Consider the following 288,358-nt stretch of genomic DNA (forward strand, 5'->3'; position numbering starts at 1 on the left):
TGTGAATCAAGACCATAACACATTTGAGTAGGCCTGTGTCCAAAAATATTTGAATTCCACAAAATAAAGGGAATGTATACTTTATTATATATTAATAATAAAACAAGAAATATAAAGCTAGGGCTATTTACTTGTGACCCATAAACATTGGTCCGCGACACACAAATGGGTCCCGAAAGAAGCAGAGGACATTTGACATCCCAGAACCTAATCATGTGATCTCCATCCTCCTCCTACACCACACGCAGGTGCTTCTCGTTTGTGGGTCGCCAGGGCAACGCTCAGACGTTGTCTCTCCAGCGCAGGGGGTGTGTCTTCCTGGGCACCATCCAGCACGAGCTGCTCCACGCACTGGGCTTCGACCACGAGCAGACCCGCTCCGACCGTGACCAGAACGTACAAATCCTTCTGCAGAACGTGCAGCCTGGTGGGTGGATTCTGACCCCGCTTAGATTGATTGATTGATTGAATCCTTTATTAACTGTGCGTGCGTGCACTTCTGTGAATTCTAATCGATCTTGATTTTCTCTCAGGAACGGAAGGGAATTTCCGCAGGATCAACACCAGGAATCTGGACACTCCGTATAACTACAGATCTGTCATGCACTATTCAGGGTAACTCCATTAAGCTTTCACTATTATACATTCATTGACACTAGTGGAAAAAGTACTCAAATATTTTACTCTCTCTCAGCTGGGGTCCTTGGCCTGAAAGACGTTGAAGACCCCTGTATGATAGTGTAATAACATGCTATCCAACCATAACTCTGCAATTGCAGTCATTATTTCTGATTATAATTAAGGCGTAATAAAAAAAGAGTGCAGTAAATCAAACTCTAGTTTTAAAGAGCATAAATGAAGCCTGATTCATACATTGGTGATACAGGGCATCTCTCGACAAATATAATATATTTTCAAATATAAGAATAGCATAATAAGCTAATCTTACAAGCTTACAACGTGCTGTAAGCTTGTAGATGTGCTATTTCCACTATTTTAAAGAAATTACGAAAGCATAAAATTATTCAAAATGTCAGTGATGTCTTTGTATTCAAGTTATTTGTCATATCTGACCCGTGCAATTTTTTAGTATATATGATCCTATAACACATAGCAGTCAACCAGAAATATAATTTCGTATGTTCCAACGTTCAATGCCAAAAACACAATTTAAATTGTTAATTGCAATTATAATTTTACTAGTTCATCCAAAAAATGACCTATTTTCTGTAAATTACACACCCCATGAAGCCTTGAATTCATGGACATATTTTCGTTTTTGTCACCTTCCTATAAGCAAATAATTTGATGACTGGATCATCGGCCAATAGGTGACTCAGTAAGAGACTCTTTGGGTCTCGAGACTCCACTTTGAGTCTTGAGACTCCAACGGTCATTAAAATACTTGGCTTAGGAATATGACAAAAACAAACTACTACTTTAAATGTTGTAATGGCGACAGCTCTAATAATCGCAGTCCTATAATGTCCTCATGCAGCTCACAGTAAAAGTTGTGTTTGTTTTTCCCTCCACGGTATAGCACCGCCTTCTCCCGGAACGGCCGTCCCACCATCGTGCCGATCCCCAACCCCAACGTCCGGCTGGGCAACACCCAGATGGACGCCACCGACATCCTCAGGATCAACCGCCTCTACCAATGCAGTAAGTATACCCAGGGCTCTATTTTTGTAAAATAATCTTTGAACTGGGGACCCCCAACATATAATCATAATTGAACTGGGGGGACCCCCTACCCTGACAAGCATTTGGAATGTAGGAGTTGGGGCATTACATTTAGTTTGACTCCACAGATAAATGTTGTAGATTGGCTATTTTCTCAATGTTTGCGAAAATGTTGGCCAATGTGTTTGTCCAGTAGTTTGACTGTACTATCTCCTCCACAGGCACATCTGCCCCCATGCTCCCCCCTGACGTCTTATAAGACACTCATGGAACCAAAGGTAAAGACTGTTATTGTGTATTCATTTAACCCTTTGAATATATATATATATATATTTATTTATTTTATCATTGAATCAATGAAAAATCACACCCGTGTGAACTGAGTGGTGCAACTCCCCTCTCCCCCTGCCTCTCTCTCTCCGTTTCTGTCACAACATAGCCACTTTTGCCCCTACTGGTCCTCTAAACATCGGGACATACTGTAGGGACATAGCTGTTCCTAGGAGTGGTTGCACCACTCAAAAATGTAGTAAAATCTACAAGCCGGTCAGCATGTGTGTATGGTGTACTCACTGTGTATACTTTGACAGATCTCTCTCTCTCTCTCTCCAACAGGGGGAGCTGTAGGAGGAGGATGAGAAGAAATGAGAATGTGCTTTGCTTCTGATTATTATAAAACAAACAGCACATGTTAGGCTGGTTGAATAAGCTTTGATGTCATCAATATTTACTTTTTATATACTCTTGCAAAGAGTTATGTTTTTGACTTTGTGCCAACAGACTTGCATATATCCAATTCATTATATAGTTCCGTAATGATCAAACATTTTTAAAAAATCAATAAAAACAATGTGGCATTATAAAAACCTGTTCACCTACATTTATTTCTGTGTCGATTCACGTTGAATGTTACAGTACATAATATCCTCTCTGTCGGGTAGAAACCTCATAATGTTCAAAAACATTACTTTTCAGAATTCAAATCGAATAGAAATAGGGGGGAAATAGCAGACGTACAATCTCAAAAGCTTGTAGATCGCCTATCTCTGCTGCTTTTGTGCAACGAATTATAGTGTGACCAAATGGCCAACTGAACTTTAAATGTTTGCCAGGAACTAAATGATAAAACTTTAAAACCGCACTATTCCTTCATACTTTCACATAGAAACTCGATTCACAAACAGAACGATGCCCCTTACTGGTGTAAATGCACACTTGATACTGCGGCCGCAATTTTTACACTATGGATATATTTTTTACATCACCAAGTTCGCACAGGTCTGCTCTCAGATTTAATCCAAAAACCTAAACTGTGTCATGTATACATTTTAAGTTAAGACCATTAATATCAATCAACCCATGTCCCTCTGCATTATAGCAATTAGTGTGGTGGTCTAGTCTTTGGTAAGTCTTTGGCTGCTCAGTGGTGCAAATTGCAAAGTAACTAAGTACTGTACATGTTCTCAAGTTTATACAAGTGCTTACAATGCACAGTGCAATAATTCCAGCATTTGACAGCGTTAGTTACTTGTTACTTTTCAGATTAACCTACAGTAACCACATACAGCCAATCTACAATGTAACTTGTGCTTGATCTGATATTGTCTGAAAATTTGAGTACTTGGTACTCAAAGTATATTTTTGTTATACAGATTGTATTTAAAGTGATTGTGAAAGCATGACAGGGACAGATTATTTCTGTTGCTCGACAGTTTGAGTTTGTTTGAACAATTTCGCAATAAATGGTAATGCCTTTCTAAACCTTCAATATCGAGCTCTCTGCTGGAATCCTTTGGACATATTTCAGAAAATGAAAAACAATAATAAAACAAACCAGTGTTTCAATGGATCCAATAGTTATTTAGTCATAAACCCTTGTTAATAGGTTTATCGATTCAATGTTTATAAAACCCACACACACTCTTAACCACTTAAACTTCCAACCATTTTAGCTATTTAATACTCTAGGACAATGTTGTGCAAAGATAGACGATCTACGAGCTCACAATGCAGTGGCATTGTGAGCTCGTAGATCTGCTATTTGCACTACTTTTACCTTGCACTACTTTTGTGGAGAAACAAACAGTTGAAATATGGGGACACAAGGTTTCTGCACGACAGCGAGCATTATGTTTGCTAACTACTCCTTTTTGTTTCAAAATGATTCAACGCTGAAAGAGCTTCTGTTTTCTGGTTGCTTATGAAACACATTGAGACAATGAGCAAGAGTCTAGGATCTGTTGTAACATTTACTGTATTTTGTGCCCAAATTTAATTTGTTTCCTACACATAATATAATTATTTTGCTTTAATAAAGCATGTTCACAGTCATTGACATAATTTTCTGTTGGCACTTGGCAGTTAAAATCACAAATACTAAAATAAAAGACATAAACAACACATATAATATCTACATTAAAGGGTACCACAGCCAGGTCACAGACAAGGTCAGAGAGAAAAGGATGAGGCTGGTCATCACATTAGGAAGTCATTATGCATTCATTCATTTGGAAAGGGCACTTTGAGTCGACATACCTCTCAAAATACACAATAAATCATTTGACCCAATGGTTGTCAAAGTGGGTTCCGGGAAACCCCAGGGGTTCCCGAGGGTCACCATGCTGCAAAATGATTGATAGTTAGTAACCAAATGGACCCTTACAGGTCTGCAACTCTGACAGAGTACAATGGAACCCTTCCAGGTCTGTAGATCTGACAGTGTACAAATGGAACCAAATGGATCTTTACAGGTCTGCAGACTGCAACTCTTGACAGTCCCTGAAATCTAAAAATAGGAACCACCACACTAGACCATGAGAATATACCTCGCCAGCATGAAAACAAAAGCGACGACCTCCAGAACAAGCTTGACCATCATGAAAGCGAACGTGATCAGCATGAGAGTGCCGATGATTGACAGCGAAACCGTGATGTAAACGCCAACACAGACGAGCAGGATGCATGCCCAGCACGAAGACCTTAAAGACGGGATGTCGGAACACCCTGGGAACGATCTGATCCACGTCCGGCGCGAGCACCAGCCGAGCACCAGGGTCCTTGTCCTGAACGTAGCTCTCTCTCAGTAGCCTGGCCGTCTCCTCACTCACCAGCACGGCCGGAATGTGGATCCATTTCAGAAGGTGGGCCGATCTTGGTGCGATTAAGTAGTCGTCGTCGGAAGAGGAGTTGACGTTGTGAACGATGGCGGCCTCGTAGCCCGCCTTCTGGGCGTTGAGCACCTGGATGTCAAAGTCGCAGTTGTAACCGGTAACCATGGCGATGAAGTCACCGGAGGAGGGGGGGCGGGGCCACGGCCTCGCAGGCGTTCTCCGGCCGCGCGGTGACCAGGAAGGCCTTCAGGCCGAAGACGGACGGCCGGTAGTCTGACAGATAGGTGGCACGGATGTAGTGGAAGATCCATCGTTTGTCGTTGAAGGAGTAAATGGCGATGTCTGCCGTTACGGAGGGCGCATTGAAGAAGATAAGCAGCAGTAGTGAGAAGAGGGGAAACCGTGTGCTAAACTTCATCACTATGAGGGGATGTTCAGATCGCTGACAATATTTATATCATTGAACTCTCCCATGTTGGTGCGTCACTCGAACTTGGGACCATAGACAATATTAGACATCGTATACCTAGTAGTATGCCTGTCAATGTAGTTGCTGACCCAGCGCATGCTCCCTTTTTACTGCTTTCTATAGGTTTTGATGATGTTGGACCCTTCCACGTCATAGTTGTCTCACATGTGTAGTGTCTAGTCTACACCGTGCACAAGTAGCCTCGCGTAGCGATAATATCACTGCGTGGATATTAGTCTCGTCCCTCTCAATGTTAGATATTTTTCTGCAATTTCCCACCCCATATTTGCATACTGGGCCCTTGGTTATAGTCTGCATGGCTCCAGACAAATCTGGTTGGCTCGTCACCATTTCGGCCGTGAAGTCCTTCCACAATTGAGAGGTGCCTGGGGCATATATACATGGCAAAGGGAGAGCTTCAATTGAAGTAGAGCTTCAATTTTCCCTCCCAGATTGCTTGGGACGGAGTAATTTGAGTGGCTGTCAAGTTACTATTGGTTTCTCAAATTCATTAACCCCACTCACAGACAGCCCCACAATGATCTGCAGTGAAAGGGCTTAAGTTCACCCACCTTGCACAATCTAGCCTTTACAGTTTTAGGTGATAAGGTGACCACCGAGACGGTGATTAGTAAAAACAAAGAGATGTGTTCGGGTGAGTGGTCAGTCCCTTATCACCATGGCGTGACATCATGTTGATAAGGTGTCCACCTTATCGCCTAAAACTGGGATATGAATAGGCCCTTATGGCAGCACCCCTCCGGGGCGGCAGGTGTCGCTATTGCTCCGTGCTGTCAAACACAACCCATAACATAGTGTTGCCATGTCTGCTAATTATAAGCGATTTTGGGCTTTTTTTGTAAAGTATCTTGTAAATAATATTGGTAGTTTGCAGCATTGTGGGTTGTGTTTATTGGGCTATCTATGACTATGAATAGGCCCCCCATACAAGATTTGTGTTTAAACAAGAATGACTCAGTCTGTCAGTCATAACCATAGATATAAAAAAATAGATGCCTCATTGGCCGCTGCAGTTCGTTGGAGCGATGCGTGGGGGGGATTTACACTGGGAGAGGACATACGGCGGAAGTGTGGAAGGCACGTTACATCACGCTGCCACTTAAGCGATTACTGGCCAATCACAGCGCATCTTTACCGGGACTTGCAGACCCGAACATGTGCTCTGTGACGCACGCTCATGCTTCCGCAGGGCTTTGCAAGGAATATCAGGAAAGTTTTGCCCTCCCTTGAGCACATACGCTCAGGAGCCGGAAAGGGCGTCTATGTCTATGGTCATAACTGCCAGGTGTGTTCAGAGTAAGGGGGTTTTATGCCGACTATAGATTTCATGGGTAAGTCTCCCATTGGCTTAGAGGCAGCCTAGAGGCAGCCAATAATGAAAATCACACCCGTGTGAAGTAAGTGGTGCGACTCTGTGTGGGCGTCCCCCGGGGGTCCCCGAAACTTCCAGACCCACAGGAACGTGCCCAGGGTGCCGGCCAGGTTCCGGCCCGCGTCCGGAACGGTCGAAAATGACACACGTTACTGTGTGGGGGTCCCCGGAGCATCCAGACCCCCAGGAACAAAGTATTTGTATACTATGTGCAGTGACAATTAATTGAATCTAAATCTAAATCTAAAGCTGCGTAAGGAAGTGGTTGCACCACAAAAAGTGTCCACTGCAGTCATCAGTACGGTCATCTTTACAGTAGAGATGCTCCGATCTGCCAATATTTAATAACATAAATCCTGAAAATCGGCAGTGAATATTGTCCGATATGTCCGATAACCGATCACTGATCGGCAATTTACCCTATCTGGAGAAATCGATCTTTTAATTTACACCATTTAAGTAGTATAAATGTCAATCAGATATATATAATTTTTCATCTTTGTAACAGGCCTAAACATTCTCCCCTTCCTCCCCACACACAGGAACAGTTTTGATGTGGGTTTTGAATTTGACATAATAATTTTGGAAATATTCAAATTTGCCCCTTATGCACAAGATCAGTATAGGCCGATCATGAGAAAACAATTGGTGATCAGGAATCAGGATCGGTTCCAAAGAACCTGATCGGATCGGAGCATCCCTACTTTACAGTCATTCGTAAATGTAGTCCAGGCACTTTTCAAACACGCCTGGCAAAAAACTTTTGTGGAAATCTCACGAACGTTTGACCTACTCACCAATAAAAAGACGGGTTGTGTCAATAGAAAGCCTACTTTCCTTAGTGGACGCACTCGGAGCCCCCCACCACACGTGTACTTTTTGGCCAGAAAGGGATTTTTGAGTGGTGCAACCACTCCTACATCCAGAAATGTCCGTGAACCTGTTTGTTTGTTTGTGATGTATAGGTGTATGAGCACGAGTGGTGTGCGCATGCGTGAAATTGGAACGTGACATGGCTGCCACCTGCTGGACGCAAATGCAACTTCTGACTGCCACGGTCTGTGGGGGTGATTTAGAGGCTGCCACGCAGCACAGAAACAGGATTGATATCCATAATAAAGCTAATCGGAGCAGAGAGAGAGAGAGAGAGAGAGAGAGAGAGAGAGAGAGAGAGAGAGGAGGGGGGAGAGAGGGGAGTTGCACCACTCGGTTCACACAGGTGTGATTTTTTTTCACTGGAGGAAAAATATTCTCTATGAGGCAAAGAGGAGAGGCTGGTCTGATTTCGATTTGAGATTTAATACTGATAGTAACATAGCCTTACTGCAGGGCAGAATCGAAGCAGTAGAAGGCTATGGACCAGAGCTAATCTCAAGGTTGTTTATTTCCCCAAGACAACTGAAAAACTGCAACACAAAACATAACAATATCCTTTAAAACACAATGAAGCATGAAATATGAATGTCCTTGTTGTCAGTCAATCATGATGTCCGTAATTATATATAAACAAACACAATGATATGTACACAAACATTAAACGATCGACAGAAGTACAACACTGTTTACAAACAAAGAAAACACCAACATGTAACATACCGTGTGCGCCTTCTGCAGATTATTTTAGGAGAGCTACGTTATCTTCTCTTATATTCTTTATCTTCTCTTATATTCTTTATTTAAGGACGCTCTCTTTTTAGACGTGAGAAGAGCATCCTTGCACCACTGAAACTCAGCTTGTTCTGAGTTCAGCTCACACAGGTGCAAAAGATGCTGCCTCACTCCAATCACAGGGCTGAGGGCTCTTCTCCTGCATGCCCAAACCCAACAGGTGATTGAAATGATAGCCTAATTCAACCTGCCCATGAACCAGACAAACAGACCACAAATACAGAGCACAGTAGATGGCACTATCTCACCATGCATTTACCATATGTACCCAAATAAACACACATATAATGTTCACATATACATTTTCAGAAAGGTGAGCAATAAAATAGAATATCACAAAATACTCATTGCTGGGACAGCTACACTTGATTCTTTTCATAGACCTGGTTGCTTGTATTTGTCTCTGTCAGAAGAGAAGTGGCAACCCGGGCCCATAGCAGCAGCATAGTGTCAGTCAGTGTGTTGGTTGTAAGGTCAGTGTGACAGAGACACTGCTCATAATGGCGGACACGTGTGGTCAGGTGCTGCTGGGCTCCGGCCTGACCGTGCTCTCTCACCCGCTCATGTACATCAAAGTCCTGGTGCAGGTAAGACACACACACACACCCACCCACTTACCGGCGCTACAGCCGAGCCACAACGGGCAGAGACGCGCCGAGCCCGGGCACAACAAGCTAGCCTGGTCCCATAGCTGATGGCTGCACTGGCTGGCTGGTTGTACTGTGGCAGCTAGCCTGGAGCGTTAGCTTTAGCTAGGCTAACATGCTAGCTGCAGTGCCAAGAAAGACTGCCAAGTTGCCAACCCAGAAGTGTGTGCAGAGAGTCAGAGAGATGAATGTGGCTGCCTGGAAGACATACTGTACAGTACGTGTGTGTGTGTGTGTGTGTGTGTGTGTGTGTGTGTGTCACATCAGCATCATTTCTGATCACTTGTGAGACTTCCGTTGTTGTTGTGTGCTTGTTGTAATTAATCAAGTCAATCAATTTCGACCATTGTGACAGGTGTTTGACGTCATGGGCAGTTGACATTCAAATTAATGAATGACATAGTTTTTTTTAATGGCATTGATGCATATTGTTATAAAACCTCTTGTCTGTCTAGTTAATAGTTACGTATGGGTATTTACTCACTCGGTATATTCACTATAGCAGAGATAGTGATTTTACAAGATTTCTTATTTCAAGGAGAATTTGTCTCTGGGACCCCAAAGTGAGAACATGTTTTTGTTACTTTACTTTATATATATATAGTGTCTGTCTCCCCTCCGACAACCATTTATTTAAAATTATATTGCCTATAGGCCACCGCCTAGCCGCTACTAAAGGCCGACAGACAGTGTATCAGACAGAAGAATACACATCTATTCTCTGTGTCCTGTGTCGCAGCGTGTCTACTCTGGAGGGGTTTGTTTGAGTCCCCCCCCCCCCCCCCCCCATATTCACAGAGACTACGTATAAACACCACACACGTCCTGACCTTTTTTTTTTGATTGATTGAAATATTTATTAACGGTTTGTAGAATTACAGTACATTTCAAGCACAAACTCAATACAAAGACTGTTAACTGTGAGTGGACGACCCAATTAAGCATTACACTTGTTTACAACAGGGTCCACATTGTTCAATTCATTCACCTCATTCCTCATTTTATTGTTTGAGAAAGCAGAGCAGAGACACAGCAATAGCACTGGAGAAAGAAAAAAGTTTGTCCAGGGCAAACTTATTTTAGACGCGAGGATGCCTAAACCTGTGTGGTAGGGTAGGCCAGGGGTTCTCAACGTTTTTGGCCGGGGACCCCCGGAAATGCTTTGGCAATGTCTCGAGGACCCCCGCCCGCCCCCTCCTGACCCCCAATATAAATTGACTGCTACAATAACCTTTATAATAGAGACAATACACCATAAATAAATACTGAAACCAGATATACATTAGGGAAGGTACTATGTAAACTCTTCATTTTCATGCCATTCAGTTGCAAAAAAAGGCCATGCGCCGAAAAAATTAATTAATTTGATACATTTATTTGATTAATTAATTAAGATTAATTTGTATTGCTCTTGTATTGCTTTTAGAGACACTGGGGAGGCACTGCATGTGGAGGCACTGGGGGACACTGGGCAGACACTGGGGAGGCACTGGGGAGACACTGCAGGCACTGGGGAGGCACACTGGGGAGGCACTTGGCGGACACTAGGGAGGCATTGGGCAGACGCTAGGGTGGCACTGGGGAGGCACTGGGCAGACACTGGGGAGGCACTTGGCGGACACTAGGGAGGCACTGGGCAGACACTGGGGTGGCACTGGGCAGACACTGGGGTGGCACTGGGGAGGGGTTTTTTTCTTTTCTTTTTTTTGCAGCTAAGCCTGGCACGATTTATTTCAAGCATGGTGCAGCGCTATGCCTATAACATTGTGCAGGAAACCCAAATTTTTAAATAACGTAATTTTACGTCTTGGCACAGGTAGTATGATAGTATCTGCTGCTTAAAACGTAACCAGACGTTCCTGGCAGAGATTGGGTTGAACTGTCCAAGCTGCTCCAGTGCTCCAGTATCCCTTCTTCTGCAGATGTATATTGTGTTTTAGAGGATGTAATATGTTGTGTTTGTTTGCTGCAGGTGGGACATGAGCCTCTGCCTCCGTCTCTGGGCAGGAACATGTTTGGCAGACAGGTGTACCAGCTACCTGGACTGTTTGCCTATGGTGAGTCTGACTGGCCCAGTCCTGTCACAATGCCCACTCTAGACTGTCCTATTACAATGTTGTCACCATGTCCAGACTGTCCTATCACAATGTCCACTCCAGACTCTGTCTGTCCCAGCCTTACTCATCTGCAAAGAGAAAAGCCTGGTCACAACCTAAAGCAGAGAGTGTTGGGCCGGAACATCCGTCAGAGGTATTTCCCCCAGATACAATATTTTTCGACAAATCACAACACTTCACGGAAAATGTAAAGCGTCAACGTAATTTCCTTGAGCGGTACTTCCGCCAAAATCCCGCTACTTCCGCCAAAATCCCGCTACTTCCGCCAAATTCCAGCAATGCACTCTACAGCATAGGTCTTGCCCAGCGTGCTCCAGACTGTCCTATCACAATGTCTGACAGTCCTATCAAAGTCCAAACAGACTCCAATCTACATTGTAAAATGATCAGTTTTTATTATTAACTCGGATAGTGTACAAAATGTCTCTCATTGTATTAAATGCATTTTGTTGAACTTCCGGCTCCAGTTTTATTATTTGCGCAAGCAGAGTGCGCAAGTACTGTGGTCTGTTGGATCAAAAGTGGTATGCATGGTAGGCTTGGCTGTTAGTGTTCATGGTGACGTAATTATAGTTTCAGTTTTAGTTTTAGTTTCAATGTTGGGTGGGTGGTGTATACATGTATGTATGTATGTATGTCGGTAAGAATGGTGGTCCTTTATTGGCTATTGACGGTGACATAACTAAGGTACGCTTAATGGTAGGTATATAGACTTTATAGAGGGGCTGATCGTAAGTTCGTAGAGGTCGGCAGAGTGCATTTCTAGTCTCTGTCTGTGGTTATAGCGTAGAATGTGTCCTTTCCTTTTTTACACAGCCTAGTTAACACAATCATTCCCGGGATTCCTTGAAAATAGGAGCTCTGGGGTAATATAGAAAAGTGTGATACATTGTCGAATTGAATCGTTACCTGGTGAATGGAAATTGAATTGAATCATGAGGACAGTGCCAATTGATGTCTTGGCCAGCTCTGACTACTCGTATGTGGTGTTGTGTTTCAGCCAAACACATTGCCAAGGTGGACGGTAAAGCAGGCCTGTTTAATGGACTGGCTCCCAGGCTGTGTGCTGGAACCATCGGAACAATCGTCCACAGCAGAGTCCTGCAGGTACATACCGTATCACGGCAACTCTCTCACCGCATCAGAAACTGGGGGGGGAGGGGAGGTGGGAGTCTTGACGAATAGTCTCTTACAATAGCTGAGTGCAGATTCTTGAAGATATACAGAGAAAGCAATATCCGCACTGTCTTGAGCACTCTCTTGAGTTGAAACCATGAACTTTGTTTATCCCATTCTGACCGGGAACCCGTTTTGGTGTCGGCATCATGTTATGCTTTAGCTATTGAAAAATAACAGATCTACAAGCTCATAGCGCGCCACCGAGTGGTGCGCTACGAGCTTGTAGGTCTGCTATTTTTGAAAAATCGAAGAACGACTGACATTTTTAGAATCTGATCTCAGGTCAGAATGGGTTAATCAGACCAGTGTGTGTCCAGTGAAAACCTCGTATGAATCTGATCTCAGGTCAGAATGGGTTATTTGAGCAAGCACATCAGCAGCAGTCTATCTAGAGAAATGGACGCGTTTCGGTGACCTTCCTCAGCGTTTCACACTAACGTACTGTATCGCCACATTATATCACAGTGTATGTATCATGTTCCTTCTCGTCTATTGTGTTCCTTCTCGTCTATTTCTAATTGCACTGTGGCCCCTTTTCCACCGCTTGGGAACCGATTCAGTTCAGAACCAATTCTTAGTCCATGAGCCAGAGCTCCAAAATTGGAACGTTAATGAGTACTATAAACAAATAACCGTTTAAGTCCACACTAATTATCCATAATGTATAAATGATGGATAAGGGGTCAGGACAACTAGGCCTTTCCGTGGAGGGGTCATAATACAATTTGGACTTGAACTGTTATTCGGCTTATCATACTCATGAATTGAGTGGGCAAAGCCATACCTAGATTAAATTGTTCATAGGATAAATTTAAGTAAATTAATATACAGTAATAGCCTTTTCATATTATTATTTTTTGCATATTTTCCTATATAATGCTTAATTTGCATATTTAAATGTATAAATTCTGAATATTTGTAATACAATAAATCATTGTCTTACCTATTCACCTATCATGATATCACAGTGAAAATGTGTGATAAATAATGAAAAGTCTACTACTGTGGGTTATCATGTATTCCCCCCCTAGCTAGCATGACGTTATTTGCTAGGTCCGTACTCCGTATATATACAGAGTCGGACCCCGATGTATATAATGGTTGAGCCCCATGGCAGCTTTTAACATTGCTATGCAATCTGATGTCCGTTTACCTCGGTTACAAGCAGGATTTTCAAACCTACATAAGTCGGAATCCATGTAAACGTTCTGGCGAGAGGTAAACCGTGTGCGCTAATGCCAATGATAGCAAAGTGTGTGTATGGGGGACCGGGGGTGGAAACAACTCCTCTTAAAGTGAACACTGATGGAGGCACAGGTTAACTACATTTATGCTAACTGCTAGCGGCACAGAAATAATTAACGTTCCAATTTTGGAGCTCTGGCTCCGGTTCCCAACCGGTGGAAAAGGGGTCTGTGTGGTTTCTGGTAGTTTGTGGGGCCGCAGCTGAGTGGACAATATAGTTTACCTTGACCTTGAAATGGAATCAAAGGTCCATTTGGCCATGGTTTTAGCCTTCTGTTCCCTGTCTTGTAGACCACTCTTTCTCCCAGATATTGGGTCAGGATCCATGTTTGGGTTGCGGGCAATTTTTTCCCGTGCTGTAATGAACTGTGTGTCGTACATCATCATTCTGAATCTATTGGTATTTAAAATTATATGGACACAGCGAGGTTAGTTTGCATGTGACTGTTTGAACTGGAATGATATCTGGTTACTGGCTGAGCTGGGGAGGGCTGTTTAAATTCAGCTTCTCACCAGCCATGATATACAGACCTAAAAGATCTACAAGCTCTGCTCACAGGATGTTGCAGCTTGTGTATCTGCTAATTTCCACAATTTTTGAAGTAGAAAACAACCTGGTTAATAGTCTTTGATAAAATAATTACAAAAGAAATACAAATAAAACCTATTATTTGACTAATTAAAAAAGTAATTGTGGAATAATCACTAAACTATTTAGTTTGTTGCAGCCAGGCCTGGGATATTGTTTTTTTGGGTCATGGCCACTTAACCTTTGGTGTTGTCAGTTTTTGTTTAGGGTACAAAGGTCAAATACAAGGGGAGGAAGGACATCAAATAATACGATTATTATAAAATCACAGAAATAATGAAATCCATACGGTTTTCAATATCAGCGATTTATTATTTCACAAAATAATGTATTGGTATACTATTTACAAATAATAACCAATATTTGTAGAAACAACATGCTCAGCCCTGTCCTGCACTAGTCAGGGTCACACTCACTGGACAGGTTTGAAGATGGAGGTGAGGAGGGGGAGTTAACAATTTACAATCTCAACAAAATGATGTTATGAGTAGTGGGCCGGCACCCATACCAGTCCCAAGAAGTAGTCGAATCAGCTTGTTTTTGGCGGTCTGAAGCTTAGTAAAAAATGAGGAACTCTTTGAGAATTTGCGTGTCATCTTTGGGCATCCTTTGACACAGTAGGGATTTAAACAGTGGTTGACTGTCATGTACATTCTCTTACATGTTCTAATGTTATTAATGAAGATTAATACTACGTTATTTTACAGAAATGCCAAGACGGAGAAATTAATGTAAGTAAAACCATCTTGTTCATGTTTGAATGCAGTTGCAGAACATGCCTGTTATGTTGTTACTGGTTGTTTGATCCAGTATATCCATATGGTAACATTTACCCCTTCTACAAGTTACTCAGACATGTAAACCACTAGGTTTGCAAATATTTATTATTTTCTTAGTGACTTTTTTAACATACTTTTTCTTTTTTTCTTTTTTTTATGCTGCTGCAATGTCTGAAGAAAAACAAAATGAAACAAAATTATGTTTTACTCCTGGGTACCTGACCTGTACAGTGTACACACAATGTAACAAAGACCATCTTGAACCTTGACAATAAAGACAATTAAGGCAGGTGTATTACAGACAAACAGACAGACTCTTTATTTGTCTTTGCGGGAAATTAATTTTGCCCCAAGCATCCACCAGGACACAAAAATTACAACGCATAAATATTTGGCTGTATAGAGCGTCGCAGTCCCTCCCTCTTTCAGAACGACGAGTGGCACAGGAAATGATTCTCCATTCATTTTCTCCATAGGCTTTTCAAAAAGTATTTATTTAAAGACGGTTGCGCCGCGGACAAAGCCAACTCGGATCGTGACAAATCATGACAATAATTATGTTTTGGGCCGATCAAATAATTAGTAAGAAGAAAAACAAAACAAATAGTGTTGTATCCTGCCTTTATTTTCTTTTTATTGCTCATTATTTAATCGGCACAAAATATTGTGTTTGTTGTCATGATTTGTCACGATCCGAGTTGGCTTTGTCCACGGCGTAACCGTCTTTAAATAAATACTTTTTGAAAAGCCTTTGGAGAAAATGAATGGAGAATCATTTCCTGGGCCACTCGTCGTTCTGAAAGGGGGTGGGAATGCGACACTATAGCGGGTGTATAAAGTACATAAGGTGGCATGCCATTGACTGTACAGCATTTGCATCCTATCCTTAGTAATAGCTTTCCCTTTCCGAAGTACCTTATTGTGTGGCAACTCCATGTGCTTTTGCTTTAGTTAGTTAGTTAGTTACTTTATTGACACAAATGTATAAAACATTGGGTCCAAACAATAATAAAAAACCCATGAATCAAAAACTTTAAAAAGGTACAATACATTAAAATATACAATACACAATACAGAAACCCTTTACAACAGGAGCTTTCTATTGTTCCACAAGTGACAGGCAGGCATGTAGCATAATAAGTCTCTCTACATAAAATATTGAGCAAACACATTTCAAGGACCAAAAGCTGTATGTTTTCATTTCAGGTAACGGGGGATCAGAAGCCAGAGGATGGATCCCTGCTCCATGTGGTCAACGAGGTAAACAACGCGTTTCATCATCTATAAATTGTGTGTGTGTGGTACGTGTGCGTGCGCACTGTACTTGTGTGTGCGCACTGTAGGGCTGACCCAAAAATCGATTAATCAACGTTCAATCGATACGCACGGGAATCGATTTTGAAATTTGTAATCGAATACTCATTAAAAAAAAAGCGGACCCTTTTGGTCCGCAAGACGGCCCATTTTGGTCCGCGAGCCATGCTCGCGCCTCGCAGAGCCTCCACCGTCCTCACGTGTTAACAAGGAAGTCAAGCAGCTAGTCATGCCGTCCAGCGGTCCACAGGAAAAAGAAGTCAAAAGTGACATGGTTGCATTTTAAAATATGCAAAGAAGTCTGTATTCTTTGAAATGGAACGGCTTTACGTCTCTCTCTCTCTCTCTCTCTCTCTCTCTCTCACACACAAAACTACCGGTATTTAATTACATTTCCATTTTGCACCTTGTCTTAATACAGTGTTCCTTTTTACAAATAAAATATGCACATTAAGAAGGTTGATCACAAAGTTAGTGTGGTATAGGCTATGGGATAATTGATCTGACCTATATATATTTGCGCAACTGACTGGCATGAGGTAGCCTAGTAAATATACTTATTTGGCATCACCTGCAATTCAGTAACCTATACACATTTCAAAAGGCTTTCATATGCTATTAATATTTTTTCTAATCAGGTTTGTCCTAGAAATGTGATCATTTTCGTATAGTTTTGGATATTAACAAATTCATTTTTAAAGCACAGGGCCTCGCATTTCTCCCAGGCAGCTATGATTGCGAGCCATGCGTGCGCGCAGCAAGCACTCGTCTCGCTGCTGTCATGAAGCCTCGATTAAATGACGCTTTATTTCAGTTAATGTTACGGCAAGAGGAGAAGAAAGAAAATCCGTTAGTTACTTCTTTTGCACTTGACGGCGTGTGTTGTTTTGAATGGTAGCCAAACTGTTACTTTTTTTTTTTTTTTTTTTTTTTTTCCATAGAGAGCCTAGAGGGTTTGATTGATTTAAGAGTTCATTCATGTTACGATCGGGTGGTGTATTTTTGGTGTTTTCACATCTTCAGTTTCAATCTGAAGAGAAGCAAAATGCCTTTCGTTTACAATGTCTGGATTATAAAAACATTTATTTGAGAGGTAATGCCTGTGTCAGGCAGTTTTATTTAATGTTGACTTGTTGCGGTCGGATGTTTTATTGTAAGCCTAATTATTTGTGCGTCACTGCTTTCATGAACGCTGCTACAATTGGGCGAAAGCAACAGTTGTTGCTTATCGTTTAAAATAAATGAGACCAATCCAAGCATGCGTTTCTCTCTGCTATATCGTTGTTTAAGCCAAATTCATTGTGAGTCACTGCTCGCCTCACATCGCACCCGCCCCCCCGTTGGGTTTCGAAGTGTCGACGATCGAAACTGATTTATTTCGACGCGTCGATCATCAAAAGCGTGTTTGGAGGTCAGCCCTAGTAATTCGCCACACACGTTCCACACTACCACGGGGAGTGCCGTGTCCGGATTCTTCTCTCCTACAAGGTTTGAGTTTTAACCACTTAAGTTCAGAAATGGCCGATCTACAAGCGTTTTGAGCTTGTAGATGATGATCGGATATTCTTTTATTTGGAAGATTTATCTATAATGTAATGCCCAACACAGGGATACCAGCTCAGCTGCCCTGTGGTTCTAGTGTCTGGAGACTGGGAGGTTGTGGGTTCAATCCCCCATCCCGGTCACAACAGTTGAGGATCCAGGAATAATTTTCACTCATCGCTTCAATCAAATATGGAAGCATTTCCAGAACCATTACAGGGGTTGACACTAAAGTCTCAGCAGGTCATGTTCTACTTGCCCAAAGGTCATGCCCAATTGCCCGGAATGTAAATCGGCCATTATAATATGATAGGTAAAATATGTTTGTCCTTTATCGTGTGTCCTTTGACCCCCTGACCCCCTTTTTTGTCTTCATGTGCAAACAGACGACCAAAGAGATGATTGCTCGTTCCTGTGCCACCATCGTCACACACCCCTTCCATGGTACAGTATGAATATACATTGCATTTTGCCTATGGAACTGTCCCTGCAGTTTGAGGTGAATGGAACCTTTATGTTTAACTGTGTTGTATTCTATCTACAGTGATTACGTTGAGGTGTATGGTCCAGTTTATAGGAAGAGAAACCAAATACAGGTGATTTTTTTTACACATAATTGTGCACGCTCTTCATAACATTCAGTGTACTGTACTGTGTTTGTCATTTAGGGAAGAAAAATCACACCCGTGTGAAGTGAGGGGCGCTCTTATCATACATCATTATAACGTAACATGTCGCTTTGCACAGACACGCATGACGTACATTCTCCATTCATTGTCAATGGGAATTTAATGTTTGTGTAGGACGAAAATAGCTGATTTTCTCAGACACGTATATGACGTAAATCCTCCATTCATTGTCAATGGGAATTTAATGTTTGTGTAAGATGAAAATCTACACTAATAGCTGTATATAGGAGGGGCTAAAAAATATTAAATGAGCAAAGATGGCAGATCGGTGCAGTGAAACATTGTGCGCTCGTAGATCGGCTATTTTTGCGCATTTTGCTGGGATGTGATGAAGGCTTTGAAATAATAGTTTGTTTTGTGTTTTTCCTTAGCGGAGCCTTTGATTCCATCCTAACAGTCTACAGAGAAGAAGGAATCCTGGGATTCTTTGCGTATGTTTCAGCAATGATGTACACATGTGTGTCTCTTATGATCGAGTATGGGAATGTTGATCCATTTTCAACGGCCCAAAGCTGACCAAAGTGCTCAACATGGTTAAAAGCAAAGCAATTCAAGGCATTGATACAAAATAAGCATCAACAAAAGATATGCATTGACGCAAAACAAAATATGCAGAGTTAAGACCGGAGAACTCAAGTACAAGTACAAAAGCAAGACTAAAGGCCCCAGTCTACTGGGCAGAATTGGAGGGGCAATATGTTCCAGAGCCTAGGTCCCCTGGGTCACCCCTGCTCTTCTTGTTAGTCGTAGGAACGACCAGAAGCCAGAACCATAGCGTCCGTTGGGCAACTCAGGCCATGGCCAAGTCAAACAAGAAAAATCTGCTCATCCGACAACAATAGATACTATACATTGGCTGCCCTCATTCGCAATGTTTACCAAGCTACAAAAGCTGGCTACTTGTGCATGTCAATGATGGTCCATTGTGTGAAACTGTTCTGTTGGTAGGCATATGCTACTGTCAGATGTCCTGAAGCAGTGCAAAAGAGAATGGATAATGTTCCTGGATTCATGAATGAAGGAAAATTACAGAGGTGCAGAAAATTTGAATCTGCCAGCAGCAGCATGTCCGCAGACCGTAAAGCCATGCATAGGATATTAGGGCTGGAGTATATCCAAAAGTCAAGAGGGCGACGGGCTTAAAAAAACGATTAGAAGAACTTTAAAATCATAAACTGGGGTGATGTGGTCACATCTTTTAGTACCATTATTATTCTTTTCAGTGTTAATGTGTCATAATGTTCTGTTGTTCCAGTGGTTTGATTCCTCGTCTACTGGGTGACGTCTTGTCTCTGTGGATCTGTAACCTGCTGGCTCACCTGGTCAACACCTACGCCATCGATGACTCTGTATGTAACCGATTATATGGGGGGGTCTTCCGAAATAATTTTAAAGGTTGAATGAAATTAAAATGAATGTGATCCGCCCCAGCCCACCTTCAGCCAGGGGACATCAATGAATTGTCCATGTCAGTGTGACATTGAGTACAACTAAACATTGTATTGTAAAAGTGAGTGAAAAATGACAGTTGTGACGTTTGTTTCTGTACAGATGAGTCACACAGGAGAGATCAAGAACTGCTCCCAGGCTGTGACAGGAGTAAGTACAACACTACTGTCTGTACTGTGTATGTATCATGTGAGAGGAGTAAGTTAGTACAACACTATACTGTCTGTACTGTGTATGTATCATGTGAGAGGAGTAAGTTAGTACAACACTAATGTATGTATGTGACTGGGTTAACCAGGGATTTGCTGTCTATTTTATTCAAGACTATGGCTAAACTAAATACAAATTAGCTGTAAATATTAACACTGGTTTAAATCAAACACTACCTTCCCTCTGCTTCTGTCTTCTGCAGTTTTTTGCCAGCATCCTCACATATCCTTTCGTTTTGGTGTCAAATCTAATGGCTGTCAACAACTGCGGGTAAGCACCTTTCATTTCACTTTAAAACGGACTCCGAGGTCATTATAACATTCATAATATTTTGATGTTTGATATTCATTTGATCAGAAAAATCAAATGACTCCTTCTGTAAAAGCCCATTCAACTTTAAACTCATTGAAAACATATGTCTCTGCTTTTGGTGACTGATATTGTCCTAATGAATGTTGGACTCATTGAAGTTGCGTACACTTGTCTCGACCACAATGTTAAATTGTAATTTAGATAGCATGTTATTTAGACTCATATTATTACTGGTATTGTATAGTTTAAATGTACAGATTATTTTGATAATATTGTTTGGACTGATGCTAGGTTTTTGGTTTACCTGTGATCCTAGTTGACTGAGGTCCTACACTACTGTCTCTCTGCATTCTGATGTATGTGTTTACCTGTGATCCTAGTTGACTGAGGTCCTACACTACTCTGTCTCTGCATTCTGATGTATGTGTTTACCTTATTCTAAGTCATTCTGGATAAGCAGCAACGTTTTGTGAGCTTATAGATTGATTACTTTACTGGCAGGATTATTAACAGTACAGGTAGTACAGTCAAATGCTATGCAAAAGGGGGCTTGTTTCCAGCTACTGAAAGTATCAGGCCTAGCATATATAGAGCCATGCATTGATCTAATGTGTTGCTCTTCCAGGCTGGCAGGAGGTCTGCCCCCCTATGCCTCTGTATATCCTACCTGGGTGGACTGCTGGAGACATTTAAACACGGAGGTACAAAATGCTACTACACATCACCCTGCAGCTGATAACTACACCACAAGTACTGTGTGGAGTGGACCTTTTTTTAGCCCCATTTGGCATGACCGTACAGGGGTGGCTTGTACCCATGTAACCCATATACATGCACATAATAGTGAGGGTCAAGGAACCTTTTGGAAAATGGTGATGGCCGTTCAATGTTTTTCTAATTTTGAATCATTGGGATGCATACTTAGCCTCTCTACAAGTACTCCATCTCTGCTAACCCCCACAATCAGTCATTGGGAGGGTGAAGAAAGCCTCAGGTCTCCTCCGATACCCGGGCCATCAAGCCAACATCTTCTTTCCACCCGACAGTGAAAGGTCTCACTAGGGGGGCGTAACGCATGTGGAGGTACACGCTATCCCCCCCCACCTCTTCCCTCCCCTGAACAGGCGCCCTAACCACTTGTGGGGATCATCAATGCAGCGACAAAGATGAGCCCTCCCCATTCAGCTTCCCCCACCCGCGAACACGGCCAATTGTGTTCGTTGGAGCGCTCGGCCAAGCCGTATGCAGTGCACCATGTGGTGCTAATGACTAGTCTAAACCAAAAACTGTCTAAACTAAGTACTGCACCCGAATCATTAGGTATTTAACCCCCTTCCCGACGAGGTAGCATGACACGGTTGGTCGGGTGCAGTACTTAGTTTAGACCATTTTTGGTTTAGACTAGAAATTGGTTAGACCAGTCATTAGTCCTACAACTACAACCTATCTCAAACCCTCACCCTAAACCTAACCTCCCACGGGCCAGCACACCTAAACCTAACCTTAACCCATGTCTAACCAATGACTAGTCTAAACTAAGTATGCACCCCGGTTGGTCCGATTGGAAACCTGAGTTTGTCTAGAATCAAAATGGTATCTGTACCTTTTGGGCTACCTCAAAATGTGAGCGTGCTACATTCTTGCTAGCAATCCTGCAGGTCTCATAGGGGTAATAAAATGTGTGTGTGTGTGTGTGTGTGTGTGTGGGGGGGGGCTCTGCTATCTAGTTTGTCAATGTTCTATGCGACATTGTTGCACAAAAAACATTGAGAAGAAAATAAAAACGTAAGGTTTCTGCCAGACACCAATGATATAATTGTTTTGTTCTCTCCTCGTCACCAGGGCAACATGAGCAGAGGCAACAGTTTATTCTTCCGGAAGCTTCCAGCTGGAAAGACGTACGCCATCGACCAGAACAGATTTTTTTAAACCTGGAAGGAAGAAGGGACGTGGCATGGCGATAGAATTTAATTGTAATATAAAAGAAAACCGGGAGGTCTGGAGCCTAATGCTTTGTATGCACTTGTTTATGTTGAGGTTTGTGTTTTTCTGTTATTTTTTTTTAACAACCCGTTACTGACATTTAAGCAAAAAAAAATAAAAAACACATTTCAAGAGCAAGGTGCGCATCCTGTTGATTAGAAATTTTGTTGGAGAGCTTTATTTTGATAATGTGTATATACATATATATATATAATAAGGAGAATCGTATTTCAGTTTGTGTTCAAATTGAAAGTTGGCAGGATGCTAAGGTTGTGAAATGTGTCAATATCACCTTGAAGTAAATAAAAACAAAAGGCAAATCGTGAACCACTTTGACCTTGTGTCCATATCTGGGGCATGTCATAGGCCATTTTTATTTTTCATAAATATCCAATCTAGATCGCCTATTGTTCGCTGCTAGAAGCCATTGTACGGTGAAGTATGAAATATAACAAGTGGTTCGAAGTAAAAATGTCCGCTGTTCCGCTGTTCCACGTTCCTGCCTCATACTGTGAAAATGTCACCTCCCATAACGTAACGACTTACCCGCAACCTCCGTATTCGACCACGAACGATTGATCGCGATGATTGGTCGATCGCTCCCCTCACCCGTAATGTTGGGATTCTGTTTGCTAATGGAGTAATTATAAAATCTGCATGTTGTTAATAAAGTCTAATTAACAAAGTAAAAAAAATGGAAAGCGGGACCTCCTTATGTGATGTTTTGTCTTTGTCGTGTTTGTTAAATCATTTGATCGAAGGGTCCAGACCAGGCTGTGTGATTCCAAAGGAAACTGTTCAAGTCATTGGATGGCTAAGGTGTAGGTTAAAGGCCTTCATGCCTTTAATGCACACATTAGATGGGTGATGATTTGTAGCTAGCTAGGCATTAATGCACACAAACCGGCCCAGGAATCCGTCCCGGGCCGACTCTCCAGAGCACTGACGTGCTTGTTTGAACTCATTCTGACCCAAATAAAGATTTATTCCTTTTTGTTTTTGACTTAATGTGTTGTTTTTGGTCCTTCTTCACTGCTTCAGTGTTTTCATATCGGGTAATTATAGGCCTGTCACAATTACATAAGCGTCTAACCACAATGATTTGAGATAATCGCAATACATTTTTGCAAAATCGTTTATTAAATATAAAATAATTCAATCTACATGAAGTGTCCCTTCGTGACTTTACTCTTTTTTTAGTATAAGATTATTAAATGTAATTTGTATATTTCAGTTATTTCCTAAATTCGGTCAGTCCTATGTTGGAACATAGGTAACCCGTATACAGCCAGGGCTGCTTAGAGTAATCTTTTCTGTCTTAGCTTCATTTACATTGTTTTGATCTGCAATCATCTTTTGCCTGGAGCTTTTGAGTCTACTCAGGTAGTTCAGGGGCATCATTTTGGGGTCCTAGGAAAAGGCAACTGGCACCCCCTAGTGTTCACATTTCACCTCAACTTCAGTTCTTTCATGCACATGAGTTTTTCATGCATTAAAGTTCTCAGTCGCCATGCCTGATATCAAACATAATTTGGAGGCATGACGTGCACCGAAAATAAGTATCTAAATATCTACAAGCTCACAACACGACCTGCAGGCGCAATGTGTTCGTAGAGCTTGAGGATAATATTTCCAGTTATTGGTTATTTTAAAGATTCAAGAGTATTTGAATCTTGTGTTCAAGCAAAATAATGCATGTTGATAAGCACAAATGGTCTCTTGATATTTCATACAAGCAAAGGTTAAAGCTTATACATTTCTTCAACTGGTTGGCTAGAACATTACAGGTTTAGAATGATTTCGATACGATTTTACATATTGTGCTGATTGTTTAGGATTCTTTCTACCGCCCCTACAAATAGTGTAAAATAGCTGATTACAAGATCACAACACTTTAAGGTTTAAATTGTCTCTTTTCTGAGATGTCGACAACTGTTTTATCAGACACCCTTCAAACCAGACTGTGACGGACTCATTGGTGTTACCATGTTTAAGAATAGCCAGCACTCCAAAGTCTTTCTGGTTCTTTTTAATGAAACTTAGACGACTTCATCAATTTCAACCTATATATTCATATAATTGGTCCTCACTAATGTTCATGATAAAATACCACAATTGTTTTTCTATTCTGTGTCATCCAGTAACATGGGTAGAACGATGGCTTCCGTTATTGCATTGTACATTTTCAGGAATGACAGGCTGAGAAAATAATTGTGCCGTTTTATGATGAACATTAGTGAGGACCAATTATATGAACAAACAAAGGTTGAAAAGTGGTGAAGTTGTCCTTTAACCCATTTAGGCCTGACGTCGAAATTAAAAAAAGTCTTCAAAATCCTGACAGTTTTCTGAAATACCTCGTTTTCATGTCAAGGACCCCAAAAATTATATGAAATTGGCCTCCGTCCCATCTGAAAATATGTTGTTCCAGGGACCCCAACCCAGAAGCAAAGAATGTAGTTAAAATGTTCACTCTAACAATATATATTCAAAGATTTGAGGCACATTTTCACGATTTTTCATAGCAGACCTACAAGCTCATAGCGCACCACTTGGTGGCGCGCTACGAGCTTGTAGATCTGCTATTTTCAATAGCTAAATTATAACAATGTTTAAAACGTTATATTTGCCCATTTGACCCAGTAAGAGCATAATACAAACATAAATCTCACATTAAAGTTGTGACGAGACATAGGCCTATGTACAGTATAAATCAGACATTTGATAGTAACAGTTTTATGACATGTATTTAGTAAGAAACTACAGTTTGTACACAAAAGTATGTAGACGTTTTCCGTATGCAAAATTAACTGCCAGACAATGCTCATAGATTAAATAAAGTGTGTGTGTGTGTGTGTGTGTGTGTGTGTGTGTGTGTGTGTGTGTGTGTGTGTGTGTGTGGAGTGCTACAGTATACTTTTTGCGTGTTTAACATAATTATTTTCAATGTCTTCATATTGATTGACAACAAAGGTTTTCATGATGCTGTTGTTTTGGATCACAGTTCAGTATCACAGTTCCAGGTTAAGGACAAGAACACTGCCTTCTTCAGCACCAACAGGCAGAGTTCACGGGTGGGCATTCAGGCTGGGCGTAGGTGGGTGATTCAGAGTTGGGCGTAGGTGGGTGATTCAGAGGTGGGTGAGCTCTGCTTTTCATCTGGAACTAGACAGGACAACATTAAACACATTAATCCCCATTTTGGACATGACATTTGTCAAGCTTTCATTGATTGAATAATGTATTCAGGTACAGACAGTAAAACATTTGGGCTAAAGGTCCTGGGGGCTTCTTTCCATTGATGTCCTATGTATGCATCAACAGAGCATAGAATATTAAAAAAATTAATACATGTAATCTACTAATACAAATAGCTATATTTATAGAGGAGAAAAAAGAAAACAGCAGCAGTGTCTGACCCCTCATTCATCGGTGAGTAACTTAGAAATGTGCTATATAAATCTGAACAATTAGTCAATTACCATATTATTATTATTACGTCCCCAGGACTTAACGTCTTAACCACATGCTGTTTACATTTCTGACTCAAAGTATTCAATCAATCAAAAGCCACTGCGAGAAATGCCGAGCTGAGTCAACGTCACCATTAGGCCTACCTGTTGTGTCTTTAGCCTTCCGGCCAGTAGGGACGCTCTTGTGCGTTTTAATGTGAGCCGTCATCTCCTTACGGAGCGGAGTGGAGTGGTCACACTGCACACACCTGTAGCTCCCCTTGGTGTTCACCCACAGCACACGTCTGTTGTTGAACGTCAGCACATCTGTAGGAATGAATCAAGCTTTTGTTCAAACAGACTCATCGTCACTGTCAGGTAGTAACTTTGTATCTCCATATTTATTCATATGTTTTTGTGTTCCCGCCCTGAAGCCGATTCTAGAAATGTCTTTTCTAAAACAAATGATGTTAATAAACAGTGGTTCTCAAACTTTTTCCTGTCAAGGACCAGTGACCGACCAATATTATATGTATTTGGCCGCCGACCCCCATCGCAAAAATATTTTGCTTAAAAATATATATTCAAAGTTTTCCAAAAATGTAATTTTCCCCATATCTTTTGTACATCAAAGACATCACCTTGATTCTTTTTCCACTCAGCAGAGTGTCCGGAGTCAGACTGGGGGACCGATGGGGGGGGCGGGGCCACATCAGGGGCAGCAGTAGGAGCGGCCTGAGGAGGCGGAGCGGCCTGAGGAGACGGAGCTTGAGGCTTGGGGCGAATGGCAGCGTTTTTGTTGTTGTAGACCCGAGGAGGAGCTTTAATTGCTGCTTAGAGTCAGGGGTGCAGAACCATGTTGATTTCTATTATAATTATATGAACACGAGGTTGAAAATGGGTGAAGTGCTCTTTTAAACATACTGACCTTGCAGTAGAGACATGGGCGAGGCACAGGCCACCGTCTGGGGGAGGAGCCGGGCCTGCGGTGGTTGTGGTTGGAGGGTTGCCAGGAACTGTGCCTCGTAAGACGGGCTGGCAAAGCCTGCAAAAGGCCCGCGGCTGGGATTGGCTGCGGAGCCGTACAGCAGGGCTGGGGAGCAGACTGGCGGAGGAGGTGCCGCTGCGTGACCACCACCACCAGCAGGGGCCAGCAGTCTGGGCGCGGGCTGGATCTGACGGGCCGCAGGATTTCCTGAGGGTCTGGCCGCGGACTGGATTTGACGGGCTGCCGCCTTTATCTGACGGGCCGCAGGATTTCCTGACGGTCTGGCCGCAGTCTGGATCTGTCGGGACGCAGGACTTTCTGACGGGGGCGCTATTCCCTGCTGCTGCTGCTGTGGTGGTGGTGAGCCTTTCTGTTCTGCAGGGCTGTCAGCATCATGACATTGTCATTAACCCATTTAGACCGGAGTTAAAAACATTCACTTTGAAATTTGATTTTTCAAAAATAGCAGACCTACAAGAACTTGTAGATCTAGCTAAATTATAACATGTTTAAAACACCAAAAGGCGTTCCCACCCAAAATGGGTTAAATATAATAGTGATTAAACTATTTAGTTGCAAGTCTTTTTGGCATTGAACATTGGGAACATAGAAATACGTAATATAAGTAAGGTAGGTAAGGTAAGTAAGGTAGGTCGGAGAGGCTTATTGTGAACATCCGCCAGAGCATGCGGGAGGCTATCCCATTTTTCCATCCATTTTAACAATTTATACGGAGTATGCAATATATATATATTTTTTTAATTATCTCACATAATTGTGATCAGACGGCTATGTGATAATTCTAACGGCCTACCGGTCAACACTGGAGGCAGCAACAGTGGTGGTAGTGGTAGTGGGTGCAGTGCTGGCTTTGGACTCCAGGGGGGGCTGAGTGTCCATTGGGTCGGGCAGCTCTTTCTCTTTGATCCGGGACGCCTTGGAGCAGGTGCGCAGGTGGCTGAGCAGGCCGCGCAGCGAGCGGAGCTTAGAGCGACAACTCTCACAGCTGAATGACAGGAGAACAATGCTCTGTTAAAGCAGCGCTTCTCAACATTTCCAGGCCACAACAAACCCCCCAAAATAATTACATGTGAACTGTGACTGTGAGTCTGACAAGCACTTGGAATTGTAGGGATTACATTTTGTCGGACTCGGTTCCATTGTGAAAATACATGCTAGATACATACTAGATCTGCCTTAGTCACAATTCCTACATCTAATATTTGACAAATTGGCCGATGTTTCGTTTTTCATTAAACACAGCTGGAAGAAACTGCAGTCACTCAATGTTAATAGTATTTGTAGTAGATAACAGTAGCACTATTTGAAATTTGCACCCTATGGCCAGAAAAATAATGTAGTCTGTGTGTTTGACTTCTAGGGTTTGACTGGATGATTGCTGAATTCCTACAATGACCATAATGCTGCTCCTCCTTGTCGGCGGCAAATTATGACCTGTTGACCTGTCGAAATAAGTTACCATCTTGTGGACTTCATACAACTTACATGGAGGTCTTTAAATATGTGTCCTGGTCCACTAGTATGAACTCTACCTCTGCTAATGAACAAACTGCAACGATTAACATTCAGACACTAACATTATGTGATTGTCTACGATTGTCACATATTTCAGCAGGCCACCAATTTCACTGTAACACCACCATGCTGGAGTGACTCGAGTGAGCGAGTGGCCGAGATTTGGGGTATTGGAATTTGGCTTTACTGAGATGTAGTCCAGGAAGGAAGTGAGACCAGTGTCTATGACATCAACATTTGCGATGATGTCATAACATTTGTGATGATGCCATGACATTTGTGATGATGTCATAACATTTGTGGTGATGCCATAACGTACAGGAAGTATATGCTGGGTTTGTGGTGTTCTCTCATGTGTTCCATCAGGATCTTCATGCTGGGGAGGGAGGCCGAGCAGCCCACCGACGAGCAGATGAACTTTTTACCTACAAAGAAGAGTCACTTTTAGACTGAACATGTTACCTACAAACGAGACAGTGGGAAAAGTTCTCACATGTCTTACTTAAGTACAGGTATCAATACGGCAATGTAGAAATACTCTGTTACAGTAAAAGTACAAGTCCTGAATTCAAAATTTACTTTGAGTAAAAGCACAAAAGTACTGGCATCAAAGTAAAAGTAAATGTATTCATTATGCAGAATGTCCCATTTTCAAATCTTTTGAAAATAGCAGATCTACAAGGAGGTCTCACCCGGCAGAGACTGTGTAGGTATCTCATGGTCTTTGATGTGGACGTGGTATGAAGGGGAGTCAGTGAACACACGCTTACAGCCATACAGCGGACACTTCATGTGGTTAATTTTCTTGGCCGGGGTTCCTAAGGAAACAAAATAATATATAAAAACTAAGTCACATCTTGAGGCCGATTCTACAAATGCCTTCTAAAATCAGTGATTGATTGGAAATTGTATTAAAAGTTTGCAGAATGGGTACAGTTCAAACTTCAAGGATAGTACAGGTCAATGCAAAATCTGCTAAGAGGGTAAAACCAGAAAAAAGCACCGACTTGTCATAATAATATGCAAAACATAAAAATATATAAAAACGAGTACAGCACGTAGGCCGATTCTACAAATCCCTTCTAAAATCAGTGATGGATAGTGGGGGCACGGTGGCACAGTTGGTAGTGCTGTCGCCTCACAGCTAGAAGGTCCTGGGTTCGATTCCCACTGGGGACACTGTGGGCACTGGCGGCGTGTTCCCTCCTCCGCGTCATCAGTGCCCATACCCGAGGTGGGGGTTGGCGATAGGGCCTTTCTGTGTGGAGTTTGCATGTTCTCCCCGTGTCCCCTAGGGTAGATACCCTCACAAAAACATGCCGTAATCCTGGTCTCTAAAACTACCTCCCCCTGGCCAGCCGGGGCGCCTGATGGAGGGGAAAGGAACTGGTCGGAATAACGTGTCCCTTCCACGCGCTACGTCCGGCCAGGGAAATTCCCCTCTGTCAGGTGAAAAGAAGCAGCTTGGACTCCTCATGCATAGAAGGAGGCATGAGGTCAGTCCGCTGCCCCCCCAGGTTGGCAGAGGAAGTGTAGCGCCCAGGATTACATTAGATAATTGGCACTGGGTGAAAAAGAAAACTGGGTTACAAAAATCGTGGGATAAAAAAATCAGTGATGGATTGATTGATTGATTGGAAATTGTATTAACAGTTTGCAGAATGGGTACAGTTCAAGGAAAGTACAGTTCAATGCGAAATCTGCTAAGATAAGAGGATAAAACCAGAAAAAAAGCACTAGACTTGTTTACATGTTTGAAATGAAAGCCTGGGTATCGAGGCTAGGGTCCTATTTCCCTCCCTGGAAATAAAAACGTCTGGGTTTCCGAGGCTAGGGTCCTATATATAGCTCTGATCCATAACCTTCTACGATTCTGCCCTGCGCAGTACAAGCTCATTGCTTTGCTAGTTGCTCATGCAACGCATTGGAGCTATGGAACAGAGCTAGGGTCCTCCTAGCCCAAAATTTTAGATTGTGCAGACAGTCACGTTACAGTACGCAATCTTTTTTTGTTGTTGTTACCTGATCCTTCGTTGCCGTTACCGTTCGGCTGGTGCCTGATGGCTGATGAGGAGGATGACATCATCTGTACAGCAGGAGATGAAGATTATATCTTATCAGTTATTATAATAATAATACTTATTGTTATTACGATATTAATAATACTGTTATGCACCAGGAACTACACTGGCAAACTGAACAAAATACAAACAACTAACCACAATGCAATGCGGCCCGGCGCAGGCGCAACAGCCAAAAGTGCACGGGGTACTTTTGTGCTTTGTGGTTGGATCGTTAAAAGTTATTATTATTATTTTTTATCACAATGCCTTTTCAACATTAGGACAAGACAACACTTGTTTCTTTTATTTCCACTATGTAGTTTGCACTCTGATATTTTGTTTGTACGTTTATATTTTGTCAACCAAAAAAACAAACACTTTAATGCGTGTTCAAAATCCCAGACGATAGAACGAAAATAAAAGCCTGGGTACAGAGGCTAATAGTCCCTTAATCATGACATCGATTCATTCTTGAAATGAAAAGGTCTGAATCAAATCTAAAACGTGTCTTACGTGAACACCTACAAGGCAAAAATAATTACCCTGAGCATCGCTCTACCAGCACAGCAGCAAAAGGTAACTGCTAAGCTAACACACTGCAGTGTTGTACTGTTTACTGTAGTCTTATAAACGGTTCAGTGATAAATAATATCACTGTAGCTTGTGTTGTGACTCCAGATCTGTCCTGCACCGTCTCTAAAGCAGTCTAATAATAAGTAGCTCCGGTCCATAGCTCTAATGCTATGGAACAGAGCTAGTAGCTAGCATGCTATCTCTAGCTATCATGCACAGAAACCATATAAATATAACTTTATTTAAAGACAGAATTCACAGAAACCAAACCTAGTTGGCATGTTAGCTATCTATCTCTAAACCAGTGGCTCATTCTCATTTTAAGGACCCCCATAACTCTTTGAGTGTACAAATGTGAGTTACTGTACAGACCTTGTAAAAGGGTCGACTTGGTTCCATGTGTACACTCTCGGGCACCTCTTTGATTCAGTTGCTACATTTCTAAAATGTGTGTGTGTGTGTGTGTGTTAAGGGCCAAAACAAGTACCCTTTATATGATAGTTTATTTTATTATATCACATCTTCATCTTCCAACCTGAATAGTAAGTGACACGCCCACTTTGGTTCCCACTTCAGGGCAAGAAGAAGTATTTTTTTGTTCCAGTTCCGAACCAACTTTTAGGGATTAATTTGGTTCAAAATTAAGCAGGAAAAAATAAATGGGCCTCAATTGGTTCCTCCAGAGTTACTTAAGGGTCCATTTGGTTCCATGTGTACACTCTCAGTCTCAGAGTTACAGACATTGAGGGTCCATTTGGTTCTATATGTTATTATGTTACACTCAGAGTTACAGACCTGTAAGCGTCCATTTGGTTCCATCCATGTGGAACTCTCTCAAAGAACTCAGAAGGTCCCTTTGCCACAAGCAACTCTTAAATGCTATTTGTAATATCTGGCATCTAGAGTTGCAATACCATCCCTTGACAGTAGCCGCAAGTAGCTCTAATATAAATTATATTTTTAATTTCTTGAATCTAGACTTGCAACACCAACCATTGACTGCCCATGATCCATTACATCCAGACCATACATCCAATGAATTACATTGTAATTTGTAACTATGTTGTAAACATGTCACATGGTGATGTGGTGTTGTAAGCTTGTAGATCTTCTATTTCCACTATTTTTACATTTTATGCAAAGTAATATAGCATTAAATGTATAGTAATAGTAATTTCTATGTATATTTAAGTTGTTTGTCATATCTGCCCTGTGCAAATTTGTGATTATGAAGCCTCAAACCCAAACAAAAAAGAAATGGCAATTCTGTTAATGTAGGCCTAAGTTAAGTGTGTAATCATGACAGCCCTAGGGCTCCATCTTATGCCTTGCTTTATCCTCAAGTAATAAACATTTTCCGTGAATTACTCATTTAGGAGCTTCCACTGTGCGTAAACGTTCTCTTGCGACCACACAACCCACTATTCATTTTGCCTACTCCTATATTTGCGGGTGGAGGAGGTGTGTCTGTATAGGCGTGTTGATGCGCTTTCCCTATATTTGCTATCTTACGCACACAGGTTTAGGACAATGGAAAGTGCCTCTTCAAACCACCCATAATGCGAATTCTGTTTGATAAAATAATGCGCTCCTGACTCTGAGACGGTGAGACCTGAGTCGGAGCTGCCTCGGCTTGAGTCATGTTGCACAACATTCACAGCTCAGAGGTCTCGTTCTGTCTTAATTCTCCACAAATCTCTGTGATTGGAATTTTACTATAATCAGCAGTGTCAATTCCCTGTGCTTATTGTGTTTAATTGTCTTAGTCAAAGAAGTTATTAGATTTGCACGAGTGTCGAGTGAGGCTGTGTTGGAGCTACTGGACACAAAACAACCCGGCCTCTGTATCGGCTGTATAGGCTATAATTCAAGGCATCAACATGTGCCGCTCTTCTATGGCCATGGGCCATAGTGTAAATCACTGGGCATAATGTTAAATGGATAATGGATCTCTTAAAGGCAATGGCAGTGTGGCATGGTGATTGGTTTAATCATTGTAACACCCAAACCACACCTATGCATAATGTAAGGGTTAATGGAGGTGTTTTAGGTACTTAGGCTGTGGCACAAGATAACACATTTTACGGGGCCACACCTCTCACACAATACTAAATCCCCAAATTAAGGAAAATGGACCCCTGCCGCAAGATGGAGCCCCTAGTGTGTTGTCCTTCAGGCTCCTGACCACTGGAGGGCCTCAGTCCTTTCAGCAGACCTTGTATTGAACTGTACTTTCCTGTGCCTTTTTCTGCAAACTGTTAATAAAGTATTCAGTCAGTCATCATCATGAGTGAGCAGCAGGACCGGCTGTCCAACCGTGATGTCATCACCCTGAAACATGACATCACACTGAGCGACTCTGACGAGGAGCTGACCAGTGTGCCCTTTGACCCGGAAGTGAAAGACTTGTCATCCTCGGACGATGAAGATAAATGCGATGGTGATGATGGCGGTGGGGGTGGGGCTGCAGGTACAGTAGGCCTCTATTGATGATTACATCATCACCCGGTCGCAATTATCTCAGCCAATCACAATATTGATTTAGCATCATCGTAATTTTACATTCATCTGTATCAGTTTTAGTTTTCATAATTTTTGTCATTTGAAGTTTTAGTTTACTAAATATATGATTTTAGTGGACTAAATCTACAGTTGATTTAGTCGACTGAAATGTATTTTAGTGAGCCACGATGGCATCGTAATGCCTGATTTATACTTAGTGGTGTGCCGGAAATATATAAAATCCAGTGTGACACCCGCGAGCAACCAAGCATAATATGACTTGTCAGTTCTACTGCATCACTTCTCGACAAGTCCCTCATTAACATTTTAGTTAATGTTAAAGTTAGTTAAAGTTTTTATTTGTTGATGAAATTGTCAATATATTTACCGGTAGTAAGTCATAGTTTTAGTCACCATAGTTTAAGTTTTTACTTTACTTTTTATTTAGTTTTCGTCTGTGTTGTGTGTAGTCGACCTTTTCGTGTCTAAAAAAAATCACACTTGTATGAACTGAGGGGCGCCCACTGTGGCTGACACATGATGTCATGGGGTCTTTTTTGGAAAAAACAGCTGGATGAAATGAATACACAATGGATAATAATGGAACAAACCCTGGGGACTTTTTTGTGTTATCCTTTTTAGCATAACCTTTGACTGTACGACCTGTAGCTGTGTATAGAACCATCGACTAATATTTCACCATCGTGACAATCTTGGCTGCAGGAAGGCTCATGTCAAGGTGCCAGAGCGCCACCTTCAGTCTGAAGGGAGGAAGTACAAGCTTCTCCAGCCGCAGTCGCAGCATCTTTGACAGTCTGGACAGCGCTGCTAAGGTGGCGTCCTCCACTCTGGGGCAGGACAACGTCATAGACGGCGTGTTCGCTCGCCCTCCTCCCCCGCCCCCCCTCACCTCCAACGGAAAAAGACCCAGAGGAGGTGGAGAGTCCAAAACAGACCGGCCTCCACTAAGGTTAGTATCCTATAGAAGTTTGCATTTTCATTTATATTTTGTGTATTTGGTTTAGCCAGGTTAGGTAGGTTTAGGCATAGTTGTAGGAATGCCTGGTGGCGAACATTACAAGGATTTTACCCGGAGTGCTTTTTTGGGTGAGCATTCTTTTGTATTTGTTGAAGTTTTCAATAGTAATTTCCATTATTTAATTAGTTTACATTACGCATGGTCTCTCCTCTCCATGCCAGAGACTCCAGTGGACCAGTGTCCAGCGTCAGGACAGGAGGGGCGGTACCCCATGGCAGAGACTCCGGTAGACCCAGAAGAGGAGGGGGTGTCCCAGACTACCTGCTGCACCCAGAAAAATGGACCTGCTACAGTCTGGAAGACGTCCCAGAGAGCAGCGATGCAGACAACAAGCGCGCAGCCCACCAGTACCTGAGCAGCCTGCAGCGCAGGAAGGAGCGGTACGCAACACTGTTTCACTGAAGTGAAAGTACAAATAACCCATAAAAGTACAAGTAAAAGTCCTGTATTCAAAGCTTTACTTAACTATTAAAAGTATTTGCATCAAAACATACTTAAAGTACCACATTTAAATGTAGTCATTATGCAAGTATATGTATATACTATAACTTATAATAGTCTTTTGCAAATAACAGATCTACAAGCTCACAATGTGCCACAGTGCAGCACCTTGTGACAAAAAAATGGTGTCACCAGTCACCACGATGTTCCGTGCTTTCATTATTGGCAGTTGAATATAGCTTGTTTTCACCAAAAACACTTCTTCTTCGGAAGTCCTAGGATCACAAGAAGAGCTACTTCTATCGTAGACACTGAAAACCCCACATGACGTGTACAGTATATATATATATGTGTCAGTGGCAGTCAATGACAATGGCAGTAACTTTACAGTAACTTACTACCCCTGGCAGGATGGCCGATGAGGAGGAAGAGGAGGATGAGGCCTTCATACCAGCCTACAACCAGGGTCAAAATTCTGACCCATCGGACTGCAGAAGCTCCCAGCACAAAATACTCTTCTCCAGGTAGGATCCACCATGACAGGATCTATAACCAGGGGTGCACACAAGTGGTGCGCCAGTGCGCATGCGTCGTCAAAACGTTTGGTGCGCGGTAGATCAAAGGCATGGAGGCGCATTTGCGCACCAGCTGAGAGACAGGGATTTAGAGAATGCTGACAGGCATTCAAAAGGAACTCAAATGAGATGTTAACGTCCTGTAAGTAGACTTAGAAATAAAACTAGTGTTGACTAATCTGTACAAGTGGCTCTTATTTTGATGAGGCAGTTTCTGCACAGAAAGTCTGTTTCACTTGTAAACAAGCTACGATGGATGAGCTGTCAAAGTGCTAGTCGCTAAACCACGTTAGCGACCATGTTTACAATATGAAAACTGTCACTTAGACAATGTGCAGTAGGTTACACACGCTGGAATTAAACATGACACCTAATGCAGGCAGCATTAGGTGAGTAATTCATTGTATATGTGTTGGACATTTGTGGTTGTGCTAGAGATAAACGCACATGTGCTGCCAGTGGGATATGCTGCTTAACGACGACACTGTTTGTGACTAGGTGTACTAGTGTAGCTTTGCATCAGTTGCATCTGCCCGTGTGAAAGCAGCATAACGTTGTGGCAGGATACGAACGGCTGTCGTCGTCCCCCCCCCCCCCCGCTGTGCGCGCAAAACTACATGGGCAGGTGCTCCTTTGAGTACTAGCCCAAAATAATAGTGTGCACCCCTTTTGTCCTACACAAACTTCCCATTGACAATTTCACATCATAGTGTCTGATGATGTCATAGTGTACGGACGTCGTGATGATGTACGATGATGAGAGCGTCCTTTAGTTTTAGACATATTTTCTATCAATTACACACTCCACAAAGCCTTGAAGTCATGGAGATTATTTTTGTCCAGGCCGGGCCGGGGCAGACAGCAGCAGAAGGTCAGCGCGGGCAGGGAGAAGGAAAAGGCTCTGGGTCACCTCGACGAAGACGAGGGCAAAGAGGGCAGCACAGAGAAGGCCGGGGAGAGAGCAAGGAACGTCAGCGACGAAGAGGAAGAAGAAGAAGGAAGACCCACCATCAGACCTCCTGGTGCTCAGGACAGGCAGAGGAAGAGGAAGCAGCAAGCAGGAAGTGAGGAAATGGAGGAGGACGAGGAGGAGCATGAGAAGAATCCCGGAGGCTTCGTGGCCTTCAGGAAGTCCAGCAACCGTAAGAACTACAGGAGAACGTCTGAGCAGGACGACTGAATGAACTGAACCTCCAGTTTCACCTCCATGTCATCTGGTCTGAATGAACTGAGAGGACGGGGCTCTGAGAAGACCTCCATGTCATCTGGTTTGATATGTGTGTCCATCATGGATGAGCTACTTGGGTTAAGAGACATTGTGAGGGACAGCGTGTAAAGTGAGCGAGGTCTATTTTCAACACACGTGCGTGGAGAGGTGAGCACTGCGGTCTGGGGTTGAAGCCAGCGTGGCTTTTCTGAAGGCCTCCAATAGGCTCTGGGTATAACTGTAGTCCTGGGTTTCCTCCAATAGGCTCTGAGTATAACTGTAGTCCTGGGTTTCCTCCAATTGGCTCTGTGTATAACTGTAGTCCTGGTTTCCTCCAATAGGCTCTGTGCCTGGGTTTCCTCACAAGAATGGTGTGGTTGTTTTATGGTTTAAAATAAATAAATAGACGATTTACATGCGCACGTTTGTAGTTTGTAGATTTGCTTTTTTTGGGGGGGTATGTTCAATGTTGTACTAAAATGTGGATGCCCTCAAAAGTGTTGGACCAACACTTTGTTTTCACTCTCGTTTTGAGCTTTTCAACGCATATATTATTTGAGTTTGTATCTAAGAATATCTGCTTTGCTTTCTCTTGTGAACTTCACCCAGAGTTATTCATATATATTCTCTCAACCTGAGCTTGTTGATCAGCTATTTTGGACATAGCATACAATAGGGCTTTCACTTCTAGTGATTCTTACTAGTTGACTAGTTATATGCCTACCTATTATGTAAAAACCTATTATGTTTTTTTGTTCTTAAAAATATATATTGTACATTTAAAAACTGTGTACATTGGTGACTATAACTATAATCTAGCTGATCTTGAGGCCTACAAAAACGGGAGAAAATTAACTTTTTTTCTTATCCACTAATCAACTAGTACCAAGGAGGTAAACTAGTGGATTTACTAGTCGAATAGTCCAGTGGTTCCCAAACTTTTTCACGTCAAGGACCCCCAAATTGACACTAATTAGCCCGCGTTTGAAAAGATACGCCAGGGACCTCCATAATGTGTACGGTACGGCTCTAGCAGTGATTCTCAACCCGTTTAATTTCAAGGACCTCCAGTTTGACATGCATTAGTCTACGGACCCCCATTTAATGCCATTTCTATCTTTGGGACCCCAATTTATATTGTAAAATCAATGTTCATTTAACTCAGAGTGTACAAATCGGGTCCATTTGATTCCATTTGTACACTTCAGAGTTAGAGAACCATAAGGGTCCATATGGTTCCAAAATATCATTTAGCTGGGGACCCCCTGGAACTCCCTCAAGGACCCCTGGCGGCCCCCGGACCCCACTTTGGGAACTAGTGGAATAGTCGACTAGTTGCATAAAGCCCTAGCATATATAATTCAGTCTTTTATAGCTATGAGAACGCATATAGCTAAGGAGCACTTCACCTGTTTTCAACCTATCTTATGGTCCTCACTAATGTTCATTAGAATATTATATTCTACTTCTATTAATATAATTGGTCCTCACTAATGCTCATTTTAATATGGCACCATTTCTCTTCACTCTGTCCCCTTTTCCAATTGAACTGGTTCATTTATTTTTTCCTGCCTAGCCGCCGGTTCCGTGAAAGCAAGGTACCAAGAACCTAGAACGGAACCAGTTCTAGAACCAAAGTTATTTTGATGGAAAAAGGGCCTCTATGTCTTTAGACAGAGGAGGGCTGTGGACAGTTCAGAAACCTGCCTACCAGTGACATCATCGGCAGGCTGGTTGCGTGATTCCAAACAAGATTACAAACTTAAAAGATATATTATTATATGAATACCTTATAGGCCTAAGTTGTCATACCTTTTAAAAGCGGGCAAGTAATTTTGGCATTTTTAGATGTATAGCAACATGAGTCCACAGTATGTCCACAGTTCACCAATGATACACAGAGTGAGCAGTTGGAATTGGTACTATCATAATGAGCATTAGTGAGGACAGATACTATGAAGATAAGATTGCAAATGGGTGTATCTACTGTAAAATCTTAACATTCTTAAATAAAATAAAATATCCGTTCATTGACAAGTTTTAAGCTCACAGGATAATAGTGCAGAAGATTGATCCACGGTATGATGAGACAGACAACTGATGCAAATACAATGTTACCCTTTGTATACTGTAAGTGTTTTTTTAATAGTGAATGGAAATGGTCCTTAAATGTAATGAAACTTAAAATCCTCTGATGTTCCATTAAGTGAATGTTCCACTTTATTATAAATAATAAAGTCCAGCGTAAATGTGATGTTGGTGTGGTTCTAGAGCATAATTTACTAGGGCTGTGAATTTTTGGGTCTCCCACGATTCAAGAGAGGCAAGGTTGAGATGGTTTGGACATGTGCACTGCAGAGGAGGGATGAGATGTACATTGGGAGAGGGATGCTGAAAATGGAGCTGCCAGGCATACAAGAGGAGTTAGAGGAAGGTTAAAGAGGAGGTTTATGGATGCAGTGAGAGACGAGTCAGACGACACACACGTTTGATTCTTTTCATTTCCCGAAAAGTTAATATTTTGGACATAGTTGGACAGTTCCACATGAACAGAATCAAATCGAATACCTTTTTTTTTTTTTTTGGTTTGATTATATCCAGCAGTTATTGAGCTTTTGCATCATGATTTCATGATCATCTATAGAAAGTTTGTCTGAGGTGTAGACATCACAGTCAGGTGGAGCCGAGGGGAACTCCATTCCCTTCAGCTCAAATTGAGCTCCAGCATCAGAAGACAGAGCGTCCAAAAGCGTTTGTTTATTTCATTGTGTTTTTTTTGTTTCTCCATTGTGCCTTCTTATCTTAGTATTCTTTTGTTCTTTTATAGTGTTTTGTGACTGACAGGTGAGGAGGAGGGCGCTGACACACAAAACAAGCGCCCCTTGGCTTCCTTCCCCCCACCCACCATCGTTGCAGTGCTCCTGTCATGATGGTCAACAGGAAAACATGCAGGGAACTAGCTTAAACGGCTAATAAGTAGCCACCTCACTCTTTTAAAACACTAATACCCTCTCTTCGTCGGCATGTCTGCTAAAACAACATGACGTCCCAACGAGTCGTACATGACGTTAGGAAAGTGAATTTTACCAACCTATAGCTGTCACACAACAAGGTAAAAGTGGCATGCTAATAATGCTAGCGTCATAAGGAGGTTATAACCATAACAACACACGTGTATAATCGCTGTTTGAATTGACGTGTTGATTGTGTAATGTTAGTAATGGCTTATTTTTTACAACACCATTGTGTGACTAGTAATAATTTCCATGGATGTTATTTTGGAGCTCAAATTGCACTTTGGAACACAATGTCCTTTAGCCAGTGTTGTGACTTGATAACAAGACTTGATTATAAGGATTACATTTTATCGTATACTCATACTAGATCCAGCTTCAGTCCTTAGGGTGCACTGTTTGTATGTGACCTTTAAACCTCACCGAGGTCACTGGTCAGTGGTCACTGACTGGTCAAGTACAGAATGGTTCCACAATGAGTGAAGCTATATTAGATCAGGGGTCTTCAATGTTCTGTTCTGGCCAAGGTTAGCTGTGGGAGAGATGAAGCAGAGGCTCCATCACTACACTTGAAAAGTGCTACGTTTTGCAGATAAAAAAAATTCAATTGTGTATGGCATTATGTATATTGGTGTATATTGTGTTGGAATCTCTATGGTTGGACTGCAGTTAACCACTTAAAAGAAAACTTTGCCGAATATAGCAGATCCACAAGTTAACGCATCGGGCGATGTGTATCTGCATCCACCAGGGAAACTCAGGTGAAAAAATGGGTTGCAAAAACGTGGGGGAAATTGGAGACACAACTCTTTCAGTAAACTCAGACACAAGCACCTTATACTGCGGTTGCATAAAACATATGCAAACACAAATGTACTAGTGTGTACACACGGATGAGAGGAGATGAAGTTCCCACACTGGTCTTGAGCTCCAAACTTTTTATTTAATTGAAGAGAAACAACGTTTCGACCCCTTCAGGTCTTCGTCAGGAATTAAGTAATAAGTATACAAAGTAGGCGTACACGTGCGTTATATACAACCATCACAATGGACAAGATGCTCTGCAAATGAGTAATCAGCAAGTGACACACCCAACACATCTACTAGACAATCCTATTCCTAACTAAATAGATGCCAGGAAACACACACACACACACACACACACACATGTAATAATTTGCTTTTTAAATATTTTACTCTTGTGAACTTGTATATAAGATGATGCAATAAATGGTTGAATATTAAATAACTTTTAAATCAACGTACGTAGCAGTCGTCAAAGTCGGCAGTCAATGAGTTGTGTTAAATGTGTTTTTTTGTAGTGCAGAGTTTCGGTCTGATGAGGGCTGGGTGCAGGACCAGGTACGACCATGCAGCAGAAGAAGAACATCCAGATCATAGAATGGGAGGACCTGGACAAGAGGAAGTTCTACTCCTTCGGGGTGTTTATGACCATGACCATCCGGGCCACCGTCTACCCCGCCACACTCATACGCACGCGCCTGCAGGTGCAGAAGGGCAAGTCGCTCTACAGCGGCACCTTTGACGCCTTCTTCAAGATCCTGCGGACGGAGGGCGTGCGCGGCCTCTACCGAGGCTTCATGGTCAACACCTTGACGATCATCTCCGGTATGAAACTGTCACAATTATTGATTACACAATCAAGTGTCGCTTTGCAGCGTTCGCGCCACATTTGAAAGCTTGCGGATCTGCTATTTTTGGGATGCTTTTGTGTGCCATTGTAGTACATCAAGTAGGGCGTTACATTATGAAAAACAAGATTGACTACAACTGCCAGGTGCAGCAAGCTCTCAGTTCTCATACAAACCCCTTACACAACAGCTTCATGTTGCGGCATTCAGAGTATGGGTTTTTTGGATAAGTCTTCCATTGGCTTAGAGGCAGACAATCATGGAAATGTGTCCACAACGGTTGTCACTACGACTACGGTCTTCAGTACGGTCGTTAGTAAATGTAGTTCAGGCGCTTTTCAAGCACCTGGCATAAAAAACTAAAAAAGGATAGGCGGTTTCTGCCCGACAGCGACTAAAAATGTCATGATCGTGTCCCACACGCCCCTCTCCTCAGGTCAGGCCTACATCACCACATACGAGCTGGTGAGGAAGTACGTGTCAAACTACACCTCGGACAACACGCTGAAGTCCCTGGTGGCGGGGGGATCAGCCTCGCTGGTGGCCCAGAGCATCACAGTCCCCATCGACGTGGTGTCACAGCAGCTGATGATGCAGGGCCTTCAAGGCGGGGAGCAGCTCACGCGCTTCCGCCTCGCCGTGCCCCAGGTGGACGCTGGGGCGGCAGGGAAACGGCAACCCAAGAGGATGTTCGGTCATCAGACCAGGGACATCGTCTCGCAGATATTCGCCGTGGACGGTTTGCGTGGCTTCTACCGGGGCTACGTGGCCTCTCTGCTCACCTACATCCCCAACAGCGCCGTTTGGTGGCCCTTTTATCACTTTTATGCAGGTAAGATCCAGGGTAAACTTACCCAAGGTGGGTTTGGCCAGAGTCATCTAATAGAAGAGTTACGATATTGAGGGGGCGGAAACTGAGTGCTTGAGCGCTCGAGCGCTGTTCATGCAGCCTGAACTGAGACAAGCTGGAGTTGGAAATACATTGTTTTTAACGAGGGTGGCGCAGATAAGAGCTATTTAGGCATGTGTGCACAATGACAACTGTTTTAATGTATTGTACAGTAACAATAAAAGTCTCTTTAATGTTTATGTTGTACTATTACTACAAAACAATCTAAAATAAAGGGATTTAAGATCATTAAAGCTAGGCGGTTGCCTGAGTCCAATGCATTTCTGCCTACTTCCGGTCCAGGACTTGTCCCAGTTGGTTGTCCCCATTCTCAATGGAAGTCTATGTAGGAGCCGCCATTGGACTGGCCCCATGAAGTGAACGCAGTTTGCGTAACTCTGTCTATATCTATGGCTCTGGGTTTGGCGAAAGGGCCTATCTGTGTGGAGTTTGCATGTTCTCCCTGTGTCCCCTAGGGGAGTTACCCTAACAAAATACATGCCGTAACCCTGGTCTCTATACTGCCTCCCCCTGGCCAGCCAGGGCACGTGATGGAGGGGAAATTAACTGTTTGTAAATAACGTGTTCCATCCTTCCAGGCGCTATGTCCTACCGGGGAAACTCCCCCCTGTTAGGTGATAAGAAGTGGCCTGCTCACTCCTCATGCATTGAAGGAAGCATGAGCTCACTTCGGGGCTCTCCCGAAGTTGGCAGAGGGAGAGAAGCGCCCAGGATTACAGTTTAGGCATTGGCACCGGGTGAAAAAATGGGTTACAAAATAGTGGGATAAAAAAATAAAAACAAACAAACGGTAGTGCCCCTTCTTTGTACTTTTGTTCAGGGTTGACTGCGGCGCAGTGGACTCAAAAACTAAGCAAACTAAGCAAATAATAACAATAACAAAATATTTTATTTTATCATGCTCAAATGAAAGGTTAAAAAAAAAGAAGCAGCAAGCGTTTCGGCCATAGAACATTCGTCAGTGCTGGACTCATCGTCAATTAGTCCGTTCATTAGTCCGTTTGGCCATACATAGTCAAGACCCAGACTGTGTCTGTCGATGGAATGAAATGTAGGGGGAAGGAATGAATTGGCATAACGACTAAATTAAGAGAAATAAATAATTAGCTAATTACGCATACTCCAGTTTTTATGTGATAACCATTGTGGTAGTTAGTTAAAACAGAGAGATGGGGGCGCCCGCTGGCCTAGTGGTCCAGTCTCATGCCACATATAGCCTCTGGCCTGACAGTGCGTTGCGTGTTTGAGTCCCGTTCATGACAACCTTTGCTGCATGTCTCTCCCCTTCCTCCCTTCTCCCCCCCCCCCCCCCAAAAAGGGCTGCGGTGAGTCGCACAGTGATGTCATGTTGTAGTTTCCCAAACACCTCAGTGAGTAGGTTATCAAATAAAAACTGGAGTATATGTGTGTAGAATGATAATAATAAAATGTTTGATTCTCATTGTGGTCCACAGAGCAGCTGTCCAGACTGGCTCCCAGTGACTGTCCTCATCTGGTTCTACAAGCTATAGCTGGACCAATGGCCGCAGCCACAGCTTCCACCGTGACCAACCCCATGGATGTGGTCAGAGCTAGAGTCCAGGTATGTACTCGGACCAGTGGTGGGAATTAGTTTATTTACTGAAGTACTGTACGCAAGTACAATTTTCAGGTTCAAATACTTTAGTATTTCCAATACTTTTACTTAGACTACACTACCTCCCCTAGGCCCTAGGGGCCCCATGTCCCCATGTCGACTAGGACTAGGTAAGTACACTAGGGCCTAGGGTACTTACCTAGTCCTAGTGGACATGGGGAGTGTCTATACCCCTTTTTGAAACAAGCTCCTCGGCACTCGCCCTACACACTTGCACTTGGTTTGAGCATACATGGATGGATGGATCATGTATGGATTTTATTTTGTCATTGGACACAAGTGTACAACAAAATTAATCTGTTGGCATCAATCCAAATGCAATACAAAAAGTTAGTCATATAGTACTGCAATAGTTGTTAGTATTGGCAAGAGTAAAAACAGTTTATGTACAGTCAGTTCATATAATTATTGTCCTGGGGGGGGGGGGGGACTCTATGTAGATGGACTCTATTGTTGGCAGTGAAGAGCCTATGTTTTCACCACCCTCTGTTTTCTTCTCTGCAACAGTACAGTTTCCATACCAAGCTGTAATGCAGTAGGTGAGTGTACCCTCAATGGTACAGCGGTAGAAGTTCTCCAGATTCTGGTGGGAAAGTTTAACTTTCCTCAATCTCCTCAGAAAAAAGAGACGCTGGTGGGCCTTCTTTATCATAAATACATATATAAATAATAGAGACGGCATCGGAATTCCCCTTCCATCGTGGACCGTCTCTATTTTTTACATATCTATGCTCAAACTGAGTGCTTGTGTGTAGGGCGAGTGGCGAGGAGCTGGTTTAAAAAAGGACCACTGAGTGTTAATGTTCACATACTGTCTGTGTGCCGTTTTTCCCCCACTGACCAGGTGGAAGGCAGGTCGTCGGTCATCGAGACCTTCAAGCAGCTCATAGCGGAGGAGGGCGTCTGGGGGATGACTAAGGGCCTGTCGGCTCGCATAATCTCCTCCACGCCCACCGCCATCGTCATGGTGGTGGGCTACGAGACCCTAAAGAAACTCAGCCTGCGCCCGGAGCTGGTGGACTCCAGGCACTGGTAGAGTGACATCTCTGGAGCTGGTGGTCTCCTGGCACTGGTAGAGGAACATCTCTAAATATAAAGAATTGACCCAGACATATATATCATAGTATATATATATTCAGGGACATAATATTGGCCCTGTGCAGTTTAAGCCCTCAAACCTTAGTTTTTTGTACGGGTCTTGCACAGATCCTCGGGGCAGCTGTGACTGATTCGGTAGAGGTGGCCATCGTCTGGGAATCAGATGGTTGCCGGTTCGCCTCCTGCCATATCAAAGTGTCCTTGAGCAAGACACTTAACTGATCCCGGGGCAGTGTTGCATTGGTGATTTTATCTTTGGGGGGGTTACGCTGTGTTAATGATGTCAGGCCCATGTCGCTTAAAACCTACACTACAGGAGTTTGCAGGTCACACAATGAGCTTGTTCCAATGTTAATTCACACTGCTGTGACACTCGGTACTACAGCCTTTGTTGGTGTGAACTTAAGGTTGTTTTTAATCAATGCATGGGCTTGTGCGCAAGCTCCTGAAAAATCTTAGGGATACGGTGTGGTACTCCGTGCAATGACCAATGCAACACTGTCCCCGGGCATTGTATTAGAGATCCCACTGCTCCAAATACGATGTGTACATAAATGTATTATACAGCCTACTGCTCCTAGGATTAGGATGGGTAAATAATGACAAATCCCACGTGTGCAAATGTGCAGTGACAAAATACAACATCCAATAGTATAGGGGGGACTCGGGGGACTATTATATCTGATATGACAGGTGTTACTGTTTTGTAATAATATTACCCGATGGACCAAAATGGACACACTTCTTAGTCGCTGTCTCCAAAAATGGCTTCCATAGCCAACCCATCCCCCCCACCTCAATAATTCCAGTGTGTTTGTTTTCCTTTTGAAATTTATAACAACAACTGTAGCATGTTAGAGTTATGACTAACCTCCTAACCTCCATGATGTATATTACATACCTCCATATGTATATTTGACCATAATGTCGAATACCCGTCGACATTATGGTCTCCCTGACAAATATCTCTTCAACCCAGTGGTTCACAAACAGTGGGTCGTGGATACATTTGTATATGTCCCTTTATTTTTTAATTTACTACATATTGTTTTTAATTATTATGATTTTAAAACATTTCCAAAAAACGATCCTAAAAAAAGGTAATTAATGTATAACTGCAAGCAGATCCCAGCAATAAGAATAATCACACCTGTGTGAACTGAGCAGTGCAGGCTGCTCAACAACACTGCTTGCTGGCTGCAGTTATGGTGCTCAGTGTGAATGGCCCTTTTAGACAGACAGACGATGCATGAGCGATGCCTGTTCAAAGTGCCTGTTATCGCTGCTTGCAGCTATATTTTTTGTACAAATTGTCACGTACAAACTTCTCTTCAACTTGGATTTCAGATAATGGTACATAGATTGTGTGTAGAAAATCAGGTTTAAGCGTTTTTCAAAAACTGAGGACGGAGCTTTCAATTTACAATTACAATTCAGCCATTTAGCAGACGCTCTTAATCCAGAGCAATTTACAGTAAGCATGGAACAACACAAGGCAATACATAGAAATAGTCATCCAGAATCATAAGTAAGCCAAGTAAAGAAACCAATATCTGTCCAACAGTAGATTCTCACACACAAGGCAAGGCAAGGCAATTTTATTTATATAGCACCTTTCATGCTCAAGGCAATTCAAAGTGCTTTACAGAATAAAAACAGAGTGCAACAGTGTACTTTAAAATGAATACAGATAATAGATACAATTACATTACATTACAACAGATACTCCCACCTTTAATAGAAACACAGTTAATTGGGATATGCAATGTTAAATAAATGCGTTTTTAAATTTGACTTAAAAACGGCTATGGTTGGGGATTTTCTAATGTAACCTGGAATGCTATTCCAGGTTTGTGGTGCATAATGGTGGAATGCTGCTTCACCATGTTTTGTTCCAGATATCGGGTGAACTATCAGTAGGCCAGCCTCAGATGACCTAAGGGTTCTGGAGGGCTCATATGGCTTCAGCATGTCTGAGATGTAGCTGGGCCCAAAGCCACAAACAGATTTATAGACAAGTAATACAATTTTAAAATCAATTCTCTGGGACACTGGTAGCCAATGTAAGGATTTTAGGATTGGAGTAATATGGTCATATTTTCTAGTTTTTGTCAGGACTCTAGCAGCAGCATTCTGAATTAGTTGGAGTTGACGAAGTGCTTTGTTTGAAAGTCCTGTGAGCAGACCATTGAAGTAATCCAGTCTACTGGAAACAAAAGCATGTATAAGTGTTTCTAGGTCTTGCTTGGACATAATTCCTCTAACTCTTGCAATATTTTTAAGGTGATAATAGGCAGATGAAATTACAGTTTTGATATGACTGTTAAAATTACATCCGAGTCTAGGATAACACCAAGATCTCTCACCTGACTCTTGGGTATAAGAGACCGCGATTCAAGGTGAGAAATTACACTCCGTCTCTGTTTCTGTGGTCCAAAAACAATTATCTCAGTTTTATCTTTATTTAATTGAAGAAAACAACACTTTGTGTCTCTCCCGCGTCACCATTGACGCCATCCTCCTCGGCATTGATTAACACCATTAACATTGACATAAAGAAAGATTCACTTTCATTCCGACACACTGTTAATTCGCGACACCTCTGGTCGGTTAAACAATGATGAATTCCAAAATGTTGACTGGTCGAAGGCCCCACCTACAAATGATGATTTCCACCGTCTCTAAAGGCTTGGCTGGGATCAAACCTGCGGCGGGGGCAGCTCCAGGGATCTCCGACTTAAGCTGTTCCATCTGGGACTGCCCCACTCGGGAACGCAGATTTGACACCTGTTTAAGCGCAAGGTTCTCGTCCTTCAGCTTCACCATGTATATTTAATATTATAATGGTTAATAATGCAGCTAATGAATTTAAATTAAAAAAATATGTTCCCGGTACTGTGTCGGTGTTGAGCAGCGCATCTCTTTCTGCAGCGAAGTCATTGAGCTGTTCCTGGAAGAGCCTGACTTTAGCCAACAGCTCTTTGTATTTTGTCTTCCACTCGAAACTTGAACTGTCAAGCAGGACCCTGGTTTCATTCAGCTGTTTCTCCAGCTCTGCGTGGTCCTGCTAGAGGCTCAGGAACCCCCCAATGGCCCCATGATGGTCCCATCATCATGCCTCGGGCGAGACTTCCTGCTCCTCTGTGGCAGACAGCTCTCTCAGCACCTCCTCCATTTTATCTCTCAGGTCCTTCATACGCTGGTCGGACTCTGCTTTCTCCTGTTGTAGCAGGACAGACAGAGGGGTTCAAGTGTTTGGCCCGCCGGAGCATTGGTCTGAACGACAACCTACCTCAAACCCTCACCCTAACCCTAACCTCCCCCGGGGCAGCACACCTAAACCTAACCCCAACCCTCTCCCGACCCCCAACGCACCTCGGACCAATGCTCCTTCGAACCAATGCTCCGTCGGACCATAGTATGCCTCCCCAGACAGAGAGGCGACAAAGGCCTTGTTTTTAGGACCAAATTGATTTTATGACGGGATACTCTGTCAGAAGAAGTTCATTTGTTTAAAAAATCACACCCGTGTGATCAAAAATATGTTGATCTGATCCCGATTTGTTTTGTCGACATAGGTCCAAAGTTCATGTGTAGAAATGTTTGTGTATTTTGATCAAAGATCCCGGGAGGAGATAGTTTCATATAATTCAAAATGGTGGGAGATCTAAAGGTCAGAGGTCAAAAGTCAGAACACAAAAGTTGTTGGGCATGAGGAGATCGTATACGTTTTCGGTCAAAACAAGCAATTTCGTGAAGAAATCAAAGAAAAATCGAAGAAATTCCATAAATTAGAAAACAAATGTTTAAGTAGTAGTGAAAATAGCCGATCACAACGTGGCGTGAAGTGAGCTTGTAGATCTGCTATTTTCATTAGTTTGGGTCACAGGCTAAAACCTTTGGCGTTTGGCAGGCTAACACTGCTTTACACAGAACCACTCTGTCATTTATTTTGTAGCAATGCACATGCAGGAATTTAGTCAATATCTTAGTTAATCCATTTTGGGCAGAACCCCTTTTGGTGTTAGCATCATGTTGTGCTTTAGCTATTGAAAAATAGCAGATCTACATAGCGCGCCGAGCTTGTAGGTCTGCTATTTTTGACAAATCGAAGAACGACTGACATAGAAACATAGCTTTTTCAGAAAACTGTCGGGATGTAGAAGACATTTTTAGAATCTGTTCGCAGGTCAAAATGGGTTAAAAGCTTTGACAAAATATTTAAATGGGTAATAATGCAGCTGATGTATTTAAATTTAAAAAAGATGTAGTCGTACTCGATACTGTGTGGGTGTGGTTTCTTTGTACCGGACCACCAGCAAATCATCTGTGTCGGCTGGAAACCTCATATGTTCGAAACCGTTACTTTTCACGATTGAAAGTAGCAGCTGGAACTAAGCATGGCGCAGAATTTTTAATTGAGTTCAGTTTTGGACAAATGAAGTTGAATAGTTTGGTTTGAATAGTGTTCCGCAGATGCAGTCCTACTGTATGTTTTCTTACTGTGACAATAGTGCAACAGTGTATAGTTGCATTCTTTTTCACACGCCAAAATATGTGATTGTATAATTTCTTAGATATGTTGTCTTCCTTTTCATGTGGGGGTTATCATTGATCACGTTGTTTTTATGTACCATTAATAAAGTATATTGGGTCACTTTTAAGAGAAGCACAAACTGATACGTTTTTATTATTTTCATGTTTTTATTTTTAAGACGTTAGGTGTCATAGCAGCAGATAACATAAGGTGGTTTTCATAATGCATAGACTGTGATATTACCAGATGTAACGGGGTGGATGCTGAGGTTTGGTGAAAGGCAGCTTTCTTGGTCTTAAACTTCTATATTAATTTATAGCTCATGAAGGAAAAGTCTCTTTATTCTCTCTGTGGTCATAGTTACATTATTCTCAGGCTAGGAATGTTCAAGGCCATGAAATAAATCTTGAAATATTATTCATGTCCATGTGTGTATTATCTTGGTGTGACTTGCCCTGTGTCAGTGTTGAATTTTCAGATTTGAGTCGATTACCGGTAACATTTATTTTTGGGGGTCTGTCTGATTTTACACTTGGTTGCATGTTGAAAATACAATACAATCTACAAGCTCACGTGTTGCAGCATGATGCGTTGTAAGCTTATAGATCTGCTACACCCGAAGCTCGACCAAGTATGAAATGACTTGTCTTTTAGTTCTACAGATCTCTTCTCCACTAGTCATCCTCCCTAACATTTTAGTCTAGATCTGTTGACAAAATTTTCGTTTTAGTCATAATAGCTTAGTATTTATTTTATTTAGATTTTATTACGTTTTCCTCAGTGAAAAAATGTAGTCGAAAAACGAAATCAACACTGCTGTTATATATTTTTTGGCTTTTTGTCATACACTGCCATCACACGTCATGTGAAATCATTTCCTATTTGAAGGTTTGTTTTGTAAACTTTCAATCTTGGTGGATTGTCTGCAATTTACCTTGAAAAGAACTAAAGGCGCATTATCCACAATATGTAGGCTGCCATGTGGAATTTTTATGCTATCATAAAACTCGAGTGTGATTATGTTGTCTATAGACTGGTGCTTCTCAAAGTGGGGTCCACAGACCCACAGGGGTCCATAAGGGTTTTTTTTTTTCAAAAGATCTCCAATTTTTGACAGCTGTCTCATTTGGGGGCGTGACATTTGTAGTCCCTGCCTAGCTGTGTGTACAGTACACAAGTGTGACCGACGGCCCTGCCCCCTCTGCCTCACTGTAGGCTAGCCGGCAGCCTCTGTGATGGCAGAGTGGAGCAGGCCGTCAGCCCAATTGTGCTCACCTGAGGTGGGTGGAGCTTAGGGCAGTATATAGGGAGCTCTCCTGGCTCCAGCTCACTCTTTCTCTGTCCTCCTTGCAAGCAGGACCTGCTAAGGGTTGTCACCTGGCTCAATGGCCTAACCACCCTTTTGTTTAAGTTATGTTTTGCAGTTTGCACCAACTAATACAACACGCACCCACCACTCTCCACGGGTGCAGGCTTTAGTTCCAAAATACTATTGATCCGAAACCTCAATCCTAACCTAACCCTAACCGCAATCACGGGAGGAGCACATGTCGGACCATCGCTTTTTCACATCGCATGTCCCCCCGCTTCGGATCTTCGGTGAGTCGGAAAAGCGTGCATCCGTACACATCCGTACACTGCAGACATTACTGATAACTGATATCCTCACATCCCACACTTCATTATTTGCTATTCTTTAATTACCTTACTATAATAAATATCATTACAAAACGTTTATGCTCTTGTGTAGACTCCCTGTTTTGCTGTGCATCCCCTAGTGCATGACACAAGACCCATTGCACAACAGGATATTTAGATTGTATTTATTGTATACATTATAACAATCAGAACCACAACATGGTATCACAATCAGCCCACTGAGCCCAGGGTTCCCATCTTACAAAAGTATAATATTTGCATTTACAGTGCAAACAACAAAATAACTTGAGGTAGTGCAACTTATGTTGTAAGACATGACTAAATATACCTTTTCCAAAATGAAAGAATATACAAAAATAGTGAAACGTCAACCCTGCCAAGCTCCTTATGGGAATGAAAATAAGCTCCTTGAACTGATTTATAAATATGGCCAGTATGGGAGTTTGATATTTGTATCAGGCTTTACAGACATAGGATCCATTAAAAAAGGCCTTTGACCTTTGACCGGGTTGAAACCGCAAAAAGGGTGAAGGCAGCACCGCAGGGGAATAGCTGGCGCAGGAGAAATTGTCAAATAAAATGAGTTAACTGCAAAATGCAGGACTCAAGGAACAAGCACACACACAGTCACAGTCCCTCACACACGCACACACGTGCGTGCGCACACACACAGACACACACACACACACACACACACACTTCTTCCTCTTCAATTCATCTTGTTCATCCGGGACGGGCACATCAGGTCCAGGTTGTGTCTCCTCTGGTACGGGTTGTGTTTGTACTCGGCACCGGGAACGTGCTCCACGTGTTGTTTATCGGTCGGCCCAGCCGGGTCAGCCACGACTCAAGTTGCAAATGGCCCTGGTCCACATGCTTATACTTGCAACCCGGGCCTTTTGTTTACTTTACTACCCCCAAGGCAATGCCAAGCAATATTTCCCACTACGGAGCAAAGACGGGCAGTGCCAGACAGACAGTAACCAATCAGAGGTTGAACCACGCGCTCGCTATATGTAAAGTATTTAGTCATGTCATGCTTGTATACATTCTATAATACTATTTAAATCCTGTGCAAAAATCCATGTTTTTGTATCATTTTAAGATGATCATTAATCAGATTTTTGGCTGCTTGGTAAACATCACTTATAATAAATAACATTTGGATTGGGCAGCACATCGTTGTTTAATCAATCAATCAATTCGTATTTACACATGTGTAGGCTTATAGGCTACATGAATCCAATACAGTTAGTTACATGAAGTGAAAGTGCACAGTAACCAAGGTAATGATTTAATTAAACTAATACAAGAACACAGAACTCTTGTCCACAGCGTCCTTACACTAACGCTAATGTTCAACAAGAGAATGTAAATGAATTATTATTTTTGATAAGTTTCACTATTATCTATCTCATATAAGAGGCTATATATCGGGGTCATAGAGAGATGGCCTATAAATCATGAAATCAAAACAAATGGGGTCCTTGCGTATACTGGGGGTCCTTTGAAATAAATAAGGCCTCCTATACATGAAATGGATTGTTTGTATATATTTTGTTTTACTGCAAATGTGGTGAAATTCATATATAAAGTTATACACCTCAAACTAACTAAAAAACAAAGCCTGTCCGTCTGGAGGTTGAGGCATATAAACTCATGTAGATTCACAATATGAAGCTCTGAGAGGTTTAAAACATGGCATGCTTGAAGCCAGGATATCCTTCTACATTCTGGAACAGGAATAATGTCAATATCTGAATGTAAATATGAGATATAGTCATTTGAACACATACCTACAATAAGCGGATATCTTTAGAATGTCTTCTTTACTTTGAAGTGACTCTGACATATTGTCATAGTAACACATAATGAGGGCTTGTAGGAAAGGTGTGCTTTTATTGAATCCACCAATCCAAAATGGGGTAAAACAGTCAGTAGTTTTATTTTTACTTCACTTATCAAGGGTGGGATATAACAAATTGACTTGAGTAGAAGTCCCTAAAATGTATGAAATGTCACAAACTAGAGAAAATGTGAAATTGTGAATGAATCAAAGAATATATGCAGCTTCAACAATAGAGCATGGAAAAATGCAGGCCTACAGTATAACTACTAACTATTATTTAGCACACCAACCAAGCTCAATGTTATCCTCATAACAGCAAGACATTCATTTCTGTAGAGTCAAGTTATACTACAGTATTTGGCTCCACCTGCTCTTATTGCCTATATGTATATGAGGTTTCCAACAGAGACAATATAGTACATATCACCAATGATTCTTTTAAATGTTCCCCTATATAATGACATGGCCCCAATAGAGACACCAGGTTGAAAGTGGTTAATATCTGTGCAATATTGTTGCTTTTTTTGGTCCTCATCGTTTAGCCATATTCCTCTGGGAATCAATTATCCACTGAGGAGGATGAGGGTTCAGAATTCCATAATGTGAACATGCAATCTCAATAGATAATGTATTCAACTGATTTACTTATAACCAGGGGCCATGTTGTGTGTGTCTTGTTGAGGGGGAAGTTTTGACACCAAAGGTCACATCTCATTATGCTATTTAGATGAAAGGGTCCATTAGAAAGAAGTCAATTTTTATTTAGACCCTTTTTTTCTTCAGCCCGATTGGACAATATAGGAGCCATGTAAAGCAGTGATTCTCGGGGAACTACTTTTATATGCTGTTCAGGGAACGCTGTAGATCAAGTAGGGCTTTGATTTATGAAGAAAAAACAAAAACGCAATAAAGTAAAAATATGGAGACGAGAGGTTTCTGCCTCAGAAACTATGTAATATCACTTTCAGAGTGTCCAGACAGAGACACATCTTTATAAATCAGATTTGAGTCACGTCTCAAACCACCTGTGGTTTCTGTGTTTTAATGCTGTTCAGAGTTAGCCTGGGTAATAAGCCAGACGTGTAGTCAGGCTAGTTCAGAGTTGATCAAAACCAAATCTGATTCCAACCTGGCTAGGCAAAAATAAAATGGAGATTTGGTTCTTCCAGTGTAAACGCAGCCTTAACAGACAAATCTATTGATGAGTGAGACAAACAAGCCGAGACCCCCGGTGTGGTGGGTGGGTGGGGTGGGGGGGGGGGGTTCTGAAGCTGACACATCCTGGAGGGATGACAAAGTGCTCTCCGCTCCATTCTATACATTAATTATCAGGCGCTGTCCGGAAGGCACTTTGTCAAAAAGATTGATGGGACGCGCGTCAGAATGAGAACAAATCCAACTTGGCTGGGGTTAGAGGGGTGTGTGCTGAGAGAGGGGAGGACCTCTTATTCTCATGGGACGACGTGTGTGTGCGTGCGTGCGTGCGTGCGTGCGTGCGTGCGTGCGTGCGTGCGTGCGTGCGTGCGTTCTTGTGTGGGGGGACTTTGGCCCTCACAAGTATAGTAGAATTTGAGAAATAGACATTGTTTGTGAGTGCACAATTTCCTTGCATGGTACTCACAAGAGAAACGGTTGATTTATGGTAAGAAGTCCCATCAGTGTGGGAGTGAGGGGCGCTCTTATCATTGTACATCATGAAAACAAAAAACATTAGAGGTGTAGTATATAATATACAAGTTCAATGTTTGTGTCAGAGAATTTGTCATCATGACGTAACATGTCTATTTGTTCTAATTGTCTATTGCTTCATTGTTCTTTGTATATGATGAACATAGTTCTATGACGTAAATTCTCCAATCATTGTCAATGGCATTTAATGTTTGTGTTAGGACAAAAATCTACACTACAGCTAGCGCCCCTCAAAAATGTATGGGTTAGGATTAGGATAAGGCTAGGTTTAGAGGATATGGTTAGGATAAGGTATTTTAAGGTTAGATTTTGATGTCAGGGTAGGCGGTGCATGTATGCCTGATTCACTCTGATTACTGAATAATTCAGTCACGCCTGTGACGTGTTGTGAGCTTGTATAGTCTTTTACTATAGTAGTAGGACAAACACGTTTTTGTGTTTGCGAGTGTGTCTGTGTGTACATGCATACGTGTGTCACAGTGTGTGTGTGTGTGTGTGTGTGTGTGTGTGTGTGTGTGTGTGTGTGTGTGTGTGTGTGTGTGTGTGTAGTAGAGGGGTTCAATGCACTTTTTTGCATCAGGGGAAAGTAACAAAAAAAGGCTAGTTTTGTAAAGTATGCATTGGTCAGGATGTCAAATATCTCTCAACATTTATATCAGAACGAACCAGAGAGCCAACAAACAAACAGCCTCAGATAAGAGGTTCTTTAGAGAACTTTTTCTTTTCTAAAGGCCATGGTTCATTCATGTCCATAGAAGCCCAGGTAATCGCCGCCGCAGTCATTCTCCATTGATGCCGCTAATGAGAGAATTGACATTCCAGACGAGGCCAGCCGAACTTATATGTGCACATCATTTACAAACGGTCGTTGAGACAAGGGCGTTTAATTCTCTAATGAGAACAAACCATTAAGTGTGTGTGTGTGTGTGTGTGTGTGTGTGTGTGTGTGTGTGTGTGTGTGTGTGTGTGTGTGTGTGTGTGTGTGTGTGTGTGTGTGTGTGTGTGTGTGTGTGTGTGTGTGTGTGTGTGTGTGTGTGTGTGTGTGTGTGTGTGTGTGTGTGTGTGTGTGTGTGTGTGTGTGTGAAAGGAGAAAGTGATAGAAGGGGTGAGGCCTGCTCTCTCTGTGGGATCATTAGATGGTGGAGAGAGGAGGGGAGAGAGAGAGAGAGAGAGAGAGAGTGGGAGGGAGAGAGAGAGAGAGAGAGAGTGGGAGGGAGGGAGAGAGTGGGAGGGGGAGAGAGAGAGAGAGAAAGGTTGAAAGGGAGCAGAAAGAGACAGAGAAGGAGGCAGACCGAACAAGCAGAGATTTCAAGAAGAGGACCTCGACACTCCAACAACAAAATGCCCAATTTCGCAGGCAACTGGAAAATGAAAAGCAGTGAGAATTTTGACGAACTGCTCAAAGCGCTCGGTAAGATGATTCAATTGATTAATCTCTCACTTTATTTCATTATAAGACCCATGAGGCCGATTCTATAAATGCCTTCTAATATAAGTAGTTCTCAACACTTTCACGACTTTTTCAAAAACGTTAAAAAGATTTACCCGCAAGCTTGTAGATCTGCTATTTTTGAATAAACGTCAAAAATGACACAGATGCTTGGAGAACTTGAGAAAGTGTGGGGTTTTTTTCAGTCTATCAAAAAACAAATCTCCAAATGGTTGAAATGTATGTACAGTATACATTATTTTTAAATTAGCAATATTAATATTGTTAATATCACTATCAAGTCTGCTGTTTGTACAAAAGAAGAAAATACATTATTCATGAATAGATGAATGAATAATTGAATAGATATTGAGTTTCAGATATTGACTTTTGAGACGTCCAGCTGTATTTATGATTGTTATATGGATTTATAAACCCTAAAAAAGTCAGTCTATTGTCCATGTCTCTGGAGACTCCTTTGCATTAAATGCATTCCGATGCGATGCATTGTGAGCTTGTAGATCTGCTATTTTCAAAAGATTTGAATACATCGAAAACTTGCATAGCGAGTACTTTTACTTTTGGTACTTAATTACATTTATATGCCTCACAGGGCATGGATGTTGCATCTCAATGATAGACTGGAAGTAAAGGATGAATGGGAAACAAAATAATGGGAGCCTTCCCCTGGTCTAATTGTTTGTACTGTAAGAGCGTGACCGGCAGGGTTAATAGCTTTTTCTCCAGGCAGTCTGTTGGCGGGACAGAATCTATCAAGGTCTAGATGGGACAGCAGAGTTTAAACAAAACACTGAGACTCTGGCAGAATTCCTGGCACTCATCACCTTGTCACTGCATCTCCTCTGTGTGTTTTGCAACATCTGCCGATTAGAATCTCCAGTTCTCCACTGCAGCTGCTGGAGGCTCTGCTTTTATATGAAACCTGACAGAGATTTAGACTGCGACGTCGTCTCTGTCGGGTGGAAACCCCTCGTATGTCCAAAAACTGGTACTTTTCAGCATTCAAATTCAAAAGTAGCAGATCTGCGGATCTTCTACTTTGATGATTTTGTGCGACGCTGTAGTATGATCATGTAGGATGTTAATTTATGAAGAAAAAAAACTAAAAAATAATAATATGGAGATAGGAGGTTTCTGCCCCGGCATCAGCGATATTTCTTACGCCCCCGACTTCCAAAAAATTATGTTACAGATTGTATTTATTATTATTATTTATTTAACTACATTTTTATCAACATTTTGTAACCCATTTTTCCACCCCTGTGTCAATTATCTAATGTGATCCTGAGCTCTACACACCCTCCGCCAACCTGGGGAGAGCAACGGACTTGAACTCATGCTTCCTTCATGCATGAGTGCCCAAGTCGCTCCTTTACACCTGACAGGGTGAACTATGTGCCCCTAATATATTCTGGTGGTGAACATTTGGCAAAAATAGCCATTGCGATGTGTTGTGACTCTGAGCTTATATTTGCCTATTTTGGCCAAAGATATTTGGCATAGATGGAAAAAAGGAGGGGGCCTACCGGCCTAGTACAGAGCCCTGGGTCACTCAGGTCAACATAGGGGTTAAGTGTTTTTAAGAACAATCCACCCCCGAGAAGTTGATTTCAGATGCACTGTATTTTGTTGTAAAACATGCTTTTTTGGCACCTGGCAGGCATACAAAAATGTGTGAACATTGTACTTATCGTCAGAGGTGGCGAACTTGGAGATCCACTGTTCTTGCTAATTGTCATCCCCTATTTCTTTCTGAAATTATGCCTCTGTTTCTCACTATTGTGCATCCAAGTGTGAACGCCATGCTGAGGTATAGGTAGCAGTACGTAGTAAAACATGTTGAGTACCTTTTCCCTCCACCAGGTGTGAACGCCATGCTGAGGAAGGTGGCGGTAGCGGCAGCCTCCAAGCCCCACGTGGAGATCAGGCAGAACGGAGAGCACTTCTACATCAAGACCTCCACCACCGTGCGCACCACAGAGATCAACTTCCTCATTGGCCAGGAGTTCAACGAGGAGACTGTCGACGGCAGGAAGTGCAAGGTGATTGGCCACCGCCGTGAGTCAGGATTAATACGCCATTTTTAAAATAACTCTTCTTACTTCCGGCCGGGCCTCTTCTGACTTCCTTCACAGGGGTTACCGATGATACTAATTAAGGCTCTGTTCCATTTAGTGTACAGTGGTTCTATTAATTTCAAGGACCCTCATAACTCTGAGAGTATACAAATGGAACGACATGGACCCTTACGGGTCCATTTGGTTCCATTATGTACACTCTCAGTTACACACCCATACGGGCCATTTGTAACCCACTCAAGGGCACTTTGAGAGCCACTTGTGTAGGGCAAGTTTCCAGTGAGCCAAATTTGTATAGTAGTACTTACTTAAGTAAAACATTTGAGTACTTTTTCCACCACGTACTGCTTGTTGTCCACAGAGCCTGGCCACGTGGGACACAGAGAACAAGATGAGCTGCAGACAGACCCTGCTGGACGGAAATGGACCCAAGACCTTCTGGAGTCGAGAGCTGAAAGGAGACGAACTCATCCTGGTCAGTTATAGACTCATTGTTTAGGCATAATTTCCTCTCAATTTAACCTGTAAAAAGGTGGTCCTGCACCTTAGATATTCCACCGCCCCTTTCTGTCGAGGAACACACAAACAAACAAGCCCTACCAGCACTTTAACTGACATCCATGTTCTGATGTTCTTTGAATGCATCAGCACTTTCTCCTGCCAATGTTGTCTGCTCGTTTTACTCTCTTAATGGGTTTTTTTAAAGGCTTTGCCTCTTTTTTAATGTGTCTATTGTTTTTAAATGTGAAGCACCATGAGTTGTGGAGAACGGTATTTTGCTCCCCTGTATGCCCATGTGTATATTGTGGAAGTGACAATACAATCTGATTTATTGGATTGATTGATAATTACAATTACTATAATGATCCTAAAATGGGACAAAATTAAACGCCAATCTGGGCGTGAAGACTTTTTATAATCATTTGCCTGTTATCTCTCCTATGGTACCACATATTGTAAGGTTTGTGTCTGAGAGGCTAAATCTCATCAAATCATGGTCCGTGCTGAATGAATAATGGACGTAGAGGAGATGAACTCATCTTGAAATGATGAGTGAGACTCTTGTTAGTCACCGTTTTCTCTCAACTATAACCAGTAAAAGGTGGAGGACAGATAAACATGTTGGGCCATGTCTGTCTTGTGCCTTGTGCTTTAAAGGGCGGGGATGAAACCCTATAGGCTTATTTTGTAGTTTGTTTAACAGTTCAGCTTACTAATCTAATTAATAATGGGTGTGTTACATTTTAAGTTATATATGTTGTTAATGTGCATATTGACATTACGGTTGACTACTGTGTTTCTGGACACACCCATTATTAATTTGATTAGCTGCAGCTGCATTGCTTTGCTAGACTTAAGACTACCACGTTTTTAATCTGCTGTAGTTTTTAACGTGAACTGGAAAACAAACTACAAAACACAAACCATCCATTGTAGTGTAATTTTACTGCACACAGTAACTCCAGTGACCGACCAGTCACATAAAAAGTCTCTGAACAGAATAAGCAGACATTTAAACACTCTTCACTAAAATGTTTGCTAAGTAGAAAACCGTCAATTTTGACTATATATGCAGTATACGGTCATTTGTCATTAAATCATGTGACACAACATTTGTCCCTGATGGCTGCTGTTGCCTAAAGGCCAAACCGCACCAATGCAATAGTCACAACTCCTTTGCAACTGCCATTGGGGATATAATGGTTGCATCTTGCAAGGGGTTGCATGGCAAATCAATGGTGTGTAGTGAGCTTTACATCTAAAATCCTACATTAGTCTTATGTCACGACATATTGTACAGCCCCAGATTGGATAATAGCCAGGAGTCGGACACTGGGCAGAGAGGGTGTAGGAGACACAGCACAGATCTCCACACAGAATGATCAAAACAGCTATAGGCCACAATGCAGCTACAGTATGGTGGACACACTATCCGCTCATCCACTGACACGCCCTAACATCTCATCTCTGCTGCCAGTCCAGTCAGCGCCAAGTCAGGATGTTCATGAGGAGGTGCTTGTGATAGAACCCAATAAATGTCTTTCATTCAGCAGCAGCCACAATGATTACTTTATTAGCTTTCACTTTACAAAAGATTATATATGGTTATTTCCAATATATATAGGGTTTAAGTACTACTGGTTAACTCATAGTGTGTCATGGGTTTATTTTAATTCTTTAAAAAAAGAAGTGAAAGCAAAGAAATTCACACTTCTCCAAGTTCTAAAAAAAAAAGTGAATTGTTTGACAATAAAATAGTACGATCATTTCCTGTGACACCTCTTTAACAGCTCCATGGAGACTGTGAACTCTGTTAACATCATTCACACACCATACCTTACATTCCATCCGATCACTCACATCACCAACACCACACTTACATATAGCAGAAACCTCTTATCTCCACATTTTTTTTGAGTGGTGCAACCACTCCCTTACGGAGCTATGTGTGTGGCTGGGTCACTGGCTGGGTGGTTGGCTGGGTGGGTGGGTGGGTATGAGCACGAAAATAGCATGGTTGTTTTTCACCACCTGTGCGCAACCTACTGTAACACACACACACACACACACACACACACACACACACACACACACACACACACACACACACAACGCACGCACATGTTAACTGTATATGTGATGATTTCGGGTGTGCCAGTACAGTACAGTGACAGTACAGTACAGTAGAGGCTCTCTCTTCATCCTCAAGTTAGCAGTCATCCTCTCCATGTCAAAACTACTTTGAAGCCAGTCTTCTACAGATGGAGATTCTGTCTGTAGCCATTTATGGCCATTAACGGCTTTGTTTCCCTGCAGCCATGAATATTTTCATACGGTACCTGTCACTGTAATTTCATCTGGTAAATCTCCCAGATATAGGAATAAAAAGGACTCTAATATTTGCAGTGTTGGGGAGTATTAAGCTACATGTAGCTGAGCTACGTAGCTTAGCTACATTTTGCTGTAGCTTGTGGTAGCTTAGCTACATTCATATTGGTGTACCTCGTCAAGTAGCTCAGCTACTTTTTGGGTAATTTTTGGTAGCTTAGCTACTCAAGTTACAAGCTACAATTTTGGGCAATAACATGAAATAAATATATTCATTTTGACCATTGGTTGCTGTGTTAATGCTTGTACTAGAACAACCCCCCCACTAGAACACCACAAGTTCAACAGTGGTGTCCCATCCAGTGCCGCATGTGAGCGGCTTTTCAGTGTTGGCAAGGACATTTTCAGTGCCAAACGCAACCGCTTATCCGATAAGAACTTTGAGAGACTGCTCATGTGTCGCGTCAACAAACGGTTCTGCCCTGGCATATAAAAAAATATAGGCCCAACTTTCTTTTACAGTTAAGTTACAGTTTAGGTTGTGTTAAGTTAAGATTTATTTATAGGTGTGGCTATCAAGAGACCTTTATTATTATTTTCACAGTTAAGATGTGTTAACATTGACGATCAAATGCCATTTAAACACACAGTATCCTCAACAGATCCTCTTTTATTTGTGTGACTGTAAAGACTATGCCCGTTTTAATAACATTCTCAACAATTGGTTTGTTTTATCCTTTCTTTAATGGGGGAAAATCTGTCTAGAACAGGGGTCTTCAAATGTTGACGATCAAATGTCATCATGTAACAGTTGTTTAGTTATAATGTAGGTGTAGTTCTCATTATACAAGGGTCTCTTTTTTTACAGTTAAGATGTGTTAACATTGACGATTAAATGCCATGTATAACACACAGTATCCTCAACAGATCCTCTTTTATTTGTGTAAGTCTCTAAGTCTTTTTTATTTTTTTTATTTTTTTTAATAAAACTGTTGAGAGGCATATTTCAGCTGGCATCGTGGCATGTGACTTTTTTGTAGGATATTATATTTTGTTTCATATGCACCGCATGTACATTCTCAATTTAACGCTGAAAAATATAAAGTAGCTGAGCTACTTTTTCCATGTAGCTGTAGCTTTACAAGCTACATTTCTCCAGGGGTAGCTATGTAGCTTGATCAAGCTACTGCCATGGTGAGCTACTTGTAGCTTTACAAGCTACGCTTTCAAAGTAACTTCCCCAACACTGAATATTTGTATACCCAGAATCTCCTGTATTTTCTCCAAGACATCATTCCAAAAGGTATGAATTCCAGAACAACCCCAGAAAACATGCTAATGGTTTGCTTCCACCTCGCCACAGTTTCTCCAGCACATCTGGGGTTGCGTGTGCTTTCATGTAAACAGGAGGGCCCATTGGTGTTTTATAGACCAGATGGACAACAGTCCCTGGTTCCAGTAATGCTTGAGTCCAGGTCCTGACGTCGTGTTTCCTTTTTTTCTTATTTTTTACTGACACTGAGTAATAATCCCCGTGGGAAAGTAATCAGGGGAACATTGCAAACAAGAGCCTCTTTACTGATGGGACGCAGATTTCTTGCTGTTGGGTGGAAAGCTTGTATGTCTAAAACCGTTACTGTGTTCAGGATATGGAAAAAAGGAACCTGTGTTCCTCACAAACGCCTTGGTAGCTTGTCGATCAGATATTTTTGTTACTGCACGACACTTGTATGGCGAAGTAGAGCATTAATAATAGATTTAAAAAAAATGGAAATATTGAGAATTGGAGATACGAGGTTTCTGCCCGACAACAACAATGATTTGTACCAGAGAAAGAAGGCTTTGAACCAACATGTTTTTTTTATTGAGGATGAGGGTGTGAGTCTTTTGGATCCATGTGCAATGAGACGGATCTGTTGGAGAAGGGTTTAGATTTTTATAAGATCAGATCATGAGTTTTGCTCTGGTACCAGCATAGGTCACATTGCATTGTATTCTCTGCGGTTTTGTCATGTCAAAACATATTTCCCTCATGTCATGCTTAATGGAGTGGGTGTAAGTGATGTTTTTATGTTATAGTAGCTCTATATTGTGACAGTAATCATCATTGCAATAGAGTAGGGGTGTACGTGTCGTATAACGATACATCTGAACAGCGATATGACACGTATCACGATGCATGGTTGAGGATACGATAACTGGACGATATTGGTCAATCTCTTATATAGTTTAGTCAATTCCTTAAACACTTCTTAAACTCTATTTATACTTCATCGACCGAAGTCCCACAGGGGACTTATCTTTTTTCCCCCTCTACACCAAATGTCTTAGCGGATCTACACCAAACTCACAACGCTAGTTTCAGACATTTTTGGGTTTTGGTATGATATTTGTTTTCATTTTTCACAGAGCATTCCGATTCCTCTGTGAACAGAAAGAGAGCAGCCATGTGGTGATAATGGTAGTGGTGTTTGAAAAAGGAGCATTTGAGCATTGTGAGCTTTTGTAAATTGGCTAAGTGTATGTTTTGTGATAATAATCAAAATCTACAAAGTAAGTAGTAACTAAGTATTAAAATAATTATAGTGGAGTAAAAGTACAATATTTGTAGTAAAAATACAGAAAATTGGAAATACTCCAGTAAAGTAAAAGTACCTCAAAAATGTAATTTGTTACTTTCCACCACAGCGACGATTTCATACCAGTACAGGCGAAAGAATAAATGAGACTGTTGATTTTAATATTTTTTTTCTCCCAACTTCTTGTGTTTCAGATGTTTGGAGCTGATGATGTGGTGTGTACACGGGTCTACGTACGCTGTAGCTGAACTACATCTTGTCATGAATATTCCTGTCTATATACAAACAAAACATTGTGTTGCAACATTATTATAACCTAATTTGATATTCAGAGTGCATCGTTTACACAAACATAACTATAAAACACAACTGGACATAACTATAATTTTCCTTATATTTAAATTGTGTTCACCTTTGGAAATAAATGATGAAAATGATGATCCGTTTGTGTGAATACTGTTGGTATTTATGTCCGTTCGTTCAACTTTCTTTCCAAACAATTGTGTATGTACAGTACAAGCCCAACCTTGGTAGAAGTTTGGGTTTTGTAGTTACCTTAGTAACAACCCTCGCCCTAAATCCAGGTCGCAATGAAATGATCGGACATCCCGGCCAAAAGCTTCAGTCCAGAAACCAGGCATTTGTATATAGGCGAGCCCCTGTTTCTCTGAAATAAATGAGAGAGAGAGAGAGAGAGAGAGAGAGAGAGAGAGAGAGAGAGAGAGACACACACACACACGCGCGCGCACGCACGTGCACGCGCGCGCGCGCGCACACACACACACACACACACACACACACACACACACACACACACACACACACACACACAGACAGAAGTACAGTAGCAGCCTGCTGACTTCAAAGCATCCCCCAAACGTCCTGTAGAGGTCACTGTCACATTGCCAAAGTGTTCAACTGAAACAAAGCATTGAATCTTGAAACATTGTCCTTAAGTTATTATAGCATACCAAGAGATAGGAAATCAATGATAAAAAATGACTGCAGTTCTCAATCAGTTCCTAGTGATTTAAAAACAAATAACACAGTGAGTCATGTAGGCCCTGGACCTGGGTACAACTGTTGATCTAAAGCTGAATGATGCTCTGGTGTGCTACCAGATGTGACAAAAATACAATATATATGTAATTCACCAAACCACTTAAGCACATCTATGTTATATTTGTGCATTTATAATGTCTATATCTCTTTTCTACAAATAGACGATCTACAGCGCAGTGAGCTTTTTAATAGATCAGCAGATATTTTCGGGGGACATAATGTGGAGATTACCGAGTATCTTGTTAATAACTAAGTGTTCTTGAATCTTGAAACAGTGTCATTCATATGTAGGAGTGGCAGCATACCACATGTTATCATAGTATCAATAGGCCCATATGAGTGTATAAGGTTATATCTGCACATTTCTAAAGCAACAATGTGATGAGTGACTTTAGACATTTTTCCAAATTGTCAAATAGGCCCTATTATGTTAGAAAGAGACAAACATTGTTGTGAAAATAGCAGAAGCTCACAAGGCATTGTGAGCTTGTAAATCAATATTTTTGGGCTATTTTCAAAATATCTGTGAGAGTCAAACTAATTGTGTCACACACGCAAATAAGGAACCTGACATTCCTCTCAAGACTCAAGAGCATTCAAGCTTTACCTGCACTGAAGTAGCCTAATAATAGACACTGTTGTTTGATGCCACAATGATGTGTCTTGATAGCCTCATAATTCATATGTCAGGATGGGGGGGTCCCCCAGTTCAAATATGTTTTTTCCCCTGCACGCACACGCACACGCACGCACACGCACACGCACGCACGCACACACACACACACACACACACACACACACACACACACACACACACACACACACACACACACACACACACACACACACACACACACACATTAAATTAAAAAAGTTGTAGGCCTACTTTGTAGCTGACCTCCTGTTGTGAGTTCGTGTCGCAACCCACAGTTTGTAAACCACAACCTGTCGTCACTCAACGCCAGGCTGCACCTGTAAAAAGCCTGTTTTCTATTCCGATATAAACAACGTGATCCGGTATAAATCTCCGCCTACCATATTTGGTAATTTCTGCACACACATACATGCATGCATCATTTCCGTATCTGCTCTAAAGGCAGACCGGATCAACAACCTGCAAAAGAAGCTGACCCCTGGCGCCGCGGACCCGACAACCAATGTTGCCAGGTCTGCTTATATTGTAAATATAATATTGGGATTGATAATTGATTGATTGATTGATTGATTGAATGATTGATTGATTGATTGATTGATTGATTGATTGAGTGCATTGGGGGCCGCATATTCAATTAATCTGCATTTGCAGGGGGGGCTTGTTTCTAAAGTGTTGTTGCTTTATGGGACTTGCTTCCTAAATGTTGTTTAAACCAGTGGTTCGGTTCTCAAACATTTTCAATTTCATAAACAGACAGAGTACACTAGCAACTTGCAATGGGCCTGGTCGGTCTACAAGATTCGCTACACCATGAAGATACCTGTCAAAATACTTCCTTAATGTCAATGAAATCCACAATCACACCACCAGAGGGAGTTCCACAAAACACGTTCAACCCAGATTCGGCTCAAACATGGGGTTAAATTAATTTAGCTCCTAACCGCTAAAATGTGGAACGCCCTACCAGCAATGGCCATGAATCCCTAGACTCCTTCAAAACTGCTCTCAAAGAGCACTCAAAGAGCACTTTATACATAGGCGGATGGACCACCAAATTGTATTTGTACACTCCACCGGACCACCCCATCTATTAAAACCCCCCATACCTTTATACTTTATTTCGAAAATAGTTTGGAAAATAGCCAATGGGCTATTTTCAAATACGGTATCCAATGGTTTGCAGTGCTCATGATGTGGCCTAATCCTATTCAGGATATTTGGGCTTGTTTTCATAAACCTGGTCTGGTTGCTTATTTCTCTCGCAGAATATGGCAACACTGCCGACAACTGAACTTCCCGTTCCCCTTTTCTTTCTGTTCTGTCGTTCGTGGCCGCCGCAGGGAGACAGACAGACAGGCAGCCACCCATCCATTCCAGACAGACAGACATTCCGTCCAGTCTCACGTGTCTCTTGTGTATAAAAGCAGCCTCTGTTCGCTCGCAGCGATGTCGACAACGTCGGTGTCACCAGACAAGAGGAGGAAGATGGAGTCCGCGCTGAGCCAGCTGAAGAAGTACACCGTGGTGGTGGCGGATACGGGAGATTTCAACGGTACGTACGGACGGTAACAGCACCAGACGGGTCACCGCTTTGGCCGTAACCGCTCAGCAGGCGACACCGCGCCGAGACTGTTACGCAAGTTAGTGTGAACGACCGCCAGTCCGCTTTTTACCGTATAACCTCAGATCATCGATCGATATGATGAGAGCACATTGAGTCCTGTTTTTTGGTGTTCCGACGCGGCGACGCCATCGCTTGTCGTCAAGCGACAACAACGTGCGTTGTGCAGGTGCAACTAAAACACACGTGGTTCGTTGACGAAAATAGACATAATGTTCGAATCTGATAATCGGATTGCTCGGCCGGCGTATCGTTCCCTGACAGACTTAAAAGTTGATAATGTCATTACATATGTCGTTTAAATTTGTTTTCTGCACTACTTAACTGATAGAATGATTGGGGTCGGGACAGGACCGTTAAGAGACTGTGCTGCTGCCTGCCTGTTTGGTGTCACACTGGTGTAATGTGGTACAAATGTCTAACTAAATTACACATGCTGTATGACAAGTAACGATAATGGTAGTTGCATCAGGGAGGGGATGATGCACACACACACTGCCAATGCCATGCGTTTGCAGAAAAATATACATCATGGGCATTTTTTTTGGGTGCCAGAAGAGGCTTTAGATTAGATATTTATTTACACAGTAAGAAATCATATTGTCAAATGTGCTTTATTTTGTTCCATATGCTGAAGGAATTGTTTATTGGGATTTGGGAAATGTAGAGCACATCTCTAATTGTAAACGTTTGGTTTATCAATCAAATCAAAACTTTTGCTTTCTTATCATACATACGAAATCTGTTTGATACCTTGATCCAAGGCACAATCTGACCCCTCTGCATGATTGTATTTGAATTAAATTCTGTATTTTAAATAATTTATTTCACGGGTGGTGGATAGCTGGCCCCAGTAAGACTGTGTGTGTGTGTGTGTGTGTGTGTGTGTGCGCGCGCGCGCACGCGCAATGACAGTCATGTGTAATGCGTTTACCGGTTTGCTCAGCAGTGATGTAAACCAAACCTTGCCTTATGTTTCCTCATGCGTCATGCCTTGCAACTTGCAAGTCACCATGACAAGACAATGTTTTCCTCATTCTCCATTCAGCATGTTATCTGTTCTAGAAGATCACTCTTTCTTAAACTGGGGTCTGGGGACCCCCAGGGGTCCTTGAGGAGAGTCCCAGGGGGTCCCCTGTCTGGGGGGGGGAATTCCGCGATTTTGTTTTGAAAGCTTTTATTTATTTATTTTTTTGCAGTTTTTTTTTATACAATGCCCTAACCCCTAAAAATTGTTATTTAGGACAGCAACACACACGTCACACACACACACACACACACACACACACACACACACACACACTACAGCCGCACAGCGAGTCATCATGTCATGATAAGAGAGATGATTACAAACTACAGTCAGAAGCACACCACAAGTTACAACAACTGGCATTGACAGGACACTGTCTGCAATCCTGCAAGTTTGTTTATTTACCTGATTGCTGTCAGTGTTGCCTTATAGTTCACTTTCCGAGTTAGAAAACTATGCAAATAAGTAGGCTAGTTCATTGCAGAGGGGTGGGCTGGCGGGGGCATCTTTGTAATATGTCTCGAATGTCCACACAATGATTTATAATCAAAATAGTAAAGTTTACTGAAATGCTTCGGCAACAACACAGCAGCATGTACATAAGAGTCACAACAACTCATGTTAGTCACCCAGAGACGACCTGCTTTACGGCAGAGTCGTAACCATAGTGATGCCGGTCATCACTGGTCGGTCAAAACAAAAAAAATTTTTTATTTATTTTTGCATGTGCCCATGCTAACAACTAAAATATTTGTTAAGTTGCCTTAATTTGGCTACAAACTCATTTTTTGAGTGCAGGAGAACTCAAGTGGACTACTGTAGTGTTCATGTATGTTTGAGATGGTTTAATTTACACTTAGGCTGCATAGTGGTTACTGTCTAATCGATGTCCTGTCAGCTGTTTGAATATGAATACTTTAAGTATTATACTTTATAGAAATGTAAACCAGTAGGGTTGCATTCTTGTGGTTGAAACACCAATAGTTCATTAAACCATTTAGTGACCACTCTTAAACTTCTCGATAGAGATTAGAGACTGTCAACCTCAAATCCATCACATTATTGGCTGTGACAAAAATACATCTTCATAAATTCAAGGCTTCGTGGGGTGTGTAATTGATAAAAAATTGTTTTCGGTGAATTGAGTAATGGGGTGAATTACTCATTTAGAGCCCAAACTGCACTAATGATTCGCCACTCCTTGTAACACGCAACTCCTTGCAACCTTTATCCACAATGGGAGTTTCAAGGAGTTGCATTGGTGATGTTGTGGTTGCCCTTAAAACTGTTTTGTTGCAAGGAGTTGCGACTAGTTGCAAGGAATTGAAACGTGGGAGTTTCAATTAATATGGAGTTTAGCATTCAGTTTAGGCTGCACAGCCTGCTTGCTGTGTTGCTCTGTGTGGACCTGAGTACCGGTAGGTCACTGCTGAGTATGAGTATAGCATTGGTGAAGCACCTTCTTACTTGCAAAATGTGAACTAGTGCTTTTGCTACAGAAGGTCATAAGTCAATATTGGTACCTAGTGAGCATATAGTCTTTGTAGGTTGGAAACCTCAATGATTACTTTTTTCAGGATTTAAATAAAAATCACGCTTCGAGCTTTTAGATAAATTTTAGTTTTTGCTGCTTTTGTGTGATGTAGCATTATCAAGTAGGGCGTTCAGTTACAAAGTTAAAACATGGAGATAAGAGGTTTCTGCCCGACGGTAATGATAAGGTTCCATAGTTAAAAGCATTTAGAGCTCGGCACGAGTCGGTAGCACTTTTCCAGGCAGCGTAAAGTGATGTTCATTACCTGCTTTTGTATGTGCTAATATTGAGTCATTATGCACTTTTGTTGCACAACTTAGTTTTCACCCTTTGCAAGCAAAGAGCATGGTGTTTCACTGCAATGTTCTGCTGAGTGTAAATTGTAGGAGGTACTGTGAAAATGCATAATAAATAAATGCCCTTATACAAGTGGGTGACCTTTTTTTTTATTAACCTTTGCCGTTTGATATATTCCATACTACAGCATGTACACACAGCACACCCTGTCTGTGTGCTACAAGTATTTTATATGGAGGGTTTAACATCCATTTTTATTTTATGACCCTTTCACACAGTCACAGTTTTGTAGATATGGTGGAAGTGCCATCATTGGGAAACCTGGCAGTTTGCTCAAGCATTCTGTAGAAAGTAGTTGCCAAATATTCTGGCCTCGATGTCAAGTTTTCTCTTTAGATTGGCCAAATGGAGAATATGTGCAATTTTGGTCTTGGTTTCCTCTTCAGAATGCCGTCTACCGGTGGTCTGGTGTGCAATTAGCCTAATAGATGGATGGACACTGGATGAATTGTGTGTGTTATCAATAAATAAAACTTTCGGTTAAATTAATACAAATTATGAGAAAATAAACTGTCTCCTCACACATTAGTATGAATGAATGAATGGTTAAAATGGATTTTGAAGTTACAATGGTTTTGTAGAGTTGTTAAAATAATATGATATCAAAGTTTTGGTTTTTGTCTCATTCCTAAGCCAATAATTTGACTAGCATTGATTCCCTATGGAGACGCAAAGGATACTCTTTGTGTCTCCATAGGGGAACCACTGCTTACCTTCTGGCCTGCTGAAACGGAAGCCATTGTTCGGCAGGTTTCTGAATCTGAACACCTGGCTGAGACCCAGAGTGAGTAGACAGAAAATGAGCCATATCATAATGAGCAGTAGTGAGGACCGATTTATATGAATCAAGGTTGAACATGGGGTTACAGCTCCCACCTCACTACATGAACTGCTGCTTGCAGCTGCATGTTCCCATCAATTCAACACAAAGGCCGCACATGGCCTGTTGGTGTGCGATAAGCAGGAACACAGGAGGCTTTGTTTAAGACAACGCCCACCTTGGTTCTGTTCCTGCTTTTGCTTCCTTGTACAATTGTCATTGTGACACTGCTCCACTACATTAACCTGAATGAATGTGTAGCATGCTGGCCTTTTATGGGAATCTGCCAACATGCTGTGTTTCACCCATACTTGACGTGTGTGTGTGTGTGTGTGTGTGTGTGTGTGTGTGTGTGTGTGTGTGTGTGTGTGTGTGTGTGTGTGTGTGTGTGTGTGTGTGTGTGTGTGTGTGTGTGTGTGTGTGTGTGTGAGAGACGCTCCTTCAACTGCTCTGGTGTCAGCATCAGCTGAGTGGTGTAGTTTGCTGTGGTTGGAATACTTTTTGGGGGAATAATACACGTTCTGCAGCCCTGTTCTAGTCATTAGCCCCTTTGGGGTCATGCAAACAAACTGATGCACACATGTAACAATGAACTGGTTATGTCTGCCATTCGTAACTTATTTCCCCCAATGTGCAAATCTTGCAGCCATTGATGAGTACAAACCACAAGATGCAACAACCAACCCGTCCCTCATCCTGGCTGCTTCCAAGATGCCAGCCTACCAACACCTACTGGACCAGGCCATTAAATTTGGCATCGCAAAGGGCGGGTATGTGCATTCAATCACTTAACGCCATCAAGACCTGCCAAAATACATTTTAGTTGACAATCAACTTTTTTGACTAAAACATGACGCATGTGACTAAAACTAAATTGTCCTTGTATTTAAATGTTAAATGTTCCTATTTCCTTTCTGTCCAGGACTGTGAAGGTGCAGGTGACTAACTAAATCAAAATGTTCCTTGTATTTAAATGTTCCTATTTCCTTTCTGTCCAGGACTGAGGAGGTGCAGGTGACTAACACCATGGACAAGCTTTTTGTGAGTTTTGGCCTGGAGATCCTCAAGAAGGTCCCTGGCAGGGTCTCTACGGAGGTGGATGCAAGGTCAGGACAAAGCAACTACTAGAAACCTCTTATCTCCATCTTTGTTTTTTCGTAAATGCCTAACTTTGGATATTTGGGAATTTAATACTGAAAAGTAACAGTTTGTCATGAGGTTTCCACCCGACAGAGTGACTTACTAAATTAGTTTAATCAAGATGATTTTATTCACTTTATTTTGATAATAGTGGCTAAGTAGAGGCTTCACAATTCTGATTCAAGCATGTGTGCTGTCGGCAAGCTTGTAATCGTTCAGAACATAAAGAGCATGGCACAAACCCTGTTTTTAGAAAGTTTTCTTTAATATTTTCATTAACATTTTAGTGTTGTTTTAGACAGCAGGCCATCATGGACACATTTAGTGTAGGCTGGGCATCAAATGTGAAAGTTCTTTTAGGTTTATATTGAACTGTTGGAACAAGCATCTACAGTACATACAGTACAAATGAGTGATTCGATACATTTGCTGTGTCCTTCTTTGCTTTGATAAAGATTATATATTTGCGGTTTCCTCTCTTCTTACAGACTGTCCTATGATAAAGACGAGATGATCTCCAGAGCGCTGAAGATCATTGCTCTGTATGAGGAGGCAGGCATCAGTAAGGACCGTGTGCTCATTAAACTCTCCTCCACGTGGGAAGGCATCCAGGCTGGCAGGTCTGTTCACTCAACTATACCATCTACTGCATATATAAATGCACCAAATCTCTGTTCGTGTGTGTATACATCTGTAATCCACGCAACTCAAGAAGTCTGACATCATTCTGACGTCTGCATAGACTCCATATTTGGGCATGCCTCACAAAGAACTCCATCTTAATCCGGTTAATGATATAACCGGATCGCTAAAAATCGATTTTGTTTTTTGAGGGCTGTTGCTAGGCAACGCCTTGTGCAGCACTCGGCGCCATGTTTCGTGCATGAGCGCAGCCGCTCACTTCCTTGTTTACGGCCTGAGAACTGTCTATTCTCTCTAAATCTATGTCACTGTCCATGATTTTGATCAGAACGGCAATGTTCTGTCCTCATTTCTGACTTAACCAAGTAAAGCATCTCGTTTGGAATATTAATGCTTCTAAAGAGAGATCAGATGTGACGGCGTGAGGTAGTAATGGAAGATTATACCTTCCGGTTTGGGGGGGAAATGGAAGGCGGGGCTTTTTAGAGTAAAATCTGCATCATCTGCTGGGCACTCTAGCGCTTTATTTTGAAAAATTCTGTTCCACTGGAAGTGTTAATACCAAATTGTCAAATAGTACGTAAGAAAGAGACTGACATTGTGACCATAGGTGATTTACAAGCTTGCGAATCAAAACATAAGTGTTAGGTAATGGTATAACTATTGACTTAACACTTAAGTTTTGTTTCTCAATGTGTTTGCTTGGGAAAAGTTGATGTCCAACAGACAGTTTGTTTTTAATGTTTTTTTTAAGTGGTGCAACCACTTCTACATCCAGCTTTGTCCGTGTACCTGTGTACCTGTGTACCTGTGTGTGTGTGTGTGTCTTTGAGCACGAGTGGTGTGCGCATGAGTGCGCGTGCACCACTGGTGTGCACCCGTGTGTGTAGTGCCGTGCATGTGCGCGTGCACCACTGGTGTGCGCACGCACCCGTGTGTGGACGTTGTTGCTACATAATTAGCGTCAATGCTAGCGAGCTAAAATATAGCCATCCTTGCTCTAGAAAGCACCAATGTTTCCATCTAGACCACCGGATTATCAGCAAAAACCTCCGAAAATCGCGCTAATGGACCAAACCACGGAGAGCTCAGTAGATTATGAGTTATTCAGCTTTTAGAGAGGGGAGTTGCGCCACTTGGTTCACACAGGTGTGATTTTTTTGTATTTTATTTGGGTACTCTCTGCCGATTCCAAGTTGAGCACTTGTGCTTTGAGCTTGCTGAAGCGTGCTGGACATCTCATTGTTCTTCATCCAGTGCCGTGTTTTATTTGTGGTGTTTGTTTGATGTGACCGCTGCCACAGGGAGCTGGAAGAGAAGCATGGCATCCACTGCAACATGACCCTGCTGTTCTCCTTCGCCCAGGCCGTGGCCTGTGCCGAGGCCAAGGTCACTCTGATCTCCCCCTTCGTCGGTCGCATCTTCGACTGGTACAAAGAGAACACCGACCGCAAGAGCTACGAACCACATGAGGATCCAGGTAATGTCTCAAGAACAGATAATGACAAAACCATGACTAACGGATTCTATGAAAATTCCTAAAACACAATGTAAAACCAGATTTAGCTGCTATGTCTGAACATCACGCTTAGCAAAGCGTCCGATACATTGCGACGGTGATCAGCTGTGTTGACGAGGGAATAGGGGGCTCTTGCTGCCACTCAATCACAGTCCTGTGGGTGGTGCTTAGAAGCCCTGCACGGCCAGGGTTTGTAAGGAAATCAAGCACTTCCAATGCCTAGTTCAGCTGCTGGATCACTGTGGAAAGAAATAACGCATCTGGGATTGATATAAAACTGATTTAAGGTGTAGATTAGTCACATTTAGTACGTGGTCTAATCAGAAACCAGCCAATCAAGGATTGGGACTAACCGTTTTAGAACTTATATTTTCAGATTTAGACTAGAGATGTCTTGGTGTTAGAATTTCCCCACCGTTTCCACCGTGCTTCTCAACACCGGTTAAACCGGTAATACCGAATCCAACCACTAGGTGTCCTAATAGACCTGCCTCGCATTGATCCAGAAAGAGGCTTTAGGCAGTATAGGCAGGCACGGTCAAAAAATGCAACTAGAAGATAAACAATCCAGCAGAACTCTTTTCATCATTTTATTTTCCTCATGATATGAGTCATATCACCGAGACCAACAACACACGTGTTTCAGGCAGCTCACATAGCCTTCATCAGCGTTGATCAAGACGCTAACAGGATATCATTACAGGATGAATTGAGAGCGCACCGTTGCTACAGATTATTGTGATAAAGCACTAAAACATTGTGGAAGTATAAACTCATCGTACCGTAAATCCAATGCACTAGTCTGAATGCAGCTAAGACCTGTCACCAAAGTGAAATCTGACACCTTGCTGGTGTGTGTTCAGACAGCTCCGCTCCGTTAAAGAGCAGATCACTTTTGTTCTTTTCATAATAATAATAAGTATTGATAACCTCCTTATAAGCACACGGGTGCCACAGGAAAATGAACTGAAGTGGTTTTATAGGGTACACGAGAGAATAAATAGTCTAGTATTAAAAATTATAATAAAACGGTGCTATCGGTGTGCAAGTAATGTGGCGTGCCCGCCCACCGGTAACACCGCTATCACCGGATACCGTGACAGGCCTAATTTAGACTGAAATCTTGTGAATTTAGTCGCATAAAACTAGATCCTTTAAAGATGACCAAAATATAACTTCAAAAGACTATGGCTAAAATAAAATAAAGATTAATCAACACTGCTTTTGATCATCCCGCCGTTAGGTGTGGTCAGTGTGACCAAGATCTACAATTACTACAAGAAGTTTGGCTACAGCACGGTGGTGATGGGCGCGTCCTTCAGGAACACGGGCCAGGTGAAGGCCCTGGCCGGATGCGACCTGCTCACCATCTCCCCAGGCCTCCTGGGAGAGCTCAGCCAGGACCACGGCACCGTCGCAGAGATGCTCAATGAAAAGAAAGGTAATGATCAAGGTCATCGGTGTGTCCGTACGCGGACAAAATGAAATTACTGAATGCCGACATTGTATATTATTATTAAATAAGACTTCTTCCTTACCTAAATGTAGCCCGCTGTTTGTGCCGCTTCAGTGCCGCTGCATGGTCATTAACACCTTGACGGCTTTAGATTAAAAGGTGACATATTCCGAGGCTGCCGGGATTGTTTATTTGGAGCATACGCCGAAGTATTTGCGCCTTGATCCATGAAAACCCCATGAATATAGTTCTATGGCTTGTTGTCGGTTCGGATCCCAGGTATTTTCCGATCTCAGGCTTAACCGAAGACCTGTACTCGCCCGTAACCTGGGTGTGCTTTTTTACTCCGGCCTCACTTTTAACCCCCAAGTAACACGAGTAGTGCAAACCTGCTACTTTCAACTGAGGAACATGGCCAGGATCAAAAGTTTCCTGTCACCCGCAGATTTGGAAAAGGTAATCCACGCTTTTATTTTGTCTCGTTTGGATTACTGTAACTCGATTTATTCAGGCCTGTGTAAGAAGGCTATATTCCGTCTACAACTCGTTCAGAATTCTGCTGCCAGACTGCTAACTAATTTAAAAAGACGGGATCACATTACCCCCATTTTAGCCACCCTTCACTGGTTACCTGTTAGTTATAGAATAGATTTTACTTTTAAAGCTGTACACGTAAATGGTCAGGCTCCCCAGTATGTCTCCGACATGCTGGCTCCCTACAAGCCTACATAAGGTCCTCAGACAAAGCCCTCCTTGAGACCCCCACAGCCCATCTTATCACAAAAGTTGGCAGGGCATTTGCAATCCGGGCTCCCAAACTATGGAACGCTCTACCTATTAATTTAAGACTTGCAAAAATCTCTTCTAAAACCCACCTTTACTGCCTCCCCCTGGCCAGCCGGGGCGCCTGATGGAGGGGAAAGAAACTGGTTGGAATAACGTGTTCCTTCCACGCGCTACGTCCAACCAGGGAAACTCCCCCCTGTCAGGTGTAAAGGAGCAACTTGGACACTCAGGCATGAAGGAAGCATGAGTTCAAGTCCGTTGCTCTCCCCTTGTCCCCCATATATGGGGACTAGGTTGGTGGAGGGTGTGTAGAGCCCAGGATCACATTAGATGATTGACACAGGGGTGAAAAATGGGTTACAAAATCGTGGGATAAAAAATATATAGTTTTAAAAACCCACCTTTACGTTAAGGCTTTCTCTTAATTCCCATTTGCATACCGTATTCTATTTTTGTGTGTATGCTTTTATGTTGTCCTTGTTGTCATTCATTGATATCTTGTTGTAGCTGTGACTACGTTGTTCTTGTTTTTTACCCTGTTATGTAAAGCACTTTGTGACTGTCTTGAAATGTGCTATATAAATAAATTCATTATCATTAACGTACCCTGTGTGTCTCTGTGTGCAGCCAAGACCAGTGACGTGGAGAGGGTGAACATGGACGAGAAGGCGTTCCGCTGGCAGCACAACGAGGACAGGATGGCCGTGGAGAAGCTGTCTGACGGCATCCGCAAGTTTGCTGCCGATGCCATCAAGCTGGAGACCATGATCAAAGTAAGAGAGGCTTATTATTATTTAATAACTTTTTATTTAATTTAGATGTTTTCACATAGATGATAAATACTACAGACTGACGTAACCACTATCTGACCTGGCCTCTGTATTTTGGGCACAATCTGATAATGAGGTCCCCCATATCATAACTATGATGGAAAAAAAACATGGACGGACGCAGGACGATGATGATGCCGTCTTTGTGTAGAACTGTGCCGACTGTTTTGCCTCTGTGTCCCCAACAGGAGAAGATGCTTAACGTGAAGAACGGCAAGTAAAGATGCTTGGCGTCTGTGATCCAGTCAGCTGGATGCCATTAGAAGATGGAAGGTCTTCACTGCTACCTGAGAAGGTGGGATCTCTGGACCACTGGGGTCTTCTTTAACACAGTCATCTTCTTGTTTGGACTGCACATTCAAATGGACAGCCACCTCCTCACCCCTCTAGACTGGGACTGACTCGCATTTCCTGCTTTTTTTTTTTTAAACCATAATTATGAACCCTAGCGTCCCTCCCTTCATCTATTTTTGCCGAAGACATCTTAATGTAAGGTGAAAACGGGAGGGGGACCTAGTATAGAGCCTTGGGGGACTCCGGTCAAGTGTGTGTGTATATAGGGTTTGTACTGTAAGTGGTTAATATGATGCTGATGCTTTGTTGAATTATGTTGTTAAAAGACCATCTCTGTCGGGTGGAAACATGCGACCAAAACCGTTACTTTTCATTTCAGGTTCAAAAATAGAAAAAGCATCAGATCTCGAAAGCACGAAGCATCGCGTTTCACCTTGTGGATCTGCTACTTTTGACGCTTTTGTGTGATGCTGTTAGTGTGATCAAGTAACTTGTTAATTTCTGGAGAGAGGGGGAAAAAAGAGTGGCGATGAGACGTTTCTGCCTGACAACAAGGATATGAATCAGTGGAATAAGATTGAGTCCAGTCTACTGGGGTGTAATGGTGTGACTGCTAACTAGAGGACCAGGAGTTGGATCAACATTTTGTGACCAAGGCTTTGATGGAAAAAATTAAATTACAACATTCCTTAAAATATTGTATGCGCTTTATTGATTCCGTAATTAAAACATTCCTGGTTGAAAATTTGAGTTTTCTTTTTTTTCTCTCAACATTCCTTGTTGAGGGGGCAAAATGTCTTGTGTTAACTTTCTTTCAGTGAAGTGGACCATGTTTAAATTTAGGGATTTATCAAATGCTTTGTCATGAACTGTAGTTGACATGAACTCTAGTTGACAAACGAGGTAAATGGTTGCGTAAGGATATAAAGACTACTGCTGCACTAATACCATTCGGGTAAACCTCAAACCTGGGGGGGGGGGGAATTAAATCTAAATGACAAAGACAAGTGAACAAAAAAAGACAACATCTGCATAGTATAAATGGCATCCATCAGAAAAGGTGACCTGGGCTGCGTCCGAATTGCTAGGGTTGTTCCCTACTCCCTATCCCCCATACGGGGATCCAGATTCTAGTGGACTCTATAGTGATGATTTCGGACAATACTCCCTGTATGGGGAGCACCGACTCTGACGTCAATATCGATAGAGGGCGCTGTAGTTCCGCGGGTTCATGTACTTTTTATTTGCATGAAATCCCCATTAGGTTTTTTCAGATCGCCTCATAAAGAAGTTAAGAACTGTTTGAAAAATAAACAAATCATCCCGGCCATTTCACTCATTTGGATATGAAGAATCAACTGACTACAAGAAACCAATCAAAACGCTGCTGCTGAATTTCCGCTAGGAACAGACTGTATCAAATAAGTCTGGCTGTCACCTCCCTGCAAGGACAGTTTGTAAAGTTATTTTTAAATTCATGAATGAATAAAGGAAAAAATAGGTTAATGAAAATATGTTTGCAGGCATTTAGGCCTATATATCTATGATAAAAAGGTTATTTAGGATAATGGATATAGTCTAATATTAATTTATTGATAATAATCATAGGCCCATTGTTATGGGAAAACAGTGCACAACCTTGACAATATATGAAAATATCAGCAGCATGATTTAATCTTAACCACATGAACCCCCGCTAATCCTGGGGCGGGGGGGATACGGCAAAAATAGCCGATCTAAGCAACGCGCGACGTCCGTGTTGTGAGCTTGTATACTTTTACTTGGGTACTTTTGGTAAAGAATTACCAAAAGTAGCCGATCTACAAGCTCTTCTCACAATACGGACGTTTGGTGTTAACAGAAACAGCAGTCCAATAAATGACTGCCTACACAATGAAGTTGCAATTTATTGCAATTCAATGAAATAATGTTAGATAGCATATTCATGGCAGGAATGAATGAATATTAATAAAACATATGTTCGGACACAATTAATATGTGTCTCACATGCATGTATTTAGCCTACGTTTGTGATAAAGAATCTCACAAATATATTCTACAGCAAGCAACTGATTGCTCTCCTAACGTCATGCGCTGGGCCTGGGTGATACAATTAATCAGATTAGTAATACTATTGCAAACGAGTAGATTTATTATAAATAAAATAAAACAATTTCAAATAAATGCACAGATCATTTGTCTCGAGATCTGTAGCTTCGAGATCCGCCAGGGAAGAAAAGAGGGGAAAACGAAAGTTTAAAAAGTACATTAAGTGTTGATTTCTTTCGCTGGTTCAACTTCTGCCTCTTCTGAGTTGGAGCGCAATGAGCGCATGCATGCAGAAGCAGCGCACGTGCGCAAACGCGTGCATGTGCGCTCAAGAGCGAGCTTGCGCAATGCATTATGGGGCAGATTTGCTTCGCTGTGTTTTTGTAGTGACCATCGGATGCTCCCTACAATTCCCGGTGCATTGTGGGATACTTCAGTCCACTACGTTAGGGTGCAAAAATGCTCACTACATATTCGGACACTATAACAAAATGGCGGAACCTCAAAGTAGTGCACTATATGGGGCATAGGGAATGATTTCGGACGCAGCCCTGGAGATAACCTGATTGGCTTGGGGGCCAGGATGGAGAGAGAACTGTCTAGGATAGGACACTTGGCACGATGGCAAGGGTGTTTTTAACAGTTTCACAGAACATTGTATTATTAATGGAGGAGACACCTCCCTTAGTAATTTGACTCATTATCATACCGAACTCCCATGTCGCTGGTCTAGCCAGTCTAACGTCATTCTAATACCTGCCATAATTACAGGAAACTCCACCCACTGAATATGTCGTCTTGCCTGTCAGTATGTCAGTGGTGTGTTAACAAGAGAACCAGGAACACTTCCACTACAGTAATGTGCTTTTAGTGGAAACCAAACAAGACTCTTGGGATTATTAATTGGGAAATTTGATATTTTGGGTGACCAACCAACAAACGGGAAGTAAGGTATGTGTGGTAATATTCAGTGGTGGAGTACTCGCATTTCTTACCTGGTATCGATATCAGATCATCTGAGATGTATAGTGAAGTAGAAGTAAAAATACTGCTTCTAGTACTAAGTGGAAGCATATTCTGATATTCAGTTCCAAAAACAGCCAGAACCTACAGTACCTGCTGGGGACAATGAATCACAGTGATATATTTTATTATTTTTAATAATTTTAACAGTTTGTTGTACCATGTTAATTAATTCAAATAGTCAGCATTTTCTTCTCTGCTGTTGGGTGAGATGCACTGGTTACTGTGTTTAATTGTATGTGGCCACAGACCATTAAAAACTTTTACCACAGCTTAACATTTTGACAGATTTTGTCAATTTTAATATTCTGGCAGTCTCTTAAGTAGTATACGTATACAGTACACATGACCTTGCTCCAGCATATTAATGTTTTGTCTTGCAAATGTCTTAAAATTGAGTGCTGGCATTTTCTTCGTTCTATAATGCATCATCGAGCTTTGCACCTATATGGATTTTCTCTAACCTGGAGTGTTTGGGGTTGTCTGCCTTGGCAGTACTCTTCTCTTATAAGTTTTATTTACAAATAGTCGTGTGATTCTACTAGACATGCATACGTGTTCTCATTAGCATGCAAATTGAAGTGACCTACTATATAGAGTGTCGCAGTCCTGCCCCCTGTCATAAAATACATAAACCAGATCAGTAATCGGTGTAATTCATACTTCATTCTTCTTTAAATGGTCCTTTAATAAAGTCTGCACGTAAAAGATCAATGAACAAACCTTACTTACTGTATCAGCAGCATGCAACTTTAAACATTTTAAAATAACCGTTTCCTTTTTTCTTTAATTGTTTTTACTATCATGCGGCAGGGGCAGGCCGTGAGGCCTTGTCTGTTCGAGGTACTAAAGTAGGGTGAATTTCACCTGAACAATCTTTTCATAATGTTGCTGTTGTCTGAGGTGGGTGGGTCCTTGGGTACCTTCTTGCAAATTACTCCTGCAAAAGAGAGTACGTCTATTTATCCCCCCCATCACTTTCCACCACTGCTACAAATCATGAACCTATTGTCAGTAGTAGTAGTACGGGCAAGGACCCCCATAACTGATGAGTGTACAAATGGAACCAAATGGACCCAGACTTATTTTTTAAAATGTATTACACAATGGTATCTGTATCAGGAATGAAACAATTGCATCTGTACAGCATCTCCAAATATATAGTGTTTTTATATGATGTGTAATTAACCAGCCATGTACTCCCAGAGGACATCCGTAGTCCATAGAAAGCTGTGTGGTGAGCGGAGATGTTCCACGTGGTGCTGTGGGCTCTGGTTCTAGCTCTGTTACAGCCCACCTGTGAAGGCTCTACTATGGGGGCAGTAGTTCATGTTGTTCCCTTGGACAGCAGTCAAGGACAATATGTGAGTAGAGGTTTAATAATTGAGCTGTTGAGACGAATAACAGTCTAAGTCCATAATTTATTCTGACCCCTCTCCGAAAAGGCCTAGCTGTCCTATGGATAATTAGTGTGGACTGTTATTCGTCGTGTGTGTGTGTGTGTGTGTGTGTGTGTGTGTGTGTGTGTGTGTTTTGGAAAGTTTTCATCGTTTTCACATACCGTAATCATACAGTAAAACACTAAAATATAATCAATTTATATGTTATAAGGAATTTAAGATTCCCATCACTTGCCTGGCTTTTTAAAAAACAAAAATCTTTGTTCGATCGAGTCATTTGGAGTGAAAAACAGTAAACCATGTAACAACCATTCATGAACAAGACAGGGTCTACTAATGCCATGGCTCAGATCTCAGACTTCATGTGGCCTGTCTATGACGTCAGTCATACAATATGACAGTTATGTGCCATATGACCCCAAGTTAATAAAGTTATGGTCACAATTGACTCCTATTAAAGAATTAAAGTTCAATATTTCAAAACATAATATGAAACATCTGTGACTTTTTCCGGGTCTAATCAGTGGAGATCAGTGGAGCTACAGATTAGCCAAGAACACACACACATGCGCACGCACGCACGCACGCACGCACACACACACACACACACACACACACACACACACACACACACACACACACACACACACACAGAAACATGGGTTTTGTGTTTGATTTGATTAGATTTTTAGATAGGCATTGCTTTGTTTAAGTTCTGTGTAAATTCCAGAAACATGTGTTTTGTGTTTTAGGTTATTTGATTTTTAGATAGGCATTGCTTTTTTTAAAGTTTTGCGTAATTTCTTTGTTTTTAATGGCACCTGTCTTTTTAAACCTGTGATCAGGCTGAAAGCTGAATAAACATAAACATACAATCACATTTTCATAATCACTTTTGAACCTATTAACTTGTTTTGGTTTCATTACTAATAGAACTCAATGCAAAATACAATACCTGCATTGTGCTTCATGAGATAGCAATTTGCTATGTTAACCCATTCTGACCTGAGATCAGATTTTAAAAATGTCTGTTTGAAAATGACAGTTTTCTGAAAAAGCTATGTTTCTATGTCAGTCGTTCTTCAATTTTGCAAAAATAGCAGACCTACAAGCTCGTAGCGCGCCACTCGGTGGCGCGCTATGAGCTTGTAGATCGATAGCTAAAGCATAATATAATGCTAACACCAAAATGGGTTGTTACAGGTGATGGCCCATTTCACAGTGGCGGCCCCCTCGTGTCCGGACCTGTCAGGGGTGTGTGCGGGAGGTGGGAACTGTACGGTCTATCGTACGTCCTTACTCCTCAGCGGAGCTCTGCCGTCCAGCTGGTGCGTCCGCCAGTGGCAGAAGACTGTTCCCAGCCACTACAACGCCACCGTCACCTTAGGGTAACCAATTGTATTGTTTATTATTATTTTTTGTTTATTTCAAGGATCTCCAGTTTGATATGCATTCGGCCACGGACCCTGGTTTTTATTTCTGCGACCCCAATCAAAGTCCTCAATTTAGGTATACTGAGAGGGTCCATTTGGTTCCTGTACACTCAGAGTTATAGACCCGTATTTGTCAAATGTGGTCCCCGGAATCGAAGTTGAGAAACGGTACCTTAGACCAGTGATTCTCAAACGTTTCCCCCCAAAATAATCATATTTGAACTGGGGACCGCGCCAAATTAATCTTATTTGAACTGGGGACCCGCCAAAAAAATCATATTAGAACTGGGGACCCGCCAAATAATCATATTTGAACTGGGGACCCGCCACTAACCCTGAGCAGCACTTGGAGTAGGAGTAGGAGTTGAGGCATTATATTTAGTTTGACGCGAGATAAAAAACCCTAAAACCATGCCTTTTTTTCGGGGACCAATAAATCTGAGCAGTCTACAAGGACCTTTAGGCCCTTTTCTGATCTGATTTGTGGCGATGTTTTTGAGTGGTGCAGCCACTCCATTGCAATGCGTGTCCCTGGCTGCACTGTTGCCTGCTAATGAGAGAGAGAGAAGGTCATTACACACTGGCGAATTAGCGACGCGATGCGAATAAGCGATCTGAAAATGCGAAATATTGCATGTTGCAGTTCGCCTGCGAATCTCTGCAAAATATGACACCAGAGCGAACAAATAAAGAGCGAAAACGGTCACATTTTCGCACATTCGCCACTGATGTGGAAGCTTCCATGGACTTCAATTGTTTTTAAATGCGAATTATTCGCACGAATATATCGCGTCGCCAATTCGCCAGTGTGTAATGACCTAGAGAGAGAGAGAGAGAGAGAGAGAGAGAGGTGGGGGGAGGGGTGGAGATGCAACACTCAGTTCACACAGGTGTGATCTTTTTATGCAGTCTGACCAGCAAAAAATATTTTTGCTAATCAGTTTTAAATCTCTTTCCTTATGTTGCATTCCGTTCTGACTTGCAGCTACAAAGAAAGAATACAGTCTACCATTATTTTTCAGTGGAAACTAGCAACATAAAGATTCAAAGATACACCCCTCAACTTCAGCTACAAAGATTCAAATATGCTGTATAGCTTCGTATCTTTTGTATCTGGCAGTGTGAACGCAGCATTGGCCTTGTTCAGACTGCATGTAAGCAATCCGACTCCAATCTGGATTGAATTTGGGCTGCCAACTCTGAACAGGGCCTTAACTCTTTGACACCACTGGTCATCAAATTATTTGTTTGATGTGATCTGTCTAGTCTAGTGAGACTACCTAGATGAAAACATTACTAGAGTTTTAAAATAAATCATTTCAATGTGTCGTGTTTTACGGAACAGGTCCAGTGTGACATTTTACGTGTCATTGAAGGCAACACCCACAGTCCGGCCTAATAATGGACGACTCAACCAACCGCCTTATGTGGCTCTGCCACCTCCTCTGAGGTAATACACACTTTAACCAATTAACAGTGTAGAGCTGAGGTCCATTCCGACAAAAATAGCTAAAATAGCTCATCTATACTAGAAGCTATACTATTTTAGGTCTTTTTACTACTTTATAAAATATGTAGGCCTATGTAATGATGCCAGAATTGGAGATGAGTATCATGTTCTGTTGAAATGCAAGAATACTGACATTATGAATTTCAGGCAAAAATACCTGCCACTGTATTTTTTTACCCACCCTTCTATGTTTAAATTAATTGCATTACTAAAATCTGAAAAACAAAAAGTAATCTATAAATTGGGTGCTTTTCTGAAAAATGTTCTTCCACTGTACAAATAGGGAAAGCCTTCCGATATGTCTATGTATATCGTGTAATCTGTAATGTATTGTATACTTCCGATTGTATACTTTTATGAATCTGTGCTCCAAACCATGTGATCATGGTCGTGAGTTAAATAAATGATGATCATATAATCGATTAATTTGATTAGTTCGATTAACACCCCTAATCTTTACGTGAATGGGATGCATTGAATTATTAGGCTGCACACAGTGTTGGACAGTGGCGATTTATTTGTAATCTATTACTGTCTATTACTATCTATCTAATCTATTACTTAGGGGCGGCAGTGGCTCAGTGGTAGAGTGACCGGATGGGAACCGCAAGTTTCCCAGTTCGATCCCAGGCTCCCCCAGAGTTGATGTCGAAGTGTCCTTGAGCAAGACTCTGAACCCCTAATTGCTCCCAATGTGTAGGTTGGTGCCTTGCATGGTTTCCTCCGGCATCGGTGTGTGTGAATGGGTGAATGTAATGCACAATCTCTGTAAAGCGCCTTTGAAGCTATATGAATGCACCATTTACCATTTATTTACCATTTACTGTAATATTATTTTACCCAGTAACGAGTAGTGTAAGATATTACTTAATAATAATAATACCGTAATTACTCAGCAGAGTAATATTTCCCAACACTGGCCTTACAATAATTACTGACAAAAGTGTCTGCCCAGAAGTACAGGGTTACAGGAAGTTACAGTAAGCTGCTGGACAACATCCTGTACTTCTGGTTTAGACACATAAATCAGTGGTTCTTTTGTGGGCTTTAGTTCCTCATGACATGGAGGTATTTAACACATATTTTAACAAATGCAATACCACTTACTTGACCTATGCCCTTCACCCCCAATGGGGCATAAGGTATCGATAATGTTCCTCCTAACACTGTCTTTGGCAACCAGTTGTGCCGTGCCCCAGGAGAGACCCAGCAGCTCAGCCTCTACAGGTCTGTGCCAGGTGATCTTAGCTTGGCTTCCTTTTCCCTGGGGTTGTCCATCTGGAAGGAGTTGACTTTGCTCATGTCGCACTTGGTAGAACCGGCTTGACCAGGGTGTTATATAAGCGTATCTTATCTTGGTTTTGAGGCTGTAGGTGTTGGATTTCCAGATGTTGTGGAGTCTTGAAGTCTCTGTGGACTTCAAGAGGTTCATCATATCCATGATGAATCCGTTATGTTGCACTATACTATCGTGTGGTTTGATTTGTGTGTGACCTGTCCAGGGCCCGTAAGAACTGCCTGCACCACTTCCATCTGCACGTGAAGGATCTGGATGGAGACAAGGTGCGCTGCCGCTTCGCCTCCCCGGGAGAGTGTCCCAGCTGTGCTCAATACACGTTTATAGAACTGGACGAGGTCAGTCTTCTTAGTTTGACTTTTACAGCTACAGTTACTCTGACAGTTATCGCTCGCTGGTCAAACCATCCCCGAATGTTTATAATTACCTACCAAAAATCGGTAACACTTCCTATGCATCCTTTCCTTGTCTATAATGCATTATTAGCATTATAATGTGCTTAGGAAAGTGCATAATCCAAACAAAGTATATTGGCTTTAAGGTATTTTAAAAAGTGTTCCTCTCTCTCCGCTGCTGCAGGAGCGTTGCATGGCGACGTTCACCGGAGATGCAGCGGTGGGTCACTACTCCTTGGTGGTGATGGTGGAGGACTTTTATCCTGCTCCTAAAACATACGTCCTCACGAACACCCAGGCCCTCAGCTCTGTGCCTGTCCACATGTATCTCACTGGTACGTCTGTTCACTCTCTCATTATGAACACCCAGGCCCTCAGCTCTGTGCCTGTCCACATGTCTCTCACTGGTACGTCTGTTCACTCTCTCATTATGAACACCCAGGCCCTCAGCTCTGTGCCTGTCCACATGTCTCTCACTGGTACGTCTGTTCACTCTCTCATTATGAACACCCAGGCCCTCAGCTCTGTGCCTGTCCACATGTCTCTCACTGGTACGTCTGTTCACTCTCTCATTATGAACACCCAGGCCCTCAGCTCTGTGCCTGTCCACATGTCTCTCACTGGTACGTCTGTTCACTCTCTCATTATGAACACCCAGGCCCTCATCTCGGTGCCTGTACACATGTCTCTCACTGTCACTGGTACGTCTGTTCACTCTCTCATTATGATATATGTGGATCATATGTTTTTCTTCTTTTTACTTTGTTTTTATTTCAGTTTAGGCAACTTCACAGAATTACAAGTATACATTTTTCACAACCTCAGCTGTTTCATACTTTCACAGGATATATATTATACACTCATACACACAAACAACTTCACATACAGTATTCACAAAAAAAAAAGACAGACAGACAGACAGAGCGTCGACAACAATGGGAAGTGAACAATACGCGTCGCTTTGTGCCGGGTTTGCAAGCTTGTATATCGGCTATATTCACTACTTCTTAATATATTTTGCCCCAGGCACAGGCACCTTGCAGGGAGAACACATGTAGCTGTACATACATCCATCCATCCGTGCGTGGTGCTCTTTGTGTTGTGTTTCAGTGGAGGAGTCGTCCACTGCGTGCAGTGCAGTGCCCGTGGCCTCCGCTCAGACTCCCAGGGACAACGCAGTGCTCTACATCCTGCCCTACGAGCAGATCGACCTGACCATCAGCTTCACCTCACAGCAAGAGAGGTATTCCTTCCTAAATGCATTTCTGAATGCATCAATGAAATGCGTTGTTTTCACAACAGACATCGAGTTGAACCAGTAAAATGATATACCGGTATGTTGGTGGACTCTTGTAGGGCTGCAACTATCAATTATTGTGGGTTTTTAATTTAAATATAATTTTATTCATACCAGTGTTTGTTTTTAATTTAAATATAATTGTATTCATACCAATTAATGTAGATCTGATATTTAAATATATATACATTTGAAAACTTGAAATGGAACATTCTGTATAATTGGTACTTTTACTTTTAGTACTAGTACATTTTGATGCCAATACGTTTGTTCTTTTACTTTATTCCAGACTTTTATTTGTAACAGAGTACATTGCAGTATTGATTTTTTTTGTGGTTGCCAGTGTTTCAGAGATAGCAGTGGTGGGTCCTCCTGCCCTCTTCAGGTCAGACCTCAGTACTGCAGGCTCCATGGCCAGCATGAACCTGTCATGGGTTCGGGGTGAGTTTGAAAACTCACTGGCCCCTCTGCTGCCCATCTGCTTCTCTGCCAACACCAACAGGTAGGTGGCGCTGTGGGACCTTGTGTTTGATTGATTGATTGATTGATATATTTATTAACAGTTTGCAGAATTACAGTACATTTCAAGCACAACTCAATACAAAAGACTGTTAACTGTGAGTGGACGACCCAATAAAGCATTACACTTGTTTACAAGAGGGTCCACCTTGTGTGCACAGACAATACAACAGTATTATTTATAATTAAGATATTGTTGCTGTCGGGCAGAAAACTGTTATCTCTGGGGTTTTTTTTTAACTTTAACTTTTTGTGTTGTTTTTTTCTTGTAAATTAACGCCCTACTACTTGATCATACTACAGTGTCACACAAAAGCATCAAAGGTACTGTAGCAGACCTCAAGTGACGCGTTTCAAGCTTGTCGATCCTGCTATACTTAAAAGAAAGGTCACGGTTTTGGACACATGTGCATGAGGTTTCCACGCGACAATGGCGATATAGCACGGCTAATATCCAGAGTATATTTATTATGAGACGATGAAATTCCACTGTTTCTGTTTTACAGTTTGCAGTCTGAGCACCGATGCCTGTGGCTGTACCAGAGTAAGTCATCTTCACATTACTGGGGCTGTACCAGAGTAAGTCATCTTTCACATTAAAGCAACACGAGAACGTTGCTTGACAAACTACCACTTACATCCCTGACGTCTGTTTAAAGAGTTGAAAAATGCTCTATGATTCATACACAGTAACATCCTCGGTTGATTGTATTGTACATCCAGTAAAACTGTACAGTTTTACTGGAAGCTATCAGGATTTGAGCACACAAGACAAACATAAACATAACATGTTATCTCTCTCTCTCTCTAGGACAGGCTGAAACTCTTCCTGCAGGAACAGGTCAGTGATGCGGTACATTGCAATAATTCTGTAGTATAATAATCTTACAAAAAATGTAAATAATATCTGTATCCACGTATCTGACGTATCTTCCACCGACCGACTTCACATGCCACGCACATTGCAGATGATGCCTGGCATCGAGTCGGTTGGACAGGTGGTTGTCCAGGAGCACCAGAAAAGGCTCTGGCCGTGGCTCATGGTCATGACACATGAGCCAACCGCTGTCATATACTCATGTCATCAGACAACTCCATATATGGGAACAAAAGTAACAGATAGGCAGATACAGAAATCTCCAAATATATAGATAGACACTCGACAACGCCGGATGCACGACAGTGGATTCGAACCAACAGCCTCCGCTGTGGCACTTCGGCATTGTGCCAGCCGAGCACCCATTTTCTCGTGTTTAAAATCAACTAAACAGAGTTACTTGCAGCTCAAAATGTTTTACACTCTCCTACCCATGTTTCTCTGATTTTGTCTGGAGGCTTTTTTCATTTGCTTGTATATTTATCAGCATCTAAGCTCTAAAGTTAAACCATGTGGTATTTCTTCATCTAAACTCTAAACCGTGTGGTACTTCCTCCATCCATGCAGTGCTGACGTGTAAGGGTACAGAGATGACTCTGGTGCTCCCAGTGACCAGTCTGCCCAACATCAACCTGTCTGAACTGCAGCTCAACAACGCCACCTGCCCTGTCACGTACAACAGCACCCACCTGACCGCGCTCATCTCCCTGACCGGCTGTGGAACCAAGACAGTGGTAATGCCTCATTTATAGTTAGTTGCACTGGTTGCCGTTCACAAAAATAAAGTGGCTCTGTATAATTATATAGTGTGTAATGTATAGGCTGTCAAAACAATTACAATTTTTAATCAGATTAATCACAGCTTAAAAATTAGTTCAAATGCAATGTCAAAAATATGCCATGGTTTTCTGTATATTGTTGTGGGAATGGAAAGATAAATGACAGAAGGCGGATACATTTAACGTATGTATGTAAGTTGTGTTTTCCCCCATTTAGATAGGGCTAGATACTAGGGCTAATTTTCCATCTTGTTTGAATCAGCTATCAGATACCAGAGTGGATGGGTTTGGGACGGGTCAACTAACTCAGTTAACTCAGTTATTTACCTGGACATTCGTCATTGCCCAAGCTTATCGAACTGAGGGCAGTCAGTCGTAGAGGCAGAGAAGTTTTTATCGTCTCCCCTCGAGGACCACCAGCCCTCCTCGCTGCATACCAGCCCTCGTAGTATATCAGTCCTCACCTCACAGCTTGGGCTGATATGCCGGCCATCGGTTGGATAAGTTCGGACGGACGGACAGACCGATAAATAGATAGAGTTTTTATTAAAGTGTCGTACATCATAAGATGCCCTGCCTGCACGGCCTTACAAGACACACACTACATAAACAGTTACTTATGGATACATCGTTCTCCAACGTAACAGCCATGCCTTCTCTATGAATTTTCCTAAAACAAAAACTTCATTACTGAACAACCACTCTAACAACATTCAGACATCCAAAACAAATCTGGGTTCTTATCCTGATTTTCTTCTTAAATCATGGTACAATGTGGACAGTGGAAAACACAATGAAAATCATCATCATCATCATCCTCAACTCCCAGGTCACAAAGAACACACAGACAATATGTTGTGATCTGCCGTTACAGATCAGCTATCAGAATACTGTAGGGGCAATGTAGTTCAAAGTGGTTGAGGTGGGTTTTTGGCGTTCTTTTGGTGTTGTAACCCTTCTGGACGGGAACCCCTTTTGGGGTTCTTTTGGTGTTGTAACCCTTCTGGACAGGAACCCCTTTTGGGATTATGTACACTACAGTATAGTATTCAAAGATTTACAAATGCTGCTATATAAATATTTGAAGTTTTTCAGAAAACTTAGGTCAGGATTTAGAAGAGGTTTTTAGATTCGGCCTCAGACCAAAATGACAGAAAATAAAATTTCAGGTGGGGATACCAATTTTATCCAATCAGGATAGAGAACTCACTCAGGATACAGATTAGTGGATAAGTGGAATTGTACACAAAGAAATAACTGAAAATGTATTTTATCTGTAAAGATCTGGAGAGAAATGGAGACCCCTGTTATTGAACAAACTAAACTCTATAGCAGGTGTGCCCAAAAGTTAGATCGCGATCACATGACATGCCCCTAAAGAAAGTAAACAAATGTTTGGCATGCCAATTGAATTAAGGTAACTTGATTGATTGACCTGTCAGCTCAAACCCACAATGCAATATTTTGTTTTCTGTGCTGTGCACAAATGTCGGTATAGCTTTACAAATTAAATAGCCTACAAAACACCCTACCTATTCCATTTCTCCACCTCTATTTCCCATTCCAAGTGCATTTGTCGTATATGTAACGCCAGTGCCACTATTCCATATTTTAACTATTTTCAGCAATGGTATACGTATACTCTTTTGTTCGTGGTTAGATCTTGTTGAGCTGGTCATTTTGAAAGTAGCTCTCAAGTCATAAAAGTGTGGGCACCCCTGCTCTATAGCAATAGTTACTATCAGAATGTAGTGATTTATCCCTTTAACAAAACCCCTTTTGTTTTAACCAAAAGATATCACTTACCCTACCTTTCAGTAAAAGTGTCAATACTGCAATAAAATAAAATAGAAAGTACCAAAAGTATTGGTTTCAAAATGTACTTAAGGTACCAAAAGTGAAAATACTCATTGTGCAGTATGTCCAATTTCAAGTTTTCGAAAATATTTCTGAAAATGAAAGTAGCTAGTAATAAAGTTTTCAAATAATTGTAGTGGAGTAAAAGTACAATATTTGTCTCTGAGATGTAGTGGAGTAGAAGTAAAAGTATTGCAAATTTCAAATTGGAAATACTCAAGTAAAGTACAAATACCTCAAAACTGTAGTACAGTACAGTATTAGTACAGTAATTAAGTAAATAATAATTAGTTTCCACGGTCGACCTTGACTAATCTTGACCCGTGCCTTCCTATCGTGCCCCTGGCCTGCCGCAGCATTCTGGAAACGAGCTGGTTTACACCAACACCCTGAAGAGCGTGCGGGCCTTCACCATGGTGAGCCGCCAGCCCACACTGGTGCTCCCTCTGGCCTGTCGGATCCGGGAACTCGTGGCTCACGGACCCAACTTCAATGTCACCATCCCCACGGAGTCGGAAATGTTCGGCACTAATTTCTCGTTCTCGTTAGAGTTCCACTTCCCGGGAGAGGGACCCATGCGCAGGTCAGTGTTAATTTCGTTGACTAAGACCACGACCAGGAATGTTCGTCTACGATTGATTAAAACTAAGACATTATTGACAATTTTGTCAACAACTAAAATCTAGACCAAAATGTTATAGGGAGGGACTAGTGGAGAAAGAGATCCAGTAGAACTAAAAGACAAGTTATTTTATGTTTGGTTGCACTCCGGTGTTGCGGTCTGAAAATAGCAGATCTACAAGCTCACAGCGTGTTGTGCTGTGACGAGTTGTGAGCTTGTACTGTAGACCGGCTATTTTCAGCGTGAAAACCAAGACGTAAAATCAAGGCCTGACAAAATATATTTGTGTCGACAAATTCAACTGTACATATAGTCGACTAAAATCTTATTATATTTTGTTTACTGAAACTAGACTAAAACTAAACAATTTCAGGCGACAAAAATAAGAGTAAAATTTCTTTAAAATTACTATGACTATAAACTAAACAAAACTTTTGCTGTCAAAATGAACACTGGTGCAGAGACACACAACTGCCCAGTCACCTCCGTCACCTTCACACATGGAAGCATGCCCAAGTGGGGCGGGCGCCGCGGGTCCAGCGTGATGTGTCATCGTCTTCGGGGTCTGGAAACGGCACCACCACCACCACCAGCTCCCCCACAACGGGCGCCGTGGGGTCCAAGGTGGACTTCCTGGACCTCCACTTATCCGTGGCCGACTGCAAGGAGAGCCGGGCCGAGCTGCTGGTAGGGAAATGCATGGAGTCCGAGACGTCGGACATGGCCAACTCTACTGTTCTGATGGAGCAAGGGTTAGTGAACTAACTGATTGATTGATTGATTGATTGATTGATTGATTGATTGATTGATTAATGAAAATCACCCAAAACTGTTACTTTTCATAATTCAAATTGAAAGATGGCAAAAGAAGCAGATCTACAGGTTCAAAGCGTGGTGCACGTGTTGAGCTTGTGGATCTGCTACTTGTGTGTCACACTGTAGTAGTAGTACCGTACGATCAAGTAAGACATTATTTTACAAAAAAACCTCACAAAAAGTTAGAAAATGGAGACGAGAGATTGACTCTCTCTCCATTCCTTCAGGTGTTCACCCAATGATACCACTCTGGAGGTCATCACAACATCCAACGCCTTCAAAGTGTACCGGCTGGACATGAGCACCATACAGGCAAAGGGCTTTTCGGTGGGTCTACTTTTATTTTATTTCATTTCATTTCATTTCATTTATTTTGGGTTAAAGGACTTTTATATACCTCAAAAAAGGGAAAAAAACTTACTGCACCAAAAGTAATCAACAAACTGATCAAATTGCCAAATAATGAAGATACTATTTATCTTCCAAGTGTTTGTCAGCGTGGGGGGGGGGGGGGGGGGGGTCACCAGTTCAAGTGAAAAGGTTGAGAACCATGTGGACTATAGGTTGCCACAAGTCCAGAATTGCCTTTCATAACATTTGGAATTTATCTACAGTATGTCACTTCAATTTAACCACATAGTCTTAGACCCTGGTGTGTAAGTGATAGATAAGATAATATGTAATCTTTTGGGTGAACATCTACATCTGATGCCTGCAGATGTTCGTGGAGTGCACCGTGTACCTGTGCATCACCATGATGCCTAACCAGAAGTGCCCCAACCAGTGCGGCCAGAAGAGCTCCATGCAAAACACCGTGATCAGCAAAAGCCGAATCATCAAGTAGGGAATAGGGATGGGACCATAATCGCCATTGCCGTCTATCGCAGTAAAAAGAATTGGCTTTTGAGGAACTGCAGTACCACTTAAACCCTCCATACATGATTAAACAGACCTGTAAAGAGTGTATTTGGTACACTCCTATTTCACTCTACACCAGTAAGACGCGAGTCGTGACCATATATGGGGGTGTGATGTGACGAGGCAAGACCATATATGGAGACATGGGGTGTAACTAAATAACTAACTGACAGTGGGGGGGATGCAGGTTTTCATAGTAAATGCGACCTACAGTCGCATTTACTATGAAAACCGAGAATTTAATGTTGGCAAATCGATTTGCCTAAAATAGCAGATCTACAAGCTCACAATGCATTGCAACGGCGAACATTCCCCCTGAGAAGGGATGCTGAAGTTTCAAGTGGTTAAACAAAAGTGGCATTTTAAGATTTAAGCACATTGATTATTGCGATAATATTGTTAATCGCAATTATTTTTTCCACGATAATCATGACATTTTCCTATGATCCTCACCTACCCTCAGGAAGGAGGTCAGCCTGGTGTTCACCCCGGCTCCGACCATCCCAGCCGCCGCGGTTCCCGTTACCGGCGCGGTTCCCGTTACCGCCACGGTTGCCGTTACCACCGTAACCGCTGCTACAGCCACCGTAACCGCTGCTACAGCCACCGTAACTGTTACCGCTGCTACAGCCACCGTAACCGTTACCACTACTACAGCTGCTTCAAATGGTAAGACCAGGGGGGTCAGGGCAGGGGCTCCCCAGATGATTTGTAACATTGTTTTTTCTCAGTCATTATATGTGTGTGTGTGTGTGTGTGTGTGTGTGTGTGTGTGTGTGTGTGTGTGTGTGTGTGTGTGTGTGTGTGTGTGTGTGTGTGTGTGTGTATCTGCACATTTCTAAAGTGACAATTGAAGGACTTTTAAAGTCAGTTTTAATACTGCAAAAAAAATATCTACAAACAATACATTGGCCAAATTGTGAAATATTACCTGAGAAAGCAGAATAAGTGTGAGCGTGTAGATGAGTATTTCCACAACATTTATCTGTGGAAGAGCCCGAGTCTGAGTTAGACGATGTAGAAGTTGAGTCAAATATGATTATTATGGGGGATCCTTAGTTCAAATAATGATTTTTCTTGGGGGGTCGTGGCCTGAAAAGTCTGAGAACCACTGCTCTCATTACCTCCAATTCAGTCACACATATTGTAATACGTATACTCTTGAACAAGCAGTGCAGAATTTATTAAATAGATTCAACCCAAAAAAGAATAGTTAATAATTTATAATTTATGGAATTTATCAATATCACTTCAGTTAACCCATTTTGGACTGAGGCCGATTCTAAAAGCGCTTTTAAATGGTTATATAGGGTCTACCAAAATCTCCCGGAGGGGGCGTTAACATATGTGTCACGTGGTAGCGGCCGCCATGTTGGCAGGCTTTTCTGGTTTGTTTACAGTCAGCGACCATCCGTGTGCGTTCTAATTTTTAAACACCAGAGGGAGTTCAACGAGCTCGTTCCTGGCGACAACACAGTGAGCCAACACCAGGATGGAAAGAAAAAACGTCGGCCTCGACATACCTTACATACAAGGACAAGCTGAACTTTGAGGAAAACGAGCGTTAGTGGTGGTAGAAGATCAAAAGCATCCTCTGTCCAGTCAGTGTGTTCATAGGGGTCGAGACCGTCAATATCCTTGATTTTGTTAACGCTCCTTTTCCGGGAGATTTTGGTAGACCCTATAGCAGCATCAAAAACTGTGCATACTGTACTGAACCCCAAGAGGGGTTCGTGTCCAGAAGGGTTAGAACACCAAAAGGGGCCCACCACTTATACCCGCTAGACTTAGTAAAACGGACATGGTGCATTCTTTTTTCCATCAACACCAAATGTCTTTGCCAAAAATATCAAGCTCACAACGCAGCACATTGTGAGCTAGTATATCTGATATTTTTGGTCAGTGATGGGGTTCAAGTGGTTAAATGTCAAGTATAAGTTAGTTAGTTGCTGCGAGAGTGAGGTCTAGCCAACACCAACTCGGGATTCCTGGATCGCTGCCCTACACAATTTCCTATCCAACATCAGGTTCTTGAGCTCTTCAGTGTTGTCAGCCAAGCTGACACGCCTACAGTTCAAAGTCTAAAGTTATTTTCAATCTGTCCTAAACGTAAACGGATACTCTCTCTCTCGAGTTGTCCTTGTGACATGTATTGTATCTCAGGGGGAAAGATTTATTGTTTCATTGTTGAAACTCAGCCTTCTTTGTCCAAGATGGCTTTCACTTCCACAAACACCTCCTCGACGTTGCGAGAGGCGTTCACGGTGCGCACCTTGCCCTCCCTCTCGTACTGGTCGATTATCGGCCGCGTGGACTCCCGGTAGGTCTGGATCCGTTTCTCCAGGCTCTCTCGGTTGTCGTCCGTGCGCCCACTGCGCTGTCCTCTCACGAGACAGCGTTGGATGCAGACCTCGGTGTCGGAGTCGAAGAAAAGGACAAATCTGACGTCTGCCTTCTCGTCCATGACCCTCTTCCACCCCTGGAGGTTGTCCTCGTTGCGGGGGAAGCCGTCAATGAGGAAACAGCACACCTGCTCGTCTACCTTCATGGTCTCTTCCATTGCCTTCTTGAGGAGGTTGATGGTGATCTTCACAGGAACGATCTTGCCTTCCTTGATGTAGTTATCGATGAGCTGGCCGAACTCCGAGCCCTCCCTGCTTCGCTCTGCCCTCAGTAGGTCTCCGACTGACAGATGAGTGTAGCTACGGTTGCTCTGCGCCACTCTGGAGCACTGGGTCCCCTTCCCAGCGCCAGGCCCCCCCAGAACGAACACGACCTGCGGCTTCGCCATCATCGACGACATGACCCTCTTATGTGCTGTGAATGTATTGTACACAACAAGACAGACTGACAGTACACCCAACAGTACGTGGAAGGACTGACACATTAAGTTGAACCAGCACCAGAATGACCTGCAGATTGAATGAGAAATATTGAACTAAATCATTATATAAGTCTGCATAATGGGTTTTTTAATGATCACACTGACACCTTGCCCATATTTGGAGTCATACATCATAGAATCTATGATGTATTATATAATCTTTATTTCAGACAATAGTCCATATCACATAAGATCAACGTACAAAAAACCAAAAAGACAAACAACATGGAAAAAGGATAAAAGTGAGCAGTTAATACAATACAAAGTACAGTAGTCACAGTATACATCAGTTTTCTTAATAAAGCATCACATGTGGGCACACCAACAGAGGTAAACAACTGACTGGCACTGTGTCACCTAGGAACACGTAGGCGTAACCTCAAGGCATCGTTATATGCCACTCTGAGCCGTTGCATGCTCTATGGATGTACAGTATGTCATCCAGATTGACAGATCTCACACATTAGTCGCTAGAATACCGGGGATCCATTTTGGAGCCACACCGTTCCCATGCACGCCAGGCATTCCAGAGGATGATGAGGGTCAGACAGACCCTGGGATTAGACCCTTCCCCACCAAGAAGTCTGCCTGTAGCTTTTTATCCAGGCCTCCAGGCTTGGGCAAGGTGACTTTATTTCACAAGTGTCACACACTTGTGACATAAGCCATTGGTTTGAGAGGACACATGTAGTGTTTTTTGTTGATTGATTCAATACTTCAGTTTGCAGAAAAAGCACAGAGGTACGGTTCCATACAAAACGATGCTAAAAGGATAAACCCAAGAAAGCACTATATATGGCTTATTTCCATTGGTGTCCTGTGTATTGAAACCATTGGCTACTCCACTGATTCTAAACCTGTGGGTCGGGACCCCCAGGTGGATCCCCATAGGATTGTTGCGTTGGGGGGTCCCCAGATGATTTGCTTAAAGTGTAACCAGTGTTCATTTTGTTAATGGGCGCTATAGCCCCTCCTATATTCAGCTATTATCGGCTATTTTTGTCTTAGACAAACATAAAATTCCCATTGACAATGAATGGAGAAATGTGTATGTACCGTACAATGATAAAAGTGCCCTTCACTCATTTTGACTAAATATTTTCTGTTAAAATTAATAAACATTGTTTTCCCAGTCAACAGTAAACCTGTATAGACCATTACCGCATCAAAGGTGATCAACGAACCGTATGAACGATACTATATAAAAACTGTTTAAACACTGGCCAAATTGTCAAATGTTTGAGAAGTTTGAGAACCCTTGGTCAACTCTACTCAACAAAATAAACCCCTAGAATATGCTCTTGAATAATGCACTTTTGGGGAAATATAGCCAATATACAAAGCGTCACATCACGTTGTAAGCTTCTAGTTGTAGATTGTCTATTTTACTAATAGAGCTTAACCCTAGAACCCTAAACCCAACTTTTGTCACACCATCACTAAACCCGGGTATATTTTACCCAATGTAATAAGCAAACGCAGTATTTATTTTATTTTATTTTTTGCGTGTGTGCGTGCATGTGTGCGTGCGTGTGTGTGTGTTTTTGTGTGTGATACAGCTTGTTTTTGTGTGTGATACAGCTGAGCCCTCTGGTGGCGGGCAGGTGGTGTTACAGCGTGACACACAGACAGACGACAGACAGACATGTTCTGCTGGCTCTCATAGTAAAGGCTCACTGGCTTTCGCAATGATAATCACAAACATAATTGTCTGTGTGAAAATCACTCGGTTTAGTGTTCTAGGGTTAAGTGGCTATGTATCCATTCCATGCACACCTAAACGCTATTCTCTTATGTCTTCCTCCAGCTCCTCAAGTGGTCTTCAACATCACCGCAGGAGTTCTTCTAGTTGCCATATGCATCTTCCTGAACTGAAAACAACATGCATATCAGATGTCTGGACACCTATGCTCAATGTAGCCTGACAGCGCGTCGCGGGTTCAAGTCCGATCCCTACGGTATTTTCTGCGTGTCACAACCCATCAGAAATATTAAAACAATAGAGACATTGATTTAATAATAAAGAATAGCAGCAACAATTGCCCATCGTATCATGCTACGCACGCACGCACGCACGCACGCACGCACGCACGCACGCACGCACGCACGCACGCACGCACGCACGCACGCAGACAGACAGACAGACAGACAGACAGACAGACAGACAGACAGACAGACAGACAGCACACAGCACACAGCACGCACACACACACACACACACACACACACACAGGGTAGCTTTTTTTGTCCACTCATTCAGTAATGATGTCATTTTGAAGAATAGGCCCGCTTCAAGACATTTACACTCTAGGCTAAAACAAATGATCATTATGTATTGTGTATGAGAAAGTTAAAATCAAATAATTCTTTCACATTATGCTGTAAATTGAACTTCCCCTGCCTCCCCATGTTTTGGATTAATAATACAAATAATAATAATATAATTATAATAATAATAATAATGATAATTAATATAACTTATACAATAATTGGGGTCGTTGTGTTTTGTCTCCATGCTCTTCTATTGAGACATTGATCGGGTCAAAGGTCATGTCTCACCTAGACACAGGATCTGACACAGGTTTTGACCTGATGGTCAAGATTACATTCATCCCCTGAGAAAGCAGGCAGGCTCAATGGTAAAACAGAAATGTCAACACTTGTGCAGGAAACCGGTTCAAATCCGGGGTAGAAGAGAAAAGCAGCTTAATGCATTTTACACTGATTAAAATGTATATGCTAATATACATCATTCTCTCCTAATGTAATGTAATAGCTAATTAGCTATCATAACATGTAATAAAGTTTTGTATTCATAATTCTAAATGTGCCAGTAACTACGTATATCTAAAGGTGTCAAATCATTGTAGTGGAGTAAAAAAAATGCAAACGCTCCAAATGTTGCCGCTACTTGCACGATAAGCATAATATTATGCCTCATTTTATTACGTTTTGACCATGCACTTTATGTAATATTTGACATTGTGTGTCTTGTTATATGATATTTTATTTTGTTTCTTTCTCTGTTCTCTACCCTTATACCTGTACCATACGCTTTTCTTGAAATTGCAAAATGTTAGGAGCTTCAAGCTTGCATACAACTATGAATTTCACCCACTCTTTCACTCCAGTAAACTTGAGACTATAAAGTTAAAGTTGAACTGGTGCATTAGACATCGTCTCTGTCGGGTGGAATCCTCATTATGTCCAAAACGTACTTTCCAGGAATCAAATTAATAAACAGCAAAAGTAGCAGATCTACAAGCTCAAACGCTTTGCCGATCTGCAACTTTTAATGCTTTAGTTTATTGACGTTGTGTAGCACTAGTATGATCAAGAAGGCGCATTCATTTAACAAATAAAGAAATAAAAAAAGTTGGAGAATGGAGATAAGAGGGACAGCAACGATTCATAAACGTATTAAGAAATGAAAATACTCAACTCAACTCAATTAAAGTACAGTACTTTTCCCACCACTGTATTGCAGGACAGTGGTAGGTTTCATATTCATACTAACATTATACACACAGCCAGCACTTCTGCTACATCAATATGCTATCATGGTCCCTCTGCAGATGGATATTGATTGAATACTTTATTAGTCAGAAATGTAAACAGCACGTGGAGTCAGACATTAAGGCTAAAAGGATAACACCAAATAAGTCCTGGGGACACAATAATACAAAACACTATATACTGTAATATGTACAAAAGAGGTGGTAAATTACATTTACCTCCCTTTTTGGTTTCTTGATGGGTGTTATTAAACTTCTTTCAGGCCAATTATGAAAGAAACCAGTACGTGTTAATCATCTTTTCATGGATGGTGTCAGGGAATTAAACATTTTGGTGGCAGCTAGAGCATTAGTGGGAAGTGGGAAGATATTGGTGTTTCGGTGGCATAGCAGAGCAGTAGAAAGAGAATACAAGCCGAGATCAATTCACACAATCACACAGCATATGGCATTCTACAATTATATTTGACCTGTTTCTTAACCAACATGCTTAATTGACCGGGTCTGTCAGGGTTCTATCCTAGGCCCCCCTCCTCTTTTCCCTCAAATCTCTTCACAGAAAATAGCTGACGAATATGAACACTGGGTCATACAGGGACATGTGGTTAAGAAGAGGCTGTCACATTGAAGCTGTTTCACTTCCTCTATAACAAACATGAAACATCAAAGGAATTCTGCTGCCCACAATCTTGAACTCAACACATTCACATAACATGAAAACCTTGCTGTTTAGTTATTCCAGTGTGGCCGCCGTGTCTTGTGTAGACATAGACACTGCATTGTGTAAACTAACACGCTTTAGTGTTTTTCAGTTGTGCATATCCGTGTTCAATTGACGATTTTTTAATTGAATTCTTCACCATTTCAAGTTGTGATGATTATTTGTCACAAGCATTACACCACAATCCTAAGAACAAGACCATAAAGTTCTTAATGTGTGTGTGTGTGTGTGTGTGTGTGTGTGTGTGTGTGTGTGTGTGTGTGTGTGTGTGTGTGTGTGTGTGTGCGTGCGTGCGTGTATATATATATATATATATATATACATAGGCAGATCTAGAAATTATGGCCCCTGGGCCACAGTCATGCAAAAGGGCCCCCCACCCCTCCGGAGCTTTTTTTTTGTTCTTTCCGACGTGGTGCATACTGTCTGCACATGTGTACGCATAACAATTATGACATATAGGCATGCAATATTCAGAAATTGCTGTAAATTCTGAATATCGCATGCCTATATGTCATAATTGTTATGACATTTAAACTTTAAACACACAGTAATGTGCCGTATGATGATGGTTTAGGACTTTTGGGGTTATTTTATTGACAAATGAATAAACCCATTGTTAGTAACAGTGACAAGGACTGTGTGTGTCACTTATTTACACCTTTTTTGTCTGTCTTTCCCCCCCCCCCTGTGCCTGGGCCCAACAGGCCCGTTGGATAATCCTCCCCTGTGTGTGTGTGTGTGTGTGTGTGTATGTGTATATATATATATATATATATATATATATATATATATATATACACATACACACACACACACACACACACACACACTCTCTCTCACACACACACACACACACACACACACACACACACACACACACACACACAATGTTTAAATATAATAATATCGAATATATATATTCTTTTCACATTTAATTTAACTTATATTATATCAAATATGTGCGTTGTTTTTAACCCAGTCTATGTTTGAACATGTACACTGGTGCAGGAGCATAGAGTTATATGTGCAGGAGGCGACATCATTTTTTTTGTACTTGGCGCGAGCGTGCCGCCGGCCTATGGGACCGTGCGCGCGCCACGCGTACGGCTTTGCCATTGGCTGACGCTCTAAGCGGCCGGCCAACGGCGGCGCCGGTGGGCGGAGTACGGGGCGGGGCCGCCCTCCACCGTCGCCACGCCCTCCGTGTTGAAGGAACGTCGCTCGGGTTTGTTCCAGCAGCAGATTGTTGTTAGCGGTGCGGCTAACTGCTGTTAGCGCGCTCACCTTCATTTTACCAGCACTTACCCCTCTACCGAACCCACACACATGCTCTGAATTTGTCAACAAGTGACCGATAAGAAAATATAAAAGAAGTGTTCCGCGCGGACGCATTGTTGCTGCTGGTCGCAAGGCTCGCGTTAAGGTAAGTTAGCATGTTGTGCTAGCATCGGTAGTACCTGCCAGTGGGTATATGTAATGACTGCAGCTAGCCACGGTTAGCACGAATTGCTAATTCACATTCACGTCGTCGGCGCTTGCTTGGCCCAATTCAAGAGAAATGTCGTGTTTTTGTGTTGAAGAGAACAGGATGTGTTGGTTCTGCGGTGAATGTGTCTTATTTTATTAACCGAGCCGGAGATGCTAAATGCTAACAAACCTCCCAGCTAGCTAACCCATAACCGATCCATGTAGCTGGAGCGGTGCTAGCTAACCTTGTAAGTGAAGTAACGAGAGAGAGAGAGAGAGAGTTGTTCACCACCACGTTTCTATCAGCGGTCTGCTTGGTGTTTGTGTTGTTTCATTCTCCTGCTGCCTTCCCTGCAGTCACAGCCCTGCCCCGTTAAAACATGAATGTTTCATATTAACTGGTCTGTGTGTCCTCCCTCCCGGTCAGCCCGACTGCTATTTTACCTTCAAAAATGTCAAGCTAACATTAGCATTGAGAAGGCTACCGCTAACCGGGGGGGGAGGAGGGGTGGTTTGTGTACTGACTGACATTATATACATTTTTTTTACTCTTGTACCACCACCCCTCCCTGGTGTCGCGGTGCTGCTGCCCTGTAGATCGGTACTTTTTTTTGTCGGGGCGATCGACGTCGTCCTTAACGATGGACTTATAATTTAAGCTTAACGTAAACAAGTGTAGCTCCCTCCCTCCTCCCGCTGTGATCCAGGGGTCCGTCCAGACAGTCCGGACTCCGCTCTTGAATGTGTGTTGTTATTATCAGGAGAGAGAGACAGACAGTGTTTGGTTGGTGGTGTTTATTTTGGGGGTCGTAAGTAACTCTGGTGGTATTCTTCTTTAAAAAAAATCTTCAGCTCTGATGGTCGCTTCTGTGGGCAAAAGAAAGCTCCTCAAAGTTCTGCTTGGCGAATGGCGATGATGATGAAACTCACTATAATACACACTCGTGGCTTTCATGGGAGATCGTAGCCTTCAACACTCAAGCGTTGAGGCAGACATAAGCGGGAGGGAACGAGACGACTCGAGAGGCCGGGCGACGTCAGCTATGATCGGACAGCTGAGTGCGGTTTAGCTCCAAGCAAGCATTCAAGCACAGGCAGAGACAGAGTCGCGTAGACATACACCACAGAGAGAGAGGGGGGAGGGGACGAGAGAGCCTCAGCCTGGCTGGGTGTTCTGCTGCTGTTTAGCGCAGCAGACATGTCCGTCTTGTTTATTTCGTGGTAGATTGAAGCCCGGGTTCGGATTTTTCCGATCGGACAACGGTTCATTGAGGCCCAGGGGTTCGGATGGATGTTATCCGAACACGGAGAGCATTTCGTTGAGGCCGGGGATCGGATGTTCCTCCGACTCGACAGCCGCGGCTCTCTCTCACACACTCACTCGACCTACCGCTTCTCTTTCTGGCACAGCACAGTGAGCAGTGCACACTCTCAGTCAGTCACAGCAGAGCTGAATGCCTCCGCTGGCCATCCTATGACGGAGTGTTAGGGAGCGTCTGTAAAGTTGTGTATTGGATGTTACGGAGAGTACCCGTGTCAGGGACCATCTGTAAAGTAGTCGTAGTGATACACTACTACTACTACACTAATGGCAGATCTACAAGTTCAAAAGCTATTTGCACTATTCAAAGTTGAATAGTCCAACAGTAAACAAACCACCACAGTACGAGTGGATGCAGGGTTTATAAAGTTACAATTTAAAGACTTAAGATCTTTTTAATACCAAATTGTCAAATATTACATAAGAAATAGCAAGCATTGTGAAAATAGATATACAAGCTCACAACAGCATTGTAACTAATACAATTGTATTTCGGGTATTTCCCACTATTTATCTGTGGAGCCCTACAATAGCGGTGGAATGCTTACAATTCAAAGTGCTTATCAGGGTGTGGAGTCCCCACTAAGCACAATTGATCGAAAAAAGATTGCGATCTATATTCGGACACCTATGCGATCTCGAGCAAGAATCATGTAGCACCCATGGCTGTCCAATTCATTTGAGTTACTCTTATGATTTTGCTACAAGAGAGAGACTTTAAGAGAGGTTCAAGTCAGTTGTAAATGTAGCGTACATAATGCGAGGGCAAGGCTCCATCTGTAAAGTAGTATTCCAAATTATTAGCGACCAATCTGAAGCAGTCGGTGTACATAATTGTTATGGATTCTGTCTATAATAATGATAATATCTGGGACTTGTATAGCGCTTTTCTAATACCCAAAGACACTTTACATGTGTGGGGGGGGGACATGAGAATATGTCAACTTTATTAGAAAAACAAGTCAAATAATAGTAAAAACCAATAAAAACAGTACATGTAACAGGTTAAAAACACATCAGCTCGGGAATGCTATTCTGAACAGGTGGGTTTTCAGTGCGGTTTTGAAGGTGGAGAGTGAGGGGGCATCCCGGATGTGTTTGGGGAGGGCATTCCAGAGGGTAGGGGCGGCCACAGAGAAGGCCCTGTCGCCCCAGGTTTTGAGCCTGATCTTCTTGGGGATCACAAGGAGGCCGGCGTCGCTGGACCTGAGGGAGCGGGATGGTGCGTGTGGCTCGAGGAGGGCGGAGAGGTAGGGGGGAGCCAGGTTGTGCAGTGACTTGTAGGTGTTGAGGAGTAGTATCAGTGCACATCGGGGGGTGGTGGTGGTGGGAAACCTTTTCGGGCATGAGATCTGGGTCGGTGCCATTATTCCGACAGCGTGTTGGTCCCTAACCGCATGCAAAGCTGCGTTGTTGGATCCCGACCCACCCTGCTTTGCCATTCACCAAGGCCGCCGAAAATTATTTCCTGAAAGTGAAAACCATTATTGCTTTTCCTATTTTATGCTGTTGATTGAAATAGTACAAGCATAGAATATTTTGATAATGGAAATGCCTACTATCAATAGTTTTTTTCTTCTTACTGTCTGGGCAGTGTCCATAACAGCATTGCACATGACATGATCAAACGATAATAATGAATATAATATATCTTAAAAAAAGAAATCGCTTGAATTCCAATTTCACATCTATCGCAGCAACTCTCTTCTGTGACGTCTCACCCAAGTGTGACAGTTGGCACTAAGAACTAGCCCAGTCAGTCAGTCCATTACATTCAGGTTAGGAACTTCTGCTTGCAAATGTCAGAGAGACAACAGTGGTCATCTGTCAATGTTGATCAGTACTCTTGACTTGAAAGCCTTCATGTGAGAAAACAAACACACACAGACATGCGTAGTGCTGCTCGAATGAACAGAGTTCATCATGACATCGATCACATCCTCGTGGATTAAAGTTCTCAGTCACCATGCCTGATTTCAGTCATTTGAATTCCATAGTCGGCATGTCTATGGCAGCATGTCATGCAACGCAAATAGGCTACAAGCTTACATGTTACGCATGTCATGACGTGTCCACTTTGTGCTAAAATAAATTGACAAATAGATATATCCTTTATATATCTATTTGTCTATTTATTTTAGCACAATAGCACATTTTAGACATATTTATGTTTATTTTTAAATTGTATAAATAGGGGTAGGACCAGATGAGCTTAGGCTTCATTCCTACACCTTTTCGAACAATTGTACTATATTTAGTTTTGCCTTTGTTTTAACCTTTTTTCTTTTAATGTATTACTGTATTTTTATTGTCTTTTTATTTAAAACAGTTCGAAATAAACATTAATTTATTCATTCATAAGCTCTTTCATTGGCTCACTTTAGCATCAATCTGCAATTTCTTCAACTGTTTGGCTGTATCGCAGCCGCTACCAACACATCATAATTGTGCTAATTGTTTATTGAACTGTCAGAATTATTTGAGATAGTCACAATACATTTTTGCCTAATCGTCATCATGTCCATGTCTAACAAAATTGTCCAGGCCCACAAAATTGTGGTCCTGGACGGTTGGCTCTTTAAAAAAACAGAATTGTGGAAATAGAAGATCTACAAGCTCAAAACGGGTCACATCTAATACACGCTTGGAGCTCTTAGATTGGTATAATTGTTGTCACGGAAATGGATGCTAGCATTACATCGCAGCATGACGTCATATCAACTTTATATGAAGTGTAGAGAATAGAAGGGTATTCATTTAGTACATCATAAGTACAAGAAAGGAGGCATCTAAAGTACTTTAAACTTGAACGTGACTCGCCCCGTTCCCTCCCCAGGTCCTAAAGAGAAATACAGATCCTTAAGCTATAAGACTTCCCCAAATAGAGCCCTTATAGACTTCACTGACGATTCCCTACAAATATAGGAGAATCTCGATTACAATAAGATAAACTATAAAGTTATCAAATTAGTTATTAAGTAAGTACACACTCAGACATCCATGGTGCTCCAATGGAAAACTGCATTTATGACACTGCATCCTTCGTATTCAGTATTTTACGGTACAGTGCAGCTCGCTGTTGAATAATGTAATGATTGACTACTAACAACTAGAATCGAGATCTCAGTTCCTTTGGTTCGCTCGGTGTCTGTTAGAAAAGTCTTTTGAAATGATTTTGTGGTTTGTCAGAATTGTCAGTGACGTTTCCAAGTTGTTAATTCTAGGGATGTATAGGCCACAGGGAGTCCATTTTGACATTTTACGATTTTAACGATTAACGATTTTCAATGTGTGGCTTTTCGGCTTTGTAAAAAGTGCAAACACATCTTAGCCCCGGTTCCTTTTTAAAATGAAACAAAAATAGATGCATGTCTCTCTCTTACATAGAACGGTAGACATGGTACAAAACTACAAATGTAATGTTACCTTTCCTGTGAATAATAATAATAATAATTGTATTTGTATCTTACGCCAGGGCTCCACCGGACGCGTTGCGTCTCCGTCGCGTCCTGCTCGTGTCATGACAACGTCAACGTCACGCTAGAGGTGCTCCACCGCAGGCTTTTGAAAACGAACCGGGGCAATGTTTTTGTCACCGAACGCAGCACAACGCAACGCGGGCAGTGGAGCCACCCTCCATTGATTAAAAGGGAAAATTCCCGACGCTGACGGAGACGCGACGCGGACGCGCCCGGTGGAGCCCTGGTGTTAGTTTCCACCACGCTTGCCTACTCATCTTAAACTTCTTCACCTGTCATGTCTCAACCCATTCAAATTTATGTTTTGACGTGTGAAGACTCCATCCATTTATGAATTCAGAGAACACAACGTCTTCCTTTGGACTCAGGGATGTAAAAGTAAAATCCTCCCATTCTTTGTGTCAATCCTTAGCGCCTTTTTGAGCATGAGTACACAATGAAGAGACGCGCGGAGGACCAGGAACCCATATTTCCAGCTCAGCAGCAGCAGGCCCGGCGTCTTCCAGGAGTACCAGGAGCAGCAGAGAGCTTCCAGCCCCGCGTCTTAGCTCCAGCCCCGACCCCTGTGTTGGAGGCGGTTTCTGTCTCTGACACCATGCAGCCCTCCGCCGGGATCCAGTACTCCATCCCACAGGGCTACCAGGTACACTCACCTTTTGTGTTCCTTTCTTACTAGGGCTGACCTTTGATCGTTTTTTTAAAGACGAAGCTTCTATCCCTAAATTCAAAGCTTCGACAACGGGGGGCCGGTTGAATAATGAGTCAGTGATTAATGAATTATAGAGCTCAAGCACATAGAGACACACGGGGACTACAAATTTGACACAGCAAAATGAGACAGCGGCCCCACTTCTGGTCTGTTAGAATGGTGTACTGCAGGCCAGCCCATATAGTCTGGCAGGTGTGGGAAATTTGGTATATAGTCTTTTTTTTTATTGGCCTAAAATATTGTCTATGTACATACATTCATGAATCCACTTGCTGACTGGCTGTATAAGTATTGGTGTTTCTTATGACCTTACCATTAACATCCTATGGCAGGCAAAAAAAATCCTTTTCGAAGCAGTTTTGCACAAAATACACTCCTTGGGCTAAAAGCAGCCATAGCCACTTGCCCAAATGTGCCTAAAATGTGCTGCTGACCTCATCACATTTGTCATGATGTCTATGGCCATTTTGGCCCAAGGAGTGTATTTTATGCAAAACTAATGCTTGGAATGGATTCAGAATCATGAAAACCCTCTAGTTTCACACGTCACATGCTACTTAAAGCAAAAGGAAAGTTTGACATTTTTGCCTGCCATAGGATGTTAATGGTAGGGTCACAAGAAACCCCTATAAAAATTGCCCAATAGTGTGACAGCCGGTCAGCAAGTGGATTCATGAATGTATATATATAGACAATATTTTAGGCCAATAAAAAAGACTATATACCAAATTTCCCACTTTCCTTCAAAATAGAAGCTTGGGGTGCCTGGAAGATATGGCCGCTTTTACTCTGTAAAGCCCCCCCCCTTCCGTTCCCGGGAAAAAACGCTTGCTTACCTTTCTCTCGTTTCAATATTATGTTCATATTTTGAACGAGAGGCAGGTGAGGTCAGAAATGAAGAGCTTAGTATATCCATCTGATCTAAACCACAGAGAGCGCCCTATATTAGGAGATACGAGGCATTCTTTCTGCCACGGTAAACTAGGAAGTGACCGGGACCGCAGATGAGTGAAGAGTATGGTGGCCTTGAGGGCCAACAAAAAAAAGGAAAAAATTCAGAATATTCTTCTCTCGTTTGATATCATTGAAGATGCGCTTGGATGTGTACACACGTCCTAGCAACCCGTCGGTTGGATTTCTTATGACGTGTACTGTACACACGTCGTACGGTCTGAACCAGTTAAACAAAAGAAGCCTGTCGGCTGCCGGACTAATTGAAGTCCATTGAAATTCTACTGTAGTTAGCCTACTTTTAAAACAATACGAAATTAACTGAAGACTATATTGATTTGAATAAAAATATGTTTCCAAATGTATGAAGTGTCTTTGTCAACATATATTGTTGTTTTCTCAATAGAGGATGTATTTCACATTTAATTTACCACTTCAATGAGTTACCCATAATGTTAATAATACATCCCGATCGCGACTGACTTTGTTCACAGTGAAAATAACAATAATAATAAATAATAATGTGTGATAAATAAAAAAGCTACTACCGTGGAAGGGTTGTCATGTATTAATTTACTTATATTGACCCTGTAAACAATTTAATATAGGTATGGTTTTGCATACGATTCATAATTAACTTTCCAATTTTGGATCTCTGGCTCAAGGACTAAGAATTGGTTCTGAACTGAACTGAACTGGTTCCCAACCGGTGGAAAAGGGGTCTCAGTGAACAGTCTATAGCAGTGGTTCCCAATTTCTTTTGCTAGTTTTTCAGAAAACCTTTTGGAAGAGGTTTTTACTATTGGCCTCGGGTCTAAATGAGTTAAGTAAGATGGCGTCTTAACCCCCCAACCCCAGTGAAGGCACACAGCTTGTTCTGGTTATTTTAGTTTCAGTTGACTATAATGGCGTTAATTTTCAACTTGACGTTAAAGCGATGGTCCTCGCCATTCTGTCCAGGTTCCCACGATGCCTCAGAGCTCAGGGGGGCATGGACACGGACACGGTAGCCCAGCGGCCCACGTGGCACCCCACTCCCACACCCCGGCAGTCCAGTCCCAACCGGGGCCGGTGGTGGTTCAGAGTCACCCCCATCCTCCCAACCCCATGACCTCCACCCAAGGACAGCAGTTTCAACGATTGAAGGTATTTTTACTTGCACATTTTTGCTTTTCAAGTATGACATTGTTCTGATCTTTAACCCATTCTGACCGGGCACCCATTTTGGTGTTAGCATCATGTTATGCTTTACCTATTGAAAAATAGCAGATCTACAAGCTCATATCGCGCCACCGAGTGGCGCGATACGAGCTTGTAGGTCTGCTATTTTTGAAAAATTCGAAGAACGACTGACATTTTTAGAATCTGATCTCAGGTCAGAATGGGTTAATCAGACCAGTGTGTGTCCCGTGGAAACCTCGTATGAATCTGATCTCAGGTCAGAATGGGTTAATCATACTACAGCATCACACAAAAGCATCAAAAGTTGCAGAAACACAAGCTTGAAGCACGACGTGATGCGTTTTGAGCTCGTAGATCTGCTACCTTTGCTATTTTTTTATTTTGAATCCTGAAAAGTAACCGTTTTGGACAGATGAGTATTCCCCCTGACAGAGACCATATTAGTATTTTCATGTAATGCATTCTGTAATCATTTCTACAGTGTTTGTTCTGTAGGGGTCTCCTCATCTCTCCAGCTCTTTCGTAAACATGTTTTATTTTTCGAGATCAGGAAAACAATTTACCGTAATCAAATCAGGAGAACCTCACAAAACATTTATCAACATCCAATTTTATCGTGTTTCAATTCGAATTTTTGGCTGCATTTTATTCTTCAAAACTGAAAATGTATCTTCTGGTTTGGATAACCAGAAAACAATTTAACACTTATTTTAACAAAAACATGTTACTTGCATCACACAACCGTTACATTTAGAACTTCAAACCGTGAGGTCAGATAATGTTTCCTCCTTTGTAGTTGCGAGTCACATGAAACCTTTATCAACATTCTGCCAGCACTTTACGCCAAACACAACTTAGTTATAATTTAATAAAAACATATTCGTGGACATTTGCTTTTTCTCTGATCGTTTGCTGTCTCACAAGGTAACGGTTACACAAACGTAAAGGAAGCTGGAAAAATGTTGGAACCTCGGGACAGCTGTGTTATTGTTCACATAATGACATTGCAAAAAAAAAGAAAAAACACACACACACACACACACAAAATAAATCTAACTGAGCTCACTTTATTTTGTAGGTTGAAGATGCCTTGTCCTATCTGGATCAAGTGAAGCTACAGTTTGGGAACCAGCCTCAAGTTTATAATGACTTCCTTGACATCATGAAAGAGTTCAAATCCCAGAGGTCAGTTTTGTGTTTTAGAAGTGAACTTGATAAGTCATCGTTAATTACAGTTTAATGCACTGAAGGCTTAAGCGTTAGTTGTTGAGAGTTCAGGCATTCATTCTTCTGGTGTACTCACTGAACCCACACGTCAGTGTAGTCTAGCCTGAGAGGCCCAGGGGTTCCTTGATCGGGTTCCAAATGGACCCGTCCCTTACAGGTCTGAAATGTATAAATGGAGGTGAAAACGCAACAAAGTGAAACCACCTTCCAGAGTGGAAATCTTTGAGAACGCCGTTTTATCCCGTCTCCATGTAAACAGGCAAAACGGTGAATCCGCAAAACTTATGACATCATGGCTCACGTTGGTTCACAGCGCATATGTTTATTAAATTGATGCAGAGCCATATATGATATAATGGAGTTCCTGAACAACCCTGATAGGGTTGCGTCAAGAGGGAGCTGGCTCTTCTTGTACATAACGTGGGTGACTGGTCTATTTGGCAGCCCGTTACCGCCACCTAGCGACATTATAGTGTTTTCATAAAGTGTGCGTTCTCGTGTAACGGGTCAATAAAAAAAGTCCCGCAACGGGACTTTGACGTTTTATCTGGAGATGGTCGCTGTCTAAAAGAGGCCTCAGAGTCTATACATCTTTTGTGTGACAATGTGTCTGTTATATGTACAAAGCAACAGTGACATTTTTAAAAGCAAGTTTGTTGCTTTATTTAGATATGAGAATGTAGAGAGACGGGAAGCTGAGTTTACATGCTAGTGGAGACATTCCTGCCAGTGTCTTTGCAACGTAGTAAGTCACTGTCTGTCCTGTGAGACAGGTGTTGGGGACACCATGGTGGCTCACCCAGTTAACGCCCTTGCACATGATTCTTCTTTTAAACTAAAAAAAAATCACTGGAGTTGAACTGGATTGGGGGGAAATGACACACCGTCAGAGGTGTGTAAGAGGTCATGTTCGTTTTCATTTGTTTAAATGTTTTGTTTTTCCGTGCAATAGAAATGTGCAAGGACCCTAAGAGCACATAGCACATAGTCAGATTTGAACCAAGGTCAACTGCAGAGCTGACCCCGGTTCAGTTTACGGCATGTCTTCCCCTCTCTCACCTTTCCTGTCTCTGTTTTGTGGCGTTTCGGTGTACAAAGCATGGTGTTGCTGACATGAGACTGCCTTAACTCTCTCACTACAGCATAGACACCCCGGGGGTGATCAGTCGAGTGTCTCAGCTCTTCAAGGGCCACCCAGATCTCATCATGGGCTTCAACACTTTCCTACCACCGGGCTACAAGATCGAGGTGCAGACCAACGATCTGGTCAATGTGACCACGCCGGGTCAGATCCACTACATCACTCCCCACGGCATCTCGGTGCAGAATCTCCCGATCACCGGGCCGCCCGTTCCAGCCATCAGCCACCACCAGCACCAGAGTCTGCAGCAGGCCAGCCCGCATGGACCCACCACCACCGCCCCGGCTATGCCCTCTCAACCCACTGCAGCCAAGACTAGCAAGGTACGTACGTACGTACCTGATGGGTGGAAACAGCGTTAGGATCCTTTGGGGATTTAACGGTAACATAACGGTCCATTTAGTTCCATTTGTACACTCTCAGAGTTATGGTGGTTTTTGACAAGACAGTTTGTTTTGGGAGGTACTCTGAAGCTTAGTTTTAAGTGACATTGCGATGTTGGAGCATAACAAATATGGCATTGAATGAGGGCTCCGGTTAGAGTTGACACTTTTGTTGTCCTGCCCAAAACCCGGTTCTTTGATTGGCTTTTTTGATCACTTTTGATTCCATCTTCTCTCTGTTTCCTACAGCCGATGCAGTCTCCAGCCCTGACCCCCACCAGCCAGCCCAACAACCCTTCCATCCCCACCTATGCCTCTCCTCGCTCCCCGTCGGTCCAGTCCCACACCCCGGTGAGCAGCACGCCCTCCGGTGCTGGTGGGCCGCCGCTGCAGAACAACCAGCCCGTGGAGTTCAACCACGCCATTAACTATGTCAACAAAATCAAGAACCGCTTCCAGGGCCAGCCGGACATCTACAAAGCCTTCTTGGAGATCCTCCACACCTATCAGGTCACAATTAACTCACTAATTTTTCAGAGTGATTTTTCAGTGCTGAAACTTCTTATTTGGCAATAGTAAACAAAATCAATATTTTATAATTTACAGAATGATAAGAGTTATAATAGCACAATGTTATAGAGGCTTTTTGATGTATGATGCTGTACAAAGCCAGATTTACTGCAGAGTCCGCTTGACCTCTTTGTCTCCATGTGGCCTTTCTAGAAGGAGCAGCGGAACGCTAAGGAAGCAGGGGGCAACTACACTCCAGCATTGACGGAACAGGAGGTCTATGCTCAGGTGGCCAGGCTCTTCAAGAACCAGGAGGACCTTCTGTCAGAGTTTGGACAGTTCCTGCCAGACGCCAACAGCTCAGCGGTGAGGGTTCAACAAGTGTGACCACGAAACTTGGATTAGAGATTAAACCGGGATATAATAGATTTCCTGGCTTAATATATCCTGGATCAGCGATTAACCGGTTTCATGAAAGCTTGTTAATCTTACCAGATTAAAGGAGAATTCCATACTAAAAGGCTGTCTTACCTTTCTTTGTAGTTGTTACGTCCCCATCAAAGAGGTCCAGGTGTTATTTTGTGCAAAAGCTCCTTATTGGCTATTTCCCCTACCATAAGCCCTAAATGAATTGCATTGCATTGAATGGGGCTATGGGGTGTTGTGCTAATTCGCTTATTTCCATCGAAATAAGTAGTAAAGTGTGCCGCTTGGGTTATTATTTACATTATGAAGAGAGGATATATACAAAAAATATATAATTTTGAGCGATGGAAATAAGCGAATTAGCACAACACCCCATACATCCCATTCAATTCAATGCAATTCATTTAGGGCTTATGGTAGGGGAAATAGCCAATAAGGAGATTTTGCACAAAATAACACCTGGACCTCTTTGATGGGGACGTAACAACTACAAAGAAAGGTAAGAAAGCCCTTTAGTATGGAATTCTATATTTCTAATCAATTGTCGTTCAATTTCCATTTTCCAGCCATTCATTTTTTTTAAATAATCGGGGGACCCCCCAAAATAATTAGCCGACCCCCAGGTTTAGAACCTGTGCACTACAGTACAGTAGATTTGACGTGAGACGTGTCCCTCTCCACAGCTGCTCAGCAAGACGACGGCGGACAGGGCGGAGTCTGTGCGTAACGACCACGGGGGCACCGTGAAGAGACCCCTGCTGGCCACCAAGCAGAGGCTCAACCAGAACGGTCTGCCAATGAGGAGACCCCCTGGAGTGGGAGGAGCCACGCCCCCTATCAAGGTACACGCGCATCTTGACGTTTGTGTAGGGCTGTCACGATTACACATTTAAGTTGACCATTGATTGTCTCACATTAAATAATTGTTAAATAAATGATTCACAATTTTATTGTGTTTTTGGCATTTGAAATGGGAACATTATGAATAGAAATTACATTTCTTGTTTGCCTTTTGGGCTTCGTAATGAAAAAGTGCACAGGGGAGATATGTTGAATAACTGAAATATACCAAGAAATTACATTATTTTAAATGTTGTATTTCAAAAACGGAACAAATAGCTGATCTACAAGCTTACAACGTGTCACAAAGTGACTCGTAAGCTTGTAGATCTGCTATTTTATGTATACATCATTCAACACGATTATGACAAAATAATTGTAACAACTCTACTTTTGTGTTTGACACTGCGTGTTGTGGACACTCATGCCACAGTTAAATTACTGTTTTTTAAAAACTAGTTATGACATTGACATCTAAAGCTGTAATGCTGATACCTACTGGTTCATAAGTAGTTCTGCTCATGAGTGCAGTACCAATGCCGGCCCGGCAGGGACTCTTTTATAGTCTAGTGCAGGGGTTCCCAAACTTTTTTGGACCAGGTACCCCTTTTGGGGTAGATATTTTTCCAGGTACCCCCTCATCCTCGCAACACGGATAACAAATAAATGTATACGTCTAAATGTAGACGTCTAAATGTGTACGTCTAAATGTAGACGCTAAATGTGTACGTCTAAATGTAGACGTCTAAATGTAGACGTCTAAATGTGTACGTCTTCTCTTATGGGGGTCCCTGGCATATCTTTTCAAATGGGGGTCCACGGGCTAAGTAGTGTCAATTTGGGGGTCCTTGACATGAAAAAGTTTGGGAACCACTGCTTTAAACACTTTAGCACTTTATGAACATGAACAATATAGATGGGTCCCCCCTGGAACTCCCTCAGGTACCCCTGGGGGTCCCCGGACCCCACTTTGGGAACCACTGGTCTAGTGTATCACTATGAACATGTCATTATCTCATTCTCTCCATGATATGACATTTATAACTTGTCTTTGTCATTTATAATAACAAATAAAACAGACATAGACGTTTGTTTGTTTGTTTGTTTGTAAATGTCATCGTTGTCCCTTACAGAAGAAACCTAAACTGATGGGGAAGGACCATGCGATGGCTGAAGCCAGCAAACACAGCACTGGAACAGAATCTCTGTTCTTTGAAAAGGTCAGTGACATTGTTATTCGCTCGTAGGTTGCCATTCCACCCAGGACCTGAATTCTCAAATATTTTTAAAGATTGAGCATCTCAAGTTTCAAAGTACGATTCAAGGGCCTATCAGGGTTCCTTGAGAGGCTAACAAATATTAAATTAATTTCATCCATTGACGTGAGATCCAACCTGGATGGGTAGACATTGCACCTTTTGAACACGGGAGGGCGATGTTTGATAAATATTATGTAATGATACTCTACCAGGAGACAGCAGATTTTTGCCATTAATGAAGGCTCATGCATATTAATTAATATTTGTAGTATCAGTTAATATTTGTAGTACGACGGTGTCACTCACTAACATCACAGATCTACAAGCTCACAGTGCGTTGCACATGTGATGCCTTGTGAGCTAGCAGATCTTCTATTGTTGCACGTGCAAGATGTTTTTTATTTTTTTGTTGTTTTACAAGACAAGACAGAAAAAACAAACTTACAATACATATAACATCACAGACGTACAAAAAATAAAAAACAGAAAAATAATTGCGTTTTTAAAAAGTTACTTTATCTTTCTAGGCATTCACAGTTGTCTCTCATTCCCCTATACCCTTAAATATTGTCCATTTATACCATTTGTCCTCCATCTTTTCTTCTTGTAGCCTCAGACTGTGTGTTAGTTTTTCCATAAAATGAATCTCCTGAATCAAGTCCTCCCATTGTTCCTGTGTTGGAGGTTCCATCTGACGTGCAAGATGTTTTAATTAATCTGCCCCCGCAACTCCCTCTCTTTGTGTGAACAGGTAAGGAAAGCGCTCCGGAGCTCTGAGGCGTACGACAACTTCCTGCGCTGTCTTCTCATCTTCAACCAGGAGGTCATCTCCCGTGCTGAGCTGGTGCAGCTGGTCATTCCATTCCTGGGGTATGTATTGTTCACATACACGCTACTACAGCACTGCCAGTCTTTTTAGCTCCAGACACAAAAGAGAAATTGTATGTCTTCTCGGGACCGTGAAGGACGGACATCGCTTGTCGATACTTAAAGAATGATTTTTTTTAATTTCGGTGATTTAATAATAATAATAATTTATTTGTAACACACTTTACATGTGAAACAATTTTCATGATTTGAAATTCTTTGATAGTTTTAGTTGAAATACTTGTAGGAAACGGAATAAAGGGATATTTACTTACTTGCATTTATTTCAACCTCAGTGCTCTTCCTTCATCAGAATAGAGGAAATAGATTTGTAGTCTAGCTAATGCTATTAATTAACCAGACATTATAAAGTAGTCAACACAACAGTAATTCCAAAACTCGAAAAGTCGAGTGTGGTTGCCGCAATCGCTTATAAAGGCCCCTCCCACTAACTTTGCTAGGCAATTACAATGTCACGTCACCCCTGTGATCACTGTGTACGTAATTTGGAGGAAAAAGTAATTGATCCAAAGTCTTTGATTGGACAGGAAATTCCCGGAGTTGTTTACCTGGTTCAAGAACTTCCTGGGCTACAGAGAGTCTTCCCACGTGGAGAGCTTCCCCAAGGAACGCGCCACCGAGGGCATCGCCATGGAGATCGACTATGCCTCCTGCAAGAGGCTGGGCTCCAGCTATAGAGCTCTGCCCAAAAGCTACCAGCAGCCCAAGTGCACGGGACGGACCCCGCTGTGCAAGGAGGTCAGAGTCCTGGTCCCCCCCCCCCCCCCCCCCATGTCACATGGTCTATTGAATAAAATGTAATTTAGTTTTGGTCATATTTTAGTCATCTGAAATGTTTTTTGTTGATAAAAAATGTATTTTGGCGGGGCTTGATGGCGTCGCAATGCCTGATTTTACACTTGGTTGCATGCTGAAAATAGTCACAGCACGCCGTGTTGTGAGCTTGTAGATCTGCTATTTTCAGGTCGCAACACCTGAGTGCAACCAAACACTCTTCTCCACTAGTCCCACCCTAACATTTTGGTCTAGCTTTTATTTGTTGACGAAATTGTCAGTATATTTAGTCTCGGTTTTAGTCGGCTTAGTTTTTATTTAGTTTTCGTCTGTGAAAAAAGGCAGTCGGCGAATGTTTTTCGCCATGGTTTTCGTTGACAAAATGAACACTGAATGGAACACCTGCTATATACTGTAGATGGACAGGTAGATACCCCATTGGCCACAGTTTTTCATTGTAGCAATGTGTAAACACAGCCTCCATATTGGTCTGGGCAAGCCTTGCCTCCTAATCGTCATAACTCGCTGAATTGAACAGGTTTTCAATTTCCACCTGTGAGCTACTCAGATGCTGCTTTTCGATGCACACTGCGTGTTTACACACTTGTTTTTCTACCAGTTCATCAGCTGAGCAACTGCAGTCTCCTAACACAATGGCACGTTTTCAGGTTCTGAACGACACCTGGGTGTCCTTTCCATCGTGGTCAGAGGATTCAACGTTTGTCAGCTCAAAGAAGACGCAGTATGAGGAGCACATTTACAGATGCGAGGATGAGCGCTTTGAGGTTCGTATGGCTGAAGTTCGACACTAAACTGTCTGATAGTCACATTGGTCACATAGTGATCACATAATCCCCCCCACCCCCAAATAAATGGTAAATAATAGCAAAATACCAAAGCGCTTTACATAGATTGCGCATTACATTCGCCCATTCACACACACATTCATACACTGATGGCGGAGGAAACCATCAAGGTATAGTATCAACCTGCACATCGGGTGCAATTAGGGCTTCAGAGGATACTTTGGTTGAATTTGATTTGATTGATGGTAATTTTACGAAAGTGATTGTCAGTTGCAACCCAAGAACAATTATAGTGAGAACAGAAGGGATTTGAGTTGAATGAGAATCACCTATAGGCGTTCTTCACAGTAGCCATATTGACATAATACCAATGATACTAATGGTTCTGTTCCGTAGCAGAGTGTTTCCAGTGAGCCAACATGCACAATAACAGCACCCTGATTCTGTTTGAATGGATTGAATGGAAGAGGCCTGTGATTAGCAGCATTGATAACACACAATGACTGTCACTGGTACTACAGCAAATTACACAGCTATTTATTTCAGTATGCATGCCGTGAAAAGTACCCGTACAATAAAACAAAGGGTGTCATGTATAACTGATTTCAGTAATGTATCCCGTTTCTGATTGTGAGGGGGGCGACTAACATTGAAAAGATTACACACTCATAATATCCACTTGGTCTGTGTGCGAAATCACTCACTAATTTATTACTCTCTATGTAGGGGACCATAGGCCTAAAGTGAACTCATCTGCGAAATAACAAGCAACACGTTTTGTTTCAGCACAACACATATTTATGTTTATTATAGGATTCCCATTAGAGAGACACAAATGAGCCTAATGACCATTGGTTAATTGTACACTACTTATCTGGGATAAGATGAGTGCATTACATAGGGTGTAATAATAATTATCGCTATGACCAGCTCAGTGGCCTTGTGGTTCAAGTGTCCGCCCTGAGACTGGAATGTTGGGGTTCGATCCCCGGTCCAAGTCATACCAAAGACTCTGAAAAATGGGACCCAATGCCTCCCTGCTTGTCACTCAGCATCAAAGGTTGGATTGGGTCCCTGCGACGTACTAGCGTCATGTCCAGGGGGTGTACTTGTACATCATGACCAGGGGGTTTACTTCAAGCTGCCTCACATCAAGCTGACAGAAACAGGAGATGAGCTCCTAGGCCCATGGGACATCTGGGCCTCATGGCTCGGCAAGGCTTACTTACCCGTACTTAATTGATTTTAGACACAGGCTAGCAGGAGTACAGTATTGGATGCAACAGATGTTCCCAGCAACTAAGTGCCTATAATTCACCTCACCCCTTTAGCTGGACGTGGTCTTGGAAACGAACCTGGCCACGATACGAGCCCTGGAGACCGTTCAGCGGAGGCTGTCGCGCATGTCCGCCGAGGAGCAGCTGCGGTTCAAGCTGGACAACACCATGGGCGGCTGCTCGGAGGTCATCCACCGCAAGGCCATCCAGAGGATATACGGCGACAAGGCCCAGGACATTATCGACGGCCTCAAGAAGAACCCAGCTGCATCTGTCCCCATAGTGCTCAAGAGGTCAGAATGCTTAACCCATTAAGACCTGAGGCTGATTTCGTTTGTTGAAAAATGTATGTTGCTATATCAGTGGTCCTCAAACTCTTTCATGTCAAAGACACCCACACTGATATGCATTTAGTGGAATTTCGTGACTCGTAAGCTTGTAGATCAGCTTCCGCTAAAATGTTTTAAAGTATGGTATATTTCAGTTATTTGTCATATGTGCACCTTTTCATTACGAAGCCTAAAAAGCAACAGAAATGTAATTTATATTCATATTATTAAATGTTCCAATTTCCAATGCCAATATCACGATTAAATCGTTAATCGCAATTATTTGTGTGACATTACAAATTGTATTAACCCATTTATACCTGAGAACTGATTCTACAAATCCTGACAGTTTTCTGAAAAACCTATATTTCTATGTCAGTGGTTCTCAAACTATTTCATGTCGAGGACCCCCTGAATTATCTGTATTTGGCCGCCGACCCCCATCTCAAAATATGTAGTTCCAGCAAAGCACCCCCAGAAGCAAAGATTGGAGTTAAAACGTTGGCTCTGAAATAATATATTCAAAGATTTGTGCCACATTTTTACGGAAAAAGAAAAAAAGCAGATATACAAGCTTGTAGCGGCAGCGCTTGTAGATCTGCTATTTTTCAATAGCTAAAGTATAAGAATGGTTAAAGGTTTGGTGACATGTTGCATTTGTGGTGGCCGTCTTCAGGTTAAAGGTGAAGGAGGAGGAGTGGAGAGAAGCCCAGCGAGGCTTCAACAAGATCTGGAGGGAGCAGAACGAGAAGTATTACCTGAAGTCCCTGGACCACCAGGGCATCAACTTCAAACAGAACGACACCAAAGTGTTTCGCTCCAAGACGTTGCTCAACGAAATCGAGACGATATACGACGAGGTAAGGAACACACTGTTATTAAAGACCGTTTTATTTGTACCTGGCTAAACCTTTGTGTCGGTATTTTGCCACTGAACCTAGGCCTGTCGCAACTATTTGAGATAATTGCAATTGTAATGCATAATCGTCTCCATGTTGATTTATTTCCATACATAAAAAATAATAATAAAATAAAAATAGATCAGCTATTTCTGCTATTTTAATATTTCTTTTAATAAAGTATCAAAATATTAAATAGGTCTGTATGACCCATGCAATTGTTCTTACGAAGCCTGAAAGGCAAATAGAAATGTATTTGTTTTTTATTCATATGCCAAAACACAATTCACCATTGTTTATGTGACAATTAATCGTCATTCGTTAACTTAAATGTTATCAAATAGCTGGGCACTTTTTGCTCATTTATTGCCTCACACTGTTCTGTCTGGCATTTGTATACATTTTATACTTTAAAAAAGTCACTTTGTAGATCTGCTATTTCTGCTTTATGTATGAACATCTTTCAACATGGACACTTATGTCAAAATAACCAACAAAAAAAATCTAATAAGCGATTATGTATTAACTGTGACAACCCCACCCAGCGCCAGGAGCGTGTGTCGGAGGAGGCGCCGTCCTCTCTGCCGCCCAGCGGGCCTCACATGACGCTGACGTACGAGGACAGCCAGATCCTGGAGGATGCCGCCTCGCTCATCATCCACCACGTCAAGCGGCAGGTGGGCATCCAGAAGGATGACAAGTACAAGATCAAGCAGATCATCCACCACTTCGTTCCCGACATGCTGTTCGCGCGGCGCGGTGAGCTCTCAGACGCAGAGGAGGAGGAGGATGACGAGGACGAGGAAGCGGCAGACGGGTATGTGACGTGGCTTTGTTGGTTTTAGCGTCGACTGAAAACTGACGAAAAATGTTCGACTACCTCCTTTTTTTCACTGAGGAAAACTAAACTATGATGACTAAAATGAACACTAAAGGTCCCTGCACACTGGGCGTGTTTTCGGATTTTTAGCAGCGTTTTGTTTTCCGAAAAATGCTTCCAGTGTGCAACCACCTTTAATATACTGACAATTTCGTCAACAAATCAAAACTAGACTAAAATTTGATGGGGAGGAACTAGTGGAGAAGAGATTCAGTAGATTTAAAGACTAGTCTTTTTATGATTGGCTGCGCTCTGAAATTAGCCAATCTACACGTCACTCTGCGAAGTGTTGTTTACTTGTAGATCTGCTATTTTCAGCATGCAGCCAAGTGTAAAATCAGGAAGTCTTTTACTTGTAAAAGAGTATTTCCACATTGCAGTATTTATACTTTCACTTAACCCCTTTTGGTGTTAGCATTATGTTATGCTTTAGCTATTGAAAAATGGCAGATCTACAAGCTCATAGCGCACCACCGAGTGTCGCGCTACGAGCTCGTAGGTCTGCTAATTTTTTTTAATCGAAGAACCACTGACATAGAAACATAGCTTTCTCAGAAAACTGTCAGGATGCAGAAGACATTTATAGAATCTGATCTCAGGTCAGAATGGGTTAAGTAAGGACTTTGAGTACTTTCCCCACCATGGGCTAAATTGCCGACGGCCCTAACCAACAGGGAGACGGACCAAGACGGCACCACCGCCACCAAGAAGCACAACGGGCTGCCGGGCGGCAGCAGCAGCGTGGGGAGCAGCTCAGCGCCTTCTTCGTCCTCCACCACCACCACCATGGGGTAGGCCTGGCACAATCATCACATCATCGTTTAATTGCAATTCTTTCTTTGACATAATTGCAATTATTTTGTCATCGTCCTAATCGTTTCCATTTTGAAAGAATTTCCCGGACATTAAAAATAAGCTGAAATAGCAGATCTACAAGGTTACAACGTGTCAGCTATTTTTCACAACTTTTTTTATAGTATAAATGTAAGGAATATGTCGGGTATTTCTTTGTATTTTTCAGTTATTTGTCATATCTGCCCTGTGCATTTTTTTGCATTTTTTTCATATATTCCAACGTTTAGTGCCAAAAACACAATTAAATCGTTAATCGCCATTATAAGTGTGTCAACTCAAATGTGTAATGGTGACAGCCCTACGACGGGGACCAGCAAGCAGTCCAAGCTGCTCTTCTCCAACACGGGCGCCCAGAAGCTGCGCGCCCTGGAGGACCCCTACAACATGTTCTACGTCAACAACAACTGGTACATCCTGGTGCGCCTGCACCAGATGCTGTGCGCGCGGCTGCTGAAGATCTACGCGCAGGCCGAGCGGCAGATCGAGGAGGACGCCCGCGAGCGAGAGTGGGAGCGCGAGGTCCTCGGCCTCAAGCGGGAGAAGAGTGACAACCCGGCCGTCCAGCTGAGGATGAAAGAGCCCAGTAAGATCTTTTTATATATTTTACATATCTTTTCATTTCACAGGTATGGTCGGATAGTGCATAAACAAACGTTTAACCCATTTTGGGTGGGAACCCCTTTTGGTGTTAGCATTGTGTTATGCTTTAGCTATTGAAAAATAGCAGATCTACAAGCTCATAGAACGCCACCGAGTGGCCCGCTACAAGCTTGTAGGTCTGCTATTTTTGAAAAATCAAACCACTGACATAGAAACATAGCTTTTTCAGAAAACTGGCAGGATGTAGAAGACAGTGGTTTTCAACCCTTTTCATATCAAGGGCCATTCTTTATTGGAACCACCATTTGATGAGATGTAGCGCCTCAGACCCAAGACTAAAGCATGTTTTTGTCTCCCCCCAGTGGACGTGGAGGTGGAGGACTACTACTCGGCCTTCCTGGAGATGGTGCGGAACCTCCTGGACGGGAACATGGAGCCGGCCCAGTACGAGGACTCCCTGAGGGAGATGTTCACCATCCACGCCTACATGGCCTTCACCATGGACAAGCTCATCCAGAGCATCGTCAGGCAGGTCTGTACCACTCCATGGATGTGCTAGATCATTGGATGATAGAGAGGGCCACTGTATTTCAACCATAGACTGTAAGAAATATGGACAAAGCGTTCCCCGGGTCTAACATGAACGTAAAATGAAGCCTGTCAGTCCTTGTATTGTAAATCGCCATCTTTCTAGATCTGTTTGGGCCCAGCTGGCCATTGGCTGGCCCAGACAACGAGGGCCAGTTGGTTTTTATTTTGACTCGAGTGGGTGGGGAATCCCGATCATAGACTCTTAACGATAGCCACGCCCCTCAGAACATACGCGACTTTATGGTAATTTTTTTAATAAATGGGACCATCATTTTCCAAAAAGAATATTATGACATTAGAAATGAGACTTTAAACTAGTGACTGGAAGCAGAAAGTATTCATGACCATGTTTATTAAGGTAATACAGTCTAGGTGAAGTTGGGCCCAAATACATGGACTTCTATGGGGCTATGGGTTTTTTTGGGGCCAATGACAGCGCCACAACAGGCCATTATATGAACTTTCAGGAAATCCTGATTTCCTTGGTGGCTTCACAAAATATCTGTCTGACTACCCCCCTGATTTCAACACTCACTGTATTGTAGGGCAGAAACCTCTTATTTTTTTGGTGACCCCATCCATCATGCCTGTGGTTTTCGCTCGTGCTCTGTAATGTTACATTGCAATCTAAATTGAACTCTGCCGCTGCGAGTGTACAGGTGGAACCAAATGGACCTGTCGTCCGTTTGTTTGTATCTCATATTTAACATAAATTGTTTGTGAACACTGCACAGCTAAAATCAATTTGTGTGCCTCAGCCTCTGCATGCAAGGGCTTGTGTGAACGTGTGTGTTGTGCTGCTGCTTCTCGGTCTGTGTTAGAGGTGGAGCCGTGTGTGTGTGTGTGTGTGTGTGTGTGAGGGAGAGAGAGAGAGAGAGAGAGGAGTGTAGTTAGTCACAATGACGACCTCAACTACAGTGTCCAATCCATTCATTCAACAGTTTTAGTTTTAGGTTTCCACCCTACCGAGACGACATTACATTTCAGTAAATACAGTTAACGGCATCTAGAATCCTTTTCATGTTTTCTCAGCTCCAACACATAGTCAGTGATGACATCTGCATGCGTGTGACGGACCTCTACCTGACCGAGAACACCAACAAGGCCACCGGGGGCGCCCTGTCCACCCAGGCATCCAGGTCCACCGCAGAGTCGGCTTACCAGCGCAAAGCAGAGCAGCTTATGTCTGACGAGAACTGCTTCAAGGTACCATTAACACCTTCTGCCTTTGTGTGTATGTAATGTCCCCCTGCTGGAAGGTTTGGGTGTTACCTTTGTATGATCCCTTTCTACCTGCTAATAATCTGATCCCCTACCTTTCTCTTAAACCGGATTTATACTTGGAATCATACTTTATACTTGGATTTATGTGTGCTTGTTGATCGGCTATTTCCTGGTACCGACACGGCGTGCAACCCCTTTATATATCAGTCATTATGCTTCAAACGTCAATGGCGACGATAACATTCCCTCTTTAGTTGTTGCATAGTGGTCTTATTTTTTATTTATTTTGTTCACAGTTGATGTTTCTGAAGAGCCGAGGGAGCGTCACTCTGGCCATGGAGCTGCTTGACACAGAAGAGGACAACTCTGATGAGCCAGCAGACACAGAGGTTAGAACCAGTGCCGGCCCGTCGTATACGCAAACCATGCAGCCACATAGGGCCCCCAGGAGCTGCCAGAGGCCCCCTGAAAATGCCCTCAAAGTCACGCATCCAACAAGCTTTGAACCAGAGAAAATGGCCAAAGCATCACTTTCGGCGATTTCTGATCGCAGATTTTGGCCACTGTTGCACGCTTTTCTTTAATAACAGGCTAGGAAGGTCGGACAGCGACAAACCAGATACCTGAGTAGAGCTGAATCCAACACGCCCACTTCTATTTCCGTAGGCCTTACTGTTATGGGGTCGTGGTGCGAGCTTGTAGATCGGCTATTTTCACTAGTTTTAATTATTATTATTTTTTAATCTATGGAATTGCTTAGATTTGTTTTAAAATTTAGATTTTTACTTGGATTTGTGATTTGTAAAAAATGGAGTGGTCTGGATGACCTGTAGTCAACACTAACTCATGTCCCCCATTGTTGTTCCTCCCAAACAGAGGTGGTCTGACTATGTGAACAGATACCTGAACTCAGACTCTGCGTCACCCGAGCTGCGTGAACACCTGGCCCAGAAGCCTGTGTTCCTCCCCAGGTGAGGCCCCAGCTGTGTGTCCCTCTTGTGTGAAACAACCTTAAGCATCTTCCCTAAAGGCTCTCAGTCAACTGGCCAGCCCCATGTGTGTGTGGCAAAAACGTTGACGTGAGCGCCCAAACCAGCTGCCAAATATCGGCTCATTTCTCAGAGCTCTAGAACCAGTGACACCTTTTTTCCCCTCCTTTTTTTCTTTTTGCACAAGCTCCAACGTTAGAATCCTCTCAGTTTAATCACGAATCTTTTTGTCTGAGCGTCCTGCCCTCTTTAACGGACAGATACCACCATCGGATGGTTTGGAAAGGCCTTTAATGATCACAGCTCCACAGATTTTTAGGTGAAACGCTTGCTGGGTGTGTGGGTGGGGGAGGGAGGGGGGTTCTCATAGGCTGTGAACTTGAGGAGTTTTCTTTTGTCCGTCTTTTTCAGTTGAACTCCTCGTCCTTCATGTTTGAGGATTGCACTTAAAACGGTCATCTTTTAAAAAATAGGGAATTTATTTATGCTTAGATTTAGTTCCTTTTTAACGGGACTCTTTATTTATGATCGTGACTGAGTTTTTATTGGTATTTGGCTCACAAGTTGTGTTTTTGGGGGGAGTTTTGAGCTTAGCTGGACACAATTATTGCAATTGAGTCAGTGAGATATATTTAAAAAAAATGAAAGAAATGTGTTGCTTTCAAATATGTTTTTATGGTGTAGCTGGAGACCAAGATGCTTAAGTCAAGCAAAAACAAATGGGTTCCACTTCTGTCTGTTATTGTTTTGTTTTATGTTTTGTTTTTTGTTCTTTTTGTCACAACAGTAATCTTTCTACTTTTGACATTGGTCTGAGACTGAATGGCGATGGCCCTTTTTCTAATTCATTTTTCTATAGTGAATTTGTCCATAATTATGAGTAAAAGAATACAAAGTGAAGTCCTGGTTTTCTTAGCTACCGTAAATCATGCCCTATGTTTGTGATTGTATTCATATGAAAAGAAAAAAAAAACATCTTGTATTGTGACTATTTAATCACTGTTTAAGACAAATATAAATGTTTCAAATGTTCCATTTTGTTTGAGTGCTCTATTTGATGTGTGTAATAATAATTTGCAGTGGAATACAGTGCACTCCCGTTGCAACTATTCTCTTTGTGGTGGGGTGACGTTTTTTCTTTTCCTTATTTTTTCTACAAGTTCACGACAATGACGAGTATTATGAAAAAATAATAAGTCTTAACGAGGAAAGCCAAGCACACGAACGAACAGCAACACTTGTACAGAGAGAAAGGAAGTAGGGCTTGTAAATAAAATGATGGTCTGAATTGTATTGTTGAAATGTTTTCGGTGTATTTCTTTCTCCTCGACAACGTTGCATGGAGGTTGTGTGACGATGATGACTGTCTTGTTAACATCAAAGCCTCGTTTGTCTTTGGTCGTCGATGCTTGTTGACATGTTATGTTTTTTTGTTTTAGTTTTTTGAGATGGCTGTCCATAATCATAAACATTTCAGTAGACGTTTGATTTGTGTTAATTCTTATAACCACTTAAACCCTATATACTTTAGTTGAACAGGGGGGTCCCCCAAGGCTGTATACTAGGTACTCTCTACCACCAAATCTCTACGGTGAAAATAAGCTGATCTACAAGCTTACACACCAGCTTGTAGATTGGCTATTTCCGCCGGATGTTCACCACCTCCAGAATAGGGATGCAAAAAGGGTTCAAGTGGTTAAAAAGACACAGGGGGAAGAAAAATTAAAAACAAATTACACCGTTGCATAAATCTGGTACATGACTGACTATGATTTATCAGTGGTTTCACCTGCATTTTGCTTTATGTTTTGTTTCCCCTCATATATCAAATCTATGAGAGGTAAGCAGAACAAGACTAGACGTACCCCTTCTCTGCAAAAAACAAAACAACGGCCCCTTTCAGCAGCACTGCAGCAGTGTAAAAACCCAGCTGTTTGTTTTTTACACTTCAGTTTGGTCTTCATTGCATGGCTCCATAACACTCTGTACATTGTCAGTGACGGTATGTCCAGCATCAAAGTTATCCTTTTCTCAACTCATAACCTTCTCTTTTGGATTGATTGGTTATTCCATTTGGCAGCAAATATAAAAATGTTGTTTCTCCCATTTTTATTTGAAATTGGCCTCACTGTTATGTCTTTTTAAAGTGGAGCCCTGAATGCAAAAACAAAACAAAAAAATGCTTCACGGTCTCACAGTCCTCGCTCACACCTGTACTGTCTGCGGTAAGTACACATTTAAACCTTTCATTCAAAAAGCGGGGTGAATTAATTCCACTTTTTTTTTTATAATGCTTGCACACAAATTGGATCTCAAAAATCCGACAAAAAAGAGAATCTGTTTTTTTTTTTTTTTTTTGCCAAAGCAATATTTTTTAAAGAGTTTGAACCAGAACGGAAGTGCACTGTACAGAAATATTATTACTACTGCTGCCTCTGCTGCTCCTTTTAGATCAACATTTTCCACGAATGATTTGACTCCCTATCTCTAATTCTGTTTCTCGGTGAGTTGCTATGCATGATGGGTATCCCCCCCCAAAAAGACCAAAAACGTGTTTAAAGGGACAGTCCTCTCAAATCCTTTTTCCATTATTATTACTGTCAAATCAATGTATTACTTATTTGTTTTGCCCAAATTTTGAATCGTACATATTGTCAAGCACAGAATACAGTAGCATTGTGTAGTATGAAGAGAGGGGGGCATTTAGACATTTGTGCGAACTTTCCCTGTAAACGTGGCGTTTTATTATTTGATGTTTGGGGTTTTAAAATTGCACAAGTGGATTTAAGTTATTTTTTTTCTCCTCCCGGTGTCGGATTGGCATACTTATGGCGGTCTATCTTGCTTCCTTGGTCACGTAGGAACTTACGGAGGATAAGGAAGTGCCAGCGAGGGTGGGAACAGATGCAGCAGGAGAAGATGTTGACCAAGGGTTCTTCTTCGTCGGAGAAGTCTCAGGAAGGTGGCGGCGAGCTCAAGATGGAGTGCATGTTCAAGCTCAACTCATACAAGATGGTGTATGTCTGCAAGTCAGAGGACTACATGTACAGACACACGGCACTGACGCGGGCTCATCAGGTAGGCGTGATTTGTTGTTGACACATTAAAACCGGGAAAGTATTTAGTTATATTGTCTCATGACTTACTTGACTTAAACCCTGTTGCTCTTTGGGGAGCATAGGTCATTCATGAATTTCCTCCAGCTGGTTTGGTGTTGGGGCGATCTTCTCTGCTTCCTTCCAAGATGTTCTTTTTTCAGACCTTTTCCTGCTGTTTCTGGGTCTTCCTGGTTTTCTTTTCCCCAAAGGGTTCCAGGTTAAGGCCTGCATGGTTATGTTGGAGGGTGGTTTTCTCAAGGTGTGCCCCATCCAGCACCCATTTCCTGTGTTTAATTTGGGTTTCAATTGGTTCTTGTTGTGTGGTTTGCCATAGCTCTTCATTTGTGATGGTATTAGGCAATTAAATTCCCAGTGTGTGTCGTAAGCATCTTTTGATGAATGTTTGTTTGATGTTAACACGCATGTTCAAATATGGAGATTAGTTGTTTCTGCCCCGCAGCAACATCATATGGCAACATCGATCTTTGTAGTTTGAAGTGTCAATGAAAGGTCCACACTTTAAGGATGACCCCTAAGATTTAGTTCTTCCGAGACTGTAGGGAGAATCCACTTTGTTCCTGAAATCTGACCTTTAGGACTGTTATTTAGTCCAGCGGGTTTGGCCCAATCAGCTCACCACAACTTGGATTAAAGCCAGCTGCATAATCAGTTTCACTTTTTATGGAGCAACATTTGCGAACACATTGTAACTGTTGAGAGGCCGTGTTCCGTGGTAGTTATCCATGTGTTCTTCATCCAAATCCTGCAGTTGTTGAGTCACCACGTCAATTAGCCAATGTTTTATTTATTATATATTTTGATACAAATCAAATAACACTGTCATAATTTATTTTCTATGCGGAGCTGAGGCCAGTCAGTGTTGAGTCACCAGCCACCAGGCTTTCGTCAAACTTTGGTCAACTTAACTTAACTTATTGCATATCTCTATGTATTTATCATTTTATTTTACCGACGGCATGGGATGGCGGCCATTGCACTGTCTGCGTCACAGTATTTACGCACATGAACTAGCTACTGGAGTTTACGCATGTGGCTTGACTGTTGGACTCACCACAGAGTTATTGTGGAACGTTAATTCAACCGTCTTATTGACACAGAGAATGCGACAGACACACATGGCTTCACTCACGCCTCCTCCCGCTATGATATCGGGGAGGAAGTGATAGTGAATCCATGACGTTATCAGTATGGCTAAAGCCAGCCTAGAGGCTTGGGGACTGAAGGTGCGTTCAAACCTGAATAATTATATATTTGTTTCCAGTTGCTTCAATCGCTTCACTTTGGTTGTGCAGGTCAGCGTTGGTAAAAAACAAAATCCCTTCGCGCCAGCTCACTCTTTTCCAGGCAAGATCTGTAGCTGTCTTCCCACTCCCTCAAGTGGTGGATTATATTATGATACAACAGATAAAATGTACACAGTAATTTAACTTTGGAAGTGTAACCAATGGACCCGCTCATTCTATTTTGTGGTCTCGAAACACCTTTAGGCTACTGGGAAAGTGTGCATCACAGTGCATGTGTTCACGATAAGGCACGTAACGTTGTGGCTGCTAATTCCCCCGTCCGGGCGGACTGGGACTAGAAAAACCCTGGTTATCTAACGGTAACCGGTTAATAACATGTCTCTATTTGGCCACCCCTAATCAGTGATCCTCACTGTTCTTTGTCTACTTCCAGTCCCAGCAGCGGGTCAACACTCGCTACCACCGACGCTTCCAGCGCTTCCTCGACCGGTGGGCGGACGAGCATGTGACCAGCGACATGGCGGCGGTCAACCGCAAGTGGCTGATGGGAGAGGGCCGCGAGGGCCTGGTGAACTGCACCACCACCTCCACGCCCGAGGTCCTGCATTACCACAACATTAACAAGTACCGCGTCAAGTATGGAGCACTATAATTGCTGATCGCCACCGACCACCGTGACTTTTCTTTTTTTACTTCCATCACCCGGAATCACACACCAAACTACAACCACAGGGTGGCAGCAAAAACGCAGCAAAGAGACTGCCGAAGCATTTTTATCCTTATGTATGACTGATATGCTGTTCGTTGTCTGGACTCCGTTGCCAAAAGCTTGGGAGGGAGGGAGGGAGGGAGGGAGTGTGGGTTGAGGGTTGGATTTCCATGAAAGCCCTGACTCGCCATGTGTTTATTTGCCACTTATTGAATATATAAATATTGTTGACAGATTCAGAAAGTAAGTCCATAACGCAGTCAATCTGTGAGGCATGCAATGTTCTAGTAATTTAAATAGCTGTTATCCAGGCAGCATGGCGGACACATGCACCTATATCTTGTAGATCTTAATGAGAATGTTCGATACAGAGAAAAGCAAGGAGCTTTGGACATTTATCGCCTTTCGGTGCCGATAACCAGGGTTGGGGTCCTTTAAGATTTTGACCCTTACGGGTCCATTTGGTGCCATTTGTACACTCTCGGAGTTGTGGTGGTCCTTGAAATTAAAAGGTTTGAGAACCACCGGTATTGTAATTGTGTAATAGACAGTGAAGTCCACATACCAGCTCCAGAAACAATGTTGGAACCGGTTCCTCAAGTTCCGGATCCCAACCCTGCCTACAGAAAAGCGCCCAGCCCCCGCACGAGTGACTGCGAATTTACCCTGCTTCACGAGGAGCGCCTAGTGAACGTGGGCGAGTTTTGTACAGCGAGCTAGACATGAACCCCACTGTATCGCTGAACGCCGATTTATGCTTGGTCTTACAGGGCATGATTCAGACCAGTGATTCTCAGAGTCCGGGGTCCGGTCCGGTCCAGGCCAGGGACCCTCAGGGTTCCCTTATATATGGACCTTTATCCGGTCTATAACTCTGAGAGTTATAGACCTCCTCCCCCCTTCCTTGAAATGTAAACGTTCTGAGAACCACTGAATTAGGCGTTTTTAGGCTGTAAAGGTGGATCCAGTAACAATTCCACGTCGTGACATCAGTGAAAGTGTGTTTGTTCTATTAGGACAGTGGTTCTCAACCTGTGGGTTGGGATGACGGTAACGTGACTATTTCAGGACTTTTAAGGCCTTTTCAATACCTAAGAAATAGTTTGGCCAAATTGTCTAATATAAGGGTCAAATATTGTGAAATTAGCCAATCTACAACCTTCACAACGCCTCGCAGTGCGAGGCGTTGTGAAGGTTGTAGATTGGCTAGTTTCACAATATTTATCTGAGGAACAGAGTCAAAACTAAATGTAATGCGAATCAACTCCTACAAGTGCTTACCATTTCAAATGTGATTATTAGGGAGGAAAGGTTGAGAACCACTCCTATAAGAACACGGATGTGCTGTTTTCGGCATCTAACTGTAAATTGTACAGTCTGTGAATGTTTTCCTTTCGGTGACGAGGGCAATAGTGCACTATTATACCCACATCTCTGCTTACCTGCTGCTGGGTACATTATTATGGCAAAACAACACAAGATGCCAGTCAAGTGTATCGAGTACAATAAGTTCTGACTTCCCAAACATTTTCTTGTAAATAGGTTGTTTAGATAGTCCTTTTTCTTTTTTTAAATGAGATATGTTTATTGATGTGTGTAGCAGCGTACTTTAACTAAGCTAGTTATATCGATCTTTAGCTAGAGGTTGCAGAAAAAAATATATATTAAGAAAATGCAAACATTTTAAATACTGTTTTTACCAAAGGATGTTCATTTATTAGAGGCTGTCTTCTTTTCTTTGTTCCTTTGTGGTCTGTTGTCGTCGTGTCGTCCTGATGTCTTTGTTTAGTTTGAACTTTTTTTTTTCTTTCATTCTCTTTGATGAAATGGTGTTTTTGTACATGTTGCGACTTGCGAGGCAGTGGCGTCCTCTCTCTCTTCCTCGCTCCTCTGTCTTATGTCGTTTTGTAGTTTTATGATCATTGAATGTAGCCAAGCAACAACGTTATGCTTTTGAAATATGTTTTCCCAGCACTCTCTTTCTCTTACTGATATGTACATTTTTGCCTCTATATTTTGTAAAGTTAACTTGACGATGGGACGGGTCATGAAATCCCGTAAGGTCAAATCTAGAGCCATTATGGTCTCACAATGTAATGCCTGTCAAATAGTTCTGTTTTCGTTTTTGTAAAAACTATTAATTATAAACCCCCCAAAATAAATAAATTAAATTAACAATCCCCCCAATATGATGAGCATTTCCAGCCAAGTGCATATGAATGTCAGCCATGAACTCTCTGTACACTTGCGGCATGGCATAAAGAACAAGAAGCAATAATTACATGAACTGTCGTGAAGTAAAGTTTGTACTTTTTTGCCAACAGAGCAAGACATTCTCACTCTCAAATCCTAGCGAGCGTATTCTGATGGGCGAACATTAGGCGAAAATTGCCAATCTGGGAGCTCTTGCAACGTGACGACGTGGTGTCTGGTAAGACAGAGGAGCATCACAGCATGTTTCTTTCCCTTACCACTACGGTAATGATACAATCTGTTTACACGAGTGTCTCAGTTTGTCTTTAAAACTGGCCACGACACAAGCAACCTGCAATACAGCAGACTCACACACGGTCAGGAGAGTGTTGTCAGCGAACGCATACACTAAACATTAAGGTGTGAGAATACATTGGCAGCAGCGCTCTTCCCAAACTGCTGATTTATATACGTGATATAAACCCCAGCATTCATATTTTTGGGAAAGCTTTCGGCAGAGAATAACCGATCCACAAGCTCACAAGGCATCCTCCAATTGCAATGTGTCGTGAACTTGTCTCAGGTATTTTCTGCAGAGATATTTAATATAAGAGCAAAAACAGGAAAGTCACTAATAGCCTCATATGTGGTTGAATACAAAACATTTGATTAAACAATTTGAAGGAACTCCTTTAAGGCAACTGTCAACATAACCAGCTGTAGACAATCTTTGAACCGTTTATAACTTGGTTTTTATTTTTTATATTTACCGTTTAATATCGGAAATAACCACAGGAAGCCGTGGGGGAGCTGGATTGTACATAAGTCTTTGTACCCATTATATGTGTCTACTGTTGTCTGCTCTTAACTTTTATGATGTACATTAGTGTAGTAGTATAGGGTGTTTGGCATTAAAGTATCCTTTGAATAGACTGACATGTTTTTGTCATTTGTTTTTCCCATTCCTGCCACTGTTTATAATGTTAATCAGTGGTGGAAAGTACACAGTAGAAATATATTTTACAATAGTTTTAGTTGTCATGCCATTAATGTGTGAATTGCTGCCCTCTACCATTATTATTTTCTCCTTTTTAGAATACAAGACAGTCCAGACAACCATTCAAGATAAATCAAATGGCATACCATCAAAGTTGAAAAAGCGGCACTCCAAAATAAATGATGCACGGCTGGCTCAGATCAGATGCAATTTCTCTTTTTTGGAGAACACTTCATTTCATCCGGCCTTCCTCAGGGCTCCTTCGAGGAGCTCTGTTGCTCTGAGGGAGACTGAGTGCCGAAACGCGTAGGTAAGCGTTCTCAATATATGAGAAATTGCATCTGAGCCACTTTCCCCACTTGGGTGGTATTTGATTTAAGTTGTACCAGTATTTATAGCTGAGCAACCACTGCCTAAACCAAGGTCACCATCCAGAGGAAGCGCACCTGCTTTTCTTTCTAACCATTCAAGAGAGACAGTAGGAGAAAGGAGAAAGTAGGTATATATATATATATATATATATATATATATATATATATTTTGCCATTGCTTCCATTATTGACCTTGCAATTGCATACTGTTGTTGGACCACTTGCAAACAGTAATTTAGTACAGTTGGCATCAGCTAGCCTATTTCTGTCCCAGAACCTTTGTATCCATGCTGGCAATGTCACAGCCATATACTCTAGTCTACAGTATGCCCCTAATGCCCTGTGTGTGAGCCGCATCCAGCCCAGAGGCCTCATGTTTTAGGCCAGGAGTATCCCTTGACGGAACAGGACTTGCAGCATATGTGGTAGAAGTTGAGATCACTGCATGATGTAGAATGGATGTACACCTCCTTTTGACAGCCAAGATCTCCGCAAGAATTGTAAAATAAAACAAAACTAATCGGAGTAATTAAAGTCTTAAAATGTAAAGTGGCATTTAACCTAGCTATCTGAAACTGGGAACGCATCTTTTATTTTAGATTTTAGCTATATGCCTACTTTTTCCAGAAAACGTAAGATTTGAAAAAACTGCATAGCATAATGTTATTCTCAGCAGAACCAACTATTATAGTTTATGGGTTTAGGGTTATAAATCTTAGCAGACTGCGCTACTATTGCACTACTTTCCTGTGCTTTCCTGCAAACTGTTAATAAATATTAATATATCAATCAATATTGAGGCCACACATCAAACAAATTTAAAATGATTGGATAGCAATTAATTTGCTTCTCAGTAGAAACATCTATTAAAGTGTGTTACCTCTAATCAAGTCATATAAGTCCTCATGCTGAGTTTCCTTGGTCCCAACCTTACTCTGAGCCACTGTCCTAGTGGTGTACACATTGTATAGAGTAGACAAACACAACAGCACCACCAGGGGGAGCAGCAGAGTAACCGCAGCCTTCATCCTAATATCTTGTGGTTGAGTTGACGAGAATGTAGCAGAGATGATGGTTCCGCTTTAGATAGCTCAGCACAAGGTCATGAATATTTTATGTTGTAAACTTCTATCAGTGTTTGTGGGAAAGCCTGCTGTGTCTGTGTGTTCTCCAACTGACTACAGTGTCATCACCATGCCGGCTTGTGGTGGACATTTTTGTCCAAATTCCATTTTTGCCACAGACATACAAAACGAGGGGACAATAATATTACAAGAAACACATAGCTTATAATGACCATAACAGGTCTGTAACTCTTGAGTGTACAAATGGAAGTATGGAACCAAATGGACCCTTACAGGTCCACTTCCATTTGTACACTCCAAGTCCTTGCAAATAAAGCATTTGAGAACCACTAGGTTACTAGTTGGACTCTTAATGTGCCATGAATCAGTGTCATACATATTCTGAAGAGACCTGGAGACATTCAGTAATGGGCTGCAACATGAATCTCAAAATAAGAACATTATAATGGCGTCTAAAATCTAGATCTAGATTGTGCCACGGATAAGACCAAGTATTTTGGACATATTTGTCCGTGGCGGTAATATGTATAGTGGGGGTGGGGGTAATATGTAGTGGGGGTCTGTAAAATGTCAAATTTCTCTTTTTGGTCTTAGGTTTAGGAACCACTGGTTTAAAGGCCCTCGTTTGATATGAATTTGAGGCAGATAGAACGCTGCCTTCATGATTTGTACCATTTCTTTGCTAAATGGACCCCTGTGTGTGGCCTTGTGTGACCCTGGCTGTCACCACGACCATGATGTTTAGACTCAACATGATCAAACTATTTAGGCTACTACAGGGGCAGCCGCCAATTGTTTGTGTAAAAGGAATGTTTTTGCCCCCTATTTTGCGGGGAACATTCACTGAAAATAGCAAATCTTTATACAAGCTCGCAACAGGTCGCACTGCAGCATGTTCTGGGCTTATAGATCTGCTATTTTCGAGAGCGTTGAGAGTTTAATAAGTGTTTAAATGTCTGAAAATACAGAACTAAGAATAACTAAGAAACAAACAAACATTAATTTGATATCAAACAAGTCTATGTAGGTATCTATGGACATCAATCTGCAACATGATTTTATACAGTATCTAGTGGGGTTCCCTGCTTCATCTCTCTCAGCTATGGGGACCCCCTGATGTATAAATTCCAACAAGACCGCCAGCTATAGGTAATATAAGACCCTGCTCGAAATTTAATTTAATTAATTACCAGCAACTGTACTTAAATACAATTTAAGTACCGGTACTTTTACTTCTACTCCACTACATCTCAGAGAAGAATATTGTACTCCAGTACAATTATATAAAAACTTTTTGTTACTTTGTAGATTTTGAACACTGCAGTCTTATTCGGCCATTTGACCCTATCTATTCAATTCATAAAGATGACATGAAAAATAACTACATTCAATATCATCACAAAAAAATAAAACACTACAGATTGGAAGAAAACAAAGAAGGGGGTTTAGTCAGGTAAATAAATGCCAGAGGTTGGACAAAATTGGATTATTTTGTTTCAACTGATTCTGACAGGACATTAGGTCTACTAGCCAGTATAAAATAAATTACCATAATCTGCTCACTGCTAATACCCTAAATTTGCCTTAATCCAAGATGGCCCTATTGATAACCTATTATAAGGCAATATTTTCTAAATTTCATTATGCTTTAAGTAGCATGTGACATGTCAAACTAGGGGTTATTCAGGATTCTGAATCCATTCCAAGCATTCGTTTTGCATGAAAAACACTCCTTGGGCTAAATTCGGCCATAGCTGTCATCATAAATGTGATGAGGTCTATGGCAAGTGGCTATGGCCAGAGCAGATTATGGTAGATTTTTTTATCCTGGCTACTGTGGCTAGTAGACCTAATGTCCTCTCAGAACCAGTTGAGAAACAAAATAATCCAATTTTGTCCAAACTGAGTGGATTATTTTCCTTTATTTACTGGACTATAGTTGTAAAGAGTGAAGACGGGTGATCTCCTGCATCTAAGGGAGAAGTAGTAATTTCCTCTCCCTTAGGCCTACTGAAAGCAGTGAAAGGTGGATTTTCAGGGCTGTTTAAATGATGCCAGTGATCTGCATTTTTGAGGGAAGGGGTCAAAGCATTCCAGTTGTGGTAGTAACCAGATCGTTGTTCTTGCTCCCTCTAGTATTGTGGCTGTGGGTGTGGGCTCACTTTTTTGATGTAGTGGATCGAGTAGAAGTAAAGTACTGGAGATTGGAAATACTCCAATAAAGTAGGCTACAAAATACATGCGGTATATGTCTGTCCTAGTGGCTGAGTGGCCTTTATTCACTGCTTAAGTGTTCGATGTTAAACTGTCAGATTATTTGTATAACATTCATAAGAGTTCGATAAGAGTTGAGTTCACACACACTGTGGAGCACTTTGTGAAACATTATAATGAACAACTTTCCTGTATCACAGAACAGTTATTTTGCATTATCATTATGCAAACACCACTTGGCTTCCCATGCATTCCCATGTGTTCTGTGGCACGCACTGAGAATAGCTGATCTACATGCTCAGAGTCACAACGCCTTGCACTGTTGTGAGCTTGTAGATTTGCTATTTTTTGCACAACTATATTTGGTAATCTGTCACTAGCTGAGGGACAATTATGAAAATGATGGTGTGCTCATTCTGTCGGAGCTCACCAGTGACTACAGTTTCACATGCTGAGTTTGCTGACCAGTGATGGGGAAATTACAAGTACATTTACTCAAGTGCATGTACTTTTAAGTACAATTATGAGGTACTCTACTTGATTATTTCCATTTTTGACACATTAGTAGGCCCATACTTCTACTCCATTACATCTCAGAGGCAATTATTATACTTTTACCCCACTGCAGGTCTCCATATATGGAGATTTAAGGGTTTGAGGTCAGATGTAGAGTTGCTGGCCAATATTGATGACATCAGGGATCTAATGGGCATTCCCATATATGGGCTTAATATTGATGACATCAGGGATCTCCATCCCTGGTGTCATGATGTCATGTGATGTCATGGGGCATGACCATAATATGGCCATGGCCTGGGGTGACCAACCAACCAACTGACGGGAAATGGACGTTAATCAATTTATAACGAGTAAGACGCGCAAACGCGGGAAGCGAACGCAGCTCGTACATATTTGGGTTTTGGACGTATAGCTGCTTTGGGGACTCCTTATATGGTGCCCCTTTTGTGCCCATATATGGAGCTGAGTGGACCTGGCCCCTTTTGTGCCCATATATGGAGCTGAGTGATTGCTGATGCAAAACACTCCATATTTGGATAGCGGGACAGACACACGGACGGACAGACAGACAGACAGACAGACAGACAGACAGACAGACAGACAGACAGACAGACAGACAGACAGACAGACATGATCTGCTAGGTCTCATAGTAAGTGCTCACTGAATTCGCAATAATCTAACAAAAAATGGTAACACAAATAAATTACATTTTACAAAAAAAAAATCTTAATTCCTCATATAATGGACAAAATGTATTTCATTTTCGATTTCTTCTTCAGAAGAATATAAGTGATGCAGTTCCTATTGCATCCACCAAGTGGCGCTGTTGTCACATCCAGTATAGTCTAGGTGAGATGTGATATCATCATCACACTCACCGCAGCAGGTATATCTGCATGCGTGACGTCATGTGTATGCTTCACACATTGTCAACAGACACGCGGAAGTTGTTTCTAATAAAAAGTCTTCAAACATTCCGGAGCATAGCAGAAGCAGACTATGATGGAATTATGACCAATTAATTAATATGACCTTATTAGGTTTATTCGGTTTCTTTTTTATCATTATGATGAGTGCTGCTTTGTTATTTTTTTGCATGTGATCCGTCCACTCTCCAAAACACCCGAAATGTTTTTCAAAACTCCAGAGGTAAGAATTGTTTTCCATTAAACTTTCTTTCTGAGTGTTATTATTTCGATTTCAAAGAGAGAAAGCTAGAGAGGGAGAGGGAGAGAGAGAGTTTGTTTGTTTAGAGTTTACACTAGATGAAGTAGGAATGCTAAAGTTTAAACACCAAAGTACCGAAACAATGTAACAATTTCTTGAAATATCATTGGTACTATCATCATTGGTATTCACATACTCACCTTTTTATCATTACTTATAGCGGACCATTTAAAACAACAATTACAAAGTTCTATTTAAAGCCTTAAACCAAATCCGGACAGATCGAACTGTGAGATAGTGTTCAAATGTAACCAAATATACCCAACAGTTTTAAATCGCCTTTTAAACCTGTAGAAACAGCTGTTTTTTCCACCCAAAAACAGTACGCAATTGTGTCTCAGATTATTAGCCCTGAAACATGGCTCGTGAAGTAGGCTACGAGCGTCATGTGAACCATGGTGGCTATCTATCGGATTATATTAATTGAATCTGTGGCATTTAAGATCGATATGTCGTTGTTGTTGCCTAGCTAGCTCTTGTTTCTGACACAATTCATTATTGTTATTGCATTATAGGCTATATTGTCTTGTTTGATCATTGTTTTAAAAGTCAATGTGCTTGAACTGTTTTTTTGAACACCTATTGCGTTATAGGCATTTCAAACGCTATATTTTAATGTTTTTGGCCAGTTTAATCCTACATTAGGCTACTGCATTTAAATCGTATTTTGTGGAAATAGATAAGATAAAGGTAAAATATAAAGTCAATTGTCCATTCAAAATGCTAAATGCATTCCCATAATGCAGTGATCATGGGATGGGGGTGGTAGAGCTATTTCATAATTGTCTTATTTAAAATGCCCACTGCAGTTGGTACAAACAAAGTCTTGTATTTAACCCTTTTTTTGCTAATGACATGCTTATACAATTTACAATTTAGGCATTTAGCAGACGCTCTTAATCCAGAGCGATTTACATTAAGCAAGAACAAAAAAGCATGGCAATACATCACATAATTATATAAAATGCATTTATCATGCATCGTGTAAGCTAACTATTTATAAACTTCCTGCCTGATTCAGGTCAGATTCAGGGCGGAGAGGGTGTAGTCATTTAAATCTGAATTGCTTTTTGGCGGTTGTATATGTCCTGAAGTTGGAATTGTTTGTCTCCAAAGACCTTACTAGCCTGGTTGACTACCTGGGTGAGCTTGTCTTATCTCCGTTCCCATACCAGGAGACATGTTAAACTCTCAGTGAGTGACTAGAGCATGGTCAGTGTGTGTACTAGATCTCACAACATATGATACATTGGGATGCATCTTATTGATTGTGATAGAGAGAGAGATCTTTGTATAAGGTCGTCCGTCCGTCCGTCCGTCTGTCTGTGTGTGTGTGTGTGTGTGTGTGTGGTTGCTTCCATGCCCAGTACTGCCTAAAACCTAGTTTCTTAGGGTTGAAGTTGTGTGTGCGTGTGACCGTGTGTGCACTGTATGTGTGTATTGGTAAACAGCTAATAGGTCAGTCACAGATACTGCAGAACCTGCAGGTAAACAGGTTCAGTGTGCTGTCTGTCTGACACACCCAGGCTAAAGGTCCAGTGTGGAAGCTTCAGTCTGACTCTGTCCTGACATGGATTCAACACTGATAACATCATGGTTTATTACTGTACGTACCTCCATGGTTATAAATTCTTTACAGTTATATTGTAGAAGTAGTGAAAGGCTATTTATATATAGCCTAGTGTGTAAGTGACTCACTCCACCCAGTACTTCACAATTATTTACCGTTTAGGCATTTTGCGGCCGCTCTAAATCCAGAGTGATTTACAGTAAGCACGGTAAACACGAGGTAATACTGTACAACAAATGCATAGATAGTAATCTAGGATCATAGCCATAGATACCAAGAAGCTCTAAACTGAATTTCGTTGTTTCATGCAAGCAATGACAAATAAAGATCTATATCTAAGCTATTATCTAAAATGAAATGAAGATGACAAAAAAGTTTAAAATATTTTTGCCTTTTTGGCATCTATTCATTAATGTGCAATAACAGTACTGTAATAATTACGATAAACCCTCCATGTCTCTTCAGCTAAATAAACATAAAATACATATTTATTTAACCAGAAAATACTCTTTGCACTACATTTTACTAGGGCCTTCAAATACAGTACTTTTCTAACAGCCGGAAGGCAAGTGACCTTTTTACTTGTGGAAAATAATATTGAAGAAACTGTTAACTGGTTCATTTGTGTACCGTCACTTTAAAAGTAATTGGCACTGGTTGGCAATCAACTTTTTGACCGACATGTTTGTGCCAGTGTGGGTGATTAGATATTTCTTCTTGATCACCTCTTGTCTTGATTGTTTAAACATGACGTCATGGGCCGCTATGCTCGATAAGCCCAGAGCTTATTGATACCAGGTACTCGATGCATTTCAGTTATCGAGTTTGTAATCGGCTCGTGTTTCGAACTCCATCCCTGCTGGTGACCCAGCATGGCCATAACATCTTGTTTTATTTCAGAAGTCAGAATCTCAACAAGACCCTGGTATCACTGGTATCAAAAAACACATACTGATGGGAAATTATATAAGCAAAGGAGAAAAGGCCACCGTGGTCTCACAGTAGATCACTTTATGAAGGGCCTCACGTCTCATAGTAGATCACTTTATGAAGGGCCTCACGTCTCATAGTAGATCACTTTATGAAGGGCCTCACGTCTCATAGTAGATCACTTTATGAAGGGCCTCACGTCTCATAGTAGATCACTTTATGAAGGGCCTCACGTCTCATAGTAGATCACTTTATGAAGGGCCTCACGTCTCACAGTAGATCACTTTATGAAGGGCCTCACGTCTCACAGTAGATCACTTTATGAAGGGCCTCACGTCTCATAGTAGATCACTTTATGAAGGGCCTCACGTCTCACAGTAGATCATTTTATGAAGGGCCTCATGTCTTAAATGGGTTGAAAGGATGACATTCCAGACCTGCTTCCACAGGTCTACTGACCTGTGGAAGCATGTTCTCATGTTTTTGTTACTTTAGGTGTTTCGTTCTTGACCACAATGTTGCTTACACTAAGCCTTACAGTGCTTAGACTGATGCTACAGTATATAGTAGGTTCATTGTGTACACTACCTGGTATGCTGTAGTTTCAACAGATTGCCCTAGCATCCTTGTTCTGAGGAGGACATTAGCCGAAAATATCCGATCTACAAGCTCACATGGCGTTGCAGAAAGCTGTTGAGAGTTTAAGTGGTTAAATACATTAATCCAACATATTAACAGAAAAGATGTGTAAACAAAACAAACAAAAACATTAATTTCCGAGCTGTTGAAGAAGTTATCTAAGAACTAACTAAGTTATCTAAGAAGTTAAGGGGTCCTTGACCTGAAAAACGTTGAAGACCCTAGCTGGTTTCGACCCATGCGAGGTTCATTGTTTACCTGGTATCCTATACTTTCACCTTCAGATTATTATTTTGATAGTAGGCTATATTGTTTAGAGTAGACTGATGCCAGGTTCTTGGTTTATCTGTGATCCTAGTTTGCTGAGACACGACACTGTCTCTCTGCAGTCTGTGTAAGTGTTTATCTTGCTTATTGTAAGACAGTCTGGATAAAGAGAGTCTGATAAATGACTACATTGTAAATTGTGATGTCAGACTGACTGCTGGAGAAGGCTGAAACTGCAGAAGCAAAGAGATGAAAAGTGAGCTTTGTTTATCAGTTCGGAGCGAGTCAGGACCTGTTGGACTAAAGCATGAGAGAGGTGCTAACCTCACTGATCATTGTAAACCAGTTTATTTCATTAGCATTTGTCATTTGAGATTATATCTATATAAAATTATGTATATGTAAACATACGGTTTTCAGAAAACTAGAAGGAAGGCAAAAACCTCTTATCTCCAAATCTTTTTTTGGTAAATGAACGCCCACAGTTGAGCATAACTAAAAATTAAACTTCAAATATGTATTAAAAATCACACCCGTGTGAAGTGAGGGGCGCTCTTATCATTTTACAACATCGAGGAGGGAATTCTAACTCATGTTAATTGCTATGATTAGGTGATGCAATGATGATGTAAAACAAACGGTGACAAAACAAACATTAAACCTGAGGGGCTAGTGCCTAGCGCCCCTCAAAAATCATGCCTGTGTGAAGTGAGGTGAGGTGATCTCATCATCATACATCATCATCATACATCACATTCCGTGCTCAGCCAATCAGCTGAACACATTCCATGCTAAACGGACAGACAGACAGACAGACATACACACAAAGCTGTGTAACTACATACCATACGGTACATAGCAACAACTACCCCAAAAGGGGTTCTCGTCATAAGTGGGTTGGTTAAACTGATTGTGATGCTATATTAACTCATTTTGCTGGGGAACCCCCCCAAGGACCCCTGGGGGTTCCCGCACCCACCCAAAGACCCCCTCAAGGACCCCTGGGGGTTCCCGAACCCCCCCAAGGACCCCTGGCAATCCCACTATGAGAACCACACTGATTTTAAATAAACTCAAGCATGTTATTCAGGCCGTACAGCTGTACACTGTGATGTGTCGTGCCTAATAGGAAGTCCTATTTTAATTAAAAATTCACACCCGTGTGAAGTGAGGGACACTCTAATCAATTATTGACCTTATTCCAACCTTGAAACATACCTTAGTTACGTCACCAAGAATGGTGGTCCCTTATTGGCCACGGGTCTCTACCGACAGCCGGTTTGCTCAGACACATATGACGTAAATTCTCCATTCATTGTCAATGGCATTTAATGTTTGTGTTAAGACAGAATCTACACTATAGCTGTTTATAGGAGGGGCTAGCGCCCCTCAAAAACTAGGGCAAATGGGGGTAGCAGAGAATCTCAGCCTGAATCCGAAAAGCCAAATATCAGACTCCCCCCCCCCCCCCCAGGCCAAGTGGGGGATTTCCATCCCTAGATGTTTAGTCCCCTCACACAGGAGACTTGGGTTCAAATCTTGGGTGTTGCATAACATAAGCAACACAGCTGCCTGCAGCTATATAATCACATTAATAATGGGAGTGTTGAATGTGCACGTACCGTATTGATGAGTAGAACACCCTGAGCTGTGGCCAAACCTGAATCTAACGCACCCAGAATTTATTTGATTACAGCTGCATTGTGCACTAACCTGTCATGTTTTACCCTTCTGCTGTTTTGAACCTCAACTGGAAAAAACAAACCACAAATGCTTTATCCTGCTCTATAAAGCATAAAATCCCTGGCACAAAACATTTTCAGGCATTTGAAGACTCTGCCTCAGGTCTTCATGGGTTAAAGCTGCCAGCTGTAACTTTTATGCCCTAGTCGGGATTTGAATCTCGGACCTACCACACACATTTCTACTGCACGCAGCGCAGGACTCGAAATTTTAATCTGTGCGACCTAAAATATAATTGGGATCACCATTGCCACTTCAAATAATTGCTGTGGCAAAAACAAGACAAAAAAGCAAACTCACACTGACTTTATGTAGCAGACCGTTTTGTTTGTAAATACATCAAAGATGCGATTATAATCCATTCCAATAAAGCATTGGCCTGGAAGAGAAACCTTTTTAGAGTGTTTCAACCACTACACTCTCCAGTTGGCGGGTCTAGCAGTAACTGGCCAAATCACTGCCCCTCTCATCCAGGCTTCCAGCTATAGTGCCCCCCATCACAGAGGCGCAACCAGCACCAGCTGGCGCATCAGCCACACCCGGCCAACAGGGCACTGCATCCATGGAGCAGTGCCCTGCCGGCCAGGTGCAGTCTTATGCTGGAGCCAACAGGAGGCTCTCTCTGCCTTGTGTGTTCTTGTGGGATTGCAGGCACTGAGAGGTCTCTAGGACTATGGTTTGCTTCCTGCCTAGGATCCTTGTCCACACTTGGCCTTAGCCTACTCTGGTGTATTTGAGTGAAGGGAGCCGTCTCTGTGTCTGTGTCACTGTCGTTGTTGTCATTGAATCTGTCCTAGCGAGTCTCTTCCGCCTCTCCTTTCGGGAGACTCTGGGGGTATTGCTCATTTGTACGTTCTGTAGCTTCCTTGGTTGCTGTCTCCAGCGTCACCGACCTTCCTCGATTGCCATCCAGACTTTCCTGGAAGTTACTGTTTGCCCAGGGAGTTCAGTTTGTAAATACATCAAAGATGCAATTATACTCTATTTCTAATGGATAAAGACCACACTATGACTGTGATTTCAATTACTTTTTCCAGACAAGGATATGACTATGCATAATGCATAATATCCTAGTTTATGCTTTATTATTATTTATTTATTATTCCTACCAGAAATGGTCTTCATGATTTACTCCTGTTAATTTTGAGAGCACATTTTGATTTAGTGTAGTCCTACTCTTCTCCAGTTTTAGTCATATTTTAGTCATCTGAAAAGCTTTACTTTTAGTCTAGTTTCAGTCGACTAAATATGAGATTTTAGTCAACTATATCTACAGTTGATTTTGTTGACAAATGATGGGGGGGCTTGATGTTGTCATAAGGCTGACTTTATAGTACACACTACACACTACACAGTGATGTAAGCAACATAAGGCTGACCTTCTAGACTAGAGGGTATGCGCGTGATCATCATACCCGGAAGTTATGCAGGAAGGAGGCGGAAGAAAACTACTTTGGGACCTTGACAGCCCATACATCCAAACAGAGAAGTCCTATCTGAGTGCATTAAACAACGTTAAACTCACTTTGTCCACCACTATACTATATGAGAACGAGAAGTTCTTGTCAGCTCAGTGAGAGAATTACCTCACCATCATTTTCATATTACCTCAGTTAGTGCCGGATTACCACATGTGGTATAGAACACATTTGAATTCAAGTGGTGTTTGCATAATGATAATGCAAAATAACTGTTCCTATGATAAACACACGTTTGTCCATTATAATCGCCACAGTAGGACAGAAACCTCACATGTCTTGTCCCTATTTAGACTTTGTTTTTTCTCTCCTTCATACTACATTGTCACACAAGTAGCTATTTTTTGTAATTGAATGCCTCTACTTCAAGAGTGTACCACAAAAGTAGTGGAAATAGCTACTATAAGCTAACAACGTGTGGCACTGTGAGCTTGTAGATCGGCTATTTTCACTTCTTTAAGATATTTAAAAAATAATTATAAAAAATGAACGGTTTTGGACATCAATTCAATTCAATTCCACCCAAAAGAGATAACACTATATAATCTGACTGAAGGCTTGTTCAGTCATTAGAATCATTATAAATCTATAAATAAAGGAACTGGTTGGATTAACGTGTTCCTTCCACTCGCTATGTCCAACCGAGGAAACTCCCCCCTGTCAGGTGAAAAGAAGCAGCTCAGTCCGTTGCTCTCCCCAGGTTGGCAGACTGAGTGTAGCACCAAGGATTACCTTAGTTAATTGACACTGGGTGAAAAAAAAAAAAGAGTTACAAAAATGTGTGTGTGCGTGCGCGTGCGTGTGCGTGTGTGTGTGCGACTGTGCGTGTGTCTGTCAGATGATAGGCGGTTGTCCAGAACCACCAGAAAGGGCTGTGGCCCAAATGAGACAACCCTGGTCCAGAGTGTTAGCGAAGTCCACTGCTGTGCGTGGGCTCCGACTTTAGTAAAAATAAAGAAAACTACTCACTGTGTGTGTGTGTGTGTGTGTGTGTGAGAATAGCATGTCTATCATTTGTGTTGACTGTGTCTGTCTATCTAGGAGGAGGATATTGAGCTGTGGGACAGACGTAAAGATGGACAACCTCTACTTCCTGTTCTGGTGAGACAGACACGCACACAAAATAATATCTTACAATAAATACACCGATTTTCTGTGGTATGTAATGTATGTCTGTGACGGCTTCAGAAAACTGTGACAGGGGGGGCTATGGGGGGAGGCTGGCTATTTAGAGAAGGGGCTAATGAATTTTGGTGAACATAGAAGTCAGTCAATTGGGTTTCTGGGGAGGGGTGCTTAGAGGGGGGGAATATGCCAAGCCCCCCTAGCCCTCCCCTTCTTGAGTCCCTGTGTCTGTACTCTGTGAGTGTAATCCACGTACCAGGAGCTCCTCTGCTGCACATGGACAGAAAAGTCCACTGCTGTGCGTGGGCTCCGACTTTAGTAAAAAATAAAGAAAACACTTCGCTACTCACCCAAACAAAGGCTGTTTTGTGTTGGTAAAAGTCTATTCTCCAGGCTGGGACGACTCTCAGGACCCGTGTTCTCTGTATAATATACGTTTTGGGTAATAACATGTCTTTGACTGCCTTTCTTTCTGTCAGCCCACACAGATGTCATATGACTATGTGCTGGTTGTATTGAGGTAATAATAACATGTCCTGTCTGTGTCTGTCAGCCCACACAGATATCATATGACTATGTGCTGGTTGTATTGAGGTAATAACATGTCCTGTCTGTGTCTGTCAGCCCACACAGATGTCATATGACTATGTGCTGGTTGCTGATAAACTGGATGAAAAGGTGGAATCCCACAAGGCTCAGCGGCAGAAAGACTTCATCCAAAAGCTGCAGAAGAAGAACATGAAAGTCACTGTGAGTCTGAAGCAGTGCTTATCCTCCATCGTATAACAGTTCTCCAGCTGTGGGTCGAGAGACTCGGGACCCCCAACAACACATGATTAGCTTAATGTGCAACATCGTTTTCTCACTCAACAGTAAACAAACCAACATACAGTGTAAGACTATATAGGCGTTGTGAGCTTGTAGATCGGCTATCTTCACATAATTTAACTTTTCACAAAGATTAGCTTCACGTTTCAATCATAGACTTGTAAAAAATATGGACTGGACGAAAGGGAGCCCTATTGGCTTCTAGAGACTGCTTTAAAGCCCTTTTTTCCTGACAAATTCAGATCCGCCATCTTTGAACTTCCAGTCCCGAAAATATACCGTAAACGACTGCTATTGTCTGCAACCACAGTTGCAACTATGGTGCCCAGGTCTCGTGACATCATTTAACATCATCAGGGATGGAGATGTGGAGACCCTGATGTCATAGTAATTGTGACCTGCTAAATATATGGAGATCCCTGATGTCATCAATATTGGCCAGCAACTCTACATCTGACCTCAAACCCTTAGATATCCATATGGATATTATGTTAGAACCTGTTCTGACATTCCATAATTGATCCTTCCCCATCCATCCTTCCTCTTCGATGTCTCCCTTTTGACTTACAGTATACCTGTATAATGAGAAACACCAGGACAACGCTCCTCACGTCCCAAACTCCCTTCTGGCTCCAAAACTATGGAATGCACTTTTCATTGCAATCAGAACTGCAGACCATCTCCCAATCTTTCGCCGTAGTCTGAAAACCCACCTCTTCAGACTCCATCTAAAGGCCTATTCATAGTCTGGATTTTCGGTGGTGAGGTGACCACATCTCCAGTGGTGAGCTGACCACCGGAGCTGAAATAACGTTGAGCGGTGGTGAGTAAAAACAGAGAGAAGGGCTGGAGCCGTGGCGGTGGTTTGCTCTTCACCGCGGCTTGTAACGTCATGTTGTAGTTCGGTGGTCACCTAACCACCGAAAATCCAGACTATGTATGAGCCTTTAGCCGCAGCACTTGCCCTAGCCTCGACGCGTATGCAAAGGCTCAGCTAATGTAATTTAGATAGCATTTACATAAAATGCTATCTAAGTTACATAAGCTGAGCCTTTGCATAGAATGCTATGTCTAGTATTGTCTACACATAGCACTCTATAGTATACATGCATATATAGTTAGATATACCACTGTTAGGTTCTTAGCTTACAGTACGTATGATTCATGATGACTATTGTATACGATGTGTTACCATGTTTTTGTTCTTGCCTACTGTAAATCGCTCTGGATTAAAAACGCCTGCTAAATGCCTAATTTGTAATTGTGTGTAGACGATTCTTCATGAAGACAAAGTGTTCTATGGAGTGCTTGCTCCCAACGATGTGTTTGAACAATACAAGTATTTGCTGAAGGTCTCTGACGCTTGCAACTGGAGGAACGACCAGAAGGGGGCGGTACCACACGCTACACGGTAGGTTATATTATGCACCCACCAATCAGTGTTCATTTTGTCATCTAAAATGACAAAGACTAAATAAAAACGAACTTATGATGACTATGACTAAATATAATGACAATTTTGTAAAAAAAAAACTGCGACACGCTCGGCGATTTTTAGCATTCATACAAGTGTAAAATCAGGCAACTCCATCAAGACCCGCCCATATTTTTTGTCAACAAAATCTACTGTACATAAAAGTTTCATGCCTCTTTCTTAGGTAATATTTTACACTTTTTCCACTGTTTGACAATTTCATATAGTTTGTTGGTTACTTTTGACACATTAATGGTCTTATTTGTCATTTGAAATATATTACAAATGTCCTAAAGTGATTAATATGTCTCCTTGTCTCTTCCAGAATAAGAGTTGTACATTTCATCCTGCACCACACCTTCATCAACACTGGAGGTCAGTCCCCACCACACGAACCAACGGACAGACGGATAGACAGACAGACAAACAAGAGAAAGAGAGAAAGAAAGAAAGGGAATTTTTGACTGCTGCTGGAAGTTGGGTTACCATTAACAACCTATATAAGGAAAATTGTTCTAAATTTCATTATGCTTTAAGTAGCATGTGATGTGTCAAACTAGAGGCTTTTCATGATTCTGAATCCATTGCAAGCATTAGTTTTGCACGAAAAACACTCCTTGGGCTAAAAATGACCATAGCCGACATTACAAATGTGTCGTTTACGTCATATTGTCTCTTTATTGTTAATGGCGTTTAATGCTCCATTACATCACCTAATCAACATGAGTTAGACTTTAATATTCCCGCGCCTCACTTCACACAGGTGTGATTTTATTTTTCTGGAAAAGGCTGTAGTTTTTACTTTAGTTCTTATTAGTTTTATTGTTTCGTTTTTTTTATTGGTAATACGGATTACTTAGTCTGAAAAATTACAGAAGATAGCTGATCTACAACAAGCTCACAGCGCTTCACAACGTGCCGTGTTGTGACTAGTGAGCTTCTAGATTTTCCACAGATTATTTCCCCCAGAATAAGCGGCTAATACCTCCACCTGGCTGAATATCTGCTATGTGCCATGTGTTTTTCTCAGAGAACCTAAAAGAACTGCTGCAGTCCAATGTGTTTGAGACCATGTTCTGTCTGCATGAGGTGAGAATAATAATGAGCATAATTGTCAGGAAGGTGGTTCTGTATCGTTTGCAATAGTCAGTCACAGTCGCCAGATACAGTCTGTTTCTGTCGGAAATGTTATTATATTTTGTCAGTGTTTTCCTCACCATCAGTTGATGCTTCATATCCATATGAGTAAAACCTCCGGACTCATTTGGTTATTTTTTTAACACAGTTCTTATATGATACAATATGAAACGCATCTATGGGAATTCAGAATGGGGGAATAAAACGTGACCCAGATAGGATGCGTATATTACGTCAGACGTCTATAATAAGAGGATGATAATAAGTTAATAACCCTCCTAGATTCAAGTGGTTAGTTAAGAGCATTTGATGTGTGTGTAAGTATTGAATCTGTTTGTTTTCTTCTTCTGTGGTGCCTAGAGGAGGAAGCAGAAGGAACTAAAGAAGAAGTGGGCCCGGTGGTCTGGACTGTTTGTGGGACAACCCATCTCTGATGTCAAGTTAGTTACTGTCACCTTTTATAACAGTGTCTCGGATGTCAAGTCAGTCATTGTCTCGCTGTCACCTTTATAACTGTGTGTGTGTGTGTGTGTGTGTGTGTGTGTAGGAGTTATTTCGGGGAGAAGGTGGCTCTGTACTACCTGTGGTTGGGGTGGTACACCAAGCTACTGGTTCCTGCTGCTGTTCTGGGTTTGGTCGTGTTTCTGTACGGACTGGCCTTCTTCAATACCAACCCTTTAATGTACGTGCAGTACACACACACACACACACACACACACACACACAAACAAACACTTTATTATCCACACTCCTCGTGGACAAACCTGTGGATTATACCAGTGACAGTTCCCTTTTGTAAATGTTAAAATGAGAGAGTATGTTTTGCACCCTGTACGTACGTCTGTTACCAGCTAATCTCCAGTAGCGTTGGCCTGTTTGCTACAAAACTGTACACACACTCCCTGGATGCCAATTCCAGCCTCATGGTGGCGCTATAACAGGCAGATTAACATTTTTACCTATAAATGCGATCTGCAGGAAGCTTGCATGCATACTCCCTAGAGGCCAAGGAAAAACCTTTTGACGTACATTTTTCACATCTGCCTTTTTTAACGCCACCAGGAGGCCGACTTTTGTAAAACAATTTTTTTATATTACTCCTTCAGATTTGTCAAAAAATCCTGCAAATCGGCAAAAACATTGGCTTCCAAACTTTACAGGATTGGCTCATTTTGAACAAAATGTTTGAAATCATGAATGCAGCATGCAATTTATGTGAAGGTTTTCACGCACATTCCTACTAGGCCGAGGAATAAAACCCACCCTTTTCACATTGGCCTGTTATAGCGCCACCAGGAGGCCACAATTATTCAGGTGTGTGTGTGTGTGTGTGTGTGTGTGTGTGTGTGTGTGTGTGTGTGTGTGTGTGTGTGTGTGTGTGTGTGTGTGTGTGTGTGTTTTTTTTCAGAAAGGAGGTGTGCGACACACACATCATCATGTGTCCCAGGTGTGATAAGAGGTGTAACGTCTGGAAGCTGTCGGACACCTGTACATATGCCAAGGTACAGGACAGGAGTCTTCCAGGGCCCTGTAGTAGGCCCGCTCCTTTTCCCCCCTTCTACACACGTGGTTGCATTAACACTAGAACACTAAACCATAATTTTGTCACACCATCACTAAACCTGGGAATATTTCTCATCAAAATAATATTAAAGTACAACAATACGTGGAAATTTGAGGTACTCTTCTTTATGTCAACATAAAAATTCACAAAAAATCACCAAATAAAACGACAACAAAAAAACACATCATGGCATGGGGGGAAGGGGAACATTCAAAACAAAAACATAATAATAATTGAGCTGGGAACTTCCAACCATTCCTGTTAGAATGGTCCAGTGATAATTTAATCAACTGCCCATTGTGGGAGTATGGGATTTTTCTTTTACCACTAAACCTGGGTTTAGTGGTACCTGCCTGTAGAGAATTTTGAATGGTCCCCAGAGGACAGTAAAGTGACAATTTGACTTTTAAGAACTTTTCAATACCTAAAAAAACAAACACAAAAATGTGTGTAGTGTTGGTGTACATGACCTCCTGTGTGTGTAGTGTTGGTGTACATGACCTCCTGTGTGTTTAGTGTTGGTGTACATGACCTCCTGTGTGTTTAGTGTTGGTGTACATGTCCTCTTGTGTGTGTAGTGTTGTCACTGACACCATGCGTTTTCATCTATGCAGGTCAGCCTTCTGTTTGACAACGAAGGCACTGTAGCATTCGCCATGTTTATGGCCATCTGGGGTGAGTGTGTCACTGGCTATCAATGTATTATTATTATTGTATTTGTTATTTTTACATCTTTTGTTTTATGCATCCTGATGTCATTGTATAATGTCTTTCCTTTGCTTGATGTGTAAGCACACATAAACTTCCCTTGCCATGTCTGCATTTACAGAGAGACAGCACCATCTGCTGGCTCAAAGGTGCAGTGCAGCGATAATGACCTGGCTCAAGTGTTATTCTGCATATCAGATAACATGTTCATCTGATGTGATATCTGACCAGTTAGCCTACAACTGGTTTTACATAGCTCAGTATGAGGTTCAGTGTCATGTCATGGTTCTGTGCACTCATTATTTCCTGTACACTGCTCACCTCCATTTCGTCGACTAAAACTATGACGAAAAATGTTCGCCGACTATCGCCAACAATTTCGTCAACAGTTAAAAAACTAGACTAAAAAGTCAGGGTAGTGGTGAGGAGATCATTTTATGTGTGGTTGCGCTCGGGTGTTGAGCTCTGTAAATAGAAGCTCACAATCAGCTATTTTCAGCATTCAAGTCAATTAAAACCTTATGATATTTGGTCAACTAAAACTAGACATTTCAGATGACTAAGATATGACTCAAAAGACTGACTAAAACGAAATAAAAATCTGTCTGTTCTGTCCACAGCCACGTTTTTCTTAGAATTATGGAAGAGACACAGAGCCTTATATGTGGCCAAATGGAAGGTTTATGACTGGTGTGAAGAGGAGGTACGGTCTGTCTGTCTGTCTCTCTCTCTGTCTGTCTGTCTGCATAACATATTTTTCTTCAGGATTTAACACTATCACATCCACATATTACATTTTCTGCCACTGTGATGTTGTTTTATGTCAACAACTTTTCTCAAGACACATTAGTTACCAAAATTATGCAAATCTTTGAATATTTATATATATAAAGGGAACATTTTTAAATCAAATATTTGTTTCTGTGGGTCCCTGGAACAAATTATTTAGAAACGGGGGTCAGCGGCCAAATACATACTGTATAATAATTTTGTGTGTCTTTGAAAAAGTTTGAGAACCAGTCACAGAAACATAAGTTTTACAGAAAACTGTTTAGAAGACATTATTTTGTAGAAATAGGCCTCAGGTCTTAAGTGCCTTACAGAGTCGAACGTAAACACAAGAAGTACTACGCAACGGAAGGTGAGAGAAATTCAGTTATGTGATCTTAATTGTGTGTGTGTGTGTGTGTGTGTGTGTGTGTGTGTGTGTTTTCCAGGAGGAACTCATCCTGGAGGTGGTCAACGATCCAGCATGTCAACCAAAAACGTTTAAACACTCTTACCTACGCAGTACCATGGTCCTAGTGCTGGTCACGTCAATGGTACACACACACACACACACACACACACACACACACACACACACCTTAGGTAGGTCATGGTGGTTCTACAAAAAGATCTCAAATTGTACACAGTTATCTCCTTTGATGCATTTACTGTAAGTAGTTCTGATAATACCAATAGACCACAGAAGTCCTGCCGTCACTGCTGCTAGAGGAAAGGAAAGGTACTATGTTTACCCGGAGTAACTGGACTAAGCTCAAGAACTTGTTTACAGCCAGGCCCTGCTTATAGAACATTTCATGGTAGGGGTTCAATGCCTTGTCCAAGGGCACTTCAGCGGTGGTAATTTTAACGTGCCGGTCCGGGGATACGAACTAGCGACCTACCGATATCAAGACCTCTCCGCAAACCGTTCGGCCACCGCTGCCCCTGATTGCGCTATTTCACTGGTTGGTGGGGTTATATTCTGTGTTGTAATCCCCGCAGGGGTATCTTAGCTCCCCTTATATTAAGAACTGTGTTAGAAAAATATCAAATCACCCCTGAAATGTTACTCGTATGGATATGAAGCATCAAATTAAATTAGCTGTCTTTGTGTGTGTGTGTGTGCGTATGCGTGGGCGTGTGTGCGTGCGTGCGTAGCTGGTGTTGATCATAGGTCTGGCCCATGTCCTGGTGGTCTTCCGGGTGGTCTGCGCCCCCCTGCTGTCAGAGTCAGAGTCAGAGTTCATCAGGGACCACGCCAACACCATGGCAGTGATGCTGGGCGCCGTGCTGCATTACATCACCATCCAGGTCATGACCCGGGTATGACATCACTATGACATCGCCATTACATCGCCATCCAGGTCACCCCTGTGACTCTGACGGCTGGGCTACACCGGGGCCGGAACCGTACTGTGGGCGGAGCAGCTACAGTAGGTGGCTGCACCGACAGTTGGCCTGTCCCGCAGGGAGCTCAGTATTTACAGTTTTGGAGCGGTGCAGCCGATCCAATGCATATAGCTTTGTATGTCGGTCTGTCTGTCTGTCCGTTTGAGCATGGAATGTCCGTTTGAGCCCGAAATGTCCGTGACATCATGTTGTTGACTTCATCAGACCTCATCATTGTGATGAAAGGCACCGCTCACTTCACACAAGTGTGATTTTTCCCCCCTCTGAAGGCGAGGCGAAGAGCGGCGTAACCCCCCACGGACCAAAATGGAACCAAATGCACCTGCACAACACTCTTGAGAAGTAGTGTGAGCAGGGACGGATTAACCCCACGAGGGCCCCTGGGCCGCTAATGTTTTTGGGGCTCCCATAGTGCACGAGCACGCAAAATTTGTGTTTTTTTTGTGTTTTTAATACTTTTTATCATCTTTTTTACCTACATTTTACTAAATCAATGGCCAATCTCAGGGCCTCAAACCCAGTTCTGCGCGATCCAGTTTCCTTGAAGGGCCTTGGGGCCAGGGGCCCTTGGGGAGCCAAGGGCCCCTGGGCCACGGCCCCACTGGACCAATGGCTAATTTGGCCCTGAGTGTGAGAAGTGTGTTTCTATTTTTAAACGTGTCTCACTGGATGATGTTTCTGTCTGTCTTCCTGTCTGTCTAGGTGAACAGGTGGGTAGCCTTCAAGCTGTGTGAACTTGGTGAGTCTGAGAAATACAAAACATGTTGATCACTTCTCCAGCTTTTTTCTCACTGTGTAACATTTTGTCCATTTTACCCATTTTACCCATTTTACCCATTTTACCCTTTACCCGACCTGAGGCCGATTCTATTCTGCCTTCTAAGTCAATGGTTCCCACACTGTTTCATGGCAATGTTGTTGGTCGTCTACGTCAAACAGCGACCTCTAATGTCTGATTGCTGCATTGTGTCTTTTCAGAGGGGACTCGGTCGTTCGCCGCCACAGAGAGGAGCTTCACGGTGAAGATGTTCACCTTCCAGTTCTTCACTCTCTTCTCCTCGCTCTTCTACGTGGCCTTCTTCCTGGGCAGGTACGGTATGGTTGCGGAAACTATAACTAAGTACATGCACTCAAGTCGTAGTACTGTACTTTTAAGTTACTTAAAGTGGTCACAGAATTGGTACACTAATTATAATTTGTACAATGATAGTATGTCATGTGTTTACAGGATCAATGGACATCCAGGGAACTACGTACGCATTTCTAAATGGAGACTAGAGGAGGTGAGTGGAAACTATATGTTAGATATCTCTCTCTCCTCTCTTCTCCGCTCCTCCCGTCCTCCTCTTCTCTCCTCTCATGTTCTCTCTTATGCTCTCCTCCTCTCCCCCTCCTCTTACCTCCCCTCACCTCCCCTGCCCTCTCATCCTCTCCTCTCCTCTCCTCCTCAGTGTCATCCCAGTGGTTGCCTCACAGATCTCTTCATCCAGATGGCTGTCATCATGCTGTTAAAACAGACTCTCAACAACATCTTTGAGTACACCGGGCCGTGAGTACTACTGAAATGTACTGAAAAACAAAAGGCTTATTCACACCTCAAAGTTTGACAAAGGTGGTCCAAATGCACACAGGTGCCAGTACACATTTGTCTAGGATTGTCTAGGAAAATAACATTTTGGTCACACACAGGCAGATACAAAGCTACATGCTACCATTCATGTTCAATGGAAGCCAGTGACATGAAGATAACCATTCATTTTCAATAGAAGCTAGCCACAAAGATAGCAAGAGGGGTGGTATATACCGTTTGAATCGGGATACATTTACCATATTATAAACACTTTATTCTGAATACTCCTGAGAGTTTGGAATACATGCATGATTTGGGTTAGGATTAGTCACAAGTTATATTCTGAATATAATAATAATATAATGGCACAGTTTTCTGTGAAGCGGTGACCACCGAAACGTGATTAGTAAAAACCGAGAGGTGTGTTGTCTGTTGTGTGAGCGGTGACCACCGCGACGTGACGTCATGTTGTAGTTTTCGGTGGTCACCTCTTCACTGAAAACTGGACTATGAATAGGCCTTAAGTGGATGCATAAGTGTATTTAGACATGCATTTTCTTCTCAGTTGGCTGAAGAGTTTCTTCCGGAGGAAAACGGCCACGAAGATGCAGAGGAAGTGCGGCCACTGCTACAGGAAGGCGTGCCGCGACGAGAATGGCCTTGTGGAGCCATGTGACATCTGCAAGCTCCGTGATTGGTTGAGGAACTACCACCTGGCTGACGTCAACTCCTTCAGCCTCTTCAACGAGTTCCTGGAGATGGGTACATGACCAGACATCGTAAACAACCCATCAGTGGGTTGTTTACGATTTACATTTTTGTCATTTATCAGAAGTTCTTTATCCAGAGTGACTACAATAAGTAAGCTAAACACATACATCAGCATATGCAGAGAGACAGTGTAGTGCCTCAGTTAAACACATAATATGCAGAAAGAGAAGTGAAAACAGCTGTTCTACAAGCTTTGTAGGTTCTACTATTTTCACTAATTAGGGCCCCGACATAAAATTTCTGTTTTGCGTCACGGGCTAAAACGTTTGAGAACCATTGGTCTAAAATCAATTAACAATACAATATACTGTCAAAATAATAATCTGTACATTGAAACTACAGGATATCAGGTAAACAATGAACCTAGCATCGTCTATACTATGCAACAAGCTGTACGTTGAAACTATAGGATCGATAGGTCTAAACAAAATAATAAAAAGGAAGGGATGTCCGCACACTGTTTCTCTGAAATCCCACAAAATTTTTATTTGGTACAGCGTTTCGACCCTTGCGGGTCTTCGTCAGGTATGAGTACAAAACATCAAGTAGGCGTATTGTATGCAACAGCATATGGGCAGGTTGGGTATGTGATTACACACACCTCCATGGGCAGTAATAGAGCAGTCTCGTGCTTTTTGCGTCTCTGCTTTCTTAAAACGAGGGGGGGGGGTAATTTTTTCAGTGCCTGAGGTAGTGAATCGAGTTTACATACTTACCTTTCATCTCTCTCTCTCGCTCTCTCTCTCTCAGTGGTCCAGTTTAGTTTCGCCACTATCTTCGTGGCTGCGTTCCCATTGGCTCCTCTGTTGGCGCTCCTCAACAATGTGTTTGAGATCCGTCTGGACGCCATCAAGATGGTCAGCCTGGAGCGCCGCCTAGTGCCCAAGAAGACCAACGACATCGGTGAGGCGTTGTGTGTGTGTTTGTGCGTGTGCGTGTGTGTGTTTGTGTTTGTGCGTGTGCGTGTTTGGCATCCCGAATACACCTGATACACCTGTTTTTGTCACAAGGAGACATGGTGAGTAATCAAAAACACAGCCTACCTCTGTGTTTCTGTGTCTATCTGTGTGCTTCTATGTGCAGGGCGTTGCTGAAAATGAGCACTTGTGCTCAGCTACTACCTTGGGTAAAAAATAAATAATAATAATAATTAAAAAATAAAAATAAAATAAAACTATTCTAGACTTCAGGACCGTCCTGAAGTCTAGAAGTTTATTTTTATTTTTACCCAAGGTAGTTGAGCACAAGTGCTCATTTTCAGCAACGCCCTGCACATAGAAACACACAGACAGACACAGAAACACAGAGGTAGGCTGTGTTTTTGATTACTCACCATGGCTTTCCAAGATAAACATTCAAAGCACTAACAGTTACTCAGGCCAGCCATCGGGCGTCCGTCAACGCAGGGAATGTTCACTTTTTAATCCATGAAGGGTGCTCCACTGCCAATGGTTGCGTTTGGATGCCCAGGCCTTAGACTCATAACAACCTATAATGGGTACAGTGGACTCTGTATTACTCATATACATGCATAAATATGACCGGGCCATTGGTCAGTACGAGACTCTTTGAGGGTCCTACCGGAGACTCCGCGTATCATCAAATTGTTGGCCAAATAATGGGCTTCATGAGGTGTGTAATTTATAGAAAATAGGCTATTTTTTGGGGTGTACTACTCCATTAAATGTGTTTTTTCCTCCCTGGCCTGCAGGTATCTGGACCAAGGTTCTGGAGGCCATCGGGGTCTTGGCGGTCATCGCCAATGGTCTGGTCATCGGGTGGTCGTCTGACTTCATACCACGTCTGGTCTATCGATACCGCTACGGGCCCTGTGCTAATGGGACCTCCACCTCAGAGTAATATACACACACACACACACTCACACCACTTAGACCGTCTCTAGACCTAGTAAAACTGACCACTTTTTCAATCCACATCATCACACATCCAAACACAACCAGGAAACATTTCAGATGACTAAAATGTCAATGTGTGTGTGTGTGTGTGTGTGTGTGTGTGTGTGTGTGTGTGTGTGTGTGTGTGTGTAGCTGCATGGAGGGCTACATCAACGACACACTGGCCACAGCCTTCATGTCGCACGCGGCCGTACGGAAGGACTTCCTGCCCGCTCAGATGGTCACGGAGGAGGGAGCCAACGTCACCCAGTGCAGGTGAGCTCATCCACCGCTTTTGATTGATTTATGAACAGTTTGCAGAATTACAGTACATTTCAAGTACAACTCAATACAAAAACTGTTAACTGTGAGTGGACGACACCATAAAGCATTACACTTGTTTACAATAGGGTCCACCATTTTGAATTCATCAGTCGAAACAGGAAATCATGATAGAGGAGGTAAAAAAGGGAAAAGAAACATATACAGTTAGGGGGGAAAGGGGTGGGTGGGGGATTCAGATTTTCCGGGGGCCAGTTTCGAATTGCAGCCGTCCGTAGGTGCCCTTTGAGAGCAGTTTTGAAGGAGTCAAGGGACTTTCATGTCTTAATGACTGTTTCTACCTTGTCAGATAGAAAGAAAAGAGCTGGCTGAATAGCAGGTGAACCTAATTATACAGGTTCTATTTACCTATGTTGTTACTCACTGTATTACTTGTGTGGTCACTGTGGTGGATTGAAATTGTATGAAAGTACAGATTTTTGGTAATTTGTGTGTGTGTGTGTGTGTGTGTGCAGCTATAGAGACTACAGGAATAGCGAGGACTACACTCTGACGTCTCAGTACTGGACCATCCTGGCTGTGCGCTTTGCTTTCGTCATTCTGTTTGAGGTACGTATGGATGATATATACACTGAGGCCCCTACTTATATACCTGTGGTGTGGATGATATACTGTATACACTGAGGCCCAAATATACCTGTGTATGTGCCACAGGGCCCCTATATACCTGACACACTGTTTCCAACCAATTTATCTCCAGACATTAATTTATGTCTCCCCGGGATCCAAACTAGTGAAAACACGAGCTCACAATGTGGGCATATTTTCTCACACATACACATACAATTTTTTCCGTGACCCACAAACTGGGGCCTGGCTGTTTACCTGGCTGTAAACAAGTTCTTGAGCTTAGTCCAGTTACCCTGGGTAAACCAGGGGGGCAGTCAGACAGATATTTTGTGAAGCCACTGAGGAAATCGGGATTTCCTGAAAGTTCATATAATGGCCTGTTGTGGCGCTGGACCCAGAAAAACCCATAGCCCCATAGAAGTCCATGTATTTGGGCCCAACTTCACCTAGACTGTATTACCTTAATAAACATGGTCATGAATACTTTCTGCTTCCAGTCACTAGTTTAAAGTCTCATTTCTAATGTCATCATATTATTTTTGGAAAATGATGGTCCCATTTATTAAAAAAATGACCATAAAGTCGCGTATGTTCTGAGGGGCGTGGCTACCGTTACAGTCTATGATCGGGATTCCCCTCCCACTCGAGTCAAAATAAAAACCAACGGAGAAGAAGGGGGGAAGTCCCGCCTCGTTGTCTGGGCCAGCCAATGGCCAGCTGGGCCAAAACGGATCTAGAAAGATGGCGACTTACAATACAAGGACTGACAGGCTTCATTTTACGTTCATCTTAGACCCGGAGAACGCTTTGTCCATATTTTTTACATGGGGTAAACATAGTACCTTTCCTTTCCTCATAGTTTGGGAAACGGTGCTATAGGCCCTGCCTGACACACTGGGCGCCACACTCACTAGGGTTGGAATCTACTCGGTCTGTGTTTATTAGGAAGGCTGTGGACACGTCCGAAACCTACCATTACGCTTTTTCCTTTTTTTTTCAAACAAGATTGTTTGAAAGCCAAGAACAAGCCAAGAACAAGAACAAGCCAAGAATAATGGCTTCCATTATAGAGCGCCGCAGTCCCTCCCCCTTTCAGAAAAGTGAGTGGCCCAGGAAATGAAAACACCATGCATTCTTCCATCGGCACTTCTAATATAATTTATTTAAAGACGGTTACGCCGCGGACAAAGCCAACTCGGATCGTGACGAATCATGACAATGAACACAATGTTTTGGGCCGATCAAATCATTAGAAAGAAGAAAAGAAAGTCAGGAGACAACACTATTTGTTTTGTTTTTCGTCTTATAAATTATTTGATTGGCCCAAAACATTGTGTTCATTGTCATGATTCGTCACGATCCGAGTTGGCTTTGTCCGCGGCGTAACCGTCTTTAAATAAATTATATTAGAAGTGCCGATGGAAGAATGCATTGGGGTTTCATTTCCTGGGCCACTCGCTTTTCTGAAAGGGGGCGGGACTGCGGCGCTCTATAGCCTGCTAACTTTCCAGGAATAGAAAGACTGCAGTTTCTATTAGCTTGGATTCCCCATCGATGGTGTCACTGGTAGGCAGGTTTCTCCATTACCTTTAATGATTCCTATATTTAAAGAAAAATCACACCCCTGTGAAGTGAGGGACGCTCTTGTCATCGTACATCAATTGTCAATGTCAATTTAATGTTTGTGTTACCACAAATTTATATCATATTTGGCGGACATTGTCAATGGCAAATATTGAGACGTGTGTGTACAAAAGCTGTGAGGGGCTGGTGTGAAGTGAGGGGCGCCCACTGCATTTATATCGGCCACATGATGTCCTACGTCGTCATTTAGTGCCCTAAACAAACATCAAAGTCCATAGACTTGGCTGGCTCTAAAGTGCTCTTTAAAGTGCTCTAAACAAACGTTTGCAGGCCAAGTCTATGGACTTTGAGGATATTATGTCAAGTGCTCTAAATAAAGATAAAGAAATCCCATAGACTTGGCTGCCATATGATGAAATATTCAAAAGCCGCAATACATTGGAGTTTTGGCCTATTTTTGGATAAAAACAAAAATAATCGTGCTTACACAGTATTGCGTACATATTATTTGTAGTGGTTCACAAAGTGAGGTCCAGCGACCCTCTACTTGAGATTGCTTTCTCTCTACCACAAGCATATTGGTGGTTATAAGTTAACCTGTCTCTCTGTCTCTCTATCGCCAGCATGTGGTGGTAGTGTGTAAGTTCATCGCTGCCTGGTTCGTACCCAACAGTCCAATTAGAGTGAAGAACTGCAAACTGCAAGACAAACTGACACGCCTGAAGGAGGAGCTAAGGTTGGTATTATTAAATACATTCATAATGTAATAATAACAAATTGACTCGACTGAAGGAGAAGTGTTAAATAACTTTATTCTTTAGATCCATGGATGGATGGATGGATACTGACTGACTGGGCACTCACTCGGGTGGCACAGTGGTAAAGTGCCTGCCGACCACTACGGAAGTTGTGGGTTTGAATCCACCGCGGTGCATCCGCTTTGTCGACCATCAAACAATGGGGTATATAGAATAACTCTTCCTACTTCCGGGACCCTTCCCTACTTCCTTCGCAGGTGTTACCGTAGCTTTGGTCCATAGCTCTAATGCGTTGCATTTAGAGCTACTGTATGTTACTCTCAACTTCCGCCGCTCGCATGAATGCAGACCAGCCTCTCCTCTTTGCGTAAATAAAAAGAACGTTTTTGCTACTCACCAAAACAAAGGTGGGTTGTGTCATTAGAAAGCCTACTTTCCTTAGTGGAAGCCGCTAAGGAAAGTAGGCTTTCTAATGACACAACCTGCCTTTGTTTTGATGAGTAGCAAAAACGTTATTTTTATTTACGCTAAAGAGGAGAGGCTGGTCTGCATTCATGCGAGCGGCGGAAGTTGAGAGTAACATAGCTCTAAATGCAACGCATTAGAGCTATGGACCAGAGCTAGTGTTACCGATGATACTAATTAAGGCTCTGTTCCATTCTGGTCAAACAAAGTCAGGGTGCTGCTATTGTGTATGTTGGCTCACTGGAAACACTCTGCTACACCAGTGGGTGGGTCTCATAGTGTTCTTGAGTGGGTTCCAAATGGCCCCATATGGGTGTGTATTGTGTAACTTTGATAGTGTACAAATGGTTATGGGGTTTGAGAATCGCTGTACACTAAATGGAACAGAGCCTTAATGAATATCATCGGTAACACCTGTAAGGGAAGTAGGGAAGGGGTCTGGAAGTAGGAAGAGTTATTTCCTAAATGACTGCTGTGCATATCAAGGTTCAAGGTTGTGCTTTATCCGTGTAATGGTCAAGAGGTGCACGCACATCTGTACTTTATTCGTGTACAGGTACATAAGAGTAAAACTTATTTTGGTTTGGCTTCCTAAAGACAATATACCCTATTGGCTTGTGTTCGGGGGAGGGTAGCCGGGTTTGATGTTTGTCACCGCACGTGCTCCTATGGGCAGGGGGCGGAGCCTCTCAGCAGGGAGTGTTGGGCGGGAGGAGTAGGATGCAAGCTCTATGTCCTCCCGGTGAGGGCTCCTCACTGGCAGGTGAGTCAGTAGGATACAATAGCAGTGACAACACAGAAATGTTTGTGGGGAGAAATCAGTTGGCATTACGACCAAATTGGGGAGAAAAAGACTGACTGGCTAATACCTATTATGCTATGCTATTTATTATCAAAGTGCAGTCTGCATTTGTCAGACTCTTATCCATTATAAGACTGTGTGTGTGTGTGTGTGTGTGTGTGTGTGTGTGTGTGTGTGTGTGTGTGTGTGTGTGTGTGTCAGTGAAATGAAGCGTGAAATGAAGTCTACAGATGTCTAGGCGACCTGCGCTCCGATTGGTCCGTTCACACCAACCTCTCTCCACTCTGGGATTAGTCCGTTGACAGACTGGCGTGTTTACACAAACCGTTGATTCCGGAACGTCACAGGAACAGCCGGCCATTTTGTGACAGACAGACAGACAGTTGTTGCCTCTGCATGTTGAAAGACTGAAACAACACATGTCAAAATGCCACTTTGTTGTTGTCACCACACCTCTGCTTCTCCAGGCCTAGTTCCGCTACCAAAGCGGTTGATTTTAAGATTGCGACCCATTAATCACACTTGCCGCCATTGGTGTAGATCTACGTCTTTTGAATTCATCTGAGCACTCGCCATTGGCGTAGCCGTAGATCTTGTCAATTATTGGTCCTCGATAGTGGTTATGATCGATCGAATCGTAATACTACCTACATTAGCACTGGTTTGCTAGGTGATGATGTAAACAAAAATAATCTTGATTGCCGCATGCATCCACACGACCACACCCACTATTTCTTTTCCTTTCAAATGCCTTTATCAAAGATTTTTCCTGCTTCATTCGATAGTAAGTTCCGGTTTTTGGATCCTTCAAAATAAGGGTTGTGCGGGGAAAATGCTGGTAGTGAACAGGCGAATTAATGCTGGCAGGAAAAGAAAAATGAACCCACAAATGGGTCCCAACTCACGGTTTGGGAACCACTGCTCTAAGCTACATTTCTCATCTCACCCAACTTACTAATTGTATTTGTATTGTATTTTTTTCATTGTGTACATTGTTTCAAAAATATACAGTTATTGGCACAATTGTACTCCATGTATTGGCTATTGTTTTTGTATATTTGCCGTGCGAATGCTTGTCCGAAACATAGCAGATCTAAAAGCTCACAACTTGTCACGCTGAGACGCGTCGCAAGCTTTGTCGATCTGTTGTTTTTCCGAATCTTTGAAAAAAGAAATTGTGAATTAATGTGCTTTTTTTAAAGCGCTTTTTTTAAAGTGCTTTTTACTTTTGGTATTTTAAGTGTGTTTTGATGCCAATACTTTTGTACTTTTACTTGAGTAAAGTTTTTAATACAGGCCTTTTACTCGTGACAGGGTATTTTCTATATTGTGGTATTGATACTTTTACTTAAAGGAGCACCTCAGCCCTTTTCATCATAAGAATCTACCATTTCTGTCTTTATTTGATTTTATTTGAAAAGCATGGAAACCATATTTATTGGTACAGCAATGTCTACTCACTCTGACCCCTTTTCCACAGGTTGGTTCCCAATGGGAATCGGTTCAGTTCTTTTCCACAGGTTGGTTCCAAATGGGAATCGGTTCAGTTATTTTCCACAGGTTGGTTCCCAATGGGAATCGGTTCAGTTCTTTTTGGTTCTTAGTCCATGAGCCAGACCTCCAAAATTGGAAGGTTAATTATGAATTGAGTGTGCAAAACCATACCTATATTATATTGTTATCACCATGAAACTACTTACATGAAGACAATGATTTATTGTATTACACATTTTAAACGTTTCAATATGCAAATGAGGCATTATATAGGAAAATATGCAAAACATTTGAAAAAGCTACTACTGTGGAAGGGTTATCATATATTCATTATATTGATCCTCTAAACAATGTAATATAGCCTAGGTATAGTTTTGCCCACTCAATTCATAATTAACGTTCCAATTTTGGAGCTCTGGCTCATGGACTAATAACCAAAAAGAACCCGCAGACCAGTGACCTCATCGATGGAGATTCCAAGCTAATAGAAACTGCAGGCTTTCTCTTCCTGGGAAGTTGGCATGCCAATGTGTTGCTTTTTTCAGAGTGCAACATGCACCCTGGTACAACCAATTACTTTGTCTTTTAGTTCTACTGGATCTCTTCTCCACTCTTCCCAAACGCTAAGCTCTGCTGATCTTTGCAGGGTTTTTTGGGGGGTCAACCTCATCCATCTGCTTTTCAGCATCTGATTTACTTGAGTAACTCCAAATGTTTACTTCTACTCCACTAAATCTTAGACGGGAATATTGTACTCCACTACATTTATTTGCAAACTTTAGTTTCTTTATAGATTTTGATTATTACAAAAATATGCCTACATTATATTACCTACTTCAGTCATATACATTTAGACCATTTGAAAATTGCTGATCTAGCCTACAAGCTCACAATGCATCGTGATGTGACACATTGTGAGCTTGTAGATCTAATATTTTCAAAGGATTATATATTTAAAAAAATTGAATTCCGGATTTTTGCTTGTAACAGAACATATTGCAGTATTACTCAGGTAAAATGTGAGTACCTTTTCCACCACTGCTGCTTCTTTAGTTGTAGGCCTATATGAAACTTTCCAAAACACTGCAGATTTGACCTTCATTTTCCTGTAAGTGTCCACCGTGTGGTGCTGTTGTCTTAAGTTCTAGGTCAAGGCTGTTGCTCCCAGCTCTAAGGATGCAGGGCGGATTAACTTTTGTTTTTAAAGGGCCACTTCACCCTTTTTGCGTTTAGAAGATTTAGAAGACTTTCCTGGGGTCTTTGCGTGTAATATGTGGTTTTAGATATTTTAGATCCATTCAAGCTTGTCCATGATGTCATGGACAGACACTGTTTACTTCCTGAACTACATGTTGTCAGCGCTCAGCCTATCCACAAGGAAGATAAGTGCACCAAAGCATTATGGGAATTGTAGTCCAGGAAGGAAGTGAGCCCAGTGTTGCAAAAAAGGTGGAGTGTCCCTTTAATACAATACAAAATACAATTCAGCTGTGGAGGAGGACAACAATGAAGCATGGGAATCAAACTGGTGAGCTTCATTTTTTAAGGGGGGGGGGAATTAATACGGTTAACAACTGTGCTGTGTCAAAATGTCTATCAATGTGGTCAATTCATAAACTACACAGTAAAATGTTTTTTTGTTAAAACTAAAAGTTTTTTGTTTAAAGGTTAAATCACTATTCTAATCATTGCCATAGACAGAGTGTTTGTTCAATTGCAGGGCTCTCCCGGTCTCTCCAGCTCTTTAATAAACATTTTCAGGTGACAGTATTTCAGTCAATCAGGAGAAAATTCTAATTTATCAGCTTATTTTTTTTATAGTGTTCCAGTTCCAATTTAGTCTGCTCATTTCTTTGTGTCATCACTTGAAATGAAACATTGACTGTTAAAGGGCTTGCTAGATTACTAAATGCATGGTCAGGGTGGGACCACATGCAATAAATTCACGGACCCACCAGTTGAAAACCTCTGCTCTATAGCGATGGTTACTATCACAATATAGAGCTATTCACCACTGTTGCTGAACAACGCAGTGGCTATTACTATCAACATAGAACTTCAACCTTAAAAAACAACTAAGAAACAGGGCGCCTTTTTAATATCCATGATTTATGTGATTATCAAACATGGATCAAACATGAATGAAGTTATTATAACCTGACATACTGTTTATTTACACATGTGGACAGCAGCAGTGTGTGCTGCATGTGTATCCATGGTATTTATGATGGTGGTAACCCTCTCTCCTCTCCACCCAGTTCTCTGGTGTTCCCTGTAATTGTGGGCGAGGCTCGTTTGATGGAGTGGGACTCCACACTGTAAGATAAACACCGCCTGGTACCATCACAGAGACCAGGGGGGGGGGGGGGGTTATACACGCACTCAAAACCATGCAAAACAATGTTTGTTTTCATGATTTTTTGACGACAAAAAATAAAAATGAAAATCCGACCCGTCTGAACTGAGTGGTACTGTACTGTACTGTACTGTACTGTACTGTACTACTGTACTGTACAGGCCCTTCTCCCTGGCCTGTGTGTGTGTGTGTGTGTGTGTGTGTGTGTGTGTGTGTGTCGACAGCCAAGGGCCCGAAAATCTTTTTTAATTTTAGTCATAGTCTTTTGAATTAAATTCCATTTAGTTTTAGTCATAGTCTTTTGAATTAAATTCCATTTAGTTTTAGTCATAGTCTTTTGAATTAAATTCCATTTAGTTTTAGGCCTATTTGAGTCATCTGAAAGGTTTTATTTTAGTCTAGTTTTAATCGACTAAATCTCCAATTGATTTTGTCTGAATGGCTGATATTACACTTGGTTGCATGCTGAAAATAGCTGATCTACAAGCTCACAAAGTGTCGCAACGCGGCGTGTTGTGACCTTGTAGATCTGCTATTTTCAGAGCGCAACAAAAACAGGAGTGGTTATACCGCACCGTTGTAACGAAAAGAGAGCTGAGCCAGAAGGCAAAGCTCTCAATATACCGAGCATATGGTATAACCTTCATACCTACTCTCACCTGGTCATGAAGTGTGTGTCATGACCGAAAGAATAAGAACGCGATGCAATGAGTTTTCCCGCGGTGACAGGCCCCCTACTGACTTCTCGTTGCGCTGCTGGATCACTGGTTCCAAGTGGGCTCCAGGCCAGGGTACCCCCGGGGTAACTTGAAAGGGTTCCATTGCAAATGGACCCTTACAGGTCTGTAACTCTAAAGAGTTATGATGTGGTCCTTGAAATTCTCTCCACCACACAGGGAGCAACTGCACTATAAAAATATATAGTGCTGCCATTTGTTATTTTCATAAGGTTTTTTTTTCAACATTCCATTGTCTGAGATGCTCATCCATTGTCCTCAGCTATGCCAAACTGTATGTTGGTTCAATTCCCTGCAGAGTACACAGCAGAGACAGAGACATTCCTGCTCAGGACAAGCCTATATCTCATCTCCTCTCCTCTCTCTCCTCTTCAGAGAGGCTCCCTCTGGTCTGCGGTCCAGAAACCAGAACCCTTCTATCTTCTTTAAGATCATCATCTGGTCTGTGGCCTCTAACCATCCTCATCCCTTTAAGAGGTTCATTTAACCATCCATCTCCTTTAAGAGGTTCTGTGGACTGTGGCCTTACAACCACCATGACCTTATGACCTGATCGCTCTGTCTCTGCGTGTCCATGCATGTATGTCTGTCTGTCTATTTACAGTTTTTCACCGTTGCTAACACACGTTTCTCAAAACAATAACGGCTTTCTCAAAACCGCACCACACAAAACTGAAAATCTAACCCTGACACGCAAGATTAGTCTTTGGCTCTTTGCCATCAAATGTCTTAATAGTTCACAAAACGCAACTCGTGTTTTCATTTGCACACTGAAGTGCAACATTGACAACACAATCATAGAGATGGAACACAGCTAGTATATGAATGATGACTCTGGAGAATGAGCTATTTCTCATTTTGTAAATTGACTCGGTGTAGGCCTACTTTTTTCTTAGTCAAACATAAAACGGCACACAATTATGCAGCCAAAAAGTTTAATTTCTTTCGTTTTTCTATTTGTAAACCTGCCACATGTACGGTTCCTGTCTGGCCAGGACAGGACAGGCCTCATCCACATGACCACATCACAGGCAATGTTCTTACATTGATTGTAATACATAATAAATAAGAATTGTGCATTTTCTGTCAGAAATAGTTTAACATCCATAATATATGAAAGGTTAGGAGCAGCATTTAAATGTTTCACATTCACTTGATAATTATTATAAAACCTTTTCGAGTAAAGAAAGCAGCACATTTTCAAATGTATTTAAAGGTAGTTAGTTGCTCTGTTTGTACAGTATGTGCATTACTTCTATGTCGGTCTCTCTCACTCCCACACACACAAACCACTTGCCAAGAATTCCCTTCAATGGTTAATATTGTCCCTCCATTTTCCCTGTTTCACTGAATCCCCTGTCCCCCAAAATGACCCACAGTTCCTTCACACTACCACGCAGTACGCACGCATGCACGCGCGTGCTCTCTCACACACACACACACACACACACACACACACACACACACACACACACACACACACACCTCTGCTTCATGCCTCCTTAAACCAGGAATGACCTGAAACCACAAGAGTCACTCCCTGACAGGGCCGGTTCTAGGCATAGGCGAACTAGGCGGTCGCCTAGGGCCTCAACCACTGAGGGGGCCTCGTCACAGGGAGAAGATTTTTTTTTCCATGTATCCCTTACATGGGCTACTGGCCACATGTGGCCCCCACCTAGCTTCTTAATTTTGATCTCAAAGTGCACCAGATTGAAGCATTTTCATGGCAAATTTACAATTTTTATCCGGCGTGGCAAAGCAGGAGGGGGGGGGGCCTCTGTATAATATGTTGCCTAGGGCCTCAAAAGGCCTAGAACCGGCACTGCCGAACAGGCCCGGGGAACCAGTCGCACCGCTCGTCCCCGAGCACCCTTTCAAAAAACTTCTGGTCATTTTATCATCTACATTCTACTCAGTCTTATGTGAACACCTCAGACGGTTTTTAACTTATTTGATTCAGTAATTAGATTTGATATTCATTTTAGCTGCCCCACCCCCTTTATAACTTAAAAATTGTAACCATGAAACATTAATCGAAAACATCCAACCTTTTTTCTGGTGAGCTGATAGTGTCCTTCTAATATGTGATGCTTTTTCATATACTGCTCTTATTTATTTTGAATAACAGTAAATGAAAAACCATGGCCCCTCACGTATTGTAAGGACAATATCAGTCACCACAAAAAAGGTCAGGTATTCACTGAATGAACTTGTTTTTTTGTGCAATGTAATGTTATTGTGGTATTTGTTGTTGTTCTGTTAAAATAAATTGGGTGGTTCTATATGCATGGTATTGCAATCGAACGGCTGTGAAATGTCAGAGCCTCAATAAAAAATACATTGAAAAGTAGTAGCCATGTAGTGATGTTGCACAGTTTACAAATCACCGTGTCTGGAGACAGACCCTTATGGTAATGTAGTCTTCTGCGCGCGCGCGCGCGCGTGTGTGTGTGTGTGTGTGTGTGTGTGTGCATGTGTGCGTGCGTGCGTTCGCTAGCCAATGAATTTACGAATGTCCCACTGCAGAACTAACAGAACCACATCTTCGTTCTTCTTTTCCTTTTGGCTGCAGTAGCAAAACACCTGAATCCATTCTCTGTTCAGGTAGCGAATCACCTGAATCCATTCTCTTTGGATCAAATATTAATCCCAGCAAGGCAGATGGCTTAGTGGGTGATAAATTGACAAAAGATCATACGAAAAGATGAAATTACCTACCTAGGTTCCATCCTGGAGGCAAATCTTTCCGGTGATAAAATGGCCACCCAACGTAATAAAAAATGTCAATCAAAGAACAAGATTCCTTGAAGACCCGAACAGGAGCCCTAGTACAAGGTTTCTTCGACTATATATGCACCTCTTGGTACCACAGCACCTCAAAGGCCCTTAAAACAAGGCTCCAGACATCCCAAAACAAACTGGTCAGGTATACTACGTGGCCTTACTCCCCGACCCCACCTCACCCCTGCCCATTTTGACAGGCTGGAATGGCTTAAGCCTTATAGGGTTGACGACAGAGTACAGCATCTTGCAATGGTCTACACTCTACACGATTCGCTACACCACCAAGATACCCAAAACAAAAACTAAGGCACTGGTGCCCTGCTCAATTTGTTGTAACATGGTTCATTGGTCCATGGTCTCAGAGGTCAGTGCACGATTCTTCATCATTGTTGAGGATTTAAAAAAAGGTGAAAATCGCGGAAAAGTGAAAGGCTATAGTCCATGGTCACGGACCGCATACTGGTTATACTGGTCAAGGTCGGGTGAAGGTCATTTATACTGGTCAAGGTCATTAGTCCATGATCTCGGAGGGCATACAATAGTATGTCATTTTTTACTATTTATACTATTACTATTTATACATTTCAAAGATTCCTTTTCAGGCAAACATGTCCACCGTAAGATGAACCTAAGTAGGCTAAAATGGGGTTGGTAGGTTTAAGTATGTAGGACTAGTAGCATGCCAAAGTTTGTGCTATTGCCATAGAGAATGCATTGGGCGTTTAAGTTAAAAAACTCAGAAACTATAAAACATTTCAAAGTAAAACTTTCCAGCATGTGTCTCCACATTAAGCTGAATAATAAAAAGTGTGAATGGAGTTTCTATAGGTGAAAGTAATTTTTGACGTGCCAATGTTTGCCATTGAGCCCCATTGTAAATTTGAAAGCACTATATTTCTAAAACTATGAAACATTTCAAAGATTCCTTGTCAGGCAAACCATGTCCACCGTAAGACATAATAAAAAGTGTGAATGGAGTTTGAAAAAAAATAAAAATCCTCGTTTTTCATCATTTTGGACCATGGGCTATAGCCCATATCGTATGGCATACTATAGCACGCCGTTTTTCATCATTTCTGAGGATTTGAAAAAAATGAAAAAATGAAAAAAACGATGGGTTATAGCCCATGTTTTTTGAAATTTTGAAAAAAAATGTTATTCTCGTTTCCTCATCATTTTGGACCATGGGCTATAGCCCATATCGTACGGCATACTATAGCACGCCGTTTTTCATCATTTTTGAGGATTTGAAGAAAATAAAAAAAAATAAAAAAATGATGGGTTATAGCTCATGTTTTTTGAAATTTTGGAGAAAAAACATTATCCTCGTTTCTCATCATTTTGGACCATGGGCTATAGCCCATATCGTACGGCATACTATAGCACGCCGTTTTTCCTTTTAGGCTCCAAGCCAAATTAAAAATGGAATGAATATTACCATCCCAACTCCAAACTCAGTGACCGAATCCAGCTTGCACTACTAAATTGCTGGGCAGGAATCCCGTGACTGTGCAAAACAAATGCTTGGAATGGATTCAGAATGATGAAAACCACCTAGCTTGACACGTCACATGCTATTTAAAGCTTACTGAAATTTAGAACATTTTGCCTTATATTGGTTGTTGATGGTACCCCAACTTTCAGCAGCTGTCGAAAATTCCCCTAGGGTGGTTGAATATAAACCAATGTGGGATATGTTAGTAGACACCTTTACAAACACATTGGTGAAGAAAGTTCTTGGTAAGAAATGTATTCCCAGATTTGACTGGTAATACTGATAATATATTCACTGACTATAAAGGCATAAAAAGCCCAAAATACTGTAAATCTTAAAAGAATATATAATAATAATGACCTGCTCCACATCTTCTTTCATATAGTAGTATTTTGACATTTCACGTTTCATAAACGGTAAATAAATTCCAAACATGAGCAATTGATGTGAAATGCGTACAGGTTAGTGTAGACCGCTTACAGAGTGAAGAATGCATGTAGCCTAAACCGTTTTAACGAGGTGTCAAAAAACTGATTTTAAAATATATCGTGTTCTCCTGATACTGTAAAGGCATCCAGGCCATTTTAACCCACTTTGTTCTAAATGGAACGCTCTCTCTCTCTGCATTTAAGTGAAACAACTGCAAGTAATATATATATTTTGGAAAGGGGTTCTAGTAAAGTGAACAACACCCTAGCCTAAACCCCTCTGTTCACTGTTACATTTGAATAACAGCACTCAAAAAATGCAATGCAATCAGTCATTGCAACTGACAAAACAATATGCACTTATAAGCAAAGAGGCTACGAGATGTGTGTGTGCTGGTGAATGTCTACCAAAGTGACATAAAGAGGAACCAGAGAGAGAATGCTAATTCTTAAATTGTAAAGACAGTGTCTGCTACCATGCTACTGTATGTTTTTGCAGGGTAAGTACAACCTAAGGCAAATAATGTAGCACATTTGTCATCAGTGCAGATGGTAGAGGGGTACAGTGTATTAACCCTTTTTCTGAAATAGGCCTACCTATGTTTCTGTATCAGTGGTGCTCAATATTTCATGTCAAGGACCCCAAAAATTATCTGTGTTTGGCCATCGACTCCCATCTGAAAACGTTGTTCCAGGAACATGTTTCAGGCACATTTTCACGATTTTCAAAAATAGCAGACCTACAAGTTCATAGCGTGCCACTCGGTGGCGCGCTATGAGCTTGTAGATCTGTTATTTTTCAAAAGGTAAATTATAACATAATGTTATAACACCAAAAGGGGTTCCCACCCAGAATGGGTAAAAAAAATGATTTTAATATTTTTTTACTTTGCATGCCTGATGTAGCCACCATATTTAATGAATAAAAATTTTGGTTCCAGGGATTCCGGAACTCAGGAGGTTGGAATGTGATCAGGTCTGCAGAGTCAACCAGCCGAGAGACGCCGCTGCCTTCCTCGCGATGCCCCAACGAGGCTGATTTCTGTCCCTTTGAAGTTGATGTGCAAAATAAATTGAACATGTTGGGGAGTGAATTAGCTGGTTCGGAGCTTAATTTTCCGAATGGCTGAAAGCATTTTCTCTAAAGTATTTACAGTATTTCTGAGAGCATTCCTCTATAGTTCTAGGTAGTTTATACCATTTAGACCTGAGGACGATTCTACAAATGTCTTCTAAATCATGACAGTTTTCTGAAAAACCCCATGTTTCTATAATAAGTGGTTGTCAAACTATTTCATGTCAAGGAGCCCCAGAGTTTTCTGTATTTGGCCGCCGACCCCCATCTGAAAAGATTTGAGTTGAAAACGTTCGCTCTGAAAGAATATAATTATATTCCAAGATTTGCGACACATCTTCACAATTTTTGGGTTATTTTTCATCTATCACTAGATATATGGATTGATTGATCGTTTGTGGGGTTTCTTTGAGAAGATCTTGATGATTGTAAACAAGAGGTGAAAGCTGAACTACGGTAGTAACTATAGTAACTCAACTTGGTTGAGTTTCTGTGTCTTTGTACTGTCTTGGAAAGGGGTGAAGCTTGGGGGACCAGTGTTTGCTCAGTGTGTGAGTTGGCCGTTCCTCACAGTTCACACTGTTTGTGATAGAGCCACTACCGTATTTAGTTTAGGTTTATTTTATGTTACAGGCTTGCATGCCATATTTGCCAAACTGTGGCATTCTTTACACCAATAAGATACACCAACACCAACTTCTTGGGGAAATAAAGAACCCCAATATATGTCTGTGTCCTGTGCCCTATTTGCCAGGTTACATATAAGGCTATTATGGGCCATTAGATTGTTTTATTACTGGAAGTATATCAGTTACCTTATCCCTCTTCGCTATACCAACATTTCATTGCATATTCTAAAGGATAATGTTAATTAAAATGACTCCTATATCTCTAGACTTTCCATCTACATCCCTCTCCACAACTATTAATAGACTACCTGTGTGTGTGTGTGTGTGTGTGTGTGTGTGTGTGTGTGTGTGACTGTGTGTGTGTGTGTGTGTGTGTGTGTGTGTGTGTGGTGCACACAGCTGTGATGATCAACAGTGGATGATCCAATCACCTATCACTCTGACCAACGGACCAATGACGAATGGACTAGTTGAACAGGTGACCGGATCCAGTGGGCGTGGCTTTGGATTTAAATAGGAGCGGCCATGTTGTTTCCCAGCATGCAGTTTGGTTTGGGAGCCACTGAGCCAGGCTGCATGCTGTCTGCAGGGAGCCATGCTGTTTGTTCTAAGGTAAGGAGCGTTTGTTTGAGAAACATGGTTTTAATCCTTGAACACTGTTGTATAGACATTAGAGGATTTATAGGACTGTTTATTGTGACACTAAATGGACAATGTCAGGAATATTTGTCCTTTTTCATACAAACAACACTGTCTGTGTTTGAAGGCTGCCTCAATGCTTTTCCAATGGGAGGCACATGGTTTGTCCAAACACTTGTGTTTCTTTGCCCCCCTCCATCAAACACAAATGTTTGGTCAAACCATGTGCCTCCCATTGGAAAGGCATTGAGGTGGCCATCAAACACATGCAGAGCACAGAACATGTGTTGTGTGAATGAGGCATTGGGCCTCTATCTCACAAAAAAAAACATTTGTCTTGTCTGTGTTTAATGGCTGCCCCAATGCATTTCCAATGGGAGGCACATGGTTTGACCAAACATTTGTGTTTGATAGTAGTGTTCTGTCCCCCTCCCCTCCATGAAACACAAATGTTTGCTCAAACCATGTGCCTCCCATTGGCAAAGCATTGAAGTGGCCATCAAACACAGGCAGAGCACAGAACATACGTTTGTGTGAAACATTTGTCTCGTCTGTTTTTAATGGCCGCCTCAATGCTTTTCCAATGGAAGTCACACGGTTTGACCAAACATTTGTTTGCTGGAGGGGAGGGGGACAGACACAGCCATTAAACAAATGTTTGCTCAAACCATGTGAAAAGCATTGATGATCGAGGCCTTAGAGAAGGAACAATCGCAAACAAACCATGGTTCCCAACAGTGGTGGAAATTAAATCATTATACCTTTACTCAAGTGTAGTGTAGAAAATATACTCTATTTGGAAATGTTTAACTACTAGTTACTTTGTAGATTTGTATTATTACTAAACGTACTAGCCTACATTGTTCATTTACCACTACAGCCATATTTTGGCCATTTGGCTGATCTACAAGCTCACAATGCATTGTGATGTGACACATTGTGAGCTTTTAGATCTGTTATTTTCAAAAGGCCTCAGTAGAGGATAAAGTGAAATATCCCTTATTATATTAATTTTACAATGTATGAAATCTGGATAAAGAGTCTAATGTTTTTTTTTTTTATGTGTCTTACAGGTTAATCATGTGACCTTGGTGTCATGTGTGACCTTGGATGGGGTCATCAGGAGATGGCTGGTATTGGTAATAGAGTGTCTACTCGGTTGAGCTGAAACTTCTAACGGTGTCAACGAACGCTCTTCCTGAGATTACGAGGCGAACGGTGACGATCGGGACGTATTGTGCCATACAACCTTCGCGGCTCTATTAATACCGGCTATCTTCAACCGAGCGACGGAAGCCCCCCCATGGTACGTACCGGGATTGCATGTGGCTGTAGTAGAAACTAGGGCTGTGTCAAATCTTATTTTAATTATTTTTGGGAGATAAACACTTTACTGAGGTTTTTAATGCGTCTTTAGTATTTCAAAGTGTCCATGATGTCATGGACACTTCCTACGCAGACTACAATTCCCATAATGCTTTGGTGCACTGATCCTTGTGGATAGGGTGAGGGCTGTCTTACTGAGACAACATGTAGTCCAGGAAGGAAGTGAGCCCGGTGTCCATGACATGTCATGGAGCCCATGGACACTTTTGTAAAAACAACTATTGCCCACATAAAAAACCCAGGAAAGTGTTTCTTGTCTCCCAAACATAATTGAAATAAGCTCTGTTTGCAAAAGGGCTGAAGTCTCCCTTTAATGGGTTGAATCGTTAAAGCTGCTATAAGCAACATGTCAAATGTAATTTTATTTTTTGGTATTCAGACAGCAATGGGTAAAACTAAAACACAATTTTGTCTCTGACACATCTAGGGGCCACAATTTGCATTCAAAGATTTTCCTAGATTTGTCATTGGTCGATTTGCCTGTCTACTTCCTGATTGGTTAGTCATTTCGACCGGGTTTTATTTTTCTTCGACCAATGACAAAGCTTCTAGGAACATCTTTGACTGCAGATTATGGCCCCTAGATGTGTCCCAGAGACTAAATAATTTGTGGTAGTGTTTTACTCATTGCTGGCTGTCTGAATGAAATAAAAATCATTATAATTGACATTATTGCTTATAGCTGCTTTAATCACACTTTTGTGACTATATTAAAGTAAAATATTGGTGACACATTTAGCCCTGTCAGTGACTCTTGTTAATGCAGTAAAAAAAATTGTGACACAGCCCTGTCGGTGACTGTTATGACTTCCAAAATGTCATCCTGTAGGCCGACAACTAATGTTTCCTATTTTCCCTGTCATTTCAGAACGTGAAGCTGACAAGGCGACGTCTGTATTGAAGGTACAAACTCTATGCTGTTGCCGCTGCTGGGTGCTGTTAGCAGTGGAGGTACAGTAATGAACCTTTTGATTCCTGCTGCTTGTGTAAGTGGGCTACATGCTACCGTAGGCTACCGTAGGTTGTCATTCGCACTGTATCGTTTCACATCATTTGTGTATAATGCCACTCTACATCACATGCCACTATGGGCTATGTGATGTTTGTGTAGGCATGTGATTTATTTATCGTTTAACATAATTTACGGGTAAAGCTTTCACGTCACATCACGTATGTATGTTCTGTTATAGTGTCTCCTTTCTCTTCTTTGCTTTTAATAAAGTTATTTGTTTTGGTTGTCTCAGGAAAAAAAAAACACTTTTTATTTCTTCCTCCTTGCCTATCTATCGCCCTAGTTCTTCACTAGTGGACTGTACAAATGTGATGTGACGGTATGTGACTTATGTCCGGTAGCATGTAGCCTGCTTAACACTGTTTACAGCCTTCTATGCTGTAGATCTGTCCACACTAACAGGAAGAAAATGATGGCAGATTTTCTTCCTTCGTTAGTGTGTTTTGTTTAGTGCTGATATTGAAGGTAAGTGAGCGTAGTTTATTATCTTTGGCTGTCGGGCAGAAACCTTGTATCTCCATAGTTTTGTAAATTAATTTCTTTACTTGGTCATGCTACAGTGTCACACACTAAAGTAGCAAATGGCTCATCTACAAGCTCAGGATGCAAAGATAATCCATTATTGAATATAACCTATTTTTTATGTATCAAACTGTTTAAGTATAAACAAGAGCTTGTGACTAAACATTGGAACACAGATTATTATATTAATAAAAAATATAATCGTATCACAGGTTATTTTTGTGTCCAGTAACTGTTTTGGACGTGCACGGTTTCTACCCCGACCTTTCATCTCCTCTTCTATTCTTTGCTTTAATAAAAATATTGGTTTTTGTGGTCAGAGTTTTTAATCGCATTTTGCTTCATATTTTAAAGTAATTTCTTTCTTTCCTTTCTATCACTAGTTCTTCACTAGTGTATGTGGTGCGTGTGTCGGGTCGTGTCTCGCGTACAGTTTCTAATCATTGATTGGAGCTGTATGTCGTTTCACGTCATTTGCGTTTGCGTCATTTGCCGGTAAAGCGCCATCACGTCAGTTCACATCAGATATGAACACACCCTGTATGTGATGTGCATTTATGTGATTTTCTTTGTGTGATTTTTTTTCACAGTAATTGCGGATAGCTCGTCGGTGTCGTCGCACGCCATACGAATTTTGTTCATTGCTGTTGTGTTCTAATGTCATTCGTAGTGTTGTTGTGTTCTCATGTTCATAGTGTTGCTGTATTGCTGACAAATACTGGGGTCCAAAGAATGCTGCTGCCATTGCATAATTTGCACCTCGTATAATTTATGTCAAACGTCCACAAATGGCATAAATTGTAATATATATTTTTTAAATGTAGGCAATTATTTTGAAAACACTAAATATAAATTTTAAAATAAAAATGTAGGAAACTAGGGACAACTGGCTAGAAAATCTTGCACCACGTAAACCTACGGCCAACTGCTTGGGCGGAGACCAAGAATCTTTTTGTTTTGTTCATGTTCATAAAGAGCTCGAAGTGATTTAAGTGAAAGTCCAGCAGCAAACCTCTAGGTCATAAGACCATTGTTGGTGCTATATTATCAGATCTAATTTGTGAGTAACGCTTCATCAAGTAAGCCCACATCACATGCCCGGTATGTGATGTGTGTTTATGTCTCGTATCATTTCACATTGGTGAGTAAGGCTTCATCACGTCATCCCCACATCACATAATGAACTTAGGGTTAGGGTAGGGTTAGGTATGTGATGTGGATTGATGTGATGTATGTCTTTTATAATGTGCGAGTGAAGCTTAATCGCGTCAGTTCACATCACATTATGTGGTGTGTATTGATGTGATTTATTTATGCTGCCATTTGCAGCTAAAACTTCATTCATGCCAGTCAGTAGGCGAGGCATTGATGATGGGCCTATGACCCAAAGGTTTTCTGCTGCACTTTCACTTTTAGCACTTTGGAGCACTTTATGAGCACGGAAAAATAAAGATTTTCTTAGTTTATGTCAGGAGTTTTCTTTAAGGTATTTGTGGAGCGAGTCTTCTCGATTTCAATTTTATAAAGACATAATCATGGCTATCATTTATAGTCTATGAATCAAATTGTTATGAATGATTGCTTTTGGACATGTAAATTACAACAAAACCAACTAAGGCACTGGTGTGGTACTACTGGTTTACCAGAATGGGGTTCAACTCCCTGCGGTGCCCTCAATTTGTTGTATTTACATGGTTAATCTTCTGCTCGGTTTAAGTTAGACTAAACCAAATTATAAAAAGGAAACTATCTGACACATTGGAAAGAAGCAACACAAAAGCAGAGTAAACTAGAATGCTATCTGGCCCTAAACAGAATACACAGTGGCAGAATACCTGAGCACCGTGACCGACCCAAAACAAAAAGAGCTTAACTAGGTACAGACTCGGTGAGCACAGTCTCGAGAGGCTGTCATAGGCAGACCTGTATCCCGAGAAGACAGACTATGCACACAAAATGAAGTGGAAACCGAGCTACACTTCCTAACCATCTGTCCATTGTACCAAGACATCAGAGACACATACATACTTCCCACAGATTACAACCACACAGATTTTGAAAACATGACCAATGACAAAAAACTCCCATATCTGCTGGGCGTAGCACAACAATGTGCAAATATAGCAGCAAGATTTGTGAGTTGCTGTGATAGGAGAAGGATATCAAATGGAACACAACCACCCTAAAGATTAATCATTGTGTCTATTCCTGCACTATACCTGCACCGAGTGCTCTTGGTACATAGAAATTGATCTATTGAAGATTCTGACTTTCATTTTTGTTTTGATTATTGCTGTATTTTTTCTGCTTTGGCAATGTAAACGTATGTTTTCTCATGCCAATAGTGTGTGTGTGATGGGGGGTTGGTAAGCATTAAGACTGAAGAAAATCTAAGCTCTTAAACTAGTACTCCTTTGCATATAAATGAGAGATTAGGCAAAAACTATATCTTTACTGAACTGCTCAAATACATATGCCTAATTACAATATATTCATAAAGTGAGAATGCAATTTCCACAAAGATTACAAAACGAGCCACAAGGTCATGAGGAGCCCTTTTCTAATCTCCGAATGCCATTATGATGTCGCTGCTGATGCTGGGCAGGAGACTGACTCATGGTCACAGGTTGTCTTTTCCAGACCAGATATCAGGCTAGAAGTGACAGGAGAAAGTCATGAGTGACTGAAACACACAGGTGGTGTGAAACTGAACCAAATTAACCCTACTTCCTGGGCATGTGAAAATGGCCAATTTACACACTCACATGCTATACTATGGCAAATAAAACCAAATGCACTATACTACTGACCCACACCCGTGTGAACAGAGTGGTGCAACTCTCCTCTCCCTCCCTCCTCTCGCTCCCTCTCCCTCTCCCCCTCCCGTGCCCAAAGTGCCCTATGGTAGATCCGGCCAAGTGTACAGGTTGAGGACAAATCATGTTGCCGTTTGGATTGTTTCACCTTCTCAGACAAAATGTATTAACATTTGAGTACACACTCAATTATAATGATATTGAGGTATTGGGAAATTCTATTTTAAAGAAAGTAAATTTAACTTACCTCCTTATATTCCCTTTAAATAAATGTTTTTGTATAATATGGCAAAACCTTATGTTGGCTATAATCTATTTCCACATGACCATAAAATTCTGCAGTGTTAATTTAAATAAACGAACACTAAACGAGGGTTTTAATGTGTACATTCTTAGACAGCTTTCCACAATCTTGTAGAATAGATTCATCATTTTGTGAGCAAAGTCTTCATTGTTTGACAGCCATTGACAAATATCTGGCACTTGATTGACTAGTGTACTGACAAAATTAATCATGTATTCTTTATTTATTCATTTTAAGACAGCTGGGCTTTTGCTCATTTTAAATAAGTCAAGTCAATTTTATTTATATAGCACATAAGTGCTTTCCAGAATAGGTAGACCGTATTCCATCACAGTGCAATAACAAAACATGTAATACAATCGAAAAAACGGGCCAAAATAACAACAAAAACAATGAACAACAATAAACACTAAACTGCACACTGTATTAAAAGCCAGACTAAAAAGGTGTGTTTTCAGGTTGGATTTTAAAATCTCCAGGGGGGGGCTATAGCCTTTATGTGGAGTGGAAGATTATCCCAAAGTGTAGGTCCAGCTACAAAGAAAGCCTGATCACCTTTTGTTTTCAGATTTGAAGGGGGGGCTGCAATGAGTTTGAGAGTGGAGGATCTGAGTGTCCTGGTGGTATTAGGGGAGCTGTTATTAGTTCAGAAATGTAGAAAGGGGCAATGCCGTTTAGGGATTTAAATACAAAGAGTGATTTGAATTGAATGCAGAATTTAACAGGCAACCAGTGTAGTTTTTCCAATGCTGGGGTGATATTATCTCGTTTTGTCGTTCCAGTTATCAGTCTGGCAGCAGCAAATAAGACAACTTTGCAAGTTAGTGAAAGGGAGCTTTGCATTCATAAGAGCTGCTGTCGGACCACTACCAGTTGACCTGTAGTAAGTCTCATGGTCGGGGGGGTAGGACCAAGGGATTTGGGATTTGTTTATAAACATTTTGGTATTTGTTTATAAACATTTGTGATTTGTTTATAAACATTTGTGATTTGTTTATAAACATTTGGTATTTGTTTACAAACATTTGGGATTTGTTTATAAACATTTGGGATTTGTAAGTCTCATGGGGGGGGTAGGACCACTACCAGTTGGCCTGTAGTAAGTCTCATGGTCGGGGGGGGTAGGACCAAGTCTCATGGGTTTTGGGATTTGTTTATAAACATTTTGGTATTTGTTTATAAACATTTGTGATTTGTTTATAAACATTTGTGATTTGTTTATAAACATTTGTGATTTGTTTATAAACATTTTGGGATTTGTTTATAAACATTTGGGATTTGTTTACAAACATTTGGGATTTGTTTATAAACATTTGGGATTTGTAAGTCTCATGGGGGGGGTAGGACCACTACCAGTTGGCCTGTAGTAAGTCTCATGGGGGGGGGGGGGGGGTAGGACCGCTACCAGTTGGCCTGTAGTAAGTCTCATGGTCGGGGGGGTAGGACCAAGGGATTTGGGATTTGTTTATAAACATTTTGGTATTTGTTTATAAACATTTGTGATTTGTTTATAAACATTTGGGATTTGTTTATAAACATTTTGGGATTTGTTTATAAACATTTGGGATTTGTTTACAAACATTTGGGATTTGTTTATAAACATTTGGGATTTGTAAGTCTCATGTGGGGGGTAGGACCACTACTACTGGCCACATGAGGCCCCCACCTAGCTTCTTAATTTTGATCTCAAAGTGCACCAGATTGAAGCATTTTCATGGCAAATTTACAATTTTTATCCGGCGTGGCAAAGCAGGAGGGGGGGGGCTCTGTATAATATGTTGCCTAGGGCCTCAAAAGGCCTAGAACCGGCACTGCTCCCTGAGTTCTCTCCACTCACCTCCTCCCACCACTCCTCTCCTATGTCCTCGACTCAATTCAATTCAATGGGGCTTTATTGGCATGAGAAAGCATGTTTAAATTGCCAAGACAAAAGTGGAACAATAACAAAACAATGCATGTACAATTAAATGGGAATAAAGAATTGTGTAAACAGAGCTGTTACATTGTAATTTAGAGGGGAAAAATTCACACCTGTGTGAAGTAAGTGGTGCAACTCCTTGTGGGCGTCCCCGGGGGTCCTCGGAGTCGGAACTTCCAGACCCACAGGAACGCGCCCAGGGTGCCAGCCCGGTTCCGGCGTGCCACCCCGTGTCCGAAACGGGATCCCCAGGGGGTCCCTCTACTGTACACCCAAAATCATCATATACACTACAGTTAGTGTGTGTGTGTGTGTGTTAGGCTACGCAACAGTGACACAACAGTGACAGCATGTGCTCCGAGACGATGGACTATAGCCTGACGCTTTTCCGCGATTTTCACCTTTTTTTTTAATCGTCCGAAATCGTGAAAAATGGCACACTATAACGAGGCTAACTTTTTTTTTCAAAATTTCAAAAAACATGGGCTATAACCCATCGTTTTTGTCATTTCGTCATTTTTTTTCAAATCCTCAAAAATGATGAAAAACTGCGCGCTATAGTATGCCGTACGATATGGGCTATAGCCCATGGTCCAAAATGATGAGAAACGAGGATAACTTTTTTTTTCAAAATTTCAAAAAACATGGGCTATAACCCATCGTTTTTGTCATTTCGTCATTTTTTTTCAAATCCTCAAAAATGATGAAAAACTGCGCGCTATAGTATGCCGTACGATATGGGCTATAGCCCATGGTCCAAAATGATGAGAAACGAGGATAACTTTTTTTTTCAAAATTTCAAAAAACATGGGCTATAACCCATCGTTTTTGTCATTTCGTCATTTTTTTCAAATCTTCAAAAATGTAGAAAAACTGCACCCTAGAGTATGCCGTACGATATGGGCTATAGCCCACGGTCCAAAATGATGAGAAACGAGGCTAACTTTTTTTTTCAAAATTTCAAAAAACATGGGCTATAACCCATCGTTTTTGTCATTTCGTCATTTTTTTCAAATCCTCAAAAATGATGAAAAACGGCGCGCTATAGTATGCCGTACGATATGGGCTATAGCCCATGGTCCAAAATGATGAGAAACGAGGATAACTTTTTTTTTCAAAATTTCAAAAAACATGGGCTATAACCCATCGTTTTTGTCATTTCGTCATTTTTTTCAAATCTTCAAAAATGTAGAAAAACTGCACGCTATAGTATGCCGTACGATATGGGCTATAGCCCACGGTCCAAAATGATGAGAAACGAGGCTAACTTTTTTTTTCAAAATTTCAAAAAACATGGGCTATAACCCATCGTTTTTGTCATTTCGTCATTTTTTTCAAATCCTCAAAAATGATGAAAAACGGCGCGCTATAGTATGCCGTACGATATGGGCTATAGCCCATGGTCCAAAATGATGAGAAACGAGGATAACCTTTTTTTTCAAAATTTCAAAAAACATGGGCTATAACCCATCGTTTTTGTCATTTCGTCATTTTTTTCAAATCTTCAAAAATGTAGAAAAACTTCGCGCTATAGTATGCCGTACGATATGGGCTATAGCCCACGGTCCAAAATGATGAGAAACGAGGCTAACTTTTTTTTTCAAAATTTCAAAAAACATGGGCTACAACCCATCGTTTTTGTCATTTCGTCATTTTTTTTAAATCCTCAAAAATGATGAAAAACGGCGCGCTATAGTATGCCGTACGATATGGGCTATAGCCCACGGTCCAAAATGATGTGAAACGAGGCTAACTTTTTTCTTCAAAATTTCAAAAAACATGGGCTATAACCCATCGTTTTTGTCATTTCGTCATTTTTTTCAAATCCTCAAAAATGATGAAAAACGGCGCGCTATAGTATGCCGTACGATATGGGCTATAGCCCATGGTCCAAAATGATGAGAAACGAGGATAACTTTTTTTTTCAAAATTTCAAAAAACATGGGCTATAACCCATCGTTTTTGTCATTTCGTCATTTTTTTCAAATCTTCAAAAATGTAGAAAAACTGCACGCTATAGTATGCCGTACGATATGGGATATAGCCCACGGTCCAAAATGCTGAGAAACGAGGCTAACTTTTTTTTTCAAAATTTCAAAAAACATGGGCTATAACCCATCGCTTTTGTCATTTCGTCATTTTTTTCAAATCTTCAAAAATGTAGAAAAACTGCGCGCCATAGTATGCCGTACGATATGGGCTATAGCCCACGGTCCAAAATGATGAGAAACGAGGCTAACTTTTTTTTTCAAAATTTCAAAAAACATGGGCTATAACCCATCGTTTTTGTCATTTCGTCATTTTTTTCAAATCCTCAAAAATGATGAAAAACGGCGCGCTATAGTATGCCGTACGATATGGGCTATAGCCCACGGTCCAAAATGATGAGAAACGAGGCTAACTTTTTTTTTCAAAATTTCAAAAAAACATGGGCTATAACCCATCGTTTTTGTCATTTCGTCATTTTTTTCAAATCTTCAAAAATGTAGAAAAACTGCGCGCTATAGTATGCCGTACGATATGGGCTATAGCCCACGGTCCAAAATGATGAGAAACGAGGCTAACTTTTTTTTTCAAAATTTCAAAAAACATGGGCTATAACCCATCGTTTTTGTCATTTCGTCATTTTTTTCAAATCTTCAAAAATGTAGAAAAACTGCGCGCTATAGTATGCCGTACGATATGGGCTATAGCCCACGGTCCAAAATGATGAGAAACGAGGCTAACCTTTTTTTTCAAAATTTCAAAAAACATGGGCTATAACCCATCGTTTTTGTCATTTCGTCATTTTTTTCAAATCCTCAAAAATGATGAAAAACGGCGCGCTATAGTATGCCGTACGATATGGGCTATAGCCCACGGTCCAAAATGATGAGAAACGAGGCTAACTTTTTTTTTCAAAATTTTAAAAAAACATGGGCTATAACCCATCGTTTTTGTCATTTCGTCATTTTTTTCAAATCTTCAAAAATGTAGAAAAACTGCACGCTATAGTATGCCGTACGATATGGGATATAGCCCACGGTCCAAAATGATGAGAAACGAGGCTAACTTTTTTTTTCAAAATTTCAAAAAACATGGGCTATAACCCATCGTTTTTGTCATTTCGTCATTTTTTTCAAATCTTCAAAAATGTAGAAAAACTGCGCGCTATAGTATGCCGTACGATATGGGCTATAGCCCACGGTCCAAAATGATGAGAAACGAGGCTAACTTTTTTTTCCAAAATTTAAAAAAACATGGGCTATAACCCATCGTTTTTGTCATTTCGTCATTTTTTTCAAATCCTCAAAAATGATGAAAAACGGCGCGCTATAGTATGCCGTACGATATGGGCTATAGCCCATGGTCCAAAATGATGAGAAACGAGGATAACTTTTTTTTTCAAAATTTCAAAAAACATGGGCTATAACCCATCGTTTTTGTCATTTCGTCATTTTTTTCAAATCTTCAAAAATGTAGAAAAACTGCGCGCTATAGTATGCCGTACGATATGGGCTATAGCCCACGGTCCAAAATGATGAGAAACGAGGCTAACTTTTTTTTTCAAAATTTCAAAAAACATGGGCTATAACCCATCGTTTTTGTCATTTCGTCATTTTTTTCAAATCCTCAAAAATGATGAAAAACGGCGCGCTATAGTATGCCGTACGATATGGGCTATAGCCCATGGTCCAAAATGATGAGAAACGAGGATAACTTTTTTTTTCAAAATTTCAAAAAACATGGGCTATAACCCATCGTTTTTGTCATTTCGTCATATTTTTCAAATCTTCAAAAATGTAGAAAAACTGCGCGCTATAGTGTGCCGTACGATATGGGATATAGCCCACGGTCCAAAATGATGAGAAACGAGGCTAACTTTTTTTTTCAAAATTTCAAAAAACATGGGCTATAACCCATCGTTTTTGTCATTTCGTCATTTTTTTCAAATCTTCAAAAATGATGAAAAACTGCGCGCTATATTATGCCGTACGATATGGGCTATAGCCCACGGTCCAAAATGATGAGAAACGAGGCTAACTTTTTTTTTCAAAATTTCAAAAAACATGGGCTATAACCCATCGTTTTTGTCATTTCGTCATTTTTTTCAAATCTTCAAAAATGTAGAAAAACTGCGCGCTATAGTATGCCGTACGATATGGGCTATAGCCCACGGTCCAAAATGATGAGAAACGAGGCTAACTTTTTTTTTCAAAATTTCAAAAAACATGGGCTATAACCGATCGTTTTTGTCATTTCGTCATTTTTTTCAAATCCTCAAAAATGATGAAAAACGGCGCGCTATAGTATGCCGTACGATATGGGCTATAGCCCACGGTCCAAAATGATGAGAAACGAGGCTAACTTTTTTTTTCAAAATTTCAAAAAAACATGGGCTATAACCCATCGTTTTTGTCATTTCGTCATTTTTTTCAAATCCTCAAAAATGATGAAAAACGGCGCGCTATAGTATGCCGTACGATATGGGCTATAGCCCACGGTCCAAAATGATGAGAAACGAGGCTAACTTTTTTTTTCAAAATTTAAAAAAACATGGGCTATAACCCATCGTTTTTGTCATTTCGTCATTTTTTTCAAATCTTCAAAAATGATGAAAAACGGCGCGCTATAGTATGCCGTACGATATGGGCTATAGCCCACGGTCCAAAATGATGAGAAACGAGGCTAACTTTTTTTTTCAAAATTTCAAAAAACATGGGCTATAACCCATCGTTTTTGTCATTTCGTCATTTTTTTCAAATCCTCAAAAATGATGAAAAACGGCGCGCTATAGTATGCCGTACGATATGGGCTATAGCCCATGGTCCAAAATGATGAGAAACGAGGCTAACTTTTTTTTTCAAAATTTCAAAAAACATGGGCTATAACCCATCGTTTTTGTCATTTCGTCATATTTTTCAAATCTTCAAAAATGTAGAAAAACTGCGAGCTATAGTGTGCCGTACGATATGGGATATAGCCCACGGTCCAAAATGATGAGAAACGAGGCTAACTTTTTTTTTCAAAATTTCAAAAAACATGGGCTATAACCCATCGTTTTTGTCATTTCGTCATTTTTTTCAAATCTTCAAAAATGATGAAAAACTGCGCGCTATATTATGCCGTACGATATGGGCTATAGCCCACGGTCCAAAATGATGAGAAACGAGGCTAACTTTTTTTTTCAAAATTTCAAAAAACATGGGCTATAACCCATCGTTTTTGTCATTTCGTCATTTTTTTCAAATCTTCAAAAATGTAGAAAAACTGTGCGCTATAGTATGCCGTACGATATGGGCTATAGCCCACGGTCCAAAATGATGAGAAACGAGGCTAACTTTTTTTTTCAAAATTTCAAAAAACATGGGCTATAACCGATCGTTTTTGTCATTTCGTCATTTTTTTCAAATCCTCAAAAATGATGAAAAACGGCGCGCTATAGTATGCCGTACGATATGGGCTATAGCCCACGGTCCAAAATGATGAGAAACGAGGCTAACTTTTTTTTTCAAAATTTCAAAAAAACATGGGCTATAACCCATCGTTTTTGTCATTTCGTCATTTTTTTCAAATCCTCAAAAATGATGAAAAACGGCGCGCTATAGTATGCCGTACGATATGGGCTATAGCCCACGGTCCAAAATGATGAGAAACGAGGCTAACTTTTTTTTTCAAAATTTAAAAAAACATGGGCTATAACCCATCGTTTTTGTCATTTCGTCATTTTTTTCAAATCTTCAAAAATGATGAAAAACGGCGCGCTATAGTATGCCGTACGATATGGGCTATAGCCCACGGTCCAAAATGATGAGAAACGAGGCTAACTTTTTTTTTCAAAATTTCAAAAAACATGGGCTATAACCCATCGTTTTTGTCATTTCGTCATTTTTTTCAAATCCTCAAAAATGATGAAAAACGGCGCGCTATAGTATGCCGTACGATATGGGCTATAGCCCATGGTCCAAAATGATGAGAAACGAGGCTAACTTTTTTTTTCAAAATTTCAAAAAACATGGGCTATAACCCATCGTTTTTGTCATTTCGTCATTTTTTTCAAATCTTCAAAAATGTAGAAAAACTGCGCGCTATAGTATGCCGTACGATATGGGCTATAGCCCACGGTCCAAAATGATGAGAAACGAGGCTAACTTTTTTTTTTCAAAATTTCAAAAAACATGGGCTATAACCCATCGTTTTTGTCATTTCGTCATTTTTTTCAAATCCTCAAAAATGATGAAAAATGGCGCGCTATAGTATGCCGTACGATATGGGCTATAGCCCACGGTCCAAAATAATGAGAAACGAGGCTAACTTTTTTTTTCAAAATTTCAAAAAACATGGGCTATAACCCATCGTTTTTGTCATTTCGTCATTTTTTTTAAATCCTCAAAAATGATGAAAAACGGCGCGCTATAGTATGCCGTACGATATGGGCTATAGCCCACGGTCCAAAATGATGAGAAACGAGGCTAAAATGATGAGAAACTAGGCTAACTTTTTTTTTCGAAATTTCAAAAAACATGGGCTATAACCCATCGTTTTTGTCATTTCGTCATTTTTTTCAAATCCTCAAAAATGATGAAAAACGGCGCGCTATAGTATGCCGTACGATATGGGCTATAGCCCATGGTCCAAAATGATGAGAAACGAGGATAACTTTTTTTTTCAAAATTTCAAAAAACATGGGCTATAACCCATCGTTTTTGTCATTTCGTCATTTTTTTCAAATCTTCAAAAATGTAGAAAAACTGCGCGCTATAGTATGCCGTACGATATGGGATATAGCCCACGGTCCAAAATGATGAGAAACGAGGCTAACTTTTTTTTTCAAAATTTAAAAAAACATGGGCTATAACCCATCGTTTTTGTCATTTCGTCATTTTTTTCAAATCTTCAAAAATGTAGAAAAACTGCGCGCTATAGTATGCCGTACGATATGGGCTATAGCCCACGGTCCAAAATGATGAGAAACGAGGCTAACTTTTTTTTTCAAAATTTAAAAAAACATGGGCTATAACCCATCGTTTTTGTCATTTCGTCATTTTTTTCAAATCTTCAAAAATGTAGAAAAACTGCGCGCTATAGTATGCCGTACGATATGGGATATAGCCCACGGTCCAAAATGATGAGAAACGAGGCTAACTTTTTTTTTCAAAATTTCAAAAAACATGGGCTATAACCCATCGTTTTTGTCATTTCGTCATTTTTTTTAAATCCTCAAAAATGATGAAAAACGGCGCGCTATAGTATGCCGTACGATATGGGCTATAGCCCACGGTCCAAAATGATGAGAAACGAGGCTAAAATGATGAGAAACGAGGCTAACTTTTTTTTTCGAAATTTCAAAAAACATGGGCTATAACCCATCGTTTTTGTCATTTCGTCATTTTTTTCAAATCCTCAAAAATGATGAAAAACGGCGCGCTATAGTATGCCGTACGATATGGGCTATAGCCCATGGTCCAAAATGATGAGAAACGAGGATAACTTTTTTTTTCGAAATTTCAAAAAACATGGGCTATAACCCATCGTTTTTGTCATTTCGTCATTTTTTTCAAATCTTCAAAAATGTAGAAAAACTGCGCGCTATAGTATGCCGTACGATATGGGATATAGCCCACGGTCCAAAATGATGAGAAACGAGGCTAACTTTTTTTTTCAAAATTTCAAAAAACATGGGCTATAACCCATCGTTTTTGTCATTTCGTCATTTTTTTCAAATCTTCAAAAATGTAGAAAAACTGCGCGCTATAGTATGCCGTACGATATGGGCTATAGCCCACGGTCCAAAATGATGAGAAACGAGGCTAACTTTTTTTTTCAAAATTTAAAAAAACATGGGCTATAACCCATCGTTTTTGTCATTTCGTCATTTTTTTCAAATCCTCAAAAATGATGAAAAACGGCGCGCTATAGTATGCCGTACGATATGGGCTATAGCCCATGGTCCAAAATGATGAGAAACGAGGATAACCTTTTTTTTTCAAAATTTCAAAAAACATGGGCTATAACCCATCGTTTTTGTCATTTCGTCATTTTTTTCAAATCTTCAAAAATGTAGAAAAACTGCGCGCTATAGTATGCCGTACGATATGGGCTATAGCCCACGGTCCAAAATGATGAGAAACGAGGCTAACTTTTTTTTTTTCAAAATTTAAAAAAACATGGGCTATAACCCATCGTTTTTGTCATTTCGTCATTTTTTTCAAATCTTCAAAAATGTAGAAAAACTGCGCGCTATAGTATGCCGTACGATATGGGATATAGCCCACGGTCCAAAATGATGAGAAACGAGGCTAACTTTTTTTTTCAAAATTTCAAAAAACATGGGCTATAACCCATCGTTTTTGTCATTTCGTCATTTTTTTTAAATCCTCAAAAATGATGAAAAACGGCGCGCTATAGTATGCCGTACGATATGGGCTATAGCCCACGGTCCAAAATGATGAGAAACGAGGCTAAAATGATGAGAAACGAGGCTAACTTTTTTTTTCGAAATTTCAAAAAACATGGGCTATAACCCATCGTTTTTGTCATTTCGTCATTTTTTTCAAATCCTCAAAAATGATGAAAAACGGCGCGCTATAGTATGCCGTACGATATGGGCTATAGCCCATGGTCCAAAATGATGAGAAACGAGGATAACTTTTTTTTCCGAAATTTCAAAAAACATGGGCTATAACCCATCGTTTTTGTCATTTCGTCATTTTTTTCAAATCTTCAAAAATGTAGAAAAACTGCGCGCTATAGTATGCCGTACGATATGGGATATAGCCCACGGTCCAAAATGATGAGAAACGAGGCTAACTTCTTTTTTCAAAATTTCAAAAAACATGGGCTATAACCCATCGTTTTTGTCATTTCGTCATTTTTTTCAAATCTTCAAAAATGTAGAAAAACTGCGCGCTATAGTATGCCGTACGATATGGGCTATAGCCCACGGTCCAAAATGATGAGAAACGAGGCTAACTTTTTTTTTCAAAATTAAAAAAAACATGGGCTATAACCCATCGTTTTTGTCATTTCGTCATTTTTTTCAAATCCTCAAAAATGATGAAAAACGGCGCGCTATAGTATGCCGTACGATATGGGCTATAGCCCATGGTCCAAAATGATGAGAAACGAGGATAACCTTTTTTTTTTAAATTTCAAAAAACATGGGCTATAACCCATCGTTTTTGTCATTTCGTCATTTTTTTCAAATCTTCAAAAATGTAGAAAAACTGCGCGCTATAGTATGCCGTACGATATGGGCTATAGCCCACGGTCCAAAATGATGAGAAACGAGGCTAACTTTTTTTTTCAAAATTTCAAAAAACATGGGCTATAACCCATCGTTTTTGTCATTTCGTCATTTTTTTAAAATCCTCAAAAATGATGAAAAACGGCGCGCTATAGTATGCCGTACGATATGGGCTATAGCCCACGGTCCAAAATGATGAGAAACGAGGCTAACTTTTTTTTTCAAAATTTCAAAAAACATGGGCTATAACCCATCGTTTTTGTCATTTCGTCATTTTTTTCAAATCCTCAAAAATGATGAAAAACGGCGCGCTATAGTATGCCGTACGATATGGGCTATAGCCCATGGTCCAAAATGATGAGAAACGAGGATAACTTTTTTTTTCAAAATTTCAAAAAACATGGGCTATAACCCATCGTTTTTGTCATTTCGTCATTTTTTTCAAATCTTCAAAAATGTAGAAAAACTGCGCGCTATAGTTTGCCGTACGATATGGGATATAGCCCACGGTCCAAAATGATGAGAAACGAGGCTAACTGTTTTTTTCAAAATTTCAAAAAACATGGGCTATAACCCATCGTTTTTGCCATTTCGTCATTTTTTTCAAATCTTCAAAAATGTAGAAAACTGCGCGCTATAGTATGCCGTACGATATGGGCTATAGCCCACGGTCCAAAATGATGAGAAACGAGGCTAACTTTTTTTTTCAAAATTTAAAAAAACATGGGCTATAACCCATCGTTTTTGTCATTTCGTCATTTTTTTCAAATCCTCAAAAATGATGAAAAACGGCGCGCTATAGTATGCCGTACGATATGGGCTATAGCCCACGGTCCAAAATGATGAGAAACGAGGCTAACTTTTTTTCCCAAAATTTAAAAAAACATGGGCTATAACCCATCGTTTTTGTCATTTCGTCATTTTTTTCAAATCCTCAAAAATGATGAAAAACGGCGCGCTATAGTATGCCGTACGATATGGGCTATAGCCCATGGTCCAAAATGATGAGAAACGAGGCTAACTTTTTTTTTCAAAATTTTAAAAAAACATGGGCTATAACCCATCGTTTTTGTCATTTCGTCATTTTTTTCAAATCTTCAAAAATGTAGAAAAACTGCACGCTATAGTATGCCGTACGATATGGGATATAGCCCACGGTCCAAAATGATGAGAAACGAGGCTAACTTTTTTTTTCAAAATTTCAAAAAACATGGGCTATAACCCATCGTTTTTGTCATTTCGTCATTTTTTTCAAATCTTCAAAAATGTAGAAAAACTGCGCGCTATAGTATGCCGTACGATATGGGCTATAGCCCACGGTCCAAAATGATGAGAAACGAGGCTAACTTTTTTTTCCAAAATTTAAAAAAACATGGGCTATAACCCATCGTTTTTGTCATTTCGTCATTTTTTTCAAATCCTCAAAAATGATGAAAAACGGCGCGCTATAGTATGCCGTACGATATGGGCTATAGCCCATGGTCCAAAATGATGAGAAACGAGGATAACTTTTTTTTTCAAAATTTCAAAAAACATGGGCTATAACCCATCGTTTTTGTCATTTCGTCATTTTTTTCAAATCTTCAAAAATGTAGAAAAACTGCGCGCTATAGTATGCCGTACGATATGGGCTATAGCCCACGGTCCAAAATGATGAGAAACGAGGCTAACTTTTTTTTTCAAAATTTCAAAAAACATGGGCTATAACCCATCGTTTTTGTCATTTCGTCATTTTTTTCAAATCCTCAAAAATGATGAAAAACGGCGCGCTATAGTATGCCGTACGATATGGGCTATAGCCCATGGTCCAAAATGATGAGAAACGAGGATAACTTTTTTTTTCAAAATTTCAAAAAACATGGGCTATAACCCATCGTTTTTGTCATTTCGTCATATTTTTCAAATCTTCAAAAATGTAGAAAAACTGCGCGCTATAGTGTGCCGTACGATATGGGATATAGCCCACGGTCCAAAATGATGAGAAACGAGGCTAACTTTTTTTTTCAAAATTTCAAAAAACATGGGCTATAACCCATCGTTTTTGTCATTTCGTCATTTTTTTCAAATCTTCAAAAATGATGAAAAACTGCGCGCTATATTATGCCGTACGATATGGGCTATAGCCCACGGTCCAAAATGATGAGAAACGAGGCTAACTTTTTTTTTCAAAATTTCAAAAAACATGGGCTATAACCCATCGTTTTTGTCATTTCGTCATTTTTTTCAAATCTTCAAAAATGTAGAAAAACTGCGCGCTATAGTATGCCGTACGATATGGGCTATAGCCCACGGTCCAAAATGATGAGAAACGAGGCTAACTTTTTTTTTCAAAATTTCAAAAAACATGGGCTATAACCGATCGTTTTTGTCATTTCGTCATTTTTTTCAAATCCTCAAAAATGATGAAAAACGGCGCGCTATAGTATGCCGTACGATATGGGCTATAGCCCACGGTCCAAAATGATGAGAAACGAGGCTAACTTTTTTTTTCAAAATTTCAAAAAAACATGGGCTATAACCCATCGTTTTTGTCATTTCGTCATTTTTTTCAAATCCTCAAAAATGATGAAAAACGGCGCGCTATAGTATGCCGTACGATATGGGCTATAGCCCACGGTCCAAAATGATGAGAAACGAGGCTAACTTTTTTTTTCAAAATTTAAAAAAACATGGGCTATAACCCATCGTTTTTGTCATTTCGTCATTTTTTTCAAATCTTCAAAAATGATGAAAAACGGCGCGCTATAGTATGCCGTACGATATGGGCTATAGCCCACGGTCCAAAATGATGAGAAACGAGGCTAACTTTTTTTTTCAAAATTTCAAAAAACATGGGCTATAACCCATCGTTTTTGTCATTTCGTCATTTTTTTCAAATCCTCAAAAATGATGAAAAACGGCGCGCTATAGTATGCCGTACGATATGGGCTATAGCCCATGGTCCAAAATGATGAGAAACGAGGCTAACTTTTTTTTTCAAAATTTCAAAAAACATGGGCTATAACCCATCGTTTTTGTCATTTCGTCATATTTTTCAAATCTTCAAAAATGTAGAAAAACTGCGAGCTATAGTGTGCCGTACGATATGGGATATAGCCCACGGTCCAAAATGATGAGAAACGAGGCTAACTTTTTTTTTCAAAATTTCAAAAAACATGGGCTATAACCCATCGTTTTTGTCATTTCGTCATTTTTTTCAAATCTTCAAAAATGATGAAAAACTGCGCGCTATATTATGCCGTACGATATGGGCTATAGCCCACGGTCCAAAATGATGAGAAACGAGGCTAACTTTTTTTTTCAAAATTTCAAAAAACATGGGCTATAACCCATCGTTTTTGTCATTTCGTCATTTTTTTCAAATCTTCAAAAATGTAGAAAAACTGTGCGCTATAGTATGCCGTACGATATGGGCTATAGCCCACGGTCCAAAATGATGAGAAACGAGGCTAACTTTTTTTTTCAAAATTTCAAAAAACATGGGCTATAACCGATCGTTTTTGTCATTTCGTCATTTTTTTCAAATCCTCAAAAATGATGAAAAACGGCGCGCTATAGTATGCCGTACGATATGGGCTATAGCCCACGGTCCAAAATGATGAGAAACGAGGCTAACTTTTTTTTTCAAAATTTCAAAAAAACATGGGCTATAACCCATCGTTTTTGTCATTTCGTCATTTTTTTCAAATCCTCAAAAATGATGAAAAACGGCGCGCTATAGTATGCCGTACGATATGGGCTATAGCCCACGGTCCAAAATGATGAGAAACGAGGCTAACTTTTTTTTTCAAAATTTAAAAAAACATGGGCTATAACCCATCGTTTTTGTCATTTCGTCATTTTTTTCAAATCTTCAAAAATGATGAAAAACGGCGCGCTATAGTATGCCGTACGATATGGGCTATAGCCCACGGTCCAAAATGATGAGAAACGAGGCTAACTTTTTTTTTCAAAATTTCAAAAAACATGGGCTATAACCCATCGTTTTTGTCATTTCGTCATTTTTTTCAAATCCTCAAAAATGATGAAAAACGGCGCGCTATAGTATGCCGTACGATATGGGCTATAGCCCATGGTCCAAAATGATGAGAAACGAGGCTAACTTTTTTTTTCAAAATTTCAAAAAACATGGGCTATAACCCATCGTTTTTGTCATTTCGTCATTTTTTTCAAATCTTCAAAAATGTAGAAAAACTGCGCGCTATAGTATGCCGTACGATATGGGCTATAGCCCACGGTCCAAAATGATGAGAAACGAGGCTAACTTTTTTTTTTCAAAATTTCAAAAAACATGGGCTATAACCCATCGTTTTTGTCATTTCGTCATTTTTTTCAAATCCTCAAAAATGATGAAAAATGGCGCGCTATAGTATGCCGTACGATATGGGCTATAGCCCACGGTCCAAAATAATGAGAAACGAGGCTAACTTTTTTTTTCAAAATTTCAAAAAACATGGGCTATAACCCATCGTTTTTGTCATTTCGTCATTTTTTTTAAATCCTCAAAAATGATGAAAAACGGCGCGCTATAGTATGCCGTACGATATGGGCTATAGCCCACGGTCCAAAATGATGAGAAACGAGGCTAAAATGATGAGAAACTAGGCTAACTTTTTTTTTCGAAATTTCAAAAAACATGGGCTATAACCCATCGTTTTTGTCATTTCGTCATTTTTTTCAAATCCTCAAAAATGATGAAAAACGGCGCGCTATAGTATGCCGTACGATATGGGCTATAGCCCATGGTCCAAAATGATGAGAAACGAGGATAACTTTTTTTTTCAAAATTTCAAAAAACATGGGCTATAACCCATCGTTTTTGTCATTTCGTCATTTTTTTCAAATCTTCAAAAATGTAGAAAAACTGCGCGCTATAGTATGCCGTACGATATGGGATATAGCCCACGGTCCAAAATGATGAGAAACGAGGCTAACTTTTTTTTTCAAAATTTAAAAAAACATGGGCTATAACCCATCGTTTTTGTCATTTCGTCATTTTTTTCAAATCTTCAAAAATGTAGAAAAACTGCGCGCTATAGTATGCCGTACGATATGGGCTATAGCCCACGGTCCAAAATGATGAGAAACGAGGCTAACTTTTTTTTTCAAAATTTAAAAAAACATGGGCTATAACCCATCGTTTTTGTCATTTCGTCATTTTTTTCAAATCTTCAAAAATGTAGAAAAACTGCGCGCTATAGTATGCCGTACGATATGGGATATAGCCCACGGTCCAAAATGATGAGAAACGAGGCTAACTTTTTTTTTCAAAATTTCAAAAAACATGGGCTATAACCCATCGTTTTTGTCATTTCGTCATTTTTTTTAAATCCTCAAAAATGATGAAAAACGGCGCGCTATAGTATGCCGTACGATATGGGCTATAGCCCACGGTCCAAAATGATGAGAAACGAGGCTAAAATGATGAGAAACGAGGCTAACTTTTTTTTTCGAAATTTCAAAAAACATGGGCTATAACCCATCGTTTTTGTCATTTCGTCATTTTTTTCAAATCCTCAAAAATGATGAAAAACGGCGCGCTATAGTATGCCGTACGATATGGGCTATAGCCCATGGTCCAAAATGATGAGAAACGAGGATAACTTTTTTTTTCGAAATTTCAAAAAACATGGGCTATAACCCATCGTTTTTGTCATTTCGTCATTTTTTTCAAATCTTCAAAAATGTAGAAAAACTGCGCGCTATAGTATGCCGTACGATATGGGATATAGCCCACGGTCCAAAATGATGAGAAACGAGGCTAACTTTTTTTTTCAAAATTTCAAAAAACATGGGCTATAACCCATCGTTTTTGTCATTTCGTCATTTTTTTCAAATCTTCAAAAATGTAGAAAAACTGCGCGCTATAGTATGCCGTACGATATGGGCTATAGCCCACGGTCCAAAATGATGAGAAACGAGGCTAACTTTTTTTTTCAAAATTTAAAAAAACATGGGCTATAACCCATCGTTTTTGTCATTTCGTCATTTTTTTCAAATCCTCAAAAATGATGAAAAACGGCGCGCTATAGTATGCCGTACGATATGGGCTATAGCCCATGGTCCAAAATGATGAGAAACGAGGATAACCTTTTTTTTTCAAAATTTCAAAAAACATGGGCTATAACCCATCGTTTTTGTCATTTCGTCATTTTTTTCAAATCTTCAAAAATGTAGAAAAACTGCGCGCTATAGTATGCCGTACGATATGGGCTATAGCCCACGGTCCAAAATGATGAGAAACGAGGCTAACTTTTTTTTTTTCAAAATTTAAAAAAACATGGGCTATAACCCATCGTTTTTGTCATTTCGTCATTTTTTTCAAATCTTCAAAAATGTAGAAAAACTGCGCGCTATAGTATGCCGTACGATATGGGATATAGCCCACGGTCCAAAATGATGAGAAACGAGGCTAACTTTTTTTTTCAAAATTTCAAAAAACATGGGCTATAACCCATCGTTTTTGTCATTTCGTCATTTTTTTTAAATCCTCAAAAATGATGAAAAACGGCGCGCTATAGTATGCCGTACGATATGGGCTATAGCCCACGGTCCAAAATGATGAGAAACGAGGCTAAAATGATGAGAAACGAGGCTAACTTTTTTTTTCGAAATTTCAAAAAACATGGGCTATAACCCATCGTTTTTGTCATTTCGTCATTTTTTTCAAATCCTCAAAAATGATGAAAAACGGCGCGCTATAGTATGCCGTACGATATGGGCTATAGCCCATGGTCCAAAATGATGAGAAACGAGGATAACTTTTTTTTCCGAAATTTCAAAAAACATGGGCTATAACCCATCGTTTTTGTCATTTCGTCATTTTTTTCAAATCTTCAAAAATGTAGAAAAACTGCGCGCTATAGTATGCCGTACGATATGGGATATAGCCCACGGTCCAAAATGATGAGAAACGAGGCTAACTTCTTTTTTCAAAATTTCAAAAAACATGGGCTATAACCCATCGTTTTTGTCATTTCGTCATTTTTTTCAAATCTTCAAAAATGTAGAAAAACTGCGCGCTATAGTATGCCGTACGATATGGGCTATAGCCCACGGTCCAAAATGATGAGAAACGAGGCTAACTTTTTTTTTCAAAATTAAAAAAAACATGGGCTATAACCCATCGTTTTTGTCATTTCGTCATTTTTTTCAAATCCTCAAAAATGATGAAAAACGGCGCGCTATAGTATGCCGTACGATATGGGCTATAGCCCATGGTCCAAAATGATGAGAAACGAGGATAACCTTTTTTTTTTTAATTTCAAAAAACATGGGCTATAACCCATCGTTTTTGTCATTTCGTCATTTTTTTCAAATCTTCAAAAATGTAGAAAAACTGCGCGCTATAGTATGCCGTACGATATGGGCTATAGCCCACGGTCCAAAATGATGAGAAACGAGGCTAACTTTTTTTTTCAAAATTTCAAAAAACATGGGCTATAACCCATCGTTTTTGTCATTTCGTCATTTTTTTAAAATCCTCAAAAATGATGAAAAACGGCGCGCTATAGTATGCCGTACGATATGGGCTATAGCCCACGGTCCAAAATGATGAGAAACGAGGCTAACTTTTTTTTTCAAAATTTCAAAAAACATGGGCTATAACCCATCGTTTTTGTCATTTCGTCATTTTTTTCAAATCCTCAAAAATGATGAAAAACGGCGCGCTATAGTATGCCGTACGATATGGGCTATAGCCCATGGTCCAAAATGATGAGAAACGAGGATAACTTTTTTTTTCAAAATTTCAAAAAACATGGGCTATAACCCATCGTTTTTGTCATTTCGTCATTTTTTTCAAATCTTCAAAAATGTAGAAAAACTGCGCGCTATAGTTTGCCGTACGATATGGGATATAGCCCACGGTCCAAAATGATGAGAAACGAGGCTAACTTTTTTTTTCAAAATTTCAAAAAACATGGGCTATAACCCATCGTTTTTGCCATTTCGTCATTTTTTTCAAATCTTCAAAAATGTAGAAAACTGCGCGCTATAGTATGCCGTACGATATGGGCTATAGCCCACGGTCCAAAATGATGAGAAACGAGGCTAACTTTTTTTTTCAAAATTTAAAAAAACATGGGCTATAACCCATCGTTTTTGTCATTTCGTCATTTTTTTCAAATCCTCAAAAATGATGAAAAACGGCGCGCTATAGTATGCCGTACGATATGGGCTATAGCCCACGGTCCAAAATGATGAGAAACGAGGCTAACTTTTTTTCCCAAAATTTAAAAAAACATGGGCTATAACCCATCGTTTTTGTCATTTCGTCATTTTTTTCAAATCCTCAAAAATGATGAAAAACGGCGCGCTATAGTATGCCGTACGATATGGGCTATAGCCCATGGTCCAAAATGATGAGAAACGAGGATAACTTTTTTTTTCAAAATTTCAAAAAACATGGGCTATAACCCATCGTTTTTGTCATTTCGTCATTTTTTTCAAATCTTCAAAAATGTAGAAAAACTGCGCGCTATAGTATGCCGTACGATATGGGCTATAGCCCACGGTCCAAAATGATGAGAAACGAGGCTAACTTTTTTTTTCAAAATTTCAAAAAACATGGGCTATAACCCATCGTTTTTGTCATTTCGTCATTTTTTTCAAATCCTCAAAAATGATGAAAAACGGCGCGCTATAGTATGCCGTACGATATGGGCTATAGCCCATGGTCCAAAATGATGAGAAACGAGGATAACTTTTTTTTTCAAAATTTCAAAAAACATGGGCTATAACCCATCGTTTTTGTCATTTCGTCATTTTTTTCAAATCTTCAAAAATGTAGAAAAACTGCGCGCTATAGTATGCCGTACGATATGGGCTATAGCCCACGGTCCAAAATGATGAGAAACGAGGCTAACTTTTTTTTTCGAAATTTCAAAAAACATGGGCTATAACCCATCGTTTTTGTCATTTCGTCATTTTTTTCAAATCCTCAAAAATGATGAAAAACGGCGCGCTATAGTATGCCGTACGATATGGGCTATAGCCCATGGTCCAAAATGATGAGAAACGAGGATAACTTTTTTTTTCGAAATTTCAAAAAACATGGGCTATAACCCATCGTTTTTGTCATTTCGTCATTTTTTTCAAATCTTCAAAAATGTAGAAAAACTGCGCGCTATAGTATGCCGTACGATATGGGATATAGCCCACGGTCCAAAATGATGAGAAACGAGGCTAACTTCTTTTTTCAAAATTTCAAAAAACATGGGCTATAACCCATCGTTTTTGTCATTTCGTCATTTTTTTCAAATCTTCAAAAATGTAGAAAAACTGCGCGCTATAGTATGCCGTACGATATGGGCTATAGCCCACGGTCCAAAATGATGAGAAACGAGGCTAACTTTTTTTTTCAAAATTAAAAAAAACATGGGCTATAACCCATCGTTTTTGTCATTTCGTCATTTTTTTCAAATCCTCAAAAATGATGAAAAACGGCGCGCTATAGTATGCCGTACGATATGGGCTATAGCCCATGGTCCAAAATGATGAGAAACGAGGATAACCTTTTTTTTTTAAATTTCAAAAAACATGGGCTATAACCCATCGTTTTTGTCATTTCGTCATTTTTTTCAAATCTTCAAAAATGTAGAAAAACTGCGCGCTATAGTATGCCGTACGATATGGGCTATAGCCCACGGTCCAAAATGATGAGAAACGAGGCTAACTTTTTTTTTCAAAATTTCAAAAAACATGGGCTATAACCCATCGTTTTTGTCATTTCGTCATTTTTTTAAAATCCTCAAAAATGATGAAAAACGGCGCGCTATAGTATGCCGTACGATATGGGCTATAGCCCACGGTCCAAAATGATGAGAAACGAGGCTAACTTTTTTTTTCAAAATTTCAAAAAACATGGGCTATAACCCATCGTTTTTGTCATTTCGTCATTTTTTTCAAATCCTCAAAAATGATGAAAAACGGCGCGCTATAGTATGCCGTACGATATGGGCTATAGCCCATGGTCCAAAATGATGAGAAACGAGGATAACTTTTTTTTTCAAAATTTCAAAAAACATGGGCTATAACCCATCGTTTTTGTCATTTCGTCATTTTTTTCAAATCTTCAAAAATGTAGAAAAACTGCGCGCTATAGTTTGCCGTACGATATGGGATATAGCCCACGGTCCAAAATGATGAGAAACGAGGCTAACTTTTTCTTTCAAAATTTCAAAAAACATGGGCTATAACCCATCGTTTTTGCCATTTCGTCATTTTTTTCAAATCTTCAAAAATGTAGAAAACTGCGCGCTATAGTATGCCGTACGATATGGGCTATAGCCCACGGTCCAAAATGATGAGAAACGAGGCTAACTTTTTTTTTCAAAATTTAAAAAAACATGGGCTATAACCCATCGTTTTTGTCATTTCGTCATTTTTTTCAAATCCTCAAAAATGATGAAAAACGGCGCGCTATAGTATGCCGTACGATATGGGCTATAGCCCACGGTCCAAAATGATGAGAAACGAGGCTAACTTTTTTTTCCAAAATTTAAAAAAACATGGGCTATAACCCATCGTTTTTGTCATTTCGTCATTTTTTTCAAATCCTCAAAAATGATGAAAAACGGCGCGCTATAGTATGCCGTACGATATGGGCTATAGCCCATGGTCCAAAATGATGAGAAACGAGGATAACTTTTTTTTTCAAAATTTCAAAAAACATGGGCTATAACCCATCGTTTTTGTCATTTCGTCATTTTTTTCAAATCTTCAAAAATGTAGAAAAACTGCGCGCTATAGTATGCCGTACGATATGGGCTATAGCCCACGGTCCAAAATGATGAGAAACGAGGCTAACTTTTTTTTTCAAAATTTCAAAAAACATGGGCTATAACCCATCGTTTTTGTCATTTCGTCATTTTTTTCAAATCCTCAAAAATGATGAAAAACGGCGCGCTATAGTATGCCGTACGATATGGGCTATAGCCCATGGTCCAAAATGATGAGAAACGAGGATAACTTTTTTTTTCAAAATTTCAAAAAACATGGGCTATAACCCATCGTTTTTGTCATTTCGTCATTTTTTTCAAATCTTCAAAAATGTAGAAAAACTGCGCGCTATAGTATGCCGTACGATATGGGCTATAGCCCACGGTCCAAAATGATGAGAAACGAGGCTAACTTTTTTTTTCAAAATTTCAAAAAACATGGGCTATAACCCATCGTTTTTGTCATTTCGTCATTTTTTTAAAATCCTCAAAAATGATGAAAAACGGCGCGCTATAGTATGCCGTACGATATGGGCTATAGCCCACGGTCCAAAATGATGAGAAACGAGGCTAAAATGATGAGAAACGAGGCTAACTTTTTTTTTCGAAATTTCAAAAAACATGGGCTATAACCCATCGTTTTTGTCATTTCGTCATTTTTTTCAAATCCTCAAAAATGATGAAAAACGGCGCGCTATAGTATGCCGTACGATATGGGCTATAGCCCATGGTCCAAAATGATGAGAAACGAGGATAACTTTTTTTTTCAAAATTTCAAAAAACATGGGCTATAACCCATCGTTTTTGTCATTTCGTCATTTTTTTCAAATCTTCAAAAATGTAGAAAAACTGCGCGCTATAGTATGCCGTACGATATGGGATATAGCCCACGGTCCAAAATGATGAGAAACGAGGCTAACTTTTTTTTTCAAAATTTCAAAAAACATGGGCTATAACCCATCGTTTTTGTCATTTCGTCATTTTTTTCAAATCTTCAAAAATGTAGAAAAACTGCGCGCTATAGTATGCCGTACGATATGGGCTATAGCCCACGGTCCAAAATGATGAGAAACGAGGCTAACTTTTTTTTTCAAAATTTAAAAAAACATGGTCTATAACCCATCGTTTTTGTCATTTCGTCATTTTTTTCAAATCTTCAAAAATGTAGAAAAACTGCGCGCTATAGTATGCCGTACGATATGGGATATAGCCCACGGTCCAAAATGATGAGAAACGAGGCTAACTTTTTTTTTCAAAATTTCAAAAAACATGGGCTATAACCCATCGTTTTTGTCATTTCGTCATTTTTTTTAAATCCTCAAAAATGATGAAAAACGGCGCGCTATAGTATGCCGTACGATATGGGCTATAGCCCACGGTCCAAAATGATGAGAAACGAGGCTAAAATGATGAGAAACGAGGCTAACTTTTTTTTTCGAAATTTCAAAAAACATGGGCTATAACCCATCGTTTTTGTCATTTCGTCATTTTTTTCAAATCCTCAAAAATGATGAAAAACGGCGCGCTATAGTATGCCGTACGATATGGGATATAGCCCACGGTCCAAAATGATGAGAAACGAGGCTAACTTTTTTTTTCAAAATTTAAAAAAACATGGGCTATAACCCATCGTTTTTGTCATTTCGTCATTTTTTTCAAATCCTCAAAAATGATGAAAAACGGCGCGCTATAGTATGCCGTACGATATGGGCTATAGCCCATGGTCCAAAATGATGAGAAACGAGGATAACCTTTTTTTTTTAAATTTCAAAAAACATGGGCTATAACCCATCGTTTTTGTCATTTCGTCATTTTTTTCAAATCTTCAAAAATGTAGAAAAACTGCGCGCTATAGTATGCCGTACGATATGGGCTATAGCCCACGGTCCAAAATGATGAGAAACGAGGCTAACTTTTTTTTTCAAAATTTCAAAAAACATGGGCTATAACCCATCGTTTTTGTCATTTCGTCATTTTTTTAAAATCCTCAAAAATGATGAAAAACGGCGCGCTATAGTATGCCGTACGATATGGGCTATAGCCCATGGTCCAAAATGATGAGAAACGAGGATAACTTTTTTTTTCAAAATTTCAAAAAACATGGGCTATAACCCATCGTTTTTGTCATTTCGTCATTTTTTTCAAATCTTCAAAAATGTAGAAAAACTGCGCGCTATAGTATGCCGTACGATATGGGATATAGCCCACGGTCCAAAATGATGAGAAACGAGGCTAACTTTTTTTTCCAAAATTTCAAAAAACATGGGCTATAACCCATCGTTTTTGTCATTTCGTCATTTTTTTCAAATCTTCAAAAATGTAGAAAAACTGCGCGCTATAGTATGCCGTACGATATGGGCTATAGCCCACGGTCCAAAATGATGAGAAACGAGGCTAACTTTTTTTTTCTAAATTTCAAAAAACATGGGCTATAACCCATCGTTTTTGTCATTTCGTCATTTTTTTCAAATCCTCAAAAATGATGAAAAACGGCGCGCTATAGTATGCCGTACGATATGGGCTATAGCCCATGGTCCAAAATGATGAGAAACGAGGATAACTTTTTTTTTCGAAATTTCAAAAAACATGGGCTATAACCCATCGTTTTTGTCATTTCGTCATTTTTTTCAAATCTTCAAAAATGTAGAAAAACTGCGCGCTATAGTATGCCGTACGATATGGGATATAGCCCACGGTCCAAAATGATGAGAAACGAGGCTAACTTCTTTTTTCAAAATTTCAAAAAACATGGGCTATAACCCATCGTTTTTGTCATTTCGTCATTTTTTTCAAATCTTCAAAAATGTAGAAAAACTGCGCGCTATAGTATGCCGTACGATATGGGCTATAGCCCACGGTCCAAAATGATGAGAAACGAGGCTAACTTTTTTTTTCAAAATTAAAAAAAACATGGGCTATAACCCATCGTTTTTGTCATTTCGTCATTTTTTTCAAATCCTCAAAAATGATGAAAAACGGCGCGCTATAGTATGCCGTACGATATGGGCTATAGCCCATGGTCCAAAATGATGAGAAACGAGGATAACCTTTTTTTTTTAAATTTCAAAAAACATGGGCTATAACCCATCGTTTTTGTCATTTCGTCATTTTTTTCAAATCTTCAAAAATGTAGAAAAACTGCGCGCTATAGTATGCCGTACGATATGGGCTATAGCCCACGGTCCAAAATGATGAGAAACGAGGCTAACTTTTTTTTTCAAAATTTCAAAAAACATGGGCTATAACCCATCGTTTTTGTCATTTCGTCATTTTTTTTAAATCCTCAAAAATGATGAAAAACGGCGCGCTATAGTATGCCGTACGATATGGGCTATAGCCCACGGTCCAAAATGATGAGAAACGAGGCTAACTTTTTTTTTCAAAATTTCAAAAAACATGGGCTATAACCCATCGTTTTTGTCATTTCGTCATTTTTTTCAAATCCTCAAAAATGATGAAAAACGGCGCGCTATAGTATGCCGTACGATATGGGCTATAGCCCATGGTCCAAAATGATGAGAAACGAGGATAACTTTTTTTTTCAAAATTTCAAAAAACATGGGCTATAACCCATCGTTTTTGTCATTTCGTCATTTTTTTCAAATCTTCAAAAATGTAGAAAAACTGCGCGCTATAGTTTGCCGTACGATATGGGATATAGCCCACGGTCCAAAATGATGAGAAACGAGGCTAACTTTTTTTTTCAAAATTTCAAAAAACATGGGCTATAACCCATCGTTTTTGCCATTTCGTCATTTTTTTCAAATCTTCAAAAATGTAGAAAACTGCGCGCTATAGTATGCCGTACGATATGGGCTATAGCCCACGGTCCAAAATGATGAGAAACGAGGCTAACTTTTTTTTTCAAAATTTAAAAAAACATGGGCTATAACCCATCGTTTTTGTCATTTCGTCATTTTTTTCAAATCCTCAAAAATGATGAAAAACGGCGCGCTATAGTATGCCGTACGATATGGGCTATAGCCCACGGTCCAAAATGATGAGAAACGAGGCTAACTTTTTTTTCCAAAATTTTAAAAAACATGGGCTATAACCCATCGTTTTTGTCATTTCGTCATTTTTTTCAAATCCTCAAAAATGATGAAAAACGGCGCGCTATAGTATGCCGTACGATATGGGCTATAGCCCATGGTCCAAAATGATGAGAAACGAGGATAACTTTTTTTTTCAAAATTTCAAAAAACATGGGCTATAACCCATCGTTTTTGTCATTTCGTCATTTTTTTCAAATCTTCAAAAATGTAGAAAAACTGCGCGCTATAGTATGCCGTACGATATGGGCTATAGCCCACGGTCCAAAATGATGAGAAACGAGGCTAACTTTTTTTTTCAAAATTTCAAAAAACATGGGCTATAACCCATCGTTTTTGTCATTTCGTCATTTTTTTCAAATCCTCAAAAATGATGAAAAACGGCGCGCTATAGTATGCCGTACGATATGGGCTATAGCCCATGGTCCAAAATGATGAGAAACGAGGATAACTTTTTTTTTCAAAATTTCAAAAAACATGGGCTATAACCCATCGTTTTTGTCATTTCGTCATTTTTTTCAAATCTTCAAAAATGTAGAAAAACTGCGCGCTATAGTATGCCGTACGATATGGGCTATAGCCCACGGTCCAAAATGATGAGAAACGAGGCTAACTTTTTTTTTCAAAATTTCAAAAAACATGGGCTATAACCCATCGTTTTTGTCATTTCGTCATTTTTTTAAAATCCTCAAAAATGATGAAAAACGGCGCGCTATAGTATGCCGTACGATATGGGCTATAGCCCACGGTCCAAAATGATGAGAAACGAGGCTAAAATGATGAGAAACGAGGCTAACTTTTTTTTTCGAAATTTCAAAAAACATGGGCTATAACCCATCGTTTTTGTCATTTCGTCATTTTTTTCAAATCCTCAAAAATGATGAAAAACGGCGCGCTATAGTATGCCGTACGATATGGGCTATAGCCCATGGTCCAAAATGATGAGAAACGAGGATAACTTTTTTTTTCAAAATTTCAAAAAACATGGGCTATAACCCATCGTTTTTGTCATTTCGTCATTTTTTTCAAATCTTCAAAAATGTAGAAAAACTGCGCGCTATAGTATGCCGTACGATATGGGATATAGCCCACGGTCCAAAATGATGAGAAACGAGGCTAACTTTTTTTTTCAAAATTTCAAAAAACATGGGCTATAACCCATCGTTTTTGTCATTTCGTCATTTTTTTCAAATCTTCAAAAATGTAGAAAAACTGCGCGCTATAGTATGCCGTACGATATGGGCTATAGCCCACGGTCCAAAATGATGAGAAACGAGGCTAACTTTTTTTTTCAAAATTTAAAAAAACATGGTCTATAACCCATCGTTTTTGTCATTTCGTCATTTTTTTCAAATCTTCAAAAATGTAGAAAAACTGCGCGCTATAGTATGCCGTACGATATGGGATATAGCCCACGGTCCAAAATGATGAGAAACGAGGCTAACTTTTTTTTTCAAAATTTCAAAAAACATGGGCTATAACCCATCGTTTTTGTCATTTCGTCATTTTTTTTAAATCCTCAAAAATGATGAAAAACGGCGCGCTATAGTATGCCGTACGATATGGGCTATAGCCCACGGTCCAAAATGATGAGAAACGAGGCTAAAATGATGAGAAACGAGGCTAACTTTTTTTTTCGAAATTTCAAAAAACATGGGCTATAACCCATCGTTTTTGTCATTTCGTCATTTTTTTCAAATCCTCAAAAATGATGAAAAACGGCGCGCTATAGTATGCCGTACGATATGGGATATAGCCCACGGTCCAAAATGATGAGAAACGAGGCTAACTTTTTTTTTCAAAATTTAAAAAAACATGGGCTATAACCCATCGTTTTTGTCATTTCGTCATTTTTTTCAAATCCTCAAAAATGATGAAAAACGGCGCGCTATAGTATGCCGTACGATATGGGCTATAGCCCATGGTCCAAAATGATGAGAAACGAGGATAACCTTTTTTTTTTAAATTTCAAAAAACATGGGCTATAACCCATCGTTTTTGTCATTTCGTCATTTTTTTCAAATCTTCAAAAATGTAGAAAAACTGCGCGCTATAGTATGCCGTACGATATGGGCTATAGCCCACGGTCCAAAATGATGAGAAACGAGGCTAACTTTTTTTTTCAAAATTTCAAAAAACATGGGCTATAACCCATCGTTTTTGTCATTTCGTCATTTTTTTAAAATCCTCAAAAATGATGAAAAACGGCGCGCTATAGTATGCCGTACGATATGGGCTATAGCCCATGGTCCAAAATGATGAGAAACGAGGATAACTTTTTTTTTCAAAATTTCAAAAAACATGGGCTATAACCCATCGTTTTTGTCATTTCGTCATTTTTTTCAAATCTTCAAAAATGTAGAAAAACTGCGCGCTATAGTATGCCGTACGATATGGGATATAGCCCACGGTCCAAAATGATGAGAAACGAGGCTAACTTTTTTTTCCAAAATTTCAAAAAACATGGGCTATAACCCATCGTTTTTGTCATTTCGTCATTTTTTTCAAATCTTCAAAAATGTAGAAAAACTGCGCGCTATAGTATGCCGTACGATATGGGCTATAGCCCACGGTCCAAAATGATGAGAAACGAGGCTAACTTTTTTTTTCAAAATTTAAAAAAACATGGGCTATAACCCATCGTTTTTGTCATTTCGTCATTTTTTTAAAATCCTCAAAAATGATGAAAAACGGCGCGCTATAGTATGCCGTACGATATGGGCTATAGCCCATGGTCCAAAATGATGAGAAACGAGGATAACCTTTTTTTTTTAAATTTCAAAAAACATGGGCTATAACCCATCGTTTTTGTCATTTCGTCATTTTTTTCAAATCTTCAAAAATGTAGAAAAACTGCGCGCTATAGTATGCCGTACGATATGGGCTATAGCCCACGGTCCAAAATGATGAGAAACGAGGCTAACTTTTTTTTTCAAAATTTCAAAAAACATGGGCTATAACCCATCGTTTTTGTCATTTCGTCATTTTTTTAAAATCCTCAAAAATGATGAAAAACGGCGCGCTATAGTATGCCGTACGATATGGGCTATAGCCCATGGTCCAAAATGATGAGAAACGAGGATAACTTTTTTTTTCAAAATTTCAAAAAACATGGGCTATAACCCATCGTTTTTGTCATTTCGTCATTTTTTTCAAATCTTCAAAAATGATGAAAAACTGCGCGCTATAGTATGCCGTACGATATGGGATATAGCCCACGGTCCAAAATGATGAGAAACAAGGCTAACTTTTTTTTTCAAAATTTCAAAAAACATGGGCTATAACCCATCGTTTTTGTCATTTCGTCATTTTTTTCAAATCTTCAAAAATGTAGAAAAACTGCGCGCTATAGTATGCCGTACGATATGGGCTATAGCCCACGGTCCAAAATGATGAGAAACGAGGCTAACTTTTTTTTTCAAAATTAAAAAAAACATGGGCTATAACCCATCGTTTTTGTCATTTCGTCATTTTTTTCAAATCCTCAAAAATGATGAAAAACGGCGCGCTATAGTATGCCGTACGATATGGGCTATAGCCCACGGTCCAAAATGATGAGAAACGAGGCTAACTTTTTTTTTCAAAATTTAAAAAAAACATGGGCTATAACCCATCGTTTTTGTCATTTCGTCATTTATTTCAAATCCTCAAAAATGATGAAAAACGGCGCGCTATAGTATGCCGTACGATATGGGCTATAGCCCATGGTCCAAAATGATGAGAAACGAGGATAACTTTTTTTTTCAAAATTTCAAAAAACATGGGCTATAACCCATCGTTTTTGTCATTTCGTCATTTTTTTCAAATCTTCAAAAATGTAGAAAAACTGCGCGCTATAGTATGCCGTACGATATGGGCTATAGCCCACGGTCCAAAATGATGAGAAACGAGGCTAACGATGGGTTATAGCCCATGTTTTTTGAAATTTTGAAAAAAAAAGTTAGCCTCGTTTCTCATCATTTTGGACCGTGGGCTATAGCCCATATCGTACGGCATACTATAGCGCGCAGTTTTTCTACATTTTTGAAGATTTGAAAAAAATGACGAAATGACAAAAACGATGGGTTATAGCCCATGTTTTTTGAAATTTTGAAAAAAAAAGTTAGCCTTGTTTCTCATCATTTTGGACCGTGGGCTATATCCCATATCGTACGGCATACTATAGCGCGCAGTTTTTCATCATTTTTGAAGATTTGAAAAAAATGACGAAATGACAAAAACGATGGGTTATAGCCCATGTTTTTTGAAATTAAAAAAAAAAAGGTTATCCTCGTTTCTCATCATTTTGGACCATGGGCTATAGCCCATATCGTACGGCATACTATAGCGCGCCGTTTTTCATCATTTTTGAGGATTTGAAAAAAATGACGAAATGACAAAAACGATGGGTTATAGCCCATGTTTTTTGAAATTTTGAAAAAAAAAGTTAGCCTCGTTTCTCATCATTTTGGACCGTGGGCTATAGCCCATATCGTACGGCATACTATAGCGTGCAGTTTTTCTACATTTTTGAAGATTTGAAAAAAATGACGAAATGACAAAAACGATGGGTTATAGCCCATGTTTTTTGAAATTTCGAAAAAAAAAGTTAGCCTCGTTTCTCATCATTTTAGCCTCGTTTCTCATCATTTTGGACCGTGGGCTATAGCCCATATCGTACGGCATACTATAGCGCGCCGTTTTTCATCATTTTTGAGGATTTTAAAAAAATGACGAAATGACAAAAACGATGGGTTATAGCCCATGTTTTTTGAAATTTTGAAAAAAAAAGTTAGCCTCGTTTCTCATCATTTTGGACCGTGGGCTATATCCCATATCGTACGGCATACTATAGCGCGCAGTTTTTCTACATTTTTGAAGATTTGAAAAAAATGACGAAATGACAAAAACGATGGGTTGTAGCCCATGTTTTTTGAAATTTTGAAAAAAGAAGTTAGCCTCGTTTCTCATTATTTTGGACCGTGGGCTATAGCCCATATCGTACGGCATACTATAGCGCGCCGTTTTTCATCATTTTTGAGGATTTTAAAAAAATGACGAAATGACAAAAACGATGGGTTATAGCCCATGTTTTTTGAAATTTTGAAAAAAAAAGTTAGCCTCGTTTCTCATCATTTTGGACCATGGGCTATAGCCCATATCGTACGGCATACTATAGCGCGCCGTTTTTCATCATTTTTGAGGATTTGAAAAAAATGACGAAATGACAAAAACGATGGGTTATAGCCCATGTTTTTTGAAATTTTGAAAAAAAAAGTTAGCCTCGTTTCTCATCATTTTGGACCGTGGGCTATAGCCCATATCGTACGGCATACTATAGCGCGCCGTTTTTCATCATTTTTGAGGATTTGAAAAAAATGACGAAATGACAAAAACGATGGGTTATAGCCCATGTTTTTTGTCATTTCGTCATTTTTTTCAAATAGCCCTATAGCTATAGCCCACGGTCCAAAATAATGAGAAACGAGGCTAACTTCTTTTTTCAAAATTTCAAAAAACATGGGCTACAACCCATCGTTTTTGTCATTTCGTCATTTTTTTCAAATCTTCAAAAATGTAGAAAAACTGCGCGCTATAGTATGCCGTACGATATGGGATATAGCCCACGGTCCAAAATGATGAGAAACGAGGCTAACTTTTTTTTTCAAAATTTCAAAAAACATGGGCTATAACCCATCGTTTTTGTCATTTCGTCATTTTTTTAAAATCCTCAAAAATGATGAAAAACGGCGCGCTATAGTATGCCGTACGATATGGGCTATAGCCCACGGTCCAAAATGATGAGAAACGAGGCTAAAATGATGAGAAACGAGGCTAACTTTTTTTTTCGAAATTTCAAAAAACATGGGCTATAACCCATCGTTTTTGTCATTTCGTCATTTTTTTCAAATCTTCAAAAATGTAGAAAAACTGCACGCTATAGTATGCCGTACGATATGGGCTATAGCCCACGGTCCAAAATGATGAGAAACGAGGCTAACTTTTTTTTTCAAAATTTCAAAAAACATGGGCTATAACCCATCGTTTTTGTCATTTCGTCATTTTTTTCAAATCCTCAAAAATGATGAAAAACGGCGCGCTATAGTATGCCGTACGATATGGGCTATAGCCCATGGTCCAAAATGATGAGAAACGAGGATAACCTTTTTTTTTTTAATTTCAAAAAACATGGGCTATAACCCATCGTTTTTGTCATTTCGTCATTTTTTTCAAATCTTCAAAAATGATGAAAAACTGCGCGCTATAGTATGCCGTACGATATGGGATATAGCCCACGGTCCAAAATGATGAGAAACAAGGCTAACTTTTTTTTTTCAAAATTTCAAAAAACATGGGCTATAACCCATCGTTTTTGTCATTTCGTCATTTTTTTCAAATCTTCAAAAATGTAGAAAAACTGCGCGCTATAGTATGCCGTACGATATGGGCTATAGCCCACGGTCCAAAATGATGAGAAACGAGGCTAACTTTTTTTTTCAAAATTTCAAAAAACATGGGCTATAACCCATCGTTTTTGTCATTTCGTCATTTTTTTAAAATCCTCAAAAATGATGAAAAACGGCGCGCTATAGTATGCCGTACGATATGGGCTATAGCCCATGGTCCAAAATGATGAGAAACGAGGATAACTTTTTTTTTCAAAATTTCAAAAAACATGGGCTATAACCCATCGTTTTTGTCATTTCGTCATTTTTTTCAAATCTTCAAAAATGTAGAAAAACTGCGCGCTATAGTATGCCGTACGATATGGGATATAGCCCACGGTCCAAAATGATGAGAAACGAGGCTAACTTTTTTTTCCAAAATTTCAAAAAACATGGGCTATAACCCATCGTTTTTGTCATTTCGTCATTTTTTTCAAATCTTCAAAAATGTAGAAAAACTGCGCGCTATAGTATGCCGTACGATATGGGCTATAGCCCACGGTCCAAAATGATGAGAAACGAGGCTAACTTTTTTTTTCAAAATTTAAAAAAACATGGGCTATAACCCATCGTTTTTGTCATTTCGTCATTTTTTTAAAATCCTCAAAAATGATGAAAAACGGCGCGCTATAGTATGCCGTACGATATGGGCTATAGCCCATGGTCCAAAATGATGAGAAACGAGGATAACCTTTTTTTTTTAAATTTCAAAAAACATGGGCTATAACCCATCGTTTTTGTCATTTCGTCATTTTTTTCAAATCTTCAAAAATGTAGAAAAACTGCGCGCTATAGTATGCCGTACGATATGGGCTATAGCCCACGGTCCAAAATGATGAGAAACGAGGCTAACTTTTTTTTTCAAAATTTCAAAAAACATGGGCTATAACCCATCGTTTTTGTCATTTCGTCATTTTTTTAAAATCCTCAAAAATGATGAAAAACGGCGCGCTATAGTATGCCGTACGATATGGGCTATAGCCCATGGTCCAAAATGATGAGAAACGAGGATAACTTTTTTTTTCAAAATTTCAAAAAACATGGGCTATAACCCATCGTTTTTGTCATTTCGTCATTTTTTTCAAATCTTCAAAAATGATGAAAAACTGCGCGCTATAGTATGCCGTACGATATGGGATATAGCCCACGGTCCAAAATGATGAGAAACAAGGCTAACTTTTTTTTTCAAAATTTCAAAAAACATGGGCTATAACCCATCGTTTTTGTCATTTCGTCATTTTTTTCAAATCTTCAAAAATGTAGAAAAACTGCGCGCTATAGTATGCCGTACGATATGGGCTATAGCCCACGGTCCAAAATGATGAGAAACGAGGCTAACTTTTTTTTTCAAAATTAAAAAAAACATGGGCTATAACCCATCGTTTTTGTCATTTCGTCATTTTTTTCAAATCCTCAAAAATGATGAAAAACGGCGCGCTATAGTATGCCGTACGATATGGGCTATAGCCCACGGTCCAAAATGATGAGAAACGAGGCTAACTTTTTTTTTCAAAATTTAAAAAAAACATGGGCTATAACCCATCGTTTTTGTCATTTCGTCATTTATTTCAAATCCTCAAAAATGATGAAAAACGGCGCGCTATAGTATGCGGTACGATATGGGCTATAGCCCATGGTCCAAAATGATGAGAAACGAGGATAACTTTTTTTTTCAAAATTTCAAAAAACATGGGCTATAACCCATCGTTTTTGTCATTTCGTCATTTTTTTCAAATCTTCAAAAATGTAGAAAAACTGCGCGCTATAGTATGCCGTACGATATGGGCTATAGCCCACGGTCCAAAATGATGAGAAACGAGGCTAACGATGGGTTATAGCCCATGTTTTTTGAAATTTTGAAAAAAAAAGTTAGCCTCGTTTCTCATCATTTTGGACCGTGGGCTATAGCCCATATCGTACGGCATACTATAGCGCGCAGTTTTTCTACATTTTTGAAGATTTGAAAAAAATGACGAAATGACAAAAACGATGGGTTATAGCCCATGTTTTTTGAAATTTTGAAAAAAAAAGTTAGCCTTGTTTCTCATCATTTTGGACCGTGGGCTATATCCCATATCGTACGGCATACTATAGCGCGCAGTTTTTCATCATTTTTGAAGATTTGAAAAAAATGACGAAATGACAAAAACGATGGGTTATAGCCCATGTTTTTTGAAATTAAAAAAAAAAAGGTTATCCTCGTTTCTCATCATTTTGGACCATGGGCTATAGCCCATATCGTACGGCATACTATAGCGCGCCGTTTTTCATCATTTTTGAGGATTTGAAAAAAATGACGAAATGACAAAAACGATGGGTTATAGCCCATGTTTTTTGAAATTTTGAAAAAAAAAGTTAGCCTCGTTTCTCATCATTTTGGACCGTGGGCTATAGCCCATATCGTACGGCATACTATAGCGTGCAGTTTTTCTACATTTTTGAAGATTTGAAAAAAATGACGAAATGACAAAAACGATGGGTTATAGCCCATGTTTTTTGAAATTTCGAAAAAAAAAGTTAGCCTCGTTTCTCATCATTTTAGCCTCGTTTCTCATCATTTTGGACCGTGGGCTATAGCCCATATCGTACGGCATACTATAGCGCGCCGTTTTTCATCATTTTTGAGGATTTTAAAAAAATGACGAAATGACAAAAACGATGGGTTATAGCCCATGTTTTTTGAAATTTTGAAAAAAAAAGTTAGCCTCGTTTCTCATCATTTTGGACCGTGGGCTATATCCCATATCGTACGGCATACTATAGCGCGCAGTTTTTCTACATTTTTGAAGATTTGAAAAAAATGACGAAATGACAAAAACGATGGGTTGTAGCCCATGTTTTTTGAAATTTTGAAAAAAGAAGTTAGCCTCGTTTCTCATTATTTTGGACCGTGGGCTATAGCCCATATCGTACGGCATACTATAGCGCGCCGTTTTTCATCATTTTTGAGGATTTTAAAAAAATGACGAAATGACAAAAACGATGGGTTATAGCCCATGTTTTTTGAAATTTTGAAAAAAAAAGTTAGCCTCGTTTCTCATCATTTTGGACCATGGGCTATAGCCCATATCGTACGGCATACTATAGCGCGCCGTTTTTCATCATTTTTGAGGATTTGAAAAAAATGACGAAATGACAAAAACGATGGGTTATAGCCCATGTTTTTTGAAATTTTGAAAAAAAAAGTTAGCCTCGTTTCTCATCATTTTGGACCGTGGGCTATAGCCCATATCGTACGGCATACTATAGCGCGCCGTTTTTCATCATTTTTGAGGATTTGAAAAAAATGACGAAATGACAAAAACGATGGGTTATAGCCCATGTTTTTTGTCATTTCGTCATTTTTTTCAAATAGCCCTATAGCTATAGCCCACGGTCCAAAATAATGAGAAACGAGGCTAACTTCTTTTTTCAAAATTTCAAAAAACATGGGCTACAACCCATCGTTTTTGTCATTTCGTCATTTTTTTCAAATCTTCAAAAATGTAGAAAAACTGCGCGCTATAGTATGCCGTACGATATGGGATATAGCCCACGGTCCAAAATGATGAGAAACGAGGCTAACTTTTTTTTTTCAAAATTTCAAAAAACATGGGCTATAACCCATCGTTTTTGTCATTTCGTCATTTTTTTAAAATCCTCAAAAATGATGAAAAACGGCGCGCTATAGTATGCCGTACGATATGGGCTATAGCCCACGGTCCAAAATGATGAGAAACGAGGCTAAAATGATGAGAAACGAGGCTAACTTTTTTTTTCGAAATTTCAAAAAACATGGGCTATAACCCATCGTTTTTGTCATTTCGTCATTTTTTTCAAATCTTCAAAAATGTAGAAAAACTGCACGCTATAGTATGCCGTACGATATGGGCTATAGCCCACGGTCCAAAATGATGAGAAACGAGGCTAACTTTTTTTTTCAAAATTTCAAAAAACATGGGCTATAACCCATCGTTTTTGTCATTTCGTCATTTTTTTCAAATCCTCAAAAATGATGAAAAACGGCGCGCTATAGTATGCCGTACGATATGGGCTATAGCCCATGGTCCAAAATGATGAGAAACGAGGATAACCTTTTTTTTTTTAATTTCAAAAAACATGGGCTATAACCCATCGTTTTTGTCATTTCGTCATTTTTTTCAAATCTTCAAAAATGATGAAAAACTGCGCGCTATAGTATGCCGTACGATATGGGATATAGCCCACGGTCCAAAATGATGAGAAACAAGGCTAACTTTTTTTTTTCAAAATTTCAAAAAACATGGGCTATAACCCATCGTTTTTGTCATTTCGTCATTTTTTTCAAATCTTCAAAAATGTAGAAAAACTGCGCGCTATAGTATGCCGTACGATATGGGCTATAGCCCACGGTCCAAAATGATGAGAAACGAGGCTAACTTTTTTTTTCAAAATTTCAAAAAACATGGGCTATAACCCATCGTTTTTGTCATTTCGTCATTTTTTTCAAATCCTCAAAAATGATGAAAAACGGCGCGCTATAGTATGCCGTACGATATGGGCTATAGCCCATGGTCCAAAATGATGAGAAACGAGGATAACTTTTTTTTTCAAAATTTCAAAAAACATGGGCTATAACCCATCGTTTTTGTCATTTCGTCATTTTTTTCAAATCTTCAAAAATGTAGAAAAACTGCGCGCTATAGTATGCCGTACGATATGGGATATAGCCCACGGTCCAAAATGATGAGAAACGAGGCTAACTTTTTTTTTCAAAATTTCAAAAAACATGGGCTATAACCCATCGTTTTTGTCATTTCGTCATTTTTTTCAAATCTTCAAAAATGTAGAAAAACTGCGCGCTATAGTATGCCGTACGATATGGGCTATAGCCCACGGTCCAAAATGATGAGAAACGAGGCTAACTTTTTTTTTCAAAATTAAAAAAAACATGGGCTATAACCCATCGTTTTTGTCATTTCGTCATTTTTTTCAAATCCTCAAAAATGATGAAAAACGGCGCGCTATAGTATGCCGTACGATATGGGCTATAGCCCATGGTCCAAAATGATGAGAAACGAGGATAACCTTTTTTTTTTTAATTTAAAAAAACATGGGCTATAACCCATCGTTTTTGTCATTTCGTCATTTTTTTCAAATCTTCAAAAATGATGAAAAACTGCGCGCTATAGTATGCCGTACGATATGGGATATAGCCCACGGTCCAAAATGATGAGAAACAAGGCTAACTTTTTTTTTCAAAATTTCAAAAAACATGGGCTATAACCCATCGTTTTTGTCATTTCGTCATTTTTTTCAAATCTTCAAAAATGTAGAAAAACTGCGCGCTATAGTATGCCGTACGATATGGGCTATAGCCCACGGTCCAAAATGATGAGAAACGAGGCTAACTTTTTTTTTCAAAATTTAAAAAAACATGGGCTATAACCCATCGTTTTTGTCATTTCGTCATTTTTTTCAAATCCTCAAAAATGATGAAAAACGGCGCGCTATAGTATGCCGTACGATATGGGCTATAGCCCATGGTCCAAAATGATGAGAAACGAGGATAACTTTTTTTTTCAAAATTTCAAAAAACATGGGCTATAACCCATCGTTTTTGTCATTTCGTCATTTTTTTCAAATCTTCAAAAATGTAGAAAAACTGCGCGCTATAGTATGCCGTACGATATGGGATATAGCCCACGGTCCAAAATGATGAGAAACGAGGCTAACTTTTTTTTTCAAAATTTCAAAAAACATGGGCTATAACCCATCGTTTTTGTCATTTCGTCATTTTTTTCAAATCTTCAAAAATGTAGAAAAACTGCGCGCTATAGTATGCCGTACGATATGGGCTATAGCCCACGGTCCAAAATGATGAGAAACGAGGCTAACTTTTTTTTTCAAAATTTAAAAAAACATGGGCTATAACCCATCGTTTTTGTCATTTCGTCATTTTTTTAAAATCCTCAAAAATGATGAAAAACGGCGCGCTATAGTATGCCGTACGATATGGGCTATAGCCCATGGTCCAAAATGATGAGAAACGAGGATAACCTTTTTTTTTTTAATTTAAAAAAACATGGGCTATAACCCATCGTTTTTGTCATTTCGTCATTTTTTTCAAATCCTCAAAAATGATGAAAAACGGCGCGCTATAGTATGCCGTACGATATGGGCTATAGCCCACGGTCCAAAATGATGAGAAACGAGGCTAACTTTTTTTTTTCAAAATTTCAAAAAACATGGGCTATAACCCATCGTTTTTGTCATTTCGTCATTTTTTTAAAATCCTCAAAAATGATGAAAAACGGCGCGCTATAGTATGCCGTACGATATGGGCTATAGCCCACGGTCCAAAATGATGAGAAACGAGGCTAACTTTTTTTTTCAAAATTTCAAAAAACATGGGCTATAACCCATCGTTTTTGTCATTTCGTCATTTTTTTCAAATCCTCAAAAATGATGAAAAACGGCGCGCTATAGTATGCCGTACGATATGGGCTATAGCCCATGGTCCAAAATGATGAGAAACGAGGATAACCTTTTTTTTCAAAATTTCAAAAAACATGGGCTATAACCCATCGTTTTTGTCATTTCGTCATTTTTTTCAAATCTTCAAAAATGTAGAAAAACTGCGCGCTATAGTATGCCGTACGATATGGGATATAGCCCACGGTCCAAAATGATGAGAAACGAGGCTAACTTTTTTTTTCAAAATTTAAAAAAACATGGGCTATAACCCATCGTTTTTGTCATTTCGTCATTTTTTTCAAATCTTCAAAAATGTAGAAAACTGCGCGCTATAGTATGCCGTACGATATGGGCTATAGCCCACGGTCCAAAATGATGAGAAACGAGGCTAACCTTTTTTTTCAAAATTTCAAAAAAACATGGGCTATAACCCATCGTTTTTGTCATTTCGTCATTTTTTTCAAATCCTCAAAAATGATGAAAAACGGCGCGCTATAGTATGCCGTACGATATGGGCTATAGCCCATGGTCCAAAATGATGAGAAACGAGGATAACTTTTTTTTTCAAAATTTCAAAAAACATGGGCTATAACCCATCGTTTTTGTCATTTCGTCATTTTTTTCAAATCTTCAAAAATGTAGAAAAACTGCGCGCTATAGTATGCCGTACGATATGGGCTATAGCCCACGGTCCAAAATGATGAGAAACGAGGCTAACTTTTTTTTTCAAAATTTCAAAAAACATGGGCTATAACCCATCGTTTTTGTCATTTCGTCATTTTTTTCAAATCCTCAAAAATGATGAAAAACGGCGCGCTATAGTATGCCGTACGATATGGGCTATAGCCCACGGTCCAAAATGATGAGAAACGAGGCTAACTTTTTTTTTCAAAATTTCAAAAAACATGGGCTATAACCCATCGTTTTTGTCATTTCGTCATTTTTTTCAAATCCTCAAAAATGATGAAAAACGGCGCGCTATAGTATGCCGTACGATATGGGCTATAGCCCATGGTCCAAAATGATGAGAAACGAGGCTAACTTTTTTTTTCAAAATTTCAAAAAACATGGGCTATAACCCATCGTTTTTGTCATTTCGTCATTTTTTTCAAATCTTCAAAAATGTAGAAAAACTGCGCGCTATAGTATGCCGTACGATATGGGCTATAGCCCACGGTCCAAAATGATGAGAAACGAGGCTAACTTTTTTTTTTCAAAATTTCAAAAAACATGGGCTATAACCCATCGTTTTTGTCATTTCGTCATTTTTTTAAAATCCTCAAAAATGATGAAAAACGGCGCGCTATAGTATGCCGTACGATATGGGCTATAGCCCACGGTCCAAAATAATGAGAAACGAGGCTAACTTCTTTTTTCAAAATTTCAAAAAACATGGGCTACAACCCATCGTTTTTGTCATTTCGTAATTTTTTTCAAATCTTCAAAAATGTAGAAAAACTGCGCGCTATAGTATGCCGTACGATATGGGATATAGCCCACGGTCCAAAATGATGAGAAACGAGGCTAACTTTTTTTTTCAAAATTTCAAAAAACATGGGCTATAACCCATCGTTTTTGTCATTTCGTCATTTTTTTCAAATCCTCAAAAATGATGAAAAACGGCGCGCTATAGTATGCCGTACGATATGGGCTATAGCCCACGGTCCAAAATGATGAGAAACGAGGCTAACTTTTTTTTTCAAAATTTCAAAAAACATGGGCTATAACCCATCGTTTTTGTCATTTCGTCATTTTTTTCAAATCCTCAAAAATGATGAAAAACGGCGCGCTATAGTATGCCGTACGATATGGGCTATAGCCCATGGTCCAAAATGATGAGAAACGAGGCTAACTTTTTTTTTCAAAATTTCAAAAAACATGGGCTATAACCCATCGTTTTTGTCATTTCGTCATTTTTTTCAAATCTTCAAAAATGTAGAAAAACTGCGCGCTATAGTATGCCGTACGATATGGGCTATAGCCCACGGTCCAAAATGATGAGAAACGAGGCTAACTTTTTTTTTTCAAAATTTCAAAAAACATGGGCTATAACCCATCGTTTTTGTCATTTCGTCATTTTTTAAAAATCCTCAAAAATGATGAAAAACGGCGCGCTATAGTATGCCGTACGATATGGGCTATAGCCCACGGTCCAAAATAATGAGAAACGAGGCTAACTTCTTTTTTCAAAATTTCAAAAAACATGGGCTATAACCCATCGTTTTTGTCATTTCGTCATTTTTTTAAAATCCTCAAAAATGATGAAAAACGGCGCGCTATAGTATGCCGTACGATATGGGCTATAGCCCACGGTCCAAAATGATGAGAAACGAGGCTAACTTTTTTTTTCAAAATTTCAAAAAACATGGGCTATAACCCATCGTTTTTGTCATTTCGTCATTTTTTTCAAATCCTCAAAAATGATGAAAAACGGCGCGCTATAGTATGCCGTACGATATGGGCTATAGCCCATGGTCCAAAATGATGAGAAACGAGGATAACCTTTTTTTTCAAAATTTCAAAAAACATGGGCTATAACCCATCGTTTTTGTCATTTCGTCATTTTTTTCAAATCTTCAAAAATGTAGAAAAACTGCGCGCTATAGTATGCCGTACGATATGGGATATAGCCCACGGTCCAAAATGATGAGAAACGAGGCTAACTTTTTTTTTCAAAATTTAAAAAAACATGGGCTATAACCCATCGTTTTTGTCATTTCGTCATTTTTTTCAAATCTTCAAAAATGTAGAAAACTGCGCGCTATAGTATGCCGTACGATATGGGCTATAGCCCACGGTCCAAAATGATGAGAAACGAGGCTAACCTTTTTTTTCAAAATTTCAAAAAAACATGGGCTATAACCCATCGTTTTTGTCATTTCGTCATTTTTTTCAAATCCTCAAAAATGATGAAAAACGGCGCGCTATAGTATGCCGTACGATATGGGCTATAGCCCATGGTCCAAAATGATGAGAAACGAGGATAACTTTTTTTTTCAAAATTTCAAAAAACATGGGCTATAACCCATCGTTTTTGTCATTTCGTCATTTTTTTCAAATCTTCAAAAATGTAGAAAAACTGCGCGCTATAGTATGCCGTACGATATGGGCTATAGCCCACGGTCCAAAATGATGAGAAACGAGGCTAACTTTTTTTTTCAAAATTTCAAAAAACATGGGCTATAACCCATCGTTTTTGTCATTTCGTCATTTTTTTCAAATCCTCAAAAATGATGAAAAACGGCGCGCTATAGTATGCCGTACGATATGGGCTATAGCCCACGGTCCAAAATGATGAGAAACGAGGCTAACTTTTTTTTTCAAAATTTCAAAAAACATGGGCTATAACCCATCGTTTTTGTCATTTCGTCATTTTTTTCAAATCCTCAAAAATGATGAAAAACGGCGCGCTATAGTATGCCGTACGATATGGGCTATAGCCCATGGTCCAAAATGATGAGAAACGAGGCTAACTTTTTTTTTCAAAATTTCAAAAAACATGGGCTATAACCCATCGTTTTTGTCATTTCGTCATTTTTTTCAAATCTTCAAAAATGTAGAAAAACTGCGCGCTATAGTATGCCGTACGATATGGGCTATAGCCCACGGTCCAAAATGATGAGAAACGAGGCTAACTTTTTTTTTTCAAAATTTCAAAAAACATGGGCTATAACCCATCGTTTTTGTCATTTCGTCATTTTTTTAAAATCCTCAAAAATGATGAAAAACGGCGCGCTATAGTATGCCGTACGATATGGGCTATAGCCCACGGTCCAAAATAATGAGAAACGAGGCTAACTTCTTTTTTCAAAATTTCAAAAAACATGGGCTACAACCCATCGTTTTTGTCATTTCGTCATTTTTTTCAAATCTTCAAAAATGTAGAAAAACTGCGCGCTATAGTATGCCGTACGATATGGGATATAGCCCACGGTCCAAAATGATGAGAAACGAGGCTAACTTTTTTTTTCAAAATTTCAAAAAACATGGGCTATAACCCATCGTTTTTGTCATTTCGTCATTTTTTTCAAATCCTCAAAAATGATGAAAAACGGCGCGCTATAGTATGCCGTACGATATGGGCTATAGCCCACGGTCCAAAATGATGAGAAACGAGGCTAACTTTTTTTTTCAAAATTTCAAAAAACATGGGCTATAACCCATCGTTTTTGTCATTTCGTCATTTTTTTCAAATCCTCAAAAATGATGAAAAACGGCGCGCTATAGTATGCCGTACGATATGGGCTATAGCCCATGGTCCAAAATGATGAGAAACGAGGCTAACTTTTTTTTTCAAAATTTCAAAAAACATGGGCTATAACCCATCGTTTTTGTCATTTCGTCATTTTTTTCAAATCTTCAAAAATGTAGAAAAACTGCGCGCTATAGTATGCCGTACGATATGGGCTATAGCCCACGGTCCAAAATGATGAGAAACGAGGCTAACTTTTTTTTTTCAAAATTTCAAAAAACATGGGCTATAACCCATCGTTTTTGTCATTTCGTCATTTTTTAAAAATCCTCAAAAATGATGAAAAACGGCGCGCTATAGTATGCCGTACGATATGGGCTATAGCCCACGGTCCAAAATAATGAGAAACGAGGCTAACTTCTTTTTTCAAAATTTCAAAAAACATGGGCTACAACCCATCGTTTTTGTCATTTCGTCATTTTTTTCAAATCTTCAAAAATGTAGAAAAACTGCGCGCTATAGTATGCCGTACGATATGGGATATAGCCCACGGTCCAAAATGATGAGAAACGAGGCTAACTTTTTTTTTCAAAATTTCAAAAAACATGGGCTATAACCCATCGTTTTTGTCATTTCGTCATTTTTTTTAAATCCTCAAAAATGATGAAAAACGGCGCGCTATAGTATGCCGTACGATATGGGCTATAGCCCACGGTCCAAAATGATGAGAAACGAGGCTAAAATGATGAGAAACGAGGCTAACTTTTTTTTTCGAAATTTCAAAAAACATGGGCTATAACCCATCGTTTTTGTCATTTCGTCATTTTTTTCAAATCTTCAAAAATGTAGAAAAACTGCACGCTATAGTATGCCGTACGATATGGGCTATAGCCCACGGTCCAAAATGATGAGAAACGAGGCTAACTTTTTTTTTCAAAATTTCAAAAAACATGGGCTATAACCCATCGTTTTTGTCATTTCGTCATTTTTTTAAAATCCTCAAAAATGATGAAAAACGGCGCGCTATAGTATGCCGTACGATATGGGCTATAGCCCATGGTCCAAAATGATGAGAAACGAGGATAACCTTTTTTTTTTTAATTTCAAAAAACATGGGCTATAACCCATCGTTTTTGTCATTTCGTCATTTTTTTCAAATCTTCAAAAATGATGAAAAACTGCGCGCTATAGTATGCCGTACGATATGGGATATAGCCCACGGTCCAAAATGATGAGAAACAAGGCTAACTTTTTTTTTCAAAATTTCAAAAAACATGGGCTATAACCCATCGTTTTTGTCATTTCGTCATTTTTTTCAAATCTTCAAAAATGTAGAAAAACTGCGCGCTATAGTATGCCGTACGATATGGGCTATAGCCCACGGTCCAAAATGATGAGAAACGAGGCTAACTTTTTTTTTCAAAATTTCAAAAAACATGGGCTATAACCCATCGTTTTTGTCATTTCGTCATTTTTTTCAAATCCTCAAAAATGATGAAAAACGGCGCGCTATAGTATGCCGTACGATATGGGCTATAGCCCATGGTCCAAAATGATGAGAAACGAGGATAACTTTTTTTTTCAAAATTTCAAAAAACATGGGCTATAACCCATCGTTTTTGTCATTTCGTCATTTTTTTCAAATCTTCAAAAATGTAGAAAAACTGCGCGCTATAGTATGCCGTACGATATGGGATATAGCCCACGGTCCAAAATGATGAGAAACGAGGCTAACTTTTTTTTTCAAAATTTCAAAAAACATGGGCTATAACCCATCGTTTTTGTCATTTCGTCATTTTTTTCAAATCTTCAAAAATGTAGAAAAACTGCGCGCTATAGTATGCCGTACGATATGGGCTATAGCCCACGGTCCAAAATGATGAGAAACGAGGCTAACTTTTTTTTTCAAAATTAAAAAAAACATGGGCTATAACCCATCGTTTTTGTCATTTCGTCATTTTTTTCAAATCCTCAAAAATGATGAAAAACGGCGCGCTATAGTATGCCGTACGATATGGGCTATAGCCCATGGTCCAAAATGATGAGAAACGAGGATAACCTTTTTTTTTTTAATTTCAAAAAACATGGGCTATAACCCATCGTTTTTGTCATTTCGTCATTTTTTTCAAATCCTCAAAAATGATGAAAAACGGCGCGCTATAGTATGCCGTACGATATGGGCTATAGCCCACGGTCCAAAATGATGAGAAACGAGGCTAACTTTTTTTTTTCAAAATTTCAAAAAACATGGGCTATAACCCATCGTTTTTGTCATTTCGTCATTTTTTTAAAATCCTCAAAAATGATGAAAAACGGCGCGCTATAGTATGCCGTACGATATGGGCTATAGCCCACGGTCCAAAATGATGAGAAACGAGGCTAACTTTTTTTTTCAAAATTTCAAAAAACATGGGCTATAACCCATCGTTTTTGTCATTTCGTCATTTTTTTCAAATCCTCAAAAATGATGAAAAACGGCGCGCTATAGTATGCCGTACGATATGGGCTATAGCCCATGGTCCAAAATGATGAGAAACGAGGATAACCTTTTTTTTCAAAATTTCAAAAAACATGGGCTATAACCCATCGTTTTTGTCATTTCGTCATTTTTTTCAAATCTTCAAAAATGTAGAAAAACTGCGCGCTATAGTATGCCGTACGATATGGGATATAGCCCACGGTCCAAAATGATGAGAAACGAGGCTAACTTTTTTTTTCAAAATTTAAAAAAACATGGGCTATAACCCATCGTTTTTGTCATTTCGTCATTTTTTTCAAATCTTCAAAAATGTAGAAAACTGCGCGCTATAGTATGCCGTACGATATGGGCTATAGCCCACGGTCCAAAATGATGAGAAACGAGGCTAACCTTTTTTTTCAAAATTAAAAAAAACATGGGCTATAACCCATCGTTTTTGTCATTTCGTCATTTTTTTCAAATCCTCAAAAATGATGAAAAACGGCGCGCTATAGTATGCCGTACGATATGGGCTATAGCCCACGGTCCAAAATGATGAGAAACGAGGCTAACTTTTTTTTTCAAAATTTCAAAAAACATGGGCTATAACCCACCGTTTTTGTCATTTCGTCATTTTTTTAAAATCCTCAAAAATGATGAAAAACGGCGCGCTATAGTATGCCATACGATATGGGCTATAGCCCATGGTCCAAAATGATGAGAAACGAGGATAACTTTTTTTTTCAAAATTTCAAAAAACATGGGCTATAACCCATCGTTTTTGTCATTTTGTCATTTTTTTCAAATCTTCAAAAATGTAGAAAAACTGCGCGCTATAGTATGCCGTACGATATGGGATATAGCCCACGGTCCAAAATGATGAGAAACGAGGCTAACTTTTTTTTTCAAAATTTCAAAAAACATGGGCTATAACCCATCGTTTTTGTCATTTCGTCATTTTTTTCAAATCTTCAAAAATGTAGAAAAACTGCGCGCTATAGTATGCCGTACGATATGGGCTATAGCCCACGGTCCAAAATGATGAGAAACGAGGCTAACTTTTTTTTTCAAAATTTCAAAAAACATGGGCTATAACCCATCGTTTTTGTCATTTCGTCATTTTTTTCAAATCTTCAAAAATGTAGAAAAACTGCGCGCTATAGTATGCCGTACGATATGGGCTATAGCCCACGGTCCAAAATGATGAGAAACGAGGCTAACTTTTTTTTTCAAAATTTCAAAAAACATGGGCTATAACCCATCGTTTTTGTCATTTCGTCATTTTTTTTAAATCCTCAAAAATGATGAAAAACGGCGCGCTATAGTATGCCGTACGATATGGGCTATAGCCCACGGTCCAAAATGATGAGAAACGAGGCTAACTTTTTTTTTCAAAATTTCAAAAAACATGGGCTATAACCCATCGTTTTTGTCATTTCGTCATTTTTTTCAAATCCTCAAAAATGATGAAAAACGGCGCGCTATAGTATGCCGTACGATATGGGCTATAGCCCATGGTCCAAAATGATGAGAAACGAGGATAACTTTTTTTTTCAAAATTTCAAAAAACATGGGCTATAACCCATCGTTTTTGTCATTTCGTCATTTTTTTCAAATCTTCAAAAATGTAGAAAAACTGCGCGCTATAGTATGCCGTACGATATGGGATATAGCCCACGGTCCAAAATGATGAGAAACGAGGCTAACTTTTTTTTTCAAAATTTAAAAAAACATGGGCTATAACCCATCGTTTTTGTCATTTCGTCATTTTTTTCAAATCTTCAAAAATGTAGAAAACTGCGCGCTATAGTATGCCGTACGATATGGGCTATAGCCCACGGTCCAAAATGATGAGAAACGAGGCTAACTATTTTTTCAAAATTAAAAAAAACATGGGCTATAACCCATCGTTTTTGTCATTTCGTCATTTTTTTCAAATCCTCAAAAATGATGAAAAACGGCGCGCTATAGTATGCCGTACGATATGGGCTATAGCCCACGGTCCAAAATGATGAGAAACGAGGCTAACTTTTTTTTTCAAAATTTCAAAAAACATGGGCTATAACCCATCGTTTTTGTCATTTCGTCATTTTTTTTAAATCCTCAAAAATGATGAAAAACGGCGCGCTATAGTATGCCATACGATATGGGCTATAGCCCATGGTCCAAAATGATGAGAAACGAGGATAACTTTTTTTTTCAAAATTTCAAAAAACATGGGCTATAACCCATCGTTTTTGTCATTTTGTCATTTTTTTCAAATCTTCAAAAATGTAGAAAAACTGCGCGCTATAGTATGCCGTACGATATGGGATATAGCCCACGGTCCAAAATGATGAGAAACGAGGCTAACTTTTTTTTTCAAAATTTCAAAAAACATGGGCTATAACCCATCGTTTTTGTCATTTCGTCATTTTTTTCAAATCTTCAAAAATGTAGAAAAACTGCGCGCTATAGTATGCCGTACGATATGGGCTATAGCCCACGGTCCAAAATGATGAGAAACGAGGCTAACTTTTTTTTTCAAAATTTCAAAAAACATGGGCTATAACCCATCGTTTTTGTCATTTCGTCATTTTTTTCAAATCCTCAAAAATGATGAAAAACGGCGCGCTATAGTATGCCGTACGATATGGGCTATAGCCCACGGTCCAAAATGATGAGAAAGAGGCTAACTTTTTTTTTCAAAATTTCAAAAAACATGGGCTATAACCCATCGTTTTTGTCATTTCGTCATTTTTTTAAAATCCTCAAAAATGATGAAAAACGGCGCGCTATAGTATGCCGTACGATATGGGCTATAGCCCACGGTCCAAAATGATGAGAAACGAGGCTAACTTTTTTTTTCAAAATTTCAAAAAACATGGGCTATAACCCATCGTTTTTGTCATTTCGTCATTTTTTTCAAATCCTCAAAAATGATGAAAAACGGCGCGCTATAGTATGCCGTACGATATGGGCTATAGCCCATGGTCCAAAATGATGAGAAACGAGGATAACTTTTTTTTTCAAAATTTCAAAAAACATGGGCTATAACCCATCGTTTTTGTCATTTCGTCATTTTTTTCAAATCTTCAAAAATGTAGAAAAACTGCGCGCTATAGTATGCCGTACGATATGGGATATAGCCCACGGTCCAAAATGATGAGAAACGAGGCTAACTTTTTTTTTTCAAAATTTCAAAAAACATGGGCTATAACCCATCGTTTTTGTCATTTCGTCATTTTTTTCAAATCTTCAAAAATGTAGAAAAACTGCGCGCTATAGTATGCCGTACGATATGGGCTATAGCCCACGGTCCAAAATGATGAGAAACGAGGCTAACTTTTTTTTTCAAAATTTAAAAAAACATGGGCTATAACCCATCGTTTTTGTCATTTCGTCATTTTTTTCAAATCCTCAAAAATGATGAAAAACGGCGCGCTATAGTATGCCGTACGATATGGGCTATAGCCCACGGTCCAAAATGATGAGAAACGAGGCTAACTTTTTTTTTCAAAATTTCAAAAAAACATGGGCTATAACCCATCGTTTTTGTCATTTCGTCATTTTTTTTAAATCCTCAAAAATGATGAAAAACGGCGCGCTATAGTATGCCGTACGATATGGGCTATAGCCCACGGTCCAAAATGATGAGAAACGAGGCTAAAATGATGAGAAACGAGGCTAACTTTTTTTTTCAAAATTTCAAAAAACATGGGCTATAACCCATCGTTTTTGTCATTTCGTCATTTTTTTCAAATCCTCAAAAATGATGAAAAACGGCGCGCTATAGTATGCCGTACGATATGGGCTATAGCCCACGGTCCAAAATGATGAGAAACGAGGCTAACTTTTTTTTTCAAAATTTCAAAAAACATGGGCTATAACCCATCGTTTTTGTCATTTCGTCATTTTTTTCAAATCTTCAAAAATGTAGAAAAACGGCGCGCTATAGTATGCCGTACGATATGGGCTATAGCCCACGGTCCAAAATGATGAGAAACGAGGCTAACTTTTTTTTTCAAAATTTCAAAAAACATGGGCTATAACCCATCGTTTTTGTCATTTCGTCATTTTTTTCAAATCCTCAAAAATGATGAAAAACGGCGCGCTATAGTATGCCGTACGATATGGGCTATAGCCCACGGTCCAAAATGATGAGAAACGAGGCTAACTTTTTTTTTCAAAATTTCAAAAAACATGGGCTATAACCCATCGTTTTTGTCATTTCGTCATTTTTTTAAAATCCTCAAAAATGATGAAAAACGGCACGCTATAGTATGCCGTACGATATGGGCTATAGCCCACGGTCCAAAATGATGAGAAACGAGGCTAACTTTTTTTTTCAAAATTTCAAAAAACATGGGCTATAACCCATCGTTTTTGTCATTTCGTCATTTTTTTCAAATCCTCAAAAATGATGAAAAACGGCGCGCTATAGTATGCCGTACGATATGGGCTATAGCCCATGGTCCAAAATGATGAGAAACGAGGATAACTTTTTTTTTCAAAATTTCAAAAAACATGGGCTATAACCCATCGTTTTTGTCATTTCGTCATTTTTTTCAAATCTTCAAAAATGTAGAAAAACTGCGCGCTATAGTATGCCGTACGATATGGGATATAGCCCACGGTCCAAAATGATGAGAAACGAGGCTAACTTTTTTTTTCAAAATTTCAAAAAACATGGGCTATAACCCATCGTTTTTGTCATTTCGTCATTTTTTTCAAATCTTCAAAAATGTAGAAAAACTGCGCGCTATAGTATGCCGTACGATATGGGCTATAGCCCACGGTCCAAAATGATGAGAAACGAGGCTAACTTTTTTTTTCAAAATTAAAAAAAACATGGGCTATAACCCATCGTTTTTGTCATTTCGTCATTTTTTTCAAATCCTCAAAAATGATGAAAAACGGCGCGCTATAGTATGCCGTACGATATGGGCTATAGCCCACGGTCCAAAATGATGAGAAACGAGGCTAACTTTTTTTTTCAAAATTTCAAAAAAACATGGGCTATAACCCATCGTTTTTGTCATTTCGTCATTTTTTTTAAATCCTCAAAAATGATGAAAAACGGCGCGCTATAGTATGCCGTACGATATGGGCTATAGCCCACGGTCCAAAATGATGAGAAACGAGGCTAAAATGATGAGAAACGAGGCTAACTTTTTTTTTCAAAATTTCAAAAAACATGGGCTATAACCCATCGTTTTTGTCATTTCGTCATTTTTTTCAAATCCTCAAAAATGATGAAAAACGGCGCGCTATAGTATGCCGTACGATATGGGCTATAGCCCACGGTCCAAAATGATGAGAAACGAGGCTAACTTTTTTTTTCAAAATTTCAAAAAACATGGGCTATAACCCATCGCTTTTGTCATTTCGTCATTTTTTTCAAATCCTCAAAAATGATGAAAAACGGCGCGCTATAGTATGCCGTACGATATGGGCTATAGCCCATGGTCCAAAATGATGAGAAACGAGGATAACTTTTTTTTTCAAAATTTCAAAAAACATGGGCTATAACCCATCGTTTTTGTCATTTCGTCATTTTTTTCAAATCTTCAAAAATGTAGAAAAACTGCGCGCTATAGTATGCCGTACGATATGGGCTATAGCCCACGGTCCAAAATGATGAGAAACGAGGCTAACTTTTTTTTTCAAAATTTCAAAAAACATGGGCTATAACCGATCGTTTTTGTCATTTCGTCATTTTTTTCAAATCCTCAAAAATGATGAAAAACGGCGCGCTATAGTATGCCGTACGATATGGGCTATAGCCCATGGTCCAAAATGATGAGAAACGAGGATAACTTTTTTTTTCAAAATTTCAAAAAACATGGGCTATAACCCATCGTTTTTGTCATTTCGTCATTTTTTTCAAATCCTCAAAAATGATGAAAAACGGCGCGCTATAGTATGCCGTACGATATGGGCTATAGCCCACGGTCCAAAATGATGAGAAACGAGGCTAACTTTTTTTTTCAAAATTTCAAAAAACATGGGCTATAACCCATCGTTTTTGTCATTTCGTCATTTTTTTCAAATCCTCAAAAATGATGAAAAACGGCGCGCTATAGTATGCCGTACGATATGGGCTATAGCCCATGGTCCAAAATGATGAGAAACGAGGATAACTTTTTTTTTCAAAATTTCAAAAAACATGGGCTATAACCCATCGTTTTTGTCATTTTGTCATTTTTTTCAAATCTTCAAAAATGTAGAAAAACTGCGCGCTATAGTATGCCGTACGATATGGGCTATAGCCCACGGTCCAAAATGATGAGAAACGAGGCTAACTTTTTTTTTCAAAATTTCAAAAAACATGGGCTATAACCGATCGTTTTTGTCATTTCGTCATTTTTTTCAAATCCTCAAAAATGATGAAAAACGGCGCGCTATAGTATGCCGTACGATATGGGCTATAGCCCACGGTCCAAAATGATGAGAAACGAGGCTAACTTTTTTTTTCAAAATTTCAAAAAAACATGGGCTATAACCCATCGTTTTTGTCATTTCGTCATTTTTTTCAAATCCTCAAAAATGATGAAAAACGGCGCGCTATAGTATGCCGTACGATATGGGCTATAGCCCATGGTCCAAAATGATGAGAAACGAGGATAACTTTTTTTTTCAATATTTCAAAAAACATGGGCTATAACCCATCGTTTTTGTCATTTCGTCATTTTTTTCAAATCTTCAAAAATGTAGAAAAACTGCGCGCTATAGTATGCCGTACGATATGGGCTATAGCCCACGGTCCAAAATGATGAGAAACGAGGCTAACTTTTTTTTTCAAAATTTCAAAAAACATGGGCTATAACCCATCGTTTTTGTCATTTCGTCATTTTTTTCAAATCTTCAAAAATGATGAAAAACGGCGCGCTATAGTATGCCGTACGATATGGGCTATAGCCCACGGTCCAAAATGATGAGAAACGAGGCTAACTTTTTTTTTCAAAATTTCAAAAAACATGGGCTATAACCCATCGTTTTTGTCATTTCGTCATTTTTTTCAAATCCTCAAAAATGATGAAAAACGGCGCGCTATAGTATGCCGTACGATATGGGCTATAGCCCACGGTCCAAAATGATGAGAAACGAGGCTAACTTTTCTTTTTCAAAATTTCAAAAAACATGGGCTATAACCCATCGTTTTTGTCATTTCGTCATTTTTTTCAAATCCTCAAAAATGATGAAAAACGGCGCGCTATAGTATGCCGTACGATATGGGCTATAGCCCATGGTCCAAAATGATGAGAAACGAGGCTAACTTTTTTTTTCAAAATTTCAAAAAACATGGGCTATAACCCATCGTTTTTGTCATTTCGTCATTTTTTTCAAATCCTCAAAAATGATGAAAAACGGCGCGCTATAGTATGCCGTACGATATGGGCTATAGCCCACGGTCCAAAATAATGAGAAACGAGGCTAACTTCTTTTTTCAAAATTTCAAAAAACATGGGCTATAACCCATCGTTTTTGTCATTTCGTCATTTTTTTTAAATCCTCAAAAATGATGAAAAACGGCGCGCTATAGTATGCCGTACGATATGGGCTATAGCCCACGGTCCAAAATGATGAGAAACGAGGCTAAAATGATGAGAAACGAGGCTAACTTTTTTTTCCGAAATTTCAAAAAACATGGGCTATAACCCATCGTTTTTGTCATTTCGTCATTTTTTTCAAATCCTCAAAAATGATGAAAAACGGCGCGCTATAGTATGCCGTACGATATGGGCTATAGCCCATGGTCCAAAATGATGAGAAACGAGGATAACTTTTTTTTTCAAAATTTCAAAAAACATGGGCTATAACCCATCGTTTTTGTCATTTCGTCATTTTTTTCAAATCTTCAAAAATGTAGAAAAACTGCACGCTATAGTATGCCGTACGATATGGGATATAGCCCACGGTCCAAAATGATGAGAAACAAGGCTAACTTTTTTTTTCAAAATTTCAAAAAACATGGGCTATAACCCATCGTTTTTGTCATTTCGTCATTTTTTTCAAATCTTCAAAAATGTAGAAAAACTGCGCGCTATAGTATGCCGTACGATATGGGCTATAGCCCACGGTCCAAAATGATGAGAAACGAGGCTAACTTTTTTTTTCAAAATTTCAAAAAACATGGGCTATAACCCATCGTTTTTGTCATTTCGTCATTTTTTTCAAATCCTCAAAAATGATGAAAAACGGCGCGCTATAGTATGCCGTACGATATGGGCTATAGCCCATGGTCCAAAATGATGAGAAACGAGGATAACTTTTTTTTTCAAAATTTCAAAAAACATGGGCTATAACCCATCGTTTTTGTCATTTCGTCATTTTTTTCAAATCTTCAAAAATGTAGAAAAACTGCGCGCTATAGTATGCCGTACGATATGGGCTATAGCCCACGGTCCAAAATGATGAGAAACGAGGCTAACTTTTTTTTTCAAAATTTAAAAAAACATGGGCTATAACCCATCGTTTTTGTCATTTCGTCATTTTTTTCAAATCCTCAAAAATGATGAAAAACGGCGCGCTATAGTATGCCGTACGATATGGGCTATAGCCCATGGTCCAAAATGATGAGAAACGAGGATAACCTTTTTTTTTTAAATTTCAAAAAACATGGGCTATAACCCATCGTTTTTGTCATTTCGTCATTTTTTTCAAATCTTCAAAAATGTAGAAAAACTGCGCGCTATAGTATGCCGTACGATATGGGCTATAGCCCACGGTCCAAAATGATGAGAAACGAGGCTAACTTTTTTTTTCAAAATTTCAAAAAACATGGGCTATAACCCATCGTTTTTGTCATTTCGTCATTTTTTTAAAATCCTCAAAAATGATGAAAAACGGCGCGCTATAGTATGCCGTACGATATGGGCTATAGCCCACGGTCCAAAATGATGAGAAACGAGGCTAACTTTTTTTTTCAAAATTTCAAAAAACATGGGCTATAACCCATCGTTTTTGTCATTTCGTCATTTTTTTCAAATCCTCAAAAATGATGAAAAACGGCGCGCTATAGTATGCCGTACGATATGGGCTATAGCCCATGGTCCAAAATGATGAGAAACGAGGATAACTTTTTTTTTCAAAATTTCAAAAAACATGGGCTATAACCCATCGTTTTTGTCATTTCGTCATTTTTTTCAAATCTTCAAAAATGTAGAAAAACTGCGCGCTATAGTATGCCGTACGATATGGGATATAGCCCACGGTCCAAAATGATGAGAAACGAGGCTAACTTTTTTTTTCAAAATTTCAAAAAACATGGGCTATAACCCATCGTTTTTGTCATTTCGTCATTTTTTTCAAATCTTCAAAAATGTAGAAAACTGCGCGCTATAGTATGCCGTACGATATGGGCTATAGCCCACGGTCCAAAATGATGAGAAACGAGGCTAACTTTTTTTTTCAAAATTAAAAAAAACATGGGCTATAACCCATCGTTTTTGTCACTTCGTCATTTTTTTCAAATCCTCAAAAATGATGAAAAACGGCGCGCTATAGTATGCCGTACGATATGGGCTATAGCCCACGGTCCAAAATGATGAGAAACGAGGCTAACTTTTTTTTTCAAAATTTCAAAAAAACATGGGCTATAACCCATCGTTTTTGTCATTTCGTCATTTTTTTTAAATCCTCAAAAATGATGAAAAACGGCGCGCTATAGTATGCCATACGATATGGGCTATAGCCCATGGTCCAAAATGATGAGAAACGAGGATAACTTTTTTTTTCAAAATTTCAAAAAACATGGGCTATAACCCATCGTTTTTGTCATTTTGTCATTTTTTTCAAATCTTCAAAAATGTAGAAAAACTGCGCGCTATAGTATGCCGTACGATATGGGATATAGCCCACGGTCCAAAATGATGAGAAACGAGGCTAACTTTTTTTTTCAAAATTTCTAAAAACATGGGCTATAACCCATCGTTTTTGTCATTTCGTCATTTTTTTCAAATCTTCAAAAATGTAGAAAAACTGCGCGCTATAGTATGCCGTACGATATGGGCTATAGCCCACGGTCCAAAATGATGAGAAACGAGGCTAACTTTTTTTTTCAAAATTTCAAAAAACATGGGCTATAACCCATCGTTTTTGTCATTTCGTCATTTTTTTCAAATCCTCAAAAATGATGAAAAACGGCGCGCTATAGTATGCCGTACGATATGGGATATAGCCCACGGTCCAAAATGATGAGAAACGAGGCTAACTTTTTTTTTCAAAATTTCAAAAAACATGGGCTATAACCCATCGTTTTTGTCATTTCGTCATTTTTTTCAAATCTTCAAAAATGTAGAAAAACTGCGCGCTATAGTATGCCGTACGATATGGGCTATAGCCCACGGTCCAAAATGATGAGAAACGAGGCTAACTTTTTTTTTCAAAATTTAAAAAAACATGGGCTATAACCCATCGTTTTTGTCATTTCGTCATTTTTTTCAAATCCTCAAAAATGATGAAAAACGGCGCGCTATAGTATGCCGTACGATATGGGCTATAGCCCATGGTCCAAAATGATGAGAAACGAGGATAACCTTTTTTTTTTAAATTTCAAAAAACATGGGCTATAACCCATCGTTTTTGTCATTTCGTCATTTTTTTCAAATCTTCAAAAATGTAGAAAAACTGCGCGCTATAGTATGCCGTACGATATGGGCTATAGCCCACGGTCCAAAATGATGAGAAACGAGGCTAACTTTTTTTTTCAAAATTTCAAAAAACATGGGCTATAACCCATCGTTTTTGTCATTTCGTCATTTTTTTAAAATCCTCAAAAATGATGAAAAACGGCGCGCTATAGTATGCCGTACGATATGGGCTATAGCCCACGGTCCAAAATGATGAGAAACGAGGCTAACTTTTTTTTTCAAAATTTCAAAAAACATGGGCTATAACCCATCGTTTTTGTCATTTCGTCATTTTTTTCAAATCCTCAAAAATGATGAAAAACGGCGCGCTATAGTATGCCGTACGATATGGGCTATAGCCCATGGTCCAAAATGATGAGAAACGAGGATAACTTTTTTTTTCAAAATTTCAAAAAACATGGGCTATAACCCATCGTTTTTGTCATTTTGTCATTTTTTTCAAATCTTCAAAAATGTAGAAAAACTGCGCGCTATAGTATGCCGTACGATATGGGATATAGCCCACGGTCCAAAATGATGAGAAACGAGGCTAACTTTTTTTTTCAAAATTTCAAAAAACATGGGCTATAACCCATCGTTTTTGTCATTTCGTCATTTTTTTCAAATCTTCAAAAATGTAGAAAACTGCGCGCTATAGTATGCCGTACGATATGGGCTATAGCCCACGGTCCAAAATGATGAGAAACGAGGCTAACTTTTTTTTTCAAAATTAAAAAAAACATGGGCTATAACCCATCGTTTTTGTCACTTCGTCATTTTTTTCAAATCCTCAAAAATGATGAAAAACGGCGCGCTATAGTATGCCGTACGATATGGGCTATAGCCCACGGTCCAAAATGATGAGAAACGAGGCTAACTTTTTTTTTCAAAATTTCAAAAAAACATGGGCTATAACCCATCGTTTTTGTCATTTCGTCATTTTTTTTAAATCCTCAAAAATGATGAAAAACGGCGCGCTATAGTATGCCATACGATATGGGCTATAGCCCATGGTCCAAAATGATGAGAAACGAGGATAACTTTTTTTTTCAAAATTTCAAAAAACATGGGCTATAACCCATCGTTTTTGTCATTTTGTCATTTTTTTCAAATCTTCAAAAATGTAGAAAAACTGCGCGCTATAGTATGCCGTACGATATGGGATATAGCCCACGGTCCAAAATGATGAGAAACGAGGCTAACTTTTTTTTTCAAAATTTCTAAAAACATGGGCTATAACCCATCGTTTTTGTCATTTCGTCATTTTTTTCAAATCTTCAAAAATGTAGAAAAACTGCGCGCTATAGTATGCCGTACGATATGGGCTATAGCCCACGGTCCAAAATGATGAGAAACGAGGCTAACTTTTTTTTTCAAAATTTCAAAAAACATGGGCTATAACCCATCGTTTTTGTCATTTCGTCATTTTTTTCAAATCCTCAAAAATGATGAAAAACGGCGCGCTATAGTATGCCGTACGATATGGGCTATAGCCCACGGTCCAAAATGATGAGAAACGAGGCTAACTTTTTTTTTCAAAATTTCAAAAAACATGGGCTATAACCCATCGTTTTTGTCATTTCGTCATTTTTTTAAAATCCTCAAAAATGATGAAAAACGGCGCGCTATAGTATGCCGTACGATATGGGCTATAGCCCACGGTCCAAAATGATGAGAAACGAGGCTAACTTTTTTTTTCAAAATTTCAAAAAACATGGGCTATAACCCATCGTTTTTGTCATTTCGTCATTTTTTTCAAATCCTCAAAAATGATGAAAAACGGCGCGCTATAGTATGCCGTACGATATGGGCTATAGCCCATGGTCCAAAATGATGAGAAACGAGGATAACTTTTTTTTTCAAAATTTCAAAAAACATGGGCTATAACCCATCGTTTTTGTCATTTCGTCATTTTTTTCAAATCTTCAAAAATGTAGAAAAACTGCGCGCTATAGTATGCCGTACGATATGGGATATAGCCCACGGTCCAAAATGATGAGAAACGAGGCTAACTTTTTTTTTCAAAATTTCAAAAAACATGGGCTATAACCCATCGTTTTTGTCATTTCGTCATTTTTTTCAAATCTTCAAAAATGTAGAAAAACTGCGCGCTATAGTATGCCGTACGATATGGGCTATAGCCCACGGTCCAAAATGATGAGAAACGAGGCTAACTTTTTTTTTCAAAATTAAAAAAAACATGGGCTATAACCCATCGTTTTTGTCATTTCGTCATTTTTTTCAAATCCTCAAAAATGATGAAAAACGGCGCGCTATAGTATGCCGTACGATATGGGCTATAGCCCACGGTCCAAAATGATGAGAAACGAGGCTAACTTTTTTTTTCAAAATTTCAAAAAAACATGGGCTATAACCCATCGTTTTTGTCATTTCGTCATTTTTTTTAAATCCTCAAAAATGATGAAAAACGGCGCGCTATAGTATGCCGTACGATATGGGCTATAGCCCACGGTCCAAAATGATGAGAAACGAGGCTAACTTTTTTTTTCAAAATTTCAAAAAACATGGGCTATAACCCATCGTTTTTGTCATTTCGTCATTTTTTTCAAATCTTCAAAAATGTAGAAAAACTGCGCGCTATAGTATGCCGTACGATATGGGCTATAGCCCACGGTCCAAAATGATGAGAAACGAGGCTAACTTTTTTTTTCAAAATTTCAAAAAACATGGGCTATAACCCATCGTTTTTGTCATTTCGTCATTTTTTTCAAATCCTCAAAAATGATGAAAAACGGCGCGCTATAGTATGCCGTACGATATGGGCTATAGCCCATGGTCCAAAATGATGAGAAACGAGGATAACTTTTTTTTTCAAAATTTCAAAAAACATGGGCTATAACCCATCGTTTTTGTCATTTCGTCATTTTTTTCAAATCTTCAAAAATGTAGAAAAACTGCGCGCTATAGTATGCCGTACGATATGGGATATAGCCCACGGTCCAAAATGATGAGAAACGAGGCTAACTTTTTTTTTCAAAATTTCAAAAAACATGGGCTATAACCCATCGTTTTTGTCATTTCGTCATTTTTTTCAAATCTTCAAAAATGTAGAAAAACTGCGCGCTATAGTATGCCGTACGATATGGGCTATAGCCCACGGTCCAAAATGATGAGAAACGAGGCTAACTTTTTTTTTCAAAATTTAAAAAAACATGGGCTATAACCCATCGTTTTTGTCATTTCGTCATTTTTTTCAAATCCTCAAAAATGATGAAAAACGGCGCGCTATAGTATGCCGTACGATATGGGCTATAGCCCATGGTCCAAAATGATGAGAAACGAGGATAACTTTTTTTTTCAAAATTTCAAAAAACATGGGCTATAACCCATCGTTTTTGTCATTTCGTCATTTTTTTCAAATCTTCAAAAATGTAGAAAAACTGCGCGCTATAGTATGCCGTACGATATGGGCTATAGCCCACGGTCCAAAATGATGAGAAACGAGGCTAACTTTTTTTTTCAAAATTTCAAAAAACATGGGCTATAACCCATCGTTTTTGTCATTTCGTCATTTTTTTCAAATCCTCAAAAATGATGAAAAACGGCGCGCTATAGTATGCCGTACGATATGGGCTATAGCCCATGGTCCAAAATGATGAGAAACGAGGATAACTTTTTTTTTCAAAATTTCAAAAAACATGGGCTATAAACCATCGTTTTTGTCATTTCGTCATTTTTTTCAAATCTTCAAAAATGTAGAAAAACTGCGCGCTATAGTATGCCGTACGATATGGGATATAGCCCACGGTCCAAAATGATGAGAAACGAGGCTAACTTTTTTTTTCAAAATTTCAAAAAACATGGGCTATAACCCATCGTTTTTGTCATTTCGTCATTTTTTTCAAATCTTCAAAAATGTAGAAAAACTGCGCGCTATAGTATGCCGTACGATATGGGCTATAGCCCACGGTCCAAAATGATGAGAAACGAGGCTAACTTTTTTTTTCAAAATTTAAAAAAACATGGGCTATAACCCATCGTTTTTGTCATTTCGTCATTTTTTTCAAATCCTCAAAAATGATGAAAAACGGCGCGCTATAGTATGCCGTACGATATGGGCTATAGCCCATGGTCCAAAATGATGAGAAACGAGGATAACTTTTTTTTTCAAAATTTCAAAAAACATGGGCTATAACCCATCGTTTTTGTCATTTCGTCCTTTTTTTCAAATCTTCAAAAATGTAGAAAAACTGCGCGCTATAGTATGCCGTACGATATGGGCTATAGCCCACGGTCCAAAATGATGAGAAACGAGGCTAACTTTTTTTTTCAAAATTTCAAAAAACATGGGCTATAACCCATCGTTTTTGTCATTTCGTCATTTTTTTCAAATCCTCAAAAATGATGAAAAACGGCGCGCTATAGTATGCCGTACGATATGGGCTATAGCCCACGGTCCAAAATGATGAGAAACGAGGCTAACTTTTTTTTTCAAAATTTCAAAAAACATGGGCTATAACCCATCGTTTTTGTCATTTCGTCATTTTTTTCAAATCCTCAAAAATGATGAAAAACGGCGCGCTATAGTATGCCGTACGATATGGGCTATAGCCCATGGTCCAAAATAATGAGAAACGAGGATAACTTTTTTTTTCAAAATTTCAAAAAACATGGGCTATAACCCATCGTTTTTGTCATTTCGTCATTTTTTTCAAATCTTCAAAAATGCAGAAAAACTGCGCGCTATAGTATGCCGTACGATATGGGCTATAGCCCACGGTCCAAAATGATGAGAAACGAGGCTAACTTTTTTTTTCAAAATTTCAAAAAACATGGGCTATAACCCATCGTTTTTGTCATTTCGTCATTTTTTTCAAATCCTCAAAAATGATGAAAAACGGCGCGCTATAGTATGCCGTACGATATGGGCTATAGCCCATGGTCCAAAATGATGAGAAACGAGGATAACTTTTTTTTTCAAAATTTAAAAAAACATGGGCTATAACCCATTGTTTTTGTCATTTCGTCATTTTTTTCAAATCCTCAAAAATGATGAAAAACGGCGCGCTATAGTATGCCGTACGATATGGGCTATAGCCCACGGTCCAAAATGATGAGAAACGAGGCTAACTTTTTTTTTCAAAATTTCAAAAAACATGGGCTATAACCTATCGTTTTTGTCATTTCGTCATTTTTTTCAAATCCTCAAAAATGATGAAAAACGGCGCGCTATAGTATGCCGTACGATATGGGCTATAGCCCATGGTCCAAAATGATGAGAAACGAGGATAACTTTTTTTTTCAAAATTTCAAAAAACATGGGCTATAACCCATCGTTTTTGTCATTTCGTAATTTTTTTCAAATCCTCAAAAATGATGAAAAACTGCGCGCTATAGTATGCCGTACGATATGGGCTATAGCCCATGGTCCAAAATGATGAGAAACGAGGCTAACTTTTTTTTTCAAAATTTCAAAAAACATGGGCTATAACCCATCGTTTTTGTCATTTCGTCATTTTTTTCAAATCCTCAAAAATGATGAAAAACGGCGCGCTATAGTATGCCGTACGATATGGGCTATAGCCCATGGTCCAAAATGATGAGAAACGAGGATAACTTTTTTTTTCAAAATTTAAAAAAACATGGGCTATAACCCATTGTTTTTGTCATTTCGTCATTTTTTTCAAATCCTCAAAAATGATGAAAAACGGCGCGCTATAGTATGCCGTACGATATGGGCTATAGCCCACGGTCCAAAATGATGAGAAACGAGGCTAACTTTTTTTTTCAAAATTTCAAAAAACATGGGCTATAACCCATCGTTTTTGTCATTTCGTCATTTTTTTCAAATCCTCAAAAATGATGAAAAACGGCGCGCTATAGTATGCCATATGATATGGGCTATAGCCCATGGTCCAAAATGATGAGAAACGAGGCTAACTTTTTTTTTCAAAATTTCAAAAAACATGGGCTATAACCCATCGTTTTTGTCATTTCGTCATTTTTTTCAAATCTTCAAAAATGTAGAAAAACTGCGCGCTATAGTATGCCGTACGATATGGGCTATAGCCCACGGTCCAAAATGATGAGAAACGAGGCTAACTTTTTTTTTCAAAATTTCAAAAAACATGGGCTATAACCCATCGTTTTTGTCATTTCGTCATTTTTTTCAAATCCTCAAAAATGATGAAAAACGGCGCGCTATAGTATGCCGTACGATATGGGCTATAGCCCATGGTCCAAAATGATGAGAAACGAGGATAACTTTTTTTTTCAAAATTTCAAAAAACATGGGCTATAACCCATCGTTTTTGTCATTTCGTCATTTTTTTCAAATCTTCAAAAATGTAGAAAAACTGCGCGCTATAGTATGCCGTACGATATGGGATATAGCCCACGGTCCAAAATGATGAGAAACGAGGCTAACTTTTTTTTTCAAAATTTCAAAAAACATGGGCTATAACCCATCGTTTTTGTCATTTCGTCATTTTTTTCAAATCTTCAAAAATGTAGAAAAACTGCGCGCTATAGTATGCCGTACGATATGGGCTATAGCCCACGGTCCAAAATGATGAGAAACGAGGCTAACTTTTTTTTTCAAAATTTAAAAAAACATGGGCTATAACCCATCGTTTTTGTCATTTCGTCATTTTTTTCAAATCCTCAAAAATGATGAAAAACGGCGCGCTATAGTATGCCGTACGATATGGGCTATAGCCCATGGTCCAAAATGATGAGAAACGAGGATAACTTTTTTTTTCAAAATTTCAAAAAACATGGGCTATAACCCATCGTTTTTGTCATTTCGTCATTTTTTTCAAATCTTCAAAAATGTAGAAAAACTGCGCGCTATAGTATGCCGTACGATATGGGATATAGCCCACGGTCCAAAATGATGAGAAACGAGGCTAACTTTTTTTTTCAAAATTTCAAAAAACATGGGCTATAACCCATCGTTTTTGTCATTTCGTCATTTTTTTCAAATCTTCAAAAATGTAGAAAAACTGCGCGCTATAGTATGCCGTACGATATGGGCTATAGCCCACGGTCCAAAATGATGAGAAACGAGGCTAACTTTTTTTTTCAAAATTAAAAAAAACATGGGCTATAACCCATCGTTTTTGTCATTTCGTCATTTTTTTCAAATCCTCAAAAATGATGAAAAACGGCGCGCTATAGTATGCCGTACGATATGGGCTATAGCCCACGGTCCAAAATGATGAGAAACGAGGCTAACTTTTTTTTTCAAAATTTCAAAAAAACATGGGCTATAACCCATCGTTTTTGTCATTTCGTCATTTTTTTTAAATCCTCAAAAATGATGAAAAACGGCGCGCTATAGTATGCCGTACGATATGGGCTATAGCCCACGGTCCAAAATGATGAGAAACGAGGCTAAAATGATGAGAAACGAGGCTAACTTTTTTTTTCAAAATTTCAAAAAACATGGGCTATAACCCATCGTTTTTGTCATTTCGTCATTTTTTTCAAATCCTCAAAAATGATGAAAAACGGCGCGCTATAGTATGCCATACGATATGGGCTATAGCCCATGGTCCAAAATGATGAGAAACGAGGCTAACTTTTTTTTTCAAAATTTCAAAAAACATGGGCTATAACCCATCGTTTTTGTCATTTCGTCATTTTTTTCAAATCTTCAAAAATGTAGAAAAACTGCGCGCTATAGTATGCCGTACGATATGGGCTATAGCCCACGGTCCAAAATGATGAGAAACGAGGCTAACTTTTTTTTTCAAAATTTCAAAAAACATGGGCTATAACCCATCGTTTTTGTCATTTCGTCATTTTTTTCAAATCCTCAAAAATGATGAAAAACGGCGCGCTATAGTATGCCGTACGATATGGGCTATAGCCCATGGTCCAAAATGATGAGAAACGAGGATAACTTTTTTTTTCAAAATTTCAAAAAACATGGGCTATAACCCATCGTTTTTGTCATTTCGTCATTTTTTTCAAATCTTCAAAAATGTAGAAAAACTGCGCGCTATAGTATGCCGTACGATATGGGATATAGCCCACGGTCCAAAATGATGAGAAACGAGGCTAACTTTTTTTTTCAAAATTTCAAAAAACATGGGCTATAACCCATCGTTTTTGTCATTTCGTCATTTTTTTCAAATCTTCAAAAATGTAGAAAAACTGCGCGCTATAGTATGCCGTACGATATGGGCTATAGCCCACGGTCCAAAATGATGAGAAACGAGGCTAACTTTTTTTTTCAAAATTTAAAAAAACATGGGCTATAACCCATCGTTTTTGTCATTTCGTCATTTTTTTCAAATCCTCAAAAATGATGAAAAACGGCGCGCTATAGTATGCCGTACGATATGGGCTATAGCCCATGGTCCAAAATGATGAGAAACGAGGATAACTTTTTTTTTCAAAATTTCAAAAAACATGGGCTATAACCCATCGTTTTTGTCATTTCGTCATTTTTTTCAAATCTTCAAAAATGTAGAAAAACTGCGCGCTATAGTATGCCGTACGATATGGGCTATAGCCCACGGTCCAAAATGATGAGAAACGAGGCTAACTTTTTTTTTCAAAATTTCAAAAAACATGGGCTATAACCCATCGTTTTTGTCATTTCGTCATTTTTTTCAAATCCTCAAAAATGATGAAAAACGGCGCGCTATAGTATGCCGTACGATATGGGCTATAGCCCATGGTCCAAAATGATGAGAAACGAGGATAACTTTTTTTTTCAAAATTTCAAAAAACATGGGCTATAACCCATCGTTTTTGTCATTTCGTCATTTTTTTCAAATCTTCAAAAATGTAGAAAAACTGCGCGCTATAGTATGCCGTACGATATGGGATATAGCCCACGGTCCAAAATGATGAGAAACGAGGCTAACTTTTTTTTTCAAAATTTCAAAAAACATGGGCTATAACCCATCGTTTTTGTCATTTCGTCATTTTTTTCAAATCTTCAAAAATGTAGAAAAACTGCGCGCTATAGTATGCCGTACGATATGGGCTATAGCCCACGGTCCAAAATGATGAGAAACGAGGCTAACTTTTTTTTTCAAAATTTAAAAAAACATGGGCTATAACCCATCGTTTTTGTCATTTCGTCATTTTTTTCAAATCCTCAAAAATGATGAAAAACGGCGCGCTATAGTATGCCGTACGATATGGGCTATAGCCCATGGTCCAAAATGATGAGAAACGAGGATAACTTTTTTTTTCAAAATTTCAAAAAACATGGGCTATAACCCATCGTTTTTGTCATTTCGTCCTTTTTTTCAAATCTTCAAAAATGTAGAAAAACTGCGCGCTATAGTATGCCGTACGATATGGGCTATAGCCCACGGTCCAAAATGATGAGAAACGAGGCTAACTTTTTTTTTCAAAATTTCAAAAAACATGGGCTATAACCCATCGTTTTTGTCATTTCGTCATTTTTTTCAAATCCTCAAAAATGATGAAAAACGGCGCGCTATAGTATGCCGTACGATATGGGCTATAGCCCACGGTCCAAAATGATGAGAAACGAGGCTAACTTTTTTTTTCAAAATTTCAAAAAACATGGGCTATAACCCATCGTTTTTGTCATTTCGTCATTTTTTTCAAATCCTCAAAAATGATGAAAAACGGCGCGCTATAGTATGCCGTACGATATGGGCTATAGCCCATGGTCCAAAATAATGAGAAACGAGGATAACTTTTTTTTTCAAAATTTCAAAAAACATGGGCTATAACCCATCGTTTTTGTCATTTCGTCATTTTTTTCAAATCTTCAAAAATGTAGAAAAACTGCGCGCTATAGTATGCCGTACGATATGGGCTATAGCCCACGGTCCAAAATGATGAGAAACGAGGCTAACTTTTTTTTTCAAAATTTCAAAAAACATGGGCTATAACCTTAGAGTATATATACAATAGAGAAGACACCCAGAGGAAATCCTGAAGCGCAATGGACATAGTGGCCGAAGAAGGTATTGCAGTTTGGTAAGGTTTTGCCCTCAAACACATGAACGCGCACTAGGCTCCGCCCACTCCAGCAAGTTTCAGCCAGCTCTCTGAGCTCTGCCCCAGAGCGGAGCGCTGAGACAGACCGCATTAAAACCAGGAAATGTCGCATCAGGACTTTTGCTCATTACTTATTATTCTGTGTATATAAAATATAGATAATTTGTCTAATCTCTAGTTACATCAATATTGTTCTTGTAAAATAGTTGGTTTGTGACCAAGTATTAAGATTATAAAGATCGCTTATGTCATTTTGACTGCCAGGACTTCCCATTCACTTACCATAGGCTTCTGCTGTAGAACTCCCGAGTCCGAATTCTTTTTTTTTTTTTTAAATAGCAGCTGTACATGAAATGTTAATGTTGATTTAGCATCAACATGATTATTTACCGATATAAATACATGGTTTGATAACCTACAAGTAGGCGAAACTCATTTTCTGCCAGGCGTATGTCTCTCCATTTACCCCGTCTTCAAGCCTCCATCCCTGGGCAGAGGTTGAATGATTGACTGGTGGTCGTGGAGCTCTGTGCAGTGCCGTCTCTTTACAGTCTAAAATCAATGGTTAAATTATTCCATAACACTGAAAATGATCAATTTTCCAATTAAAATCAAATTATGGTTAAGTGTGTAAATTACATTTATTCTGTTTGGACAAAGTGCAGTTAAGAAAAGGTGGAGATCAAGGAACAATTTCTCTATGTCACATGTGAAGTGTAAAACTGGGAATTTCACCCAAGGAATCCATGATGAAGTGCTACGATAACCACAATAATAACCCAGATTCGTATTGATGTGCTTACCGAGATAATCAAAATGCTTTCATTTTAAACCAACCTCTGAATTAAAACATTGGGTTCTGCAAAAGTCACAGATCAAATTGCAATGATTTTTAAAATAATCTATTATTCACACTGGATAAACAACAGTGGGACTGGAATACTGTACATCCAGTTTTGAGACATATTTCCTATGCACATATATGAACCTGAATGGCATAGAATAGCCTACGCAGCATTTATTCTGCATATCAGATATTGGAATATGTTCATATTGTCTAAAGAACCAAAAACAATATCTGTCTGGTCAAGCAGTAGATCATGTACGATTTGGTATTTTTGTTAGTAATATGTCTAAAAAGTCATTGCTCATAGTGGTGCGCAAATTGGCATGACAAGTGTCAAAGTGCTCTTTTTTAAACTATATTGACATTCTTTTTCAATTACAATTTTACAATTGTGACAATATTGACACACTTTAAATATTATTTTGTTATATAAATATATAGTTTGTATTACATTTGTTGGTTGTCTGATACATATTTAATATTTATTATATTTGCATTCATAGTGCTACAAGTGCTATGAAAAAGAACCCATCATTTATTGTATTTTGGCATTTTATTAGAGATCTGTAGCATTATTATTTAATAGTTTAGAGTGGTGCTGTGACCTTGCATTTGCCATGCAGGCTTAAAGTGTTCTTCAGAGCTAAAATTGTTCTACATTGTCATTGGTAAAGTGTATTTGTAAAATGTATGTAGCCTATATTTTCACTTTCTTCTAAATGTGAATTAGCAAAAGTATAAAGTCCCTTTAAAAGCAAATATTCAACTGCAGCACTGCACCACACAATAACACAAGTTGGAATGAACTTCAGTTTATTGCATTAATATTATATTATATGGTGTGTAAACAGTTCATAGAGGTGTATAAAAATAACGAATTTAAAGAATCAGATACATCCATGTTCTTAATCTATTCAAAATGCTAATATGATAAAAAACAGCAGACGAGTCTGCTGCCAACATAGCGATGCGCGTTCACCACGAGTAGCACGCACACGCACACACGCACGATGCTAGTTCATGTGTCGGTCGTCGCGCGTTCATGTGTTTGAGGACAAAAATCCAGAATGCACAGGGCTCCTAAACCGGAAGGAGGAGTGGATTCGCCTCATGCGCTTCTGAGCAACTCAATGCAAGTGGACGGGAGGAGAACTTGGGTGCCGTCTCTATTCATATATACTCTAAGGCTATAACCCATCGTTTTTGTCATTTCGTCATTTTTTTCAAATCCTCAAAAATGATGAAAAACGGCGCGCTATAGTATGCCGTACGATATGGGCTATAGCCCATGGTCCAAAATGATGAGAAACGAGGATAACTTTTTTTTTCAAAATTTAAAAAAACATGGGCTATAACCCATTGTTTTTGTCATTTCGTCATTTTTTTCAAATCCTCAAAAATGATGAAAAACGGCGCGCTATAGTATGCCGTACGATATGGGCTATAGCCCACGGTCCAAAATGATGAGAAACGAGGCTAACTTTTTTTTTCAAAATTTCAAAAAACATGGGCTATAACCTATCGTTTTTGTCATTTCGTCATTTTTTTAAAATCCTCAAAAATGATGAAAAACGGCGCGCTATAGTATGCCGTACGATATGGGCTATAGCCCATGGTCCAAAATGATGAGAAACGAGGATAACTTTTTTTTTCAAAATTTCAAAAAACATGGGCTATAACCCATCGTTTTTGTCATTTCGTAATTTTTTTCAAATCCTCAAAAATGATGAAAAACTGCGCGCTATAGTATGCCGTACGATATGGGCTATAGCCCATGGTCCAAAATGATGAGAAACGAGGCTAACTTTTTTTTTCAAAATTTCAAAAAACATGGGCTATAACCCATCGTTTTTGTCATTTCGTCATTTTTTTCAAATCCTCAAAAATGATGAAAAACGGCGCGCTATAGTATGCCGTACGATATGGGCTATAGCCCATGGTCCAAAATGATGAGAAACGAGGATAACTTTTTTTTTCAAAATTTAAAAAAACATGGGCTATAACCCATTGTTTTTGTCATTTCGTCATTTTTTTCAAATCCTCAAAAATGATGAAAAACGGCGCGCTATAGTATGCCGTACGATATGGGCTATAGCCCACGGTCCAAAATGATGAGAAACGAGGCTAACTTTTTTTTTCAAAATTTCAAAAAACATGGGCTATAACCCATCGTTTTTGTCATTTCGTCATTTTTTTCAAATCCTCAAAAATGATGAAAAACGGCGCGCTATAGTATGCCATACGATATGGGCTATAGCCCATGGTCCAAAATGATGAGAAACGAGGCTAACTTTTTTTTTCAAAATTTCAAAAAACATGGGCTATAACCCATCGTTTTTGTCATTTCGTCATTTTTTTCAAATCTTCAAAAATGTAGAAAAACTGCGCGCTATAGTATGCCGTACGATATGGGCTATAGCCCACGGTCCAAAATGATGAGAAACGAGGCTAACTTTTTTTTTCAAAATTTCAAAAAACATGGGCTATAACCCATCGTTTTTGTCATTTCGTCATTTTTTTCAAATCCTCAAAAATGATGAAAAACGGCGCGCTATAGTATGCCGTACGATATGGGCTATAGCCCATGGTCCAAAATGATGAGAAACGAGGATAACTTTTTTTTTCAAAATTTCAAAAAACATGGGCTATAACCCATCGTTTTTGTCATTTCGTCATTTTTTTCAAATCTTCAAAAATGTAGAAAAACTGCGCGCTATAGTATGCCGTACGATATGGGATATAGCCCACGGTCCAAAATGATGAGAAACGAGGCTAACTTTTTTTTTCAAAATTTCAAAAAACATGGGCTATAACCCATCGTTTTTGTCATTTCGTCATTTTTTTCAAATCTTCAAAAATGTAGAAAAACTGCGCGCTATAGTATGCCGTACGATATGGGCTATAGCCCACGGTCCAAAATGATGAGAAACGAGGCTAACTTTTTTTTTCAAAATTTAAAAAAACATGGGCTATAACCCATCGTTTTTGTCATTTCGTCATTTTTTTCAAATCCTCAAAAATGATGAAAAACGGCGCGCTATAGTATGCCGTACGATATGGGCTATAGCCCATGGTCCAAAATGATGAGAAACGAGGATAACTTTTTTTTTCAAAATTTCAAAAAACATGGGCTATAACCCATCGTTTTTGTCATTTCGTCCTTTTTTTCAAATCTTCAAAAATGTAGAAAAACTGCGCGCTATAGTATGCCGTACGATATGGGCTATAGCCCACGGTCCAAAATGATGAGAAACGAGGCTAACTTTTTTTTTCAAAATTTCAAAAAACATGGGCTATAACTATAACCCATCGTTTTTGTCATTTCGTCATTTTTTTCAAATCCTCAAAAATGATGAAAAACGGCGCGCTATAGTATGCCGTACGATATGGGCTATAGCCCACGGTCCAAAATGATGAGAAACGAGGCTAACTTTTTTTTTCAAAATTTCAAAAAACATGGGCTATAACCCATCGTTTTTGTCATTTCGTCATTTTTTTCAAATCCTCAAAAATGATGAAAAACGGCGCGCTATAGTATGCCGTACGATATGGGCTATAGCCCATGGTCCAAAATGATGAGAAACGAGGATAACTTTTTTTTTCAAAATTTCAAAAAACATGGGCTATAACCCATCGTTTTTGTCATTTCGTCATTTTTTTCAAATCTTCAAAAATGTAGAAAAACTGCGCGCTATAGTATGCCGTACGATATGGGCTATAGCCCACGGTCCAAAATGATGAGAAACGAGGCTAACTTTTTTTTTCAAAATTTCAAAAAACATGGGCTATAACCCATCGTTTTTGTCATTTCGTCATTTTTTTCAAATCCTCAAAAATGATGAAAAACGGCGCGCTATAGTATGCCGTACGATATGGGCTATAGCCCATGGTCCAAAATGATGAGAAACGAGGATAACTTTTTTTTTCAAAATTTAAAAAAACATGGGCTATAACCCATTGTTTTTGTCATTTCGTCATTTTTTTCAAATCCTCAAAAATGATGAAAAACGGCGCGCTATAGTATGCCGTACGATATGGGCTATAGCCCACGGTCCAAAATGATGAGAAACGAGGCTAACTTTTTTTTTCAAAATTTCAAAAAACATGGGCTATAACCCATCGTTTTTGTCATTTCGTCATTTTTTTCAAATCCTCAAAAATGATGAAAAACGGCGCGCTATAGTATGCCGTACGATATGGGCTATAGCCCATGGTCCAAAATGATGAGAAACGAGGATAACTTTTTTTTTCAAAATTTCAAAAAACATGGGCTATAACCCATCGTTTTTGTCATTTCGTAATTTTTTTCAAATCCTCAAAAATGATGAAAAACTGCGCGCTATAGTATGCCGTACGATATGGGCTATAGCCCATGGTCCAAAATGATGAGAAACGAGGATAACTTTTTTTTTCAAAATTTAAAAAAACATGGGCTATAACCCATTGTTTTTGTCATTTCGTCATTTTTTTCAAATCCTCAAAAATGATGAAAAACGGCGCGCTATAGTATGCCGTACGATATGGGCTATAGCCCACGGTCCAAAATGATGAGAAACGAGGCTAACTTTTTTTTCAAAATTTCAAAAAACATGGGCTATAACCCATCGTTTTTGTCATTTCGTCATTTTTTTTCAAATCCTCAAAAATGATGAAAAACTGCGCGCTATAGTATGCCGTACGATATGGGCTATAGCCCATGGTCCAAAATGATGAGAAACGAGGATAACTTTTTTTTTCAAAATTTCAAAAAACATGGGCTATAACCCATCGTTTTTGTCATTTCGTCATTTTTTTCAAATCCTCAAAAATGATGAAAAACGGCGCGCTATAGTATGCCGTACGATATGGGCTATAGCCCATGGTCCAAAATGATGAGAAACGAGGATAACTTTTTTTTTCAAAATTTCAAAAAACATGGGCTATAACCCATCGTTTTTGTCATTTCGTCATTTTTTTCAAATCTTCAAAAATGATGAAAAACGGCGCGCTATAGTATGCCGTACGATATGGGCTATAGCCCACGGTCCAAAATGATGAGGAAACGAGGCTAACTTTTTTTTTCAAAATTTCAAAAAACATGGGCTATAACCCATCGTTTTTGTCATTTCGTCATTTTTTTTCAAATCCTCAAAAATGATGAAAAACTGCGCGCTATAGTATGCCGTACGATATGGGCTATAGCCCATGGTCCAAAATGATGAGAAACGAGGATAACTTTTTTTTTCAAAATTTCAAAAAACATGGGCTATAACCCATCGTTTTTGTCATTTCGTCATTTTTTTTCAAATCCTCAAAAATGATGAAAAACTGCGCGCTATAGTATGCCGTACGATATGGGCTATAGCCCATGGTCCAAAATGATGAGAAACGAGGATAACTTTTTTTTTCAAAATTTCAAAAAACATGGGCTATAACCCATCGTTTTTGTCATTTCGTCATTTTTTTCAAATCCTCAAAAATGATGAAAAACGGCGCGCTATAGTATGCCGTACGATATGGGCTATAGCCCATGGTCCAAAATGATGAGAAACGAGGATAACTTTTTTTTTCAAAATTTCAAAAAACATGGGCTATAACCCATCGTTTTTGTCATTTCGTCATTTTTTTCAAATCTTCAAAAATGATGAAAAACGGCGCGCTATAGTATGCCGTACGATATGGGCTATAGCCCACGGTCCAAAATGATGAGGAAACGAGGCTAACTTTTTTTTTCAAAATTTCAAAAAACATGGGCTATAACCCATCGTTTTTGTCATTTCGTCATTTTTTTCAAATCCTCAAAAATGATGAAAAACGGCGCGCTATAGTATGCCGTACGATATGGGCTATAGCCCATGGTCCAAAATGATGAGAAACGAGGATAACTTTTTTTTTCAAAATTTCAAAAAACATGGGCTATAACCCATCGTTTTTGTCATTTTGTCATTTTTTTCAAATCTTCAAAAATGATGAAAAACGGCGCGCTATAGTATGCCGTACGATATGGGCTATAGCCCACGGTCCAAAATGATGAGAAACGAGGCTAACTTTTTTTTTCAAAATTTCAAAAAACATGGGCTATAACCCATCGTTTTTGTCATTTCGTCATTTTTTTCAAATCCTCAAAAATGATGAAAAACGGCGCGCTATAGTATGCCGTACGATATGGGCTATAGCCCATGGTCCAAAATGATGAGAAACGAGGATAACTTTTTTTTTCAAAATTTCAAAAAACATGGGCTATAACCCATCGTTTTTGTCATTTCGTCATTTTTTTCAAATCCTCAAAAATGATGAAAAACGGCGCGCTATAGTATGCCGTACGATATGGGCTATAGCCCATGGTCCAAAATGATGAGAAACGAGGATAACTTTTTTTTTCAAAATTTCAAAAAACATGGGCTATAACCCATTGTTTTTGTCATTTCGTCATTTTTTTCAAATCCTCAAAAATGATGAAAAACGGCGCGCTATAGTATGCCGTACGATATGGGCTATAGCCCACGGTCCAAAATGATGAGAAACGAGGCTAACCTTTTTTTCAAAATTTCAAAAAACATGGGCTATAACCCATCGTTTTTGTCATTTCGTCATTTTTTTTCAAATCCTCAAAAATGATGAAAAACTGCGCGCTATAGTATGCCGTACGATATGGGCTATAGCCCATGGTCCAAAATGATGAGAAACGAGGATAACTTTTTTTTTCAAAATTTCAAAAAACATGGGCTATAACCCATCGTTTTTGTCATTTCGTCATTTTTTTCAAATCCTCAAAAATGATGAAAAACGGCGCGCTATAGTATGCCGTACGATATGGGCTATAGCCCATGGTCCAAAATGATGAGAAACGAGGATAACTTTTTTTTTCAAAATTTCAAAAAACATGGGCTATAACCCATCGTTTTTGTCATTTCGTCATTTTTTTCAAATCTTCAAAAATGATGAAAAACGGCGCGCTATAGTATGCCGTACGATATGGGCTATAGCCCACGGTCCAAAATGATGAGGAAACGAGGCTAACTTTTTTTTTCAAAATTTCAAAAAACATGGGCTATAACCCATCGTTTTTGTCATTTCGTCATTTTTTTTCAAATCCTCAAAAATGATGAAAAACTGCGCGCTATAGTATGCCGTACGATATGGGCTATAGCCCATGGTCCAAAATGATGAGAAACGAGGATAACTTTTTTTTTCAAAATTTCAAAAAACATGGGCTATAACCCATCGTTTTTGTCATTTCGTCATTTTTTTTCAAATCCTCAAAAATGATGAAAAACTGCGCGCTATAGTATGCCGTACGATATGGGCTATAGCCCATGGTCCAAAATGATGAGAAACGAGGATAACTTTTTTTTTCAAAATTTCAAAAAACATGGGCTATAACCCATCGTTTTTGTCATTTCGTCATTTTTTTCAAATCCTCAAAAATGATGAAAAACGGCGCGCTATAGTATGCCGTACGATATGGGCTATAGCCCATGGTCCAAAATGATGAGAAACGAGGATAACTTTTTTTTTCAAAATTTCAAAAAACATGGGCTATAACCCATCGTTTTTGTCATTTCGTCATTTTTTTCAAATCTTCAAAAATGATGAAAAACGGCGCGCTATAGTATGCCGTACGATATGGGCTATAGCCCACGGTCCAAAATGATGAGGAAACGAGGCTAACTTTTTTTTTCAAAATTTCAAAAAACATGGGCTATAACCCATCGTTTTTGTCATTTCGTCATTTTTTTCAAATCCTCAAAAATGATGAAAAACGGCGCGCTATAGTATGCCGTACGATATGGGCTATAGCCCATGGTCCAAAATGATGAGAAACGAGGATAACTTTTTTTTTCAAAATTTCAAAAAACATGGGCTATAACCCATCGTTTTTGTCATTTTGTCATTTTTTTCAAATCTTCAAAAATGATGAAAAACGGCGCGCTATAGTATGCCGTACGATATGGGCTATAGCCCACGGTCCAAAATGATGAGAAACGAGGCTAACTTTTTTTTTCAAAATTTCAAAAAACATGGGCTATAACCCATCGTTTTTGTCATTTCGTCATTTTTTTCAAATCCTCAAAAATGATGAAAAACGGCGCGCTATAGTATGCCGTACGATATGGGCTATAGCCCATGGTCCAAAATGATGAGAAACGAGGATAACTTTTTTTTTCAAAATTTCAAAAAACATGGGCTATAACCCATCGTTTTTGTCATTTCGTCATTTTTTTCAAATCTTCAAAAATGTAGAAAAACTGCGCGCTATAGTATGCCGTACGATATGGGCTATAGCCCACGGTCCAAAATGATGAGAAACGAGGCTAACTTCTTTTTTCAAAATTAAAAAAAACATGGGCTATAACCCATCGTTTTTGTCATTTCGTCATTTTTTTCAAATCTTCAAAAATGTAGAAAAACTGCGCGCTATAGTATGCCGTACGATATGGGCTATAGCCCACGGTCCAAAATGATGAGAAACGAGGCTAACTTTTTTTTTCAAAATTTAAAAAAACATGGGCTATAACCCATCGTTTTTGTCATTTCGTCATTTTTTTCAAATCCTCAAAAATGATGAAAAACGGCGCGCTATAGTATGCCGTACGATATGGGCTATAGCCCACGGTCCAAAATGATGAGAAACGAGGCTAACTTTTTTTTTCAAAATTTCAAAAAACATGGGCTATAACCCATCGTTTTTGTCATTTCGTCATTTTTTTCAAATCCTCAAAAATGATGAAAAACGGCGAGCTATAGTATGCCGTACGATATGGGCTATAGCCCATGGTCCAAAATGATGAGAAACGAGGATAACTTTTTTTTTCAAAATTTCAAAAAACATGGGCTATAACCCATCGTTTTTGTCATTTCGTCATTTTTTTCAAATCTTCAAAAATGTAGAAAAACTGCGCGCTATAGTATGCCGTACGATATGGGCTATAGCCCACGGTCCAAAATGATGAGAAACGAGGCTAACTTTTTTTTTCAAAATTTCAAAAAACATGGGCTATAACCCATCGTTTTTGTCATTTCGTCATTTTTTTCAAATCCTCAAAAATGATGAAAAACGGCGCGCTATAGTATGCCGTACGTACGATATGGGCTATAGCCCACGGTCCAAAATGATGAGAAACGAGGCTAACTTTTTTTTTCAAAATTTCAAAAAACATGGGCTATAACCCATCGTTTTTGTCATTTCGTCATTTTTTTCAAATCCTCAAAAATGATGAAAAACGGCGAGCTATAGTATGCCGTACGATATGGGCTATAGCCCATGGTCCAAAATGATGAGAAACGAGGATAACTTTTTTTTTCAAAATTTCAAAAAACATGGGCTATAACCCATCGTTTTTGTCATTTCGTCATTTTTTTCAAATCTTCAAAAATGTAGAAAAACTGCGCGCTATAGTATGCCGTACGATATGGGCTATAGCCCACGGTCCAAAATGATGAGAAACGAGGCTAACTTTTTTTTTCAAAATTTCAAAAAACATGGGCTATAACCCATCGTTTTTGTCATTTCGTCATTTTTTTCAAATCCTCAAAAATGATGAAAAACGGCGCGCTATAGTATGCCGTACGATATGGGCTATAGCCCACGGTCCAAAATGATGAGAAACGAGGCTAACTTTTTTTTTCAAAATTTCAAAAAACATGGGCTATAACCCATCGTTTTTGTCATTTCGTCATTTTTTTCAAATCCTCAAAAATGATGAAAAACGGCGCGCTATAGTATGCCGTACGATATGGGCTATAGCCCATGGTCCAAAATGATGAGAAACGAGGATAACTTTTTTTTTCAAAATTTCAAAAAACATGGGCTATAACCCATCGTTTTTGTCATTTCGTCATTTTTTTCAAATCCTCAAAAATGATGAAAAACGGCGCGCTATAGTATGCCGTACGATATGGGCTATAGCCCATGGTCCAAAATGATGAGAAACGAGGATAACTTTTTTTTTCAAAATTTCAAAAAACATGGGCTATAACCCATCGTTTTTGTCATTTCGTCATTTTTTTCAAATCTTCAAAAATGATGAAAAACGGCGCGCTATAGTATGCCGTACGATATGGGCTATAGCCCACGGTCCAAAATGATGAGGAAACGAGGCTAACTTTTTTTTTCAAAATTTCAAAAAACATGGGCTATAACCCATCGTTTTTGTCATTTCGTCATTTTTTTCAAATCCTCAAAAATGATGAAAAACGGCGCGCTATAGTATGCCGTACGATATGGGCTATAGCCCACGGTCCAAAATGATGAGAAACGAGGCTAACTTTTTTTTTCAAAATTTCAAAAAACATGGGCTATAACCCATCGTTTTTGTCATTTCGTCATTTTTTTCAAATCCTCAAAAATGATGAAAAACGGCGCGCTATAGTATGCCGTACGATATGGGCTATAGCCCATGGTCCAATATGATGAGAAACGAGGATAACTTTTTTTTTCAAAATTTCAAAAAACATGGGCTATAACCCATCGTTTTTGTCATTTCGTCATTTTTTTCAAATCCTCAAAAATGATGAAAAATGGCGCGCTATAGTATGCCGTACGATATGGGCTATAGCCCATGGTCCAAAATGATGAGAAACGAGGATAACTTTTTTTTTCAAAATTTCAAAAAACATGGGCTATAACCCATCGTTTTTGTCATTTCGTCATTTTTTTCAAATCTTCAAAAATGATGAAAAACGGCGCGCTATAGTATGCCGTACGATATGGGCTATAGCCCACGGTCCAAAATGATGAGGAAACGAGGCTAACTTTTTTTTTCAAAATTTCAAAAAACATGGGCTATAACCCATCGTTTTTGTCATTTCGTCATTTTTTTCAAATCCTCAAAAATGATTAAAAACGGCGCGCTATAGTATGCCGTATGATATGGGCTATAGCCCACGGTCCAAAATGATGAGAAACGAGGCTAACTTTTTTTTTCAAAATTTCAAAAAACATGGGCTATAACCCATCGTTTTTGTCATTTCGTCATTTTTTTCAAATCCTCAAAAATGATGAAAAACGGCGCGCTATAGTATGCCAAACGATATGGGCTATAGCCCATGGTCCAAAATGATGAGAAACGAGGATAACTTTTTTTTTCAAAATTTCAAAAAACATGGGCTATAACCCATCGTTTTTGTCATTTCGTCATTGTTTTTCAAATCTTCAAAAATGTAGAAAAACTGCGCGCTATAGTATGCCGTACGATATGGGCTATAGCCCACGGTCCAAAATGATGAGAAACGAGGCTAACTTTTTTTTTCAAAATTTCAAAAAACATGGGCTATAACCCATCGTTTTTGTCATTTCGTCATTTTTTTCAAATCCTCAAAAATGATGAAAAACTGCGCGCTATAGTATGCCGTACAATATGGGCTATAGCCCATGGTCCAAAATGATGAGAAACGAGGCTAACTTTTTTTTTTTTAATTTAAAAAAACATGGGCTATAACCCATCGTTTTTGTCATTTCGTCATTTTTTTCAAATCCTCAAAAATGATGAAAAACGGCGCGCTATAGTATGCCGTACGATATGGGCTATAGCCCACGGTCCAAAATGATGAGAAACGAGGCTAACTTCTTTTTTCAAAATTTCAAAAAACATGGGCTATAACCCATCGTTTTTGTCATTTCGTCATTTTTTTCAAATCTTCAAAAATGTAGAAAAACTGCGCGCTATAGTATGCCGTACGATATGGGCTATAGCCCACGGTCCAAAATGATGAGAAACGAGGCTAACTTTTTTTCCAAAATTTCAAAAAACATGGGCTATAACCCATCGTTTTTGTCATTTCGTCATTTTTTTCAAATCCTCAAAAATGATGAAAAACGGCGCGCTATAGTATGCCGTACGATATGGGCTATAGCCCACGGTCCAAAATGATGAGAAATGAGGCTAACTTTTTTTTTCAAAATTTCAAAAAACATGGGCTATAACCCATCGTTTTTGTCATTTCGTCATTGTTTTTCAAATCTTCAAAAATGTAGAAAAACTGCGCGCTATAGTATGCCGTACGATATGGGCTATAGCCCACGGTCCAAAATGATGAGAAACGAGGCTAACTTTTTTTTTCAAAATTTCAAAAAACATGGGCTATAACCCATCGTTTTTGTCATTTCGTCATTTTTTTCAAATCCTCAAAAATGATGAAAAACTGCGCGCTATAGTATGCCGTACAATATGGGCTATAGCCCATGGTCCAAAATGATGAGAAACGAGGCTAACTTTTTTTTTTTTAATTTAAAAAAACATGGGCTATAACCCATCGTTTTTGTCATTTCGTCATTTTTTTCAAATCCTCAAAAATGATGAAAAACGGCGCGCTATAGTATGCCGTACGATATGGGCTATAGCCCATGGTCCAAAATGATGAGAAACGAGGATAACTTTTTTTTTCAAAATTTAAAAAAACATGGGCTATAACCCATCGTTTTTGTCATTTCGTCATTTTTTTCAAATCTTCAAAAATGTAGAAAAACTGCGCGCTATAGTATGCCGTACGATATGGGCTATAGCCCACGGTCCAAAATGATGAGAAACGAGGCTAACTTCTTTTTTCAAAATTTCAAAAAACATGGGCTATAACCCATCGTTTTTGTCATTTCGTCATTTTTTTCAAATCTTCAAAAATGTAGAAAAACTGCGCGCTATAGTATGCCGTACGATATGGGCTATAGCCCACGGTCCAAAATGATGAGAAACGAGGCTAACTTTTTTTCCAAAATTTCAAAAAACATGGGCTATAACCCATCGTTTTTGTCATTTCGTCATTTTTTTCAAATCCTCAAAAATGATGAAAAACGGCGCGCTATAGTATGCCGTACGATATGGGCTATAGCCCACGGTCCAAAATGATGAGAAATGAGGCTAACTTTTTTTTTCAAAATTTCAAAAAACATGGGCTATAACCCATCGTTTTTGTCATTTCGTCATTTTTTTCAAATCTTCAAAAATGTAGAAAAACTGTGCGCTATAGTATGCCGTACGATATGGGCTATAGCCCACGGTCCAAAATGATGAGAAACGAGGCTAACTTCTTTTTTCAAAATTTCAAAAAACATGGGCTATAACCCATCGTTTTTGTCATTTCGTCATTTTTTTCAAATCTTCAAAAATGTAGAAAAACTGCGCGCTATAGTATGCCGTACGATATGGGCTATAGCCCACGGTCCAAAATGATGAGAAACGAGGCTAACTTTTTTTTTCAAAATTTCAAAAAACATGGGCTATAACCCATCGTTTTTGTCATTTCGTCATTTTTTTCAAATCCTCAAAAATGATGAAAAACGGCGCGCTATAGTATGCCGTACGATATGGGCTATAGCCCACGGTCCAAAATGATGAGAAACGAGGCTAACTTTTTTTTTCAAAATTTCAAAAAACATGGGCTATAACCCATCGTTTTTGTCATTTCGTCATTTTTTTCAAATCCTCAAAAATGATGAAAAACGGCGCGCTATAGTATGCCGTACGATATGGGCTATAGCTCATGGTCCAAAATGATGAGAAACTAGGCTAACTTTTTTTTTCAAAATTTCAAAAAACATGGGCTATAACCCATCGTTTTTGTCATTTCGTCATTTTTTTCAAATCCTCAAAAATGATGAAAAACGGCGCGCTATAGTATGCCGTACGATATGGGCTATAGCCCATGGTCCAAAATGATGAGAAACGAGGATAACTTTTTTTTTTTAATTTAAAAAAACATGGGCTATAACCCATCGTTTTTGTCATTTCGTCATTTTTTTCAAATCTTCAAAAATGTAGAAAAACTGCGCGCTATAGTATGCCGTACGATATGGGCTATAGCCCACGGTCCAAAATGATGAGAAACGAGGCTAACTTTTTTTTTCAAAATTTAAAAAAACATGGGCTATAACCCATCGTTTTTGTCATTTCGTCATTTTTTTCAAATCCTCAAAAATGATGAAAAACGGCGCGCTATAGTATGCCGTACGATATGGGCTATAGCCCACGGTCCAAAATGATGAGAAACGAGGCTAACTTTTTTTTTCAAAATTTCAAAAAACATGGGCTATAACCCATCGTTTTTGTCATTTCGTCATTTTTTTCAAATCCTCAAAAATGATGAAAAACGGCGAGCTATAGTATGCCGTACGATATGGGCTATAGCCCATGGTCCAAAATGATGAGAAACGAGGATAACTTTTTTTTTCAAAATTTCAAAAAACATGGGCTATAACCCATCGTTTTTGTCATTTCGTCATTTTTTTCAAATCTTCAAAAATGTAGAAAAACTGCGCGCTATAGTATGCCGTACGATATGGGCTATAGCCCACGGTCCAAAATGATGAGAAACGAGGCTAACTTTTTTTTTCAAAATTTCAAAAAACATGGGCTATAACCCATCGTTTTTGTCATTTCGTCATTTTTTTCAAATCCTCAAAAATGATGAAAAACGGCGCGCTATAGTATGCCGTACGATATGGGCTATAGCCCACGGTCCAAAATGATGAGAAACGAGGCTAACTTTTTTTTTCAAAATTTCAAAAAACATGGGCTATAACCCATCGTTTTTGTCATTTCGTCATTTTTTTCAAATCCTCAAAAATGATGAAAAACGGCGAGCTATAGTATGCCGTACGATATGGGCTATAGCCCATGGTCCAAAATGATGAGAAACGAGGATAACTTTTTTTTTCAAAATTTCAAAAAACATGGGCTATAACCCATCGTTTTTGTCATTTCGTCATTTTTTTCAAATCTTCAAAAATGTAGAAAAACTGCGCGCTATAGTATGCCGTACGATATGGGCTATAGCCCACGGTCCAAAATGATGAGAAACGAGGCTAACTTTTTTTTTCAAAATTTCAAAAAACATGGGCTATAACCCATCGTTTTTGTCATTTCGTCATTTTTTTCAAATCCTCAAAAATGATGAAAAACGGCGCGCTATAGTATGCCGTACGATATGGGCTATAGCCCACGGTCCAAAATGATGAGAAACGAGGCTAACTTTTTTTTTCAAAATTTCAAAAAACATGGGCTATAACCCATCGTTTTTGTCATTTCGTCATTTTTTTCAAATCCTCAAAAATGATGAAAAACGGCGCGCTATAGTATGCCGTACGATATGGGCTATAGCCCATGGTCCAAAATGATGAGAAACGAGGATAACTTTTTTTTTCAAAATTTCAAAAAACATGGGCTATAACCCATCGTTTTTGTCATTTCGTCATTTTTTTCAAATCCTCAAAAATGATGAAAAACGGCGCGCTATAGTATGCCGTACGATATGGGCTATAGCCCATGGTCCAAAATGATGAGAAACGAGGATAACTTTTTTTTTCAAAATTTCAAAAAACATGGGCTATAACCCATCGTTTTTGTCATTTCGTCATTTTTTTCAAATCTTCAAAAATGATGAAAAACGGCGCGCTATAGTATGCCGTACGATATGGGCTATAGCCCACGGTCCAAAATGATGAGGAAACGAGGCTAACTTTTTTTTTCAAAATTTCAAAAAACATGGGCTATAACCCATCGTTTTTGTCATTTCGTCATTTTTTTCAAATCCTCAAAAATGATGAAAAACGGCGCGCTATAGTATGCCGTACGATATGGGCTATAGCCCACGGTCCAAAATGATGAGAAACGAGGCTAACTTTTTTTTTCAAAATTTCAAAAAACATGGGCTATAACCCATCGTTTTTGTCATTTCGTCATTTTTTTCAAATCCTCAAAAATGATGAAAAACGGCGCGCTATAGTATGCCGTACGATATGGGCTATAGCCCATGGTCCAATATGATGAGAAACGAGGATAACTTTTTTTTTCAAAATTTCAAAAAACATGGGCTATAACCCATCGTTTTTGTCATTTCGTCATTTTTTTCAAATCCTCAAAAATGATGAAAAATGGCGCGCTATAGTATGCCGTACGATATGGGCTATAGCCCATGGTCCAAAATGATGAGAAACGAGGATAACTTTTTTTTTCAAAATTTCAAAAAACATGGGCTATAACCCATCGTTTTTGTCATTTCGTCATTTTTTTCAAATCTTCAAAAATGATGAAAAACGGCGCGCTATAGTATGCCGTACGATATGGGCTATAGCCCACGGTCCAAAATGATGAGGAAACGAGGCTAACTTTTTTTTTCAAAATTTCAAAAAACATGGGCTATAACCCATCGTTTTTGTCATTTCGTCATTTTTTTCAAATCCTCAAAAATGATTAAAAACGGCGCGCTATAGTATGCCGTATGATATGGGCTATAGCCCACGGTCCAAAATGATGAGAAACGAGGCTAACTTTTTTTTTCAAAATTTCAAAAAACATGGGCTATAACCCATCGTTTTTGTCATTTCGTCATTTTTTTCAAATCCTCAAAAATGATGAAAAACGGCGCGCTATAGTATGCCAAACGATATGGGCTATAGCCCATGGTCCAAAATGATGAGAAACGAGGATAACTTTTTTTTTCAAAATTTCAAAAAACATGGGCTATAACCCATCGTTTTTGTCATTTCGTCATTGTTTTTCAAATCTTCAAAAATGTAGAAAAACTGCGCGCTATAGTATGCCGTACGATATGGGCTATAGCCCACGGTCCAAAATGATGAGAAACGAGGCTAACTTTTTTTTTCAAAATTTCAAAAAACATGGGCTATAACCCATCGTTTTTGTCATTTCGTCATTTTTTTCAAATCCTCAAAAATGATGAAAAACTGCGCGCTATAGTATGCCGTACAATATGGGCTATAGCCCATGGTCCAAAATGATGAGAAACGAGGCTAACTTTTTTTTTTTAATTTAAAAAAACATGGGCTATAACCCATCGTTTTTGTCATTTCGTCATTTTTTTCAAATCCTCAAAAATGATGAAAAACGGCGCGCTATAGTATGCCGTACGATATGGGCTATAGCCCACGGTCCAAAATGATGAGAAACGAGGCTAACTTCTTTTTTCAAAATTTCAAAAAACATGGGCTATAACCCATCGTTTTTGTCATTTCGTCATTTTTTTCAAATCTTCAAAAATGTAGAAAAACTGCGCGCTATAGTATGCCGTACGATATGGGCTATAGCCCACGGTCCAAAATGATGAGAAACGAGGCTAACTTTTTTTCCAAAATTTCAAAAAACATGGGCTATAACCCATCGTTTTTGTCATTTCGTCATTTTTTTCAAATCCTCAAAAATGATGAAAAACGGCGCGCTATAGTATGCCGTACGATATGGGCTATAGCCCACGGTCCAAAATGATGAGAAATGAGGCTAACTTTTTTTTTCAAAATTTCAAAAAACATGGGCTATAACCCATCGTTTTTGTCATTTCGTCATTGTTTTTCAAATCTTCAAAAATGTAGAAAAACTGCGCGCTATAGTATGCCGTACGATATGGGCTATAGCCCACGGTCCAAAATGATGAGAAACGAGGCTAACTTTTTTTTTCAAAATTTCAAAAAACATGGGCTATAACCCATCGTTTTTGTCATTTCGTCATTTTTTTCAAATCCTCAAAAATGATGAAAAACTGCGCGCTATAGTATGCCGTACAATATGGGCTATAGCCCATGGTCCAAAATGATGAGAAACGAGGCTAACTTTTTTTTTTTTAATTTAAAAAAACATGGGCTATAACCCATCGTTTTTGTCATTTCGTCATTTTTTTCAAATCCTCAAAAATGATGAAAAACGGCGCGCTATAGTATGCCGTACGATATGGGCTATAGCCCATGGTCCAAAATGATGAGAAACGAGGATAACTTTTTTTTTCAAAATTTAAAAAAACATGGGCTATAACCCATCGTTTTTGTCATTTCGTCATTTTTTTCAAATCTTCAAAAATGTAGAAAAACTGCGCGCTATAGTATGCCGTACGATATGGGCTATAGCCCACGGTCCAAAATGATGAGAAACGAGGCTAACTTCTTTTTTCAAAATTTCAAAAAACATGGGCTATAACCCATCGTTTTTGTCATTTCGTCATTTTTTTCAAATCTTCAAAAATGTAGAAAAACTGCGCGCTATAGTATGCCGTACGATATGGGCTATAGCCCACGGTCCAAAATGATGAGAAACGAGGCTAACTTTTTTTCCAAAATTTCAAAAAACATGGGCTATAACCCATCGTTTTTGTCATTTCGTCATTTTTTTCAAATCCTCAAAAATGATGAAAAACGGCGCGCTATAGTATGCCGTACGATATGGGCTATAGCCCACGGTCCAAAATGATGAGAAATGAGGCTAACTTTTTTTTTCAAAATTTCAAAAAACATGGGCTATAACCCATCGTTTTTGTCATTTCGTCATTTTTTTCAAATCTTCAAAAATGTAGAAAAACTGTGCGCTATAGTATGCCGTACGATATGGGCTATAGCCCACGGTCCAAAATGATGAGAAACGAGGCTAACTTCTTTTTTCAAAATTTCAAAAAACATGGGCTATAACCCATCGTTTTTGTCATTTCGTCATTTTTTTCAAATCTTCAAAAATGTAGAAAAACTGCGCGCTATAGTATGCCGTACGATATGGGCTATAGCCCACGGTCCAAAATGATGAGAAACGAGGCTAACTTTTTTTTTCAAAATTTCAAAAAACATGGGCTATAACCCATCGTTTTTGTCATTTCGTCATTTTTTTCAAATCCTCAAAAATGATGAAAAACGGCGCGCTATAGTATGCCGTACGATATGGGCTATAGCCCACGGTCCAAAATGATGAGAAACGAGGCTAACTTTTTTTTTCAAAATTTCAAAAAACATGGGCTATAACCCATCGTTTTTGTCATTTCGTCATTTTTTTCAAATCCTCAAAAATGATGAAAAACGGCGCGCTATAGTATGCCGTACGATATGGGCTATAGCTCATGGTCCAAAATGATGAGAAACTAGGCTAACTTTTTTTTTCAAAATTTCAAAAAACATGGGCTATAACCCATCGTTTTTGTCATTTCGTCATTTTTTTCAAATCCTCAAAAATGATGAAAAACGGCGCGCTATAGTATGCCGTACGATATGGGCTATAGCCCATGGTCCAAAATGATGAGAAACGAGGATAACTTTTTTTTTTTAATTTCAAAAAACATGGGCTATAACCCATCGTTTTTGTCATTTCGTCATTTTTTTCAAATCTTCAAAAATGTAGAAAAACTGCGCGCTATAGTATGCCGTACGATATGGGCTATAGCCCACGGTCCAAAATGATGAGAAACGAGGCTAACTTTTTTTTTCAAAATTTCAAAAAACATGGGCTATAACCCATCGTTTTTGTCATTTCGTCATTTTTTCAAATCCTCAAAAATGATGAAAAACGGCGCGCTATAGTATGCCGTACGATATGGGCTATAGCCCATGGTCCAAAATGATGAGAAACGAGGCTAACTTTTTTTTCCAAAATTTCAAAAAACATGGGCTATAACCCATCGTTTTTGTCATTTCGTCATTTTTTTCAAATCTTCAAAAATGATGAAAAACTGCGCGCTATAGTATGCCGTACGATATGGGCTATAGCCCACGGTCCAAAATGATGAGAAACGAGGATAACTTTTTTTTTCAAAATTTCAAAAAACATGGGCTATAACCCATCGTTTTTGTCATTTCGTCATTTTTTTCAAATCCTCAAAAATGATGAAAAACGGCGCGCTATAGTATGCCGTACGATATGGGCTATAGCCCATGGTCCAAAATGATGAGAAACGAGGCTACCTTTTTTTTCCAAAATTTCAAAAAACATGGGCTATAACCCATCGTTTTTGTCATTTCGTCATTTTTTTCAAATCCTCAAAAATGATGAAAAACGGCGCGCTATAGTATGCCGTACGATATGGGCTATAGCCCACGGTCCAAAATAATGAGAAACGAGGCTAACTTTTTTTTTCAAAATTTCAAAAAACATGGGCTATAACCCATCGTTTTTGTCATTTCGTCATTTTTTTCAAATCCTCAAAAATGTAGAAAAACTGCGCGCTATAGTATGCCGTACGATATGGGCTATAGCCCACGGTCCAAAATGATGAGAAACGAGGCTAACTTTTTTTTTCAAAATTTCAAAAAACATGGGCTATAACCCATCGTTTTTGTCATTTCGTCATTTTTTTCAAATCCTCAAAAATGATGAAAAACGGCGCGCTATAGTATGCCGTACGATATGGGCTATAGCCCACGGTCCAAAATGATGAGAAACGAGGCTAACTTTTTTTTTCAAAATTTCAAAAAACATGGGCTATAACCCATCGTTTTTGTCATTTCGTCATTTTTTTCAAATCCTCAAAAATGATGAAAAACGGCGCGCTATAGTATGCCGTACGATATGGGCTATAGCCCATGGTCCAAAATGATGAGAAACGAGGATAACTTTTTTTTTCAAAATTTCAAAAAACATGGGCTATAACCCATCGTTTTTGTCATTTCGTCATTTTTTTCAAATCTTCAAAAATGTAGAAAAACTGCGCGCTATAGTATGCCGTACGATATGGGCTATAGCCCACTGTCCAAAATGATGAGAAACGAGGCTAACTTTTTTTTTCAAAATTTCAAAAAACATGGGCTATAACCCATCGTTTTTGTCATTTCGTCATTTTTTCAAATCCTCAAAAATGATGAAAAACGGCGCGCTATAGTATGCCGTACGATATGGGCTATAGCCCATGGTCCAAAATGATGAGAAACGAGGCTAACTTTTTTTTCCAAAATTTCAAAAAACATGGGCTATAACCCATCGTTTTTGTCATTTCGTCATTTTTTTCAAATCTTCAAAAATGTAGAAAAACTGCGCGCTATAGTATGCCGTACGATATGGGCTATAGCCCACTGTCCAAAATGATGAGAAACGAGGCTAACTTTTTTTTCAAAATTTCAAAAAACATGGGCTATAACCCATCGTTTTTGTCATTTCGTCATTTTTTCAAATCCTCAAAAATGATGAAAAACGGCGCGCTATAGTATGCCGTACGATATGGGCTATAGCCCATGGTCCAAAATGATGAGAAACGAGGCTAACTTTTTTTTCCAAAATTTCAAAAAACATGGGCTATAACCCATCGTTTTTGTCATTTCGTCATTTTTTTTCAAATCTTCAAAAATGATGAAAAACTGCGCGCTATAGTATGCCGTACGATATGGGCTATAGCCCACGGTCCAAAATGATGAGAAACGAGGCTAACTTTTTTTTTCAAAATTTCAAAAAACATGGGCTATAACCCATCGTTTTTGTCATTTCGTCATTTTTTTCAAATCCTCAAAAATGATGAAAAACGGCGCGCTATAGTATGCCGTACGATATGGGCTATAGCCCATGGTCCAAAATGATGAGAAACGAGGCTACCTTTTTTTTTTTAAATTTCAAAAAACATGGGCTATAACCCATCGTTTTTGTCATTTCGTCATTTTTTTCAAATCCTCAAAAATGATGAAAACGGCGCGCTATAGTATGCCGTACGATATGGGCTATAGCCCACGGTCCAAAATGATGAGAAACGAGGCTAACTTTTTTTTTCAAAATTTCAAAAAACATGGGCTATAACCCATCGTTTTTGTCATTTCGTAATTTTTTTCAAATCCTCAAAAATGATGAAAAACTGCGCGCTATAGTATGCCGTACGATATGGGCTATAGCCCATGGTCCAAAATGATGAGAAACGAGGATAACTTTTTTTTTCAAAATTTCAAAAAACATGGGCTATAACCCATCGTTTTTGTAATTTCGTCATTTTTTTCAAATCTTCAAAAATGTAGAAAAACTGCGCGCTATAGTATGCCGTACGATATGGGCTATAGCCCACGGTCCAAAATGATAAGAAACAAGGCTAACTTTTTTTTTCAAAATTTCAAAAAACATGGGCTATAACCCATCGTTTTTGTCATTTCGTCATTTTTTTTAAATCCTCAAAAATAATGAAAAACGGCGCGCTATAGTATGCCGTACGATATGGGCTATAGCCCACAGTCCAAAATGATGAGAAACGAGGATAACTTTTTTTTCCCAAAATTTCAAAAAACATGGGCTATAACCCATCGTTTTTGTCATTTCGTCATTTTTTTCAAATCCTCAAAAATGATGAAAAACGGCGCGCTATAGTATGCCGTACGATATGGGCTATAGCCCACGGTCCAAAATGATGAGAAATGAGGCTACCTTTTTTTTTCAAAATTTCAAAAAACATGGGCTATAACCCATCGTTTTTGTCATTTCGTCATTTTTTTCAAATCCTCAAAAATGATGAAAAACGGCGCGCTATAGTATGCCGTACGATATGGGCTATAGCCCATGGTCCAAAATGATAAGAAACGAGGCTACCTTTTTTTTTCAAAATTTCAAAAAACATGGGCTATAACCCATCGTTTTTGTCATTTCGTCATTTTTTTCAAATCCTCAAAAATGATGAAAAACGGCGCGCTATAGTATGCCGTACGATATGGGCTATAGCCCACGGTCCAAAATGATGAGAAACGAGGCTAACTTTTTTTTTCAAAATTTCAAAAAACATGGGCTATAACCCATCGTTTTTGTCATTTCGTAATTTTTTTCAAATCCTCAAAAATGATGAAAAACTGCGCGCTATAGTATGCCGTACGATATGGGCTATAGCCCACGGTCCAAAATGATGAGAAACGAGGCTAACTTCTTTTTTCAAAATTTCAAAAAACATGGGCTATAACCCATCGTTTTTGTCATTTCGTCATTTTTTTCAAATCTTCAAAAATGTAGAAAAACTGCGCGCTATAGTATGCCGTACGATATGGGCTATAGCCCACGGTCCAAAATGATGAGAAACGAGGCTAACTTTTTTTTTCAAAATTTCAAAAAACATGGGCTATAACCCATCGTTTTTGTCATTTCGTCATTTTTTTCAAATCCTCAAAAATGATGAAAAACGGCGCGCTATAGTATGCCGTACGATATGGGCTATAGCCCACGGTCCAAAATGATGAGAAACGAGGCTAACTTTTTTTTTCAAAATTTAAAAAAACATGGGCTATAACCCATCGTTTTTGTCATTTCGTCATTTTTTTCAAATCCTCAAAAATGATGAAAAACGGCGCGCTACAGTATGCCGTACGATATGGGCTATAGCTCATGGTCCAAAATGATGAGAAACGAGGCTAACTCTTTTTTTCAAAATTTCAAAAAACATGGGCTATAACCCATCGTTTTTGTCATTTCGTCATTTTTTTCAAATCCTCAAAAATGATGAAAAACGGCGCGCTATAGTATGCCGTACGATATGGGCTATAGCCCATGGTCCAAAATGATGAGAAACGAGGATAACTTTTTTTTTCAAAATTTCAAAAAACATGGGCTATAACCCATCGTTTTTGTCATTTCATCATTTTTTTCAAATCTTCAAAAATGTAGAAAAACTGCGCGCTATAGTATGCCGTACGATATGGGCTATAGCCCACGGTCCAAAATGATGAGAAACGAGGCTAACTTTTTTTTTTGAAATTTCAAAAAACATGGGCTATAACCCATCGTTTTTGTCATTTTGTCATTTTTTCAAATCCTCAAAAATGATGAAAAACGGCGCGCTATAGTATGCCGTACGATATGGGCTATAGCCCATGGTCCAAAATGATGAGAAACGAGGCTAACTTTTTTTTCCAAAATTTCAAAAAACATGGGCTATAACCCATCGTTTTTGTCATTTCGTCATTTTTTTCAAATCTTCAAAAATGATGAAAAACTGCGCGCTATAGTATGCCGTACGATATGGGCTATAGCCCACGGTCCAAAATGATGAGAAACGAGGCTAACTTTTTTTTTCAAAATTTCAAAAAACATGGGCTATAACCCATCGTTTTTGTCATTTCGTCATTTTTTTCAAATCCTCAAAAATGATGAAAAACGGCGCGCTATAGTATGCCGTACGATATGGGCTATAGCCCATGGTCCAAAATGATGAGAAACGAGGCTACCTTTTTTTTCCAAAATTTCAAAAAACATGGGCTATAACCCATCGTTTTTGTCATTTCGTCATTTTTTTCAAATCCTCAAAAATGATGAAAAACGGCGCGCTATAGTATGCCGTACGATATGGGCTATAGCCCACGGTCCAAAATGATGAGAAACGAGGCTAACTTTTTTTTTCAAAATTTCAAAAAACATGGGCTATAACCCATCGTTTTTGTCATTTCGTAATTTTTTTCAAATCCTCAAAAATGATGAAAAACTGCGCGCTATAGTATGCCGTACGATATGGGCTATAGCCCATGGTCCAAAATGATGAGAAACGAGGATAACTTTTTTTTTCAAAATTTCAAAAAACATGGGATATAACCCATCGTTTTTGTAATTTCGTCATTTTTTTCAAATCTTCAAAAATGTAGAAAAACTGCGCGCTATAGTATGCCGTACGATATGGGCTATAGCCCACGGTCCAAAATGATGAGAAACAAGGCTAACTTTTTTTTTCAAAATTTCAAAAAACATGGGCTATAACCCATCGTTTTTGTCATTTCGTCATTTTTTTAAAATCCTCAAAAATAATGAAAAACGGCGCGCTATAGTATGCCGTACGATATGGGCTATAGCCCACAGTCCAAAATGATGAGAAACGAGGATAACTTTTTTTTTCCAAAATTTCAAAAAACATGGGCTATAACCCATCGTTTTTGTCATTTCGTCATTTTTTTCAAATCCTCAAAAATGATGAAAAACGGCGCGCTATAGTATGCCGTACGATATGGGCTATAGCCCACGGTCCAAAATGATGAGAAATGAGGCTACCTTTTTTTTTTTCAAAATTTCAAAAAACATGGGCTATAACCCATCGTTTTTGTCATTTCGTCATTTTTTTCAAATCCTCAAAAATGATGAAAAACGGCGCGCTATAGTATGCCGTACGATATGGGCTATAGCCCATGGTCCAAAATGATGAGAAACGAGGCTACCTTTTTTTTTCAAAATTTCAAAAAACATGGGCTATAACCCATCGTTTTTGTCATTTCGTCATTTTTTTCAAATCCTCAAAAATGATGAAAAACGGCGCGCTATAGTATGCCGTACGATATGGGCTATAGCCCACGGTCCAAAATGATGAGAAACGAGGCTAACTTTTTTTTTCAAAATTTCAAAAAACATGGGCTATAACCCATCGTTTTTGTCATTTCGTAATTTTTTTCAAATCCTCAAAAATGATGAAAAACTGCGCGCTATAGTATGCCGTACGATATGGGCTATAGCCCATGGTCCAAAATGATGAGAAACGAGGATAACTTTTTTTTTCAAAATTTCAAAAAACATGGGCTATAACCCATCGTTTTTGTAATTTCGTCATTTTTTTCAAATCTTCAAAAATGTAGAAAAACTGCGCGCTATAGTATGCCGTACGATATGGGCTATAGCCCACGGTCCAAAATGATGAGAAACAAGGCTAACTTTTTTTTTCAAAATTTCAAAAAACATGGGCTATAACCCATCGTTTTTGTCATTTCGTCATTTTTTTAAAATCCTCAAAAATAATGAAAAACGGCGCGCTATAGTATGCCGTACGATATGGGCTATAGCCCACAGTCCAAAATGATGAGAAACGAGGATAACTTTTTTTTTCCAAAATTTCAAAAAACATGGGCTATAACCCATCGTTTTTGTCATTTCGTAATTTTTTTCAAATCCTCAAAAATGATGAAAAACGGCGCGCTATAGTATGCCGTACGATATGGGCTATAGCCCACGGTCCAAAATGATGAGAAATGAGGCTACCTTTTTTTTTCAAAATTTCAAAAAACATGGGCTATAACCCATCGTTTTTGTCATTTCGTCATTTTTTTCAAATCCTCAAAAATGATGAAAAACGGCGCGCTATAGTATGCCGTACGATATGGGCTATAGCCCACGGTCCAAAATGATGAGAAACGAGGCTAACTTTTTTTTTCAAAATTTCAAAAAACATGGGCTATAACCCATCGTTTTTGTCATTTCGTAATTTTTTTCAAATCCTCAAAAATGATGAAAAACTGCGCGCTATAGTATGCCGTACGATATGGGCTATAGCCCATGGTCCAAAATGATGAGAAACGAGGATAACTTTTTTTTTTCAAAATTTCAAAAAACATGGGCTATAACCCATCGTTTTTGTAATTTCGTCATTTTTTTCAAATCTTCAAAAATGTAGAAAAACTGCGCGCTATAGTATGCCGTACGATATGGGCTATAGCCCACGGTCCAAAATGATGAGAAACAAGGCTAACTTTTTTTTTCAAAATTTCAAAAAACATGGGCTATAACCCATCGTTTTTGTCATTTCGTCATTTTTTTAAAATCCTCAAAAATAATGAAAAACGGCGCGCTTTAGTATGCCGTACGATATGGGCTATAGCCCACAGTCCAAAATGATGAGAAACGAGGATAACTTCTTTTTCCCAAAATTTCAAAAAACATGGGCTATAACCCATCGTTTTTGTCATTTCGTCATTTTTTTCAAATCCTCAAAAATGATGAAAAACGGCGCGCTATAGTATGCCGTACGATATGGGCTATAGCCCACGGTCCAAAATGATGAGAAATGAGGCTACCTTTTTTTTTCAAAATTTCAAAAAACATGGGCTTTAACCCATCGTTTTTGTCATTTCGTCATTTTTTTCAAATCTTCAAAAATGATGAAAAACTGCGCGCTATAGTATGCCGTACGATATGGGCTATAGCCCACGGTCCAAAATGATGAGAAACGAGGCTAACTTTTTTTTTCAAAATTTCAAAAAACATGGGCTATAACCCATCGTTTTTGTCATTTCGTCATTTTTTTCAAATCCTCAAAAATGATGAAAAACGGCGCGCTATAGTATGCCGTACGATATGGGCTATAGCCCATGGTCCAAAATGATGAGAAACGAGGCTACCTTTTTTTTCCAAAATTTCAAAAAACATGGGCTATAACCCATCGTTTTTGTCATTTCGTCATTTTTTTCAAATCCTCAAAAATGATGAAAAACGGCGCGCTATAGTATGCCGTACGATATGGGCTATAGCCCACGGTCCAAAATGATGAGAAACGAGGCTAACTTTTTTTTTCAAAATTTCAAAAAACATGGGCTATAACCCATCGTTTTTGTCATTTCGTAATTTTTTTCAAATCCTCAAAAATGATGAAAAACTGCGCGCTATAGTATGCCGTACGATATGGGCTATAGCCCATGGTCCAAAATGATGAGAAACGAGGATAACTTTTTTTTTCAAAATTTCAAAAAACATGGGATATAACCCATCGTTTTTGTAATTTCGTCATTTTTTTCAAATCTTCAAAAATGTAGAAAAACTGCGCGCTATAGTATGCCGTACGATATGGGCTATAGCCCACGGTCCAAAATGATGAGAAACAAGGCTAACTTTTTTTTTCAAAATTTCAAAAAACATGGGCTATAACCCATCGTTTTTGTCATTTCGTCATTTTTTTAAAATCCTCAAAAATAATGAAAAACGGCGCGCTATAGTATGCCGTACGATATGGGCTATAGCCCACAGTCCAAAATGATGAGAAACGAGGATAACTTTTTTTTTCCAAAATTTCAAAAAACATGGGCTATAACCCATCGTTTTTGTCATTTCGTCATTTTTTTCAAATCCTCAAAAATGATGAAAAACGGCGCGCTATAGTATGCCGTACGATATGGGCTATAGCCCACGGTCCAAAATGATGAGAAATGAGGCTACCTTTTTTTTTTTCAAAATTTCAAAAAACATGGGCTATAACCCATCGTTTTTGTCATTTCGTCATTTTTTTCAAATCCTCAAAAATGATGAAAAACGGCGCGCTATAGTATGCCGTACGATATGGGCTATAGCCCATGGTCCAAAATGATGAGAAACGAGGCTACCTTTTTTTTTCAAAATTTCAAAAAACATGGGCTATAACCCATCGTTTTTGTCATTTCGTCATTTTTTTCAAATCCTCAAAAATGATGAAAAACGGCGCGCTATAGTATGCCGTACGATATGGGCTATAGCCCACGGTCCAAAATGATGAGAAACGAGGCTAACTTTTTTTTTCAAAATTTCAAAAAACATGGGCTATAACCCATCGTTTTTGTCATTTCGTAATTTTTTTCAAATCCTCAAAAATGATGAAAAACTGCGCGCTATAGTATGCCGTACGATATGGGCTATAGCCCATGGTCCAAAATGATGAGAAACGAGGATAACTTTTTTTTTCAAAATTTCAAAAAACATGGGCTATAACCCATCGTTTTTGTAATTTCGTCATTTTTTTCAAATCTTCAAAAATGTAGAAAAACTGCGCGCTATAGTATGCCGTACGATATGGGCTATAGCCCACGGTCCAAAATGATGAGAAACAAGGCTAACTTTTTTTTTCAAAATTTCAAAAAACATGGGCTATAACCCATCGTTTTTGTCATTTCGTCATTTTTTTTAAATCCTCAAAAATAATGAAAAACGGCGCGCTATAGTATGCCGTACGATATGGGCTATAGCCCACAGTCCAAAATGATGAGAAACGAGGATAACTTTTTTTTTCCAAAATTTCAAAAAACATGGGCTATAACCCATCGTTTTTGTCATTTCGTAATTTTTTTCAAATCCTCAAAAATGATGAAAAACGGCGCGCTATAGTATGCCGTACGATATGGGCTATAGCCCACGGTCCAAAATGATGAGAAATGAGGCTACCTTTTTTTTTCAAAATTTCAAAAAACATGGGCTATAACCCATCGTTTTTGTCATTTCGTCATTTTTTTCAAATCCTCAAAAATGATGAAAAACGGCGCGCTATAGTATGCCGTACGATATGGGCTATAGCCCACGGTCCAAAATGATGAGAAACGAGGCTAACTTTTTTTTTCAAAATTTCAAAAAACATGGGCTATAACCCATCGTTTTTGTCATTTCGTAATTTTTTTCAAATCCTCAAAAATGATGAAAAACTGCGCGCTATAGTATGCCGTACGATATGGGCTATAGCCCATGGTCCAAAATGATGAGAAACGAGGATAACTTTTTTTTTTCAAAATTTCAAAAAACATGGGCTATAACCCATCGTTTTTGTAATTTCGTCATTTTTTTCAAATCTTCAAAAATGTAGAAAAACTGCGCGCTATAGTATGCCGTACGATATGGGCTATAGCCCACGGTCCAAAATGATGAGAAACAAGGCTAACTTTTTTTTTCAAAATTTCAAAAAACATGGGCTATAACCCATCGTTTTTGTCATTTCGTCATTTTTTTAAAATCCTCAAAAATAATGAAAAACGGCGCGCTTTAGTATGCCGTACGATATGGGCTATAGCCCACAGTCCAAAATGATGAGAAACGAGGATAACTTTTTTTTCCCAAAATTTCAAAAAACATGGGCTATAACCCATCGTTTTTGTCATTTCGTCATTTTTTTCAAATCCTCAAAAATGATGAAAAACGGCGCGCTATAGTATGCCGTACGATATGGGCTATAGCCCACGGTCCAAAATGATGAGAAATGAGGCTACCTTTTTTTTTCAAAATTTCAAAAAACATGGGCTTTAACCCATCGTTTTTGTCATTTCGTAAATTTTTTCAAATCTTCAAAAATGATGAAAAACGGCGCGCTATAGTATGCCGTACGATATGGGCTATAGCCCACGGTCCAAAATGATGAGAAACGAGGCTAACTTTTTTTTTCAAAATTTCAAAAAACATGGGCTATAACCCATCGTTTTTGTCATTTCGTCATTTTTTTCAAATCTTCAAAAATGTAGAAAAACTGCGCGCTATAGTATGCCGTACGATATGGGCTATAGCCCACGGTCCAAAATGATGAGAAATGAGGCTACCTTTTTTTTTTCAAAATTTCAAAAAACATGGGCTATAACCCATCGTTTTTGTCATTTCGTCATTTTTTTCAAATCCTCAAAAATGATGAAAAACGGCGCGCTATAGTATGCCGTACGATATGGGCTATAGCCCATGGTCCAAAATGATGAGAAACGAGGCTACCTTTTTTTTTCAAAATTTCAAAAAACATGGGCTATAACCCATCGTTTTTGTCATTTCGTCACTTTTTTTCAAATCCTCAAAAATGATGAAAAACTGCGCGCTATAGTATGCCGTACGATATGGGCTATAGCCCACGGTCCAAAATGATGAGAAACGAGGCTAACTTTTTTTTTCAAAATTTCAAAAAACATGGGCTATAACCCATCGTTTTTGTCATTTCGTAATTTTTTTCAAATCTTCAAAAATGTAGAAAAACTGCGCGCTATAGTATGCCGTACGATATGGGCTATAGCCCACGGTCCAAAATGATGAGAAACAAGGCTACCTTTTTTTTTTCAAAATTTCAAAAAACATGGGCTATAACCCATCGTTTTTGTCATTTCGTCATTTTTTTCAAATCCTCAAAAATGATGAAAAACGGCGCGCTATAGTATGCCGTACGATATGGGCTATAGCCCACGGTCCAAAATGATGAGAAATGAGGCTACCTTTTTTTTTTCAAAATTTCAAAAAACATGGGCTATAACCCATCGTTTTTGTCATTTCGTCATTTTTTTCAAATCCTCAAAAATGATGAAAAACGGCGCGCTATAGTATGCCGTACGATATGGGCTATAGCCCATGGTCCAAAATGATGAGAAACGAGGCTACCTTTTTTTTTCAAAATTTAAAAAAACATGGGCTATAACCCATCGTTTTTGTCATTTCGTCATTTTTTTCAAATCCTCAAAAATGATGAAAAACGGCGCGCTATAGTATGCCGTACGATATGGGCTATAGCCCACGGTCCAAAATGATGAGAAACGAGGCTAACTTTTTTTTTCAAAATTTCAAAAAACATGGGCTATAACCCATCGTTTTTGTCATTTCGTAATTTTTTTCAAATCCTCAAAAATGATGAAAAACTGCGCGCTATAGTATGCCGTACGATATGGGCTATAGCCCATGGTCCAAAATGATGAGAAACGAGGATAACTTTTTTTTTCAAAATTTCAAAAAACATGGGCTATAACCCATCGTTTTTGTAATTTCGTCATTTTTTTCAAATCTTCAAAAATGTAGAAAAACTGCGCGCTATAGTATGCCGTACGATATGGGCTATAGCCCACGGTCCAAAATGATGAGAAACAAGGCTAACTTTTTTTTTCAAAATTTCAAAAAACATGGGCTATAACCCATCGTTTTTGTCATTTCGTCATTTTTTTAAAATCCTCAAAAATGATGAAAAACGGCGCGCTATAGTATGCCGTACGATATGGGCTATAGCCCACGGTCCAAAATGATGAGAAACGAGGCTAACTTTTTTTTTCAAAATTTCAAAAAACATGGGCTATAACCCATCGTTTTTGTCATTTCGTAATTTTTTTCAAATCCTCAAAAATGATGAAAAACTGCGCGCTATAGTATGCCGTACGATATGGGCTATAGCCCATGGTCCAAAATGATGAGAAACGAGGATAACTTTTTTTTTCAAAATTTCAAAAAACATGGGCTATAACCCATCGTTTTTGTAATTTCGTCATTTTTTTCAAATCTTCAAAAATGTAGAAAAACTGCGCGCTATAGTATGCCGTACGATATGGGCTATAGCCCACGGTCCAAAATGATGAGAAACAAGGCTAACTTTTTTTTCAAAATTTCAAAAAACATGGGCTATAACCCATCGTTTTTGTCATTTCGTCATTTTTTTTAAATCCTCAAAAATAATGAAAAACGGCGCGCTATAGTATGCCGTACGATATGGGCTATAGCCCACAGTCCAAAATGATGAGAAACGAGGATAACTTTTTTTTTCCAAAATTTCAAAAAACATGGGCTATAACCCATCGTTTTTGTCATTTCGTCATTTTTTTCAAATCCTCAAAAATGATGAAAAACGGCGCGTTATAGTATGCCGTACGATATGGGCTATAGCCCACGGTCCAAAATGATGAGAAATGAGGCTACCTTTTTTTTTTTCAAAATTTCAAAAAACATGGGCTATAACCCATCGTTTTTGTCATTTCGTCATTTTTTTCAAATCCTCAAAAATGATGAAAAACGGCGCGCTATAGTATGCCGTACGATATGGGCTATAGCCCATGGTCCAAAATGATGAGAAACGAGGCTACCTTTTTTTTTCAAAATTTCAAAAAACATGGGCTATAACCCATCGTTTTTGTCATTTCGTCATTTTTTTCAAATCCTCAAAAATGATGAAAAACGGCGCGCTATAGTATGCCGTACGATATGGGCTATAGCCCACGGTCCAAAATGATGAGAAACGAGGCTAACTTTTTTTTTCAAAATTTCAAAAAACATGGGCTATAACCCATCGTTTTTGTCATTTCGTAATTTTTTTCAAATCCTCAAAAATGATGAAAAACTGCGCGCTATAGTATGCCGTACGATATGGGCTATAGCCCATGGTCCAAAATGATGAGAAACGAGGATAACTTTTTTTTTCAAAATTTCAAAAAACATGGGCTATAACCCATCGTTTTTGTAATTTCGTCATTTTTTTCAAATCTTCAAAAATGTAGAAAAACTGCGCGCTATAGTATGCCGTACGATATGGGCTATAGCCCACGGTCCAAAATGATGAGAAACAAGGCTAACTTTTTTTTTCAAAATTTCAAAAAACATGGGCTATAACCCATCGTTTTTGTCATTTCGTCATTTTTTTAAAATCCTCAAAAATAATGAAAAACGGCGCGCTATAGTATGCCGTACGATATGGGCTATAGCCCACAGTCCAAAATGATGAGAAACGAGGATAACTTTTTTTTTCCAAAATTTCAAAAAACATGGGCTATAACCCATCGTTTTTGTCATTTCGTAATTTTTTTCAAATCCTCAAAAATGATGAAAAACGGCGCGCTATAGTATGCCGTACGATATGGGCTATAGCCCACGGTCCAAAATGATGAGAAATGAGGCTACCTTTTTTTTTCAAAATTTCAAAAAACATGGGCTATAACCCATCGTTTTTGTCATTTCGTCATTTTTTTCAAATCCTCAAAAATGATGAAAAACGGCGCGCTACAGTATGCCGTACGATATGGGCTATAGCCCACGGTCCAAAATGATGAGAAACGAGGCTAACCTTTTTTTTCAAAATTTCAAAAAACATGGGCTATAACCCATCGTTTTTGTCATTTCGTAATTTTTTTCAAATCCTCAAAAATGATGAAAAACTGCGCGCTATAGTATGCCGTACGATATGGGCTATAGCCCATGGTCCAAAATGATGAGAAACGAGGATAACTTTTTTTTTCAAAATTTCAAAAAACATGGGCTATAACCCATCGTTTTTGTAATTTCGTCATTTTTTTCAAATCTTCAAAAATGTAGAAAAACTGCGCGCTATAGTATGCCGTACGATATGGGCTATAGCCCACGGTCCAAAATGATGAGAAACAAGGCTAACTTTTTTTTTCAAAATTTCAAAAAACATGGGCTATAACCCATCGTTTTTGTCATTTCGTCATTTTTTTAAAATCCTCAAAAATAATGAAAAACGGCGCGCTTTAGTATGCCGTACGATATGGGCTATAGCCCACAGTCCAAAATGATGAGAAACGAGGATAACTTTTTTTTCCCAAAATTTCAAAAAACATGGGCTATAACCCATCGTTTTTGTCATTTCGTCATTTTTTTCAAATCCTCAAAAATGATGAAAAACGGCGCGCTATAGTATGCCGTACGATATGGGCTATAGCCCACGGTCCAAAATGATGAGAAATGAGGCTACCTTTTTTTTTCAAAATTTCAAAAAACATGGGCTTTAACCCATCGTTTTTGTCATTTCGTAAATTTTTTCAAATCTTCAAAAATGATGAAAAACGGCGCGCTATAGTATGCCGTACGATATGGGCTATAGCCCACGGTCCAAAATGATGAGAAACGAGGCTAACTTTTTTTTTCAAAATTTCAAAAAACATGGGCTATAACCCATCGTTTTTGTCATTTCGTCATTTTTTTCAAATCTTCAAAAATGTAGAAAAACTGCGCGCTATAGTATGCCGTACGATATGGGCTATAGCCCACGGTCCAAAATGATGAGAAATGAGGCTACCTTTTTTTTTTCAAAATTTCAAAAAACATGGGCTATAACCCATCGTTTTTGTCATTTCGTCATTTTTTTCAAATCCTCAAAAATGATGAAAAACGGCGCGCTATAGTATGCCGTACGATATGGGCTATAGCCCATGGTCCAAAATGATGAGAAACGAGGCTACCTTTTTTTTTCAAAATTTCAAAAAACATGGGCTATAACCCATCGTTTTTGTCATTTCGTCACTTTTTTTCAAATCCTCAAAAATGATGAAAAACTGCGCGCTATAGTATGCCGTACGATATGGGCTATAGCCCACGGTCCAAAATGATGAGAAACGAGGCTAACTTTTTTTTTCAAAATTTCAAAAAACATGGGCTATAACCCATCGTTTTTGTCATTTCGTAATTTTTTTCAAATCTTCAAAAATGTAGAAAAACTGCGCGCTATAGTATGCCGTACGATATGGGCTATAGCCCACGGTCCAAAATGATGAGAAACAAGGCTACCTTTTTTTTTTCAAAATTTCAAAAAACATGGGCTATAACCCATCGTTTTTGTCATTTCGTCATTTTTTTCAAATCCTCAAAAATGATGAAAAACGGCGCGCTATAGTATGCCGTACGATATGGGCTATAGCCCACGGTCCAAAATGATGAGAAATGAGGCTACCTTTTTTTTTTCAAAATTTCAAAAAACATGGGCTATAACCCATCGTTTTTGTCATTTCGTCATTTTTTTCAAATCCTCAAAAATGATGAAAAACGGCGCGCTATAGTATGCCGTACGATATGGGCTATAGCCCATGGTCCAAAATGATGAGAAACGAGGCTACCTTTTTTTTTCAAAATTTAAAAAAACATGGGCTATAACCCATCGTTTTTGTCATTTCGTCATTTTTTTCAAATCCTCAAAAATGATGAAAAACGGCGCGCTATAGTATGCCGTACGATATGGGCTATAGCCCACGGTCCAAAATGATGAGAAACGAGGCTAACTTTTTTTTTCAAAATTTCAAAAAACATGGGCTATAACCCATCGTTTTTGTCATTTCGTAATTTTTTTCAAATCCTCAAAAATGATGAAAAACTGCGCGCTATAGTATGCCGTACGATATGGGCTATAGCCCATGGTCCAAAATGATGAGAAACGAGGATAACTTTTTTTTTCAAAATTTCAAAAAACATGGGCTATAACCCATCGTTTTTGTAATTTCGTCATTTTTTTCAAATCTTCAAAAATGTAGAAAAACTGCGCGCTATAGTATGCCGTACGATATGGGCTATAGCCCACGGTCCAAAATGATGAGAAACAAGGCTAACTTTTTTTTTCAAAATTTCAAAAAACATGGGCTATAACCCATCGTTTTTGTCATTTCGTCATTTTTTTAAAATCCTCAAAAATAATGAAAAACGGCGCGCTATAGTATGCCGTACGATATGGGCTATAGCCCACAGTCCAAAATGATGAGAAACGAGGATAACTTTTTTTTTCCAAAATTTCAAAAAACATGGGCTATAACCCATCGTTTTTGTCATTTCGTCATTTTTTTAAAATCCTCAAAAATAATGAAAAACGGCGCGCTATAGTATGCCGTACGATATGGGCTATAGCCCACAGTCCAAAATGATGAGAAACGAGGATAACTTTTTTTTTCCAAAATTTCAAAAAACATGGGCTATAACCCATCGTTTTTGTCATTTCGTCATTTTTTTCAAATCCTCAAAAATGATGAAAAACGGCGCGCTATAGTATGCCGTACGATATGGGCTATAGCCCACGGTCCAAAATGATGAGAAACGAGGCTAACTTTTTTTTTCAAAATTTCAAAAAACATGGGCTATAACCCATCGTTTTTGTCATTTCGTAATTTTTTTCAAATCCTCAAAAATGATGAAAAACTGCGCGCTATAGTATGCCGTACGATATGGGCTATAGCCCATGGTCCAAAATGATGAGAAACGAGGATAACTTTTTTTTTCAAAATTTCAAAAAACATGGGCTATAACCCATCGTTTTTGTAATTTCGTCATTTTTTTCAAATCTTCAAAAATGTAGAAAAACTGCGCGCTATAGTATGCCGTACGATATGGGCTATAGCCCACGGTCCAAAATGATGAGAAACAAGGCTAACTTTTTTTTTCAAAATTTCAAAAAACATGGGCTATAACCCATCGTTTTTGTCATTTCGTCATTTTTTTCAAATCTTCAAAAATGATGAAAAACGGCGCGCTATAGTATGCCGTACGATATGGGCTATAGCCCACGGTCCAAAATGATGAGAAACGAGGCTAACTTTTTTTTTCAAAATTTCAAAAAACATGGGCTATAACCCATCGTTTTTGTCATTTCGTCATTTTTTTCAAATCTTCAAAAATGTAGAAAAACTGCGCGCTATAGTATGCCGTACGATATGGGCTATAGCCCACGGTCCAAAATGATGAGAAACGAGGCTAACTTTTTTTTTCAAAATTTCAAAAAACATGGGCTATAACCCATCGTTTTTGTCATGTCGTCATTTTTTTCAAATCTTCAAAAATGTAGAAAAACTGCGCGCTATAGTATGCCGTACGATATGGGCTATAGCCCACGGTCCAAAATGATGAGAAACGAGGCTAACTTTTTTTTTCAAAATTTAAAAAAACATGGGCTATAACCCATCGTTTTTGTCATTTCGTCATTTTTTTCAAATCCTCAAAAATGATGAAAAACGGCGCTCTATAGTATGCCGTACGATATGGGCTATAGCCCACGGTCCAAAATGATGAGAAACGAGGATAACTTTTTTTTCAAAATTTCAAAAAACATGGGCTATAACCCATCGTTTTTGTCATTTCGTCATTTTTTTCAAATCTTCAAAAATGTAGAAAAACTGCGCGCTATAGTATGCCGTACGATATGGGCTATAGCCCACGGTCCAAAATGATGAGAAACGAGGCTAACTTTTTTTTTCAAAATTTCAAAAAACATGGGCTATAACCCATCGTTTTTGTCATGTCGTCATTTTTTTCAAATCTTCAAAAATGTAGAAAAACTGCGCGCTATAGTATGCCGTACGATATGGGCTATAGCCCACGGTCCAAAATGATGAGAAACGAGGCTAACTTTTTTTTTCAAAATTTAAAAAAACATGGGCTATAACCCATCGTTTTTGTCATTTCGTCATTTTTTTCAAATCCTCAAAAATGATGAAAAACGGCGCGCTATAGTATGCCGTACGATATGGGCTATAGCCCACGGTCCAAAATGATGAGAAACGAGGCTAACTTTTTTTTTCAAAATTTCAAAAAACATGGGCTATAACCCATCGTTTTTGTCATTTCGTCATTTTTTTCAAATCTTCAAAAATGTAGAAAAACTGCGCGCTATAGTATGCCGTCCGATATGGGCTATAGCCCACGGTCCTAAATGATGAGAAACGAGGCTAACTTTTTTTTTCAAAATTTCAAAAAACATGGGCTATAACCCATCGTTTTTGTCATTTCGTCATTTTTTTAAAATCCTCAAAAATAATGAAAAACGGCGCGCTATAGTATGCCGTACGATATGGGCTATAGCCCACAGTCCAAAATGATGAGAAACGAGGATAACTTTTTTTTTTTCAAAATTTCAAAAAACATGGGCTATAACCCATCGTTTTTGTCATTTCGTCATTTTTTTCAAATCCTCAAAAATGATGAAAAACGGCGCGCTATAGTATGCCGTACGATATGGGCTATAGCCCTCGGTCCAAAATGATGAGAAACGAGGCTAACTTTTTTTTTCAAAATTTCAAAAAACATGGGCTATAACCCATCGTTTTTGTCATTTCGTCATTTTTTTCAAATCTTCAAAAATGTAGAAAAACTGCGCGCTATAGTATGCCGTACGATATGGGCTATAGCCCACGGTCCAAAATGATGAGAAACGAGGCTAACTTTTTTTTTCAAAATTTCAAAAAACATGGGCTATAACCCATCGTTTTTGTCATTTCGTCATTTTTTTCAAATCTTCAAAAATGTAGAAAAACTGCGCGCTATAGTATGCCGTACGATATGGGCTATAGCCCACGGTCCAAAATGATGAGAAACGAGGCTAACTTTTTTTTTCAAAATTTAAAAAAACATGGGCTATAACCCATCGTTTTTGTCATTTCGTCATTTTTTTCAAATCCTCAAAAATGATGAAAAACGGCGCGCTATAGTATGCCGTACGATATGGGCTATAGCCCACGGTCCAAAATGATGATAAACGAGGATAACTTTTTTTTCAAAATTTAAAAAAACATGGGCTATAACCCATCGTTTTTGTCATTTCGTCATTTTTTTCAAATCCTCAAAAATGATGAAAAACGGCGCGCTATAGTATGCCGTACGATATGGGCTATAGCCCTCGGTCCAAAATGATGAGAAACGAGGCTAACTTTTTTTTTCAAAATTTCAAAAAACATGGGCTATAACCCATCGTTTTTGTCATTTCGTCATTTTTTTCAAATCTTCAAAAATGTAGAAAAACTGCGCGCTATAGTATGCCGTACGATATGGGCTATAGCCCACGGTCCAAAATGATGAGAAACGAGGCTAACTTTTTTTTTCAAAATTTCAAAAAACATGGGCTATAACCCATCGTTTTTGTCATTTCGTCATTTTTTTCAAATCTTCAAAAATGTAGAAAAACTGCGCGCTATAGTATGCCGTACGATATGGGCTATAGCCCACGGTCCAAAATGATGAGAAACGAGGCTAACTTTTTTTTTCAAAATTTAAAAAAACATGGGCTATAACCCATCGTTTTTGTCATTTCGTCATTTTTTTCAAATCCTCAAAAATGATGAAAAACGGCGCGCTATAGTATGCCGTACGATATGGGCTATAGCCCACGGTCCAAAATGATGAGAAACGAGGATAACTTTTTTTTCAAAATTTCAAAAAACATGGGCTATAACCCATCGTTTTTGTCATTTCGTAATTTTTTTCAAATCTTCAAAAATGTAGAAAAACTGCGCGCTATAGTATGCCGTACGATATGGGCTATAGCCCTCGGTCCAAAATGATGAGAAACGAGGCTAACTTTTTTTTTCAAAATTTCAAAAAACATGGGCTATAACCCATCGTTTTTGTCATTTCGTCATTTTTTTTAAATCCTCAAAAATAATGAAAAACGGCGCGCTATAGTATGCCGTACGATATGGGCTATAGCCCACAGTCCAAAATGATGAGAAACGAGGATAACTTTTTTTTTTTCAAAATTTCAAAAAACATGGGCTATAACCCATCGTTTTTGTCATTTCGTCATTTTTTTCAAATCCTCAAAAATGATGAAAAACGGCGCGCTATAGTATGCCGTACGATATGGGCTATAGCCCTCGGTCCAAAATGATGAGAAACGAGGCTAACTTTTTTTTTCAAAATTTCAAAAAACATGGGCTATAACCCATCGTTTTTGTCATTTCGTCATTTTTTTCAAATCTTCAAAAATGTAG

At 39.8% G+C, this 288,358-nt stretch overlaps 12 protein-coding genes across 16 annotated transcripts in view; 10 read left to right on the forward strand and 2 right to left on the reverse strand.

Annotated features, from left to right (window-relative positions):
- Window positions 1–1,942, forward strand: part of LOC308319444 (low choriolytic enzyme-like) — a gene marked incomplete at both ends in the record, with an annotated part of 4,139 nt that extends 2,197 nt beyond the window's left edge. Inside the window, 4 exons of the mRNA XM_080769537.1 lie at window positions 249–427; window positions 534–615; window positions 1,541–1,662; window positions 1,905–1,942. Coding sequence (XP_080625663.1) covers window positions 249–427; window positions 534–615; window positions 1,541–1,662; window positions 1,905–1,942 — 421 coding nt within the window. The remainder of the gene's footprint in view (window positions 1–248; window positions 428–533; window positions 616–1,540; window positions 1,663–1,904) is intronic.
- A 6,839-nt stretch (window positions 1,943–8,781) lies between these two features.
- Window positions 8,782–23,379, forward strand: mtch2 (mitochondrial carrier homolog 2). The gene is made up of 13 exons (XM_080764385.1): window positions 8,782–8,910; window positions 10,943–11,027; window positions 12,088–12,194; window positions 14,808–14,831; window positions 16,086–16,139; window positions 18,122–18,179; window positions 18,280–18,331; window positions 18,796–18,855; window positions 19,680–19,773; window positions 19,976–20,023; window positions 20,286–20,353; window positions 21,021–21,096; window positions 22,238–23,379. Exons 1-13 carry the CDS (start codon window positions 8,824–8,826, stop codon window positions 22,322–22,324), a joined length of 900 nt encoding a protein of 299 aa, XP_080620511.1. The 5' UTR covers window positions 8,782–8,823; the 3' UTR covers window positions 22,325–23,379.
- Window positions 23,380–25,098: 1,719 nt separating this feature from the next.
- znf414 (zinc finger protein 414) lies at window positions 25,099–31,785 on the reverse strand. The gene is made up of 9 exons (XM_080764348.1): window positions 31,363–31,785; window positions 30,377–30,440; window positions 29,047–29,172; window positions 28,674–28,779; window positions 27,633–27,824; window positions 26,759–27,201; window positions 26,472–26,660; window positions 25,996–26,157; window positions 25,099–25,543 (listed from the first exon to the last, which is right to left on the reverse strand). The coding sequence occupies exons 1-9, from the start codon at window positions 31,387–31,389 to the stop codon at window positions 25,485–25,487; spliced, it is 1,368 nt and encodes a 455-aa protein (XP_080620474.1). The 5' UTR covers window positions 31,390–31,785; the 3' UTR covers window positions 25,099–25,484.
- tssc4 (tumor suppressing subtransferable candidate 4) lies at window positions 30,891–39,008 on the forward strand. The gene is made up of 6 exons (XM_080764360.1): window positions 30,891–30,993; window positions 33,258–33,460; window positions 34,216–34,462; window positions 34,693–34,911; window positions 35,383–35,496; window positions 36,391–39,008. Exons 2-6 carry the CDS (start codon window positions 33,277–33,279, stop codon window positions 36,725–36,727), a joined length of 1,101 nt encoding a protein of 366 aa, XP_080620486.1. The 5' UTR covers window positions 30,891–30,993; window positions 33,258–33,276; the 3' UTR covers window positions 36,728–39,008.
- A 667-nt stretch (window positions 39,009–39,675) lies between these two features.
- Window positions 39,676–50,018, forward strand: slc25a44b (solute carrier family 25 member 44b). The gene is made up of 5 exons (XM_080764372.1): window positions 39,676–39,866; window positions 41,091–41,397; window positions 41,857–42,252; window positions 43,785–43,912; window positions 44,811–50,018. The coding sequence occupies exons 2-5, from the start codon at window positions 41,139–41,141 to the stop codon at window positions 45,000–45,002; spliced, it is 975 nt and encodes a 324-aa protein (XP_080620498.1). The 5' UTR covers window positions 39,676–39,866; window positions 41,091–41,138; the 3' UTR covers window positions 45,003–50,018.
- Window positions 50,019–56,076: 6,058 nt separating this feature from the next.
- LOC308316068 (cellular retinoic acid-binding protein 1-like) lies at window positions 56,077–64,155 on the forward strand. Of its 2 annotated transcripts, none has more exons than XM_080764421.1 (4): window positions 56,077–56,209; window positions 58,112–58,306; window positions 58,688–58,801; window positions 63,929–64,155. In XM_080764421.1, the coding sequence occupies exons 1-4, from the start codon at window positions 56,140–56,142 to the stop codon at window positions 63,940–63,942; spliced, it is 393 nt and encodes a 130-aa protein (XP_080620547.1). In that variant the 5' UTR covers window positions 56,077–56,139; the 3' UTR covers window positions 63,943–64,155. The 2 variants fall into 2 exon arrangements, with proteins under 2 accessions (XP_080620547.1, XP_080620546.1); XM_080764420.1 differs by having other exon boundaries at window positions 58,112–58,290.
- Window positions 64,156–66,756: 2,601 nt separating this feature from the next.
- On the forward strand, window positions 66,757–77,605 carry LOC308332817 (transaldolase-like). Its single transcript, XM_080788921.1, has 8 exons — window positions 66,757–67,003; window positions 71,460–71,583; window positions 71,812–71,919; window positions 72,442–72,573; window positions 73,900–74,075; window positions 75,358–75,555; window positions 76,984–77,129; window positions 77,375–77,605. Exons 1-8 carry the CDS (start codon window positions 66,898–66,900, stop codon window positions 77,405–77,407), a joined length of 1,023 nt encoding a protein of 340 aa, XP_080645047.1. The 5' UTR covers window positions 66,757–66,897; the 3' UTR covers window positions 77,408–77,605.
- Window positions 77,606–80,326: 2,721 nt separating this feature from the next.
- LOC308314489 (uncharacterized protein) lies at window positions 80,327–87,909 on the forward strand (the record flags this gene model as incomplete). Its single annotated transcript, XM_080762120.1, has 7 exons — window positions 80,327–80,480; window positions 81,759–81,916; window positions 83,156–83,340; window positions 84,731–84,835; window positions 86,398–86,530; window positions 86,772–86,930; window positions 87,703–87,909. Exons 2-7 carry the CDS (start codon window positions 81,800–81,802, stop codon window positions 87,907–87,909), a joined length of 906 nt encoding a protein of 301 aa, XP_080618246.1. The 5' UTR covers window positions 80,327–80,480; window positions 81,759–81,799.
- Window positions 87,910–88,231: 322 nt separating this feature from the next.
- LOC308316562 (uncharacterized protein) lies at window positions 88,232–99,579 on the forward strand. 2 transcript variants are annotated; one of them, XM_080765242.1, is made up of 11 exons: window positions 88,232–88,386; window positions 88,910–88,947; window positions 89,215–89,244; window positions 89,848–90,014; window positions 92,273–92,499; window positions 93,000–93,290; window positions 93,582–93,681; window positions 94,073–94,194; window positions 94,736–94,941; window positions 98,964–99,080; window positions 99,474–99,579. In XM_080765242.1, the coding sequence occupies exons 1-10, from the start codon at window positions 88,295–88,297 to the stop codon at window positions 99,029–99,031; spliced, it is 1,341 nt and encodes a 446-aa protein (XP_080621368.1). In that variant the 5' UTR covers window positions 88,232–88,294; the 3' UTR covers window positions 99,032–99,080; window positions 99,474–99,579. The 2 variants fall into 2 exon arrangements, with proteins under 2 accessions (XP_080621368.1, XP_080621369.1); XM_080765243.1 differs by lacking the exons at window positions 98,964–99,080; window positions 99,474–99,579 and having other exon boundaries at window positions 94,073–94,240; window positions 94,736–94,866.
- On the reverse strand, window positions 96,467–97,159 carry LOC308314500 (UMP-CMP kinase-like; the record flags this gene model as incomplete). The annotated part of the gene is made up of 1 exon (XM_080762131.1): window positions 96,467–97,159. One exon carries the CDS (start codon window positions 97,157–97,159, stop codon window positions 96,467–96,469), a length of 693 nt encoding a protein of 230 aa, XP_080618257.1.
- A 3,043-nt stretch (window positions 99,580–102,622) lies between the features above and the next one.
- Window positions 102,623–134,599, forward strand: LOC308318557 (paired amphipathic helix protein Sin3a-like). Its single transcript, XM_080768164.1, has 23 exons — window positions 102,623–102,818; window positions 108,075–108,305; window positions 110,283–110,468; window positions 111,583–111,689; window positions 112,874–113,195; window positions 113,505–113,765; window positions 113,979–114,131; window positions 114,875–115,033; window positions 116,165–116,251; window positions 117,042–117,160; window positions 117,706–117,916; window positions 118,621–118,737; window positions 120,090–120,328; window positions 121,041–121,224; window positions 121,809–122,080; window positions 122,818–122,934; window positions 123,295–123,581; window positions 123,961–124,130; window positions 125,222–125,395; window positions 125,710–125,802; window positions 126,290–126,384; window positions 129,264–129,480; window positions 131,199–134,599. The coding sequence occupies exons 2-23, from the start codon at window positions 108,099–108,101 to the stop codon at window positions 131,415–131,417; spliced, it is 3,996 nt and encodes a 1,331-aa protein (XP_080624290.1). The 5' UTR covers window positions 102,623–102,818; window positions 108,075–108,098; the 3' UTR covers window positions 131,418–134,599.
- Window positions 134,600–139,799: 5,200 nt separating this feature from the next.
- Window positions 139,800–165,907, forward strand: ano9b (anoctamin 9b). 3 transcript variants are annotated; one of them, XM_080764323.1, is made up of 25 exons: window positions 139,800–140,003; window positions 147,750–147,809; window positions 148,458–148,583; window positions 149,933–150,072; window positions 150,461–150,510; window positions 151,166–151,224; window positions 151,633–151,712; window positions 151,820–151,954; window positions 152,681–152,774; window positions 153,451–153,511; window positions 154,165–154,247; window positions 154,762–154,866; window positions 155,471–155,635; window positions 156,425–156,461; window positions 156,701–156,812; window positions 156,951–157,005; window positions 157,174–157,271; window positions 157,858–158,054; window positions 158,814–158,966; window positions 159,775–159,919; window positions 160,112–160,234; window positions 160,756–160,849; window positions 163,078–163,190; window positions 163,276–163,416; window positions 164,681–165,907. In XM_080764323.1, the coding sequence occupies exons 1-24, from the start codon at window positions 139,983–139,985 to the stop codon at window positions 163,304–163,306; spliced, it is 2,337 nt and encodes a 778-aa protein (XP_080620449.1). In that variant the 5' UTR covers window positions 139,800–139,982; the 3' UTR covers window positions 163,307–163,416; window positions 164,681–165,907. The 3 variants fall into 3 exon arrangements, with proteins under 3 accessions (XP_080620449.1, XP_080620448.1, XP_080620450.1); XM_080764322.1 differs by lacking the exon at window positions 163,276–163,416; XM_080764324.1 differs by lacking the exon at window positions 163,276–163,416 and having other exon boundaries at window positions 160,762–160,849.
- The last annotated feature ends 122,451 nt before the right edge of the window (window positions 165,908–288,358 follow it).

The sequence above is a fragment of the Protomyctophum bolini genome, assembly GCF_963924005.1.
Source record: "Protomyctophum bolini genome assembly, chromosome: 1".
In the NCBI taxonomy this organism is placed as follows: Eukaryota; Metazoa; Chordata; class Actinopteri; order Myctophiformes; family Myctophidae; genus Protomyctophum; species Protomyctophum bolini.

Bases quoted from the DNA above. Each gene is read 5' to 3' on its own strand.
- mtch2 (XM_080764385.1), top strand. From the start codon at position 8,824: ATGGCGGACACGTGTGGTCAGGTGCTGCTGGGCTCCGGCCTGACCGTG. The intron at 12,195-14,807 runs GTACATACCGTA...GTTATTTTACAG, and splicing joins TCCACAGCAGAGTCCTGCAG to AAATGCCAAGACGGAGAAAT. The intron at 20,024-20,285 runs GTAAGTACAACA...TGTCTTCTGCAG, and splicing joins GCTCCCAGGCTGTGACAGGA to TTTTTTGCCAGCATCCTCAC.
- znf414 (XM_080764348.1), bottom strand. From the start codon at position 31,389: ATGGAACCAAGTCGACCCTTTTACAAG. The intron at 28,780-29,046 runs GTGAGACCTCCT...TCTTCTTTGTAG, and splicing joins ACCTACACAGTCTCTGCCGG to GTAAAAAGTTCATCTGCTCG. The intron at 25,544-25,995 runs GTAGGCCTAATG...TGTCCTGTCTAG, and splicing joins GAAGGCTAAAGACACAACAG to TTCCAGATGAAAAGCAGAGC.
- tssc4 (XM_080764360.1), top strand. From the start codon at position 33,277: ATGAGTGAGCAGCAGGACCGGCTGTCCAACCGTGATGTCATCACCCTG. The intron at 34,463-34,692 runs GTTAGTATCCTA...TCTCCATGCCAG, and splicing joins ACAGACCGGCCTCCACTAAG to AGACTCCAGTGGACCAGTGT. The intron at 34,912-35,382 runs GTACGCAACACT...TACCCCTGGCAG, and splicing joins CTGCAGCGCAGGAAGGAGCG to GATGGCCGATGAGGAGGAAG.
- slc25a44b (XM_080764372.1), top strand. From the start codon at position 41,139: ATGCAGCAGAAGAAGAACATCCAGATCATAGAATGGGAGGACCTGGAC. The intron at 42,253-43,784 runs GTAAGATCCAGG...TGTGGTCCACAG, and splicing joins CTTTTATCACTTTTATGCAG to AGCAGCTGTCCAGACTGGCT. The intron at 43,913-44,810 runs GTATGTACTCGG...CCCACTGACCAG, and splicing joins TGGTCAGAGCTAGAGTCCAG to GTGGAAGGCAGGTCGTCGGT.
- LOC308316068 (XM_080764420.1), top strand. From the start codon at position 56,140: ATGCCCAATTTCGCAGGCAACTGGAAAATGAAAAGCAGTGAGAATTTT. The intron at 56,210-58,111 runs GTAAGATGATTC...TCCCTCCACCAG, and splicing joins CGAACTGCTCAAAGCGCTCG to GTGTGAACGCCATGCTGAGG. The intron at 58,802-63,928 runs GTCAGTTATAGA...CTTGTGTTTCAG, and splicing joins AAGGAGACGAACTCATCCTG to ATGTTTGGAGCTGATGATGT.
- LOC308332817 (XM_080788921.1), top strand. From the start codon at position 66,898: ATGTCGACAACGTCGGTGTCACCAGACAAGAGGAGGAAGATGGAGTCC. The intron at 71,920-72,441 runs GTCAGGACAAAG...CTCTTCTTACAG, and splicing joins TCTACGGAGGTGGATGCAAG to ACTGTCCTATGATAAAGACG. The intron at 75,556-76,983 runs GTAATGATCAAG...CTCTGTGTGCAG, and splicing joins GATGCTCAATGAAAAGAAAG to CCAAGACCAGTGACGTGGAG.
- LOC308316562 (XM_080765242.1), top strand. From the start codon at position 88,295: ATGGCCAGCATGAACCTGTCATGGGTTCGGGGTGAGTTTGAAAACTCA. The intron at 89,245-89,847 runs GTCAGTGATGCG...CCATCCATGCAG, and splicing joins AACTCTTCCTGCAGGAACAG to TGCTGACGTGTAAGGGTACA. The intron at 93,682-94,072 runs GTGGGTCTACTT...TGATGCCTGCAG, and splicing joins TACAGGCAAAGGGCTTTTCG to ATGTTCGTGGAGTGCACCGT.
- LOC308318557 (XM_080768164.1), top strand. From the start codon at position 108,099: ATGAAGAGACGCGCGGAGGACCAGGAACCCATATTTCCAGCTCAGCAG. The intron at 122,081-122,817 runs GTATGTGACGTG...CCTAACCAACAG, and splicing joins GACGAGGAAGCGGCAGACGG to GGAGACGGACCAAGACGGCA. The intron at 124,131-125,221 runs GTCTGTACCACT...ATGTTTTCTCAG, and splicing joins TCCAGAGCATCGTCAGGCAG to CTCCAACACATAGTCAGTGA.
- ano9b (XM_080764322.1), top strand. From the start codon at position 139,983: ATGTTTTTCAAAACTCCAGAG. The intron at 140,004-147,749 runs GTAAGAATTGTT...CTGTCTATCTAG, and splicing joins TGTTTTTCAAAACTCCAGAG to GAGGAGGATATTGAGCTGTG. The intron at 158,055-158,813 runs GTACATGACCAG...TCTCTCTCTCAG, and splicing joins CAACGAGTTCCTGGAGATGG to TGGTCCAGTTTAGTTTCGCC.